The sequence below is a fragment of the Cherax quadricarinatus genome, chromosome 83 (assembly GCF_038502225.1).
Source record: "Cherax quadricarinatus isolate ZL_2023a chromosome 83, ASM3850222v1, whole genome shotgun sequence".
Taxonomy (NCBI): domain Eukaryota; kingdom Metazoa; phylum Arthropoda; class Malacostraca; order Decapoda; family Parastacidae; genus Cherax; species Cherax quadricarinatus.
Genome location: NC_091374.1, coordinates 18,334,469 through 18,610,673, shown reverse-complemented (window position 1 = coordinate 18,610,673; position 276,205 = coordinate 18,334,469). Strand labels below are relative to the sequence as shown.

The following is a 276,205-nucleotide window of genomic DNA, read 5'->3' as shown; positions in this document are numbered from 1 at the left end:
GACACACTCCTTTAGACAGGAGGTCGCTACATTTTTTGGGATGCTCAAAGTTGCATGTCCCATTTTTTTCCCTGTTATTCCATGCTTACAGATGCCCCAAGCATAATATTTGCACAAATTCACCTTTGGTTGAGAATTGTTGGGAGGTGTGTTGTCAATTTCTGCAGGTTCTGGGACTGCACTATAATCCTCAGTATCCAAGCCAGGGCCACCCCGTCCTGGATTCCATCTACTTTCCCCAGTAGAGGAAGACGGAGGAGACTCCTCTCCAACATCTGTACTGTGGGCCAAGGTCTTGTGCAATGATGGTTGTATATTTACGGTTTTAGATGGTTGTATATTTACGGTTTTAGATGGTTGTATATTTACGGTTTTAGATGGTTGTATATTTACGGGTTTAGATGGTTGTATATTTACGGTTTTAGATGGTTGTATATTTACGGTTTTAGATGGTTGTATATTTACGGTTTTAGATGGTTGTATATTTACGGTTTTAGATGGTTGTATATTTACGGTTTTAGATGGTTGTATATTTACGGTTTTAGATGGTTGTATATTTACGGTTTTAGATGGTTGTATATTTACGGTTTTAGATGGTTGTATATTTACGGTTTTAGATGGTTGTATATTTACGGTTTTAGATGGTTGTATATTTACTGTTTTTGTGGTGGTTTTGGTAGTGTCCCTAGGAGAGTCTCGGCTGGCAGTAAGGCTGGGGGCTGGGCCTGGGCCAGCACCACTGTGGGTATTAGTGCTTTGACTGGGGGAGCCTGGACCAGCACTAGCACTGTGGGTATTAGTGCTATGACTGGGGGATGGGTCTGGCTTAGCACCATGTGGGTGACTAGATAGTTTCGAGTTGTCTGTTGTGGTATGGACATTCTGCATTTTTTATGCACTATCTCTTGCTCCCATGTTTTATATATTTTTGGTAGACTTAATTATTATGATAATCATGGGGAGCTCTAAACCCGTAGGGCTTATACAGCGCCTGTACGGGGAGGAATGGAAGGTATTCAGGCTCAATTCAGGAAACTGGAGCACAGATTCGATTCCCTAGACCAAGAGCCCCTCACCAGCATCAAGGAACCTCCTTCGAGGGGAGTGGGACTTAAGTCACAGTAGGTCGCAGGACTGCACCTCCCTCGATGTCCACTTCCTACCACTCACAAAAAGCTAGGCTTTACATTAAATTATTAATTACAATATTAAACCTAGGTAGTAGGTTGGTAGACAGCAACCACCCAGGGAAGTACTACCGTCCTGAAAGATGACTGTGAAACAGAAACCTGTAACTGTTTTGCATGATGGTAGGATTGCTGGTTTCTTTTTCTGTCTCATAAACACGCTAGATAACAGGGATATCTTGCTACTCCTACTTACACTTTGGTCACACTTCACAGACACGCACATGCATATATATATACATACATCTAGGTTTTTCTCCTTTTTCTAAATAGCTCTTGTTCCTCTTTATTTCTTCTATTGTCCATGGGGAAGTGGAAAAGAATCTTTTCTCCGTAAGCCATGCGTGTCGTATGAGGCGACTAAAATGCCGGGAGCAATGGGCTAGTAACCCCTTCTCCTGTAGACATTTACTAAAAAAGAGAAGAAGAAAAACTTTATAAAACTGGGATGCTTAAATGTGCGTGGATGTAGTGCGGATGACAAGAAACAGATGATTGCTGATGTTATGAATGAAAAGAAGTTGGATGTCCTGGCCCTAAGCGAAACAAAGCTGAAGGGGGTAGGGGAGTTTCGGTTGGGGGAAATCAATGGGATTAAATCTGGAGTATCTGAGAGAGTTAGAGCAAAGGAAGGGGTAGCAGTAATGTTGAATGATCAGTTATGGAAGGAGAAAAGAGAATATGAATGTGTAAATTCAAGAATTATGTGGATTAAAGTAAAGGTTGGATGCGAGAAGTGGGTCATAATAAGCGTGTATGCACATGGAGAAGAGAGGAATGCAGAGGAGAGAGAGAGATTTTGGGAGATGTAAAGTGAATGTATAGGAGCCTTTGAACCAAGTGAGAGAGTAATTGTGGTAGGGGATCTGAATGCCAAAGTAGGAGAAACTTTTAGAGAGGGTGTGGTAGGTAAGTTTGGGGTGCCAGGTGTAAATGATAATGGGAGCCCTTTGATTGAACTTTGTATAGAAAGGGGTTTAGTTATAGGTAATACATATTTTAAGAAAAAGAGGATAAATAAGTATACAATATATGATGTAGGGCGAAATGACAGTAGTTTGTTGGATTATGTATTGGTAGATAAAAGACTGTTGAGTAGACTTCAGGATGTACATGTTTATAGAGGGGCCACAGATATATCAGAACACTTTCTAGTTGTAGCTACACTGAGAGTAAAAGGTAGATGGGATACAAGGAGAATAGAAGCATCAGGGAAGAGAGAGGTGAAGGTTTATAAACTAAAAGAGGAGGCAGTTAGGGTAAGATATAAACAGCAATTGGAGGATAGATGGGCTAATGAGAGCATAGGCAATGGGGTCGAAGAGGTATGGGGTAGGTTTAAAAATGTAGTGTTAGAGTGTTCAGCAGAAGTTTGTGGTTACAGGAAAGTGGGTGTGGGAGGGAAGAGGAGCGATTGGTGGAATGATGATGTGAAGAGAGTAGTAAGGGAGAAAAAGTTAGCATATGAGAAGTTTTTACAAAGTAGAAGTGATGAAAGGAGGGAAGAGTATATGGAGAAAAAGAGAGAGGTTAAGAGAGTGGTGAAGCAATGTAAAAAGAGAGCAAATGAGAGAGTGGGTGAGATGTTATCAACAAATTTTGTTGAAAATAAGAAAAAGTTTTGGAGTGAGATTAACAAGTTAAGAAAGCCTAGAGAACAAATGGATTTGTCAGTTAAAAATAGGAGAGGAGAGTTATTAAATGGAGAGTTAGAGGTATTGGGAAGATGGAGGGAATATTTTGAGGAATTGTTAAATGTTGGTAAAGATAGGGAAGCTGTGATTTCGTGTATAGGGCAAGGAGGAACAACATCTTGTAGGAGTGAGGAAGAGCCAGTTGTGAGTGTGGGGGAAGTTCGTGAGGCAGTAGGTAAAATGAAAGGGGGTAAGGCAGCCGGGATTGATGGGATAAAGATAGAAATGTTAAAAGCAGGTGGGGATATAGTTTTGGAGTGGTTGGTGCAATTATTTAATAAATGTATGGAAGAGGGTAAGGTACCTAGGGATTGGCAGAGAGCATGCATAGTTCCTTTGTATAAAGGCAAAGGGGATAAAAGAGAGTGCAAAAATTATAGGGGGATAAGTCTGTTGAGTATACCTGGCAAAGTGTATGGTAGAGTTATTATTGAAAGAATTAAGAGTAAGACGGAGAATAGGATAGCAGATGAACAAGGAGGCTTTAGGAAAGGTAGGGGGTGTGTGGACCAGGTGTTTACAGTGAAACATATAAGTGAACAGTATTTAGATAAGGCTAAAGAGGTCTTTGTGGCATTTATGGATTTGGAAAAGGCGTATGACAGGGTGGATAGGGGGGCAATGTGCCAGATGTTGCAGGTGTATGGTGTAGGAGGTAGGTTACTGAAAGCAGTGAAGAGTTTTTACGGGGATAGTGAGGCTCAAGTTAGAGTATGTAGGAAAGAGGGAAATTATTTCCCAGTAAAAGTAGGCCTTAGACAAGGATGTGTGATGTCACCGTGGTTGTTTAATATATTTATAGATGGGGTTGTAAGAGAAGTAAATGCGAGGGTCTTGGGAAGAGGCGTGGAGTTAAAAGATAAAGAATCACACATAAAGTGGGAGTTGTCACAGTTGCTCTTTGCTGATGACACTGTGCTCTTGGGAGATTCTGAAGAGAAGTTGCAGAGATTGGTGGATGAATTTGGTAGGGTGTGCAAAAGAAGAAAATTGAAAGTGAATACAGGAAAGAGTAAGGTTATGAGGATAACAAAAAGATTAGGCGATGAAAGTTTGGATATCAGATTGGAGGGAGAGAGTATGGAGGAGGTGAATGTATTCAGATATTTGGGAGTGGACGTGTCAGCGGATGGGTCTATGAAAGATGAGGTGAATCATAGAATTGATGAGGGGAAAAGGGTGAGTGGTGCACTTAGGAGTCTGTGGAGACAAAGAACTTTGTCCTTGGAGGCAAAGAGGGGAATGTATGAGAGTATAGCTTTACCAACGCTCTTATATGGGTGTGAAGCATGGGTGATGAATGTTGCAGCGAGGAGAAGGCTGGAGGCAGTGGAGATGTCATGTCTGAGAGCAATGTGTGATGTGAATATAATGCAGAGAATTCGTAGTTTGGAAGTTAGGAGGAGGTGCAGGATTACCAAAACTGTTGTCCAGAGGGCTGAGGAAGGGTTGTTGAGGTGGTTCGGACATGTGGAGAGAATGGAGCGAAACAGAATAACTTCAAGAGTGTATCAGTCTGTAGTGGAAGGAAGGCGGGGTAGGGGTCAGCCTAGGAAAGGTTGGAGGGAGGGGGTAAAGGAGGTTTTGTGTGCGAGGGGCTTCGACTTCCAGCAGGCATGCGTGAGCGTGTTTGATAGGAGTGAATGGAGACAAATGGTTTTTAATACTTGACGTGCTGTTGGAGTGTGAGCAAAGTAACATTTATGAAGGGGTTCAGGGAAACCGGCAGGACGGACTTGAGTCCTGTAGATGGGAAGTACAGTGCCTGCACTCTGAAGGAGGGGTGTTAATGTTGCAGTTTAAAAACTGTAGTGTAAAGCACCTTTCTGGCAAGACAGTGATGGAGTGAATGATGGTGAAAGTTTTTCTTTTTCGGGCCACCCTGCCTTGGTGGGAATCGGCCAGTGTGATAATAATAATAATAATAATAATAATAATAATAATAATAATAATAATAATAATAATTAAAACCAGCTAATCTGGTAAATTAAAATTGTGGACTGTATATGATTAGGTTTGCTGGGTACACAAAAGAAATTCGTATTACCACTTACCATTTAATTACTGTAGATGGATGACACCACAACACCGGCCTGACACCTGGACCCTGGATGGAAGGTATTCAGGCTCAGTTCGGGGAACTGGAGCACAGATCCAATTCCCTACATTAAGAGCCCCTCACCAACATCAGGGAACTTCCCTTGAAGAGAACTAATGGTGGAATGGTCGTGGAAAGTCACTAAGTCCAATTAATGGTGGGGAGATGCATTACTTTGTTTGGTCAGCATCATTTACAATGACAATATGCATCCCACGTTTTGGGTCACGATCACATTCATTCAAGTGTGCTAAACCCATAGGGGTCACAGCACCTAGTGAACAGGCGGCATTCAGGTTGATCCCAGGAAAGGAAGGGCCAGTACAATACCTGGAATCAAGAATCTCACCATTATATAATCATGGGGGGAGCGCTAAACCCGTATTATTATTATAATCATGGAGAAGCGCTAAACCCTTATTATATGGAATTTGTGCATGAGGGTCAACATCAAATCACCTAAGGCCACTAATGACCCAGCAAAAGGCCGCAGTCAGAATAACAAATTCCCACTCAGGCAGCATACTCTACCTCTTCAAAAGTCTAAATTTGCTCACCATAAAGAACATCCATACTTATTCATGTGCCTACTACATACATAGATCAATACATGCAAACAAACCCTCCACTCAAACTTCTCACCAAAGAACCTTCACAGGACACACGACCATAACACAAGACACAGATCTCTTTTTGATGTATCCCGTGTCCATATCACACTGTAAAAACTCTATGCACATAAAGGGCCCCAAAATCTGGAATTCATTACCAGAACATACTAAAGTAAGCAGGCCTGAAAATCAATTTAAGACTCTTCTAAAAAACCACTTACTCGCCCAGGACTAAATAATCAACACTTAATATTAACATTACCAATAATTCTCCCAATTACTTAAATCTTAAAAATTCAATACAACATATAGCAAATTGATCATCTTTTGTTATACATTGTAATGTGACAAATTTGTACAACTATAATGCTTCAGAATCGATATGTTCAAATTTCATTGTTTCAAATACTCTATTGTACTTCATATTGTAAATTGTTTTCTGTAATTTTTAACACTGAACCTTTCATTGCTTGTTAATTTTAAGTTAATTTTAAGCCTGCCCATAATGTTCTGCATACAAGGGGCTTTTGGTATGTTCACCCAACTACTATAATTCATTGTACAACTATGTATCATGTCCGAATGAAGTATATGAATATAATCATGGGGAAGCGCTAAACCCGTAGGATTATACAACGCATGTGGGGGGGATGGGAGGCATTCAGGCTCAATTCAGGGAACCGGAACACAGATCCAATTCCCTACATCAAGAGCCCCTCAAAAGCGTCAAGTAACCTCCCTTGAGGGGTTAGAACCTCACCAGCGTCAAGGAACTTCAGAGGTATGGATCAAGTGTTCTTATGCAAGCTGTTGTCAGGCATACTTTGGGATTAGTTATTACAACCAAAGCTGTATGTCCCTAGTTACTAGTAGGTTTAAAACTTTATTATAATAAATTACAATCAAAACTAAGCACTAAACCCGCAAGGGCCATATAGCACTGAAGGTTTTTAGTCATTTGTGATAAAGGAAGGACGGCATCCATGTTCGTCTTTATTTGTTAGCAAGAGGTTTTTCTTAGTACATAGCTTGATGGTACAGCATTGCCAGTATCATTGCTTCATTCTCTTGGCATTATTATTATTATTATTATTATAATCAAGGGGGAAGCGCTAAACCCGGAGGATTATACAGCCATTCTCTTGGCAGATGACCAAGTCACTGCTCTTTAGCATATGGGAAAATGTGAATCGTCACTGCATGGTGGGTGAAGCTAGTTCCGTGATCATTATTGTAATCAAAAAGAAGCTCTAAGTTCCGTGGTCAAATGTAACCAGGGAAAAGTAGGGTCACAGGTGTGGCATTCAGGTTCAATCCAAGGAAGGAGAGTACAGGTTTACCTCCTTGGATCAAGAGTCCAGCATTAAGGCACTTCTGCAGAGGGGTGGAGGAGGGCAGTAGATAGGTTGTCAGTACTTGTTAAGGCAGCAAGTGGCAGCCCAAAAATGATTGCAGGTTCAAAGGGTTTATGGTTATGCAAGGGTAGATAGTGTGTGCCAGTCACTTAGGATCCAGGGAAATTAACCAATTTCTCATTACTCACATACCCACCTTGAACCACCGTCATTTATGCTGACAGGTAGTGTTGCTTCCTGGAAACCACCTCTTACCCTACCTGGTGCTCATCACCAGAATGTCAACTCCAGAATCGACTGAACAAGACATTTTTATTATTATAAGGGAAGGGCTCACCATGTAGGGGTCGTACAGTTTTTGTGAAATGGAAGCAGTCAGGTTGAATCCAAGGAAGGAGAGGACAAGTCCAATTCCTTGGCTCAACGTTTAGAAAACCCTCTTTAGATAAAAGCAATGCACAATCGTTTTTCAGTTAAGAAGGATAGCATACAAAATGTTAAGTCATATACCACCACTCCTCAATCTGCTGGCAACCTCTACCAGTATTTCTGCTAACAAATATCCCACAAGATGTCTCACCAGAGGATCGCCCAGCACAGACAATCCAGTTTCCATCAGATGAAGTGACACCACCAATGGAAGCTACACTGAACAGGGGAAATAAATTCTTACACACAGTAGCTGTCATAAATATGCACGCACAAAATAATCACACATGAGAATGTGATGGGCTACTCACCTAAGATTATTATTATTATTATAATCAAAAAGAAGCGCTAAGCCACAAGGGCCATACAGCTACTCACCTAAGAATTTCATAGGATTATCCTTCCTCCTGATGCACTCGTCTCCTAAGCAGTGATGAGGTGCATTATGTAGGATAGAAGTCAGAACCCTCTTACACCTGTTCAGTGGCACTCAAGTTTGAAGATAGAAGACATTCTATGCAGCAATACTTATGCTCAGAAGGGTTCCACATGTTCTCTTTCAGAATCAAGCCCAATGAGTTACCTGGCTAGTCATTATTATTATTATAATCAAAAAGAAGCTCTAAGCCACAAGGACTATACAGCATGGCTAGTCATTAAGCAGTGATATATCACAGTCATGTAGCCAATGTTTTGTCTTTGGCAGTGTTGCAAGGAGCACTGTCTTGCATACAAAAGTTGCCTTGGCACTTCTCAAAACTGTCTGGCAGTGTCTGCTAAAAGTGCATATTTATGCCAGCTACTGTAAACCTGTGACAGGTTTTGAGAATTTATTAATCATCTCAGCCTGACCTGAGGCTAGTCTTCCTAGCTGATTGTCTGTACAATTAGGCTGGGGCTACTGGCAAACCACTTCCTCACATAGCAATCACAACCTGGTTGATCTGGCACAAGTGGAACACCTCCAAACCTTCGAGCCATAAATTGAGCTACACTCCATTTTATACACCTATGTTTCCTGAAGATACCTTCACGGTGGTCGTGGCCTGGTGGCAAAAGCTCTTGCTTCACATGGTGAGCGTCGGGTTCAATTCCCAGTGAGGGTTGAAACATTGAGCATGCTTCCTTAAACAGGTTGTCTATGTTCACCCATCGGCAAAATGGATACCTGGGTGTTAGTCACATCCAGGGACAAAATCGACCTAATTTGCCTGAAATACTCTGCATAACAAGCAGCTTTCTATATAGTAGTATGTCATTGATGTCAGCTAGGACTGTATACCTTGTACATGTACAAACAAATATATTATTATTATTATTATTGTATTAACTACATAAATCACGTTAGCGTAAAAACAAGATTTAAGGTGGTGAACTAACTTTTTAGCAGTTGCAACAGAAAATTACTATTATTTCACTATTCCTTAACAAACACTTATTTTATGGTTACATTTTTCAGCGTTTGCACAACTCCCTTTCGAGATATTTCCCAAAACATTTATTTGTTCAATCTCAGTGTTGATCTGGCAGCAATGGTTTTAAAATGATCTCATATCTACATTAATAGGAGGGTTTAGCACTTTCCCTTGAATATAAATACTAATACATTAATAGGAACTTTAGGTTACATTAGCAAACACAGTGATACTAATAATTAGTACAGTGGTCCCCCACTTTTCGTAGCTCCCGGCAATCGTAAAATTCGCCAATCATAGGGGTATTTTTGTATAAACATGGATTCGCTTTTCATAGGTCGACTCGTGAGTCGTAGCTCGTCCGGGACGCGTACGCACGGCGTGGGCCAGGGCGGCAGCCAGTCTGGCATTGTTTACCAATGAGCGAAGGTCCCCTCACGTGCTCCAGCGAAATATTTCATAATATTCCATTTATTTTAGTGCTTGCAAGTACTAAATAAGCTACCATGGCTGCAAAGAAAGCTCCTAGTGCAAAGCCTGTGGTAAAGAAGGTGAGAAATACGATTGAATTTAAGAAAACCATCATTGAACAATATGAAAGTGGTACAAGTGTGGCCGAACTGTCCAGGATGTATAAGAAACCCTACACAACCTTATGTTCCATAGTGGCCAAGAAAAATGAAATAAAGGATGCTGTTGTTGCAAAGGGAGTAACTATGCTGACAAAAATGAGATCACCAGTACTGGAAGAGGTTGAGAAGTTATTATTGGTGTGGATAAATGAGAAACAATTAGCAGGAGATACTCTTATGACTTCGTTTATTTGTGAAAAGGCTAGGCAGTTGCATGAAGATTTGGTAAAGAAATTGCCTGCAAATAGTGGTGAAGTGAGTGGATTTAAGGCCAGCAAAGGTTGGTTTGAGAGATTTAAAAACCGTACTGGCATACACAGTGTGGTAAGGCATGGTGAAGCTGCCAGTTCGGACCACAAGGCGGCTGAAAAATATGTGCATGAATTCCAGGAGTACATAGAGGCTGAAGGACTGAAACCTGAACAAGCGTTCAATTGTGACGAAACAGGCCTCTTTTGGAAGAAAATGCCAAAGAGGACCTTCATTACACAAGAGGAAAAGGCAATGCCAGGACATAAGCCTATGAAAGACAGGCTGATGCTAATGTTCTGCGCTAATGCTAGTGGGGATTTCAAAGTGAAGCCATTACTAGTGTCCCATTCTGAAAATCCCAGTGTTCAGGAAAAACAATGTTATGAAGAGTAAATTGTGTGTGTTTTGGAAATCTAATAGTAAGGCATGGGTCACAAGGGAAATTTTCGTTGAGTGGTTCAATGAAGTGTTTGGCCCTAGTGTGAAGGAGTATCTCCTGGAAAAGAAATTGGATCTCAAGTGCGTGCTAGTAATGGACAATGCACCTGCTCATCCTCCAAACTTGGATGACCTAATTTTCGAGGAGTTTGGGTTTATCACAGTAAAGTTCTTGCCCCCGAATACCACTCCTCTCCTCCAACCCATGGACCAGCAGGTTATTGCAAACTTTAAAAAACTCTACACAAAAGCAATGTTTCACAGGTGCTTGACTGTGACCACAGACACTCACTTGACCCTAAGGGAATTTTGGAGAGAACACTTCAGCATCCTCCACTGCATAACCCTTATAGGTATGGCTTGGGAGGGAGTGACTACCAGGACTTTGAACTCTGCCTGGAGAAAATTGTGGCCAGATTGTGTCGACAAGAGGGATTTTGAAGGATTTGGAACTGACCCTAATGAGCCTATGTCTGTTGTAAAATCAATTGTGGCACTGGGGAGTTCCATGGGGTTGGATGTGAGTTTGGAGGATGTGGAAGAATTGGTGGAAGACCACAATGAAGAGCTCACCACTGAGGAGCTGCAAGAGCTTCAGCAGGAAGAGCAACACATCGCAGCTCAGAATCTTGCTGCAGAGGAGGAAGAGAGATGGAAGAAGGTGCCTTCTTCAGAAATTAGAGAGATTTTTACTATGTGGGGTAAGATGGAAAGCTTTATGGAGAAACATCACTCTAACAAGGTTGTTGCAAGCCAGGTTGGCAACATGTACAGTGACAAAGTCTTGGGCCACTTTAGGAAAGTGTTAGATGCCAGAAACAGAGCTCTCTCCACAGTTATTTTGTGAGACAGGACTCCAGTGACTCTCAAGGTGGTCCTAGTGGCAAAGAGAAGAGAAGCAACCCCAGAAAAGCAAATGGTACCTGAGGTGTTGATGGAAGGAGATTCCCCTTCCAAACTATAAACAATCCACTCTCTCTCCTCCTCCAGTCTCCCATACACTAAGAAGAATCTCCAATAAAGGCAAGTGTTATGCTGTTAATGTTTCATTCATCATTTCCCATTGTATTGTTTATGTACTACATGTGTATTTCATGTTAAAAATTTTTTTGTTTTAATACTTCTGGGTGTCAGGAACGGATTAATTGTATTTACATTATTTCTTATGGGGAAAATCGATTCGTAAATCGTAAATTTCGTTTATAGTAACGGCTCCAGGAACGGATTAATTATGAACAACGAGGGACCACTGTATATTAAAAAAAGCACTAAACCCATGTGGGTCATACATTGCTGCAATGACATTAAGGCACAATAAGCACATTTAGAAATAACATTGAAGCTATTTACAAGGAATTATTAATGTACACCCCCCCCCCCCCCCCCCCAAAAAAAAAAAAAAAACTACCTCACATACTTTACACAATATCAAAAGTCAAGGATGGGCAAGGAAAAAAATGCCAAAAATTCTTATAATTTATTAAATCACAATTTACAATGTTAAACTTCTTTATACAGTTCATACTGATGCACGCTCATCACTCCTCTGAAAGAAACAAAGAACTCGAGTAAATTTAAAGTGGAAAATAAGTTAATTACATATGTACTGAATCTTCCCTGGATTATAACATTTTAAGTAAAATGTTCAATACCAACACATGACTATATGGCACTGCAGCAGCAAATTGTGCTAAGTGAAAATAATGTAGTTATCACTTTCATAATGTGCATATTCCAGATACAATCCCTATTCAAAGCATATTTCTCAGTATTAAAATAAGAATTATTATTTACACAGTGAGAGGGAATACATTGTTTTTGGACTTGTCATCTGGATCAAGGGTTTGCCGAGGGAAAAAAATGGAATGCTAACCTTGTATTCAGTTTAAAAATCTAGGAGAAAACATTGTATGTTACTCTTCATTTACTATTTCGAAAATTTTATCCTAAAATATTTAACCTCAAGGCCCTCGAACTCATAATGTATTACCGAACATGTACTAACAGTTTTAAACACATCATTTCTTCACAGAGAAGTCCTCAACTTGGTAGCGTCATATAGCACTAGGCAAAAGGAAGTTAATCAGGCCCGATCCAAGGGTAAGACAACTCCAATTCCTCGAATCAAGAATAATTCACTATTAAAACTGATGGACTGAAAATGTCAACTCCAGGCTGAGGGGCTGATTACTTAAAACTCTTCCTCATCTTCCACCATTCTTCTGTGTATTGGACTGAAGAAGTCACTGGCTGGCAAATGTTACCAGAATAAAGATACCCAATATGTTGTACAAGTATCTCATTTATTAACTTGTGGGTTTTCTAAGACCATTTACATAGCCATAAAGGTATCTTCCCTGAAGGAAGTTTGGACTGAAACAAAAACACTGATCCACCCTATTTATATAAAAGGCTTTTAACCATTATCAAAGAAATCAGTTACAATCAATTCAGTAACAGCTATAATTAGGACAATGGTTCATGTAATAATTTAAAAAATTATAATTAGCAATATTTTGTTACTTCTCTTCAAAAATACTTTGCAAAATGTGCATTTAAACAAATGCTTTATTCTTTCAGAGAGTCTTAACGTAATGAAAATAACCCTCGAAGCTATAAACTAGGTGAAGTAGAGCTTGATCATACAGAATGTGAACAAGACTTGGGAGTCATGGTAAGCAGAAATCTAAAGCCAAGACAGCAATGCCTAAGTGTGCACAACAAGGCTAACAGATTACCAGGATTTATCTCAAGAAGTATAAGTAACAGAAGTCTAAAAGTTATTTTACAGCTCTATACATCACTAGTGAGGCCTGATTTAGATTATGCCACTCAGTTTTGGTCCCCTTACTACAGGATGAATATAGACTCATTAGAGAACATACAGAGAAGCATGACTAAAATGATTTACTGTGCAAGGAATCTCCCGTATGAAAATAGACTTAAAGCCTTAAATCTCCACACTCTGGAGAGATGTAGGATGAGGGGAGATATTGAAGTGTATAAATGGATGATGGGCATAAACAAAGGAGATATTAACAAAGTACTGAGGGTGCTGAACCAGGTAAGAACCAGAAATAATGGATTTAAGTTGGATAAATTTAGATTTAGAAAGGACATAGGTGAGTACTGGTTTTCTAACAGAGTTGTAGATGCGTGGAACAATCTTCCCAGTAGAGTGATCGAGGCTAGGACTTTGAGCAAATATGTGTACGAGTGGGAGGGGCTGGGTTTGATTTGTGTCATTGGGTATGGGAGTAAATTCTTGGGTAGCTTTGGGTAGAGGTCATTTTGATAAGGACCTGCCTTGTATGGGCCAGTAGGCCTTCTGCAGTTCTCCTCCATTCTTATGTTCTAAGTATCAAATCTTACACCTGTAAAATTATTTTTTTTATGTGATGTTAAAAGTAAAACCATGGTTGGTTTTACAAAACACTTTCCATACACAAATTTTAAAATTTTTGCACGAGTTAAGCAAGAGCTTTAACCCTTTGACTGTTTCGGTTGTATATATATGTCTTACGAGCCACCGTGTTCGACGTATATATATACACTCAAAAATTCTAGCAGCTTCAAATCAAGCAGGAGAAAGCTGGTAGGCCCACATGTGAGAGAATGGGTCTGTGTGGTCAGTGTGCACCATATAAAAAAAAAAAAACCTGCAGCAGGCAGTGCAAAACGAGAAAAAAGAACTCCGACCATGTTTTTGGATGAAAACACTGACTTTGTGGTGTATTTTCATATAGTATTTATGGTTGTATTCTCGTATAGTATTTATGGTTGTATTCTTGTTTTCTTGGTCTCATTTGATAGAATGTAAAACATAGAAACAGAGGTGATTTTGATTGATTTTACTATGAAAAGAACCTTGAAATGGAGCTCAAAGTAGGGGAAATGTTTGATTTTTGACGATGTTCAAAAGTAAACAAATGATGTCATTGTCCAATAAATGTTCAACTAGCCATTCTAATATGCAGTCATGAATGGGTTGACATTATTTATACAATTATTACAATATTGCAGTAGTCTGCATAACAGTAAATCTTCTATTTTTTGTTTGAATAAAAATTCAAAATAGAAAGCAAGAGGGGCCTGGAGACATGACTGATAAACAAAGAAAATATTATTTTAGAGCCAGGAATGTCTGCACTGTTCATTCTGGACCCTATTTTGAAATTGGCATATTTTTTTAATTTGCATGAAATTGGCCAAATTACAAATTTCTGACCACATTATTGGGTAGTTGAAATCGGTAAATGGGCAGTTTCTCCTAATCAGTCAATAGAACAAATGGAGTTCTAAAGAAATGGCTATGAGTTTGGTCGACTGGAACAATGGAATTAGCCAAAAATAGGGCTCAAAGTGGGCAAAATCGCCGATTCGTAAATATCACTGAGGTCGCTAACTTCACAAGAGTGTAAGTCCCTAAGTTTTCCATCAAATTTCGTTCTTTTGGTGTCATTACCATCGGGAAAAGATTGTCAATCATTTCATATTTTCTTTTTTTTTAATTTTTCGACACCAACTGTAAAGTGGAGCCCTCCTGTATATAATACATAAAGCAAGGGACACCTGTAGAGTACTGCTGAAATGCAAAATATAGCTCCTATCCTTTTCTTTAACCCTTTCAGGGTCCAAGGCCCAAATCTGGAGTCACGCACCAGTGTCCAAGAATTTTCAAAAAAAAAATTTGTTATTTTTTCTTATGAAATCGTAGAGAATCTTTTTGTGAAGGTAATAAAACAAAAAGTACGAAATTTGGTGGAAAATTGACGAAATTATGCTCTCGCGAATTTTGATGTGTCAGCGATATTTACGAATCGGCGATTTTGCCGACTTTGACTCCCATTTTAGGCCAATTACATTATTCCAGTCAACCAAATTCTTAGCTATTTCACTAGTATTACTTCTATTCTATCGATTGATCACAAGAAATCGCCAAGTCAACTGTTTCAACTACAAAATAAAGTGATTGGAAATTGTTAATTTGGCCAATTTAACACAAAGTTCAAAATATTCCAATTTCAAAATAGGGTCCAGAATGAACAATGTAGGCATTCCTGGCACTAAACTAACATTTCCTCTGTTCATTAGTTATGTTTTGAGGCTTTACAAATAAATTCCATTTTGATTTTTTATTCACATAATGAATTTTTATTCACACCAAAAAATAGAAGATTTACTGTTATGCAATACTGTAATAATTGTATAAATATCATCACCATATTTGTGAATGTATATTAGACCCACCAGCTGATGTGTATTAGACGTGTGAGGTCGTTTGTTTACTCTTGAATATCGGCAAAAATTTAACATTTCTGCTACTTTGAGCTCAGTTTCAAGCCATTTCCAGTGCTAAAACCAATCAAAATCATCTCTATTTCTGTAATATGTCTTCCAGTCTATCAAATGAGACCAAGAAATCGCAAATACAACTATAAAAAACATACGAAAAAACACTGCAAAGTTGCTGTTTTAATCGAAAAATCATGATTTCATTTTTTTTCTCTCATTATACACAGTGTGCTGCAGGATCTGTTTTATGTGGTGCACACATACCACATAGATGTATTCTCTCATATCTAGGCCCAAATGTACCACTCACAGTTTATCAGAGTGAGCTGAGCTCATGGCGTAGATCTACGGTTTGGACCCTGAACATAAAGCCGTAGATCTACGGGACGGACCCTGAAAGGGTTAAGTACTACTCAATGAAGTGCTTCAAACGTTAAAATAGTTTGAGTAGATCTATGGCCGAGTGGAACACAATTTGCAATGTAGATTTACAAATTATTTTTTACAGGCACATCTATGTTGCTTGCGTAACCCCCTTGACTGTCGCAACCCCCAATCCTGAGGTGTCTCCTGGTGTCGCAAAATTTAAAAAAAAAAAACAAAAAAAATTATTATTTTTTCTTATGAAATGATAGAATCTTTACCCGATTGTAATGACACCAAAAAAAAAACGAAATTTGATGTAAAACTGATGGAATTACGCTCTCGCAAAGTTAGCGACCTCAGCGATATTTACAAATCAGCGATTTCGCCCACTTTGAGCCCTATTTTTGGCTAATTCCATTGTTCCAGTCGACCAATCTCATAGCTATTTCTTTAGAACTCCGTTTTCTCTATAGATTGAGTACAAGAAACTGCCCATTTACCGATTTTAACTACCCAATAACGTGGTCAGAAATTTGCAATTTGGCCAATTTCACAAAAATTTAAAAATATGACAATTTCAAAATAAGGTCCAGAATGAACAATGCAGACATTCCTGGCTCTAAAATAACATTTTATTTGTTCATCAGTCATGTCTCCAGGCCCCTATGATATTACTCTTGCTTTCTATTTTGAATTTTTATTCAAACAAAAAATAGAAGATTTACTATTATGCAGACTACTGCAATACTGTAATAATTGTATAAATAACATCAACCCATTCATGACTGCATATTAGAATGGCTAGTTGGACATTTATTGGACAATGACATCATTTGTTTACTTTTGAACATTGGCAAAAATCAAACATTTCCCCTACTTTGAGCTCCATTTCCAGGTTCTTTTTTTAGTAAAATCAATCAAAATCACCTCTATTTCTATAATATGTTTTCCATTCTATCAAATGAGACCAAGAAAACGAGAATACAACCATAAATACTATATGAAAATAGGCCACAAATTCGGCATTTTAATTAAAAAAAGTCAGTTTTTTTTTCTCATTATGCACTGCGTGCTCCAGGATTTTTTTATATGGTGCACACTGACCACACAGACCCATTCTCTCACATGTGGGCCTACCAGCTTTCTCCTGCTTGATTTGAAGCCGCTAGAATTTATGAGTATATATACGTCAAACACGGTACCTCATAAGACGTATATATATGGCTGCGACAGTCAAAGGGTTAATATACAATAGTGTAAACATGTCATCAGGATTTTATATGCATTTGAAAGTGAAAAAAGGCTGTTTCACTTTACAGCAATAGCCTGGAACCTAACCTGCTGTATAAGTGGGGCCCTCCTTTACAGGTTTTTCAAAACCCTGTAGTTGTATTAAATCCACTTGGTCCATCAGCACTTGATTTCACGTAATAAAAATCTCCGGTATGCTTTATAAACCACAATGATTGCTTATGCCAAATGTTTATCACACACACAAATACTGCTAGATATAGGACATCTCAAAGTGAATTAGTGAGAGAAATCTGTTATTGACTGATAGCAAGGAGTTATTGTATTTGTGTTTGAAAAGGTGAATGATTGAATGTATTTGTGAATGATGTTAAGTATTGCAGAAACTATATGGAACAGATGGGAAGGATTATGGAGGAAAGAAATATATTTGGATTCTTGGGAGTGGATTTATCGATATGTGTGACTACATAGGATGATGTACATTAAAAACAGTGTTAATCAATGCATATAAGAAAAAAGCAACAAATAAATATGCAATAAGCTGTTGTAGCAAGTAGGTGGTTGGAGACAGTGGAAATAGTTGTGGGTGAAGGTTTGTAAAGTAGGTGGTTGGAGACTGTAGGGATAGTCGTGGGTGAAGGTTTGTAAAGTAGGTGGTTGGAGATGGTGGAAATAGTCATGGGTGAAGGTTTGTGATTATTATGTTGAATATAGGAAATACTGAAAGTGGAAGTTGGGGATGTGTTGGGATAGAGGCATGCAAGGTATAATTAAAAAAGTGGAAGAGGGGATGTGTTGGTTTTAGTCATGTAGAAGAATGAAACCAAACACATTTAACCAAGGGTGAATAAATTTGGGGTATTTTGAAGGTGATGTAGGGAATACGAGACTTGGATAAAGAAAAATTGGATGTCACATTGGAGGGAGAGAGTATGGAAGAAGTGAATGTTTTCAGATATTTGGGAGTTGACTTGTCAGCAGATGGGTTTATAAAGGATGAGGCTAACCATAGAATTGATGAAGGAAAAAAAGTGAGTGGTGTGTCGAGGTATCTGTGGAGACAAAGAACGTTATCCATGGAGGCAAAGAAGGGAATGTATGAGAGTATAGTGGTACCAACACTCTTACATGGGTGTGAAGCATGGGTTGTAAATGCTGCAGTGAGGAGATGGCTGGAGGCAGTGGAGATGTCGTGTCTAAGGGCAATGTGTGGTGTAAATATTATGCAGAGAATTCGTAGTGTGGAAATTAGGCGTGGAGTTACTAAAAGTATGTCAGAGGGTTGAAGAGGGATTGCTGAGGTGGTTCAATCATTTAGAGAATGGAACAAAGTAGAATGACTTGAAGAGCATATAAACCTGTAAGAGAAGGAAGGTGGGGTAGGGGTTGTCCCCAAAAAGGTTGGGAGGGGGTAAAGGAGGTTTTGTGGGCGAGGGGCTTGGACTTCCAGCAAGCATGCATGAGCGTATTAGATAGGAGTGAATGGAGACATGGTTTTTGGGACCTGATGGGTTGTGAGTAGGGTAATATTTTGTCAAGGGATTCAGGGAAACTGGTTAGCCGGACATGAGTCCTGGAAATGGGAAGTACAATGCCTGCACTTACAGCAGTTTGCTGTAAGCTGTTGTGTCTGAGCACCTCTGCAAAGACAATGACTGTGTGAGTGATGGTGAAAGTGTTGTATATACAATATACACATTACTTACCTTAAAGTATTTTTGTACTTAGCTTATAGTGATTGGTTGGTTTAGAAAGACACGTAAGCAAACACTATAACATATTTATTAGAAAACGTTTCGGTCCTGGGACCTTGATCACTTCTAACATACAGAGGTAGAAAGACATTATATATATAGGCGGAGAGTGAGAAGTGACGCACGTGACCTGAGGAATGTCATAAGAACATAAGAATGGAGGAACACTGTTGAAGGCCTACTGGCCCATGCGAGGCAGGTCCCTATCAAATCAACCTCTGTCTATGATGAGGACGGGTAGACGATGAAATCATGTGACTCCTGTGTTGTTGGGTTGGTGCTGCTTAAGTATCATGTATGCCAATGTTTTTGAAATTTTGTAGTTTCCAGTGTTGCGTTCTATAGTGTCGGTGACGGTGATTAGTGAGGCTTCTAGGCACCGTCGGCGTCTGAGGTCTGGTTCGGTGAGAACGAGCTGTGCCTCGTTCCAGTTCATCAAATGCCCCGTGGAGTCTCTGTGGAGGACACAGGCGTACCTTACATCGTCTCTGTTAGAGGCATTTCGATGCTCATTCAGGCGGACTGCAAGATCTCTGCCTGTCTCGCCTACATATTTCTTGGGACAGAACCCACAGGGGATAGTGTAGACGCCTGTGGGTTCTGTCCCAAGAAATATGTAGGCGAGACAGGCAGAGATCTTGCAGTCCGCCTGATTGAGCATCGAAATGCCTCTAACAGAGACGATGTAAGGTACGCCTGTGTCCTCCACAGAGACTCCACGGGGCATTTGATGAACTGGAATGAGGCACAGCTCGTTCTCACCGAACCAGACCTCAGACGCCGACGGTGCCTAGAAGCCTCACTAATCACCGTCACCGACACTATAGAACGCAACACTGGAAACTACAAAATTTCAAAAACATTGGCATACATGATACTTAAGCAGCACCAACCCAACAACACAGGAGTCACATGATTTCATCGTCTACCCGTCCTCATCACAGACAGAGGTTGATTTGATAGGGACCTGCCTCGCATGGGCCAGTAGGCCTTCAACAGTGTTCCTCCATTCTTATGTTCTTATGACATTCCTCAGGTCACGTGCGTCACATCTCACTCTCCGCCTATATATATAATGTCTTTCTACCTCTCTATGTTAGAAGTGATCAAGGTCCCAGGACCGAAACGTTTTCTAATAAATATGTTATAGTGTTTGCTTACGTGTCTTTCTAAACCAACTTGTCGGTATTTATTACCAAGGTTTATACCATAGTGATTGGTGAATGTATATATTGTAGAAAGCCTGAATAAATGAAGAATGGGTATAACTGAAAACTGCTGTATTAGTGAAAAACTGTAAGGTGAAGCCCTCCTGTATATATCACATAAAGCAAGGGGCACCTGTAGAGTACTGCTGAAATGCAACATATAGCTCCTATCCAATGTTAAAACAGTTAAACAGTTTATGATATAGATCTATGGCCAAGTGGAACACAATTTGCAATGTAGATTTACAAATTATTTTTTTTATAGGTACATCTTGAATGCAGCATAAAATATTTTTAGGCCAATCAGCATCTTGGATATGAAGCAGCAAATAACCTCAATAAAAAAATTTCATAACTTCACTATGCTCCACCAGTTGTGGGTTGTATTCTGGAGAAAGGGATTGCAGATTCCAATGAAAATATGCCATCTAGTATCTACTGGGTTATCTTGGGTCACTAACCATCCACATTAAATATCCAAAAAAAAACAATCTCGTTTATTTTGTGCAACAATGCTGGTATAATCACAAATGCCTACCATACACTTGCACTGCACTCTGATATCCACAACACATATTTTAAACATCACAAATGCTAGCTAATGTTTTCCATTAATTCCTCGTCTTTCAAATCCTTTTTCTAAGTCATTAACCTTCACTACTCTTTCTTCCTATTAATATCCTATTAATTGTATCTTATCTTTTTCTTGCTATAGGAAAAGGATGGAGGAAGGGGGTAAAGGAAGCTTTCTGTGCAAGGGGCTTGGACATACACCAAGCATGTCTGAATGTATTAGAGAAAAATGGTTTTTGGGACTTGAAAAGCTGTTGGAGTGTGAGAAAGGTAATATTTTGTGAAGGGATTCAGGGAAACCAGTTAGCTGGACTTTATTCCTGGAGGTGGGAAGTACAATGTCTGTACTCTAAAGGAGGGATTTGGGATATCTGCTGTTTAGAGGGACATCTAAACTGTTATATCTGCAAAACTCTGGCAAGACAGTGATAGTGTTACTCTGCCTTGGTGGAAGAGGACAGCATGTTAAAAATAAGATATACGTACAGTGGACCCCTGCAAGTTCGTGGCTTCAGTAATTCAAGGATTTTTCCTTAGACCCTAACTAATAATTGTTTACGGAAATCCCTGCAAATTTGTGGAATTTTTTTTGGCTTTTATTGTGGCAATATAATTTTTTACGCATTTTAACGCTAAATATTAAGAAAAATATAATTTAATAATTTTGTAACAAATATTAACATAAATTCAGCAAAATTTCCATATAAAATATAATATAGTATAAATTTTTACTAAATTAAATTATTGTAAATTTACTGTACGTATACCAAAGAAAACAGCTGCATGAGTTACAGTACATATAGGGGTAACATCGGTATTTTACATTCTAGCACTGTGGGAGACATAGCAGTACAGTACTGTATACGAGTTTATCTTTACATTTTTTTTTTAAGGATGATTATGAAGCTGAGTTTGAAATTAAGGTGTTTTGGGGGCATATTTATGGTTTAAACTATAAAAATAGGCATTTTTTTTAACCACATCCAGAATTCACGGTTTTTCCAAATTCGCAGGTGGTCTTGGAACGTAACCCCCCTGAATTTGGGGGGGACTACTGTACATGTATATGTATATATCTTATGTCAGAAGGTTCTAACGCACAAAAAAAAAAATTTAACTTAATTTCTTACTGATAGCTTTGCCATCCTTCCACTTTATAATCTTGATTTGCGATCCATCACGCTTGAGAGCCTCTGACTTGGCTGGCTCCTTCAGTGCCTGACGCAGTGCCCGAGCAGCAATAACAGAGTACTGTGTATAGCTGAAAATTTCAAATAAATTAATGAATGCATTTTAAATAAAAGTGATGGGCAATGTTGTTGCACAAAGTAAACAACTGATTACAAATTAAAAATTTCATAATATACCTAACCCAACTAGCAGTTATCCTTTAACAAACATAATTATTTCCATTACACCAGTACATGTATGTCTTTAGTCTGTCAACTGATGCTAAGGAACAACTATAAAAACCTCCCTAGAAAACACCTCCATCACTATTTCAACTCAACTGTTGGGTCAGTGGTTCACTGTTCCCATTATGAACTACAAGATGATGGATCCATTCTCTTATGTCCAGGCCTACATTTATCTATCACAGCATATCTGAGGGCACTATAAGATAGATCTAGGCGAGCAACACTGCCCTGAATAACGTAGGTCTATGCAAGACAGTGAAAGGGTTAACCATATTAACCCTTCGACTATGGCAAGCCTTCCTCTGCCCTCTACCCACAAGTGTGGCAATAGGACTAGTCCATAGTTCCATGGTACCATATCAATAGTCACTCAGAAAGAGTAAATATAATTTAAATCCACATAATTTTAGGGAAAATAAAAATGTTTACACAACTGGACTCTGTGTAATATTATATTGAAAACCTACAATAAAGGTTTGGACTACATACTCCAAATCATGTCAAAGCCAGTAAAAGCATTAACCCATTCACTGTGCCATCCCCCCCTTCCCCCATATTAAATACTGAATTTGGTTGATTTTAAGACTGAAAATAGCTTGAAATTGGGCTCGAAGTACCAGAAATATTCTATTATTGACAATTTACTTGAGGACTGAAAAGGCCCCACTACACTCCAAGTCTGTTTTATGGGTTTTTAATAGCCCGATTAAATTTCTGGGACGTCAAAACCATGACCAATCATTTATAATACATAATAGGATAAATCTTTGTTTTTTTTTTTTGTGATGAATTCAAATTCTAGAGGCCTGAGGATGTGATTAACAAACAAGAGGAAATGTTAACCACAGGTTAGGAACCACTGCTGTAGGGGCTACACAGCACCTGGAGAATGAGATGCAATAAGGTTGATATTTCTACATGTACAAGGTATAAGGCCTAACCAACACCAACTACATACTACTATATAAAGGACCCCTGGTTATGCTCAGCATTTCGGGTAAATTAGGTCAATTTTGTCCCCAGGATGCGACCCACACCAATCAACAGTTGACACTGGACAGCAAATGTCTTAAGGAAACACAGCCTAATGTTTCCTGCTGTACCAGAGATCGATCCCTGGACCTGTGGGAAGTAAATTCCAATATTTTGGATCAAGAGCCCTTCAACATCATGTCAACGAGTTTAACGAAATTAAGTATTACATTCAAGGGAACATCGCAAAGCATTCTGGTTTGACCCAAGAAAAGGGAGGGCTGGTCCAATTCCTTGAATCAAGAGCCTTCACTGGCATCAAGAAATCTCCCTTGTGTAGACCCAAAAAATCGATTATCTCACAAAATAGATGTTACAAGCTAATTCCGTCCAAACAGAAGGCAAATAACACTATTATTAAGGTCAAAAATAAGCCATAATGACTTACTTGAGTCCAGCCGCCCTCCAGAAAGTCATCGTTGAGGATGTAAGTAGTAAATCCCGCTGCAGGTAGTGATTACTGTGGTAAATCCCCTCAGCTGCAGCCGGCACAAGATGGCGCAACAACAACAATAACAACAACACCTTTCAACAATATATTAACAAGAATATTGATATTAATAATAACAATAATTTATTTTATGTGTCTTATGCGTATAGAGTTTTAAATGAAGTATAAAAATATTATTGATTTAGTTTCAAATAAGATACTGCAAGGTATTTCGGGAATTTATATTGTGCATTACAGCACTTAAATAAAAGTTTAGTAAGTAAGTAAATTTATTCAGGTATACACATATACAGATACATAGAATTATCATACATAGCAGCATGTGTGTAGAGAACCTAGGATAACCCAAAAAAGTCAGACAGAGTGACTTATTTCCATTGGGGTCCTTTTACCTTATTATTATAATATAAAGGTTATAATATTTTCTTATTCTACAATGAAGATAACATCTTATTATCATACTAAAAAGACTATCTACTACACGAGGGTCATTAAGACTACAATACGAGGGTCATTACTAGGAATAAGGTAAAATTTACACGTATTTTAGCTAAAAAATAGAAAATCATTCCCCTCCCTTTCTGTAGCTTCATTCATCAGACACCTTTTGTCACTCTTCTTGAACTGGTTCATGCTATGACTGGCTTTGACATGTGCGGGCAGTCTGTTCCATTCCTTTATTGCTGTACAATAAAAGGTGTTTGACACCTGGCCACTGACTGTAGGTACTACAAAGTTGTGCTCTCTCCCCCTAGTACTATGATTGCTTTGGTTCCCAACCTTGACAAAATTGACAGCAAGATATTCTGGACATTGTTTGTGAGCAATTTTATAAACATGATTTAGCTTCAGTTGTTTTACTCTGTCTTCAACATTCAGCATATCCAACTGCTGTAATTCATCCTGGCCTACATGTTCTCTTGGTCCCAGCCCCAGGATGAATCTTACGATTTTGTTCTGGGTGATTTGCAGTCTATCTTTCAGTTTTTTTGTCAAGGCAGAGTACCATGAAGAGCAAGCGTAATCCATATGGCATTGTATAAGGGCTAGACATAGGGTCCTGCGAGCCTCAGTAGGTAGACACTGTGCTTGTCTATACAGGAACTTCAGTCTGGCATTCGCTTTCTTTACTACACTGTTCCCTATCAATTCTCCTGACATGCATGGGTCAAAGGGGATTCCCAGATATTTTACTGATGAAACCAAAGTGATGGACTCCCCATTACACTGAATATTAAAATTATTTACCCTTCTCAGTTTATGTTTCGTTCCAAAGAGAATGGCTTCAGTTTTCCCTAGGTGTAATGATAGTTTGTTGTCTACTAACCATTTGCTGCAGGACTCCAGTTCCAGTGTTAAAACATTAGCAATATCTTGTGGGTCTTTACCTGTCACTAACAGAGCACTGTCATCTGCATACAGTAGGAGTTTGCACTTGACACTGATAGGCATATCATTGACATAACATAAGAATAATAAGGGACCCTGAATACTACCTTGGGGAACTCCACATGTTATCGGCAGGGGTTCTGATTCCGTTTTGTTGATTTTGACTATTTGTCTCCTGTTGCTAAGGTAGGACTTAAACCAGTCTACAGAACCTATACCGATAGCTTGAAGTTTCTTACATAATATATTGTGGTTGACAGTATCGAAGGCCTTTTGCAGGTCTAAGGTTACCATACCTATGAGGTTCCCTTTTGACATTTCAGTTCTCAGGTAATCCATCAGATTAATAAGGGAGGTATCGGTTGAGTAGGATCATCTAAAGCCCGATTGATAGCTATGAAGAATGCTGTTGTCATTAAGGTACTTAACTACTTGAGAATACACCGCCCTCTCCAGAATTTTAGATATACTGAGTATACTGACAGGTCTATAGTTGCTTACATCAGACCTATTATTTTTCTTGAAGATAGGAGTAACTCTGGCCTCCTTGAACCCCTCCGGTACGGTATTAGTGGTTATTGATAGATTTATTATGTGAGCAATAGGGATTGACAGTTCAGAAGCACCATCTTTTAGGAACTTAGACGGGATGTTATCAGGGCCTGTGCTCTTAGTTGGGTTTAACCTGCTTAGTTCTTTTTGAATGAAGTCATGAGATACACTTACTAGTTGACAACTGTTTGGGGTTACCCCTTTATTGGTATAGTATGTTTGAAACTTATCAGAGTCTGTGTTAAAGGTATTTGATGCAGCTGGTAGTTTACTTACTAGTGTTGATGCAACAGATGTGTAGTAGGAATTAAAGCAATTTGCCACCTTAGATGTTTCGTGGCATACCTCATTATCGATAGTGAGTACTATGTTAGACCTATCTACTGGCTTATGGCTATACCCCAACTGTTTTAGTTGTTGCCAGAGCTTTCTGGGGTTATGCTTATACTCTTCAATTTTTGAGCAATAGTGCTTTGCCTTTGCTCCTTTTATAAGCCTCTGTACTCTGTTCCTCACCCTTTGGAATTCATTTAGTGCTGCAATATCCTGTCTGTTTGCTTTAAATCTTTTTAGCAGCTGGTCTCTGAATTTCATATTATCTAATATCTCAGTAGTCATCCAGGGTTCAGTTCTTCGTTTAATCCTAACCTCTTTAACTGGTGCAATATTATTAAGAATGGTAGTGAACATTGTTTTGAATTTTTTCCAGGCATCGTTTACGTCCGTGCAACTTGTTATCTCTGTCCAGTCACAATTGTGTAGCCTATTTACCAGTGTTTCTTTACTGTAGTTTCTAGTTGACCTCATTTTTATTGTCCTGTGTAGGCCTATCCTATCCCTAGTGATTTTCCTGGTGCAGTAAATGATGAAATGATCACTAAGACCTGTGGTAATGACGCCTGACTGACTAATGTTCTCAGCGCGGTTACAAAGTATGTGGTCAATTAGGGTGGCTGAGAACTGCGTGATCCGGGTTGGTGTATTAATTAGTTGGATGTAGCTATTTAATCCTAGAATTTGCTTATACCTTTTGCATATCCCGTTATTTTGCTGCTGAAAACAGATATTGAAGTCGCCCAGTATTATTGTCTCGCAGTTGTTTTCAACTCCGGACAAGACTCTGGAAAAGTCTTCTAGGAACTGGTCCTGGGTAGGAGGGCGGTAACTAGTTCCTACTAAGATGGGTTTGGTCTTGGGAAGCAGCACTTCAAACCATAGAATCTCCAGTTTATTGTTATTTAAATCAGGTCTTGGGTTGTAAGCTAAGTCATTTCTAATGTAGGCACATACTCCACCACCCTTTCTGTTCCTATCTAAGCGTTTTATATTATAACCTATTTTGATCTCGTCGTCAGTCACCGTATCATCCAACCAAGATTCAGAGATGGTTATAACTGCCGCCCTAATTTTGTTAGCTAGAATCCTAATCTCTGCCAATTTAGGAAGAAGTGATCTTGCATTGACATGAATAAAGTGAAGGCCTGTTTTCATAAAACAATCATAATCATCAATATATGGCAATGGGTCATTTGTATTAAAATTAGGTAAATCAATGTCATCACTGCTAAAGGGTAACTGTGCCAAAGTGCATTTGTTACACACAAAATGAATTCTGGCACCGTTGCTATAATTGTATGGAAAATTTTCTAGGGTGCTTACTTGTATGTACCTCAACATTATATACATACCAGTAATCTCATTGGGAGACAATCATATTGTTTACCGTAGTCACCCCGTGTAGACATGTGAGAAAACTTAACCACCCCTGGTCGCACCAAGTGGTCCCCTCGACCTCACAATCTTATCCATATCTATCCGAGACCAGTATGGATTGGGTAGCACCCACAAGTACGGTGCTACTAATTAATTGTGGACTGTATAGATTATATTAGTTTAGCTGAATGAAGGGGAGGGGAGTAGGATACACCTGGATACATCCATCAAGGAAAACATTTGTACATAATCCCACCACTTACCAGATGTTCTCTGGTGATCACTTGAGGTAGCAGGATCACTCGTAACCTATCTAATTATAACATACCACTACTGGCCAGTCTAAGGTTGCTATAACTAGAAGGGTTACTTAACTGTGGGTGATTGATATTCCTCATTTCTTGATTCACCATCTCATTTTCGATGTCCTGCTACACCGACACGATTCTCATTCCAGCAGGACGAGGTATCCGCTGGTTTGTCCTGCTTTAGACGTCGTGACTCAAGGAGTTTCCCTTTCCTCGTCTCGTTAACAACGAGGTCTAGCGTGTTCACTCAGAGCAAACGACTTATTTCACTTCACATATTCTCTTAACTCAATGTTATTATCACTGATTACATTACCATTCACAAGACGATTTAACGTCTCATAACTATTACACAAATTAGAGGTCACTCCATTGAGATCTGAGGCCGATGAGCGAGGATTAACACACGGGTATGTCCCCTGGACACTCACCCTGGCCGTGCACCTGCCACCCGCTCCTACTCTTAACACCCATTTTACCACTCTATTACCGTGGTCCCGTAAATCACGTTCCTTCACTCTCCACCAGGAACAGTTACGACACTTCTTATTATGAAATGAGGCCTATATTAATCCTTAGGCCGCCGTGAATGCCAATTTCGTGGTACCATGCCTTTTCCGCTTCCTCTCCACCTTCAAAACAAACCCGCCACTCCCCCCGCACATCCGCGCATGCGCAAAGGGAACTCTTGGTTCTACTCTTATTTTCAAATACATTTTTGACCCATATAGACACATTAAACACCTATTAGGCACTATAGTTTCGGAAAATTAAAAAATTTTCCACACTGCGGCCGGGCGGAGGTCGTTGCTAGACGACTTACATAATGTGGAGTACAATTTTTTCCATCTTCACTGGCCACCCATATTTATTGAACTCTCAAAATGGACTAATTGGTGTTCCATTCTCTCAGGGGCATAAGCCTATGCTCCCTGGATTAATTTATTGGGCATACTGGAATTTTGAGACTTTAACAATAACAAGTCTCTCAGTATCCCAAGTCAGCCCCAGCACATTACTGCATATAGGCACCAACTCCATGGCCATCTATATTTATTGATCCCTCAAATGGACTAATTAGTGTTCCATTCTCTCAGGGGCATAAGCCTATGCTCCCTGGATTAATTTATTGGGCATACTGGAATTTTGAGACTTTAACAATAACAAGTCTCTCAGTATCCCTAGTCAGCCCCAGCACATTACTGCATATAGGCACCAACTCCATGGCCATCTATATTTATTGATCCCTCAAAATGGACTAATTAGCGTTCCATTCTCTCAGGGGCATAAGCCTATGCTCCCTGGATTAAGTTATTGGGCATACTGGAATTTTGAGACTTTACCAATAACAAGTCTCTCTCAGTATCCCAAGTCAGTCCCAGCACCCTACTGCATATAGGCACCAACTCCATGGCCATCCATATTTATTGAACCCTCAAAATGGACTAATTAGTGTTCCATTCTCTCAGGGGCATAAGCCTATGCTCCCTGGATTAATTTATTGGGCATACTGGAATTTTGAGACTTTAACAATAACAAGTCTCTCAGTATCCCAAGTCAGTCCCAGCACATTTCTTCATCATTTCATTAACCCCTTCACATATCCTCATTAGTTCCTCTTCAGTTGACGTCACACCCGGAAATTGTCCACATAAGATTATTTACCCAATTACTTCGCTCAGTGGACCGCCTGTGCACTTAAGGTGTGCATTTATCGTCGCCTGAAGTAAGAACAATTTATTATTTAACTGCTTATTAATTATATCATTATAAGCAGTCAACAATTTTGGTGTCTTGCTCAGTTCGCAGAGCTGGGCCCTTTAACTGTCCATACGCCATCCTATAATTAGTAGGTAATTCTGGACGGTCAAGCTTCCACGGAAGTCGCACCCAGTAATGTCCAGATTCACATTTAACATCCTTCAGGTATTGTTCCTGAGTAAAGGAATCATTTGGACTTTCCTCATTTACATTAATCCCTATGCTGTCCAGCTCCCACAAATTAGACTGGTTCAACATCATTCTCGATAGAAGAATACTTGTACTGGGTTGACCTTTCATGGGTAAGACACCGTGACCGTATTCACTACTTCCTCTAGTCATTATTACTAGGCGGTAGTCTGCCATATATTACATGGCCCGTACCAGTGTTGAGGAGAGTGACACCGTATGGTTTTGGGTTTATGCCCTTTATCCTGAATTTTTACATCCAACACCGGCAAGGCTACCTCAGCTAGGCCATCATTATTGCCATTAGCTGCAACCTTTACATCAGTCACTGTAGTGTCAGGGTTATTAACATTATCATTATTGTCACCATTATTATAAGAATCACATACAACCCTGCACATAACTGTATGGTGCTTTCCCTTGTTGCATTGATAGCAACTGTTCAATTTGGTATGACAATCCTTTACATTATGATTGTCTAGACATCTGATAAATCTGTCAAGTTCTTTCATTCTTTCCACTTTAATATCCCATGAATTACAGGCATTACAATTTTTAGTGAAATGAGTACCCTGGCAGAAGAGGCAGTCTCTCTTTTCCTTGCCTGACCTCTTATTAACTGGGTTACACTTACCGAGGTACTTATTCCTCTTACCTTGATGTGAGGAACCACTATTACTGATTCCTGACTTGATATGTGCCTATTTAACTCTTAACTATGATTATTACCACTGGGATTAATTTTCCCTTTTGAGACTTGACAGATACTTCAGCGTCATTATGTGTTATATCCTTAGAACTGTTTGGCTGGCTGGTCTGCAATTGAACAATTAATTCCTGCCGACCTAGTCTGATTTCCTCCAGACCGTACTATGGAGGTTTTGGCAAACCCACCCTTTGCATTAATAGGTTGATCAACTGCCTGGCTTACACCCTTTAATTTATTCAAAGCCTTACTTTTACAAGACAGTTTTTCTTCCAATTCGTAATGTTGATTAATTAAAACATTCATTTCCATTCCATCTGCACAATTCTCCAGCAGATCTCTTTCACAGTCTTTAAACCACAATTTGTACCAATCAAATCTACTCTCTAAAGCATCTAAATATAACTTTAATTCATTAGGGTTCACGGTTCTTTGATTCACTAAATCAAATGCCTTCGTCACATGGCTTTTAATAGCCTGTAATGATGCTTTCATTACTCTAAAATTCACGGACTTGTCAGCCACATTAACTCCATTAGATCCAGTCATGGTTAGAGAATTATTAATCACTGATTATACAACTTAAGTAGGCGCCTGATAAGAGTAATTCTTGCACTTTACTCTTGTATAAATCCTAGCCACACATGTGCTAGCAATTAATTGGGCTAATTGTCATCCATCACACGATCGATTAAACTTGTGCACCCTACACCCACTTCCTTCAATCAGTCACTTAATTATTAAGTAATTAATTCAATTAATTTTTTCACTGATTGCACCCGGTTCTCGAAGGACCAACGGGCAGATATGGAAAATTTTCTAGGGTGCTTACTTGTATGTACCTCAACATTATATACATACCAGTAATCTCATTGGGAGACAATCATATTGTTTACCGTAGTCACCCCGTGTAGACATGTGAGAAAACTTAACCACCCCTGGTCGCACCAAGTGGTCCCCTCGACCTCACAATCTTATCCATATCTATCCGAGACCAGTATGGATTGGGTAGCACCCACAAGTACGGTGCTACTAATTAATTGTGGACTGTATAGATTATATTAGTTTAGCTGAATGAAGGGGAGGGGAGTAGGATACACCTGGATACATCCATCAAGGAAAACATTTGTACATAATCCCACCACTTACCAGATGTTCTCTGGTGATCACTTGAGGTAGCAGGATCACTCGTAACCTATCTAATTATAACATACCACTACTGGCCAGTCTAAGGTTGCTATAACTAGAAGGGTTACTTAACTGTGGGTGATTGATATTCCTCATTTCTTGATTCACCATCTCATTTTCGATGTCCTGCTACACCGACACGATTCTCATTCCAGCAGGACGAGGTATCCGCTGGTTTGTCCTGCTTTAGACGTCGTGACTCAAGGAGTTTCCCTTTCCTCGTCTCGTTAACAACGAGGTCTAGCGTGTTCACTCAGAGCAAACGACTTATTTCACTTCACATATTCTCTTAACTCAATGTTATTATCACTGATTACATTACCATTCACAAGACGATTTAACGTCTCATAACTATTACACAAATTAGAGGTCACTCCATTGAGATCTGAGGCCGATGAGCGAGGATTAACACACGGGTATGTCCCCTGGACACTCACCCTGGCCGTGCACCTGCCACCCGCTCCTACTCTTAACACCCATTTTACCACTCTATTACCGTGGTCCCGTAAATCACGTTCCTTCACTCTCCACCAGGAACAGTTACGACACTTCTTATTATGAAATGAGGCCTATATTAATCCTTAGGCCGCCGTGAATGCCAATTTCGTGGTACCATGCCTTTTCCGCTTCCTCTCCACCTTCAAAACAAACCCGCCACTCCCCCCGCACATCCGCGCATGCGCAAAGGGAACTCTTGGTTCTACTCTTATTTTCAAATACATTTTTGACCCATATAGACACATTAAACACCTATTAGGCACTATAGTTTCGGAAAATTAAAAAATTTTCCACAAATTGTACATACATCCATCATGCACCCACCCGTTACACATTTTACATAAGGTGCCTTTTCTGTTTTTCATGCGTACTTTAGTACAGTGTATGCACCTGTTTGGTAGTGTTTGAGATAATAATGGCTGTATTGTCTCACATTGACCTATGTATGCATTACATATGGAGTTAAGGTTATCATCCCTAGCTACTAGACCGTCATTATCGCCGTCATTTATCTGTCTGTTTTGCCTCTGCACAATAGTTTGAGGTCCTGGATTAATTTGGATATCACCACTTAAGAGCGCTACAATAAGAGCTGTGTGCCACTGTTTTTGTTTGGGTATGCGGTGTTGCCATACCTTGCGGCGATAGTGAGGTTTACTTTTCTGGTAGGATGGCAACTGTTGGGCTTTTACTGTCCAGGGCGCTGTTACTCCATTCACCTTTTCCAGCCCCCATGACTGATTTCTTTCTTCATGGAATTGAAGAAGAAATATAAATATAATTATGGCAGCCTGTACCCCTCTAATGCCTGCCATTTTCACTCTTCGCTCTTTTACTCATATTCAATAATATTTATTTCTCTTTTCCAGTCCCTAGTACACTTAGTATCTGCTTTAGCAATCACACTGAATTACTAGTAAAATTTCCTCTTCAAAACCCTCTTCACTGCTCACTTTTCCCGTAACTTCACAAAACCCTTACAGTTAACCCCTTATTACACACTTCCCTACCCACCTCACTTCACAGTCTGGCTTCACCAATTAACTTCTAACTCCTTTCCATTCTGGTAGACCAGAAAGGTTTAATCAATGGTTTTATCCTTCCAAATCCCCCTCAATTCCATTTATCGGGGGTTGTGTCGTGTTGTTGTCTCCTGACCTGGTCTGCTGACTCAGCCACTTTTAAAACACTGAGGGGAGTAACGCCACCTACAACCTGACTTTCCTTGAGTTTATAGATATATTTGGCTTTTTCTGCTATGATTCTCTCACTGTACACTGGTTAGCTGAATATAGGTCAGCTACTAAAACATTAACCTTGACTATTTAACTATTCACTTCTTTCCCACGACTGGCACTGAGGGATAACCGTCCTATACCTTGGAGTTTTGTACTGTTGATTTGACGATGTCTCCTGTGTTTCCCTCTCGTTAGCACTGGTACAGGTGATATGATGGTGGTACAGATATGATGCTACTGTCAACAGATGAACGTCAGTAATATAATAATATATATAATATATTATTGTTATTATTTTAATCTGAGTCTAAACTTTTATTATTTAAGTGTTGTAATGCTAAATAAAAATTCCCGAAATACTTTGCTCTTTCTTCATCACTTCCATTCTCATTCTCATGTTATTTTAGTGTGCATTAATTATTATAAATCTATTGATGACGCTGGATATGCAGTGTTTTCACAGCAGAGTTACATGCATGTTTCATGACTTGTGCACATTGCGTCAATTCTACCTTGTCATTCGTAGTTGTTACTGACTTACAGGCTATCCAGAAATTCGGCTACCCACAGCCCGTCCTCCTTAGCATTCAGCTTCGGTTATGCAGCATTTCTAATAAACTCAAAGACGTCAGTTTTTGCTGGGATAACGAGGAAGCACTTTTTACTGTTCGGTCAGCTGTTGACCTCCCAGTTTCCCACAGGGTTTAGTTAGTTTAATATGTTTATTATGCACCCCATACCCATCCTGTGGGCGGTAGTCAAAAGATTACAGAGGTACATAATTGGTCCAGGGACTAGACTCCAAAGTTTTGATAGCTGAGCAAGTTACAAAGGTAATGAACTAGATCTGGTCATAATCATGACCAAGTTACAAAGGTAATGAGCTCCAGGTAGAGCTGGTCACACTCATGAATAATTGCAAAGGTAATGAATCATAAACACATTAATCATGAGAATTTACAAAAGTAATGAGCTCCAGGTAGAGCTGGTCAAAATCATGACAAGTTTCAAAGGTAATGAATGATAAACACGTTATCACATGATTACAATCATAGACAAATTACAGAGTAATGAGCAGTTAACAAACATAGCAGGGAATTCATCCATTGCCCCAACAACAGATGTTGCTAGGTGCCTGTCTCTCCTCGGTAGACAGCCATTGCAAACAGCAGCAAGTTGCCCCGGGATCTGCTGCTTGCACGAGCACCATCGACCCTCCCCAAGAGGTCCAAGAAGCCAGTGGCTCCGTTAGCAGCCCGATGGAGAGCTGTTCTAGGGACATGGCAACGTCCTGGTGGACGCCAAGTTGACTGAAGATCCCAGGCCCTCGTGTGCACGGATGTTGAAGCTTGAGGAACTGAGTACACACTGCCTGTGGCACACCTGACAGCTGCCTCGCAGAGTGTACCACTAGAACGCCTAGCATGGCTAGGCATTTCGGGCAGACTTAGTTTAATTCTTAATTTTAAAATATTACAAATTATGAGGTAAGTTGGTATTATGGCTAAGTGACTAAATACTAGTTTGTGAGTTTAGCAATGTGAATGCTTTTGTTTTGGCACAGTACATAGTTTCAGTATTGGAGTATCATAGGATTCATTATTTTAAGATTGAGATTAATATTTCTGTTTATGGTCAAATGGGTGAGTGAGTGTAAGTGTGAACCACCAGGTAGTATTCGTGTAGTTAGTTGACGGGGTGTATCAGGGAGATAAGATGTTTTCTAATGGTAGTTTTGAAGGTGATGAATGTGTCTGCAGTTCTAGAGTTCTCAGGTACGGTGGTCCAGATTTTAGGGCCTTTGACATACATTGAATTTTTGTAAAGGTTTAGTCGGACACGGGGAATGTCGTAGAGATGTTTGTGTCTGGTGTTATGCTTGTGGGTTCTGTCACAACTGTCAAGAAAGCATTTTAGGTCAAGGTTGATATTGGACTTTAAGGTACTGTAGATGTAGATTGCACAGTAGTAAGTGTGGATGTACTGAACAGGGAGTAAGTTTAGATCTATGAAGAGTGGGGGAGGTGTTACCAGGGATGGGATTTAGTGATTATTCTTACTGCAGCTTTTTGTTGGGTTATTATTGGCTTTAGGTGTGTTGCTGCAGTTGATCCCCAAGCACAAATAGCAAAGGTGAGGTATGGATAAATGAGTGGTATAGTGTGAGAAGGGCATTTTGCGGCACGTAGTAACGTATCTTGGAGAGGATCCCAACTGTTTTGGATACTTTTTTGGTTATGTGTTGGATATGGGTGCTGAAATTTAGGTTGTTGTAGGGAAGGAAGCGAGGGTATTGGGCGGTAGAAGGGGGGAGGGATGATCAGTAGGTTACAGAAAACAGTGGGGCAGGGGATAGTGCAGGGGTAGAGGGCAGCAAGAGATTGAGGTAGAAAGGGCTGAAGGTATCATCAGAGTTTGTGAAGTAAGTCAGTTGTTGTCAAAAAGTCAATGAGAGAGTCCGGATGAAAGGTGGGTCCATCAGCGAGAAGAGAAGGCAAAGAGAGAGCAGCGGAGCGAAGACGACGTTGGAGGTATATTCTGCGTGCTCGTTGATAAAGTGGGCAGTCTAATAGAATGTGGCTAACCGATAATGGAACCTGACAATTCTCACAGAGAGGAGCAGGGCACCTCTCCATGAGATAACCATGAGTAAGACGAGTATGGCCAATGCGAAGACGGGAGAGAGTAGTTTACCTGGAGTTTACCTGGAGAGAGTTTCGGGGGTCAACGCCCCCGCGGCCCGGTCTGAGACCAGGCCTCCTGGTGGATCAGAGCCTGATCAACCAGGCTGTTGCTGCTGGCTGCACGCAAACCAACATACGAGCTACAGCCCGGTTGATCCGGAACTGACTTTAGGTGCTTGTCCAGTGCCAGCTTAAAGACTGCCAGGGGTCTGTTGGTAATCCCACTTATGTGTGCTGGGAGGCAGTTGAACAGTCTCGGGCCCCTGACACTTATTGTATGGTCTCTTAACGTGCTAGTGACACCCCTGCTTTTCATTGGGGGGATGGTGCATCGTCTGCCAAGTCTTTTGCTTTCGTAGTGAGTGATTTTCGTGTGCAAGTTCGGTACTAGTCCCTCTAGGATTTTCCAGGTGTATATAATCATGTATCTCTCCCTCCTGCGTTCCAGGGAATACAGGTTTAGGAACCTCAAGCACTCCCAATAATTGAGGTGTTTTATCTCCGTTATGCTCGCCGTGAAAGTTCTCTGTACATTTTCTAGGTCGGCAATTTCACCTGCCTTGAAAGGTGCTGTTAGTGTGCAGCAATATTCCAGCCTAGATAGAACAAGTGACCTGAAGAGTGTCATCATGGGCTTGGCCTCCCTAGTTTTGAAGGTTCTCATTATCCATCCTGTCATTTTTCTAGCAGATGCGATTGATACAATGTTATGGTCCTTGAAGGTGAGATCCTCCGACATGATCACTCCCAGGTCTTTGACGTTGGTGTTTCGCTCTATTTTGTGGCCAGAATTTGTTTTGTACTCTGATGAAGATTTAATTTCCTCATGTTTACCATATCTGAGTAATTGAAATTTCCCATCGTTGAACTTCATATTGTTTTCTGCAGCCCACTGAAAGATTTGGTTGATGTCTGCCTGGAGCTTTGCAGTGTCTGCAATGGAAGACACTGTCATGCAGATTCGGGTGTCATCTGCAAAGGAAGACACGGTGCTGTGGCTGACATCCTTGTCTATGTCGGATATAAGGATGAGGAACAAGATGGGAGCGAGTACTGTGCCTTGTGGAACAGAGCTTTTCACCGTAGCTGCCTCGGACTTTACTCTGTTGACGACTACTCTCTGTGTTCTGTTAGTGAGGAAATTATAGATCCATCGACCGACTTTTCCTGTTATTCCTTTAGCACGCATTTTGTGCGCTATTACGCAATGGTCACACTTGTCGAAGGCTTTTGCAAAGTCTGTATATATTACATCTGCATTCTTTTTGTCTTCTAGTGCATTTAGGACCTTGTCGTAGTGGTCCAATAGTTGAGACAGACAGGAGCGACCTGTTCTAAACCCATGTTGCCCTGGGTTGTGTAACTGATGGGTTTCTAGATGCGTGGTGATCTTGCTTCTTAGGACCCTTTCAAAGATTTTTATGATATGGGATGTTAGTGCTATTGGTCTGTAGTTCTTTGCTGTTGCTTTACTGCCCCCTTTGTGGAGTGGGGCTATGTCTGTTGTTTTTAGTAACTGTGGGACGACCCCCGTGTCCATGCTCCCTCTCCATAGGATGGAAAAGGCTCGTGATAGGGGCTTCTTGCAGTTCTTGATGAACACAGAGTTCCATGAGTCTGGCCCTGGGGCAGAGTGCATGGGCATGTCATTTATCGCCTGTTCGAAGTCATTTGGCGTCAGGATAACATCGGATAGGCTTGTGTTAATCAAATTTTGTGGCTCTCTCATAAAAAATTCATTTTGATCTTCGACTCTCAGTCTGGTTAGCGGCTTGCTAAAAATTGAGTCATATTGGGACTTGAGTAGCTCATTCATTTCCTTGCTGTCATCTGTGTAGGACCCATCTTGTTTAAGTAGGGGCCCAATACTGGACGTTGTTCTCGATTTTGATTTGGCATAGGAGAAGAAATACTTTGGGTTTCTTTCGATTTCATTTATGGCTTTTAGTTCTTCCCGCGATTCCTGACTCCTAAAGGATTCTTTTAGCTTAAGTTCGATGCTTGCTATTTCTCTGACCAGTGTCTCCCTACGCATTTCAGATATATTGACCTCTTTTAGCCGCTCTGTTATTCTTTTCCGTCGCCTGTAAAGGGAGCGCCTGTCTCTTTCTGTTTTACATCTACTCCTCCTTTTTCTTAGAGGAATAAGCCTTGTGCATACATCGAGTGCCACCGAGTTAATCTGTTCTAGGCATAAGTTGGGGTCTGTGTTGCTTAGTATATCTTCCCAGCTTATATCGGTTAGGACTTGGTTTACTTGGTCCCACTTTATGTTTTTGTTATTGAAGTTGAATTTGGTGAATGCTCCCTCGTGACTAATCTCATTATGTCGGTCTGGGGCTCCGCGCATACATGACTGAACCTCAATTATGTTGTGATCTGAGTATATTGTTTTTGATATGGTGATATTTCTTATCAGATCATCATTGTTAGTGAAGATGAGGTCTAGTGTATTCTCCAGTCTAGTAGGCTCTATTATTTGCTGGTTTAAATTGAATTTTGTGCAGAGATTTAAAAGCTCGCGTGAGTGTGAGTTTTCATCAGAGCTGCCTCCTGGTGTTATTACTGCAACAATATTATTTGCTATATTCCTCCATTTTAGGTGCCTTAAGTTGAAATCCCCCAGGAGCAAGATGTTGGGTGCAGGAGCTGGAAGGTTTTCCAGACAGTGGTCAATTTTTAACAGCTGTTCCTGGAATTGCTGGGATGTTGCATCCGGAGGCTTGTAGACTATCACAATGACTAGGTTTTGGTTCTCGACCTTTACTGCTGAAACTTCCACTACATCATTTGAGGCATTTAGCAGTTCTGTGCAAACAAGTGACTCTGCAATGTACAGGCCAACCCCCCCCTTTTGCCTGTTCACTCTGTCACATCTGTATAGGTTGTAACCTGGGATCCATATTTCGTTGTCCAAGTGATCCTTTATGTGGGTCTCAGTGAAAGCCGCGAACATTGCCTTTGCCTCTGCAAGCAGTCCACGGATGAAAGGTATTTTGTTGTTTGTTGCTGGCTTTAGACCCTGTATATTTGCAAAGAAGAATGTTATCGGACTGGTGGTATTGCTGGTACTGGGGGGGGATTTTTTTTCCGGCATTAGTATTTGTATCTGTTGGTTTGGAGTGGAGGCCATCGACTGTGGTTCCACTCCAGGAATGACTGGATTTGGTGTACGATTTCTGCCATTTCCTGCCAGTTTTTTTTCCTTCCTGGCACTAAAAAACCTCTCCCTCTTGAGTGGCTGTGGCTACCCAGGTTTTCCCATGGCCTGGATGTTTTGTATCTTTTTGTCCCCTTTAGATGGTATGCCTGGCAATTTAAGTTATAGCACAGTCTTTCCTGTACTGAAGAGGTACACAGTTCAGGGTGAAAAAGCTTACAGGAAGGGAGTTTGCATTTTCCTGTTGTCATATGGGCATGGCATTTCCTAGGGTGGTCATAGTTGCACGTCCCATCTGTTTTTCCAGATTTCCCATGCCAGCAGATACCGAGTGCATAGTATGTGCACAGGCTTGGTTTCCGTTTGCCTTGGGTTTCTGTGACTGTATTCCCTGTTGGTGCATGTTTCCCTGTCTTACTTCTATCCTCCCTAGCACCAACAATGGAGCTCCCACCAGTTGTTTTTGGTAATATATCCTCACTATTGCTAGTGGAGTCCTCTTGTTTGCTATTTCCTGCTGTATTTCTAGTTTGCAATATTGGTTTTATCATATCTTTGACTACACTTGTTTCCCTACTATGGCTCCTGTCCCCTATGAGGTCATTTATATGTATTCCTTCCTGCGTATAATTCCCGACTACCTGGACAAAATCTCCAGCTTCACCATTACTGTCTCCCAGGACAGCATCTCCAGCTTCCCCATTACTGTCTCCCAGGACAGCATCTCCAGCTTCACCATTACTGTCTCCCAGGACAGCACCTCCAGCTTCACCATTACTGTCTCCCAGGACAGCACCTCCAGCTTCCCCATTACTGTCTCCCAGGACAGCACTATCAGCCCCCCATTTACTGACTACCAGGACATCATCTCCAGCCTTACAGTTTCTGACTACATGGCCAGTATCAAGGGCAGTACCATTTAGCCCGGACTTTTTATGTTCCCATCTGTTGTAGAAAGCTTCCAGGTTTTCTATGAAAGCAGCTTTGATGTTGACCTCTTTTAATACCCTTGTGATTTTAGTCCACAGATTTATCTCATTTGGGCATACCCAAAAACACTTCCCTGTTTTAATACTGCTTGTAGCTAGTTCTTGGATATCTGCACAAGGGGCGTGACACCAATTTCCACAGAAATGACAATTTATGCATGTGGAAGCCCGTTTGTTTGACTGACCACAGACTACACACAGCTTCATAATGATTTGAATGGTTGATTTACTGCAATTCTACTAGCAACCTCTTGAATATTCTATTAATAACCTGCTAGGTGGTGCACAACGAAACCGTTTGAAACCAGTCCAGGGTTCGGACCAGTCAAGGGTTCGGACCAGTCAAGGGTTCGGACCAGTCAAGGGTTCGGACCAGTCTATCTGATCTGATCAGTGGGTCACTTATTTAAACCATACTGGTCGGTGATTTGAGCTAACACATGAAGGATCTACTGGAAATTATCTACCCGAGTAATATGTGATTTGATTGATACAAAAGTATAACTTGCGTGTTGAAGAGCCGGTGACTGTTGGCAGCTCCTACAATGACGAACGGTCCAGCCTCCACCCTTGTTTATCAATCGCTGTATCTAGCTTCTCTATTTTTTTTTTCCGTCTCCACCACAATAGATGCTATATTATCACTATAGTTGACTGGTGCAAATTTTGGAGGAAGGGCGCTTTTTCTGTAGTAATAATTGCTTCTCGTGTATATTGCGACCGCTGGTAACTACAGGTTATATGAAATTCACAGTAACGTCTCGTATTTCAAGAAAAAGAAACTAATGAAAGTCACTCCACTCCACTAAGTACCATTATAATACTGGTTAGTTGCTACTACAACACTGTATTCTGCTATTCACTGGTATCACTAGATTATATGCGAGTACACTAGCAGGCCAGGAAGATTATTAAAAACAGCTGACATGTGGTAAGTTTCTGGCGACTTCTGGCACCTGCCTCTATAGGCTTATCACTTCATTTACAAATTCACCTGTTTTCAAATGACACTTTAGCCTTTATCATCAATATACTAGGGAGCCACTGTAGTATACACTATACACTATGTATACTCAATGCTTTCAGGGAGACTTTCTTTCCTCTGACACAAAGTTCAATTATTATTATTTTTTTCACACGGGACCAGGCCTATGATTCCCCTCTGGCAGTAAACTCTGCTAGGTAGTGCACACAATTCTCCTTTTTTTACTCAGTATATAATGTTTTCCGCCCAAGATTGGTTCCAGGCGCTAGAGGGATGTATCGTATAGGATTGATGACACAAATTAAAGTTCTAGCACGTAAGAGCGACCGTGAAAACACCAGAAAACCGGGAGCACCAACCTCGACACTGATGACAAGAAGATGGCCAGTAACCTATACTCGGTTTAATAGATTGAAGTTTGTTACCGAGCAGAGTAGACCAACGTTGTTGCCAACGGGTGTAAAGGTGGGTAGCTATTGCAGCAAAATAGTTCGTAAATGGAACACCTCTATATGAAACTGGTAGGTCATGTACTGCTGACCGCGCAGCAGTGTCTGCCTGTTTATTGCCCTGTACGTCAACATGACCAGGGACCCAACAAAAAACAATATCTTTATGCTTGGAAGAGATGTGGCGTAGCCAAAGTTGGATACGGAGGACTGAGGGGTGAGGTGTATCAAATTTGTGTATAACCTGTAAAGCGCTAAAGGAGTCTGAGACAACCACAAATCATGACATAGGCATAGATGCAATACGGATAAGTGCTGCAAGAATGGCATACAATTCAGCAGTAAAGATACTAGCCGAAGATAGTAAATGCCCTCGTACGACGCTGTCCGGAAACACTGCTGAGAATCCTACGCCGTCAGAAGACTTAGAGCCATCTGTGTACACTGCAATGGCATGAGAATGAGAGTGGAAGTGGTCAAGAAAAAGAGAGGGGGAAGCTACCATAGACAGTTGGGCTATCGAGCAAGGGAGTGAGAAAGAAGACTCGAACAGCTGGAACTTCCCAGGGGGGTAGGGAAAAGTGAGATGCTACATGAACATAGAGAGGTGGTAATTGAAGAGAAGACAAGAGCGAATGTAGGCGAAGGGAGAAGGGATGGAGCAAACAGGGGCGGCGAACAAATATAGAATGTCTACTAATATCGGTGACCATTCTATAAATGGAAGGATTGCGGAGATCATGAGAGCGTACATAGTAGCGAAGGCAATGGGCGTCACGGCGATCGGATAAGGATGGAACGTTTGCTTCTGCATAGAGGCTCTCAACAGGGGAAGAGCGAAAAGCACCAGGGCATAAACGTAATCCTTGGTGATGAATGGGGTTAAGGCTAGAAAGAGTAGCAGGAGAGGCCGCTGAATAGATCTGGTCACCATAATCAAGTTTCAATAAAATGAGGGTGGAATGTAGGTGAAGGAGAGTTCGACGATCAGCTACCCATGAAAGATGAGCAAGGGTTTTAAGAAGGTTCAGCCGGCTGTGACAAATTGCCTTCAGAGAGGTAATGTGAGGTTTCCAGGATAACCTACGGTCATAGAGGAGGCCTAGAAACCTGACTGTATCACGTTCAGGGATACGGGAGCCATAGAGGTACAAAGGATGATCGGAGATGACAGAGCGTCTAGTGAAAGTAATTTGGTGAGTTTTGGTACTGGAAAATTTAATCCCATGTATGGTGGCCCAATTGAAAACACGGTCGACCGCATGCTGGAGAAAAACTGTAATGAGGTGACAGTCAGAGCCTGCACATGCAATAGCGAAGTCATCAACATAGAGTGATGACCAAATATTGGATGGAAGACTAGAGGCCAAATCATTTATAGCAAGAAGAAAAAGTGTTGTGCTCAGAACACATCCATGGGGGACACCTTCAGCTTGGATAAAGTCTGGGGAGAGCACATTATTAACCCGAACACGGAAATGTCTGTCGGTTAAAAAGTTCTTAAAGAAGGATGGTAGATTGCCTCGAAGGCCTAAGGAGTGGGCTTAGGCCAAAATATTATACCTCCAAGTTGTGTCATATGCCTTCTCAAGGTCAAATTATTATAATCAAGGGGGAAGCGCTAAACCCGGAGGATTATACAGCGCCTGGGGGGGGGATATGTGGAAGGCATTCAGGCTTAATTCGGGGAACTGGAGCACAGATCCAATTCCCTAAATCAGGAGCCCCTCACCAACATCAAGGAACCTTCCTTGAGGGGTCTCAAGGTCAAAAAATATGGCAATAACTGAGTGGTTATTCGCAAAGGCATTACGAACTCTGATAATCGTAAAATATTTTATGAAGGGCCTAGAGTGACCTTTCCCCCCCCCCCCATTTTATTCACAGGGAAGCGCTAAGCTTGAGGGGTCATATAGTGCCTTGGGAATTGGAGACGTACACGCTCTGTCCAAGGAAGGGAAGAGCAAGTCCTGTTTCTTGAATCGAGAGCCCCTCATTCGCATCAAGGTACCCCCTTGAGGATTCTTTGTTGAGTTTCCTGAAAGCTACTCTTAGATTTTCCTGACAAGACAAGGCATAGACATAGACAAGGATGTCAGCCACAGCACCGTGTCTTCCTTTGCAGATGACACCCGAATCTGCATGACAGTGTCTTCCATTGCAGACACTGCAAAGCTCCAGGCGGACATCAACCAAATCTTTCAGTGGGCTGCAGAAAACAATATGAAGTTCAACGATGAGAAATTTCAATTACTCAGATATGGTAAACATGAGGAAATTAAATCTTCATCAGAGTACAAAACAAATTCTGGCCACAAAATAGAGCGAAACACCAACGTCAAAGACCTGGGAGTGATCATGTCGGAGGATCTCACCTTCAAGGACCTTAACATTGTATCAATCGCATCTGCTAGAAAAATGACAGGATGGATAATGAGAACCTTCAAAACTAGGGAGGCCAAGCCCATGATGACACTCTTCAGGTCACTTGTTCTATCTAGGCTGGAATATTGCTGCACACTAACAGCACCTTTCAAGGTAGGTGAAATTGCCGACCTAGAAAATGTACAGAGAACTTTCACGGCGCGCATAACGGAGATAAAACACCTCAATTACTGGGGGCGCTTGAGGTTCCTAAACCTGTATTCCCTGGAACGCAGGAGGGAGAGATACATGATTATATACACCTGGAAAATCCTAGAGGGACTAGTACCGAACTTGCACACGAAAATCACTCACTACGAAAGCAAAAGACTTGGCAGACGATGCACCATCCCCCCAATGAAAAGCAGGGGTGATGCACCATCCCCCCAATGAAAAGCAGGGGTGTCACTAGCACGTTTAGAGACCATACAATAAGTGTCAGGGGCCCGAGACTGTTCAACTGCCTCCCAGCACACATAAGGGGGATTACCAACAGACCCTGGAGTTTACCTGGAGAGAGTTCCGGGGGTCAACGCCCCCGCGGCCCGGTCTGAGACCAGGCCTCCTGGTGGATCACAGCCTGATCAACCAGGCTGTTGCTGCTGGCTGCACGCAAACCAACATACGAGCTACAGCCCGGCTGATCCGGAACTGACTTTAGGTGCTTGTCCAGTGCCAGCTTGAAGACTGCCAGGGGTCTGTTGGTAATCCCCCTTATGTGTGCTGGGAGGCAGTTGAACAGTCTCGGGCCCCTGACACTTATTGTATGGTCTCTTAACGTGCTAGTGACACCCCTGCTTTTCATTGGGGGGATGGTGCATCGTCTGCCAAGTCTTTTGCTTTCGTAATGAGTGATTTTCGTGTGCAAGTTCGGTACTAGTCCCTCTAGGATTTTCCAGGTGTATATAATCATGTATCTCTCCCTCCTGCGTTCCAGGGAATACAGGTTTAGGAACCTCAAGCGCTCCCAATAATTGAGGTGTTTTATCTCCGTTATGCGCGCCGTGAAAGTTCTCTGTACATTTTCTAGGTCGGCAATTTCACCTGCCTTGAAAGGTGCTGTTAGTGTGCAGCAATATTCCAGCCTAGATAGAACAAGTGACCTGAAGAGTGTCATCATGGGCTTGGCCTCCCTAGTTTTGAAGGTTCTCATTATCCATCCTGTCATTTTTCTAGCAGATGCGATTGATACAATGTTATGGTCTTTGAAGGTGAGATCCTCCGACATGATCACTCCCAGGTCTTTGACGTTGGTGTTTCGCTCTATTTTGTGGCCCGAATTTGTTTTGTACTCTGATGACGATTTAATTTCCTCATGTTTACCATATCTGAGTAATTGAAATTTCTCATCGTTGAACTTCATATTGTTTTCTGCAGCCCACTGAAAGATTTGGTTGATGTCTGCCTGGAGCTTTGCAGTGTCTGCAATGGAAGACACTGTCATGCAGATTCGGGTGTCATCTGCAAAGGAAGACACGGTGCTGTGGCTGACATCCTTGTCTATGTCGGATATAAGGATGAGGAACAAGATGGGAGCGAGTACTGTGCCTTGTGGAACAGAGCTTTTCACCGTAGCTGCCTCGGACTTTACTCTGTTGACGACTACTCTCTGTGTTCTGTTAGTGAGGAAATTATAGATCCATCGACCGACTTTTCCTGTTATTCCTTTAGCACGCATTTTGTGCGCTATTACGCCATGGTCACACTTGTCGAAGGCTTTTGCAAAGTCTGTATATATTACATCTGCATTCTTTTTGTCTTCTAGTGCATTTAGGACCTTGTCGTAGTGGTCCAATAGTTGAGACAGACAGGAGCGACCTGTTCTAAACCCATGTTGCCCTGGGTTGTGTAACTGATGGGTTTCTAGATGCGTGGTGATCTTGCTTCTTAGGACCCTTTCAAAGATTTTTATGATATGGGATGTTAGTGCTATTGGTCTGTAGTTCTTTGCTGTTGCTTTACTGCCCCCTTTGTGGAGTGGGGCTATGTCTGTTGTTTTTAGTAACTGTGGGACGACCCCCGTGTCCATGCTCCCTCTCCATAAGATGGAAAAGGCTCGTGATAGGGGCTTCTTGCAGTTCTTGATGAACACAGAGTTCCATGAGTCTGGCCCTGGGGCAGAGTGCATGGGCATGTCATTTATCGCCTGTTCGAAGTCATTTGGCGTCAGGATAACATCGGATAGGCTTGTGTTAATCAAATTTTGTGGCTCTCTCATAAAAAATTCATTTTGATCTTCGACTCTCAGTCTGGTTAGCGGCTTGCTAAAAACTGAGTCATATTGGGACTTGAGTAGCTCACTCATTTCCTTGCTGTCATCTGTGTAGGACCCATCTTGTTTAAGTAGGGGCCCAATACTGGACGTTGTTCTCGATTTTGATTTGGCATAGGAGAAGAAATACTTTGGGTTTCTTTCGATTTCATTTATGGCTTTTAGTTCTTCCCGCGATTCCTGACTCCTAAAGGATTCTTTTAGCTTAAGTTCGATGCTTGCTATTTCTCTGACCAGTGTCTCCCTGCGCATTTCAGATATATTGACCTCTTTTAGCCGCTCTGTTATTCTTTTCCGTCGCCTGTAAAGGGAGCGCCTGTCTCTTTCTATTTTACATCTACTCCTCCTTTTTCTTAGAGGAATAAGCCTTGTGCATACATCGAGTGCCACCGAGTTAATCTGTTCTAGGCATAAGTTTGGGTCTGTGTTGCTTAGTATATCTTCCCAGCTTATATCGGTTAGGACTTGGTTTACTTGGTCCCACTTTATGTTTTTGTTATTGAAGTTGAATTTGGTGAATGCTCCCTCGTGACTAGTCTCATTTTGTCGGTCTGGGGCTCCACGCATACATGTCTGAACCTCAATTATGTTGTGATCTGAGTATATTGTTTTTGATATGGTGACATTTCTTATCAGATCATCATTGTTAGTGAATATGAGGTCTAGTGTATTCTCCAGTCTAGTAGGCTCTATTATTTGCTGGTTTAAATTGAATTTTGTGCAGAGATTTAAAAGCTCGTGTGAGTGTGAGTTTTCATCAGAGCTGCCTCCTGGTGTTATTTCTGCAACAATATTATTTGCTATATTCCTCCATTTTAGGTGCCTTAAGTTGAAATCCCCCAGGAGCAAGATGTTGGGTGCAGGAGCTGGAAGATTTTCCAGACAGTGGTCAATTTTTAACAGCTGTTCCTGGAATTGCTGGGAAGTTGCATCCGGAGGCTTGTAGACTATCACAATGACTAGGTTTTGGTTCTCGACCTTTACTGCTAAAACTTCCACTACGTCATTTGAGGCATTAAGCAGTTCTGTGCAAACAAGTGACTCTGCAATGTACAGGCCAACCCCCCCCTTTTGCCTGTTCACTCTGTCACATCTGTATAGGTTGTAACCTGGGATCCATATTTCGTTGTCCAAGTGATCCTTTATGTGGGTCTCAGTGAAAGCCGCGAACATTGCCTTTGCCTCTGCAAGCAGTCCACGGATGAAAGGTATTTTGTTGTTTGTTGCTGGCTTTAGACCCTGTATATTTGCAAAGAAGAATGTTATCGGACTGGTGGTATTGTTGGTACTGGGGGGGGATTTTTTTTCCGGCATTAGTATCTGTATCTGTTGGTTTGGAGTGGAGGCCATCGACTGTGGTTCCACTCCAGGAATGACTGGATTTGGTGTACGATTTCTGCCATTTCCTGCCAGTTTTTTTTCCTTCCTGGCACTAAAAAACCTCTCCCTCTTGAGTGGCTGTGGCTACCCAGGTTTTCCCATGGCCTGGATGTTTTGTATCTTTTTGTCCCCTTTAGATGGTATGCCTGGCAATTTAAGTTATAGCACAGTCTTTCCTGTACTGAAGAGGTACACTTTCAGGGTGAAAAAGCTTACAGGAAGGGAGTTTGCATTTTCCTGTTGTCATATGGACATGACATTTTCTAGGGTGGTCATAGTTGCATGTCCCATCTGTTTTTCCAGATTTCCCATGCCAGCAGATACCAAGTGCATAGTATGTGCACAGGCTTGGTTTCCGTTTGCCTTGGGTTTCTGTGACTGTATTTCCTGTTGGTGCATGTTTCCCTGTCTTATTCCTATCCTCCCTAGCACCAACAATGGAGCTCCCACCAGTTGTTTTTGGTAATTTATCCTCACTATTGCTATTGGAGTCCTCTTGTTTGCTATTTCCTGCGGTATTTCTAGTTTGCAATATTGGTTTTATCTTATCTTTGACTACACTTGTTTCCCTACTATGGCTCCTGTCCTCTATGAGGTCATTTATATGTATTCCTTCCTGCGTATAATTCCCGACTACCTGGACAAAATCTCCAGCTTCACCATTACTGTCTCCCAGGACAGTATCTCCAGCTTCACCATTTCTGTCTCCCAGGACAGCACCTCCAGCTTCACCATTACTGTCTCCCAGGACAGCACTATCAGCCCCACATTTACTGACTACCAGGACATCACCTCCAGCCTTACAGTTTGTGACTACATGGCCAGTATCAAGGGCAGTACCATTCAGCCCAGACTTTTTATGTTCCCATCTGTTGTAGAAAGCTTCCAGGTTTTCTATGAAAGCAGCTTTGATGTTGTCCTCTTTTAATACCCTTGTGATTTTAGTCCACAGATTTTCCTCATTTGGGCATACCCAAAAACACTTCTCTGTTTTAATACTGCTTGTAGCTAGTTCTGGGATATCTGCACAAGGAGCGTGACACCAATTTCCACAAAAATGACAATTTATCCATGTGGAAGCCCGTTTGTTTGACTGACCACAGACTACACACAGCTTCATAATGATGTGAATGGTTGATTTACTGCAATTCTACTAGCAACCTCTTGAATATTATATTAATAACCTTAAATGAAGCTCTAGCTATTTGTATTTCTGTTTCTAACTCTTTTTGTATATTGGACAGCTTACCGTCACGTTCCTGATTTTTAATGTTTGTGTTTATAAGGGCGCCTACAAACCCATCCGTTTACAGTCTGCTTTATTGTCCAACGAAACTGTTTGAAACCAGTCCCGGGTTCGGACCAGTCAAGGGTTCGGACCCCTGGCAGTCTTCAAGCTGGCACTGGACAAGCACCTAAAGTCAGTTCCTGATCAGCCGGGCTGTGGCTCGTACGTTAGTTTGCGTGCAGCCAGCAGCAACAGCCTGGTTGATCAGACTCTGATCCACCAGGAGGCCTGGTCACAGACCGGGCCGCGGGGGCGTTGACCCCCGGAACTTTCTCCAGGTAAACTCCAGGTAAACAAGTATTGGCTGCAGAGGTTGTTGGGTTAATGCGAGCCTCCAGTCATATACCAGGCTCTATTCTCACCCCCAGGTCTCTCTGAATGTAGTCTTCAGCGTGTCCTCAAAGAGTCAGTAAGCTGACTGGTCTTCTTGCCCCTTCTCCAGTCTTCATTGGGGAAGGCTTCAAGCAACCATTTATCTCTACATGTGCACACATACACATGTACTAATTTTTATTCTCCCTCTCAAGCACACACACACACACACACACACACACACACAATCATTTACTTAATCAGACGTGCACCCCACAAACAGGCCAAGTGTCTATCGACAGGTACCTCTGACAACTGGTCACAGAAAATAAAAACAAAGAAATTTGGAAGGAGATGCACTAGAAGAGAAGGATTACTGATGCTCCATGGACGCCAGGAGGCTGAAGGTGGCCCAGACTACTAGTAAATGGGAAGATTTGCGGGAGATTACATTAATCATGGAGTACACAAGTTAACTACTTATTATTTCATACACTTGTGATATGATATTCACAGCAAAAACGAACTACCTCCACTAGTACTACATCAACCTCCACAACTTCCACAGTTGGTGTCCCACAGGGAAGTGTCCTTGGCCCTCTTCTCTTTCTCCTATACATAAATGACCTACCAAATGCTTCGCAATTACTCAAACCCACACTATTTGCAGATGACACTACATACGTCTTCTCTCACCCGAGCCCAGTCACGCTAGCCAATACTGTAAATACCGAACTACAGAAAATATCTACCTGGATGAGGACTAACAAACTTACACTAAACATTGCCAAACTGAATGAACTTCATTCAGTTTGGTAACAGAGCTACAGATGTCCCTCTTAACATAATGATAAACGGATCACCTATCACAAAGCTAACAGAGGGAAAATTCTTAGGAATCCACCTTGATAATAGACTCAAATTTCATACACATATACAACAAATTTCTAAGAAAATTTCCAAGACTGTAGGCATACTATCGAAGATACGGTACTATGTTCCACAGTCAGCCCTCCTGGCCCTATATCACTCTCTTATTTACCCCTATCTCACCTATGGAATTTGTGCATGGGGCTCAACAACAATTAACCATCTCAGACCACTAATTACCCAACAAAAGGCTGCAGTTAGAATGATAAATTCTCACTACAGGCAACACACTCCACCAATATTCAATACACTAAACCTACTCACCATACAAAACATCCATACTTATTACTGCACCTATTACATACATAGAACACTTAACTCTGATATTAACCCTCCCCTCAAACATCTCCTTGCCAACCTCAACAGAACGCATGACCATAACACAAGGCACAGATCACTCTTTGATGTTCCTCGTGTCCATCTCACACTATGCAAAAACTCAATGCACATAAAAGGCAATAAAATCTGGAATTCATTACCTGTAAATATAAAAGAAACACTACCTGTTTATAAATTCAAGTCTCTTCTCAAAGATCACTTACTCACCCAAAACCAAATAAATACTGAATAACTGAACCTTATAAATTGTATATCTTAAATGTTTCTCACAATTATATCACATAAATGTTAAACCTAAAACCGAATCTAACTTTATTATTTTTTAAATACACTACCTAACAGAATCCTTCATATGACTGAATGCAACCATATGACCTGTCTTTGTAATACTCACTTGTGCTTTATAGTAACCTGTTTACATTAATGTTTTATCACTGATTTCATCATTGCTTAGTTAATCTTAAGTTAATTTTAAGCCAGCCCGTAATGCTATGCATAGTATAAGTGGCTTTGGCATACTGCTCTTACCTGTATTTTTTGTACCTCTGTATGTGTGCTCAAATTTTTAAATAAAATAAATAAATAAATAAATAAAACTCCCTCCAGCACAATCATCCCTCCAGTATTCGGCATAAACATTCTGTAACACTCACAATACACAACAGGGTAGGAAGGTTGGGTATACACATTCTGTAACACTCACAATACACAACAGGGTAGGAAGGTTGGGTATACACATTCTGTAACACTCACAATACACAACAGGGTAGGAAGGTTGGGTATACACATTCTGTAACACTCACAATACACAACAGGGTAGGAAGGTTGGGTATACACATTCTGTAACACTCACAATACACAACAGGGTAGGAAGGTTGGGTATACACATTCTGTAACACTCACAATACACAACAGGGTAGGAAGGTTGGGTATACACATTCTGTAACACTCACAATACACAACAGGGTAGGAAGGTTGGGTATACACATTCTGTAACACTCACAATACACAACAGGGTAGGAAGGTTGGGTATACACATTCTGTAACACTCACAATACACAACAGGGTAGGAAGGTTGGGTATACACATTCTGTAACACTCACAATACACAACAGGGTAGGAAGGTTGGGTATACACATTCTGTAACACTCACAATACACAACAGGGTAGGAAGGTTGGGTATACACATTCTGTAACACTCACAATACACAACAGGGTAGGAAGGTTGGGTATACACATTCTGTAACACTCACAATACACAACAGGGTAGGAAGGTTGGGTATACACATTCTGTAACACTCACAATACACAACAGGGTAGGAAGGTTGGGTATACACATTCTGTAACACTCACAACTCTGCATACAGTAGGATAGGAAGAAAGACATGAGACAGTGAAGCAAGGTCCCCATTATTACATTTATGGGGAAGCACAAAACCCATCAGGGTCAAACAGTTTACCTGGAGTTTACCTGGAGAGAGTTCCGGGGGTCAACGCCCCCGCGGCCCGGTCTGAGACCAGGCCTCCTGGTGGATCAGAGCCTGATCAACCAGGCTGTTGCTGCTGGCTGCACGCAAACCAACATACGAGCCACAGCCCGGCTGATCCGGAACTGACTTTAGGTGCTTGTCCAGTGCCAGCTTGAAGACTGCCAGGGGTCTGTTGGTAATCCCCCTTATGTGTGCTGGGAGGCAGTTGAACAGTCTCGGGCCCCTGACACTTATTGTATGGTCTCTTAACGTGCTAGTGACACCCCTGCTTTTCATTGGGGGGATGGTGCATCGTCTGCCAAGTCTTTTGCTTTCGTAATGAGTGATTTTCGTGTGCAAGTTCGGTACTAGTCCCTCTAGGATTTTCCAGGTGTATATAATCATGTATCTCTCCCTCCTGCGTTCCAGGGAATACAGGTTTAGGAACCTCAAGCGCTCCCAGTAATTGAGGTGTTTTATCTCCGTTATGCGCGCCGTGAAAGTTCTCTGTACATTTTCTAGGTCGGCAATTTCACCTGCCTTGAAAGGTGCTGTTAGTGTGCAGCAATATTCCAGCCTAGATAGAACAAGTGACCTGAAGAGTGTCATCATGGGCTTGGCCTCCCTAGTTTTGAAGGTTCTCATTATCCATCCTGTCATTTTTCTAGCAGATGCGATTGATACAATGTTATGGTCCTTGAAGGTGAGATCCTCCTACATGATCACTCCCAGGTCTTTGACGTTGGTGTTTCGCTCTATTTTGTGGCCAGAATTTGTTTTGTACTCTGATGAAGATTTAATTTCCTCATGTTTACCATATCTGAGTAATTGAAATTTCTCATCGTTGAACTTCATATTGTTTTCTGCAGCCCACTGAAAGATTTGGTTGATGTCTGCCTGGAGCTTTGCAGTGTCTGCAATGGAAGACACTGTCATGCAGATTCGGGTGTCATCTGCTTGGGAAAAGGAAAATTATCAAGCTCAATCCATGGCAGGAAAGGGTAGCCCCTATTCCATGTTTAAAGACCCCTTCCCCAGTGTGTGTGTGTGTGTGTGTACTCACCTAGTTGAGGTTGCAGGGGTCGATCCCAAGCTCCTGGCCCCGCCTCTTCACTGGTCACCACTAGGTCACTCCCTGAACCATGAGCTTTATCGTACCTCTGCTTAAAGCTATGTATGGATCCTGCCTCCACTACATCGCTTCCCAAACTATTCCACTTCCTGACTACTCTGTGGCTGAAGAAATACTTCCTAACATCCCTGTGATTCATCTGTGTCTTCAGCTTCCAACTGTGTCCAGTCTCTGGAACATCCTGTCTTTGTCCACCTTGTCAATTCCTCTCAGTATTTTGTAAGTCGTTATCATGTCCCCCCTATCTCTCCTGTCCTCCAGTGTCGTCAGGTTGATTTCCCTTAGCCTCTCCTCGTAGGACATACCTCTTAGCTCTGGGACTACTCTTGTGGCAAACTTTTGCACTTTCTCTTGTTTCTTTACATGCTTGGCTAGGTGTGGGTTCCAAACTGGTGCCGCATACTCCAATATGGGCCTAACGTACACGGTGTACAGGGTCCTGAACGACTCCTTATTAAGATGTCGGAATGCTGTTCTGAGGTTTGCCAGACGCCCATATGCTGCAGCAGTTATTTGGTTGATGTGCACTTCAGGAGATGTGCCTGGTGTTATACTCACCCCAAGATCTTTTTCCTTGATTGAGGTTTGTAGTCTCCGGCCCCCTAGACTGTACTCCGTCTGCAGTCATCTTTGCCCTTCCCCAATCTTCATGACTTTGCACTTGGTGGGGTTGAACTCCAGGAGCCAATTGCTGGACCAGGTCTGCAGCCTGTCCAGATCCCTTTGTAGTTCTGCCTGGTCTTCGATCGAATGAATTCTTCTCATCAACTTTACGTCATCTGCAAACAGTGACACCTCAGAGTTTATTCCTTCTGTCATGTTGCTCACAAATACCAGAAACAGCACTAATCCTAGGACTGACCCCTGTGGGACCCCGCTGGTCACAGGTGCCCACTCTGACACCTCGCCACGTACCATTACTCACTGCTGTCTTCCTGACAAATATTCCCTGATCCATTGTAGTGCCTTCCCTGTTATCCCTGCTTGGTCCTCCAATTTTTGCACTAATCTCTTGTGTGGTACTGTGTCAAATGCCTTCTTGCAGTCCAAGAAAATGCAATCCACCCACCCCTCTCTCTCTCGTCTTACTGCTGTCACCTTGTCATATTATTATTATTATTACAATCAAGGGGGAAGCGCTAAACCCGGAGGATTATACAGCGCCTGGGGGGGGGGATGTGGAAGACATTCAGGCTTAATTTGGGGAATTGGAGCACAGATCCAATTCCCTAAATCAAGAGCCCCTCACCAACATCAAGGAACCTTCCTTGAGGGGCACCTTGTCATAGAACTCCAGTAGGTTTGTGACACAGGATTTCCCATCCCTGAAACCATGTTGGCTGCTGTTGATGAGATCATTCCTTTCTAGATGTTCCACCGCTCTTCTCCTGACAATCTTCTCCATGACTTTGCATACATGTCAGTGACACTGGTCTGTAGTTTAGTGCTTCATGTCTGTCTCCTTTTTTAAAGATTGGGACTACATTTGCTGTCTTCCATGCCTCAGGCAATCTCCCTGTTTCAATATTATTATTATTATAATCAAAAAGAAGCGCTAAGCCACAAGGGCTATACAGTGACCCTGTTTCAATAGATGTATTGAATATTGTTGTTAGGGGTACACATAGTGCCTCTGCTCCCTCTCTCATGACCCATGGAGATGTTATCTGGCCCCATTGCCTTTGACGTATCTAGCTCACTCAGAAGCCTCTTCACTTCTTCCTGGGTTGTGTGTACCGTGTCCAGCACCTGGTGATGTGCCACACCTCTCCGTCCCTCTGGAGCCCCTTCTGTCTCCTCTGTGAACACTTCTTTGAATCTCTTGTCGAGTTCCTCACATACTTCACGGTCATTTCTTGTTGTCTCTCCTCCTTCCTTCCTTAGCCTGATTACCTGGTCCTTGACTGTTGTTTTCCTCCTGATGAGGCTGTATAACAGCTTCGGGTCAGATTTGGCTTTCGCTGCTATGTCGTTTTCATATTGTCATTGGGCCTCCCTTCTTATCTGTGCATGTTCGTTTCTGGCTCTACGACTGCTCTCCTTATTCTCCTGGGTCCTTTGCCTTCTATATTTCTTCCATTAACTAGCACACTTGGTTTTTGCCTCCTTGCACCTTTGGGTGAACCATGGGCTCATCCTGGCTTTTTAATTATTCCTGTTTCCCTTGGGTACAAACCTCTCCTCAGCCTCCTTGCACATTGTTGCTACATATTCCATCATCTCATTAACTGGCTTCCCTGCCAGTTCTCTGTCCCACTGAACCTCGTTCAGGAAGTTCCTCATTCCCGTGTAGTCCCCTTTCCTGTAGTTTGGTTTCATTTGTCCTGGCCTTCCTGCTTCCCCCTCCACTTGTAGCTCTACTGTGTATTCGAAGCTCAAAACCACATGATCACTTGCCCCAAGGGGTCTTTCATATGTGATGTCCTCAATATCTGCACTGCTCAAGGTGAATACCAAGTCCAGTCTTGCTGGTTCATCCTCTCCTCTCTCTCTTGTAGTGTCCCTTATGTGTTGGACCATGAAGTTTTCCAGTACCACCTCCATCTTCTTAGCCCTCCATGTATCTTGGCCCCCATGTGGCTCCAAGTTCTCCCAGTCGATCTCCTTGTGGTTAAAGTCGCCCATGATCAGGAGCTTTGCCCTGCATGCATGAGCTCTTCTGGCCACTGCAGCCAGTGTGTCAACCATCGCTCTATTGCTCTCATCATACTCATGCCCTGGTCTCCTGCAGTACTGTGGTGGGTTATACATCACTGCAATTACCACCTTGGGACCTCCAGAGTGAAGCATTCCCGCTGTGTAATCACTTTCTTCTCTGCTGTCTCCTCTCTCCAGCTCATCAAAATTCCATCGGTGTTTGATCAGCAGTGCCACTCCTCCACCCCCCCTGTTCCTTCTGTCTTTCCTCAGGATCTGGTATCCTGTTGGAAAGATGGCATCTGTTATCATACCTGTAAGCTTGGTTTCTGTGAGCGCTATGATGTCCGGTGATGTCTCTGACTCTTTCGTGCCACTCCTCCCACTTGTTTGTTATTCCATCAGCGTTTGTGTACCATACCTTCAGTTTCCTTTCCAATACTGTGGTTTGGGGAGCCTGTGGGGGTGGGAGACCTGGTAGCATACTGTGGGATTCTATGGTTGGGGGTTGGGTGGAAGCTGTGGGTATGGATTGTAGTGTGTTATGATTGTGTGAAGGTTGTGGGATTCTGAGGATAGTGTGTGTGTTTGCCCTTGCTTCTCTGTTCTGCTCTGACTGACCTCTGCTGGTTCCATCCTTGTTTCCTTTCCTAGCTCCTTTCGCTTTTTTGTCCTCTCCTTCAGCTGCTGTCTCTGCTTGTGTTGTCTCTGTCTAGGAACACCTTCTTGTACTCTTCCGAGTTTTTCAGCCGTGGTTTCTCTTGGAGGATCCTGTTCCTCACTGTTTCTGTCCTGAGAATCAGCTTGATCAGTCGGTTTCTCCCCTTCAGGTACCCCCCTATTCTCTGATTATTATTATTATAATCAAAAAGAAGCGCTAAGCCACAAGGGCTATACAGCGCTGCCCCTATTCTCTGAAAATTTACAATCTCGTCCATGTCTTCTCCCCCTATTTCCGTGATGATTTTCTCAATCTCCTTTCTTTCTTCCTGCCGTCTTTCAGTATGTGTCCTTTCCTCTCTCTCCCGAAGCCCATTGCCTCTCCCTCTGTGACTCTGGTTTCTGTCTGTATATGGTCATTTTCTCCCTTGATTTTTTTCCAGTGGCTCTTGGTAGCATGATTGTGCCTCAGCATTTGACTTCTCTCTCTCTCTATCTGCACCCAGCTGCCCTTCTTCCCTTTTACTCCCTGACCCTTCTTTGCAGGCTGATATGACCTTAGCATAATTCATATCTCCTTCCTTCCTGTTCATCCTCTCAGCTTCATATGCTGTGTCTTCTCTGGTCACTGCCCCTGAGACTTGTTTCAACCTGTTTACCTCAAATTCTAGGGCCCTTACCCTGTCTACTGCAGTTTCAACTTGTGCCTCCCATTTCTTCGTCTCCTTCTCCAACCTCTTTTCCCATTTCGCAGAGAGCTCTTTCTCCATTTTTTCAGAAAGCTCTCCTAATTTTCTCTCCCATTCCTGCTCCATCCTTTTCCACTGTTTCCACTGTTTTGAGCACTTGAGGTTCCTAAACCTGTATTCCCTGGAATGCAGGCGGGAGAGATACATGATTATATACACCTGGAAAATCCTAGAGGGACTAGTACCGAACTTGCACACGAAAATCACTCACTACGAAAGCAAAAGACTTGGCAGAAGAGGCAACATCCCCCCAATGAAAAGCAGGGGTGTCACTAGCACGTTAAGAGACCATACAATAAGTGTCAGGGGCCCGAGACTGTTCAACTGCCTCCCAGCATACATAAGGGCGATTACCAACAGACCCCTGGCAGTCTTCAAGCTGGCACTGGACAAGCACCTAAAGTCGGTTCCTGACCAGCCGGGCTGTGGCTCGTACGTTGGTTTGCGTGCAGCCAGCAGTAGGCCTGGTTGATCAGGCTCTGATCCACCAGGAGGTGTGACCGGGCCGCAGGGGCGTTGACCCCTGGAACTCTCTCCAGGTAACTCCAGGTATCCATTCCTCCCTACCAGTACCATTGTCATCTGATCCCTGATTCCTACGAGTCCCAACCATTTTTTTTTTTAGTGAAAGAAAGAGAGAGAGAAAGAGGGGAAAGGTACAAGGAGAGAGAGGGGGAGAGTAAGAAGAGAAAGGGAGAGTGAAAGAGAAAGAGAGAGGGAGAGAGAAGGGAAAGATAGGAGAGAGGCGGGAGAATGAGGAGGGAAAAGAGAGAAAGAGAGAGAGAGAAAGAGAGAGAGAGAGAGAGAGAGAGAGAGAAAGAGAGAGAGAGAAAGAGAGAGAGAGAGAGAGAGAGAGAGAGAGAGAGAGAGAGAGAGAGAGAGAGAGAGAGAGAGAGAGAGAGAGGAAGAGAGAGAGGAAGAGAGAGAAGAAGAGAGAAGAGAGAGAAGAAGAGAGAGAGGAAGAGAGAGGAAGAGAGGGAGAGAGGAAGAGAGAGAGGAAGAGAGAGAGGAAGAGAGAGAGGAAGAGAGAGGGGAAGAGAGAGAAGAGAGAGAGGAAGAGACAGAAAGAGTAAGAAAGAGAGGAAGAGACAGAAAGAGAGAGAGAGAGAGAGAGAGAGGAAGTGAGGAAAAGAGACAAAGAGACGGGGAGAGAAGGGAGGGTTAGAGGGCCAATTCACATGGTGTGAAATCCTGTGTGTGTGTGTGTGTGTGTGTGTGTGTGTGTGTGTGTGTGTGTGTGTGTGTGTGTGTGTGTGTGTGTGTGTGTGTGTGTGTATGAGTATGTGTAAATGTGTGTATGTGTGTGTGTACTCACCTAATTGTGGTTGCAGGGGTCGAGACTCGCTCCTGGCCCCGCCTCCTCACTGATCACTACTAGGTCCTCTCCCTCTCTGCTTCCTAAGCTTTGTCATATCTCTTCTTAAAACTATGTATGGTTCCTGCCTCCACTACTTCACTTGCTAGGCTATTCCACTTCCTGACGACTCTATGACTGAAGAAATACTTCCTAACGTCCCTGTGACTCGTCTGAGTCTTCAGCTTCCAGTTGTGACCCCTTGTTTCTGTGTCCCCTCTCTGGAACATCCTATCTCTGTCCACCTTGTCTATTCCCCGCAGTATCTTGTATGTCGTTATCATGTCTCCCCTGACCCTTCTGTCCTCCAGTGTCGTCAGTCTGATTTCCCTCAACCTTTCCTCGTGCAACATTCCTGAGCTCTGGGAGTAGCCTTGTTGCAAACCTTTGTACTTTCTCTAACTTCTTGACGTGCTTGACCAGGTGTGGGTTCCAGACTGGTGCTGCATACTCCAGTATGGGCCTAACATACACAGTGTACAGTATCTTGAACGATTCCTTATTAAGGTATCGGAACACTATTCTCAGGTTTGCCAGGCGCCCGTATGCTGCAGCAGTTATTTGGTTGATGTGTGCCTCCGGTGATGTGCTTGGTGTTATGGTCACCCCAAGGTCTTTCTCCCTGAGTGAGGTCTGTAGTCTTTGTCCACCTAGCCTATACTCTGTCTGCGGTCTTCTTTTCCCCTCCACAATCTTCATGACTTTGCATTTGGCAGGATTGAATTCGAGAAGCCAGTTTCTGGACCACATGTCCAGCCTGTCCAGGTCTCTTTGCAGTCCTGCCTCATCCTCATCCGATTTAATTCTTCTCGTCAGCTTCGCATCATCTGCGAACAGTGACACTTCAGAGTCTATTCCTTCCATCATGTCGTTTGCATATATCAAAAATAGCACTGGTCCTAGAACTGACCCCTGTGGGACCCCGCTCGTCACAGGCGCCCACTGTGATACCTCTTCACGTATCATGACTCGTTGTTGCCTCCCTGTCAGGTATTTCCTGATCCATTGCAGTGCCCTCCCTGTTATATGCACCTGATCCTCCAGCTTCTGCACTAATCTCTTGTGGGGAACTGTGTCAAAGGCCTTCCTCAAGTCTAGGAAAATGCAATCAACCCACCCCTCTCTCTCGTGTCTTCTGTTACCTTGTCATAAAACTCCAGGAGGTTTGTGATACAAGATTTGCCTTCCATGAACCCATGCTGGTTTTCATTTATAATCTTGTTCCTTTCCAGGTGTTTGACCACTCTCCTCCTGATAATCTTCTCCATGACTTTGCACACAATACATGTCAGAGACACAGGTCTGTAGTTTAGTGCCTCGTTTCTGTTTCCTTTCTTAAATATGGGGACTACATTAGCTGTCTTCCATTTCTCAGGTAGTTGCCCAGTTTCAAGGGATGTGTTGAAGATTGTGGTTAGAGGCACACACAGCATCTCTGCTCCTTCTCCAAGGACCCATGGGGAGATGTCCGGTTCCATCGCCTTTGAGGTGTCAAGGTCACTTAAGAGCTTCTTCACCTCCTCCTCAGTTGTTCTTATGTCATCCAACACTTGTTGGTATATTCCCTCTTGATGTTCCCTTCTGTGCTGTCTTCCCACAGCCCTTCCTGTCTCTACTGTAAACACTTCCTTAAATCTCCTGTTCAGCTCCTCACATACCTCCTGATCATTTCTTGTGAGTTCTCCACCTTCTGTCCTTAATCTGATCACCTTGTCTTTGACTGTTGTCTTCCTCCTGATGTGGCTATACAACAGTTTCGGGTCAGTCTTGATTCTCGATGCTATGTCATTTTCATACTGTCGCTGGGCCTCCCTCCTTACCTGTGCATACTCATTCCTGGCTCTGTGACTGATCTCCCTATTTTCGTGTGTTCTCTGCCTTCTGTGTGTGTACTCACCTATTTGTGGTTGCAGGGGTCGAGTCTTACCTCCTGGCCCCTGTCCTCTGTGTGTGTGTGTGTGTGTGTGTGTGTGTGTGTGTGTGTGTGTGTGTGTGTGTAGGGTGTATACTGACCTAATTGTAGTTGCAGGGGTCGAGGACTCAGCTCCTGGCCCCGCCTCTTCACTGAACGCTACTACGCCCTCTCTCTCCCTGCTCCACGAGCATTATCATACCTCATCTTAAATTATTAAAATCAAGGGGATAGCGCTAAACCCGGAGGATTATACAGTGCCTGGGGGGGGGATGCGGAAGGTATTCAGGCTTAATTCGTTGAACTAAAGCACAGATCCATCTTAAAGCTATGTATGGTTCCTGCCTCCACTACATCACTTGCTAGGCTATTCCACTTCCTGACTACTCTATATGACTGAAGATATACTTCCTAACATCCCTTTGACTCATCTGAGTCTTCAACTTCCAAGTGTGACCCCTTGTTTCTGTGTCCCCTCTCTGGAACATCCTGTGTCTGTTCACCTTGTCTACTCCACTCAGTATTTTGTATGTCGTTATCATGTCTCCTCTAACCTTCCTGTCCTCCAGTGTTGCCAGGCCGATTTCCCTTTACCTTTCTTCGTTTGACAGTCCCCTGAGCTCTGGAACTAACCTAGCTGCAAACCTTTGCCCTTTCTCTAATTTCTTGATGTGCTTGATGTACATACGTACATCAAGCCTAATTGTACACTCGCCTAATTGTGGTTGCAGGGGTTAAGACTCGGCTCCTGGCCCTGCCTCTGCACTGGCCACTACTGGATCCTCCCTCTCCCTGCTCCATGAGCTTTATCATACCTCGTCCTAAAACTATGTATGGCTCCTGCCTCCACTACATCACTTGCCAGACTATTCCACTTCTTAACAACTCTGTAGTTGAAGACTCAGGTGATTCTTCAACTTCCAATTGTGACCCCTTGTTTGTGTCCCATCTGTGGAACATCCTGTCTCTGTCCACCTTATCTATTCCACGCAGTATTTTGTATGTCGTTATCATGTCTTCCCTGACCCTCCTGTCCTCCAGTGTCGTCAGACCGATTTCCCTTTACCTTTCTTCGTTTGACATTCCCCTGAGCTCCGGAACTAACCTTGTTGCAAACCTTTGCACTTTCTCTAATTTCTTGACGTGCCTGACCAAGTGTGGGTTCCAAACTAGTGCTGCGTACTCCAGTATGGGCCTGACGTACACAGTGTATAGAATCTTGAACGATTCCTTACCGAGTTATCGGAATGCTATTCTCAGGTTTGCCAGGTGCCCATATGCCGCAGCAGTTATCTGGTTAATGTGTGCTTCCGGCGACATGCTTAGTATTATACTCACCCCTAGATTTTTCTCCTTGAGTGAGGTTTGCAGTCTTTGGCCTCCTAGCCTATACTCTATCTGCGATCTTCTTTGCCCTTCTCCGATCTTTATGACTTTGCATTTGGCAGGGTTAAATTCTAGGAGCCAGTTCCTGGACCATGCATCCAGCCTGTCCAGGTCTCTTTGTAGATGTGTGTGTGTGTGTGTGTGTGTACTCACCTAGTTGAGGTTGCAACGGTCGAGTCCAAGCTCCTGGCCCCGCCTCTTCACTGGTTGCCACTAGGTAGCGACCAGTGTGTGTGTGTGTGTGTGTGTGCACACACACACACACACACACTAACATGCACGCTTATGTGTGCTTGTGTTAGTGTGAGAGCAAGTGAGCGTGAGCGAGAGTGTGAAGTAGGGATGTGATACAAAGAAGTATATATACGCTGGAATGGGACGGAATACCTTGCTCGATCGCTCGGTGATTGAAATATACATTATCTTCTTATTGTATATATATTTTATATAATTAAAAATCTTAAGGCATTCACTGAATATTAACAGTAATTTACTGGTCAATTCCATGTTTCTAGTATTTCAGAAAATGCTCATATGTATAATATACACTACACTGTAAAATTGCAGCTAAAAAAAAAAAAGTATGGAAATGCTTCTGTTAATATAGTATTTTCTAATAAATTTTCCATATTTAAAGAAAATCCTAAGCAAAGATGACACTATATACAATATATAAGTTATCTTCACTGTATTCTTTACATTGGCAACTGGCCAGATCTACTGTGCAAGTCATTTTAATATATATTAACCCTTCAACTGTCCAAACGTAGATCTACGTTTACGTGCGTAGCGCTCCGAACGTAGATCTACGTTTACATGCGTAGTGCTCCAAACGTAGATCTATGTTTTACTTTACATTTGAAAGCATGTAAAAATAAAACGTAGATCTATGTTTGGAGTGTTAGCGGTACAAATGTAGATCTACAAATGGACAGTTTAAGGGTTAAAGTATATATATAATATATAAACCAGATTTTATGGTAAAAAATAGATAAAAATACTTACAATAAATATATATAAATTAAACTGTTTAATACAAATACATTTAATACAAATACATTCACTTTAAATATGAGTACAATCTGAAATGAATTCACGCTAATACAATATCCCAAATTATGCCTTTTCCCCCTTGTGATATTGTCATTTCTTCCAATTCATTTTCTGTCATTTGCTGGATGACACAGTCTTCAACCTCTTTATGCAGGTTTCACTATGAAATGCTTAAACCAATGGGGGGAAAAAATTCAGCTAATATTTACAGTTACTTTTCAAATCATGAAAACTTAAGTCCCTGAAATATCTTGGAATGTTCCTATGGTGGTTGTCCTAGGAAGCAAGGCAGGAAAATATACAAGGTAGAACAGGAACATACTTATGAAATATTATATTCTACAAACTTTTAATATTTTAAATGTAGCCTTCATGACAGACAATCACCAAGACACGAGTGAGTATCTGCAGTATATTATATTGCACTGATTTCCAAAATATTCAATGCATCCATATTATTTTTAGTATCGTCATGGGAAGCACTAATGCATCCATATTATTTCTCTCTCATCCTGGAGAAGCATCAATACAGCCATGGTCTGTAAACACCAGCAATATACAGTTTACCTCGCACTAACATTATTCTTTTTGTGCTAAAAATCATACACAGATCCCCAAATTTGCAAGTCCATGAGCCTTGTTCCACTGTTTTGTGAGCTGGCTCACTAGAACAATCAAGTTACTTCTACAGAAAGTCTTGCCGAGATGCAAGATAGAAGGCTAGCCAGTTGTACTATTGACCCTTGGCTAATTTATCACCATTTAATGCAAATTGTAAGTCATAAATCAAACTTATGAAGGATTATAAAGGAATCCCATAAATCAAACATAATGATGAAAATTTCAAAGCTCGTTTCTTTACTCTTTAATAAAATGAGTTTTGACAGAAACAAGTGTATATACACTAACAGGTTTATATCTCTGTATATATACACTAGGGTGTACTTCTCAGTGTATATACAATGAGCACGTACTTCAAACCCTATTTTTGAGATTAAAGTTTTTGATAGCTAAATATAGCAGAGGTATACAGTAAGACTGTGATGTATGATGAAGTACTGTATTAGATAAACTACCCAGCTATGCAATGGAGGCCTTTAAGGCATGCATGCACATGTGCATACACAAGTACACACATGCATCTACATCTGTGCACAGATATGCACACATGTGCACACAAAACAAAAACAAAAAAGAACACAAAAAACACACCCCTTCTATGTGTCTAACACCCACAAACTACACATATTAATAAAAAGTAATACAAATAATTACAAGGTATTGTCTTTGTCTTTCAACACACTAGTCCCAAACTTGCAAAACAAAAAGTCTGGCTTAACGTTTGCCACTGAAACTGTTGTTATTCATTGCTATCAAACTATTTTCAGTTATATAGAGCATTTAATCAGCCTAACTAAGGTTACTGAAACTTCCTATGCAAATGAAAAATTTATATACATGATTGCATCACTGCAGAACAAGCCTCCTGAAATTCATAGGTTACAATTATTTAACTGTAAATTTGTTTTGCCTCGGTCAGCTCGGATACATTATTTTAACCCAATAAAAACTGTAAATATTGTACAAAAAAATTTCAAGTCCCACAGTTTGTCTCGGAACATGTTTAAAAAATTTTTCAACCTTGGACGGAATGACAAACAGACTGACACATGAACAATGTCATAACTATATTTTCAAATGTTAGATATCAAACTGTCATTAGAAAATGGCATATATTTTTTATGAAAAGGGCAATTTTTTTTTCTTAAACTGTAGCTCAAAGTGAACTAATTAAAAATGGCTTAGCAGCAAAAATATATTATACTATATAATATGTATATTTTATATAACAGCTTAAGTGCATAATTTAATAATGATAAATACACATTTTTAAATGAGGAAACAAGTTACAGCATAAAAAATATTCAGATTATAGAAAAGTTTATTATTACAGTGCCTGTATTACCCTGGAGGAGAATAATACAAATTATTAATATTTACACAGAAAAGAACATGTAATACTTACTGTAACTAGTCTTTCACAAAAATAAAGAAAATAATGAAGAATATCTAAATTACAAAAACCCACTAATGTGCAAGTACAGTGGAACCTCTGCACTCGAACAGCTCCCTACTCAAACAATTCGGTATTTGAATGCCTTGTTCAGTAAAAAAAAAAAAAAAAAAATTTGCTTATTAGTCAACCGTTTGCTCAGCACTTGACCAAACAAACACGACCTATGAGAACTTCACCGTAAACTATTTCCTGTTTCTTCACATTATTTAGCTTTTTTTTATATTTGTTTAAGTCACCATGGGACCTATGAAGATTAGTGATGATAAATAACCCAAAAGAAAATTGGTTGGGAAATATTTGTTTGGTACTCAAACAGATCGGCACTTGAACAGCCTTCTGGAGCAAATTAAGTTCGAGCATCGAGGTTCCACTGTACGTATTATTTTATGAGCGTTACCCACATTTGCAACTTATTTTTCTTTTAAGTGCTAAACCCATGTCGGTCTTTCAGTTTTGTAAATATGAGGTACAATATTTAATTAAAATACAGCAGAAAAGGAATGTGGCGAGAGAGAGAAAAAAAATGGAGAAATTAGATTAACCAATTTTAATAGAATTACATGTATTTTAATTAACAAATCAGTTATACAAATGTATGAAATACGGAGAAACAGTTAAAGAGGATAAAGAAGCTCAAGAGAAATATCAAGAGGCACATAAAAGACATATGTCACGAGTCTTGCCTCATACGATGGCAGAAGTCGGGTAGCCTCATCAAACTAATATGTACTTTCTCATCATTATCATTACTTCAGAATAGTGAAGATGAATAATGAAATACACATGTATTTTGGTCAATGACGTGCTTAAAAGTGAAAAAGTGGATTTGTACAATTTCTTACATGCTGCAAGAACACATTATGTGCAAGATGTGTATTCAGAAAGTTTTACGCACTTACAAAGTACTATAAACTGTCGTATACCATCATAATTAATGTTAACAAAACCACAATACAGCATAGACAGGACCCAACTTCAGGAACAAGATATATTTTTGGAATTTCAGCTTACAAACCAGCCATTATCCTCTGTAAGAGGATGATTATGTAGTCACACATGTGCATAACAGCAGATTAATATTCATTCATTAAACCATTAATTTCTCAATACTTCATCTTTTGGTTCTAGTTTGTAAGTTGTACCACTGTAAGATGGAACATTAAGTTCTGACCCTAGTTCATGTATATACATATATATATACTTTCACTTTTGCTGCAACTGTTAGACTTGTGTCCTTTAAATCAAAGTTACTATTTAAAGTTCTTAAGTGTACACCTGAAACAAGCCTTTATAAATTAACATTACCAAACAACGTTCTGGAAAAAAGTGTTGATTTAGTGCCTTACATAAAAGCATTACAGTATTATAATATTTGTGTTATGAGCTACTAACTGATTTGTACCAATGATGGTTCTCCTGTTCATGCATCAATCTGTTTGTTCAGGTGTTTTAAATAAATGCTTTTTAAGCCAGACTTGATTACTGTGGCTCATATGGCGAGCATCCTTTTGCAATACCTTTGCGAAAATCAATCTGAATATCAAATTTTAATCATTTGGTTGTTAAGCAGTACCAACTAAATTTAACCCTTTCACTGTTCAAACTCTCAAAGTTAATATTTTTCCCAGTGCCCACAAAAAAACAAATCTGAAATGGTAGAGAATATTTTTCTGAAGGTAATGACACAAAAAGTATGAAATTTCATAAAAAAAACTCATGGAATTACTCAGCCTCAAAATTGGTGGTCTGGGCACAATTTAGGGTTGGCAATTTTGCAGACCGAGTCCTATTTTAAGCCAATTTCATTGCTCCATTTGACCAAGTTCTTAACTATTTCACTAGCATGCCCTCCGTTCTATCAACTGAGCACAAGAAACTGCCTGTTCAACTATTAAAACTGCTCTATAAAGTGCACAGGTGGTAATTTGGCCAATTGTGCACAAAATTAAAAAAAAAAAAAATATTAATTTAAAAATAGTGTGCAAAATAAACAATTAGACATTCCTGGCACTAAACTATTTTCTCTCTTCATTAATCATGTCCCCCAGGGCATGATTAATGAATTCATAATCACGCAAAAATAGATTTACTCTTATTTCCCAGATAATACAATATAACCAGGAATAATTGGTCTATGTTTATGGCATCCCACTAATTGAATCAGGCCTATTAAAAATCCCATAAAACAGACTTGGTGGTAGAAGGGGCCTTACCTGTTCTCTGATATTTCTACTACTTTGAGATGAACTTCAAGCTACTTCCAGTCCTGAAACCAGCCAAAATCATCTCTATTTCTATGATACCAAGAAACAGTCAATAAGACCATAAAAACCATCCTAGAAAACATCTCAAAGTCACTATTTTAAACCAAACACATGGGCAGAGTTTTGCATTTCCCATCAATCACAGCATGTGGCAGAATTTTTTTTTATACTGTGTACACTCACCATGCAGACCCAGTCTCTCATATCTAGGACAAAATTTACCACTCACAGGTTATATGAGCAACCTGAGCTCATGGTGTAGAACTACGCAAGATACCCTGACCTTAATGGGATAGTTCTATGTGACAACCACTGAAAGGGTTAGGGAACCTTAGCTAAGATGAGTAGAATTATGGTATGTTATATAATAGTATTTTGGAGGGACATCTAAATTGTTGTATCTGAGCATCTCAGCAAAGACAGTGATTATGTATGAGTGATGGTGAAAGTGTTGAATGACAAAAGTTTTTTTTTTCTTTCTGTTTTGATTCTTCTATCTTTTTGGGTTACCCTGCCTCGGTGGGAAACAGCCGACATATATATATATATATAAAAAAAAAAAGTTGGCTTAAGTTAGTTTGGTAAGCCAGTTTGGGTGCAAAATTTAAAATTTGGTAGACAGCAACCGCCCAGGGAGGTACTACCGTCCTGCCAAGTGAGTGTAAAACTAAAGCCTGTAATTGTTTTACATGATGGTAGGATTGCTGGTGTCCATTTTTCTGTCTCATAAACATGCAAGGTTTCAGGTACATCCTGCTACTTCTACTTACACTTAGGTCACACTGCACATACATGTACAAGCATATATATACACACACACCCCTCTGGGTTTTCTTCTATTTTCTTACTAGTTCTTGTTCTTGTTTATTTCCTCTTACCTCCATGGAGAAGTGGAACAGAATTCTTCCTCCGTAAGCCATGCGTGTTGTAAGAGGCGACTAAAATGCCGGGAGCAAGGGGGCTAGTAACCCCTTCTCCTGTATATATTACTAAATGTAAAAGGAGAAACTTTCGTTTTTCCTTTTGGGCCACCCTGCCTTGGTGGGATATGGCCGGTGTGTTGAAAGAAAAGAAAATGGAAAGTCTATTATACCCCTTTCACTGTTGAGACCCCTGTTCACACCAATTTGCTCTCAGTATCAAAGATCTTATGAAATGATGGAGAATCTTTTCCCGATGGTAATGATACCAAAAGTATGAAATTTAATAGGAAACTTATGGAATTACGCTCTCAAGAAGTTAGCAGTCTCGGCGATATGTATGCATCGGCAATTTTGCCCACTTTGAGCCTTATTTTTGGCCAATTCCATTGTTCCAGCCAACCAAACTCATAGCTATTTCGCTAGAACTCCATTTGTTCTATCGAGTGAGTTCAAGAAACCACCCACTTACTGATTTCAACTACCCAATAAAATGGTCAGAAATTGGCAATTTGGCCAATTTCACACAAATTTCAAAATAGGGGCCAGAATAAACAATGCAGATATTCCTGGCACTAAAATAACATTTTCTCTGTTCATTAGTCACATCTCCAGGCCCCTCTTATATTACTCTTGCTTTCCATTTTTAATTTTTATTCACACAAACAATAGAAGATTTACTGTTATTCAGACTACTGCATTATTGTAATAAGTGTACAAATAATGTCAATCCATTCATGACTGCGCATTAGATTGGCTAGTTGGACACGTATTGGACGGTGAAGTCATTTGTTACTCTTGAACATCAGCAAAAATCAAACATTTCCACTAATTTGAGCTCAATTTGAAGGTATTTCTCATCATGAAACCAATCAAAATCATCTCTATTTCTGTAATATATCTTCCATTCTATCAAATGAGACCATGAAAATGAGAATACAAAAATAAATACCATACGAAAATACACCTCAAAGTCGGCATTTTAAACCAAAAACATGTTAAGTTTTTTTTTTCTCATTATGCACTGCCTGCTGCAGGATTTTTTTTCCACTGCACACACTGACCACACAGACCCATTCTCTCACATGTAGGGGTACCAGCTTTCTCCTGCTTGATTTGAAGTCACTAGAATTTTGGTATATTAATACGGCACCAACACTGGCATGTAAGCTGTACTAATACAACACCGACAGTGAAAGGGTTAAAAACAATGAAGTGTGTTTAACTAACTTAATTTAATCTGCATGGCCTATTACTGTATTTCCAAACCTAAATGTAATCAACAGTGGACAATAGGCAATAAAAGAATAAATTACAGACCTCATCACAATCACAGATACCAAATTAACTTACACATTATGAATGCAACGTTCCTAAGGAGAGAGGAGAAAGGACAAGCAGGAATTGCACTTACAAACTGAGATCTGAAATTTTTTTTTTCTTCAACAAGTCAGCCATCTCCCACCGAGGCAGGGTGACCCAAAAAGAAAGAAAATCCCCAAAAAGAAAATACTTTCATCATTCAACACTTTCACCTCACTCACATATAATCACTGTCTTTGCAGAGGTGCCCAGATACAACAGTTAACCCTTTGAGGGTCGACAGGCCCTCTCCGAAACTCGTTCTCAGGGTCGGCCAAATTTAAAAAAAAAAAAAAAATTATTTTCTCTTATGAAAAGATAGATAATCTTTTCCCGATCATAAAGACACCAAAAGTTTGAAATTTGATAGAAAACTTACGGAATTATGCTCTCGCAAAGTTAGCGGTCTCGGCGATGTTTACGCATCGGCGATTTTGCCCACTTTGAGCCCCATTTTCGGCCAATTTCACTGTACTAGTCGACAAAAAACATGAATATTTCGCTAGAACTCCATTTTTTCTATCGAATGAGTGCAAGAAACCACCCATTTATGAAATTCAACTATCCAGTACAGTGGTCAGAATTTAGCAATTTTGCCAATTTCACACAAATTTCAAAAGATGCCAATTTCCGAATAGGGTCCAGAATAAACAAGAATGACATTCCTGGCACTAAAATGACATTTCCTCTAGTCATTAGTCACGTCTCAAGGCCCCTCTTATATTCTTTTGCTTTCCACTTTGAATTTTTATTTTCACAAAAAATATAAGATTTACTGTTATGCAGACTACTGCATTAGTGTAAAAAATGGTATAAATATTATTGGTGCACTTGTGAAAGAATATTAGACTCACCAGTTGACGTGTATTGCACGCTTGGCACGATTTGTTTACTTTTGAAGTTTGGTAAAAATCGAACATTTCTGCTACTTTGAGCTCAATTTCAAGGCACCTTTCATTGTAAAACCAGTCAAAATCATCTCAATTTCTGTAATATGTCTTCCATTCTATAAAATGAGACCAAGAAAACTAGAATACAACAATAAATACCATACGAAAATACACTGCAAAGTCGCCGATTTATTAAAAAGAAAATGGTCAAAGTTTTTTTTTTCTCATTATGCACTGTGTGCTGCAGGATTTTTTTTAGACTGTGCACACTGACCACATAGACCCATTCTTTCATGTGAAGGCCTACCAGCTTTCTCCCACTAGATTTGAGGCCGCTAGAATTTATGAGTACTAGTAGGTCAAAAACCCCTACGCGTAAGACGTACTAGTACGACCAAAACCCTCAAAGGGTTAAGAAGCATATATAACATACCCCTCCAAACTGCCAAACTGAAGAAATATCCATTATAAATGCTGTGATAATTTTCTAGCTTGTATAATAAGTTAAATTAATCCAGAAGACCCCAGAGTATTTGTAACTGTCACCTACAACCCATCATCACATAACAGAAGGCAGATTGGAATAAAAAGATTGCTTAAACAGCAAACCAAGTAAGAGTATAGAATTTCAAGGAGATACAGGAGAGCATCGATAACCTGGGCTCTTGAGATGGAATGAGATGGGGAAAAGGATGTATCAAATTATCAACAAAACTGAATGATAATGTAATTCTTATGGTCCCTTTGTGTGGCGCTAGATTGAGCAAGACTGCCGGATAATGTTGGAAGCCACATGACCAACCATTGGATGACCTACTGAATAAACTGGGACCCACACCAGGATCAAGACATGGAAGAGCCAGCCACTTGAATCAATAATGTGAAACACCCTAAAGCAACTTCTTAAACTGACAATTGTACGAGTGACTAACAGAAAATTGAATATGGAATGCCCTTCAAGGCAAGTTATCAGTGTGTGGACATTCTGATATCTGATTTAAATGAAACTAAAAAAAAAAAAAAGTTAGAGAAATGAGACTGATGTACAGGAAATGTTACAAAGGTATGAGGCACTTTCTGACTCAGTGGAGAGACAAATTAAGAAAGGGTGGAAATTCTCAAACAGAAGTACAAAGACCTAGGTAGTAGGTTGGTAGACAGCAACCGCCCAGGGAGGTACTACCGTCCTGCCAAGTGAGTGTAAAACGTAAGCCTGTAATTGTTTTACACGATGGTAGGATTGCTGGTGTTTTTTCTGTCTCATAAACATGCAAGGTTTCAGGTACGTCTTGCTACTTCTGCTTACACTTAGGTCACACTACACATACATGTACAAGCATATGTATACACACCCCTCTGGGTTTTCTTCTATTTTCTTACTAGCTCTTGTTCTTGTTTATTTCCTCTTATCTCCATGGGGAAGTGGAACAGAATTCTTCCTCCGTAAGCTATGCGTGTTGTAAGAGGCGACTAAAATGCCAGGAGCAAGGGGCTAGTAACCCCTTCTCCTGTATATATTACTAAATATGAAAGGAGAAACTTTTGTTTTTCCTTTTGGGCCACCCCACCTCGGTGGGATACGGCTGGTGTGTTGAAAGAAAGAAAGTACAAAGAAGCAAAAGAAAAATTTGTACCTACCTAAATATAAACAAGAGAAACTGAGTGAACTAACTAGCCAATACAAGGAGGCAGATTCCAGGAATGCTATAACATGAAACCATATTGATAAACTCAATGCCAGAGAGAAGATATGAGAAGAGTTAAAAATGACTACCCTTATGCATGGAGAGAACCTAAAAAGATATTTACAACATTTACACACAGCCAGGGCAATGACAGAACCATTGTTTCTTCACAGAAACATCAGATGAACAATAACTGTAAGGCATCAAATGAAAACAAAGAGAGGGGAAATACTCCCAGGAAATGACAAGGGGGGTATACATTTTATAATGAGCTTTATTGAAGATTTCAATGTGTTTATATATAAACAAGGAACAATACCAAGGGGTAAAAGGAAAAAAATAAAACAAGAAGAACAATCAAGCACTGAAATGGTTAAGGAGGAAATGTGTAGACTACTATTGGAATTTGACACATCAAAGGCATCAGGACCAGAGGTAATGTCACAATGAATATTAAGAGAAGCCATAATAATACATATGCTCCCCTAACCCTAAAAGGAGGTCCCATGATGTAGGTGAGGGGGGCTTTTTAATTGGTCTGCCCTCCCTTCCCTTGGAGTGACCCTGAATGCCTCCCATTCCCCTAAATGCTGTATAACCCCTAACAGTTTAGTACCTCCCAACGAATGCAATAATAATATGCAAGCCACTCATACAGATCTTTAATAAACCATTAGCAACAAGTGAGGTGACAGAATACTGGAATATGACAAACATAATACTAAGTGGGAAGCGGCCGATGTGTTGAAAAAAAAAAAAATTACTAGTATTCAAGGTGATATGCAGAAACTCATGAACTACAGAAGTGCCCCTAACATATGTAATGTACAAAATGCTGGAATATATTATAATAAAGGGCCTTGTTGAATGTCTTAAAAGTAAAAAATTCCTCGTACAACACTTTTAAAGATTCAGAAAAAGAGTCATGATATACAAAGGTCAGAGAGGAAAGTGAGGAATCTGTGCATTGCACATTTCTATACTGTATAAAAGCTTTTGATATATTGTAATGTCACACAGGTCATTTAGTAAACTAAAGAAGCAAACTGAGATAAAAGAAAGAATATTAGTATGGATAAAAGAAAACTTCCTAGGTAGTAGGTTGGTAGACAGCAACCGCCCAGGGAGGTACTACCATCCTGCCAAGTGAGTGTAAAACGTAAGCCTGTAATTGTTTTACACGATGGTAGGATTGCTGGTGTTTTTTCTGTCTCATAAACATGCAAGGTTTCAGGTACGTCTTGCTACTTCTGCTTACACTTAGGTCACACTACACATACATGTACAAGCATATGTATACACACCCCTCTGGGTTTTCTTCTATTTTCTTACTAGCTCTTGTTCTTGTTTATTTCCTCTTATCTCCCTGGGGAAGTGGAACAGAATTCTTCCTCCGTAAGCTATGCGTGTTGTAAGAGGCGACTAAAATGCCAGGAGCAAGGGGCTAGTAACCCCTTCTCCTGTATATATTACTAAATATGAAAGGAGAAACTTTTGTTTTTCCTTTTGGGCCACCCCACCTCGGTGGGATACGGCTGGTGTGTTGAAAGAAAGAAAAGAAAACTTGAACATAAATCAGACATTCTACAGAGGATGAAAAAGATCAGTCTCCAAATTATTCTTAACCTGTAACCTAACAACAGGAATAAGCTCCAACAAATTACTGTTTGCAAATGATGCCAAAACAATGAGACTATATCCTGAAGAGATCAGAAGCTAGTTGCAGAATTGTAAAAATGAACCAGTTATTATTATTTTCCATAATTTAACCCATGTACAAGCCAAGTTATGAAACTGTGAAACTATGGAAAACAACCAAAAACCTCAGAATAAGCACAAAAGAAAAACACTTAAGAATAATTACTGCTCCAAACCAGTCCCCCACAGCAGAGAGAATAACACCAACAGTCAGGAATCAAGACAAATATACATTCAAAATACTTGTTACCTCGTACATGCAACACAATGTACTCTTCAGTACTCTACACTTACGGAGCCATCACCTGGTCAAACACTAAGTACAACAGGAAAATCAAAGAGGGCATCCAGACATGTGACTGACTGAAGGAAAATGAGCTATGAAAAAAGAAGGCAGGATCAAAGCCTTTATCTCTGGTAGATAAAAGAAAATGAATGATAAATTAGTCATGTGCAACATCTGGGTATCTTTACTATGTAGACATTTTTGTCATATGTTGCACATGTCTAATTTATCATCTTGTTGGTATTGTACACCACTGATTTTTTATTTTATTTATTAACACACCGGCCGATTCCCACCACTGATATACAAAGAAAAAGAATGCATATGATTAAGATACAGATGGTGTAGACAAGGATAAGGTCCTTTCTATGAATGAAGCAAGAACGAGACAGAGTAGGTGAAAATTATACAACCAAATGAGCCGTAGGTATATTAGAATAAATTTTGCAACCACCCAGGAAGGTACTACCGTCCTGCCAAGTGAGTGTAAAACGAAAGCCTGTAATTGTTTCACATGATGGTAGGATTGCTGGTTTCTTTTGTCTGTCTCATAAATATGCAAGATTACAGGTACGTCTTGCTACTTCTACTTACACTTAGGTCACACTACACATACATGTACACGTTTATTTATACACACTCATCTGAGTTTTCTTTGATTTTATCTTAATAGTTCTTGGTCTTATTACTTTTTCTTTTATATCCATGGGGAAGTGGAATAAGAATCTTTCCTCCGTAAGCCATGAGTGTTGTAAAAGTCAACTAAAATGCCGGGAACAATGGGCTAGTAACCCCTTTTCCTGAAAAGATTACTAAAAAGAATAAGAAGAAGAAAATTGTCAAAGTGGGAAGTCTGAATGTGCGTGGATGTTGTGCAAATTATAAGAAAGAGATGATTGTGGATGTTATGAATGAGAAGAAGCTGGATGTCCTGGCTTTAAGTGAAACAAAGCTGAAGGGGGTGGGAGAGTTTCAATGGAGAAGAATAAATGGGATTAGATCAGGGGCTTCAAACAGAGTTAGAGCTAAAGAAGGAGTAGCAATAATGTTGAAGGATAAGCTATGGCAGGAAAAGAGGGACTATAAATGTATAAATTCAAGGATTATGTGGAGTAAAATAAAGATTGGATGTGAAAAGTGGGTTATAGTAAGCATGTATGCACCTGGAGAAGAGAGAAGTGTAGAGGAGAGAGAGAGATTTTGGGAAATGTTGAGTGAATGCATGGGGAGTTTTGAATCAAGTGTGAGAGTAATGGTGGTTGGGGATTTCAATGCTAAAGTGGGTAAAAATGTTATGGAGGGGGTAGTAGGTAAATTTGGTGTGCCAGGGGTAAATGTAAATGGGGAGCCTTTAATTGAGCTATGAGTAGAAAGAGATTTGGTAATAAGTAATACATATTTTATGAAAAAGAGGATAAATAAATATACAAGGTATGATGTAGCATGTAATGAAAGTAGTTTATTACATTATGTATTGGTGGATAAAAGGTTGATGGGTAGGCTCCAGTATGTACATGTTTATAGAGGGGCAACTGATATATCGGATCATTATTTAGTTGTAGCTACAGTTAGAGTAAGAGGTAGATGGGAAAAGAGGAAGGTGGCAACAACAAGTAAGAGGGAGGTGAAAGTGTATAAACTAAGGGAGGAGGAAGTTCGGGTGAGATATAAGCGACAATTGGCAGAAAGGTGGGCTGGTGCAAAGATGAGTAGTGGGGGAAAGGTTGAAGAGGGTTGGAATAGTTTTAAAAATGCAGTATTAGAAAGTGGGGCAGAAGTTTGTGGTTATAGTAGGGTGGGGGCAGAAGGAAAGAGGAGTGATTGGTGGAATGATGAAGTAAAGGGTGTGATAAAAGAGAAAAAGGTAGCTTATGAGAGGTTTTTACAAAGCAGAAGTGTTATAAGAAGAGCAGAGTATATGGAGAGTAAAAGAAAGGTAAAGAGAGTGGTGAGAGAGTGCAAAAGGAGAGCAGATGATAGAGTGGGAGAGGCACTGTCAAGAAATTTTAATGAAAATAAGAAAAATTTTTGGAGTTAAACAAGTTAAGAAAGCCTAGGGAAAGTATGGATTTGTCAGTTAAAAACAGAGTAGGGGAGTTAGTAGATTGGGAGAGGGAGGTATTAGGTAGATGGCGAGAATATTTTGAGGAACTTTTAAATGTTGAGGAAGAAAGGGAGGCGGTAATTTCATGCACTGGCCAGGGAGGTATACCATCTTTTAGGAGTGAAGAAGAGCAGAATGTAAGTGTGGGGGAGGTACGTGAGGCATTACATAGAATGAAAGGGGGTAAAGCAGCTGGAACTGATGGGATCATGACAGAAATGTTAAAAGCAGGGAGGGATATAGTGTTGGAGTGGTTGGTACTTTTGTTTAATAAATGTATGAAAGAGGTGAAGGTACCTAGGGATTGGCGGAGAGCATGTATAGTCCCTTTATATAAAGGGAAAGGGGACAAAAGAGATTGTAAAAATTATAGAAGAATAAGTTTACTGAGTATACCAGGAAAAGTGTACGGTAGGGTTATTATTGAAAGAATTAGAGGTAAGACAGAATGTAGGATGGCAGATAAGCAAGGAGGTTTCAGAGTGGGTAGGGGATGTGTAGATCAAGTGTTTACATTGAAGCATATATGTGAACAGTATTTAGGTAAAGGTAGGGAAGTTTTTATTGCATTTATGGATTTAGAAAAGGCATATGATAGAGTGGATAGAGGAGCAATGTGGCAGATGTTGCAAGTATATGGAATAGTTGGTAAATTACTAAATGCTGTAAAGAGTTTTTATGAGGATAGTGAGGCTCAGGTTAGGGTGTGTAGAAGAGAGGGAGACTACTTCCGGTAAAAGTAGGTATTAGACAGGGATGTGTACTGTCACCATGGTTGTTTAATATATTTATAGATGGGGTTGTAAAAGAAGTAAATGCTAGGGTGTTCGGGAGAGGGGTGGGATTAAATTATGGGGAATCAAATTCAAAATGGGAATTAACACAGTTACTTTTTGCTGATGATACTGTGCTTATGGGAGATTCTAAAGAAAAATTGCAAAGGTTAGTGGATGAGTTTGGGAATGTGTGTAAAGGTAGAAAGTTGAAAGTGAACATAGAGAAGAGTAAGGTGATGAGGGTATCAAATGATTTAGATAAAGAAAAATTGGATATCAAATTGGGGAGGAGAAGTATGGAAGAAGTGAATGTTTTCAGATACTTGGGAGTTGACGTGTCGGCGGATGGATTTATGAAGGATGAGGTTAATCATAGAATTGATGAAGGAAAAAAGGTGAGTGGTGCGTTGAGGTATATGTGGAGTCAAAAAAACGTTATCTATGGAGGCAAAGAAGGGAATGTATGAATGTATAGTAGTACCAACACTCTTATATGGATGTGAAGCTTGGGTGGTAAATGCAGCAGTGAGGAGACAGTTGGAGGCAGTGGAGATGTCCTGTCTAAGGGCAATGTGTGGTGTAAATATTATGCAAAAAATTCGGTGTGGAAATTAGGAAAAGGTGTGGAGTTAATAAAAGTATTAGTCAGAGGGCAGAAGAGGGGTTGTTGAGGTGGTTTGGTCATTTAGAGAGAATGGATTGAAGTAGAATGACATGGAAAGCATATAAATCTATAGGGGAAGGAAGGCGGGGTAGGGGTCGTCCTCGAAAGGGTTGGAGAGAGGGAGTAAAGGAGGTTTTGTGGGCGAGGGGCTTGGACTTCCAGCAAGCGTGCGTGAGCGTGTTAGATAGGAGTGAATGGAGACGAATGGTACTTGGGACCTGACGATCTGTTGGAGTGTGAGCAGGGTAATATTTAGTGAAGGGATTCAGGGAAACCGGTTATTTTCATATAGTCGGACTTGAGTCCTGGAAATGGGAAGTACAATGCCTGCACTTTAAAGGAGGGGTTCGGGATATTGGCAGTTTGGAGGGATATGTTGTGTATCTTTATACGTGTATGCTTCTAAACTGTTGTATTCTGAGCACCTCTGCAAAAACAGTGATAATGTGTGAGTGTGGTGAAAGTGTTGAATGATGATGAAAGTATTTTCTTTTTGGGGATTTTCTTTCTTTTTTTGGGGGTCACCCTGCCTCGGTGGGAGACGGCCGACTTGTTGAGAAAAAAAAAAAATGATAAGCAAGTGAATGAATGAAACTATGAGATCAAAAGTGGACTTCAGACAAGGGTTAAAAATATATACAGTTTTACCAAGTTACTTTATGTCACTGTCAAAGGTTACAAGACAAACCCAACAACTGCTACACTTCATCATCCACAAACTTAAATAGGCAAGATTAAATACAGTACATTATTTTACACACCCCCACACCCACATAACACCATCCCCCCCACACACACATACCCACACCCACACAAAGTAAGGAATCGTTCAAGATTGTACACTGTGTACATTGGGCCCATACCAGGGTATGCAGCACTAGTTTAGAACCCACACCTGGTCAAGCACGTCAAGAAATTAGACAAAGTGTAAAGGTTTGCAACAAGACTAGTTCCAGAGCTAAAGGAAATGTCCTACAAAGAAAGGTTAAGGGAAATTGGCCTGAAAACACTGGAGGACAGGAGGGTTAGGGGAGACATGGTAATGACATACAAAATACCACAAGGAATTGACAAGATGGACAGAGACAGGATGTTCCAGAGATGGGACACAGGAACAATGGGTCACAATTCAAAGTTGAAGACTCAGACGAGCCAAAAGGATCATCATCTTCTTTCAACGTACCAGCCGTATCCCACTGAGGTGGGGTGGCCCAAAAGGAAAAACGCAAGTTTCGCCTTTTAAATTTAGTAATATATACAGAAGAAGGGGTTACTAGCCCCTTGCTCCTGGCATTTTAGTCACCTCTTATGACACACATGGCTTACGGAGGAAGAATTCTGTTCTACTTCCCCATGGAGATAAGAGGAAATAGACAAGAAAAAGAACTAGAAAGAAAATAGAAGAAAACTCAGAGGGGTATGTATATATATGCTTGTACATGTATGTGTAGTGTGACCTAAGTGTAAGTAGAAGTAGCAAGACGTACCTGAAATCTTGCATGTTTATGAAACAGAAAAAAGGACACCAGCAATCCTACCATCATGTAAAACAATTACAGCCAAAAGGATATTAGCAAGTATTTCTTTAGCCATAGAGTTGTCAGGAAGTGGAATAGTCTGGGAAGTGACGCAGTGGAGGCAGGAACCATACATAGTTTTAAGATGAGATTTGATAATGCTCATGGAGCAGGGAGAGAGGACCTACTAGTGCTCAGTGAAGGAGCGGGGCCAGGAGCTATGACTCAATCCCTGCAAAAACAAACAGGTGAGTACACATACATACACACACACACATACACACGTGCACACACACACACAACACCCACATAATACACACAACACCCACATAATACACACAACACACCCACACAACACACACACACACACACAACACACACGACCCTGTACACCATGTAAGTTAGGCCTATATTGGATGCAGCACTAGTTTGGAACCCACACCTAGTAAGGAAATTAGAGAAAGTGCAAAGGTTTGTAACAAGACCAGTCCTGGAGCTAAGGGGTATGTCTTACGAGAAGAGGTTAAGGGAAATCGACCTGATCACACTGGAGGACAGGAGAGATAGGGGAGATATGATAATGACATAAAATACTGAGAGGAATCGACAAGGTGGACAGAGACAGGATGTTCCAGAGATGGGACATAGCAACAAGAGGTCACAATTGAAAGTTGAAGATTCAGATGAATCACAGGGATGTTAGGAAGTGTTTCTTCAGTCACAGAGTTGTCAGGAAGTTTAATAGTCTGGGAAGTGACGCAGTGGAGGCAGGAACCATACACAGTTTTAAGACGAGATTTGATAAAGCTCATGGAGCAGGGAGAGAGGACCTAGTAGCAGTCAGTGAAGAGGTGAGGCCAGGAGCTATGACTTGACCCCTGCAACCACAAATAGGCGAGTGCATGTGCATGTGCACGCATGCACACACACACACACACACACACACACACACCTAACCTAATTAATGAAGCAATGAATGACAACTTATCTGCAGTAATCAATGGTATGAATCCCGACATTTGTGGACTTAACAACTCTTTATTAGTTAATTACTTGCAAAAACTAGCTTCATCTGTAACTGTCATCACAATTATTATAAAAACATGAGGAGTGTTTCACATACATCTTCCTAACTCTGACAGGATATGTAGAAAATACAGAAGTAATTTATCCATGAAGCCAAGGAATAAAAACTGTTCAATATTTACAAGGTTCCTCAACTCTTGAGACTTGAATTGTGAAAAATGGTCTGGTGATACCATCAAGATGTGGAAAAAGATACTTGTGTATAGTTCAAGACATTTATTAGAGGAAAGGTCTTGTCTTGAGTGGCTTCTTCAGTCCTGATGATGAAGTTACCTGTGTTGCAACATTTCCACTAGTAAATGTCCGGAGCTGTTATGTACAGTTCAGGACATATTAGGGGAAATGTCTCACAAGTGGCTTCTTCAATCCTGATGATGAAGTTACCTGTAGTGAAACATTTCCTCTAATAAATGCCTTGAACTGTACATAACAGTTTAGGACATTTATTAGAGGAAATGCTTCACTACAGGTAACTTCATCATCAGGACTGAAGGAGCCACTCATGACAAAACCTTGTCTCTAATAAATGTTTTGAGCTGTACCTAAGTGTCTTTTTCCACACTTGAATTGTTTAGCTTAATTCACTTTACTAGCTTCTGAGAATGGAGACCGGACTAAGCTCTACACCTGTGTCTGGCACGTGTTCTTCGTCACCCTTGGAGCCCTCGTGCAATAAAATATATTCTCTAGAGCTGTAACCAAACTTGACAACATCTTTTTCCAGCAACTCTACAAATCGGCGGGACTCGATTCTACGGTTATTGAGATAGGTTCCATTGGCTGATTCGAGGTCTAGAATATATGGCTTGACAGTTCGACCTGAAAAAAAAAAAAGTACATTTTTCAATATTTAAGTTAATCTGTATTGAATTTAGAATTTTTTTCTATAAGAGTTAAAGAACTGTAATGCAAGTGATATTTCTGAAACATTAAAAACTTCAAATATAGGATCATTTCACAAAAGAAGACAAAACTTAAAAGTACATGATATACATAGCACAGTAAAACATTTTTAATTAAAAAAAGTCACAACCAGGACCACTTCAAAACAGACAATTCTTTGTGATAAAAACTTCCTTGTTTACATGAATACAGTACTAAACTTTTAAGGTTATGAGCCACTGCCAACTACTAGAGCAGTTCAGTGAGACAGCCCTTAACATCTTTGTTTTGGTAATGTCACCAGCTTGCTTAAAGGTAATGTATTCCTTACATATTGACCATACAACCACATCTACATTAGTACTGTATAGGTTTACTAAAAATGTTTAAGCTCAGTTAAACATTTTAAATGTTAAATATGAACTGGATTATTGTCCTTCACTTGGGAAGTACAGTATGCAATTTCTGTATAGTAAAATCACTAATTAATGAACCCCCATTTAATGGATTTTTGAAACTATGGACTAAGAAAAATTCACTACACAAACATTGGAATCATCAGACAAAATGGAAGAAGTCCATACATTCTGGATTTTGTCTGTATTGGTAGCATCTAGTAGTCTTCTGAATCAATGGAGTCGGTCTGATGATTCTGACGTTTGTCTGGCTTGAGCCAATGTCCTTGTCCAGGACCTCTTGTTTTTGTTATTCCCAGAGCCATAGGCTGCCCACATCAGTTAACTCTCTGTGCTTGCTCATGCATACATTTGTCATTCAATCTTCAATTCTCCTTGGATTTACAAGTTTTGCGAGACTTTATTAACACATTAAAAAGTGTAAATAATACCTTCTACATGAACTGGTGGTGCCATGAGGAAACATGTAGTACTAAGCAGAAATTTGAACTAATAAGGAAGGACAAGTCTGGCATATTAGTGCCATGGTGTTAACAGAGAATGATATAAAAGCAAAGACAAACTTGCAGACTACGCTCTTATGTTTAGTGTAAATGCTAGGCATAAAGATTCAATAGCTGGTCCTAAAAAAGTATAAGAAAACTGCACATTAAAGAAAGCTTGAAGATGCAGTGTGTAAATGGTAAGCTTAACAATGTTCTGTTGGTGTTAGTGTTTGTGGTGTTGATCTTCCCTCTGCTGCTCATAGGATAGCAAAGCATATGAATATAGAATTTCAGGCAAGTAGTGGTTGCTTTGGGATTTCTGGCAAGGCTGGTATTGCACCACAGACAAAACTGAATCTTCTTTCAACAAACCGGTCATATCCCATTGAGGCAGGGTAGCCCAAAAGGAAAAACAAAAGTTTCTCCTTTTAAATTTAGCAATATATACAGGAGAAGGGGTCACTAGCCCCCTGCTCCTGGCATTTTAGTTGCCTCTTATGACACGCATGGTGGAGGAAGAATTCTGCTCCACTTTCCCAAGGAGATGAAGAAATAAACAAGAACAAGAACTAGTAAACAGAAGAGAACCCAGAGGGGTGTGTTTTTTTTTCTTTTCAACAAACCGCCCGTATCCCACCAAGGCAGGGTGGCCCAAAAAGAAAAAGAAAAGTTTCTCTTTTTAAATTTAGTAATTTGTATAGGAGAAGGGGTTATTAGGCCCTTGCTCCCGGCATTTTAGTTGCCTCTTACAACACGCATGACTTACGGAGGAAGAATTCTGTTCCACTTCCCCATGGAGATAAGAGGAAATAAACAAGAACAAGAACTAGAAAGAAAATAGAAAACCCAGAGGGGTGTGTATATATATGCTTGTACATGTATGTGTAGTGTGACCTAAGTGTAAGCAGAAGTAGCAAGACGTATCTGAAATCTTTCATGTTTATGAGACAGAAAAAAAGACACCAGCAATCCTACCATCATGTAAAACAATTAAAGGCTTCCATTTCACACTCACTTGGCAGGATGGTAGTACCTCCCTGGACAGCTGCCATCTACCAACCTACTACCTAGGACAAAATTGAATATTAATGAGAAACCCCTTCAATCTCAACCTGTATAATGCTGATGAGACTGGTTTCTTTTGGCATTTGCTCCCTTCCAACACACTAACCTTTCAGCATGACAGAACACCAGCCCATAAGCTTAAAGATACTTTCTCAGTATTTAGGTGTCACGCAGCTCGATTGCTAGCACAGTCAGCTCCCACACTGAGGTCCGAGGATTTAGTCCCCAGTATGGCTGGAAAACATTAGGACGTGTTTCCACAAGACACCTGCCATCCCTGTTCACCCATTGGTAAAATGGGTACCTGGGTGTTAGTCGACTGGTGTGGGTTGCACCCTGCAACAAAATTTACCTAATTTCCCCAAGATGCTCTGCATAACCAGGGGTTTTCTATATAGCAGTATGTATGTCACTGATGTCAGCTAGGCCTGTGTACTTGTAGAAATAAAGATATTATTTATTTTATTATCACACTGGCCGATTCCCACCAAGGCAGGGTGGCCCGAAAAAGAAAAACTTTCACCATCATTCACTCCATCACTGTCTTGCCAGAAGGGTGCTTTACACTACAGTTTTTAAACTGCAACATTAACACCCCTCCTTCAGAGTGCAGGCACTGTACTTCCCATCTCCAGGACTCAAGTCCGGCCTGCCGGTTTCCCTGAACCCCTTCATAAATGTTACTTTGCTCACACTCCAACAGCACGTCAAGTATTAAAAACCATTTGTCTCCATTCACTCCTATCAAACACGCTCACGCATGCCTGCTGGAAGTCGAAGCCCCTCGCACACAAAACCTCCTTTACCCCTTCCCTCCAACCTTTCCTAGGCCGACCCCTACCCCGCCTTCCTTCCACTACAGACTGATACACTCTTGAAGTTATTCTGTTTCGCTCCATTCTCTCCACATGTCCGAACCACCTCAACAACCCTTCCTCAGCCCTCTGGACAACAGTTTTGGTAATCCCGCACCTCCTCCTAACTTCCAAACTACGAATTCTCTGCATTATATTCACACCACACATTGCCCTCAGACATGACATCTCCACTGCCTCCAGCCTTCTCCTCGCTGCAACATTCATCACCCATGCTTCACACCCATATAAGAGCGTTGGTAAAACTATACTCTCATACATTCCCCTCTTTGCCTCCAAGGACAAAGTTCTTTGTCTCCACAGACTCCTAAGTGCAAAGATATTATTATTATTATTATGCTTTACTAATGCTGATGGTTTTCACCATTAGAAACTGATGGTTACAAAAAAATCAGCATGGTTTCATGCTTTAAAAGACTGCATGAGCGAGTCACCATTAAATTATTCAAAAGGCAAGAAGGCTGGTATGATAGAGATGTAATTGGATTTTTTTTTTTTTTTTTTTTTTTTGCAGATTTCGATTCTAAAGTGTGCAAGCACCAGCTAGATCCCAAGGATGTCAAGGCTCTTTTGCTGCTTGATAATGCACTTGCTCACCTAAGGACTGAAAACTTAAGCCACACAGATAGCAAAATTAAGGCCATGTTTCTGCCCCACTAATAATACCCACCACCCTGATCCAACCTATGGTTCTGGGGGTTACTGCAGCCTACAAGAAGCTGTACCAGTCTAGGTACAATGATGAAGTACTAGTCGTGATTGATAAGGATGAAGAGTTGGAAAGCTCTAACAGACATAATCAGTGAAGTTTATCTTCAACCTTCCCAAAGTCAAAGGCCGTCAGTTTATATACTGTCTGCTTGCTCACACACACTCTTCAAACCATACTACGGGTGGGGTTAGAACCCGTGATCAGAGAGTCGCAAAATTCCAGACCAACTCTCTGATCGCGGGTTTTAACCCAACCCGTGGCATGGCTTGTTTGCAATCGTGTCATTACACTCATCACTTAGTCTCCAATTTTCCACGGATTTACAGTGTTTTATGTGGCTTTGTTAACATATCAAATAAAGTACAATTAACCATGGCTTCTAAAACAAGCAGTGGTGCCAAGAGAAACATTTGAATTGAATCTGGCAACTTGATGACATGGGTAAGTGAGGAATAAATAAGGTGTTAAGAAACAGTGTTCGAGATCTGTCATCAAAAAAAAATTTTTTTTCATTAGCAGAGCTTTACAGCTCCTCTGACTCAGAATATAAAAGTTATTCTGAGTCACCACTATTCATCATGGCACTTTACACCTCATCTTTCCACCACAAAAGGTAAATAATATTACTGTAAATTACAGTAAAATTGGTATACCGTCTTCAACTGTACGTGACAGTATTATTGTACAGTACTTTCAACTTCATTTTATTTACAATTCCTGTATAGTACTGTACCACTTTACATGTTACAATATTTTTAGTTTCCGGTAGTCTTCTGAATCAATAAATCAAGTCTGCTGATTTGGAAATTTCTTTGTGTCACGATCAAGAAAAATAAATTATATGCAGATAAGCGGCATTAATGAATATGGAGCTTAATTCTTTTCTATCTCATATGCTATACACCTTTATCTTAGATCAAACTCAGATAAATCCAATTTCTATTCTTTTACAATAAATTCTCCCAATATGCCACATCTTCAACAAATAATTATATGAAGTTTCTTATTGACTAGCTACAGTATTAATATCCTTTATTCTTTATGATCTGCTTTTCTAAATCAGAAAGAAAATATTACTGGAATATGAATTTTTAAGACACACATGAAAGTGAAGGTTAGTGAATAGTGAAAGCAAGAAGGTGTCACATTACCCTGCTATTTTAAATATTCAAAATAAACAACCAGAACTCCTGCTAATGAAAAAGCTGAACAGGCTTTCATTATCAACTTCCCAGAAATACAATTCCACACTACAGCACTTATAAAGTACTGTGTGTAATTATAGGCTTTTCTGAAAATATTGTACTATACATAAACTTTTGGATGTGAAGCTTGGGTTGTAAATGCAGTAGCGAGGAGGTGGTTGGAGGCAGTGGAGATGTCCTGTCTAAGGGCAATGTGTAGTGTAAATATTATGCAGAAAATTCGGAGTGTGAAAATTAGGAGAAGGTGTGGAGTTAATAAAAGTATTAGTCAGAGGGCTGAAGAAGGGTTGTTGAGGTGGTTTGGTCATTTAGAGACAATGGATCAAAGTAGAATGACATGGAGAGCGTATAAATCTGTAGGGGGAGGAAGGCGGGATAGGGGTTGTCCTCGAAAAGGTTGGAGGGAGGGGGTAAAGGAGGTTTTGTGGGCGAGGGGCTTGGACTTCCAGCAAGCATGCGTGAGCATGTTAGATAGGAGTGAATGGAGACGAATGGTATTTGGGACCTGACGAGCTGTTGGAGTGTGAGCAGGGTAATATTTAGTGAAGGGATTCAGGGAAACCGGTTATTTTTATATAGCCGGACATGAGTCCTGGAAATGGGAAGTACAATGCCTGCACTTTAAAGAAGGGATTTGTGATATTGGCAGTTTGGAGGGATATGTTGTGTATCTTTATACGTATATGCTTCTAAACTGTTGTATTCTGAGCACCTCTGCAAAAACAGTGTGAGTGAGGTGAAAGTGTTGAATGATGATGAAAGTATTTTCTTTCTTTTTTGGGTCACCCTGCCTCGGTGGGAGATGGCCGACTTGTTGAACAAAAAAAAAAAAAAAAAAACGTAAACTTTTAACCTAGCAACTCTTCACCCATGTGCTTTCAGATAATTACAGCATCTCATTTAATGAAGTACTCATTTAGCAATGACTTGGACTTACAACGTGCTCTCTGACCAGTATTCATACCTAAATAATGTAGTACGTATATCAGAGCTGATTTCCTCTATTCTGTTTATAATATACAGTACACTACTGTATAAACATTTAAAAATATACTAAAAATGTTATAAATGGTGCAAAGGTGACATTAAAAAATATCAAAGATAGTTGACACAAATCCACTATCATTATAATATGCTCCTTGCTCAGCGACGAATTCGTTTACCAACGTGGTCTTGGGAACAAAACTCCATCGTTAAGCGAGGAGAGGCTGTATAATAAATATTTCTTAAATAATTTTTATCACTTTTAAAATAAAAATCTACAAAAAAAGGGAAGGATTCTCAGAAATGTGAAACTTGCTTAAACAAAGCGTTCCTTTGTATAATTAAAAAGGTGCTATCACCTCTCTAAAGGAGGCATGAGGATGCTGTAGTTCAGAGAATCATCTCAACTGGAATGTCAGTGCACTTTTAGCAAGACAGTACAGGTCTCCCTCAACATTCGCGAGGGTTAGGGGATCAAGAGCCTCGCGAATGTTGAAAAACTGTGAATGTTTGGTGCCCCAATATATTGTAGGGAATATATTACAATACTGCTTCCTTAACTTGTTGAACCATGAATAATCATAAAATACATGAAAACGTCGTAAATTGTACTAAATATATACATGTTATGCTTTAATAACGTATCTTATTTAATAACATGTATGTTAATAACATGTATGTTATTAAATACCACAGACTCCACCACTGCGAGTCCCTACTACCCTCCCCCCGACCCCTGCAACTGGCAGCCAGCCCTCCCACCACTCAGTGTGGTGAGTGTTTTGTTTGTTCATTATTTGCTATTAAACTACAGAATAAATAATGTAAACCCATTCATGACTGCACATTGGAATGGCTATTAGGAAAGGTATTAGACGGTAACATCATGTGTTTACTCTTGAACACAGCAAAGAATCGAACATTTCTGCTATTGCCAACAACAACAACAACAACAACAACAACAACAACAACAACAACAACAACAACAACAACAACAACAACAACAACAACAACAACAACAACAACAACAACAACAACAACAACAACAACAACAACAACAACAACAACAACAACAACAACAACAACAACAACAACAACAACAACAACAACAACAACAACAACAACAACAACAACAACAACAACAACAACAACAACAACAACAACAACAACAACAACAACAACAACAACAACAACAACAACAACAACAACAACAACAACAACAACAACAACAACAACAACAACAACAACAACAACAACAACAACAACAACAACAACAACAACAACAACAACAACAACAACAACAACAACAACAACAACAACAACAACAACATTATTATTATTAATAATAGAAGGAAATTGTACAAAAATACGAGGGAGTGGTTGACACATCGTCAGTGTGACTTTGTTTATGCTGGAGTGAACATTAGTCTCCCTGCTCTTCCAAACATTTCACAATAATTCAGCGGTTGAGGCAGTGGTATTTAATAACATATATGTTATAAATAATAATAGTACATGTTATTATTAATAACATGTATTATTATTAACATGTATGTATTTAATAACATATATGTTATAAATAAAAATAGTACATATTATTAATAACATGTATTATTATTAACATGTATGTTATTAAATACCATTGCCTCAATCACTGCCTCTACCACTTCAGTCACACTCAATCTACAAGCACCAAACACAATGAATTATTGTGAAATGTTTGGAAGAGCAGGGAGACTAATGTTCACTCCAGCATAAACAAAGTCACACTGACGATGTGTCAACCACTCCCTCGTATTTTTGTACAATTTCCTTCTTCAATTATATCATATTTATTATTTTTTTTTTCAACAAGTCGGCCGTCTCCCACCGAGGCAGGGTGACCCAAAAAAGAAAGAAAATCCCCAAAAAAGAAAATACTTTCATCATCATTCAACACTTTCACCACACTCACACATTATCACTGCTTTTGCAGAGGTGCTCAGAATACAACAGTTTAGAAGCATATACGTATAAAGATACACAACATTATTTTTTTATTATCACACTGGCCGATTCCCACCAAGGCAGGGTGACCCGAAAAAGAAAAACTTTCACCATCATTCACTCCATCACTGTCTTGCCAGAAGGGTGCTTTACACTACAGTTTTTAAACTGCAACATTAACACCCCTCCTTCAGAGTGCAGGCACTGTACTTCCCATCTCCAAGACTCAAGTCCGGCCTGCCGGTTTCCCTGAACCCCTTCATAAATGTTACTTTGCTCACACTCCAACAGCACGTCATGTATTAAAAACCATTTGTCTCCATTCAATCCTATCAAACACGCTCACGCATGCCTGCTGGAAGTCCAAGCCCCTCGCACACAAAACCTCCTTTACCCCCTCCCTCCAACCTTTCCTAGGCCGACCCCTACCCCGCCTTCCTTCCACTACAGACTGATACACTCTTGAAGTTATTCTGTTTCGCTCCATTCTCTCCACATGTCCGAACCACCTCAACAACCCCTCCTCAGCCCTCTGGACAACAGTTTTGGTAATCCCGCACCTCCTCCTAACTTCCAAACTACGAATTCTCTGCATTATATTCACACCACACATTGCCCTCAGACATGACATCTCCACTGCCTCCAGCCTTCTCCTCGCTGCAACATTCATCACCCATGCTTCACACCCATATAAGAGCGTTGGTAAAACTATACTCTCATACATTCCTCTCTTTGCCTCCAAGGACAAAGTTCTTTGTCTCCACAGACTCCTAAGTGCACCACTCACTCTTTTTCCCTCATCAATTCTATGATTCACCTCATCTTTCATAGACCCATCCGCTGACACATCCACTCCCAAATATCTGAATACATTCACCTCCTCCATACTCTCTCCCTCCAATCTGATATTCAATCTTTCATCACCTAATCTTTTTGTTATCCTCATAACCTTACTCTTTCCTGTATTCACCTTTAATTTTCTTCTTTTGCACACCCTACCAAATTCATCCACCAATCTCTGCAGCTTCTCTTCAGAATCTCCCAAGAGCACAGTGTCATCAGCAAAGAGCAGCTGTGACAACTCCCACTTTGTGTGTGATTCTTTATCTTTTAACTCCATGCCTCTTGTCAAGACCCTCGCATTTACTTCTCTTACAACCCCATCTATAAATATATTAAACAACCACGGTGACATCACACATCCTTGTCTAAGGCCTACTTTTACTGGGAAATAATTTCCCTCTTTCCTACATACTCTAACTTGAGCCTCACTATCCTCGTAAAAACTCTTCACTGCTTTCAGTAACCTACCTCCTACACCATACACTTGCAACATCTGCCACATTGCCCCCCTATCCACCCTGTCATACGCCTTTTCCAAATCCATAAATGCCACAAAGACCTCTTTAGCCTTATCTAAATACTGTTCACTTACATGTTTCACTGTAAACACCTGGTCCACACACCCCCTACCTTTCCTAAAGCCTCCTTGTTCATCTGCTATCCTATTCTCCGTCTTACTCTTAATTCTTTCAATAATAATTCTACCATACACTTTACCAGGTATACTCAGCAGACTTATCCCCCTATAATTTTTGCACTCTCTTTTATCCCCTTTGCCTTTATACAAAGGAACTATGCATGCTCTCTGCCAATCCCTAGGTACCTTACCCTCTTCCATACATTTATTAAATAATTGCACCAACCACTCCAAAAACTATATCCCCACCTGCTTTTAACATTTCTATCTTTATCCCATCAATCCCGGCTGCCTTACCCCCTTTCATTTTACCTACTGCCTCACAAACTTCCCCCACACTCACAACTGGCTCTTCCTCACTCCTACAAGATGTTATTCCTCCTTGTCCTATACATGCAATCACAGCTTCCCTATCTTCATCAACATTTAACAATTCCTCAAAATATTCCCTCCATCTTCCCAATACCTCTAACTCTCCATTTAATAACTCTCCTCTCCTATTTTTAACTGACAAATCCATTTGTTCTCTAGGCTTTCTTAACTTGTTAATCTCACTCCAAAACTCTTTCTTATTTTCAACAAAATTTGTTGATAACATCTCACCCACTCTCTCATTTGCTCTCTTTTTACATTGCTTCACCACTCTCTTAACCTCTCTCTTTTTCTCCATATACTCTTCCCTCCTTGCATCACTTCTACTTTGTAAAAACTTCTCATATGCTAACTTTTTCTCCCTTACTACTCTCTTTACATTATCATTCCACCAATCGCTCCTCTTCCCTCCCGCACCCACTTTCCTGTAACCACAAACTTCTGCTGAACACTCTAACACTACATTTTTAAACCTTCCCCATACCTCTTCGACCCCATTGCCTATGCTCTCATTAGCCCATCTATCCTCCAATAGCTGTTTATATCTTACCCTAACTGCCTCCTCTTTTAGTTTATAAACCTTCACCTCTCTCTTCCCTGATGCTTCTATTCTCCTTGTATCCCATCTACCTTTTACTCTCAGTGTAGCTACAACTAGAAAGTGATCTGATATATCTGTGGCCCCTCTATAAACATGTACATCCTGAAGTCTACTCAACAGTCTTTTATCTACTAATACATAATCCAACAAACTACTGTCATTTCGCCCTACATCATACCTTGTATACTTATTTATCCTCTTTTTCTTAAAATACGTATTACCTATAACTAAACCCCTTTCTATACAAAGTTCAATCAAAGGGCTCCCATTATCATTTACACCTGGCACCCCAAACTTACCTACCACACCCTCTCTAAAAGTTTCTCCCACTTTAGCATTCAAGTCCCCTACCACAATTACTCTCTCACTTGGTTCAAAGGCTCCTATACATTCACTTAACATCTCCCAAAATCTCTCTCTCTCCTCTGCATTCCTCTCTTCTCCAGGTGCATACACGCTTATTATGACCCACTTCTCGCATCCAACCTTTACTTTAATCCACATAATTCTTGAATTTACACATTCATATTCTCTTTTCTCCTTCCATAACTGATCATTTAACATTACTGCTACCCCTTCCTTTGCTCTAACTCTCTCAGATACTCCAGATTTAATCCCATTTATTTCCCCCCACTGAAACTCTCCTACCCCCTTCAGCTTTGTTTCGCTTAGGGCCAGGACATCCAACTTCTTTTCATTCATAACATCAGCAATCATCTGTTTCTTGTCATCCGCACTACATCCACGCACATTTAAGCATCCCAGTTTTATAAAGTTTTTCTTCTTCTCTTTTTTAGTAAGTGTCTACAGGAGAAGGGGTTACTAGCCCATTGCTCCCGGCATTTTAGTCGCCTCATACGACACGCATGGCTTACGGAGGAAAGATTCTTTTCCACTTCCTCATGGACAATAGAAGAAATACAGAAGAACAAGAGCTATTTAGAAAAAGGAGAAAAACCTAGATGTATGTATATATATATGCATGTGCGTGTCTGTGAAGTGTGACCAAAGTGTAAGTAGGAGTAGCAAGATATCACTGTTATCTAGCGTGTTTATGAGACAGAAAAAGAAACCAGCAATCCTACCATCATGCAAAACAGTTACAGGTTTCTGTTTCACAGTCATCTGGCAGGACGGTAGTACTTCCCTGGGTGGTTGCTGTCTACCAACCTACTACACAACATATTTATTATTATTATTGTTATTATTAGCTGTAGCAGAAATGTTTAATTCTTTGCAATGTTCAAGAGTAAACACATGATGTCATCGTCTAATACCTGTCCGAATAGCCATTCCAATATGCAGTCATGAATGGGTTTACATTATTTATACTGTAGTTTAATAGCAAATAATGAACAAACAAAACACTCACCACACTGAGTGGTGGGAGGGCTGGCTGCCAGTTGCGGGGGTCGGAGGGAGGGTAGTAGGGACTCGCAGGTGGCGGGAAACTTAAATATGATTTGGCGGCTGGGAATTTGGTGGCTGGGAATTTGGTGGCTGGGAATTTGGCAGTTGGGAATTCGCGAATGTGTGAAGCCCGTGAAAGTTGAAAACGTGAATGTTGAGGGAGACCTGTAATTGAATGAATGATGGTGAATGGGTTTCCTCTTTTTTGAGTAGCCCTACCTAGGTGTGAAAAATAAAAATCATACTTAAGCCATTGTAACACTTCACCTTTGGTTCCATCTTCTCTATTATATGCAACAAGTCGGTACTGCAGGACGGCGTGTTGTTTAGAGCAGGACGGGTGGTCGGTTGGAATGTCTGCCACCTTGCGATCACGGCCAATAAGGTAAGCACTCTGACGGTGTAGTGGAAGAAATGGAAGGTCCTCTTCACCTTTGAATATATACCTGTATAAATGAATATAAGCACGTGTTATACTTTACTATTACATATTAATTAATTTTGGGGGAAAAATTAATGAAAGTAGAAGACAAAGAAAACTAACATTATCAACCCTAGAGCTAATAACACAGTAATTAAAAATGAAATGTGGTTTATTGGTAACCCATTGGGGTACCTAGTTCACCTCTAAGGATGTAACCCATAACAGTCAACTAATACCTAGGTACCTATTTACTGCAAGGTAACAAGAGTAATATAAAGAGACTTCCATTGACTGAATCTGGATTCAACTGTGACCCAAATGCACTACCACTATTCTACAAGGTAGAAGTTTTTCTCCTTTTACTTGCTCTTTCCAATGTCAAATCAGCACAGATTAATCATCAGTTCTGCCACGCTTTCCTAAATCACAAACTCAAAACTTTTTTTTTTTTTTGCACTCTGATGTTTCCTCTACATAAGAGAGATGCTGTCTTCCAGTCATTACCTGCAATACTAAGCTTAAGAAAGATTTATCAATATGATTTTGATCAAGTGATGCAAAGCAGCACACAAAGATCAGAATGCTCCATCACAGAAAGAGAAAGATACTTCAATATGTAAAGGTGAGAGATGGGCACAAACATAACGGGGTTTCACAGTGCCTGGGAGCAGCTCCAGTTCACCAAGTCAGGAGCTCTTCACCAGCATGAAGGCACCCTTCTTGAAGGGCACAATAAAAGGTAAAATAAAATTTAACTCGTAAATTGTCCACACCCCTCAATACGAAAGCCCCCTGTGTTTACACAAATTAAAAAAAAAAAATTACCTTCTAAAGTTTTTTTTTTCAACAAGTCGGTTGTTTCTCACCGAGGCAGGGTGACCCAAAAAGAAAGAAAAAACTTTTATCATCATTCAACACTTTCATCATCACTCATACATAATCAGTCTTTGCAGAGACGCCCAGATACAACAGTTCAGATGTCCCTCCAAACTGCCAATATCCCAAACCCCTCCTTTAAAGTGCAGGCATTGTACTTCCTATTTCCAGGACTCAAGTTCGGCTAACCGGTTTTCCTGAATCCCTTCACACAATATTACCTTGCTCACACTCTAACAGCTCATCAGGTCCCAAAAACCGTTTGTCTCCATTCAATCCTATCTAACACGCTCACGCATGCTTGCTGGAAGTCCTCGCCCACAAAACCTCCTTTAACCTTCCCTCCAACCTTCTGGGGGCCGACCCCTACCCCGCCTTCTTTACCCTACAGATTTATACACTCTCCAAGTCATTCTACTTTGTTCCATCCTCTCTGGATGACCAAACTATCTCAACAGCCCCTCTTCAGCCCTCTGACTAATACTTTTAGTAACTCCACACCTCCTCCTAATTTCCACACTACAAATTCTCTGAATAATATTTACACCACACATTACCCTTAGACAGGACATGTCTACTGCCTTCAGCCGCCTCCTCGCTGCAGCATTTACAACTCATACTTCACACCCATATAAGAGTGTTGGTACCATTATACCCTTGTACATTCCCTTCTTTGCCACCATGGATAACGTTGTTTGTCTCCACAGATACCTCAATGCCCCACTCACCTTTCTTCCTTCATCAATTCTATGATTAACTTCATCCTTCATAAACCCATCTGCTGACAAGTCAACTCCCAAATATCTGAAAACATTCACTTCTTCCATACTCCCTTCCTCTAATGTGATATCCAACTTTTCTTTATCTAAATCGTTTGATCTCCCCATTACCTTACTCATATGTAAATTCACTTTCAACTTTCTACCTTTACACACCCTCCCAAATTTGTCCACTAACCTTTGGAACTTTTCTTTAGAATCCTCCAAAAGCACAGTATCATCAGCAAAATGTAACTGTGTCAAATCCCATTTTGTATTCAATTCCCCATAATTTATTCTCACCCCTTTCCCCAATACCCTAGCATTTACTTCTTTTACAACCCCATCTATAAATATGTTAAACAACTATGCTGACATTACACATCCCTGTTTAAGACCTACTTTTACTGGGAAGTAGTCTCCCTCTCTTCTACACACCCTAACCTGAGCCTCACTATCCTCATAAAAACTCTTTACAGCATTTAGTAACTCACTACCTTTTCCATACACTTGCAACATCTGCCATACTGCTCCCCTCTCCCCTATCATATGCCTTTTCAAATTCCATAAATGCAATGAAAATTCCATAAAAAAAATTTAAGAAATACAGAATTACACAGGTGCAATGTTGGAGGTCTAGAAGCAATTTGCATTCAGTAATTTCACCCATAATGAGGACTATTTTAGGCCAATCTAGCAAATATTTCCTCCATATTATCGTTGATCACAGGAAACTGCTCATTCAGCCATCAGAGCTACCCTATTAACTGCAAAACAAAGTAGAAAATTTTGCCATTTTTAAACTACTTTCAACAAATTCAAATTCAAAACCAATCCAAAACAAGCACTATGTACTCCAGCTGCTAAGGAACCTTTCCTCTGTTCAGTAATCATGTCACCAGGTCTATCCTACCTTTCATTTTGAATCCATCAACATAAACAATTACCTTTTTTTTTTCCCCCACTTGTCAGCTAATAAACTATAACCAAGAAAGTCTGGTCATGGTTTAAGCAATCCCAATAATTGATGCAGACCTATAAAAAAAATACCTAAAACAGACTAGGGGGTAAGGGGGCCCCTGCCCTTTCTTCCTCCCCCAAAATTACCTAAAATCGTTCATTTCCGCCAATTTGAGGCCACTTCGTGTTACACTGACCAAAAATTTCTAGATAACAGCATTCTTCTGATCTATACACAGGTACAAAGAAACAGCCCATAAAATTACAAAAGCCAATCTAAAAAACACTCCAGTCTATGTTAGGTAAGACACATATGCAACAGTTAGACAACTTTATTCCGAATAAAGTTGTCTAACTGTTGCATATGTGTCTTACCTAACAACCTGTCGGTATTGTATACCATTTTGATGTTCACTCCAGTCTATATTTTAATCCAAACAAGGGTCAGAGATTAGCTGTTCCCACCATAAAGAATGCCATGACTAGAACAATACACAAATAACCCGCACGTAAGAAAAAGCTTATGACAACATTTCAGTCCAACTTGGACCAGTATATACCTAAGAGAGGCAGTATATACAGGCTCCCTCAACTTCGTGTGTTAGTGTGACTAATCAATGGTCCAAGTCAGACTGAAATGTCATCAAATGTGTGGGTTATTTGTGCACTATGTGGAACACAATATTTTTTTTTATATTGCACACGCTCACTGCACAGACCTATTCTCTCATGTCTATGCTAAATTTTGTTGGTAACAAAAGGTCTGAAAGTACTATGGATTGTGTATACTAGTACATCATGTACTCTGACTGCTATGACCTAGTACATGATGGACAGCTTAAGATTTAAAAGAATTTGACCGTAGGTACCACAAAACAGGATAAACTTGACAGGTAAGTGGAAGAGAGAGGCTGACAACTTTATGAAAAGGCAAAACATGCAAACCTTATTACAACAATGTTTAACTCGAGAAAAGCTTTATCAAGTTATATGATAATGCCTGACATCAACTGATGTGTCTTCAACATCATTCCTCAGTTTGTTTAATGTAGAGCTCTCCTAAAGTGTATTAGTATTGGTGAGTATCAGCTAGTTTTGATGGTACTGGTATCAGCAAACATGTGGTATTATTCCGTCATTGGTTAAATGTCCTGGGTTTGTTTGCATGATACAAATATTAAGTCACAACACAACACTGCTAAATACATTCATCCATTCATTAGGGATTTGCCGGTACTTCCGGCCCGGGTCTACTCCAGATGGTGACCCGGCATGCTAAATACAGTGGACCCCTGCCTTACGATATTAATCCGTTCCTGAGAGCTCATTGCAAGTCGAAATTATCGTTAGCCGAATTAATTTTCCCATAAGAAATAATGGAAATCAAATTAATCCGTTCCTGACACCCCAAAGTATGAAAAAAAAAATTATTATTTTTTTATTATCGCACTGGTCGATTCCCACCAAGGCAGGGTGGCCCGAAAAAGAAAAACTTTCACCATCATTCACTCCATCACTGTCTTGCCAGAAGGGTGCTTTACACTACAGTTTTTAAACTGCAACATTAACACCCCTCCTTTAGAGTGCAGGCACTGTACTTCCCCATCTCCAGGACTCAAGTCCGGCCTGCCGGTTTCCCTGAACCCCTTCATAAATGTTACTTTGCTCACACTCCAACAGCACGTCATGTATTAAAAACCATTTGTCTCCATTCACTCCTATCAAACACGCTCACGCATGCCTGCTGGAAGTCGAAGCCCCTCGCACACAAAACCTCCTTTACCCCCTCCCTCCAACCTTTCCTAGGTCGACCCCTACCCCGCCTTCCTTCCACTACAGACTGATACACTCTTGAAGTTATTCTGTTTCGCTCCATTCTCTCCACATGTCCGAACCACCTCAACAACCCCTCCTCAGCCCTCTGGACAACAGTTTTGGTAATCCCGCACCTCCTCCTAACTTCCAAACTACGAATTCTCTTTGCCTCCAAGGACAAAGTTCTTTGTCTCCACAGACTCCTAAGTGCACCACTCACTCTTTTCCCCTCATCAATTCTATGATTCACCTCATCTTTCATAGACCCACATGAAATATTAATTTTAATACACACAAACTGAAGAAGACATACACAATTACTACTCTAGTAAGAACAGAATACATGACACTTACCTTTATTGAAGATCTGGTGATGACTGATGGGATGGGAGGAGGGGAGTATGTGGGAGTTACTGTTTAGAAGGGGAATCCCCTTCCATTAGGACTTGAGGTAGCAAGTCCTTTTCTGGGGTTACTTCCCTTCTTCTTTTAATGCCACTAGGACCAGCTTGAGAATCACTGGACCTCTGTCGCACAACAAATCTGTCCATAGAGCTCTGTACCTCCCGTTCCTTTAAGACTTTCCTAAAATGGGCCATAACATTGTCATTGTACAGGTTGCCAACATGGCTTGCAGTAGCTGTGTCAGGGTGATTTTCATTCGTAAAGGTTTGCAGTTCAACCCATTTTGCACACATTTCCTTAATCTCTTTTTGCAATTCCATACTAATTCTCGCCCTTTTTACCACAGGGATGGCACTAGAAGCTTTCTTGGGGTCCATGGTGACTTATTTTACAGTTACAAGCACTAAAAACACTGGGATAATGTGAAATGTACTGAATGTATGTGTAGATGTGACCACACTGGCGCTGAGGATGAATCACGTAAGGCGAGTTTTTTATCATGAGGCGAGGCAAAATTTTTACGTTCAAATGCTTCATATGGCGGATTTAATGTAACGCGATGCGTTCGTAAGGCGGGGGTCCACTGTAATAAGAAATTGCTATATTTTTACAAATAAAGTGAAACAAGATAAATGCAATACAGCTTTTGGTTAAATAGCCATAGAAAAATGCATTAAGCTTGTCAGTACTTGACAGGTATCTTACCATCTCCAGCGACGCTTGGGTTTCCTGGCCTCGGGTGGTTGAGAATATTTGATAACCACACCATTAAAAGTGTTGGCATCTTCAGTCAACTTCCCAGAAAGTCCCATATTAGGCTTATTCTTTTGCTTGTCCTCTTCAGATGCTGAATTTTCTTCCTTTAAATTCTTTACATCATTTTTCGTTCCCCAATCTGGCCTGAAAAAAAAAAAAACAGAATGAATTTGCAGTTAACAGTGATAAAATGCATTTATGTAATATAATAAAAAAATGTTAAATTTGAAACAGACACAAAAATAGAAAATAAATGAAAAATACATTAGCAAGTATCAAGTTAACATGAAAAGGATTAAACAAATCTGCAGTTATTGTAATGATAATACAGTCAAGACAATTTTCTTCTTATTTTTAGTAATCTGTACAGGAAAAGGGGTAGGGGTCGTCCTCGAAAAAGTTGGAGGAAGGGGGTAAAGGAAGTTTTGTGGGCTAAGGGCTTGGACTTCCAGCAAGCATGCGTGAGTGTGTTACATAGGAGTGAATGGAGACAAATGGTATTTGGGACCTGACAAGCTGTTGGAGTGTGAGCAGGGTAATATTTAGTGAAGAGATTCAGGGAAACCGGTTATTTTTATATAGCCGGACTTGAGTACTGGAAACGGGAAGTACAATGCCTGCACTTTAAATGAGGGGTTTGGGATATTGGCAGTTTGGAGGGACATGCTGTATATCTTTATATGTATATGCTTCTAAACTGTTGTGTTCTGGGCACCTCTGCAAAAACAGTGATTGTGTGTGAGTGAGGTGAAAGTGTTAACCTTTTGACTGTTTCAGGCCCCTCTCTGAAACTGTCATTCTATGTCGCTCAATTTTTGAAAAAAAAAAAAAAAAATATTTTTTCTTATGAAATGATAGAGAATCTTTTCCCGATGGTAATGACACCAAAAGTTCGAAATTTGGTCGAAAACTCATGGAATTATGCTCCCGCGAATTTAGCGGTCTTGGCGACATATGCGTATCGGCGATTTCGCTGACTTTGAGCCCTATTTTCAGCCAATTCCATTGTTCCAGTTGACCAAACTCATAGCTATTTCTTTAGAACTCCATTTTATCTATCAGCTGAGTACAAGAAACCTCCCATTTACTAATTTGGACTACCCAACATGGTGGTCAGAAATTGGCAATTTGGCCAATTTCACGCAAACTAAAAAAGATGCCAATTTCAAAATAGGGTCCAGAATAAACAAGGTAGACATTTGTGGCACTAAAATAACATATGCTCTGTTCATTAGTCACATCTCTAGGCTCCTCTTATATTATTATTGCTTTCTATTTTGATTTTTTATTCATACAAAAAAATACAAAATTTACTGTTATGCAGGCTACTGCATTATTGTAAAAATGGTATAAATAATATCAGTGCACTAGTGAAAGAATATTAGACTCCCCAGTTGACGTGTATTGGACGTGTGGTGTGATTTATTTACTCCTGAACATTGGTAAAAATCGAACATTTCCGCTACTTTGAGCTCAGTTTCATGGTCGTTTTCATCGTCAAAGTAATGAAAATCATCTCTATTTCTGTAATATGTTTTCCATTTTATCACCTAAGACCATGAAAACACGAATACAATGATAAATACTATACGAAAATACACCTTAAAGTCGGCATTTTATTCCAAAAAAACGATCCGAGTTTTTTTTTCTCATTACGCAATGTGTGCTGCAGGATTTTTTTTATGTGGTGCACACTGACCACACAGACCCATTCTCTCACATGGGGGCCTACCAGCTTTCTCCCGCTTGATTTGAAGCCGCTAGAATTATTGAGTATATATACGTCAGAAACACTGGCTCGTAAGACGTATTTATACGTCGAAAACAGTCAAAGGGTTAAATGATGAAAGAATTTTCTTTTTGGGGATTTTCTTTCTTTTTGGGTCACCCTGCCTTGGTGGGAGATGGCCAACTTGTTAAAAAAAAAAAATACAATCAACCCTTAATGTAATGGGCTAGTAGAGAAGATTCTCAGAGTGCCTGTTAAATCAGAATACAGTAAAACCTTTAATTAACAAACTCCATTTAACAAATTTCAGAAGCTATGAGCAAAAATATGGTGAAACATTGAAATCATCAGACAAAATGGACAGAGTGCATAGATTCTATAATTTGTCCATTGTGAGTGTAAATACTGTCAGGAAGTCTTCTAAATCAAAGGACTAAGACTAATGATTCTGACATTTGTCCAGTACAATTCAAAGTGTCCTTGTCCAAGACCTGTCTACTGTCATTGTTCCCAAAACCACAGGCCACCCACGTTCGCTTGTAGATACACCTTGTCATTCGGCCTACAATTTCCCCTGGATTTACCGAGTTTTGAGAGACTATTAATATACTAAGTAAAGTGCAATTAACAATGGCTTCAATAGCAAGTAGTGGTGTCAAGAGGATGCATGTAAATCTCAGTGTTAAGGTGAAACTTTAATAAGAAAGGTTCAATGTTGCATCTCCATGGCATGAGTGTGTGACAAACACGGTGTTAAGAAACTGTCTGATAACTGTAGAAGCAAGGACAAACTTATCGATTATATTCTTAAATTTACTGTAGATACTATCCATCTACTACTACTGTGCCATTTACAATTTCACTAGCAGAGCTTTACAATAACTCTGACTCGGAATAAAAGTTATTCTGATATACCACTACCGAAAAGCACTTAATGCCTCATCTTTTTATGACATAAGGAATGTAAAATTAATATACTATCCTCTACTGTGCATGAGAGTACTACTGTACTTTCAATTTCATTTTCTTTACAATTCCTGTACAGTGCTATACTGTTTTACAGATTACAATATTTCTAGTATCCAGTAGTCACTGGAATCTACAGATGAAGTCCACTGATTCCAAACTTTATCCATTTTTTTTTTTAAGACACTGATCATCTACCACTGAGGTGGGGTAACCTAAAAAAGAAGAAACACTGTCACCATCACTCATTCCATCACCGTATTGCCAGAGGTGCACTGACATTACAGCTCAGATGCCCCTTCAAACTGCAACATCCCCTAACCATCCATCAGAGTGCAGGCACTGTACTTCCTACCTCCCCCTTTAGTTACGCGCATGAAAAATAAATTTTACAATTCAGAATCCACCGACAGTCAACAATAATGTACACCCTCTCCCCCTTAGTAGCCTGTTAATTTGAGGGTTCACTAATGTTCAAAATAACAGAAAAAGCACTTAAGTACTCTACTGTATACTTAAAATAGCTATATACACAATTTACAGAGAGAGGAATTAAAAGTACACTTAACCAAGTGTAGTTTACCTGTTGTTTCACAAGTCCATTATATTGAGTGTTTACTGTATTGTATTACTGTATTGAAAAATGAATAACTACTTTCTGTGTTTAAGTTCCATGAACCATTAATAGATAAACCAAAAGCAACCTGCCTGTACAAGTTTTTTTTTTTACCCAGTTTTACTTTCATTTTCACTCTCTGGTGCTCATGAACACTTGCTCTCCCTTGCTGACTCATTAAGTAGACCCCAAGCATCATTCTGTACAGCCAGGCAGGAGAGCTGATAGAGTGAGGTGCTGGAGACTGAACTGTGAAACCCTTCACAGAAAGCAGTTTCTTCATTGTTTTCAAGTGTTATACACTGTACATTAGTGTGTGTGTTCAGGTTCAATGAACCACTAGTAGAAATTCAGTTACTAGTACCCAAAACCATGGCAGAGACAGTTAAAGACTATGAAGAACACAGAGTGCAGAGCACTGAGACTAGAACACATAACCTGTGATATGGGTGATTTACATCACAGAATTGTTAGACGAGAGCAAAGGATCCATTATACATTATACAGGTCCTGGGTATCTAGGAAGGGTATTTTGTACAAGCTGGTCTCCCAGATAGCAGGGAAAATGCTGATCACTGAAACTGGTAGCAATCAGCATTGTAGAGCCAAATGGAGGGATAACTGTCATACCCCTATGGAGGAGGAGAACTAAATCATCAATCTTATTATCAAAGTCAGGAACAGATGTCCTGGAGGTAGGGTACAAGCTAAGAAAATGAAACATCACACAACTGATTATATCATGTGGGTCATATGAGGACTGGTAAAGTAACACCAAAGGAAAATCTGTTGGCACTCTGTTTCTCCAGTGGAACCACTGATCACAGCTAGGCAAGGTCAAGCTGAATTCCCAATCAAGGCAACCATGGGGTTAGAGTGAGTTTGAATATACAGATACAGACGAGGAACCCCAGAGTCCAAAACAACTTCTCATCTGCACCAAAGGCGGCAGATATTATGAGTGAAAACAAGTCTACAGTACCACCATGATGTAGTCAAGAAATAATTGAACAGGAAAAGTGAAGGTCATGAGAATCTTGACAAACTTGGGTGAAGAGCCAATGGACTGTCACAAGACCCAACAGCACTGCCACGAATGAGCAGTTGTGCCCAGTAGGTGGAAACAGAAGTTAACTGAAATTCCTGGTGAATAATCATGTAGTGACTTTCCCAGTACAGAGCAAATAAAAAATACACAGGGAGGTTCAACAGAGGGTATGGCTCCTGTGGAAATGAACACAAACAACACTTATGTTACAGATTGAGCCAAGGAAGCATAGAAAGCCATCCACACTGAACAATGTACCTAGTGCCACCTCCTAACATCCAAATGACTTGTTTGGAGAAAATACATTTATGGAAACAGTGCCCTTCCTGTGGTGGGAGCCTCTTGACTGACCTGTGATCCAGATCACTGGAGGAAGTCCAGTGCAAAGGTGTGTGAGATGAAATGATTTTCTTTGAAAGTCACATTGAGAGTCAAAAAGAGATGGTGAGGGTGGTGTAAGAGAGAGAATCCCAAGCCAGGAAAACTTGTGCAGTAATCCTAAACATACCCCAACCTGTTGATGAGCCAAAGCCACTCTCAGCTATGAAATCATATTAAGCATCAATTTTTGTACTGGCCAACCAAAGAAATATCAAGAATGAATGAAACTACCAAAATTAATGAGCTAGAAAATCAAAGTATCTTCAGACAAAATGTAGTAAAATGCCTCCATGAGGAGTAACAGTAGAAATATTAACTTTCACAGTCCAAATGAATGCAGGATTGAACTTCTAAATCTTTGTCTAGATGTGGCAAGCAGTGTATAAGGATACTGGAATGACCCTAGCACAAAATGTGAGGGAGGGATAAACCTGGAGTGGCCAAGTCACAAATAACCCACATTTGTTCCAGCCACAGTATATTATGGCTTGGAAATAGGCCTGAATACCAGTGGTATCGCCACTGCTATCATGAATGGTAGGATGTCATCTTCACAATTCTGATGCATATAAGTAGTGATCTGGGTCATACAAGGCCTTATCAAGTGCTCAGATGAGGAGCTAGTGTGTTTTTGTGCTGGCCTGTGCTTGGGTTACTAGCTGTGAAGGAGAGCTATCACTAGGCATAGAAACTGTCAAACGATCATCTACCATAAAATACAGAGATATCACTGTGAAGAAAGAGTGAAATACTGAGTGTAGAATAGACCTTTTTTGAGATTACATTATATGTAGATGGGAAGAAGATTTAGGTGGTGTTCATATTTTGAAGCCATTGATAACGCACTCAACACTAAGAGCTCATGTTCCCACTGTAGGTCCAGTTAAGCACACTGAACATGGCATTCTGAGAAGAATGAAAAATCTGTGTTAGGCAATAAGAATGTGGATCATTGTTCTTCAGGAAAGGGAAGCAAGCTGAATGTTTACATATAAAATGAAAATTATCCTTGTTAAAAAATGTCATCAAAGAGTGAAACAAGCAGCTGTATGGAGGTTAGGACCTTCATTGTAAATCAGCAAAACAAGTGCACATGCACAGGAGACAGTGAGTATGTGAATAATTATTTGAAAACTGATCTAAGGACCTATTACTAGTGCTACTTAATTACATTTTGGGAAGACTGCTAAACAAATAAGGGTCATAAAGAACCAAGAAAATGGGAGGCAATGAGATTCAGTAAAAGGAAAGGGAGGGGAGGGTACTACAAGTATCATAGATATACTCACAGACTGCATTTCTTTTAGTGCTTCTCAGAGCTTACACACAAAATTGATATGTACAAAAACAAAAATTTCAGGAAAATTCTTGAAAAAAGGCCCATCAAAATAAGCAAACTGCTGTTCTGTTAACAATGAGTACATTACTATATAAAAGAAAGCATATAGCTCTTCTAATATTGTCACATCAAGAAAGGGTTTTAAACAGGTGTATGAAACCAATTTTCCAATAGCTTAAACTTTAGAGGATGCTTTGATTACATCAGTTCATCCTGGACTCTCATCAATGGTTCTGGATAGACTTAGTAATCTAGTTTTGCTCTTAGGGTAGGATTATTTTTGAATTGTTCCAGCCATGTTATTCTGACTTGTTCTTCATTTAATGTGTTTCACCTACTAGTTTATTATTCCTAAACCTAACTTCATAATAATGCTTAGGAATGAAAGGCTGTCAAGAAATGCAATCTTACTCACCGGCCATTCTGAGACATCTGTTCCCTGTCAGTTTCTTGGCGGCTTCTTCCAGTTTCTTTCTTAATTTTGTGCTTCCTACGGTCATCATCTGATCTCTTGCTGGTCTGCTCTCTACTAGTATCTTCATCCAAGTCCATTTCTACTTTGATGTGCTTGTTAGCATCATACTGAGTATCATCCTCCTCATCCCACTTGCTTTTCACCTGCCTGTGATAAAACAGGGTCATTAATAATTCACTGCACCTCTAAAAATTAATAATTTATGTGCTGAACATAAACAGTGAAACTAAGCTGTCAAACAAATCATTAATAAATTTAAACAGGAGCATGTAAGATAGGAGTGGAGGCTGTCGGAGTGAGCAAGGTAACATTTTGTGAAAAGGGAATCAAGGAAACCAGTTAGTTGTACTTGATTCCTGGAGGTGGGAAGTACAGTGCCTGCACTCTGAAGAAGGAGCAGGGAATATTTACAGTTTCAATGGGCATCTGAGATGTAGTATCACCATGCCTCTGGCAAGATAGCGACAGAGTGAATGATGGTGATTTTTTTTTTTGTCTGATCATCCTACCTTGGTGGGAGATGGCCAGTTAAAACAAGCCCAATTAACAAGATTACTAACTTTAGTAATACTAAATTCAACATTTAATCTATTAGAAATAGAGCATATAACATGTATAAAAATCTACTTGTTAATAATTATTTTTTGAGATTAATTATCCAAACAAACATTAATACAGAGAAATTAACTACTGAAAAAAAATCCCATGATACAAAAATCAAAGCATCAACAATCAAAATTAACAAACAAAAGCAAATGCTTCTGAAATACAGTATTCAATACCAGAAACTTCCAATTTGTTTTTTAATACCACACTTATATCCTACCATGGAGGGATAAAAAAAAAAATACATTCACCATCATTTATTCAATCTTAAAAGCAGTGAACAGACATTGTAATTCAGATGTAAAACCCTCTGAACTGCAACATCCTCACCCCTCCTTCAGTGCATAGGCACTAAATGTCCTGCCTCCAGGACTCGAATCCAGCTAACTGGTGTCCTTGAATCCCTTCAGAAATGTTGCATTCCTCACGTTCAAGCATATCAAGCCATGAAAACCACTTTTCTCCACTCTGATTTAACATATTTGCAGAAGCCTGCAGGATGCTCAAGCCCCAAGCACTCAACACCTATATTGTCTTCGTCTTTCCTCTTGGGATAACCCATACCCCCTCCTATATTCCATTTCAGATTTATACACCTTCTTTGACACCCTATTTTGCTCTATCCTTTCTAAATGCCTAAACACTTCAGTAAGCATGAGTGCAACAAACAGTTCCTTACCTCTGAGTATTTATTACTTACATATTTCAAAGCAAGCAGTGTAAGCTCTTCCTCAATCCTCCTTTTTCCTCTGCAATCCTACTCTGCCTTTTACATGAATGGTATACAATACTGACAAGATGAAAATCAGACATGTACAGCATCTGAGTATCTTTATTGTAGACGTTTTGCCATCTAGTGGCTTTAACCCTTTGAGGGTCGACAGGCCCTCTCCGAAACTCGTTCTCAGGGTCGGCCAAATTTAAAAAAAAAAAAAAATTATTTTCTCTTATGAAAAGATAGAGAATCTTTTCCCGATCATAACGACACCAAAAGTTTGAAATTTGATAGAAAACTTACGGAATTATGCTCTCGCAAAGTTAGCGGTCTCGGCGATGTTTACGGATCGGCGATTTTGCCCACTTTGAGCCCCATTTTCGGCCAATTTCACTGTACTAGTCGACAAAAAACATGAATATTTCGCTAGACCTCCATTTTTTCTATCGAATGGGTGCAAGAAACCACCCATTTATAAATTCAACTATCCAGTACAGTGGTCAGAATTTAGCAATTTTGCCAATTTCACACAAATTTCAAAAGATGCCAATTTCGGAATAGGGTCCAGAATAAACAAGAAAGACATTCCTGGCACTAAAATGACATTTCCTCTAGTCATTAGTCACGTCTCAAGGCCCCTCTTATATTCTTTTGCTTTCCACTTTGAATTTTTATTCTCACAAAAAATATAAGATTTACTGTTATGCAGACTACTGCATTAGTGTAAAAAATGGTATAAATATTATTGGTGCACTTGTGAAAGAATATTAGACTCACCAGTTGACGTGTATTGCACGCTTGGCATGATTTGTTTACTTTTGAAGTTTGGTAAAAATCGAACATTTCTGCTACTTTGAGCTCAATTTCAAGGCACCTTTCATTGTAAAACCAGTCAAAATCATCTCAATTTCAGTAATATGTCTTCCATTCTATAAAATGAGACCAAGAAAACTAGAATACAACAATAAATACTATACGAAAATACACTGCAAAGTCGCTGATTTATTAAAAAAAAATGGAAAAAGTTTTTTTTTTCTCATTATGCACCGTGTGCTGCAGGATTTTTTTTAGACTGTGCACACTGACCACATAGACCCATTCTTTCATATGAAGGCCTACCAGCTTTCTCCCACTAGATTTGAGGTCGCTAGAATTTATGAGTACTAGTACGTCAAAAACCCCTACGCGTAAGACGTACTAGTACGACGAAAACCCTCAAAGGGTTAAAAATACAAATTCAAAGCCATAATTGGAAGACAGTAGAACCACATACAAAAGATGAGATAATCAATCTCTCAGCCTTGGAGTTGAAGAGCCCTGTAGTCGTGAAGGGTATACAATAAAGATACCCAGATGCTGCGCATGTCTAATTTTCATCTTGTCGGTATTGTATACCATTCGTGTACAACTTGTCAGACACTGCAACATCATGAAATCTTGGTTCAGAGGACATCTCCACAACCTTCTTTATTACTACTGGCCCATCCTTCAGGTATGACCTGCTTCCACTGGGAAATCCTACCTACCAGAGATAATGTCTTCATCTGCTACCCGTCCCTTACCACCTGATGCCGGTATATAAGAGCCAGCCTTCTTGCCTGTGCTCCAGACTCTTAATGACTACAGTGCTCTTCACCAACTCTAAGGGTGAGGGACTGATTACCTCATCTTTTGTATATGATTCTATCTTTCAATTATCTTCTTGAAAAAACCATACCACAGGCAGGGTTAGAACCCGCTATAAGAGAGCCATAAAACTCAAGACCAATGCACTAGCCACTGGGCCAGCTGGCTACATTAAGATTCATCCAACTAGGTACTGTATATTTATACACCACAGGAATATACCTAGTTGGAAGAATCTTAATGTAGCCAGCTGGCCCACTGCCTAGCGTGTCGGTCTGGAGTTTTGTGGCTCTCTTACAGCGGGTTCTAACCCCGTCCTTGTTATGGTTTGTTTGCAATCGTATTATTACAATTTGTATTGATAAAGCCACTGGATGGTGAAATGTCTACAATAAAGATACTCAGATGTTGCACACTTGTCAAATTTTCTACTCTGTCTTACCCATGACTCCCTCAAAATTAATTATACCACATAATTTTTAAAAAGTATATCACAAAGTTTCATGCAAGGCCCTACTAAAGACATTTTGATGACAAATGAAAGTAAAAGACCAAAAAATGATCATCATGACATGTACTAATAGGCCAGATCTGAGTACTGGAGGTGGGAAATACCCTCACTCTGAAGGACAGTAGGGACATTGCTGTTCAGAGGTTTATTTGAATTGTGAAAGCTGCATACTTCTGGTAAGACACCTATAAAATGAATGATGGCAATGTTTCCTAATTTATTTTACTTTGCTTTTAAGGGAGATGACCAACCTTACAATTTTTTTATTACTCACTGGTGTGGTGAATTACTACTTGTGTATGTGGCAGTAGATCATCCCCCCCCCCTCCAATCTGCTAACTGCAAGACACACACTTTGGTGCAAGAAACATTAGATTAACAAACCTGTGACCAAGGGCAGGGCTGCATGGGTTCTTCTACCCATGCAGCCCTGCTGAAGTCTATTAATTCAAAACATTTCCGATATACTGTCTTGTAACTTACTGCTGAATCTGAACTACATACAAAATACAGTACTGTACAACACACTTTCATACTGGTACAGTATTTGTAAGATATACAGTATATTTTATTAACATACTGTATATGTCATTGTAATCAGAGCATTTCAAACCGCAGAATGGGCAGGATTTGAACCCAAAGCAAGCGAGTCCTAAAACTCCAGGCCAGTACATAAGTATTGGCCATAGGTTCAAACCCCACACGTTCTGTGCTTTGTTTGCAATCATCTTATTGCAACTTCATAAGTCACAGCATTTCATTGTCATTCACAGCAAAATTCCTTAACAGCGTTTTATTATGGGTTTAGTTTGTTACTCTTCACAATGGCACAAGAAACTCTCACCTTCATGCAAGACAGTTTACCAAAGGGAAAATTTTTTTTTTTTCTTTTCATATTACAGTGCTCATCATAAAATCATTATATTAAATAGGTATCCTAATGTGCAAATCATTATAAAGCAATATTCACTTCTCATCAACAGATAAACAGGACTATACATTTTTATAGTTTGCAGGTTAATATATACTCAGAAGTTGTTTACATGGGCTGCCTTCCCTTCCCCCCACATGACTATAACTATTAAATACCTGCCATTAAATAGTTTAATACAAAAACTATTTCACTGAAATAAACCACAAACCTGCTCTCATATCTATCTTTCTGTTTTCTTTCTTCTCTCTTATCTTTTCTTTCAGTACCTTTGTCCACTCTCCTCTCCCTTTCTGATTTGTCATATTCTAGCCTATCTTTATATTTTCTTTCTTCACCATCTCTTCCTCTTCTCACTTCAGTTCTCTCTACAGATCCTTCTCTCCTTCTCTCTTGCCGCTCTTCACTGCGATGGTGTTTGTGGTGTCGATGTTTGTGTTTGTGCTTGCGATGATGTTTGTGTTTCCGACTATTATGATGCTTTCGGTCATCTCTAGCTTCATAATCATCTGTGTACCTTTCATCTACTTCACTTCTGTGTTTCGCATGCTTCGTTCTCTTCTTTTTTTCTCTGGTATCATCATTTTCTGTTTCCTCATCCTCACTTCCACCACTTGTACTTTTTTTTAATCTTTTCTCTTTTTTAGGCTTGGAGCCTTTCTTTTTCACTCTCTTCTTTTTTCTCTCTCTTTCAGTGCTGGTACTGTTTTCACTGTCACTGGACCCAGAACCACTGCTGCTGCTACTTGAAGAACTATGACTCGAGTTACTTGTGTACCCATACGACTCCATCTCATCTACTTGGTAATCTCTCTTATTCTGAAAGATAGCATCATCATAGAAGTATAGTCATAAACAATATACAACCAGTTCTTGAGACTGTTTTAAAAAAATCATATTGATATTTCCACTAAAGCAATATTTTATAAAAAAAACACTCATTTGAATGACTAGGAAAATTAAATAGCCTGCCTCTTTAAACTTGAAAAACTTATAGTAACCTGACCTCTATAAATGGCAGTGCCATAAACAAGATCAAGCAATTTATAGATTACCACTGACTTGGACATGAAATACTGTATGCGAATACTAAACTGGCCTTCAACTACATTAAAGTTTGGAAATGATGGAATTGGCTAGGATTCTGTAATTTACCATGCTTCTTCATATAATTATACTAAAGTATCAAATTAAATAACTAATTTGGAATTGTCAAAAAATATATTATGGTAACAGTAACACACATGATAACACAGCACTGCTCTCATTTTGTGTTCAAACATCCCTTGGCATTCTAATATACATTTATTCAAACTTCCTTTCAGTCTTTCTTTCAAATCTTTAAAAATCTGCTTTAATACTTTACAATTTTTCTAGAGGATTGTAACTTAAACATCCATATGTCTGTAATTAGGCATTTTAAGTTGGTTTGTTTGAAATAACTCTCTACATTGTTTTGCAAGACTTCATAGAAATTAAGCCTTTTGTTATAAATCTTTTCCAAGCCATATTGCAAATAACTGTACTCTAGAGACTAGGGTGACCCAGAGGCCAGAGATGTCTGGAGACTAGTGCCACCTCAGGCCACAGCAGTCTGGAGACTCACTGTGGTCCTCAGATACCCCAGCAGTCTGGAGACTCACTGTGGTCCTCAGATACCACAGCAGTCTGGAGACTCACTGTGGTCCTCAGATACCACAGCAGTCTGGAGACTCACTGTGGTCCTCAGATACCACAGTAGCCTGGAGACTCACAGTGGTCCTCAGATACCACAGTAGCCTGGAGACTCACAGTGGTCCTCAGATACCACAGTAGCCTGGAGACTCACAGTGGTCCTCAGATACCACAGCAGTCTGGAGACTCACAGTGGTCTTCAGATACCACAGCAGTCTGGAGACTCACAGTGGTCCTCAGATACCACGGCAGTCTGGAGACTCACAGTGGTCCTCAGATACCACGGCAGTCTGGAGACTCACAGTGGTCCTCAGATACCACGGCAGTCTGGAGACTCACTGTGGTCCTCAGATACCACAGCAGTCTGGAGACTCACTGTGGTCCTCAGATACCACAGCAGTCTGGAGACTCACTGTGGTCCTCAGATACCACAGCAGTCTGGAGACTCACTGTGGTCCTCAGATACCACAGCAGTCTGGAGACTCACAGTGGTCCTCAGATACCACAGCAGTCTGGAGACTCACAGTGGTCCTCAGATACCACAGCAGTCTGGAGACTCACTGTGGTCCTCAGATACCACAGTAGCCTGGAGACTCACAGTGGTCCTCAGATACCACAGTAGCCTGGAGACTCACTGTAGTCCTCAGATACCACAGCAGTCTGGAGACTCACAGTGGTCCTCAGATACCACAGCAGCCTGGAGACTCACAGTGGTCCTCAGATACCACAGTAGCCTGGAGACTCACAGTGGTCCTCAGATACCACAGTAGCCTGGAGACTCACAGTGGTCCTCAGATACCACAGCAGTCTGGAGACTCACTGAGGTCCTCAGATACCACAGCAGTCTGGAGACTCACAGTGGTCCTCAGATACCACATTATTATTATTATTATTATTATTATTATTATTATTATAATCAAGGGGGAAGCGCTAAACCCGGAGGATTATACAGCGCCGGGGGGGGGGGATGTGGAAGGCATTCAGGCTTAATTTGGGGAACTGGAGCACAGATCCAATTCCCTAAATCAAGAGCCCCTCACCAACATCAAGGAACCTTCCTTGAGGGGTCAGATACCACAGCAGTCTGGAGACTCACAGTGGTCCTCAGATACCACAGTAGCCTGGAGACTCACAGTGGTCCTCAGATACCACAGTAGTCTGGAGACTCACAGTGGTCCTCAGATACCACAGCAGTCTGGAGACTCACAGTGGTCCTCAGATACCACAGCAGTCTGGAGACTCACAGTGGTCCTCAGATACCACAGCAGCCTGGAGACTCACAGTGGTCCTCAGATACCACAGTAGCCTGGAGACTCACAGTGGTCCTCAGATACCACAGTAGCCTGGAGACTCACAGTGGTCCTCAGATACCACAGTAGCCTGGAGACTCACAGTGGTCCTCAGATACCACAGTAGCCTGGAGACTCACAGTGGTCCTCAGATACCACAGTAGTCTGGAGACTCACAGTGGTCCTCAGATACCACAGTAGTCTGGAGACTCACAGTGGTCCTCAGATACCACAGCAGCCTGGAGACTCACAGTGGTCCTCAGATACCACAGCAGCCTGGAGACTCACTGTGGTCCTCAGATACCACAGTAGCCTGGAGACTCACTGTGGTCCTCAGATACCACAGTAGCCTGGAGACTCACAGTGGTCCTCAGATACCACAGTAGCCTGGAGACTCACAGTGGTCCTCAGATACCACAGTAGTCTGGAGACTCACAGTGGTCCTCAGATACCACAGTAGTCTGGAGACTCACAGTGGTCCTCAGATACCACAGCAGCCTGGAGACTCACAGTGGTCCTCAGATACCACAGCAGCCTGGAGACTCACAGTGGTCCTCAGATACCACAGCAGCCTGGAGACTCACAGTGGTCCTCAGATACCACAGTAGTCTGGAGACTCACAGTGGTCCTCAGATACCACAGTAGTCTGGAGACTCACAGTGGTCCTCAGATACCACAGCAGTCTGGAGACTCACAGTGGTCCTCAGATACCATTGCAGTCTGGAGACTCACTGTGGTCCTCAGATACCACAGTAGCCTGGAGACTCACAGTGGTCCTCAGATACCACAGTAGTCTGGAGACTCACAGTGGTCCTCAGATACCACAGTAGTCTGGAGACTCACAGTGGTCCTCAGATACCACAGTAGTCTGGAGACTCACAGTGGTCCTCAGATACCACAGCAGCCTGGAGACTCACAGTGGTCCTCAGATACCACATTAGTCTGGAGACTCACAGTGGTCCTCAGATACCACAGCAGTCTGGAGACTCACAGTGGTCCTCAGATACCACAGCAGCCTGGAGACTCACAGTGGTCCTCAGATACCACAGTAGCCTGGAGACTCACAGTGGTCCTCAGATACCACAGTAGCCTGGAGACTCACAGTGGTCCTCAGATACCACAGTAGTCTGGAGACTCACAGTGGTCCTCAGATACCACAGCAGCCTGGAGACTCACAGTGGTCCTCAGATACCACAGCAGCCTGGAGACTCACAGTGGTCCTCAGATACCACAGTAGTCTGGAGACTCACAGTGGTCCTCAGATACCACAGTAGTCTGGAGACTCACAGTGGTCCTCAGATACCACAGCAGTCTGGAGACTCACAGTGGTCCTCAGATACCACAGCAGCCTGGAGACTCACAGTGGTCCTCAGATACCACAGCAGCCTGGAGACTCACAGTGGTCCTCAGATACCACAGCAGCCTGGAGACTCACTGTGGTCCTCAGATACCACAGTAGTCTGGAGACTTACAGTGGTCCTCAGATACCACAGCAGTCTGGAGACTCACAGTGGTCCTCAGATACCACAGCAGCCTGGAGACTCACAGTGATCCTCAGATACCACAGTAGCCTGGAGACTCACAGTGGTCCTCAGATACCACAGTAGTCTGGAGACTCACAGTGGTCCTCAGATACCACAGCAGCCTGGAGACTCACAGTGGTCCTCAGATACCACAGCAGCCTGGAGACTCACAGTGGTCCTCAGATACCACAGTAGCCTGGAGACTCACAGTGGTCCTCAGATACCACAGTAGTCTGGAGACTCACAGTGGTCCTCAGATACCACAGCAGCCTGGAGACTCACAGTGGTCCTCAGATACCACAGCAGCCTGGAGACTCACAGTGGTCCTCAGATACCACAGCAGCCTGGAGACTCACAGTGGTCCTCAGATACCACAGTAGCCTGGAGACTCACAGTGGTCCTCAGATACCACAGTAGTCTGGAGACTCACAGTGGTCCTCAGATACCACAGCAGCCTGGAGACTCACAGTGGTCCTCAGATACCACAGCAGTCTGGAGACTCACTGTAGTCCTCAGATACCACAGCAGTCTGGAGACTCACAGTGGTCCTCAGATACCACAGTAGTCTGGAGACTCACAGTGGTCCTCAGATACCACAGTAGTCTGGAGACTCACAGTGGTCCTCAGATACCACAGCAGTCTGGAGACTCACAGTGGTCCTCAGATACCACAGCAGCCTGGAGACTCACTGTGGTCCTCAGATACCACAGTAGTCTGGAGACTCACAGTGGTCCTCAGATACCACAGTAGTCTGGAGACTCACAGTGGTCCTCAGATACCACAGCAGTCTGGAGACTCACAGTGGTCCTCAGATACCACAGTAGTCTGGAGACTCACAGTGGTCCTCAGATACCACAGTAGTCTGGAGACTCACAGTGGTCCTCAGATACCACAGCAGTCTGGAGACTCACTGTAGTCCTCAGATACCACAGCAGTCTGGAGACTAACAGGCGGGGCCAGGAGCTGAGTCTCGACCCCTGCAACCACAATAAAGTGAGTGATGGAGACCAACACTGAACTTTGAACTCTTATCATGGCATGAACAACCTTGAGCAATATCGGACATTAAATATATCAAAAGTCCTAACGCTCGGCAAAATGACAAATAAACTTAGAATAAAAGATGTTAAACTACCAGAAAGATTAAAAAAACTAGAATTATGAAGTAAAAACATAAACAATGCCGAGAGATGCAAAGTGAGGAAAACGCAGTTATATATTGCACCATAACCTGGCTGATGGCTCTTTTATGGGAGTTTTATAACCCGGTGTGAGGTGGGTGTTGTATGAAGGGTTGTAGAGGAGCCTGAGGTGTATTACCTTGCCCATTATGAGGTGTAAGAGAGGATAATAACAACATGGACTGCCACTGTTGCTGCTCCTCCAGGTAAACAACCACACCATCTTAACATTCTCTTATCTTCTCTAAAATTGTCCCATTTTTCACTTATCTTGTAATTTTATGCTTTTATAATTTATTTTATTTTACTTAAAAATATTAATTTTTGTTATATTGAGGAAGAAACTACGATACTTAACTTTCTTTCTTCTCTAAAATTATGTCCGTTTTCACTTCTGTAATTTTCTATATTTACATTTTATTTTACCCAATACAAAATATTATACTATATCAATTTGAGGAAAATAATTTAAATTAGGAAAATAATTCATTATCCAGGAAGACGTATCTTTTTGTCGACATTATATATATATCACAATACCAAACTTATTATGCAATATTTTATAAATTTAGGCATGAAAAAATCCTTTAAATTATATTTAATATATAAAATCTTATATTAGATGTATTAGTTAAGTATATTATTGATAGACAAGATCGAGAGGAAGGAGAGTAGACATGTCTACAGCTGATCTCTGTTTTATAACATAATCTACCACAATGGTGACTATATCAACATTTATTACTCATATAGAATTTACGTGTACAGTATCTGTCTCTGGCGAGGTTATTATAACTTTGTTTTACTCGTGTGAGGGAAAAAACAAACTAAAGACGACGATGAGAATATCACTCCAACGTTTATGGAATCATACGGGTTTAGCGCTTTTTAATATATTTTTTTTATATTTTCATATAATAATAATAATGTTGAATTATCTTAAGTTAAATATGCATAATTTCTCACAAGTGTGACGAAGTTATTACATAGACTTGCCTGTTTTTTTTTTTTTACTTAAATTTAAAATTCAAAATTCAAATTTTTATTCCTTTTTATGCATTACAAAAATAATGTAATTTACACGTAATAAAACACTGGTAGGCAGACAAGACAGCCACTAGCAGTGTATTTCAGGCAAACTAATTCATATTAATATTAATAAAATTATTGAAGGTGTTGACATATTAATTAGTACGTGTATTTAGGTACAGGTACGCACAATACTATGATCGTACATACCAACATATGTATATATATGCAAAACCACAAGGGGGGGGAGATGAGTCATAGCTCTAGGCCTTTCGTATTGTAACCAACACGTCATCAGGAGCTTGCAATGTTGCAGAAATGAATAACAGTCTGGACAGAATCGTTCAAGGAAACGACTCTCTGGAGATAATCATTTCCTTGAACAAATCTACCTGAGCTTCCTATTAATTTCTGAAATATTGCAAGCTCCTCATGGTGTTGATTGCAACACAAAAGGTCTAGAGCTATCACTCGGCTCCTACCCCCAGGGTTATTTTATTGCTCGTTCCCGATTATTGCATAATGTATACACATGTAAATTACCTGTGATAGCCATAAAAGTCAAAGTTACTTATTTCCATCGGAAGCCTTGTAATAACTTGTTGACTCACAAAACCGTAATGACACGATTGCAAACAAACCATATCACAGGCGGGGATAGAACCCGCGGTCAGAGAGTCTCAAAACTCCAGACCGTCGCGTCGCAACGGTCTGGAGTTTTGTGGCTGATCGCGGGTTCTATCCCTGCCTGTGATATGGTTTAATAACTTGTTATTTTGTTAAGATTAGTAACCCAGGATAACCCAGAATAGCTCAGGATAACCAAGTAAACCAGATTATCATTGAGCACCAAAAATACTGACCTACAGTATTGTTGGTGTGTACTACAGTTGACTGACTTAGCTCATTTAACTTTATGGTTTAAATAATAAGACATTACAAGGACCCCAATGGAAACAAGTCACTTTGGATGACTTTTTTGAAGGGTTATCCTATATAATATACACTATGTTTGATAATTGTCCTATGTGTACCTGTAACTAAATAAACTTTTAACTTAATTGCATTTTGTATTCTGTTTATGAAACTGTATTCTTGTATTCTGTTTATAAAATTCTGTTCTTGTGCTTACAGGTCATTAATGCTTCCTGATATTTCTTTAAAAAAATGATCTAATTGTATATTTTAAGCTCTAGAAACATTATTTCGAGTTATAATGCAGATTATTGTTTGGAAAATGGAACTTGCTTAGTAATTTGTTCCTTTGTGTGTCTTGATGTACTGTGCTTTGTTTCTGTATCATTTCATGGCTCTAATACATTTTTTTCCCCCCAACAGGCAAGGAATGCAGAAAAGGCTATGTAAGTATTAATTACAGTGCAGTACTGTAATTTCTCGGTTATTTTCATCTGTGGTTCAGACTTTTAGCTTGCTGAGTTGGAATTTGAATAAGCATTGCATATTTTCCTCCTCTGAACTATTTTATTTAAAGATCTCTCACAATCTTAATTTTTTTATTTAAAGCAAATTTACAGGCTAAGATCCACTATCTCTCCTTGGCTCATTTTAAAGCTAATTATCCTAGTGAATGAGATAACCGAGCAAGAACAAAAACATTGATAACTGGGAGTGAAATCTACCATCAAAAACTACAGTTCAAAATATAAAAACCCAAATTAACTCCCCATTGACAAAAGTAGATAAAAATCCCACATACTGGAAGAAATTCAGTGATGCTCAGTTACCTCATCTGAATAAATAAATAGATCAAATTGAATATCAGCAGACTGATGCTTTTGTGATAAATGATTTAATGTTTCCAACAACTATTACACAATTGTGATGAATGGTTTGAAAAACCGACAAGTTGAAGATTGAGACACTTATGCAACATATAAGAGATAAGAGATTTCGTTCGGATTTTTAACCCCGGAGGGTTAGCCACCCAGGATAACCCAAGAAAGTCAGTGCGTCATCGAGGACTGTCTAACTTATTTCCATTGGGGTCCTTAACCCTTTGACTGTCGCGGCCGTATATATACGTCTTACGAGGTACCGTGTTTGACGTATATATACTCATAAATTCTAGTGGCTTCAAATCAAGCAGGAGAAAGCTGGTAGGCCTACATGTGAGAGAATGGGTCTGTGTGGTCAGTGTGCACCATATAAAAAAAATCCTGGAGCACGCAGTGCATAATGAGAAAAAAAAACTCCGACCGTTTTTTTTAATTAAAATGCCGACTTTGTGGTCTATTTTCGTATAGTATTTATGGTTGTATTCTCGTTTTCTTGGTCTCATTTGATAGAATGGAAGACATATTATAGAAATAGAGATGATTTTGATTGATTTTACTATAAAAAGAACCTAGAAATGGAGCTCAAAGTAGGGGAAATGTTTGATTTTTGCCAATGTTCAAAAGTAAGCAAATGATGCCATTTTCCAGTAAATGTCCAACTAGCCATTCTAATATGCAGTCATGAATGGGTTGATGTTATTTATACAATTATTACAGTATTGCAGTAGTCTGCATAATAGTAAGTCTTCAATTTTTTGTTTGAATAAAAATTCAAAATAGAAAGCAAGAGTAATATCAGAGGGGCTTGGAAACACGACTGATGAGCAAAGAAAATGTTATTTTAGAGCCAGGAATGTCTGCATTGTTCATTCTGGACCTTATTTTGAAATTGTCATATTTTTTAGTTTTCGTGAAATTGGCCAAATTGCAAATTTCTGACCACATTATTAGGTAGTTGAAATCGGTAAATGGGCAGTTTCTTGTACTCAATCGATAGAAAAAATGAAGTTCTAAAGAAATAGCTATGAGTTTGGGCGACTGGAACAATGGAATTAGCCAAAAATAGGGCTCAAAGCGGGAGAAATCGCCGATTTGTAAACGGCGCCGAGGTTGCTAACTTCGCGAGAGCATAATTCCGTCAGTTTTCCATCAAATTTCGTTTTTTTTGGTGTCATTACAATCGGGAAAAGATTCTCTATCATTTCATAAGAAAAAATATTTTTTTTTTTTTTTTTTTAAATTTTGCGACACCAGGACATAAGACGTATATATACGGCCGCGACAGTCAAAGGGTTAATCTTGTCCCCCAGGATGCGACCCACACCAGTCGACTAACACCCAGGTACCTATTTGCTGCTAGGTGAACAGGACAATAGGTGTAAGGAAATGTGTCGGAATTTCCACCCGCCGGGAATCGAACCCGGGCCCTCCGTGAGTGAAGCGGGAGCTTTAGCCACCAGACCACCGGGCCACCAGAATCTTTATTCAGGAAACGTTTCGCCACACTAGCTTCATCAGTCCAATACAAAGCAGAAACGTGTAAGGAGAGTAGGAGTTTGAGGTAATCAGTCCCTCAGCCTGGAGTCGATGTGTTCAGTCCATCAATCTTGTAGAATGTACAGCATAGGGCCGTAGACGTGGCTTATATACTGTAGTCAGACACTGCAGCATCATGGGATCTTGTTACAAAGAATTCTTCTACACTTGTCCAACCTTTGGACGAAGACCTACTTCGACTAGTGGATGGTACCACTATGACCCCGCCTCCTCCTGTTTCGCCTCACCTGGCTACAGTATATAAGCCACGTCTATGGCCCTATGCTGTACATTCTACAAGATTGATGGACTGAACACATCGACTCCAGGCTGAGGGACTGATTACCTCAAACTCCTACTCTCCTTACACGTTTCTGCTTTGTATTGGACTGATGAAGCCACTGTGTGGCGAAACGTTTCCTGAATAAAGATTCCCATATGTTGCATAAGTGTCTCAATCTTCAACTATAACACAAGATTCCTGCCCTTGAAACCACTTCTAAGCAGAGACCTGGTTAAAACAACCTTACCAGCATATTCATCATACCTGGGGTATACAACTATCCACAACTGTAAAGCAAACAAAAAAGGTGAAGGTGTTACTGTTGTCTATGCTGATAAACACCGTTGATGGCTATGGTGAATATGTGCTTTCTTAATTTGCAAATAACCTACACATAGGGAGAAGCTTATGATGTTTCGGTTTGACCTGGACCGTTTATAAGTCGGTGTAAATGGTCCACATCGGATCAAAACGTCATCGTAAGCTTCTCTCTCATATGTGCGGGTTATTTATGTATTGTTCCAGTCATGGTACTGTGCCATTTTGTTCTTTGTTCAGTTCACCATAAAACAATCATGATCTAATAGTGCTTGAAGCAGCTTAAATCCTTCACACTAGTTTGCTAACCTTCATTAACAACCTGGGAAATATGATAACAAACTCAACAGAAGCTATTTAATAACTGTTGGAGATTTCAACATTAATCTTTGCCAACTAAATAACACCCAAGTTTCAGGCATCATTAATAATATGTATGATTCCCTCCTGATACTCTCATCACTCATCATCACTAATCCACTAGAATCACTGGGCCAATATAATAGCATATCTTAATTTGAGGTATAATCCCAGATAGAACAATTGACCATTACCCTGCTGTAGACTATAATGATGAATTAAATACTTATCAGTGCCTTGATGAAAGAAAGCTAAATCTGTAATGTTAATTCTGGTGTCCAAAACTTCTTCAACACGCAAAATATCAGTAAATAATGCTCACAAAATTCCAAACAAATAATCACAAACATGCTAATTAACTCATTGCTTATAAAAGGTTTGCTCAAATCAGTTGATAAGAAACATAGTCTGGCCCTTCTAGCTATGGAAATATTATAACAGTTTTCTGCAACCCTCACAAGAATATTTAGTGCTGAGCCAATTACTATTATAATAGATTTAACAATTCCTTAGGACATAAATTATAAGTCCAGCAAGCTATAGAAAATGGTACTTAATAAAGTGACACCTAAACAGATATACGTATCAGTTATATCTCAGAGCACACACCCTGTTTTCCTGTTTTTTGTGGGGTTCATTATCTTATTTAATTTTTTAATCTGTGTATGTATACATGTATATGAATCTTAATGCCAGCTCAACACATTGTTTAAATTAGCAGAGTACCAGTAGATCATTTCAAGTACACCTACCATCTGACTTACGACCTGCTCGACATATAACCATTCGACTTACGACCATGTTTTTTATGCCAGATTTCTGGGAAACAACTGTTTGTGTAGGTAGTAGGTTGGTAGACAGCAACCACCCAGGGAAGTACTACCGTCCTGCCAGATGACTGTGAAACAAAAACCTGTAACTGTTTTGCATGATGGTAGGATTGCTGGTTTTTTCTTTTTCTGTCTCATAAACACGCTAGATAACAGGGATATCTTGCTACTCCTACTTACACTTTGGTCACACTTCACAGACACGCACATGCATATATATATATACATACATCTAGGTTTTTCTCCTTTTTCTAAATAGCTCTTGTTCTTTTTATTTTTTCTATTGTCCATGGGGAAGTGGAAAAGAATCTTTCCTCCGTAAGCCATGCGTGTCGTATGAGGCGACTAAAATGCCGGGAGCAATGGGCTAGTAACCCCTTCTCCTGTATACATTTACTAAAAAAGAGAAGAAGAAAAACTTTATAAAACTGGGTTGTTTAAATGTGCGTGGATGTAGTGCGGATGACAAGAAACAGATGATTGCTGATGTTATGAATGAAAAGAAGTTGGATGTCCTGGCTCTAAGCGAAACAAAGCTGAAGGGGGTAGGAGAGTTTCAGTGGGGGGAAATAAATGGGATTAAATCTGGAGTATCTGAGAGAGTTAGAGCAAAGGAAGGGGTAGCAGTAATGTTAAATGATCAGTTATGGAAGGAGAAAAGAGAATATGAATGTGTAAATTCGAGAATTATGTGGATTAAAGTAAAGGTTGGATGCGAGAAGTGGGTCATAATAAGCATGTATGCACCTGGAGAAGAGAGGAATGCAGAGGAGAGAGAGAGATTTTGGGAGATGTTAAGTGAATGTATAGGAGCCTTTGAACCAAGTGAGAGAGTAATTGTGGTAGGGGACCTGAATGCTAAAGTAGGAGAAACTTTTAGAGAGGGTGTGGTAGGTAAGTTTGGGGTGCCAGGTGTAAATGATAATGGGAGCCCTTTGATTGAACTTTGTATAGAAAGGGGTTTAGTTATAGGTAATACATATTTTAAGAAAAAGCGGATAAATAAGTATGCACGATATGATGTAGGGCGAAATGACAGTAGTTTGTTGGATTATGTATTGGTAGATAAAAGACTGTTGAGTAGACTTCAGGATGTACATGTTTATAGAGGGGCCACAGATATATCAGATCACTTTCTAGTTGTAGCTACACTGAGAGTAAAAGGTAGATGAGATACAAGGAGAATAGAAGCATCAGGGAAGAAAGAGGTGAAGGTTTATAAACTAAAAGAGGAGGCAGTTAGGGTAAGATATAAACAGCTATTGGAGGATAGATGGGCTAATGAGAGCATAGGCAATGGGGTCGAAGAGGAATGGGGTAGGTTTAAAAATGTAGTGTTAGAGTGTTCAGCAGAAGTTTGTGGTTACAGGAAAGTGGGTGCAGGAGGGAAGAGGAGCGATTGGTGGAATGATGATGTAAAGAGAGTAGTAAGGGAGAAAAAGCTAGCACATGAGAAGTTTTTACAAAGTAGAAGTGATGCAAGGAGGGAAGAGTATATGGAGAAAAAGAGAGAGGTTAAGAGAGTGGTGAAGCAATGTAAAAAGAGAGCAAATGAGAGAGTGGGTGAGATGTTATCAACAAATTTTGTTGAAAATAAGAAAAAGTTTTGGAGTGAGATTAACAAGTTAAGGAAGCCTAGAGAACAAATGGATTCGTTAGTTAAAAATAGGAGAGGAGAGTTATTAAATGGAGAGTTAGAGGTATTGGGAAGATGGAGGGAATATTTTGAGGAATTGTTAAATGTTGATGAAGATAGGGAAGCTGTGATTTCGTGTATAGGGCAAGGAGGAATAACATCTTGTAGGAGTGAGGAAGAGCCAGTTGTGAGTGTGGGGGAAGTTCGTGAGGCAGTAGGTAAAATGAAAGGGGGTAAGGCAGCCGGGATTGATGGGATAAAGATAGAAATGTTAAAAGCAGGTGGGGATATAGTTTTGGAGTGGTTGGTGCAATTATTTAATAAATGTATGGAAGAGGGTAAGGTACCTAGGGATTGGCAGAGAGCATGCATAGTTCCTTTGTATAAAGGCAAAGGGGATAAAAGAGAGTGCAAAAATTATAGGGGGATAAGTCTGTTGAGTGTACCTGGTAAAGTGTATGGTAGAGTTATAATTGAAAGAATTAAGAGGAAGACGGAGAATAGGATAGCAGATGAATAAGGAGGCTTTAGGAAAGGTAGGGGGTGTGTGGACCAGGTGTTTACAGTGAAACATATAAGTGAACAGTATTTAGATAAGGCTAAAGAGGTCTTTGTGGCATTTATGGATTTGGAAAAGGCGTATGACAGGGTGGATAGGGGGGCAATGTGGCAGATGTTGCAAGTGTATGGTGTAGGAGGTAGGTTACTGAAAGCAGTGAAGAGTTTTTACGAGGATAGTGAGGCTCAAGTTAGAGTATGTAGGAAAGAGGGAAATTTTTTCCCAGTAAAAGTAGGCCTTAGACAAGGATGTGTGATGTCACCGTGGTTGTTTAATATGTTTATAGATGGGGTTGTAAGAGAAGTAAATGCGAGGGTCTTGGCAAGAGGCGTGGAGTTAAAAGATAAAGAATCACACACAAAGTGGGAGTTGTCACAGTTGCTCTTTGCTGATGACACTGTGCTCTTGGGAGATTCTGAAGAGAAGCTGCAGAGATTGGTGGATGAATTTGGTAGGGTGTGCAAAAGAAGAAAATTAAAGGTGAATACAGGAAAGAGTAAGGTTATGAGGATAACAAAAAGATTAGGTGATGAAAGATTGAATATCAGATTGGAGGGAGAGAGTATGGAGGAGGTGAACGTATTCAGATATTTGGGAGTGGACGTGTCAGCGGATGGGTCTATGAAAGATGAGGTGAATCATAGAATTGATGAGGGAAAAAGAGTGAGTGGTGCACTTAGGAGTCTGTGGAGACAAAGAACTTTGTCCTTGGAGGCAAAGAGGGGAATGTATGAAAGTATAGTTTTACCAACGCTCTTATATGGGTGTGAAGCATGGGTGATGAATGTTGCAGCGAGGAGAAGGCTGGAGGCAGTGGAGATGTCATGTCTGAGGGCAATGTGTGGTGTGAATATAATGGAGAGAATTCGTAGTTTGGAAGTTAGGATGAGGTGCGGGATTACCAAAACTGTTGTCCAGAGGGCTGAGGAAGGGTTGTTGAGGTGGTTCGGACATGTAGAGAGAATGGAGCGAAACAGAATGACTTCAAGAGTGTATCAGTCTGTAGTGGAAGGAAGGCGGGGTAGGGGTCGGCCTAGGAAGGGTTGGAGGGAGGGGGTAAAGGAGGTTTTGTGTGCGAGGGGCTTGGACTTCCAGCAGGCATGCGTGAGCGTGTTTGATAGGAGTGAATGGAGACAAATGGTTTTTAATACTTGACGTGCTGTTGGAGTGTGAGCAAAGTAACATTTATGAAGGGATTCAGGGAAACCGGCAGGCCGGACTTGAGTCCTGGAGATGGGAAGTACAGTGCCTGCACTCTGAAGGAGGGGTGTTAATGTTGCAGTTTAAAAACTGTAGTGTAAAGCACCCTTCTGGCAAGACAGTGATGGAGTGAATGATGGTGAAAGTTTTTCTTTTTTGGGCCACCCTGCCTTGGTGGGAATCGGCCAGTGTGATAATAATAAAAAAAACTGTTTGTGTTGTACACAGTGTTTATCCTAAACCTTACAGTATAAAATACAGTACTAACAGCATAAAAAGTAAAATAAAAAATGAAGTACCAAAATAAAGCAATAAAATAAAATCATTACAAAAGTGTGACGTTGATATTCGGTAGTAAGGTTCAACTTACGTCCATTTTGACTTATGACCGTTTGGTCAGAACCAAACTTTGTCGTAAGTCGGATGGTACCTGTACATGACAACCTAGAATCTGCAAAAATACACTTGAGAAGTCAGCATGGCCTTGGTCTCGTGTAACATTTCTGACCATGTTTAACCCTTTGACTGTTTTGGTCGTATATATACGTCTTACGAGCCACTGTTTTTGACGTATGTATACTCATAAATTCTAGCGGCTTCAAATCAAGCAGGAGAAAGCTGGTAGGCCCACATGTGAGAGAATGGGTCTGTGTGGTCAGTGTGCACCATATAAAATAAATCCTGCAGCATGCAGTGCATAATGAGAAAAAAAACTGGGACTTTGAAATGCTGACTTTGTTGTCTATTTTCGTATAGTATTTATGGTTGTATTCTCGTTTTCTTGGTCTCATTTGATAGAATGAAAAACATATTATAGAATTACAGTGGGACCTCAAATATTGAACTTTCTTCGGTCCAGAAGTCTGTTCGACTGCCTTTACCGAATGATTTTATTCCCATCAGGAATAATGTAAATTAGATTAGTCCATTTCAGACCCTTAAAAATACACTTATAAAAGCACTTACAAAAATCTTTCTTTCTTTCAACACACCGGCTGTATCCCACCAAGGCGGGGTGGCCCAAAAGGAAAAACGAAAGTTTCTCCTTTTACATTTAGTAATATATACAGGAGAAGAGGTTACTAGCCCCTTGCTCCCGGCATTTTAGTCGCCTCTTACAACACGCATGGCTTACGGAGGAAGAATTCTGTTCCACTTCCCCATGGAGATAAGAGGAAATAAACAAGAATAAGAACTAGAAAGAAAATAGAAGAAAACCCAGAGGGGTGTGTATATATGTGCTTGTACATGTATGTGTAGTGTGACCTAAGTGTAAGTAGAAGTAGCAAGACGTACCTGAAATCTTGCATGTTCATGAGACAGAAAAAAGGACACCAGCAATCCTACCATCATGTAAAACAATTACAGGCTTTCGTTTTACACTCACTTGGCAGGACGGTAGTACCTCCCTGGGCGGTTGCTGTCTACCAACCTACTACCTATACTTACAAAAATACACTTACATAATTGGTTGTGTTGGGAGCAGTTTGATTTTTGAGGTTCCACTGTAGAGGTGATTTTGATTGGTTTTACTATGAAAGGAACCTTAAAATGGAGTTCAAAGTAGGGGAAATGTTTGATTTTTGCCGGTTCAAAAGTAAACAAATGATGTCATTTTCCAATAAATGTCCGAGTAGCCATTCTAATATGCAGTCATGAATGGTTTGACATTATTTATAAAATTATTGCAATATTGCAGTAGTCTGCATAACAGTAAATCTTCTATTTTTTGTTTGAATAAAAATTCAGAATAGAAAGCAAGAGTAATATCAGAAGGGCCTGGAGACGTGACTGATGAACAAAGAAAATGTTATTTTAGAGCCAGGAATGTCTGCATTGTTCATTCTGGAACCTATTTTGAAATTGTCATACTTTTTAATTTTCGTGAAATTGGCCAAATTGCAAATTTCTGACCACGTTATTGAGTAGTTGAAATCAGTAAATGGGCAGTTTCTTGTACTCAATTGATACAAAAAATGGAGTTCTAAAGAAATAGCTATGAGTTTGGTCGACTGGAACAATGGAATTAGCTGAAAATAGGGCTCAAAGTGGGCGAAATCGCCGATTCGTAAGTATTGCCAAGGTCACTAACCTCGCGAGAGTGTAATTTCGCCAGTTTTCCATCAAATTTTGTTCTTTTGGTGTTATTACAATCGGGAAAAGATTCTCTATCATTTCATAAGAAAAAAATAATTTTTTTTTTTAGGAATTTTGTGACACCAGGAGACCCCTCAGGATTTGGGGTTGCGACAGTCACAGGGTTAATATACATGTATATATATATAGTATGATACAGTGCTGTAATTCTAAACCTTTCAATTTCATTTTAGTTTTTGAAATATACTGTACTGTAATAGTAAAACCCCTTAAAACGTAATTACTTGAAGGCTTGCTCAAGATGGAAATTTTTTTAGCGTAGGTTCATTACTGTAGATTTTTTTTATCAGCAGTCTGGCTGCACCTTCAAAGACCACAACAGTATATCTTACACATCTTGCTAGAAAAATGATAGGACGGATAATGAGAACCTTCAAAGCTAGGGACGTCAAGCCCATGATGATTCTCATCAAATTGCTTGTTCTCCTTAGGCTGGAATACTGCTGTACACTGACTGACTCCTTCAAGGCAGGCGAAATTACTGACCTGCAGAACACATAAGTACGATAAAGCACCTAAATTACTGGGAATGGTTGAAGTCCCTTGATTTGTATTCTCTGGAATGCAGGCAAGAAAGATACATGATAATATACACTTGGAAAATTCTAGAGGGATTAATACCAAACTTGCACACGAAAATCACTCCCTATGAAAGCAAAAGACTCGGCAGGAGATGCAACATTCCCCCAATGAAAAGCAGAGGCACCATGAGTACTCTGAGAGACAACACAGTAAGTGTCAGAGCCCCAAGACTGTTCAACTGCCTCCCAGCATACATAAAGGGGATTACCAATAAACCCCTGACTGTCTTCAAGAAGGCGCTGGACAGGCACCTAAAGTCAGTACCTGACAAGCTGGGCTGTGGTTCATACTTTAGTTTGTGTGCAGCCAGCAGTAATAGCCTGGTTGATCAGACCCTGATCCACCACGAGGCCTAGTCTCAGACCGGTCTGCGGGGGTGTTGACTCCCGAAACCCTAACCAGGTAACTCCAGGTATCCCACTGAGGCAGGGTGACCTGAAAAAAAAAAAGTTTTTACTGTAGATTGTGTCAGCTACATTTTTACACAATTCACAGGACTACATTGGCACGGTGGCGAGCAGCACAGGAAGGAGGCAGCCAACAACAAAAAACCCGTCGACCTTACTTGGCTTCCGAGTGTGAAGATCTTCGAGAAGCTGAAAAGTGGAGAAATCAAGTCATTTCTGAAATTGCAAGGAAAGTCTCACAGATTCAGAATGGTATGTTTTATGCTTATTTATTTAAGATTAGGGGTAGGGGTCACCTTAGGGAAGGTTGAAGGAAAGGAGGGAGGGTAAACATGTTAGAAGCAAGTAGAGGCAAATGGTATTGGGGACTTGATGAGCTGTTGGAGAGTGAGGAGGGTAACATTTTGTGAAGGGATTCAAGGAAACTGGTTAACCGGATTTGAGTCCTGGAGGTGGGAAGTACTTTGAAGGATGTGGTGGGGATATTTGCAATTTAGAGGGGCATCTAAACAAGATGACAAGACAGCGATAGTGAATGACGAGGTCACCCTACCTCAGTGGGAGATGGCCAGTGCGTTAAAAAAAAAATTTCAGAATACTAGTACTGTACTGTATAGTAGTACATTATGATTTATCTTATAATTGGTAATACAGCCTCTCCTCACTTAGCAACGTACTCGTTTACCAACGACTCAGATTTACGACAGGCTTTTTTGACTAGTATGCATACCTAAATAGTGTATATTAGAGCTGATTTCCTCTATTTTGCTTATTACAATATACAATAAGCTACTGTATAAACATTTAGAAATACGTATACTAAAAATGTTATAAATGGTGCAAAGGTTACATTAAAACAATATCAAAGATGGTTGACACAAACCCACTACCATTGTACTACGCTCCTTGCTTAGCAATGAATTCTTTTACCAACGTGCATAATAAACATATTAAACTAAAACAACATGGTCTTAGGAACGGAACTCCATCGTTAGTGAGGAGGGGCTGTATAGCCATTTTTATTTTTTGCTATAAACTAGAATTAGAATATCTTCTAAAGTACTTCATACTATATGGTTTCTCATACAAACACAGATTAGACAAAAATCAAACCAAAACCAAGGTAAAGAAAGACAAAATTTCATTCATAAAGTTCACATATGCAAACATACATAGGGTATTATCAAGAAGACTAGAGTTAAAGAGTTATCATGAGTGAGAGGAAGCCTGACATTGTGTCTAACTGTAACAATATTTGAAAACCATATTCTGTATGGTAGCATTGGAGGTTAACTAAGTGAAATGAAGAGACAGTAGGAAAGAAAGTAGGAGGTCTAGATATTATTGGTGAAAGAATCACTTCAAGAAACAAAAGTTTAAGTTCAAATATCAGAAGTGTAGCAATAGAGATTCAGAGGAAAGATGAAAAACCTGTTTTGTAAATGCATACAATCCATCCTTTAACATCACAAGGAAGAGAGAAGTATTTCACAAGGTAAACAAGGACTTGTCGAGCATACTTCACAAAGAAAACTTCTAATGAAAAATCATTGTTAAAAAATGTGAGCCATTATAATAGGGGATTTCATCTATAAATAAAGCCTTGCTATCCTATAATGTCAGAATGTCTAGCAAATAGGTACTAAGTTCCTAAATGTAATAACAAGATCCTTTCTGCATAAGCACACCAAAGAAGCGATGCAAACAACAGAAGGCAATACATCATCAATGCTAGATCTTATTCACACCAGAAAAGAAGACATTCTCAACATTAATTATTCATCTAAACCCACCAAGAAAGTGCTAATGCTCCTCTGAAAATATGACTAAATATGACTTGGGGAAGAAAAAGAAAAACACAGACAACTAGCTCTATTCTAGGTAGGTTAGTAGACAGCAACCGCCCAGGGAGGTACTACCGTCCTACCAAGTAGGTGTAAAATGAAAGCCTGTAATTGTTTTACATGATGGTAAGATTGTTGGTGTCCTTTTTTCTGTCTCATAAACATGCAAGATTTCAGGTAAGTCTTGCTACTTCTACTTACACTTAGGTCACACTACACACATGTGTACAAGCATATATATACACACCCTTCTGGGTTTTCTTCTATTTTCTTTCTAGGTCTTGTTCTTGTTTATTTCCTCTTATATCCATGGGGAAGTGGAACAGAATTCTTCCTCCGTAAGCCATGCGTGTTGTAAGAGGCGACTAAAATGCCAGGAGCAAGGGGCTAGTAACCCCTTCACCTGTATGAATTACTGAATTTAAAAAGAGAAACTTTAGTTTTTCTTTTTGGGCCACCCCGCCTTGGTGGGATACGGCCAGTTTGTTACAGTACAGTACTTGTTTCAAGAATTGCTTAGCTGTCTTGCCAGAATGCATAGATATCACAGTTCAAATGTCTCTCTGAACTGTAAGTTTCCCTTCCCTTTCCAGAGTACAGACATTGTATTTCCCAGCATGAAGACTCAAGCCCTTGATAAATAATTATAAATAATTTTAATTTACAGTCTAACATTTATTTTAATTACCAGCTGGCTTGGGAGAATTCCGAATTAGAGACTTAAATGATGAAATCAATAAGCTTCTACGAGAAAAGGGTCACTGGGAAGTACGAATCAAGGAACTGGGTGGTCCCGATTATGTTCGTGTTGGACCAAAAATGACAGATATGGATGGACAAGAAGCCCCAGGCAACAGGTATGATATTTTTACATAACACAAAACATAGCATAGGTAATGCAGACCTCTCTCAGTGTCTTCCTAATCACAATAACTGCAGTAATGTAATGGAGAGAAATGCTGTTATGAATCACCAGACATTTCAGCTTTTAACATAAATAACTTTGAAAAATAGTCATAGACACTTGCCAGTGGAATGAAGAAACCTACTTGTAGACAAAGAATTAAAGTTGACCTGTATATTTCAGTATCAGTCTGAGAACTTCATTAGCATTGATGATGAACACCTCAGACAGAGATTGAATTATACAAATCAGTGGGTTTTTTCTGCCTTTATCTGCATGTGGGTTTCCTCACTTCATAAATAATTTTGAATAACCAGTTCAAAGATGAAGTGAAACACAAACTTTTTATACAAGTCTTTTGTATAAATTAGTTACTGTATATAAATTTTTGAAAACACGTAAGAAAAATGCTATATAGTGGACTTCATCCCCCCCCTGGAGGTGGGGGGGACCACTTGTGGGTCACTGGGTAGATTGAATAAAACTACAGAGTGTACTAGCCAAATTATGCAGGTTACTTATATCCATGGGAAAGTGAAATAAGAATCTTTCCTCCATAAGCCATGCGTGTTGTAAAAGTCAACTAAAATGCCGGGAACAATGGACTAGTAACCCCTTTTCCTGTAAAGATTACTAAAAAGAATAAGAAGAAGAAAATTGTCACCCTGCCTCGGTGGGAGACGGCCGACTTGTTAAAAAAAAAAAAAAATTATTTCCTTTAACAATAATATCAGGATTTTTGCATTATTGAAATTTTGGGTTACCCTTTATGAATTGTGTTGGAACTAAATTTTACTGTGAGGTCCTGTTTAACCCTTTCAGGGTTTCAGCCGTACTAGTATGGCTTACGTGCCAGGGTCTTTGACGTACTTGTACTCATAAATTCTAGTGCCTTCAGATCTGGTGAAAGAGCTGGTAGGCCTACATATGAAAGAATGGGTCTATGTGGTCAGTGTGCGCAGTATAAAAAAAATCCTGCAGCACACAGTGCGTAATGAGAAAGAAAAAAACTTTGACCCTGTTTTTGGATTAAAACAGCGACTTTACACTGTATTTTCGTATGGCATTTATTGTTGTATTCTAGTTTTCCTGGTCTCATTTTATAGAATGGAAGACATATTGCAGAAATTGAGATGATTTTGACTGGTTTTACAATGAAAAGTGCCTTGAAATTGAGCTCAAAGTAGCAGAAATGTTCGATTTTTACCAAGGTTTAAAAGTAAACAAATCATGCTATGCATCCAATACACGTCAACTGGTCAGTCTAATATTCTTTCACAAGTGCGCCGATATTATTTATACCATTTCGACACTAATGCAGTAGTCGGCATAACAGTAAATCTTCTATTTTTTGCGAGAATAAAAATTCAAAATAGAAAGCAAAAGAAAGTAAGAGGGGCATGGGGATGTGACTAATGAACAGAGGAAATGTTATTTTAGTGCCAGGAATGTCTTTCTTGTTTAGTCTGGACCCTATTTGGAAATTGGCATCTTTTGAAATTTGTGTGAAATTGGCAAAATTGCTAAATTCTGACCACTGTATTGGATAGTTGAAATCGGTAAATGGGTGGTTTCTTGTACTCATTCGATAGAAAAAATGGAGTTCTAGCAAAATAGTTATGATTTTTGTCGACTAGTACACTGGAATTGGCCGAAAATAGGGCTCAAAGTGGGCAAAATCGCCGATGCGTAAACATCGTCGAGACCGCTAACTTCACGAGAGCATAATTCCATAAGTTTTCCATCAAATTTCATACTTTTGGTGTCATTATGATCGGGAAAAGATTCTCTATCTTTTCACAAGAAAACTATATTTTTTTTTTGGGGGGGGGGGGGAATTGGGGGACCCTGAGAACAAGTCTCTGAGAGGGCCTGTGGACCCTGAAAGGGTTAAAAGTGTTTACTGTATTTGCAAGTTAATATTTGGATTCTAGCAAAGCCTGACTTGTTTTATCTTGCAGATTCACAAAGCTTTTTTAATCCAAGGTTGAGCATGCACTTAAATTAATGTGTTATACAGTGAGAAAATAACATGGATATTTAAATAAATAGGTAGTAGGATGGTAGACAGCAACCGCCCAGGGAGGTACTACCGTCCTGCCAAGTGAGTGTAAAACAAAAGCCTGTAATTGTTTTACATGATGGTAGGATTGCTGGTGTCCTTTTTTCTATCTCATAAACATGCAAGATTTCAGGTATGTCTTGCTACTTCTACTTACACTTAGGTCACACTACACATATACATATATACACACCCCTCTGGGTTTTCTTCTATTTTCTTACTAGTTCTTGTTCTTGTTTATTGCCTCTTACCTCCATGGGGAAGTGGAACAGAATTCTTCCTCCGTAAGCCATGCGTGTTGTAAGAGGAGACTAAATTGCCTGGAGCAAGGGGCTAGTAACCCCTTCTCCTGTATATATTACTAAATGTAAAAGGAGAAACTTTCGTTTTTCCTTTTGGGCCACCCCGCCTCAGTGGGATACAGCCGGTGTGTTGAAAGAAAGTTTTAAATAAATAGGTAGTACGTTGGCAGACAGTAACCGCCCAGGGAGGTACTACCGTCCTGCCAAGTGAGTGTAAAACAAAAGCCTGTAATTGTTTTACATGATGGTAGGATTGCTGGTGTCCTTTTTTTCTGTTTCATAAACATGCAAGATTTCAGGTATGTCTTGCTACTTCTACTTACACTTAGGTCACACTACACATACATGTACAAGCATATATATACATACCCCTCTGGGTTTTCTTCTATTTTCTTTCTAGTTCTTGTTCTTGTCTATTTCCTCTTATCTCCATGGGGAAGTGGAACAGAATTCTTCCTCCTAAGCCATGCGTGTTGTAAGAGGCTACTAAAATGCTGGGAGTAAGGGGCTAGTAACCCCTTCTCCTGTATGTATTACTAAATTTAAAAAGCAAAACTTTAGTTTTTCCTTTTGGACCACCCTGCCTCAATGGGATACGGCTGGTACATTGAAAGATTTAAATAAAAAAATTATGAATGGGAATGTTGCATTGCCGTGCATCATTTTAATTGTGATGTCTTTGCACTTCTAGAAAGATAGGGAACGAGTAATGATGAATGTGTTTTCTTCTTTGGATAACCCTTTATTAGCGAGAAACTGCCAATATGGTAAGAAGGATAAAAGCTGAAGGCCTAGGCAACTTGCACTACATGTAAAATGTGTGCCATGGGGCACACATTTCTTGTTAAATGCATCCCTCCCCCCCCCCACACACACAAAAAAAAAACACTTTCATCATTCATTCAGTCACTGTCTTATCAGCACTCTTCTGGCAAGACAGTGATTGAATGAATGACGGGAAAGTATCTCTCGTTCTTGTATAAACTCTAGAACTAAACCACTGCCACATCTAGAAGCTGCTACAATCCTAGGTTATTAAGACACTAGAGTCTACCTAAGTCATGCACATCTACAAAAACTAACAAGCTAGATTCATAAGCCTGAAGAAATATATACATGTATAGCCAATTTAGCGGTGATCCAAACAGAACCAAACAAGGTTCTATTTAAAATGGAAAATTCTCGGTTAACCTTTATATTGGTTGGACGAATGGTTCATTATTGAGCATTTTCTGTTTTTAGCAATACAGTTGAACCTTGAACAAGGTGGGGTTAGGGACGCCAACCCCCCACACAGTTGAAAATCCGTGTACAACTTTTGACTCCCCAAAAACTTGACTACTAATAGCCTACAGTTTACCAGAAGCCTTACCAATAACATAAGCAGTTGATTAACACACATTTTTGTATGTCATATGTATTATATACTGTATTCTTACAATACAATAAGCCAGAGAAAAGAAAATGTTAAGAAAATCATAAGGCAGAAAATACAATACTGTACTAAATTTATCAATACCATATGTTTATGTTCGTAGGTAGTAGGTTGTTAGACAGCAACCACCCAGGGAAATACTACTGTCCTGCCAAGTGAGTGTGAAACAGAAGCCTGTAATTGTTTTACATGATGGTAGGATTGCTGTTTCTTTTTTCTGTCTTGTATACATGCAAGGTTTCAGGTACGTCTTGCTACTTCTACTTAGATCACACTACACATGCATGTACAAGTATATATATACACAACCCTCTGGGTTTTCTTCTATTTTCTTGCTAGTTCTTGTTTATTTCCTCTTAGCTCTGTGGGAAAGTGAAACAGAACTCTGCCTCCATAAGCCATGTGTGTGTCGTAAGAGGCGATTAAAATGCCAGGAGTAAGGGGCTAGTAACCTCTTTTCCTGTATGTAGTATTACTAAATTTAAAAGGAGAAACTTTTGCTTTTCCTTTTGAGCCACCCCGCCTCGGTGGGATACTGCCGTTTTGTTGAAAGAAGACTGGACCTACACAGTTTAAACCCGTGTTCTTCAAGGGTCAACAGTTTGGGTAATCATGCTACATAAAAAGATTTGTGTTCATTTCGAAAACAGTCTTATAGTAATAGGTGCATTGAATTTGTCAGTCTTGAAGTTACTCTGCCTTTATGATCTATTGTGCTTTATTTATTTATTTATTTAATGTCTTTGCAAACAGTACATTGAGATTGTCTATATGCAATAGTGGGTTGCAATGCAAAGAGAGCCTCAATTATGCCTTGGCATTATGGGCCAACTTAACATTATTGGCTTACATTCTACTTAATACTAAGGAGTAGTATATCATAGTTGTACAGTAGGAAAGTAATTATTTCAAAGTTGTACAGTAGAATATTAATTATAAATGAATCAAAATTTGTATTATACAAATTATTATTATAATCAAGGGGGAAGCGCTAAACCCGGAGGATTATACAGCGCCCGGGGGGGGGATGTGGAAGGCATTCAGGCTTAATTCGGGGAACTGGAGCACAGATCCAATTCCCTAAATCAAGAGCCCCTCACCAACTTCAAGGAACCTTCCTTGAGGGGTGTATTATACAAAGATATACGTATTTATATTCTAAAATGCTTTTGTGAAAAACAATGATTCAATTATATTCCTGTCAACAATGGATAAAAGGTTCAATGTGATTGTTTCAATTATGATATGGGAGTACATAGGTGAGTAAATGTATATTGTGTATATAACATTTAGTCTAGGGTGATTAAGTGGCTTTTGAGAAGAGTCTTAAATTGATTTTCAGATTGGGTTATTTTAATATCTTCTGGTAATGAATTCCATATTTTGGGGCCCTTTATGTGCATAGAGTTTTTACACAGTGTGATATGGACACAAGGTATATCAAAAAGAGATCTGTGTCTTGTGTTGTGGTCAAAGTTATTAATCTTAAAGAATTTGTTTTTCACCACAATGGTCGTCTCCCATGGAAGCAAGGTGACCTGAAAAACAAGAAACAAAAGTTTTCCCTCTTTTTACATTTGGTAATTTATGCAGGAACATATATACATAAATACAGGATACATACTTTTTTTTATTTTTTACTACTATAGCCATTTTTAATCAAGGCAAGGTGACCAAATGAGGAAACTCATTCAACATCACTCAGTAGCTCCTCTTGCTAAAAGTTAATAAATGATCACAGTTCATATGATTGTTTAAACCACAACATCCTTGCCCTTAACTGTTATTTATGTTTATTTGAAATGTTTCATCTTTGCAGGGGTTATATGTACTTTGGAGCAGCTAAAGACCTGCCAGGAGTGAGGGAGCTGTTTGAGCAAGAACCTCCGCCACCTCCCCGCAAGACCCGTGGAGAGTTGATGAAAGACATTGATGCTGATTATTATGGTTATAGAGATGATGATGATGGTGTGTTGATACCACTAGAGAGAAAAGCAGAAAGGAAAGGTAGGGGTCCAAGAATTAAAAAAAAAAAATTATTTTTTCTTATGAAATGGTAGAGAATCTTTTTCTGAAGGTAATAAAACAAAAAGTACGAAATCTGATGGAAAATTGACGAAATTACACTCACAAATTTTACTGCGTCGATATTTATGCATCGGCAATTTTGCCCACTTTGATTTCTATTTTAGGCCAATTACATTATTTCACTCAACCAAATTCTTAGCTATTTCACTAGTATTACCTCTATTTTATCGATGGAGCACAAGAAGCTGCCCAATCAACTATTTCAACCACCCAATAAAGTGATCAGAATTTGGTAATTTGGCCAATTTCACACAAAGTTCAAATTCCAGTTTCAAAATAAGGTCCAGAATAAACCATGCAGGCATTCATGGCACTAAAATAACATTTCCTCTGTTTATTAGTCATGTTTCCAGGCTTTACAGATGAATTCCATTTTGATTTTTTATTTACATAAAGAATTTTTATTCACACCAAAGAATATAAGATTTACTGTTATACGATATTGTAATAATTGTATAAATAATATCAGCACATTCATGAACATATAGTAGACCCTATATACGTATATTGTTTACTCTTGAATCTGCAAAAATCAAACATTTCCTCTCCTTTGAGCTCAATTTCAAGCTATTTTCAGTACTAAAACCAATCAAAATCATCTCTATTTCAGTAATATAACTTCCATTCTATTAAATGAGATGAAGAAACTGCGAATACAACGTAAAAACCATATGAAAATACATTGTGAAGTCGGTGTTTTAATCCAAAAAACACAGTCACATTTTTTTTTCTCATGCACTGTGCGCTGCAGGGTTTGTTTTACATGGTGCACGGATGTAGTAGGTTCAGTGGTCTTGTCCCGGCCCGGGTCTTTTCCAGATGGTGACCCAGCGAATGGTGCACATTCACCACATAGATGCATTCTCTAGGCCCAAATTTACCTCTCACAGCTTATCTGATAAGCTCAAAACGTAACTAATGAATAGAGGACATGTTAGTTTAGTGCCAGGAATGCCTGCATTGTTTATTCTGGACCCTATTTTGAAATTGGAATATGTTGAACTTTGCATTAAATTGGCGAAATTACCAATTTTTGATCACTTTATTTTGTAGTTAAAACACATGACTTGGCAATTTCTTGTGCTCACTTGATATAATAGAAGTAATACTAGTGAAATATCTAAGAATTTGGTCGACTGGAATAATGTAATTGGCCTAAACTAGGAGTCAAAGTCGGCAAAATCGCCGATGCGTAATATTGCTGACACATCAAAATTCGTGAGAGCCATAATTTTGTCAATTTTCCATCAAATTTCATACTTTGTTTTATTACCTTCAGAAAAAGATTCTCTGCCATTTCATAAGAAAAAATTAATTTTTTTTTTTTTTAATTCTTGGACCCTGGTGCACACTTTGAAATTTGGCCTCTGGACCCTAAAAGGGTTAAGTAGGTATAGTGCTTTGTGAAATCTACAACTCATCCCATTGGAATTCTCTCCACAACAGCAATAAAGGCAGCTGTGAAGCAGTACACAAATAAGAAACTGGCAGCCATGGCTGATGAAGAGGATGAGGAATCCCAAGAGAATGGGATACAAGACGAGGATGACATAGACAGTGAGGATGAAGAGGTGATGATCTATCAAGTATATACACAGTAACACTAGACTTAGTGATGTCTGAGGTATTGTATGAGTGGGTATGAGAGACTCAAAAGGTACATTTCTTCATTCTAAATTAATTAGTTGGTAATTAATACAGAAAATTAGTTCCTGCATCTGAGAAGTTTATAGCTGAAACATTTTCCCTTTACAACATCTGCTTTCTACCAAGTTAAGGTGACCAAGAACAGGAAACACTTTCACAATTCAATTAACCCTCCAAATCGTTACATCCCCACTCATTCTTCAGAGTGTAGGCACTCTACCTCACACCTACATGGCTTTATCTGGAGAGTTTATCTGGAGAGAGTTTCGGGGGTCAACGCCCCCGCGGCCCGGTCTGTGACCAGGCCTCCTTAGGTCAGTGTCCCAGGATGCGACCCACACCAGTCAACTAACACCCAGGTACCCATTTTACTGATGGGGAACATAGACAACAGGTGGAAAGAAACATGTCCAATGTTTCTACTCTGGCTGGGAATCGAACCCAGGCCCTCACCGTGTGAAGCGAGAGCTTTAACCACCAGGCCACCAGAGCAAGCTTTCCAGAATCTTTTCATAAATGTTACCTTGTTCATAGTCCAGCAGTCTCAGATCCCAAAAAACAATTTGTCTCCACTGATGTAGCATACTTCCATATACTTGCTAGATGTTCTTAATGGTTATCACTAAAAAAAAACTCCTCTACCTCTTCCTCCCACTCATCATGGGGCAACCCTTTGATAAACAGTACTTTTGGTGAGTTCCTTGAGTTTTTCTACTCTCAGAGCCCAGCCTTAGGCTTTCCATCAACCTCTGATACATGAACCTTTTGGTAAATCAATTCTGCTCCTTCCTTTCCAAGATACCAAATCATCTCAACCTTCTTTCCACCCTCTGGATTATACCTCTCATAACCCCACATCATCTTTTAATTTCCACATTCTTTACTTCTTTCTTCTTTCTTTCAACACACCGGCCACATCCCACCGAGGCGGGGTGGCCCAAAAGGAGAAACAAAAGTTTCTCCTTTTACATTTAGTAATATATACAGGAGAAGGGGTTACTAGCCCCTTGCTCCCGGCATTTTAGTTGCCTCTTACAACACGCATGGCTTACGGAGGAAGAATTCTGTTCCACTTCCCCATGGAGAACATTCTTTACTTATTGAATAATATTCATCCCTTATGGGTTTAGCTCTTAGTTGTGATTATAATAACAATGAATAATATTCACACCACAGATTGAGCTCCAATATGAAATCTCCACTAAGTCCAAAATTTTCCTCCTCGATGCAACATTTAAAGATCATAGCTCACACCCATATACAAGTGTTGGCACTGTTATACTCTTGGTACATTCCCTTTTTTTGTATCCATTGACAAATTTCACTCTACAAACCATTTCAATAATTTGCCTACCTTTCAACGCTTCCTTTGCCTTTCATAAACTCATTTGCAAATACGTACATTTGCCCCAAAATATCTGAATACATGTACATTCACTTATTTCTTACTCCCCCAGTCTGATGTTCAAGCTTTTATAGGCTATATTTTTTGTTACTGTACTCTCATCACCTTTTTATTTTTTGTCCCCACAGCTTCAGAAATTTTGTACTTGATGCCTCCCTTTCAGATCTCACTTGACGAAACAGATGAACGCTCAGAAGTCCAGCGGTTTATGGCTCACGTACCCAACATCCCGACACAAGCAGATATTGAAGCTGCACTGGTGGAGAGGAAAAAGCGTGAGCTGCTTCAGACATACCTCGGTGACTGAGATCTGCTCTGTTAGAAAGTACCTGAATTCATGAAGTACAAGCAATTACCCAGGTTTGGGAACTGCAGAATGACTACTCACTGCCTGAAATCAGTCTGTAATCATTTATCATGTATGTGAAGTTGTATTATGTAATAATAGGCAATTGTAAATATTTTTATATTTATTCTCATTTTATTTTTAAAATTTGCCATTCCAAATGGTAACAATGAAGTGTTTAAGAAATAAAATAGTAAAATTGCTGCTAAAACTTCTTAATCAAGCTCGTAAGCTTTTACTTTAGATGAAACAACTGAAATGAGTACAGTAGGACCCCCATATCCACAGGGAATAAGTTCCAAGGACCTGCCCCAGATACTGAAACTGTGTATTTATTTATTTATTTATTTATTTCCAATTTGAGCACACATACAGAGGTACAAAAAAAATACAGATAAGAGCAGCATGCCAAAGCCACTTATACTATGCATAGCATTACGGGCTGGCTTAAAATTAACTTAAGATTAACTAAGCAATGATGAAATCAGTGATAATACATTAATGTAAACAGATTACTATAAAGCACAAGTGAGTATTACAAAGACAGGTCATATGGTTGCATTCAGTTAGGTAGTGATTTTGTTTGGTAGTGTATTTAAAAAATAATAAAGTTAGATTCGGTTTTAGGTTTAACATTTATGTGATATAATTGTGAGAAACATTTAAGATATACAATTTATAAGGTTCAGTTATTCAGTATTTATTTGGTTTTGGGTGAGTAAGTGATCTTTGAGAAGAGACTTGAATTTATAAACAGGTAGTGTTTCTTTTATATTTACAGGTAATGAATTCCAGATTTTAGGGCCTTTTATGTGCATTGAGTTTTTGCATAGTGTGAGATGGACACGAGGAACATCAAAGAGTGATCTGTGCCTTGTGTTATGGTCATGTGTTCTGTTGAGGTTGGCAAGGAGATGTTTGAGGGGAGGGTTAATATCAGAGTTAAGTGTTCTATGTATGTAATAGGTGCAGTAATAAGTATGGATGTTTTGTATGGTGAGTAGGTTTAGTGTATTGAATATTGGTGGAGTGTGCTGCCTGTAGTGAGAATTTGTTACCATTCTAACTGCAGCCTTTTGTTGAGTAATTAGTGGTCTGAGATGGTTAATTGTTGTTGAGCCCCATGCACAAATTCCATAGGTGAGATAGGGGTAAATAAGAGAGTGATATAGGGCCAGGAGGGCTGACTGTGGAACATAGTACCGTATCTTCGATAGTATGCCTACAGTCTTGGAAATTTTCTTAGAAATTTGTTGTATATGTGTATGAAATTTGAGTCTATTATCAAGGTGGATTCCTAAGAATTTTCCCTCTGTTAGTTTTGTGATAGGTGATCCGTTTATCATTATGTTAAGAGGGACATCTGTAGCTCTGTTACCAAACTGAATGAAGTAGGTTTTGTCAATGTTTAGTGTAAGTTTGTTAGTCCTCATCCAGGTAGATATTTTCTGTAATTCGGTATTTACAGTATTGGCTAGCGTGACTGGGCTCGGGTGAGAGAAGACGTATGTAGTGTCATCTGCAAATAGTGTGGGTTTGAGTAATTGCGAAGCATTTGGAAGGTCATTTATGTACAGGAGAAAGAGAAGAGGGCCAAGGACACTTCCCTGTGGGACACCAACTGTAATTGGTTGCGCAGAAGAGTTTGCCCCATTTGCATACACATATTGGCTTCTGTTGCTGAGGTATGACTTGAGGTAGTTGAGGGAGTGCCCTCTTATACCATAGTGTGACAATTTTACGTGGAGCAAGTCATGGTCAACTGTATCAAAAGCTTTACGTAAGTCAATGAAGATCCCCAGTGGGACTTCTTTTTTCTCTATTGCAGTGTATATATGTTCTAGCATGTGTATAATAGCATCATTAGTATTTTTATTAGGCCTGAATCCAAATTGGCAGGGGTTGAGTATGTTTTGGGAGATAAGGTAGGAGTAGATTCATTTATGAATTAATTTTTCGAAGATTTTTGAGAGAGGGTGTAAGTTGGATATTGGCCTATAGTTATTCAACTCTGTTTGGTCTCCTCCTTTGTGGATTGGGGTGACCCTTGCTATTTTGAGTACTGTAGGGAAGGTGGAGGATTCAATGGATTTGTTAAAGAGTGTTGCAATGATTGGTGATAGCACTTGTGACACTTTTTTGTATATAAAGGGTGGTAAGGTATTTAAATCTCCTGCCTTGTTTTTTAGTGCGTTGATAATAAGGGAGACTTCGTATGGGTTAGTCGGAGCTAGGAACAGTGTGTTCGGGTAGTTGCCGGTGAGGTAGTCATTTGGTGGGGTATCTGAGCTTGGGATTTTATTGGCAAGGTTTTGTCCTATAGTGGAGAAGAAATCATTGAGTCTGTTTGCTGTTTCTGTTGGTGGGAGTTGGGGTTCATCTGATTTTGTTAATTTTATTTCGCTATTTCATGATATCTTTTTTGTAGCAAACCCTATGTGCAAGTCCTATACATATCTATTATAAAGTTTGTTTGTTAAATTATGCACAATAAGTGGAGAATTGTCACTTTTTCACTGATGAGAAGCACTTCACGGCTTCTCTTAGGCTTTGAAGAAATGCCAACTTCTCTACTTTTGCGCCATTATTATGCAAAATTCAGAGGTGTTTTGGGGCCATGGTAAACCATGGATAACTGAAACCACAGATGCTGAATCAATAGATAAGGGGGTTCTATTGTATTTAGTTGCCAAAAATGCAAGTTTACTGGCATCTGAATTGCTGTGTTCCACTTAAGATGGACTAAGTGAATTTAATGGGTAATACTGTAGTGTATGTAATGTTGACTGCAGTGTCAGCCATAATGTAAACAAAAGAATATTTGCGGAATGTGTAGTGGAAAAATCGGTTGGCATTTTCAAGTAAATTTAGACCACAGTAATACAGTGCATCTTAAACATGTTTAAGTTTTGTCGTTCTCAAAATGCCATTATTCACAAAAGGTAAATGTGTATCATTTCTACTTTTTGACTTAATGACTTGGATTACAGAGTTCCCTTACTTTGTGATAGATGCACCCTTGCCCACAGAGCCTAAGGCAAACTCAATATAACGTAAAACAAAGGGATTCATTCCGAGACTGCAATTCCACATTTCTTGGCTAATGTTTACAAAAAAAATATGAGCTTAACACACATGAACAAAGTGATCATACACAAATGAAATGGATTGGGTTGAAAAAAAAAACAAGAAAATATTTTTTTTTTTTTAACACGTTGGCCATCTCCCACCGAGGCAGGGTGACCCAAAAAAGAAACACTTTCACCATCATTCATCACTTTCACCACCATTTACACATAAACAGTCTTTGCATCACTGATACAACAGTTTAGATGTTACTCCAAACAGCCAGTATCCCAAACTCCTCTTTTAAAGTGCAGACATGGTACTTTCCATCTCCAGGACTCAAGTCTGGCTAACTGGTTTCCCTGAATCCCTTCACACTCCAGCAGCTCGTCAGGTCCCAAAAGCCATTCGTCTCCATTCACTCCTATCTAACACGTTTACACATGCCTGCTGCATGACCAAGCCCTTTGCACACAAAACCTCTTTTACCCCCTCCCTCCATCCTTTCCTAGTGACCCCTACCCCTTCCCTCTACTATAGATTTGTACATCCTCCAAGTCATCCTATTTTTGCTTCATCCTTTCTAAATGACCAAACCACCTCAACAACCCCTCTTCAGCCCTCTGGATAATACTTTTGTAACTACACCTCCAAATTTCCACACTAAGAATTCTCTGCATAACATTTACACTGCACATTGCCCTTAGGCATGACATCTTCACTGCCTCCAGCCTTCTCCTTGCTGCAGCATTTACAACCCATGATTCACACCCATATAAGATTGTTGGTACCACTACTCTCTCGTACATTCCCTTCTTTGCCTCCATGGATAACGTTCTTTGTCTCCACAGATACCTCAACGCACCACTCAGCTTTTTTTCTTCATCATTTCTATGGTTAACCTCATCCTTCATAAACTCATCCTCTGACAAGCCAACTCCCAAATATCTGAACACATTCACTTCTTCCATACTCCCTCCCTCCAGTGTGATATCCAATTTTTCTTTACCTAAATAATTTGATACCCTGATCACCTTACTCTTGTCTATGTTCACTTTTGACTTTCTTCCTTTACACACCCTTCCAAACTCGTCCACTAACTTCTGCAACTTCTCTTTAGAAGCACTAAACCCATATACAGATGACCATCAATTAAGAGGGTAGTTAAGTTCCTGAAAAATGGTGTCTAAAATGAACTGAAGAACATGGGAAAATATGGTTACACTCATTAGACCAGATAATAAAGCCTTGCAATTTGTCATAACTCAAATATCATTTTCTATTTATTACATTATAGTTATTGCTTGTTAATAGGGAAAATGTATGGGGAGGGGGATGATGTGACCCTGTACAAACATAACAGGCAGTTCCACAACTATTACCTGCCTCCATTACATCCACAGTCACCTGCAGACTTCAGTAAAAAATACCATATATTACCAACCATAAGACTTTTTACTAAATAAATATGCTCAGAACAATACCCATCATAATATGAAAGCAAGCTATCAAAAAATAAAAAAATATAAAGAATCACAAGTAAACCCTCTCAGGTTATTATTATGCTGTTGTTATTATTGAATTTAAAAGTGAGACAGCTCAAGGATTGTTGTGTCCTCACTGCTGTGAAATTAACTACCAGATGCTTTTGTAAGTAGTATAAACTATTCAATACATCATAAATTTATTTAAACAAAATTAAAGCATCATTTCCCTTACATTTTCAGTAAAACACACAGTAAAGAGCAGAGGTTGGTGTGCAACTCGTGCTATGGTGGCCCTTAACACGACCACCATCCACCTATCACACACATCCTAGTTTATCACAAAATACGAGTGTAGTACATTTGTATTTTGTGATAAACTGATTTGTAAATCAGTAACTTAACTGATTTACAAATGTACATGAAGTAGGTACTGTATACACATTACATCCAGGTTTCTTTAATTTTTTAACCTTGATTATGCAAAGGAAGAGAAACAAAATATTAATCATAAGAGCTAAACCCACAACCTTGATTATGCAAATGGAAGGAAGCAAAGTATATATAAATCTTTGGAGTCCCTCTCAGTTTGTATGTAAACATTGTTTCCAGTGTCTTCACACTTTAGCACTGTGAAACTCGGTACTATATTGACTGGTATACAAGAAACAACTAATTTAATATTTATTTCTTTTCCTGAGACTCCTTATAAACAATTCATATATAAACTGTGTAAATTGTGGCAACTCTCTGAACTTCAAACACAACCATTTATCATAGTGGTGCCATAAGATTATCCGTTTACTTTCTCATATTATTATTATTATAATCAAAAAGAAGCGCTAAGCCACAAGGGCTATACAGCTACTTTCTCATATACTATACTTTTCATACTTTAATTTGAATCACTAACACGTTCAACATTTAGGGTATGCAAATGACATAATGGCACAGTAATATGTAGTTAGTGAAATCTTGTACAGGCTTTTAGCTCCCCCCCCCCCCCCCTATGGTTACAGTCGTTAATAAACATGGTGTCAAGATTGAAAAATCACCACAATCCTTCAATCGTCATGTAGCAAAAATTCTCTGAAAGATCATGTCTTAATTGACTGTCTACTCTATATCATACAGCAGTTTGTGAATGGTGGGTAGTTATGTTTGATCCTTTTTTTTTTTTTTTTTTTTTTTTTTATAACAAACCGGTCATATCCCACCGAGGCAGGGTGATTTTGTTATTATAATCATGGGGAAGCGCTGAACCCATAAGGGTCATGTAGCACCTAGGGGAATAAGAAATAATCAGATTTGATTCAAGGAAGAGGAGTATAGCTCCAGTTTCTTATATCAAGAGCCTATGAGCATCCCCACTGAAGAGTCAATGCACTTCTTGAAGGGCTAGATACAATAGAAGAGTGAAGTGTAAGGAGAGTAGTGTTTGGGGTACATAGCACACAACACTTACTCTTGGACATTATGGCAGAGATAGATACTTTCTTCCTCTACTGCTATCACTGCTAATGACTTGTGTTTTGTAGGAGGCTGCTTTGAATGAGACAGGTTGGAGACTTAAGCCAGTGTGCTAGCCACTGGTCCATGCTGTCCTAACAAGATTCATCCATCTAGGTGGATTTCTGCATACCATAAAAATATTGTGGGGTCCACTGTTATGACAAATGCAGGTTTTTACAGATGAATCCCTCACCAGTAATCATTAGCTCAAGTCACCTCAAGATTTCTGTCGGGCCTCAAAATTGTAATACAGCCCCTTCTCAATGATGGAGTTCTGTTCCTAAGACCATGTCAGTCAACGAATTTGTCGCTAAACAAGGTTTATGTCAACCTTCTTTGATATTGTTTTAATGTCACCTTTGCACCATTTATAACATTTTTAAATGTTTATACAGTAGTGTACTGTATATTGTAATAAGCAGAATAGAGGCAATCAGCTCTAATATACATTATTTAGGCATGCATACTGGTCAGAGAGGCTGTTGTAAGTCCGAGTCATCGGTAAATGAGTACGTTGCTAAGTGAAAAGAGGCTGTACTGCAATTAAATCATGGAACAGGTGGGGTTTGAATTTATGGCAAGCGAGTCCTAAAACTCAGGCCAGTGTGCTAACCACTGGTTCATGCCAGCCTACTGAGATTCATCCCCATCTATTCTGTGGTTTGTTTGCTGTTGTGTTTTTAGTTTCGTGAGTTATGATGGCAACTTCGAGGTAAAGCATACCACAGGTATGCTGGTGAAAGATTCATCTATAAAAACCTGCATTTGTGGTCACAGTAAGGCCATGCTATGGCATATAGAAATATACCTCATTGGATGAATCTTGTTAGGCCAGTATGAACTAGATTTATACCCTTGGTCATCACACATCACCTTTTAAAGATTATTCTTCGAATTTTCTGCATGATATTCATACCACACATTGCTTTTCAGCATTCTTCGAAGGGCTACTGTTTATCCATCATACAAGGTGGGGCAATGGTCATACTGCTCAATGTGAGCTGGATATGTTGGCGGCGCTATATAGCATCATCCTAGAAAAATCATTATCTGGGATTGCTAAACCCACAGGGATTATACAGCAACTGTGTGTGGGGGGGGTAAGGCATTCCATTATTATTATTATTATTATAATCAAAAAGAAGCGCTAAGCCACAAGGGCTATACAGCGCTGCAGGGTAGGGAAGGAAGCAAGGGAATTGGATGGCAGAAGGGAGGGGGGATGATCAGCAGGTTACAGAAAACAGCGGGGCAGGGGATAGTACGGGGGTAGAGGGTAGCAAGAGATTCAAGTAGAAAGGGCTGAAAGTATCAGAATTTGTGAAGTAAGTCAGTCGTTGTCAAAAAGTCAATGAGAGAGTCCGGATGAAAGGTGGGTCCATCAGCGAGAAGGGAAGGTAAAGAGAGAGCAGCGGGGCGAAGACGACGACAGAGGTAAATTCTGCGTGCTCGTTGATAAAGTGGGCAGTCCAACAGAATGTGGCTGACTGATAATGGAGCTTGGCAATTCTCACAGAGAGGAGCAAGACGCCTCTCCATGAGATATCCATGAGTAAGACGAGTATGGCCAATGCGAAGACGGGAGAGAGTAGTCTCCCAACCTCGACACTGGTGATAAGAAGACGGCCAGTAACCTATACTCGGTTTAATAGACTGAAGTTTGTTGCCGAGCATAGTAGACCAACGTTGTTGCCAACGGGTGTGAAGGTGGGAAGATATTACAGCAAAATAGTCCGTACATGGAATACCTCTATAAGAAACTGGTAGGTCATGTACTGCTGACCGCGCAGCAGTGTCTGCCTGTTCATTGCCCTGTACGTCAACATGACCAGGGACCCAACAAAAAACAATATCTTTATGCTTAGTAAAGATGCGGCGTAGCCAAAGTTGGATACGGAGGACTAAGGGGTGAGGTGTATCAAATTTTTGTATAGCCTGTAAAGCACTAAGGGAGTCTGAGACAACCACAAATGATGACACAGGCATAGATGCAATACGGATAAGCGCTGTAAGGATGGCATATAATTCAGCAGTAAAAATACTAGCTGAAGATAGTAAATGCCCTTGTACGACGCTGTCCGGAAACACTGCTGCGAATCCTACGCCGTCAGAAGACTTAGAGCCATCTGTGTACACAGCAATGGCATGAGAATGAGAGTGAAAGTGGTCAAGAAAAAGAGAGCGGGAAGCGACCGTAGACAGTTGGGCTTTCGAGCAAGGGAGGGAGAAAGAACAGACTCGAACAGCTGGAACTTCCCAGGGGGGTAGGGAAAAGTGAGATGCTACATGTACATAGAAAGGTGGTAGTTGAAGAGAAGACAAGAGCGAATGAAGGCGAAGAGAGAAGGGACGGAGTAAGCAGGGGCGGCGAACAAATAAAGAATGTCTACTAATATCAGTGACCATTCTATAAATGGAAGGATTGCGGAGATCATGAGAGCGTACATAGTAGCGCAGGCAATGGGCATCACGGCGATCGGATAAGGATGGAACGTTCGCTTCTGCATAGAGGCTTTCGACAGGGGAAGAGCGAAAAGCACCAAGGCATAAACGTAATCCTTGGTGATGAATGGGGTTAAGGCTAGAGAGAGTAGCAGGAGATGCCGCTGAATAGATCTGGTCACCATAATCAAGTTTCGATAAAATAAGGGTGGAATGTAGGTGAAGGAGGGTTCGACGATCAGCTCCCCACGAAAGATGAGCAAGGGTTTTAAGAAGGTTCAGCCGGCTGTGACAAGTTGCCTTCAGAGAGGTAATGTGAGGTTTCCAGGATAACCTACGATCAAAGAGGAGGCCCAGAAACTTGACTGTATCACGTTCAGGGATACGTGAGCCATAGAGGTACAAAGGATGATCGGAGATGACAGAGCGTCTAGTGAAAGTGATTTGGTGGGTTTTAGTGCTGGAAAATTTAAACCCATGTGTGGTGGCCCAATTGGAAACACGGTCGACTGCATGCTGGAGAGAAACTGTAAGGAGGTGACAGTCAGCGCCTGCACAGGCAATAGCGAAGTCATCAACATAGAGTGATGACCAAATATTTGATGGAAGACTAGAGGCCAAATCATTAATAGCAAGGAGAAAAAGTGTTGTGCTCAGAACACATCCCTGGGGGACACCTTCAGCTTGGATAAAGTCCGGGGAGAGCACATTATTAACCCGAACACGGAAATGCCTGTCAGTTAAAAAGTTCTTAAGGAAGGATGGTAGATTGCCTCGAAGGCCTAAGGAGTGGGCTTGGGCTAAAATATTATACCTCCAAGTTGTGTCATATGCCTTCTCAAGGTCAAAAAATATGGCAATAACTGAGTGGTTATTCGCAAAGGCATTACGAACATACGTATCCAAGCGCAGTAAGGGGTCTATGGTAGAACGTCCCTTACGAAAGCCATATTGACGAGTGGAGAGACTGTTGTGTGTCTCTAAATACCACACTAAACGTCTATTTACTAGACGTTCCATTACTTTGCAAACTGCACTGGTAAGAGCAATGGGACGATAGTGGGAGGTTTCATGTCCCGTAGTGCCTGGTTTGCGGAAAGGGAGAACAATGGCGGATTTCCACAGCTGTGGAAGAACTCCTTGTGACCAAATAAGATTGTAAAGGCGTAATAGGACTGCAAGGGCTGACTGATGTAAATGTTGTAGCATACGAATATGAATGTCGTCGGGCCCAGCTGCCGATGATCGACAAGCTGAGAGTGTTGCCTCCAGTTCTTGAAGTGTAAAAGGCACATTATACTGTTCTTCTCTGAGAGAAGAAAAGTCCAAGGGTGCTAACTCTCTGGCAGACTTTGAGGAAAGAAATGAGGGGCATAGATGGAGTCCCTGAGAAATACGGACCAGATGATTGCCAATTTCATTGGCAACATCTAGTGGGTTTGCTATATCAACACCGGCAACCCGCAGAACAGGAGCCGGGTCAGGAGAATATTTACCACTCAGTTTTCGTACTTTTTTCCAGACTGCACTCATAGAGGAAGCAGAGGTGATGGTGGAGACATAATCTCGCCAGCAAGTGCGTTTAGCGTCACGGATGACACGGCGAGCGATCGCACGTTTCTGTTTAAAATCAAGGAGTCGCTCTGTGGTTCTATTGTACCGGTACCTGCCCCATGCAGCGCGTTTCAAACGTACTGCACGAGCACAAGCAGGAGACCACCAAGGCACGCATTTCTGAGAATGCCTGCCCGAAGTTTGGGGTATAGAATGAGAAGCTGCGGTGAAAACGGAGGACGAGAAGAGGTGTAAAAGCTCATCGATGGAGGACGAAGAAGGAACCTCTTTAAAAACAGTCAGGTGTGAGTAAAGGTTCCAATTTGCCCGATTAAATTGCCAGCGTGGGGTGCGAAGAGGTGGCGAATATGAAGGGGAAGTAAGAATGATTGGGAAATGATCACTGTCATGTAAGTCCGGGAGAACAGACCAAGTAAAGTCTAATGCGGTGGAGGAAGAGCAAACTGAGAGATCGATGCAAGAGAGAGTATGAGTCCGAGGATCAAAATGGGTGTGAGTACCTGTATTTAAAACATGGAGGGGGTGGGTGGCAAGAAAAGCCTCTAACTGAATTCCTCGGGAATCACAGTGAGACCCTCCCCAGAGGAAATGGTGGGCATTAAAATCACCAAGTAACAGAATCGGTGGCGGTAATGACGAAACAAGGAAGGCAAAATCCGGAATAGATAATGCCCGAGAAGGAGAGAGATATAAAGAACAGAGCGTATACCACCTATGTAAGTGGATACGGGCTGCTGTGTAATGCAGCGAAGTATGAACAAATAGCTGATGGTACGGAATATCAGTGCGGAGAAGAAGGGCACTTTCATTAAAGGTCCCATCAGGAAAAGGATCTGAAGAATACAATAAATTATAGCCTGAGATGTGAGAAATAACAGCAGAGTGTAATTTTGGTTCTTGTAAGCAAACACCAACAGGGGCAAACTGGGAGAGTAACATCTGAAGCTCACCCCGATTACCCCTGAGGCCGCGTATATTCCACTGTAAAAAGGCCATGATTGGCAATGATAGAGATACTTGAAATCCGCAGGTAAGGGTTCCTACGGACTAGAAGGGTTAGAAAAGTCCACATGCGGAGGCAGTGGAAAATGTTCAAGCAGCGAAGGAACGGTGCGCTGTGAAGAAAGGAGTTGCGCAGATGGAGCAGAGGAGAGAGAAAGAGCGGAAGGTGGATCAGTGTCCATTGATGGTTTGGTCTCTGCAATATATTCAGAGATTGCTTCAAGTGTTTCGGAATTCAGAGATGTCGTATGGGAGACAATATTGGGAATGGTAGGGGGAGGATGAGTAAAGATTGGAACTGTATTGGACTGTACCAAGGTAGGGGGGGGCGAAAGGGTGGAGGGAACTGGAGAAGCGTGGCAGGGGACAGAAGAGACAGGAACCTGGGAGGTGGCAGAAGAGGAAGAAACTTGGGAGGGAACAGGGGAGGAAGGTACATTACGAGGAGGAGGGTGAACCTCTGCACTTGTAACTGAGCCAGTGAGAGGGGAAGAACTAGGGACAGAGACAGGGAGGGTAAAATGAGGAGGTGGAAGATGGGTAGGAGGTGTTACCGGACCTTTTTTTGACTTTTGAGAAGTAGAGGGACGATTGGGAAGAGGTGTCATACGAGGTCTCGTCGATACTGAGGCTTGTAAGAGAGAACTCGAAGAAGCGAGATTAGACTGAGGCGTTGAAGTAGGGACGTCTGAGCCGAGGACAGCAAAAGGATTAGATACAGGAGTGATTATGGGAGAGGTAACCACAGAGGTGGGTGTAGAAGATGGGATACCAGAAGTGGGGGGACGTTTTGAAACACGGGAATAAGAAACACGTGGGAGTCTCCCTTGGAGGCGGAGATGAGAAACTGCCATGGCATAAGGGAGACCTTCTGTCTCTTTGAGGTAACGGATTTCCCGCTCGTTTAAATAGACCTGACAACGGCGAGAGTACGAAGGGTGAGCCTCATGACAGTTAAGGCAAGAGGGAGATCGATTGCAAGACGTATTAGAATGGTCATCGGCACCACAGACTGGGCATTCGGCGATAGATCTGCAATATTTCGCTGGATGGCCAAATCGCCAGCAATTTCTACACTGTTGTGGTGTAGGGATCACCTTTCGAACTTGTAACCGATGTCCTGCTATATAAACTGAGGATGGGAGTTCTCGGCTGTCAAAAGTTAAACGAGCCACATTGCTAGGGTATCGTCTCCGCCCACGGGCAGGAAGAACGTAAGTGTCTACCTTGAGGATTGGGAGATCTTGGAGTTCCAGCTGTTCTAGAATGTCGGTGCCACATGTCTGGAAATTTTGTTGAACTATGGTATGGGGCAGAATAACGGTACCACTACAAGAATTGAGGGAATGATGTTTTTCAAGGGTGACAGGAACAGTATCTATATGGGAAAGACGAGAGAGCTCACGAGCCTGGGTAGCATTCTGTACAGTAATGATGCGCGTACCGCTCTTAAGAGCATGAAAAGAAATATCTTTACCAACATGGCGTAGGAGTGCCTTGCCAATACTATGGTCAGAAAGATAGGCAGTAGAGGAAGTTGGTCGTAAAGTGAAGAATTTAGTCCACTGTTCAGTCTGAAACTGAGCGTGGAAAGGTAGTGAAGGACGTGTCGATCGTTTCTGAGAAGAACGAGAAGGTGAAGGTGGAGAAGTATCATCAGCAGGTAATTGTCGTTGACGTTTAGGCGTGGGACCAGAGTTGGTCCGACGTGGAACGGGTCGGCGATTTGAAAATTGCCGCACCGTAGAGGGAGAGGCCGGAAGCATAGTCAGAGGAGAGCGAAGGTCTGATAAATCGAAGGAGTCAGTCGAGGCCTCAGTACCTGAAGCGGGTGAGGAAACAGCACCGGCAATAGGTACAGAGGCATGAGGAATGTCTGAAGAGTGGTCCAAAGACGAGGCGGGGTCAGAACGGGGTGCGGTATCAAGAAGGGGCCCGGGGGTACCAGGTTCATGGACTAGGGCTGCCATGGTTAGGTTACTTCTTTCTTTTTGTTTTTAAGAAAAAAAAAGAAAGAAGAAAAGAAAATAAAAATAAAAAAAAGAAAAAAAAAGGGGGGACCGGGGAGGGATAGTTCCTAGGAGGAATGAAAGGGCCAGAAATCTCCCTCCGCGCCCAAGAGGACTCGACACCGCTAGTAGCGCAGATGCAGCATGGAACCCGTGCCATACCCTACCCTTCATGCCAGTAAACCAGCAATCTGGGATAGCAACCTCACATCTGCCGAGCTACCTCGGTGGACAAAAGAGAGGGCGGCCGGATATCCGCCACAAAGCATACCTCCTTCAGCCACCACCCCCGGAATCCGAAAGGTGGCTTCCAGAGATACACCCGTCGCCCAAAAGACACCCAAAGCTACTCCGGGATACCGGAGAGGGATCGGGACATCCCTAGGCAATCCAGATTCCACGGCAAACTACGCCACCGCCAAGAAACCTCAACGGAATGGGATGGACCCCGGTGTCCTTTCCCCTACCTAGGAACTAGCGCGCCTGTGGGAGAAATCCCAAAGGACAAAAAGAGGAAGGGCAAAAGGGAGGAGTGGGGAGGAGGAGGAGGAAAGGAAAAAGGGGAGGATGGGATAGGGGAGGGGAGATTGGGGGGTAATTAGGTTCGGTCTGAGGAAGAAGACCGATAGGTCTAATTCCTCAGACCAAGAGCCTCTTCACCACGCCAAGGAGCCCCCCTTGAAGAGGGGAGACACTGCAACTGCCTCAGATCTGTTAATTGTTCTTGTAAGAAAACAACCTGCATGGGATTGTACAGAGCCTGGGGTGGGTGGTAACCAGGTTTGACTCAAAATATAGGGTAGCTCCAACTCCTTAAATCAAGAATCCTTTATTAGTATCAAGGCACAACTGTCTCTTAGCAACAAAAAAGTGGAGGCCTCTGCAATTACCTTTGCCTTCCCTCACTTTTTTTTCTTTCAACAAACCAGCCGTATCCCACCAAGGCAGCGTGGCACAAAAAGTTTCTCTTAACTTTAGTAATGTATACAGGAGAAGGGGTTACTAGCCCCTTACTCTTGGCATTTTAGTTGCCTCTTATGACACACATGGCTTACGGAGGAATTCTGTTCCACTTCCTGGGGAGAAAAAAGTAATGAAAGCGAGAGGTCAGCTGCCTCCCGGGATGGAGATCTATGAAGACAAACATTGAGTTGTTGTAGCCAGGAATGGAAGGACACTGGGGTACATGTATTTCTATGACTTATGGATATAGAAGGGGGGTCAAATTTTGAGGTAGTCTGTCAGAAAAGTTTAAATGAAGTGAAAGAGTTATTTAGGTCTGGGATTGTGGCATAGGTGTCATAGTAGTAGTTGGGGAGTACTATATGGGCTTGGAGCAGTTGTGGTAGAGTTCACTGGATGACTCAGGAGCAGGAGCAATGTGTTGTTATCCATTCCTGACATAACCGGGTCACAGCTTGAGTATATGACAAACCCTCTTGTTTTTTCTTTTCCTTCAAATATAATTTCTTGATTTCTCAAACAAAAACTGGGCACCAATGAAAATATGAAGGATTGCACAGCTAAGGCAAGGATCAGGATAGTTGCAGAATTATTATAACAGCTGTTCCTTGGACTGGACATTCCATTTGCAATGTTGCCATAATACCAGTGTCTTATAGTATTATCATGTGAAAGGGTAGTATTTCCAGTTTGAATTGAGGGAGGAATTTCATTGTATTTGTGATGGCAGTGCAGATCTGTGACAGTTTGATGATCATTGACACTTGATAATGCACATCCCACCTTTCAAAGCACAGAATAAAGTCTTTGATGACGAGAGATAGGAGTGCTTTTTCGACTGTGTAGTCAGTAAACTACACCTCAGGATCTATTATCTCAAGGTGAAAAATTTTGTCCAAGTCTGTTTAAAGACTTCTTGCAAGAAGGGGGATAGGTTTCCAGGCATGTGTTTCTAAGAGTAAGGTATAGCTTCAGTGTTGTTTGTCAAGGCTGATGGCATCAAGCTATTCTGTTGTGTGTGTGAACAGTCATGAATCCTCATTATGTCATGTAGGCAGCTGGTTCTATGTTCAAGGTAAGCAGGGGTTAGAGGTGCCAGTGGGGGTAGAAGGAATACAGGTACAGTACCAAATTCAAGTAATAAGTGATTGCTTGAAAACAGTTCCGGGTTCTAAGGAGGGTCCATGCCCGTGCATGGGGTCCGTAGAGGGTAGTGCAGCCACTGGAGATCCAGGAGAATAAGTTAATACATATTTTGTTTACCATACAATAAATATTGGGAGGAAGCACCAAGAATAAATAAAAAGAAACCACATACTGATCCAGAACCATAGTCATCTCTGTCACAACAGTTAGTGCTACTGTTCCCTGAAACTGCTTACCTTATCTGGTGTGCAACACTCGCAAACAGTCCATCAATCTTGGATTGATGGACTGAACACATCGACTCCAGGCTGAGGGACTGATTACCTCATACTTATCCTCTCCTTACGCCTTCCTCTTTGTATTGGACTGATGAAGCCACTGTGTGGCGAAACGTTTCCTGAATAAAGATTCCCATATGCTGCGTAAGTGTCTCAATCTTCAACTTGTTGGTTTTTCAAACCATTCAAAAAAAGTCTTGACAGCAGCATAAAATATATAATTATCTCTTAGCTAATAATGGCAGCAGGCAAACTAGAAAGAAAACCAGGAGTCTTACACTTTCAGTTGCCACTCCAGGATCCCTAAGTAACCTTCACTAATATGGCCACCTGATGCCTCATCAAAATGTCTCCTGACATGCTTTAAGGAAGAGATTAAAACTCTTGAGAGAGAGGGGGGGGGGGTCATCTTTTTTTTTTGTGGTTATTGTAACAATTAACATAATTTTTGTATTGATAATTCTGTTTACTTCCTTTACCAATCTATGAATCTAAATTAAAATTACCTTTTAATTTCATTGCTTATAAATAATAAATTATTTAACTATGTGGAGCTGTATATTATTATTAATATAATCAAGGGGGAAGGGCTAAACCCGGAGGATTATACAGCGCCTTGGGGGGGGGGGGGATGTGGAAGGCATTCAGGCTTAATTCGGGGAACTGGAGCACAGATCCAATTCCCTAAATCAAGAGCCCCTCACCAAGTGGAGCTGTATAGCCCTTGTGGTTTAGCACTTCTTTTTGATTATAATAATAATTAACTGTGTAGTACTGCATATCAATAATTAAAAATTTAGCATAAATAAAGGAAAGGTCAATGGTTATTGAAGCACACTCAGAACATTTCATAATGCAAATAAGAGTAATCTGATCTTAGCCACAGCCCTACCACATAGAAAATATATTTATTCATTAGAACTCAAGATCTTTTCACTGAAATTAGCCCTCAGTTTTGGATGCATTTTTAAATACCTATATATTTATAAAAAAAAAAAAAAACATCTACACGAAGTCTACATTTTTATTATTTGTTAAAACAAGTGTTGACTCGAGAACACAAATTTCAAGCACATTTATTACTGCAGTGCAACACCAGTACATTGGACACTTAACTCCAATTATCATTATCTTGTGCAGTAAACCTCTGCCACATGCTTAAATTGGATATTCCTCTGTACATTCTACTAAACCTGAAAAATCTGTCACTAAGCTTATTCTATGCACTAAGGGTCGTACAGCCTCATCATTAATTATAAAAGTTTGCCACAAGTGGTGAATGAGAGTGTCATCTGTACCTGGAACTTCCTTTAATCCACTCTACAATGCCTCACAGTATTGCACATTCAACATTTATATGGTATTCCAACATAATAGTGATGCTCTGTATCCAGGAGGGCCCTGCTTTTTGGTGTCCTGCTATTTTTTCCACTGCTTTTGGCTTGACACACACAACAGCTGCATCAGGAAAGGGTGTCTGGCACCACATTTTAAGAATTGTAATGAATATACTGTATATTTTATTTTTGCATTTTTTTTTTCAGGGCCAGCTGTATTGAGGACTTAATATATGATAGTGTAAACATGTTAGCAGGCATTTATATGCATTTGACAGTAAAAAAAAAAAGCTACGTTCCACTCATCGGCGATTTTCCCTTATCGGCAGGGGTCAGGAACCTAACCAGTTTTATAAGTCGGACCCTATTATACTTTAATTCTGCAACTATCATTCATGATGGTGGCATAAAATAAAGAGCGAGAAGTGTGTAGAGAATGATGTGTCATGTGGGAAGGGTGTGAGTGAGTAAGGATGCCAGACTAGACAACATTACCAGAGGCTGGTCAATGACACCACTGCAGCTAAATATTCATTAAAAAAAAATATATATCATACTTTAATATGCAATTTTATAACATATGCATTTACCACAAATTTTCCTAAAGATCTGCACTATGAAACTAATAATGCAAACTTTTATAATGAACAATCTCAGCTTAGCTCACCATCACCACCTGAATGGGAACTTTCTCATCCAAAATACCTTCTGAACAAAAATGTTAAGAAATGAAGCATTTCTCGGTCTGTTTATTTTACATTCTGCTTTAGTATTCACCTTTTAAAATATTTAACTGTTTTAGTAATTAATTAATCATGACTGATAAGGGGAAAAGTTTTACAAAAGTGAGGGTGTTACCTAATAAATGCTAAGAAGTTTACAGAATTGGAAATGAAGGCTGAAATAAAATTAAAGTGATGATGGTATGCAAAATTGTTATACAGATCTACCAGATGATTAATTTATCTGCACCATTTATGGCTCTTGTCTTCATGAAAAAACAGGGTTTCTAATGGGTGTAGCTGACATGACCAAGCCATTATTCATGAGCTGCATGCATCTCCTGCACTCTTTCAATGTGACTGATGACCTAGTGCAGGAAATGAACCTGGAGGACAAAACTGTATAGAAAGGATGAAGGTATTAGTCAAAGTGCCAAGAGGCAAAAGAAAACGAAGGAATGAAGAAAAGTAAACAAGAAAAACAAAGGAAGCTGTTGGTTCAATCAGGAATTAAGAGTGCCAGGGAAAGGAGTAAGAGAGCTTGGAAGAAACAGAGGAAATCAAATTGTAGAAAATTAGAAAACAAGCAGAAGAGCCAGAAACAAATACACAACAATAAGAAGGGAAGCTGACATAATTTGAAAATGATATAACAAAGATTCAAAATGGAAAGTTATTCTCCAGTCACTTAAGAAATAAAAAGACAATTATGAAGAACCAGGTGATAATGCTGATGAAAGAGAATGGGACATTGACAGAGGGTGACATATGTAGTTCAATCAGATCAATAGGTGTACTAGCAAGCGTAAGTGTGATAAAAGTGAAGTGATGATAGAAACCCCACTAAGCTCAATTTATTACCATCAACAAGGAGGGTGGGGATATTGCAGTCTAGAAGGGCATCTGAACTATAATAAACACACCTCTGGCAAGACAGTTAATTATACAGTGAATGATGGTGAGTATGTTGGTTTTTTTTTTTTTTTTTAGGGTCACCCTACCTCAGTAGGAGAGCTGGTGTTAAAAGAAAAGGAAAACTACCAAGTGTGATATAAACAGCAATGTGACCCGATAACATATTTCCATTGGTGCTGGGAGAAACAGTAGACACTTTATAACCCAATAACAGAGGTATACAACTAATCTCTCCAATCAGGACAACTTCCAGAAAAGGGGAAGACAACAGGCACTGAACTATATGCCAATATGTCTAACATGTATACTGTCAAAACTCCTGGAGGAAAGAGAAAGAAAAAAATATTAAAGCACTTGGAGAAAAGGGGATTTAAAAAAAATAGGGCTGGAAGGTTTAGTGATTAGTTTTGATTATAATAATAATCAGGGCTGGAAAATCCAGTCTTACAAATCTGCTGGAGTTCTAGTCACAGAGATAAAACAAGAAAGAGGGCTGCATCTTCTTGGACTCCAGGAAAGCATTTAATAAGAAGCACACTAGAGATAGGAGAGGAGAGGACAGTGATAAACTTCTGAAAGACCTCAACAGACTATGCATATGGTTAAACAGGTGACTTGACATTTAAAAAAAAAAAAAAAAAAAAAAAAAAAAAAAGTCAAGTCACCTGTTTAACCATATGCATAGTCTGTTGAGGTCTTTCAGAAGTTTATCACTGTCCTCTCCTCTCCTATCTCTAGTGTGCTTCTTATTAAATGCTTTCCTGGAGTCCAAGAAGATGCAGCCCTCTTTCTTGTTTTATCTCTGTGACTGTAGAACTCCAGCAGATTTGTAAGACTGGATTTTCCAGCCCTGATTATTATTATAATCAAAACCAATCACTAAACCTTCCAGCCCTATTTTTTTTTAAATCCCCTTTTCTCCAAGTGCTTTAATATTCTTTTCTTTCTCTTTCCTCCAGGAGTTTTGACAGTATACATGTTAGAGACACTATGCATATGGTTAAACAGGTGACTTGACATGAATGATATAAAATAACAATACAAAAAAAAAAAAGACATGTAGTATAATGCTATTTATTATTTACACTACCAATAAAGGATTGCATTGTGTTTTTGTGTATTTTTTCCAAACAGGTGACTTCTCAAATTCAGTCTGAACAAATGCAAGGTCATATGAACAGAAGGTGAGAGTAGACAGGATTGAGTACAGCATGGATATAGAGAAGCTGTAAATATCAGAGTGAAAAGGACCTGGGGTATAAACAACAAGCATAGTGCTAGAAATACACAAACCATTTATTGCATATTATGTCATCAGCAGCATATGTAAGATTTGGAAACATCAAAATATTCTTCAGCAATGTAAAGAATCCTTTAACCCTTTCAGGGTTTCGGCCGTACTACTACGGCTTACGCGCAGGGTTTTTTGACGTACTAGTACGCATAAATTCTAGCGCCGTCAAATCTCGCGGGAAAAGGCTGGTAGGTCTAGATGTGAGAGAATGGGTCTGTGTGGTGGGTGTGTGCAGTAGGAAAAAAAATCTGGGACCCAGTGGTGCATTGTGGGAACGCCATCTTAGTAAACAATGTCCACCATGCCTCACGGTAAGTAGTTCCTCACTCCTCGGCGAATTGGGACACTTTTGTTCCCCACTGACAGATGGAAGTGCCAGTGAAGATAAGTTTCAAGGTTTTGGTGAAGTTTTGACCAAAACTAATGCCCATAATATCGGTAATAGTGAGGAAAACCCAGACGACCCTCAGCCTTCCACCTCTGCTGCTGGGCCGTCTTGCTCACGCTCAGTTGTACCAGAATCAAAGAGGAAACTCCTATTTTCCCAAATCCCAGACTCAGATGTGAGCATTTGTGATGACAGTGATAGTGATTATGAACTACAAGCTCTTCAAACTAGTTCCAGTAGTGATAGCGAAGTGCAATATTCCCCAGTGAAGCGTCAGTATATACGACGACGTATGCGCTCTGGTAGTGTGTCATATGCTATTCCAAGGGGAAGGAGTACATCTCAGAGTACATCCCGTGGTTGTACAACAGGAACTGACAGTGAAAATGACGATGATAGTGTTGCAATTAGGATGGAAAATGTGCATGGTGGTGGTGGTGCCGGGCGTGAGGCACCAGCAGTGGGCCATGCTGCCACCACGCCGCTGCCTCAGCTGATCTACAACAAAGGCCACCATCCCCCACCCACCCACCACACCAGCCTCCACAACCACAACCACCTGTCATTGTCCAGTACCCACCAGCAGACCGCACCTGGGATTGGCAGGAAGATGTCAATTTTCCAAATTCCCACCAGTTTGATGACAGCCAAAGTGGAATACAGCCATCCTGTACACTTAGGAACAATGCCAGTGAACTGGAATGTTTCAAGTTATTCTTTGACGAACCCCTGATGGAAAGTATTGTCATGGAAAGCAACACATACTACGAGTACACCATGGCAAACAATACTTTCACCAAAATCACGTCTACACCAGTGGAAGGAGACAACTGTGGCCGAGATGTATCGTTTCTTTGCCACAATAATGCTTATGCCACATGTGTATAAGCACAGTGTGAAATCATACTGGTCAACAGACCGCCTGATTGCAACCCCAGGTTTCAGTGATATAATGCCAGTGAATCGATTTGTGCTAATGTTACGTATACTTCACTTCACAGACAAAACCAGGCCTGACAGAAACGACAGGTTATATAAGATTAGGCATGTGTTTGTGTATCTGAAAGAGGAATTCAATATGTATTTTTATCCCTTCAGGAAGCTTGTAATTGACAAGTCTTTGATTCTGTTCAAAGGAAGACTCTCTTTCAAGCAGTACATACCAAGCAAGAGGAAACACTTTGGTATAAAGTTGTTTCTACTTTGTGATTGTTACAGTGGTCTGGTATTGGATATTACTGGATACACTGGAAGTTATACATTGCAAAATACCAGGAAGTTATTGGGCATCTCTGGTGATGTGGTTAGAAGAATGATAGAACCATACCTTGGTAAGGGGCATATATTATATACAGATACTGGTACACAAGCCCCTTACTCAGTGATTTTTTGCGAGTGAACATGACAGATGCGTGCAAATCGGAAACATATGCCCAGGTTTGACACTGGCACTCGTAGAGGTGAGGTGCAGGCGTTTGCTGCCAATGACATCATGGCATTTCGGTGGCATGACAAACAAGATGTCACACTATTGTCATCAGTTCACCCTAATGAAATGGCAGACACTGGCAGGCAGCATAGAGAGAGCAATGAACCCATTCTAAAACCTGCAGCTGTGACTGATTACACCTTCAATATGCGTTCAGTGGACAAATGTGACATGTAGATTGTGTTCGCAAGAGTTATAAGTGGTACATAAAACCTTTTCCATCTTCTGGACATTTCCATGCTGAATGCTTATAATATGTATAAGATGAGGACCAGAAACAAACCACCATACGGCAAATTCTGTTTGTCTGTCATCAGACAAATAGTATTCAAGGAACAACACCTGCAATAGACCGCCCACCAAATTTTCAACAACTTCCTTCTTGTTTGAAGCATGGTGATCACTTCCTGGTAAAACTGCCTGCTACTGCTTTCAAGAAAAAAGCTCAGAAGAGGTGTTACGTCTGTGCACATACAAGAAAATGCCCACAACAACGCAGAGACACTCGTTTTATGTGTGAGGAATGTAAAACGCCACTGTGCATGACACCATGTTTCAAAGACTTCCACAGGCTGCAGAACTTCTAGAAACATTCTCTGTGACTGTATTTTTTTTTTTTTTCAACAAGTCGGCCGTCTCCCACCGAGGCAGGGTGACCCAAAAAAGAAAGAAAATCCCAAAAAAGAAAATACTTTCATCATCATTCAACACTTTCACCACACTCACACATTATCACTGCTTTTGCAGAGGTGCTCAGAATACAACAGTTTAGAAGCATATACATATAAAGATACACAACATATCCCTCCAAACTGCCAATATCCCAAACCCCTCCTTTAAAGTGCAGGCACTGTACTTCCCATTTCCAGAACTCAAGTCCGACTATATGAAAATAACCGGTTTCCCTGAATCCCTTCACTAAATATTACCCTGCTCACACTCCAACAGATCGTCAGGTCCCAAGTATCATTCATCTCCATTCACTCCTATCTAACACGCTCATGCACGCTTGCTGGAAGTCCAAGCCCCTTGCCCACAAAACCTCCTTTACCCCCTCTTTCCAACCCTTTCGAGGACGACCCCTACCCCTCCTTCCTTCCCCTATAGATTTATATGCTTTCCATGTCATTCTACTTTGATCCATTCTCTCTAAATGACCAAACCACCTCAACAACCCCTCTTCTGCCCTCTGACTAATGCTTTTATTAACTCCACATCTTCTCCTAATTTCCACACTCCGAATTTTCTGCATAATATTTACACCACACATTGCCCTTAGACAGGACTGTATATGTGTATATAAAATATAGAAAAATAGTAATAAACAACATTTCATATCGTTTGTTTGTGTAAATATTTTTTGTAAACAAAACAATGACAACAGTGTTTATGCCCTTATTGTGTAGTATTGAAAAAGAAATAACTTACAAAATACTGATCATACTGGTCTCACAGGCCATAAAAGTTACTTGGAAAAAGAAAAATTAAAAAATAATAGAAATTAGTACATAAAGTAAATAAAAGAATACCGGGTGACGGCAGTCGGCGATGTTGCCACATGGTGTCCCTTTTTTGTCAACTTCACGCCTCCATATCATGGTAAGTATTGAAGTGTGAACAAGGTAACTTATGAAGGGGTTTAGAGAAAACAGTCAGTTGGATTTGATTCCTGAAGGTGGGAAGGACAGTGTCTGCCCTCTAAAGGAGTGGAAATGTCACAGAGAATGATCTAGGCCCTGACCAGTCCAACATAATGGTGTTGTACTGCATAATAAGTCTTGTATACCTTACTTGATCTTGATCCTTCTACAATCTTTTACCTTTTTTACTTATTATACATCATAGCAAATGATTTTCCTACATCTCTGCACCAGACTGAGGCTCTTGCTTAGTGACCACCTGCAGTGTCACATCCTCAACTATGTGGTGCACAGCAGTCTCAGCCTGACCATGTACGTGTGTATCAACATCCCCTTCAAATCCACCTTCACCCTCAGTGAACCCTTCCCCCTCTGTAAATGCCCCACCGTCCCCTTCTGTTTCCAAGCCATCAGCCTGAACACATTCCTGGGCATCAGTATCTTCATCACACAAGTCAGAGTCTGCCAAAACTGCAACCTGAAATAAATTAAAATATTAAATTGTTAAAATAAACATAGAACATATTCTGTAAAGATATAATTATACTGTACTGTACACTTAGATAATTTATCTATGATACAGATGAATAGTCAAGTGATTTTGAGCCACATGACAGAGCACGTCAACAACTTTCAAATATTTCTCCGTCAATTTTTGACCATATATACACAACTATATTTGTCTTATACAAATAAGAAGAGACAAGACTAATTAAAAATTAACCCCATAGGCTCAAGAACTGTTTAGTAAAACAGACAAACTAACAATTCCCTGATTTTTTCATTACTGTACATGTACATAGAAGAAATATATACATTAGAACAGCATGAGAAAATTGTCAGGGCCAATGGCAGACTGGTACAACCAAAATTCTGGTATAAATATACAGCAAAACTTTCATTACAAAATGTAAAAAAGGAGTACATGTACACAAAATATATCTAAGGACTGTTAATTGGTACAAAGATCCTTACCCATGAGGTCTGATCTCAGACCAGGACTCCTAAATTTAAAGGCAAATATTATAGGAATAAGAACTTCATTAATAAGAAATACCATGAATTTAAACTTTGATAAGTGTATGCTGAATATCATTAGAGGTTTGTAATATTTGCCTGTCATCTTACATGTCCAAGAGAAGGAGAGAGAGAGAGAAAAAAAAAAAGACTGGTATTTGTGCCAAAGTATAAAACATTTAACAGGTTTCCATTTCACACTTATATGAAAGGATGGCAGTACCTCCATGGATGGTTGCTGTCTTCCACCTTAGCAGTACAGTACTTACTATTCTGGAAATCTACCTTGAGCAAAGTATATCACAGTAGAAGACAGGAGGATGTGCAACCTAAGCATAATGCTTCATACAATGAATACTAGTTTAGGCTGGAAATTAACACAGTACATGTGTATCCTAAAACTGGTCTGATACAGATCACTTCTGGATAGAAGTTGTAGAAATTGTGTTTTTATGGAATTATGCCATAAAGTAAGGGATCATTTGTTTAAATATGACACCCTCAGCTGGCCTCAGTGTTAAGTACTGACACATTACAATTTTTTACAACACAATATTGGACACACCTTTATTGTCCTCACATTCTTCCACACAGTTTCTGATGGACCATTACATCATGAGTACAGCTATTACTGAAGAAAGCATGGGAATTTGTAATTACAGTGTAATGTACAACTGAGGTGAATGTGCTTCAGGCTGGGTAGCCACACAATATTACCTCTTCCAAGTCTTTTGGTACAAGTGATGTTGAAATTTTATATATTATTTAAGCATAATGTGGGAGATAAGAATTTGGAGGAAGTACATGTAGAATTGAGCATATTAGAGCAAAATAAAACTATTTTTAATTTATATTGAGCCAGGATAGCTTGCTGGCCACCTACCATCAGTTAACATCTTACCATTTCTCAGCCCTTGGATATATTTTTCCAGTATTCACACACATGCTCTCTTGTTCTATAATTGCACAATAAATTTAGAATTACTACACATTTTAATTAGAAAGCAATTATGTTGGAATTCCATTTATTTCAAAATTACATGTAAATGTAGAACAAAGTAACTTTTTTTTTTTTAACATGCTAACCATCTCTCACTGAGAGGGGTAACTCGAAAAACCAACTCTTTCACCATCATTCACGCTATCACTGTCTTACCAGAGGCACACAGATTCGACAGTTTAGATGTCCCTCTAAACAGCAAGTACCCCAAACCCCTCCATTAGAGTGCAGGCACTGTACTTTCTACCTCCAAGACTCATGTTCAGTTAACCAGTTTCCCTGAATCCCTTCACGAAATATTACCTTTCTCACACTCCATCAAGTACCAAAAACCACTAGTCTCCACTCACTCCTATCTAACTTGCTTCCACATGCCTGCTGTATGTCCAAGCCCCTTGCATACAATACCTCCTTTACCCACTCCCTCCATCCTTTCCTAGGATGACTCCTACCCCTCCCATCCACTATACACATGTATTTATACACCCTCCAAGTCATTCTATTTTGCTCCATCCTCACTAAATGACCAAACCACCTCAACAATCTCTCCTCAGCCCTCTGGATAATACTTTTAATAACACTGCACCTCCTCTTTATCTCCAAATTACAAATTTTCTGCATATTTATGCCACAAATTGCCCTTAGACACAACATCTCCACTGCCTCCAGCCTCCTTCACACTGCAAGATTCACACCCCATGCTTCAAACCCATAAAAGTGTTGGTACCCCTATGAACTCGTACATTCCCCTCTTTGCCTCCAATGATAAGGTTCTTTGTCTCTGCAGATATCTCAAGGCACCACCAACCTTTTTCCCCTTCATCAATTCCATGGTTTACCTCATCTTTCATATACCAATCCGCTGACACATCCATTCCCAAATATCTTTACGCATTCACTTCCTTCATACTCCCTCCAATTTGATATCCAGTTTTTCCTTACCTAACTCGTTTGATACCCTCATCACCTTACTCTTATCTATGTTTGCTTTCAACTTCCCTCTACTCACCCTCCCAAACTTATCCACTAACCTTTCCAACTACTCTTCAGAATTTTCCAAAAGCATAGTATCATCAGGAAAAAGTAACTGTGACAACTATTTTGTACTAGATTCCACATATTTTAATCCCATTCCTCTCCCCAACACCCTAGCATTTATTTCTTTTACAACCCGGTATATAAATATGTTAACCCTTTCAGGGTCGCCAGGCCCTCTCAGAGACTTGTTCTCAGGGTCGCCCAAATTTAAACAAAAAAAAAAAAATTATTATTTCTTATGAAAAGATAGAGAATCTTTTCCTGATCATAATGACACCAAAAGTATGAAATTTGATGGAAAACTTACAGAATTATGCTCTTGCAAAGTTAGCATCTCAACGATGTTTACGCATCGGCAATTTTGCCCACTTTGAGCCCTATTTTCGGACAATTCCATTGTACTAGTCGACAAAAATCATAACTATTTCACTAGAACTCCATTTTTTCTATCGAATGAGTACAAGAAACCACCCATTTGCTGATTTCAACTATCCAATACAGTGGTCAGAATTTAGCAATTTTGCCAATTTCACACAAATTTCAAAAGATGCCAATTTCCGAATAGGGTCCAGAATAAACAAGAAAGACATTCCTGGCACTAAAATAACATTTCCTCTGTTCATTAGTCACATCCCTACTCCCCTCTTACATTCTTTTGCTTTCCACTTTGAATTTTTGTTTTCACAAATAATAGAAGATTTACTGTTATGCAGACTACTGCATTAGTGTAGAAATTGTATAAGTAATATCAGCGCACTTGTGAAAGAATATTAGACCCACCAGTTGACGTGTATTGGATGCATAGCATGATTTGTTTACTTTTAAACCCTGGTAAAAATCGAACATTTCTGCTACTTTGAGCTCAATTTCAAGGTACTTTTCATTGTAAAACCAGTCAAAATCATCTCAATTTCTGTAATATGTCTTCCATTCTATAAAATGAGACCAGGAAAACTAGAATACAACAATAAATACCATACGAAAATACAGTGCAAATCCGCTGTTTTAATCCAAAAACACAAAGTTTTTTTTTTCTCATTACGCACTGTGTGCTGCAGGATTTTTTTATACTGCGCACACTGACCACATAGACCCATTCTTTCATATGTAGGCCTACCAGCTTTCTCTCGCTAGATTTGAGGGCGCTAAAATTTAGGCGTAATAGTACGTCAAAAACCCTGGTGCGTAAGCCGTACTAGTACGGCCGAAACCCTGAAAGGGTTAAACAACCATGGTGACATAAAAAGTAACATGTTAATATTTAATTGCTTATCATTTTAACTGACAACCATGGACACTCAGGTGAGAGTTCAGCTCTCTACCTGACTCACCTTTCCCTCCCCCAGGAGTAACTAGGAGAAAGGACCAATTTACTAGAGTAAACAGAACTGCAAGATTACCTCCCCTCCTCCCTACCTACCTATCAGTCAAACTCTCATAACATATCAAATACAGTGGACCCCCGGTTAACGAACTTTTTTTCATTCCAGTAGTATGTTCAAGTGCCAGTACTGACCGAATTTTTTCCCATAAGGAATATTGTGAAGTAGATTAGTCAATTTCAGACCCAAAACATACACGTACAAACGCACTTACATAAATACACTTACATAATTGGTCGCATTTGGAGGTGATCGTTATGCGGGGGTCCACTGTACTGTTTATATTCATCTTGGACTTGGTTTTGTCTTACTGAACAAATTCCCTTAAATTTTGCTAAAGGTTCATCTACAGGTGATAATTCATCTTATACTCACCGAAATGGTCAATTCCATCTTAATGAAGACTGATAATGGAGTTTAAATATATAAACATTTTTCTCTACTATTTACACTAAAAATGTGGTATCCTACCTGAGCCAGTATATCTGCAGGTGCTGGTTCACCATCTACCAACCGTCCTTCTGCTCTTAGTCTTTCTTCTGCCCGCATCTGGTACCACTCTCGTCTTATTTCTTCTTCCTAGAAGTCAAAATGGTGTTAGATTCTACTGTACTACCAACTTTTAATGCAGTATGTTGTTGTTGTCTGAATATATCACATTATAAAAACAGACATCTTTGCCACAAAACTCAAACTTTTCAACTGGTTTCTAGCCAGGTAAGGAAAACAAATAAGAAAGATATATTCAGATATCTGGCATTCCACGACTTGGATAAACATGAGACAGAAATGAAGAGACCTCAGTTACCTACAGATCATGTAAGAGGGAGGAGTTGTCACACTTGCCATTCACCTATTTTTCTATGCACAATTGTCTACATTTGTTGCCATTTACAGCAGTTACTGTTGATAATAATGGGTTAGGAGATGATTTGCTTGGAAAAAGTTTATATCATCTTTCTCCTAGACAAAGGAGTCCCTGTGAAGGATACTGAAGAAAGGCTGAGATGCACCCTGCCCCATGACACCACACCCATTAGGAAGAAGGGGTCTGGGAGGCCTCAGAAGACCACTCCATGTACTGACACTCTTCTGGAGAGGAAAGATATGCTAAACTTTAAAATTACTGTTTAAGATTTAAAGAATAAACATCCTGAGGTCCTCGGAGAAGTGGCCGTGCAGATACAAACACTGCTGGGCTGCCAAGAAACTCCCCTTTTCACTGAGAGAATGTACATGGGTTAGACCAAAGATGATTGGAGGAACATCATGTTTAGTTATGAATTAACTGTGTCATCAGGAATGTCTCAAAGAGGGTTCATGGCTCATGTTTTGACCCCTGCTTCACAATCAGGATGGTCAAATAACCTGCAAACATCATGTTTTTTTTTTTTTTCAGTGGTATTGGTAGTTGTGATAGTATTTATTTCCTGACGAATTGGAAGAACTACTTACAAATTTTTCATGACAAACTTCTCACTCATTATCATATTCATGACAAGCACCTTGATGGGCAATGGAGCCCTATGCCATTACAGCAAAACGGTCAAACATTGGTCAAGACATAATGAAATCCCTGTTTTAGTGTGGCCACGAAACAGCCCAGACCAAAAATGCTTAGGTGTTGAAATCCAAAGTGGCAGAGCACTAAATCTCTAGCACCTTAAAGAGTGTGGACGTCTTGAAATTTTTATGATATATGTGGCTCTGACTTATTTCCAGAAACTACACGACTCTTTGCCAGAAAGGATTAAAAAAGTAATTATGTATGTCGTTATCACGTCTCCCTTAACTCTCCTGTCCACCAGTGTCGTCAGGCCAATTTCCCTTAACCTTTCTTCCTAGGATATTCTCCTTAACTCTGGAACTAGTCTTCTTGCAAACTTTGCACTTTCTCTAATTTCTTGATGTGCTTGACCAGGTGTGATTCCAAACTGAGTGCTGCATACCCTGGTATGGGCCCAACATACACAGTGTACAGTCTTGAAAGATTCCTTAATGTGTGTGTACTTGCCTATTTGTGAGTACACACACAGCACAATATGTGTGTGTGTGTGTGTGTGTAGGTGTGTGTGTGTGTGTGTGTGTAGGTGTGTGTGTGTGTAGGTGTGTGTGTGTGTGTAGGTGTGTGTGTGTGTGTAGGTGTGTGTGTGTGTGTAGGTGTGTAGGTGTGTGTGTAGGTGTGTGTGTGTGTGTAGGTGTGTGTAGGTGTGTGTGTGTGTGTAGGTGTGTGTGTGTGTGTAGGTGTGTGTGTGTAGGTGTGTGTATGTGTGTAGGTGTGTGTGTGTGTGTCTAGGTGTGTGTATGTGTGTAGGTGGGTGTGTAGGTGTGTGTGTGTAGGTGTGTGTGTGTGTGTAGGTGTGTGTGTGTGTGTAGGTGTGTGTATGTGTGTATGTGTGTGTGTGTGTGTGGTGTGTGTGTGTGGTGTGTGTGTAGGTGTGTGTGTGTAGGTGTGTGTGTGTAGGTGTGTGTGTGTAGGTGTGTGTGTGTAGGTGTGTGTGTGTAGGTGTGTGTGTGTGTGTAGGTGTGTGTGTGTAGGTGTGTGTGTGTAGGTGTGTGTGTGTAGGTGTGTGTGTGTAGGTGTGTGTGTGTAGGGGTGTGTGTGTGTAGGGGTGTGTGTGTGTAGGGGTGTGTGTGTGTAGGGGTGTGTGTGTGTAGGGGTGTGTGTGTGTGTAGGGGTGTGTGTGTGTGTAGGGGTGTGTGTGTGTAGGGGTGTGTGTGTGTAGGGGTGTGTGTGTGTAGGGGTGTGTGTGTGTGTAGGGGTGTGTGTGTGTAGGGGTGTGTGTGTGTAGGGGTGTGTGTGTGTAGGGGTGTGTGTGTGTGTAGGGGTGTGTGTGTGTAGGGGTGTGTGTGTGTAGGGGTGTGTGTGTGTAGGGGTGTGTGTGTGTAGGGGTGTGTGTGTGTGTAGGTGTGTGTGTGTGTAGGGGTGTGTGTGTGTAGGGGTGTGTGTGTGTGTAGGGGTGTGTGTGTGTGTGTAGGGGTGTGTGTGTGTAGGGGTGTGTGTGTGTAGGGGTGTGTGTGTGTAGGGGTGTGTGTGTGTGTAGGGGTGTGTGTGTGTGTAGGGGTGTGTGTGTGTAGGGGTGTGTGTGTGTAGGGGTGTGTGTGTGTAGGGGTGTGTGTGTGTAGGGGTGTGTGTGTGTGTAGGGGTGTGTGTGTGTGTAGGTGTGTGTGTGTGTAGGGGTGTGTGTGTGTAGGGGTGTGTGTGTGTAGGGGTGTGTGTGTGTAGGGGTGTGTGTGTGTAGGGGTGTGTGTGTGTAGGGGTGTGTGTGTGTAGGGGTGTGTGTGTGTAGGGGTGTGTGTGTGTAGGGGTGTGTGTGTGTGTAGGGGTGTGTGTGTGTAGGGGTGTGTGTGTGTAGGGGTGTGTGTGTGTAGGGGTGTGTGTGTAGGGGTGTGTGTGTGTGTGTGTGTGTGTGTGTGTGTGTGTAGGGGCGTGTGCGTGTAGGGGTGTGTGCGTGTAGGGGTGTGTGTGTGTAGGGGTGTGTGTGGGTAGGGGTGTGTGTGGGTAGGTATGTGTGTGTGTAGGTATGTGTTTGTGTAGGTATGTGTGTGTGTAGGTGTGTGTGTAGGTGTGTGTGTAGGTGTGTGTGTAGGTGTGTGTGTAGGTGTGTGTGTAGGTGTGTGTGTAGGTGTGTGTAGGTGTGTGTAGGTGTGTGTGTGTGTGTGTGTGTGTGTGTGTGTGTGTGTGTGTGTGTGTGTGTGTGTGTGTGTGTGTGTGTGTGTGTGTGTGTGTGTGTGTGTGTGTGTGTGTACTCACCTAGTTGAGGTTGCGGGGGTCGAGTCCGAGCTCATGGCCCCGCCTCTTCACTGATCGCTACTAGGTCACTCTCCCTGAGCCGTGAGCTTTATCATACCTCTGCTTAAAGCTATGTATGGATCCTGCCTCCACTACATCGCTTCCCAAACTATTCCACTTACTGACTACTCTGTGGCTGAAGAAATACTTCCTAACATCCCTGTGATTCATCTGTGTCTTCAGCTTCCAACTGTGTCCCCTTGTTACTGTGTCCAATCTCTGGAACATCCTGTCTTTGTCCACCTTGTCAATTCCTCTCAGTATTTTGTATGTCGTTATCATGTCCCCCCTATCTCTCCTGTCCTCCAGTGTCGTCAGGTTGATTTCCCTTAACCTCTCCTCGTAGGACATACCTCTTAGCTCTGGGACTAGTCTTGTTGCAAACCTTTGCACTTTCTCTAGTTTCTTCACGTGCTTGGCTAGGTGTGGGTTCCAAACTGGTGCCGCATACTCCAATATGGGCCTAACATACACGGTGTACAGGGTCCTGAATGATTCCTTATTAAGATGTTGGAATGCTGTTCTGAGGTTTGCTAGGCGCCCATATGCTGCAGCAGTTATTTGGTTGATGTGCGCTTCAGGAGATGTGCCTGGTGTTATACTCACCCCAAGATCTTTTTCCTTGAGTGAGGTTTGTAGTCTCTGACCCCCTAGACTGTACTCCGTCTGCGGCCTTCTTTGCCCTTCCCCAATCTTCATGACTTTGCACTTGGTGGGATTGAACTCCAGGAGCCAATTGCTGGACCAGGTCTGCAGCCTGTCCAGATCCCTTTGTAGTTCTGCCTGGTCTTCGATCGAGTGAATTCTTCTCATCAACTTCACGTCATCTGCAAACAGGGACACCTCAGAGTCTATTCCTTCCGTCGTGTGTGTGTGTGTGTGTGTGTGTGTGTGTGTGTGTGTGTGTGTGTGTGTGTGTGTGTGTGTGTGTGTGTGTGTGTGTGTGTGTGTGTGTGTGTGTGTGTTAGTTACCATTTTGTCCTAGGCACATGTCGATTAGACACTAGGCCTGTTGTACTCACCTATTTGTGATTGCAGGGGTCAAGTCACAGCTCCTGGCCCTGCCTCTTTGCTGATTGCTACTAGGTCCTCTCTCTCCCTGCTCCATGAGCTTTATCATACCTCGCCTTAAAACTATGTATGGTTCCCGCCTCCACTACTTCACTTTCTAGGCTATTCCATGGCTTGACTACTCTATGACTGAAGAAATACTTCCTAACATCCCTTTGATTCATCCGAGTCTTCAACTTCCAATTGTGACCTCTTGTGTCTGTGTCCCATCTCTGGAACATCCCGTCTTTGTCCACCTCGTCTATTCCGCACAGTATTTTATATGTCGTTATCATGTCTCCCCTGACCCTTCTTGCCTCCAGTGTCATCAGGCCGATTGCCCTCAGCCTTTCTTCGTAGGGCAATCCCCGTAGCTCTGGGACTAGTCTTGTTGCAAACCTTTGCACTTTCTCTAATTTCTTGACGTGCTTGACTTGGTGTGGATTCCAAACTGGTGCTGCATACTCCAGTATGGGCCTGACATAGATGGTATACAGAGTCTTGAATGAATCCTTACTGAGGTATCGGAACGCTATCCGTAGGTTTGCCAGGCGCCCGTATGCTGCAGCAGTTATCTGATTGATGTGCGCCTCGGGAGATATGCTCGGTGTTATACTCACCCCCAAATCTTTTTCCTTGAGTGAGGTTTGCAGACTTTGGCCATCTAAACTATATTGTGTCTGCGGTCTTCTTTGCCCTTCCCCAATCTTCATGACTTTGCATTTGGCAGGGTTAAACTCAAGGAGCCAGTTGCTGGACCAGGCTTGTAGCCTGTCCAGGTCTCTTTGTAGTCCTGCCTGATCCTCGTCCGATTTGATTCTTCTCATTAACTTCACATCGTCCGCAAACAAGGACACTTCTGAGTCTATCCCTTCCGTTATGTCGTTCACATATACCAAGAACGGCACAGGTCCTAGGACTGACCCCTGTGGAACCCCGTTTGTCACAGGTGCCCACTCTGACACCTCGTCGCGTACCATGACTCGTTGTTGCCTCCCTGTCAGGTATTCTCTGATCCATTGCAGTGCCTTTCCTGTTATGTGTGCCTGATCCTCTAGCTTTTGCAGTAACCTCTTGTGAGGAACTGTGTCGAAGGCTTTCTTGCAGTCCAAAAAAATGCAGTCGATCCACCCCTCTCTCTCTCTTGTCTTACTTCTGTCACCTTGTCATAAAACTCTAGTAGGTTTGTGACACAGGATTTTCCCTCCCTGAAACCATGCTGGTTGTCAATTATACACTTGTTTCTTTCCAGGTGCTCCACCACTCTCCTGATGATCTTCTCCATGACCTTGCATACTATACACATTAGTGATACAGGTCTGTAGTTTAGTGCCTCATGTCTGTCTCCCTTTTTAAAAATTGGGACTACATTTGCCATCTTCCATATGTATGTATGTATGTATGTATGTATGTATGTGTGTGTGTGTGTGTGTGTGTGTGTGTGTGTACTCACCTAGTTGAGGTTGCAGGGGTCGAGTTCAAGCTCCTGGCCCCGCCTCTTCACTGGTCGCTACTAGGTCTCACTCCCTGAACCGTGAGCTTTATCATACCTCTGCTTGAAGCTATGTATGGATCCTGTCTCCACTGTGTGTGTAGGTGTGTGTGTGGGGGGGTGTTATGTGGGTGTGGGGGGTATGTAAAATAATATATTTTATCTCTTGCTCTCATAGTTTCATTCATTCACTTGTTTATCATTTATGTTTGCAAAATTTATTCTAATATACCTACGGCTCATTTGGTTGTATAATTTTCACCTACTCTGTCTCGTTCTTGCTTCATTCATAGAAAGGACCTTATCCTTGTCTACACCATCTGTATCTTAATCATATGCATTCTTTTTCCTTGTATATCGGTGGTGGGAATCGGCCGGTGTGTTAATAAATAAAATAAAAAATCAGTGGTGTACAATACCAACAAGATGATAAATTAGACATGTGCAACATATGACAAAAATGTCTACATAGTAAAGATACCCAGATGTTGCACATGACTAATTTATCATTCATTTTCTTTTATCTACCAGAGATAAAGGCTTTGATCCTGCCTTCTTTTTTCATAGCTCATTTTCCTTCAGTCAGTCACATGTCTGGATGCCCTCTTTGATTTTCCTGTTGTACTTAGTGTTTGACCAGGTGATGGCTCCGTAAGTGTAGAGTACTGAAGAGTACATTGTGTTGCATGTATGAGGTAACAAGTATTTTGAATGTATCTTTGTCTTGATTCCTGACTGTTACTTATATTCATGATCTTAAGTCTGTACTGCTGGTGTTATTCTCTCTGCTGTGGGGGACTGGTTTGGAGCAGTAGTTATTCTTAAGTGTTTTTCTTTTGTGCTTTTTCTGAGGTTTTTGGTTGTTTTCCATAGTTTCACAGTTTCATAACTTGGCTTGTACGTGGGTTAAATTATGGATAATAATAATAACTGACCATTTTTACAATTCTGCAACTAGCTTCTGATCTCTTCAGGATATAGTCTCATTGTTTTGACATCATTTGCAAACAGTAATCTGTTGGAGCTTATTCCTGTTGTTAGGTTACAGGTTAAGAATAATTTGGAGACTGATCTTTTTCATCCTCTGTAGAATGTCTGATTTATGTTCAAGTTTTCTTTTATCCATACTAATATTCTTTCCTTTATCTCAGTTTGTTTCTTTAGTTTACTAAATGACCTTCTGTGTGACATTACAATATATCAAAAGCTTTTATACAGTATAGAAATGTGCAATGCACAGATTCCTCACTTTCCTCTCTGACCTTTGTATATCATGACTCTTTTTCTGAATCTTTAAAAGTGTTGTACGAGGAATTTTTTACTTTTAAGACGATCAACAAGTCCCTTTCTTATAATACATTCCAGCATTTTGTACATTACATATGTTATGGGCACTTCTGTAGTTCATGAGTTTCTGCATATCACCTTGAATGCTAGTAAGTGGAACCTCGGTATACAAACAGCTCCCTACTCAAACAGAGCTCAGCACTCCACTAAACAAATACAACTTGCCAAAACTTCGCTATAAACTATTTTGAGTTTCTTCGCATTTTTTGGTGTTTTTTGTATTATTTGTATAAATAAGTCACCATGGGGCCTATAAACATTAAGTGATATCAGCCAACCAAACAGAAAATTGGTTGGGAGGAACTTGTTCGATACTCAAATGGAACATCACTCGAACAGCCTTTTGGAATGAATTAAGGTCGCATACCAACGTTCCACTGTACTGATGTTTTGTACTTTTAAAGTTCCCTAATAAAGCTCATTAAACTTTCTGTTTATATTCTCCCTTTGTCTAACTTTTTTTTTTTTTTTTTTGCTATAATTTTTTTTTTTTTCTGAGGAGATTGTAATTCAATAGCATTAGAGTAAATGACTGAGGCATCTTTGGTCTCCTAACCCAATGTACTCTACAAACAACTATTTTTGATGACCTAATTCCTTAAAAATTATCACATATTCACTACTTCATAGAATAGTAATTTAGTCATTATACCGTATTACACTTTAAGGAAAGCATTACTACAAACAGGGTAGCAAGGTCCCCATTGACAACAATGTAAGGATTAATCCCTTGTTTATCAAATGAATTTATTTTTGTATGTATACAGTATGTTAATCCTATGTAGCTATACTGGAGGCTCATATTTGTTAAGTAAAAACTGGTCAAAAATTTTAATGAATTAATTTTTTAAACTGAATTTAGAATACATTGATTTTCTTTGTTAATTATATGAATTGTTTTGGGTTCATATTTATTTAATGCATGTGTGGTGGGCTCATGTTTTATGCCATAATTTGGTCAAATGTAGATTTATGTGCTTCAAATTTTTATAGTTTTGGGGATCTGAATAGCAAGTTGTAATGCTGTCTGAAATCAGTGTTCATTGCAGTTCAGAGTGATGTTTTTGTTATGTGATAATTGGCTTGATGTAGTTGCTGGTTGTAAATCCACAGGCTTAAAACCCATACACAAGGTATGGACAGATGAACAAGTGATATAGGGTTAACACCGTCAAGGAAGGTAACACATGATTAAAAGTATGCCTAGTATTTTAGGTACAGAAAAGTATAGTTCCCTCATATAAGAAAAAGGGGACAAGAAAGAAGACAAGAATCATAGGGGATATGGGAATTGACACAGTTGCTTTTTGCTGATGATACTGTGCTTATGGGAGATTCTAAAGAAAAATTGCAAAGGTTAGTGGACAAGTTTGGGAGTGTGTGTAAAGGTAGAAAGTTGAAAGTGAATATAGAAAAAAATAAGGTGATGAGGGTATCAAATGATTTAGATAAAAAAAATTGGATATCAAATTGGGAAGGAGGAGTATGGAAGTGAATGTTTTCAGATACTTGGGAGTTGACGTGTCGGCGAATGGATTTATGAAGGATGAAGTTAATCATAGAATTGATGAGGGAAAAAAGGTGAGTGGTGCATTGAGGTATATGTGGAGACAAAAAACATTATCTATGGAGGCAAAGAAGGGAATGTATCAAAGTATAGTAGTACCAACACTCTTATATGGGTGTGAAGCTTGGGTTGTGAATGCAGCAGCGAGGAGGCGGTTGGAGGCAGTGGAGATGTCCTGTCTAAGGGCAATGTGTGGTGTAAATATTATGCAGAAAATTCAGAGTGTGGAAATTAGGAGAAGGTGTGGAGTTAATAAAAGTATTAGTCAGACAGCTGAAGAGGGGTTGTTGAGGTGGTTTGATCATTTAGAGAGAATGGATCCAAGTAGAATGACATGGAGAGCATATAAATCTGTAGAGGAAGGAAGGCGGGGTAGGGGTCGTCCTCGAAAAGGATGGAAGGAAGGGGTAAGAGAGGATTTGTGGGCGAGGGGCTTGGACTTCCAGCAGGCGTGTATGAGCGTGTTCAATAGGAGTGAATGGAGATAAATGGTATTTGGGACCTGACAATCTGTTGGAGTGTGAGCAGGGTAATATTTAGTGAAGGGATTCAGGGAAACCATTTATTTTTATATAGCCAGACTTGAGTCCTAGAAATGGGAAGCACAGTGCCTGCACTCTAAAGGAGGGGTTCGGGATATTGGCAGTTTGGAGGGATATGTTGTGTATCTTTATACGTATATGCTTCTAAACTGTTGTGTTCTGAGCACCTCTGCAAAAACAGTGATTATGTGTGAGTGAGGTGAAAGTGTTGAATGATGATGAAAGTATTTTCTTTTTGGGGATTTTCTTTCTTTTTGGGTCACCCTGCCTAGGTGGGAGACGGCCAACTTGTTAAAAAAAGACTTAGATACACAGGGTAAAGTGTAAGGTAAAAATATTATGGTAAGTGTTAGGGTTAAGACAAAAAGCAGGATTGCAGAGGAACAAGGAGGATCCAGAAAGAGCAGGGAATGTGTAGACCAAGTGTTGACATTGAACCATAAAAGTGAGGAGTATTTAGATAAGGGTAACGAGCTGTTTGTTGAATTACTGGATTTAGAATAGGGATGCTAGAGTGTTGGGGAGAGATGAAATTGAAAGACCTTAGATCTGATATACAGTGGAGTTGTCACAGTTACTGTCTACTGTTGACAGTTCTTTTGGGAGATTCTTAAGACAAGTTACAAAGGGTGGTGGATGAATTTAGGAGGGTATGTAAAAGAAAGAAATTAAAAGTGAATGTGGAAAAGAGCAATTTGATGAGGCTAACAAAAATACCTAGGCAATGAGTGATTGAATATCAGATTAGAGGAAGTATGGAGGAAACATGTATTACTCCAGATGTAGACACTTATTTGGGAGTAGATGTGTCAGCATACTGGTCTATACTTCATATGTGCTTTAGGAATGGGCCTTAAACATTGGAGTGAGGAGGAAGTAGAAATGTCATGTCTGAGAGCAATGTGTAGTGTGAATATTATACAGAGGGTAAGAGTATAACTCAAGAAGGGTTTTTTAAAAGTGCTTTAGACATTTAGAGGATGGAGAGGAATAAGATGACAAAAAGGGTGTATAAATCTGGGGTGGAAGGTATGAAGGCTAGAGGTAGGGTGTAAAGGAGTCCTGAGTTTTAGGGGCTTAAGCATCTAGCAGGCTAGTGTGTTAGAAGTGGAGACAAGTGGTTGCCAATGGACATGCTGTTGGAGCTTGAGGAAGGTAACATTTATGAAGGAATTTTGAAAAGCCAGTTAGCTGGACTTACAGTCCTAGAGGAGAAAAGTACATTACCCCACACTGAAGAAGGGCTGAGTATGTTGCAGTCAGAGGGTAATATGAATTGTGATATCAGCATACTTCTGGCAAGGCAGGGATTGAATGAATGAAGATGGTTAAAAAACAAATTACTTTATAAACAAATAAGATCTTTCTTGCTATTAAAGTATTAGTATAACTATAGCACTGTGAGGCTATGTCACAAAAGTATTGCATTCAACAAATTAAGCACTTGCAATGTGAATTACACATTCTCCCACTGGTCTACCAGCCCAAAGCATTTGCCACTGTCTAACTACTCAACTTCTCCCAGCTTAAGAAAACACATTAATGATGAAAGCTTTAAAAGCTATTTCAAGATATTTTCCTTGAGGATGGCTTGAAGTGGAGAGGAAACCTTGCAGCCCCATCTTTGAGAAATTCATAAAAGCATTTTACATGCAAATCAATGATTAATTATTATCTAGGAAAGAGGCATAACATATTTTATGCTTTCCTTCCTAAGGCTCCACCATAGAAAAATGGGAAATATGGTAATAATGACATTATCTATTTTCAAAATATAATCAAGCAGTTTCTGAACTATAGTATTGGCATGCCTCTGGCAAGACAGTGATGGAGTGAGTGATGATGAAAGTGTTTCTTCTTTTTTGGGGCACCCTGCTTAGGTGGGAGATTGTCAATGTGCTTAAAAAAAAAAAAAAAAAAATATTAAGAGAAGGGCTGTTTCTACCTAGTGTAGGAAAAGTAAGTTTCATGTATGTTTACCTTGTTGAAAATGTCTTCAATATCAGGCAGAAGTTTTTCACAAGCTGTGGCAACTTCAGATGGCTTGCGCGAATTACTTCGTCCAACAGATTCTTTATATAAACGCACTTCCCGGCGTAAATTCTTCATTTTCACCTAGATATGCAATGACCATAATCATAATTAATACAAAATTCTGTACATAACATTATTTATCTATAATACCAATATATAAAGAAGCAGTACCTAAAGGGAAGTTTGAAGTATTGCTTGGGCTACAAGCTCAGTAAGCCCCTGCCAGTCTCCCACCATTCTTACTAAACAACTCAAGTTAATGTCCACTAGACATTTTTATTTTATTTTTACCTAACGTTTTCTAAAATTTATATAACTTGCGAATCCTAATTTACACAAAAAGCGGTTTTCTACAAATGTTGAACATGTTAGCAATTTATTATCAAGAGTAAACTAGCAGCTACATAAGAAAGTTGAACTCTAGGAGAGCATACAGAGGCGCGCAGCCATGACACCAGCTGACTGCTAGAGACTGTCCATGCTTTGCTAGGTGATACAAAATACTGTATATTACTAGCCATAAGACAGGGGGATATACTTTATTTTAATCAGATTTTTGTTTAACCCCAGGCATAAGACACAGGTGGTTATATTTTCAGACCTAACAGATGGGAGTAAATTAGGTCTTCATCAGTAGTCAATACAGGCAGGTGTTTATATACTTTTAGCTATGCAGTAAGCCTACTGGCCCATGCTAGGCAGGTTGTTCTCAGATTCAACCCAACTGGTATATTTGTTCCACTAATCTACAATTATTGCCAAGCATGGGTAGCTTTATAAATAGGTTTGACAAGTACACGAGTGGAACTTCATTTCATTCATAACATTAGCAATCACCTCTTTCTTATCATCTGCACTACATTCACACATCCTAGTTTTATAAAGCTTTACTTCACTTTTTTAGTATTTTGTACTGGAGAAGGAGTTACTAGCCCATTGCTCCCAGCATTTTAGTCACCTCATATGACACACATGGCTTATGGAGGAATGATTCTTTTCCACTTTCCCATGGAGAATACAGAAAATAAAGAACAAGAACTATTAAGAAAAAAAAAAAAACCTACATGTGTGTACGTATATAGATGCATGTGCATGCCTGTGTAGTGTGACTTAAGTGTAAGTAGAAGTAGCAGGATATACCCATTATCCAGTGTGTTTATGAGACAGACCAAAGAAACCAGCAATCCTACCATCATGTAAAACAGTTACAGGTTTCTGTTTCACACTTACTTGGCAGGATGGTAGTACCTCCCTGGGTGGATGCTGTCTACCAACCTACTACCTAGAACTATTGGAGGATAGATGGGCTAGTAAGAGTATAGGCAATGGGGCTGAAGATGCTTGGGGTAGGTTTAAGAATGTAGTGTTAGGAGTGTTCAGCAGAAGTTCGTGGTTACAGAAAACTGGGTGAGGGAGGGAAGAAGAGCGATTGATGGAATGATGATGTAGAGAGAGTAGTAAGAGAGAAGTTACCATATGAGAGGTTTTTACTGAGTAGAAGTGATACAAAGAGAGAAGAGTACAGTGGACCCCCGGATAACGATATTTTTTCATTCCAGAAGTATGTTCAGGTGCCAGTACTGACCGAATTTGTTCCCATAAGGAATATTGTGAAGTAGATTAGTCCATTTCAGACCCCCAAACATACACGTACAAACGCACTTACATAAATACACTAACATAACTGGTCGCATTGGGAGGCGATCGTTAAGCGGGGGTCCACTGTATATGGAGAGGAAAAGAGAGGTTAAGACAGTGGTGAAGCAATGTAAAAAGAGGAAATGAGAGAGTGGGTGAGATGTTATCAACAAATTTTGTAGAAAATAAAAAAAAAAGTTATGGAGTGAGATTGATAAGCTGAGGAAGCCTAGGGAACAAATACGTAGATTTGATTGTTAAAAATAGAAGAGGAGAATTATTAAATGGAGAGATAGAGGTACTGGGAAGATGGAAGGAACATTTTGAGGAATTGTTAAATGTTGATGAAGATAGAGAAGCTGTGATTTCATGAATAGGGCAAGGAGGAATAACATCTTGTAGGAGTGAGGAGGAGCAAGTTGTGAGTGTGGGGGAAGTTAGTGAGGCAGTGGGTAGAATGAAAGGGGTAAAGCAGCTGGGATTGATGGGACAAAGATAGAAATGTTAAAAGCAGGTGGGATATAGTTTTCGAGTGGTTGGTGCTTTTATTTAATAAATGTATGGAAGAGGGTATGGTACCTAGGGATTGGCAGAGAGCATGCATAGTTACTTTGTATAAAGGCAAAAATTATAGGGGAATAAGTCTGTTGAGCCCTAGGTAGTAGGTTGGTAGACAGCAACCGCCCAGGGAGGTACTACCGTCCTGCCAAGTAAGTGTAAAACGAAAGCCTGTAATTGTTTTACATGATGGGAGGATTGCTGGTGTCTTTTGTCTGTCTCATGAACATGCAAGATTTCAGGTACGTCTTGCTACTGCTACTTACATTTAGGTCACACTATGCATACATGTACAAGCATATATATACACACCCCTCTGAGTTTTCTGATATTTTCTTTCTAGTTCTTGTTTTTGTTTATTTCCTCTTATCTCCATGGGGAAGTGGAACAGAATTCTTCCTCCGTAAGCCATGCGTGTTGTAAGAGGCGACTAAAATGCCGAGAGCAAGGGGCTAGTAACCCCTTCTCCTGTATAAATTACTAAATTTGAAAAGTGAAACTTTTGTTTTTCTTTTTGGGCCACCCTGCCTCGGTAGGATACGGCCGGTTTGTTGAAAGAAAAAAGAAGTCTGTTGAGTCCTAGGTAGTAGGTTGGTAGACAGCAACCACCCAGGGAGGTACTACCGTCCTGCCAAACGAGTGTAAAACGAAAGCCTGTAATTGTTTTACATGATGGGAGGATTGTTGGTGTCTTTTGTCTGTCTCATAAACATGCAAGATTTCAGGTACGTCTTGCTACTTCTATTTACATTTAGGTCACACTGCACATACATGTACAAGCATATATATACACACCCCTGTGGGTTTTCTTCTATTTTCTTTCTAGTTCTTGTTTATTTCCTTTTATCTCCATGGGAACGTGGAACAGAATTCTTCCTCTGTAACCCATGCGTGTTGTAAGAGGTGACTAAAATGCCGGGAGCAAGGGGCTAGTAACCCCTTCTCCTGTATAAATTACTAAATTTAAAAAGAGAAACTTTCATTTTTCTTTTTGGGCCACCCTGCCTTGGTGGGATACAGCCGGTTTGTTGAAAGAAGAAGAAGTCTGTTGAGTATACCTGGTAAAGTGTATGGGAGAGTTATTATTGAAAGAATTAAGAGTAAGATAGAGAGTAGGACAGCAGATGAACAAGGAGGCTTTAGGAAGGGTAGAGGGTGTGTAGGCCAAGTGTTTACAGTGAAACATATAGGTGAACAGTATCTACATGAGGGTAAAGAGGCTTTTGCGGCATTTGTGGATTTGAAAAAAGGCATGTGACAGAGTGGATAGGGGTTCAGTGAGGCAGATGTTGCAAATGTATGGAGTAGGAGGTAAGTTATTAACCCTTTCAGTGTCGACAGGCCCTCTCAGGGACTTGTTCTCAGGGTCCCCCAAATTTAAAAAAAAAAAAAAAAAAAATTATTTTCTCTTATGAAAAGATAGAGAATCTTTTCCCGATCATAATGACACCAAAAGTATGAAATTGATGGAAACTTAGGGAATTATGCTCTCGCAAAGTTAGCGGTCTCAACGATGTTTACACATCGGCGATTTTGCCCACTTTGAGCCCTATTCTCGGCCAATTCCACTGTACTAGTCGACACAAATCATGAATATTTCACTAGAACTCCATTTTTTCTATTGAATGAGTGCAAGTAACCACCCATTTACCGATTTCAACTATCCAATATAGTGGTCAGAATTTAGCAATTTTGCCAATTTCACACAAATTTCAAAAGATGCCAATTTCCAAGTAGGGCCCAGAATAAACAAGAAAGACATTCCTGGCACTAAAATGACATTTCCTCTGTTCATTAGTCACGTCCCAACACCCCTCTTACATTCTTTTGCTTTCCACTTCGAATTTTTATTCTCACAAAAAATAGAAAATTTACTGTTATGCAGACTACTGCATTAGTGTAAAAAATGGTATAAATAATATTGGCCCACTTGTGAAAGAATATTAGACTCACCAGTTGACATGTATTGGATGCTTAGCATGATTTGTTTACTTTTGAACTTCGGTAAAAATCGAATATGTCTTCCATTCTATAGAATGAGACCAGGAAAACTAGAATACAACAATAAATACCATACGAAAATACAGTGCAAAGTCGCTGTTTTAATCCAAAAACACGATCAAAGTTTTTTTTTCTCATTATGCACTGAGTGTTGCAGGATTTTTTTTATACTGCGCACAGTGACCACATAGATCCATTCTTTCATATGTAGGCCTACCAGCTTTCTCTCACTAGATTTGAGGGCGCTAGAATTTAGGCGTACTAGTACGTCAAAAACCCTGGTGCTTAAGCCGTACTAGTACGGCCGAAACCCTGAAAGGGTTAAAAGCAGTGATAAGTTTTTACGAGGATAGCGAGGCTCAGGTTAGAGTACGTAGGAGAGAGGGAGAGTATTTCCCAGTAAAAGTAGGCCTTGGACAAGGATGTGTGATGTCACCATTTTTGTTCAACATATTTATAGATGGGGTTGTAAGAGAAGTGAATGCTTGAGTGTTGGCAAGAGGTTTGGGGTTAAAAAATAAAGACTAACACAAAAAGGGTGTTGTCACAGTTGCTCTTTGCTGTAAACATTGTGCTTTTGGGAGATTCTGAAGAGACTTTGAAGAGGCTGGAAGATGAGTTTGGTAGGGTATGTAAAAGATGAAAATTGAAAGTGAATATAGGAAAGAGTAAGGTGATGAGGATAACAAAAAAAATTAGGTAACAAAAGATTGGATATCAGGTTGGAGAGAGAGAGTATGGAGGAGGTGAATGTATTCAGATATTTAAGAGTGGACATGTCAGCAGATGTGTCTATGAATAATGAGGTGAATCACACAGCTGACGAGGGAAAAAAGGCGAGTGGTGCACTGGGGAGTCTGTGGAGACAAAGAACTTTGTCTTTGGAAGCAAAGAGAGGAATGTATGAAAGTATAGTTAATCCAATGCACTTATAAAGATGTGAAGCATGGGTAGTGAAGGTTGCAACAAGGAGAAGGCTGGAGGCAGTGGAAATGTCTGAGGGCAACGTGTAGTGTGAATATAATGCAGAGAATTCGTAGTTTGGAAATTAGGAGGTGTGGGATTACCAAAACTATTATCCAAAGGGATGAGGAGAGGTTAAGGTGGTCAGACATGCAGAGAGGATGGAACAAAATAGAATGGCTTCGAGAGCATATAAATCTGTAGTGGAGGGAAGGTAGGGTAGAGGTCGGCCTAGGAAAGGTTGGAGAGAGGTGGTAAAGGAGGTTTTGTGTGTGAGGGGCTTGGACTTCTAGCAAGCATGCATGAGCATGTTAGATAGGAATGAATAGGGACAAATGGTTTAAAGGACTTGACGTGCTGTTGGAGTGTGAGCAGGGTAATGTTTATGAAGAGCAAGCTGTGATACTTACTTGAATGCACTATATAAGGAATCATTTGAGGATACCCGTAGATCAAGAACCCTGAACTTAAATTTTCTTGAAAGGCATAGAATAAGGAGAGATATGATTCAAGTATATATACAGGTGGAAGTGGGCATAAATGATATATATGGATATGGAAGATAGTCAAGAACTCAAAATAACTGATTCAAATTGGATAAATTTAGGCTAAAAAAGGATGTAGGTAAATACTGGTTAGGCAATAGAGTTTTTGATGAGTGGGACAATCTATTAAGTAGGTTAATTAATCTACAACTCTGGGTAGTTTCGAAGTAAGCTGGAGAAAAAAGTGAGAAGGGTGGGATTTCAGGACCTTCCTATCTTGAGCCAGTCTCCCAGTGTTTCTTCAATCTTATGTTCTTAAAATCCTGGGTAGCTTTAAAAGTAGTTTGGACAAATACACAATACTGCTTGACATTCTTGGTACACCTCAGCAAAATATTTTACTGTTTGACCAAGAAGAGATGGTTTGTAAATTTTACTATTCTATTCCTGAATAATACCACCCCAGAAAACTATTACGCTGCCCAATAAAGGGTTAACATATTTATAGATGAGGTTGTAAAAGAAGTGAATGCTAGGTTGTTGGGGAGAGGTGCGGGATTAAAAGATAAATTTAATACAAAATGGGAGTAATCACAGTTGATTACTGCCGATGACACTGTTCTATTGGGAGATTCTGAAAAAAGTTGCAAAGGTTGGTGGACTGAATTTGAGATGGTATTTAAAAGAAGGAAATAAATAGTTTCCAGGATCATCCTCCCCACAGCTGTCTGAGATTGGCTTAATAAGAAAGGATATATTTTAAGAATAAGAACTATTAACCCTTTGAGGGTCGACAGGCCCTCTCCGAGACTCGTTTTCAGGGTCGGCCAAATTTAAAAAAAAAAAAATAATTTTCTCTTATGAAAAGATAGAGAATCTTTTCCCGATCATAATGACACCAAAAGTATGAAATTTGATGGAAAACTTACTGTGAAGTTAGCGGTCTCGGCGATGTTTACGCATCGACGATTTTGCCCACTTTGAGCCCCATTTTCGACCAATTCCACTGTACTAGTCAACAAAAAACATGGATATTTCGCTAGAACTCCATTTTTTCTATTGAATGAGTGCAAGAAACCACCCATTTATCAGTTTCAACTATCCAGTACAGTGGTCAGAATTTAGCAATTTTGCCAATTTCACACAAATTTCAAAAGATGCCAATTTCTGAATAGGGTCCAGAATAAACAAGAAAGACATTCCTGGCACTAAAATGACATTTCCTCTGTTCATTAGTCATGTCTCAAGGCCCTTCTTACATTCTTTTGCTTTCCACTTTGAATTTTTATTCTCATAAAAAATAGAAGATTTACTGTTATGCAGACTACTGCATTAGTGTAAAAAATGGTATAAATAATATTGACGCACTTGCGAAAGAATATTAGACTCACCAGTTGACGTGTATTGGACACATAGCATGATTTGTTTACTTTTGAACTTTGGTAAAAATCGAACATTTCTGCTACTTTGAGCTCAATTTCAAGGTACTTTTCATTGTAAAGCCAGTCAAAATCATCTCTATTTCTGTAGTATGTCTTCCATTCTATAAAATGAGACCACGAAAACTAGAATACAACAATAAATACCATGCGAAAATACAGTGCAAAGTCGCTGTTTTATTCCAAAAATACGGTCAAAGTTTTTTTTTTCTCATTATGCACTGTGTGCTGCAGGATTTTTTTTATACAGCGCACACTGACCACATAGACCCATTCTTTCATATGTAGGCCTACCAGCTTTCTCCCACTAGATTTGAGGGCGCTAGAATTTATGCGTACTAGTACGTCAAAAACCCTGGGTCGTAAGCCGTACTAGTACGGCCAAAACCCTCAAAGGGTTAAGAAGCACACAGGAAAGTAGTGTGCACAGAATGTAAATAAATGTGTAGAAGATTTACCTCTCATCTTACATATTCATGAGACAATGACAAGTTCAGCAATCCTGCCAAAATGCAAAACATTTGACAGGCTTACATTTCACTTATGTTACAGAATGGCAGTACCTTCCTGAGTGGCTGCTGTCTACAAGCCTACTGCCTATATAGTAGTTTCAAGAATTCCAAAAGCAGCAATATTAAAATTAGCCAAAACAGTGAACAAGTGCTTCATATCAACCTGACACTGTCGCCAGCTCTTCTGGATACCTCGACCCTGCAGTCTGCGAGCAACTCGCTTGCACAATGCCATGGACCGAATGAAGTATGAGGGTGGCACCTAATGAAGAAATACAACATATATAAATAAAAATACTTTTCTTGGGTACATAAAATCAGTTTCTCTAAACTGCATTAAGAAATTAAGAAATATACCTATTACAGAACCTAGACAATATATATTCTATACAACAATTTTATATTAAATTATTATTTTTTGCCTTTACATTCTACTACAATATCCAGAGTTTTCATTTATATCTGCATACCTTTGAAAATAGTGAAACTGGCAGCCTATGTGCGAATTGGGATAAACTCTCACCTGAGTAAGTGTTTCCCGCCACACCTTGAGAAGTGCCTCAGTGTCACGGACTGACCAGATCTTACGTGAAGTGCAGGTACATATGTCAAGATCATCGTCATGGAAGTGTCCTAAAAATAAGGACACAGTGAATATACACTGTCTATACAGAAGAGTCAGACAGAGAAAAGTTCCAAATTAAAATGACCTTATACAGGTTGCAAAGCTCCATTACATTAAATTATCTTAGACTGCAAGTGATTTGTGTGTGCATTAACTTATAAAATACCCTGAAAATTTTATATAAAACTCCAAACATACACTACAGTTTTTTTTTTTTAGTTTTTTGCTGCCTATAAAAGTCTTAATATGACTGAAATTATTTATAACTCCGTATATTTCTCGATTATTACCAGCTATTTCCCACCAGTTACACCTCTGTAATAATGTGGATTTTTGTCATGCAAAAAATTCTTACCATAAATATTTGTAACCATTCTCTCCACATACAAAACCATGTTTATCTGGAGAGTTTATCTGGAGAGAGTTCCGGGGGTCAACCCCCCCGCGGCCCGGTCTGTGACCAGGCCTCCTTAGGTCAGTGTCCCAGGATGCGACCCACACCAGTCGACTAACACCCAGGTACCCATTTTACTGATGGGGAACATAGACAACAGGTGGAAAGAAACACGTCCAATGTTTCTACTCTGGCTGGGAATCGAACCCAGGCCCTCGTCGTGTGAAGCGAGAACGTTAACCACCAGGCCAGGATTTGTAAAAAATCATAGATTTAATATATTTTTTTAATACAACAGCCATCTTCCACTGAGGCAGGGTGACCCCAAATAAAAGAAGTAAATTTTTCTACTTTTTACATTCAGTAATTTGTACAGAAGGGGTTACTAGCCCCCTGATGTGACATGTTAAAAAAAAATTATTTTTGTTGGGATGCTTCTTTCTACCAATAAGTATAATTTTATAAAGGAAAATGTAGCTATACAATTCTATTACAGGCACTAACCAGGTGATCCAAGTCTTCTGATTTTGTTAATTGGCTCTGTGCGGTCCTGGCCACCATCTGAACCATCTGTGCGCTGCTCGTAGCAAACAATGTTATTACTGAGATGCATAGCTCGTTTGCGCAAAGCTGACCGAGCTCTTCGTCGTCTCCTGAGTCCTGTGCCTACAAATATTTGTTTAAATATTAAATATAATACAAACACACAGTGATAAAAAGCTAAATGTGAAACAAAAAAATTCTATAGAGAAAATGAACCAAACCCATTAAACATGGAATCCCAAAAAATAAAGCATTATAAAATTGAAAATTTAAGAAAAAATTATCAATAAAGTGAAACTTTAATAAATAAATAATAAATTATTTCATATTAAACATACATGAAAGTTTCTAGTTCATTTGACTATAGCTTTCAAACAATTACATATACAATTAGATAATACCATTGCTCAATAGAAAGCCATTTATTATGCACAGCATTTCAGGCAAACCTATCACACTTATAAGCAGCGCTGTATAGCCCTTGTGGTTTAGTGCTTCTTTTTGATTATAATAATAATAATAATAATAATAATAATAATAATAATAATAATAATATCACACTTATGTACAATTCAAGACGTTTATTATAGGAAACGTTTTGCCTCAAGTGGCTTCTTCAGTCCTTATACAGAGATAACTAAGAAAACGAGTATATATAGTTATCTCTGTATTAGGACTGAAGAAGCCACTCGTGGTGAAACGTTTCCTTTAATAAATGTCTTGAACTGTACATAAGTGTCTTTTACCACATTTTGTCGGTATCACCATACCATTTCTCCTCTATCATACACTACTTAATTCAAGTCATTTTATATTATTTTTGAACATTAGCACTGGATCTAGGTAGTAGGTTGGTAAACAGCAACCGCCCAGGGAGGTACTACCGTCCTGCCAAGTGAGTGTAAAACGAAAGCCTGTAATTGTTTTACATGATGGTAGGATTGCTGGTGTCCATTTTTCTGTCTCATAAACATGCAAGGTTTCAGGTACATCTTGCTACTTCTACTTACACTTAGGTCACACTACACATACATTTTTTTTTTTTTTTTTTCAACAAGTCGGTAGTCTCCCACCGAGGCAGGGTGACCCAAAAAAGAAAGAAAATCCCCAAAAAGAAAATACTTTCATCATCATTCAACACTTTCACCACACTCACACATTATCACTGCTTTTGCAGAGGTGCTCAGAATATAACAGTTTAGAAGCATATACGTATAGAGATACACAACATATCCCTCCAAACTGCCAATATCCCAAACCCCTCCTTTAAAGTGCAGGCATTGTACTTCCCATTTCCAGGACTCAAGTCCGACTATATGAAAATAACCGGTTTCCCTGAATCCCTTCACTAAATATTACCCTGCTCACACTCCAACAGATCGTCAGGTCCCAAGTATCATTCGTCTCCATTCACTCCTATCTAACACGCTCATGCACGCTTGCTGGAAGTCCAAGCCCCTCACCCACAAAACCTCCTTTACCCCCTCTTTCCAACCCTTTCGAGGACGACCCCTACCCCTCTTTCCTTCCCCTATAGATTTATATGCTTTCCATGTCATTCTACTTTGATCCATTCTCTCTAAATGACCAAACCACCTCAACAACCCCTATTCTGCCCTCTGACTAATGCTTTTATTAACTCCACACCTTCTCCTAATTTCCACACTCCGAATTTTCTGCATAATATTTACACCACACATTGCCCTTAGACAGGACATCTCCACTGCCTCCAACCGTCTCCTCGCTGCTGCATTTACCACCCAAGCTTCACATCCATATAAGAGTGTTGGTACTACTATATTTTCATACATTCCCTTCTTTGCCTCCATAGATAACGTTTTTTGACTCCACATATACCTCAACGCACCACTCACCTTTTTTCCCTCATCAATTCTATGATTAACCTCATCCTTCATAAATCCATCCGCCGACACGTCAACTCCCAAGTACAGTGGACCCCCGGTTAACGAACTTTTTTCATTCCAGTAGTATGTTCAGGTGCCAGTACTGACCGAATTTTTTCCCATAAGGAATATTGTGAAGTAGATTAGTCCATTTCAGACCCCCAAACATACACGTACAAACGCACTTACATAAATACACTTACATAATTGGTCGCATTTGGAGGTGATCGTTAAGCGGGGGTACACTGTATCTGAAAACATTCACTTCTTCCATACTCCTCCTCCCCAATTTGATATCCAATTTTTCTTTATCTAAATCATTTGATACCCTATGTATTGGTAGATAAAAGACTGTTGAGTAGACTTCAGGATGTACATGTTTATAGAGGGGCCACAGATATATCAGATCACTTTCTAGTTGTAGCTACACTGAGAGTAAAAGGTAGATGGGATACAAGGAGAATAGAAGCATCAGGGAAGAGAGAGGTGAAGGTTTATAAACTAAAAGAGGAGGCAGTTAGGGTAAGATATAAACAGCTATTGGAGGATAGATGGGCTAATGAGAGCATAGGCAATGGGGTCGAAGAGGTATGGGGTAGGTTTAAAAATGTAGTGTTAGAGTGTTCAGCAGAAGTTTGTGGTTACAGGAAAGTGGGTGCAGGAGGGAAGAGGAGCGATTGGTGGAATGATGATGTAAAGAGAGTAGTAAGGGAGAAAAAGTTAGCATATGAGAAGTTTTTACAAAGTAGAAGTGATGCAAGGAGGGAAGAGTATATGGAGAAAAAGAGAGAAGTTAAGAGAGTGGTGAAGCAATGTAAAAAGAGAGCAAATGAGAGAGTGGGTGAGATGTTATCAACAAATTTTGTTGAAAATAAGAAAAAGTTTTGGAGTGAGATTAACAAGTTAAGAAAGCCTAGAGAACAAATGGATTTGTCAGTTAAAAATAGGAGAGGAGAGTTATTAAATGGAGAGTTAGAGGTATTGGGAAGATGGAAGGAATATTTTGAGGAATTGTTAAATGTTGATGAAGATAGGGAAGCTGTGATTTCGTGTATAGGGCAAGGAGGAATAACATCTTGTAGGAGTGAGGAAGAGCCAGTTGTGAGTGTGGGGGAAGTTCGTGAGGCAGTAGGTAAAATGAAAGGGGGTAAGGCAGCCGGGATTGATGGGATAAAGATAGAAATGTTAAAAGCAGGTGGGGATATAGTTTTGGAGTGGTTGGTGCAATTATTTAATAAATGTATGGAAGAGGGTAAGGTACCTAGGGATTGGCAGAGAGCATGCATAGTTCCTTTGTATAAAGGCAAAGGGGATAAAAGAGAGTGCAAAAATTATAGGGGGATAAGTCTGTTGAGTGTACCTGGTAAAGTGTATGGTAGAGTTATAATTGAAAGAATTAAGAGTAAGACGGAGAATAGGATAGCAGATGAACAAGGAGGCTTTAGGAAAGGTAGGGGGTGTGTGGACCAGGTGTTTACAGTGAAACATATAAGTGAACAGTATTTAGATAAGGCTAAAGAGGTCTTTGTGGCATTTATGGATTTGGAAAAGGCATATGACAGGGTGGATAGGGGGGCAATGTGGCAGATGTTGCAAGTGTATGGTGTAGGAGGTAGGTTACTGAAAGCAGTGAAGAGTTTTTACGAGGATAGTGAGGCTCAAGTTAGAGTATGTAGGAAAGAGGGAAATTTTTTCCCAGTAAAAGTAGGCCTTAGACAAGGATGTGTGATGTCACCGTGGTTGTTTAATATATTTATAGATGGGGTTGTAAGAGAAGTAAATGCGAGGGTCTTGGCAAGAGGCGTGGAGTTAAAAGATAAAGAATCACACACAAAGTGGGAGTTGTCACAGCTGCTCTTTGCTGATGACACTGTGCTCTTGGGAGATTCTGAAGAGAAGTTGCAGAGATTGGTGGATGAATTTGGTAGGGTGTGCAAAAGAAGAAAATTAAAGGTGAATACAGGAAAGAGTAAGGTTATGAGGATAACAAAAAGATTAGGTGATGAAAGATTGAATATCAGATTGGAGGGAGAGAGTATGGAGGAGGTGAACGTATTCAGATATTTGGGAGTGGACGTGTCAGCGGATGGGTCTATGAAAGATGAGGTGAATCATAGAATTGATGAGGGAAAAAGAGTGAGTGGTGCACTTAGGAGTCTGTGGAGACAAAGAACTTTGTCCTTGGAGGCAAAGAGGGGAATGTATGAGAGTATAGTTTTACCAACGCTCTTATATGGGTGTGAAGAGTGGGTGATGAATGTTGCAGCGAGGAGAAGGCTGGAGGCAGTGGAGATGTCATGTCTGAGGGCAATGTGTGGTGTGAATATAATGCAGAGAATTCGTAGTTTGGAAGTTAGGAGGAGGTGCGGGATTACCAAAACTGTTGTCCAGAGGGCTGAGGAAGGGTTGTTGAGGTGGTTCGGACATGTAGAGAGAATGGAGCGAAACAGAATGACTTCAAGAGTGTATCAGTCTGTAGTGGAAGGAAGGCGGGGTAGGGGTCGGCCTAGGAAGGGTTGGAGGGAGGGGGTAAAGGAAGTTTTGTGTGCGAGGGGCTTGGACTTCCAGCAGGCATGCGTGAGCGTGTTTGATAGGAGTGAATGGAGACAAATGGTTTTTAATACTTGACGTGCTGTTGGAGTGTGAGCAAAGTAACATTTATGAAGGGATTCAGGGAAACCGGCAGGCCGGACTTGAGTCCTGGAGATGGGAAGTACAGTGCCTGCACTCTGAAGGAGGGGTGTTAATGTTGCAGTTTAAAAACTGTAGTGTAAAGCACCCTTCTGGCAAGACAGTGATGGAGTGAATGATGGTGAAAGTTTTTCTTTTTCGGGCCACCCTGCCTTGGTGGGAATCGGCCGGTGTGATAATAAAAAAAAAAAAATCACCTTACTCTTTTCTATGTTCACTTTCAACTTTCTACCTTTACACACATTCTCAAACTCATCCACTAACCTTTACAATTTTTCTTTAGAATCTCCCATAAGCATAGTATCATCAGCAAAAAGTAACTGTGTCAATTCCCATTTTGAATTTGATTCCCCATAATTTAATCCCACCCCTCTCCCGAACACCCTAGCATTTACTTCTTTTACAACCCCATCTATTTTATTATTTTTTATTATCACACTGGCCGATTCCCACCAAGGCAGGGTGGCCCGAAAAAGAAAAACTTTCACCATCATTCCCTCCATCACTGTCTTGCCAGAAGGGTGCTTTACACTACAGTTTTTAAACTGCAACATTAACACCCCTCCTTCAGAGTGCAGGCACTGTACTTCCCATCTCCAGGACTCAAGTCCGGCCTGCCGGTTTCCCTGAATCCCTTCATAAATGTTACTTTGCTCACACTCCAACAGCACGTCAAGTATTAAAAACCATTTGTCTCCATTCACTCCTATCAAACACGCTCACGCATGCCTGCTGGAAGTCCAAGCCCCTCGCACACAAAACCTCCTTTACCCCCTCCCTCCAACCCTTCCTAGGCCGACCCCTACCCCGCCTTCCTTCCACTACAGACTGATACACTCTTGAAGTCATTCTGTTTCGCTCCATTCTCTCTACATGTCCGAACCACCTCAACAACCCTTCCTCAGCCCTCTGGACAACAGTTTTGGTAATCCCGCACCTCCTCCTAACTTCCAAACTACGAATTCTCTGCACTATATTCACACCACACATTGCCCTCAGACATGACATCTCCACTGCCTCCAGCCTTTTCCTCGCTGCAACAGTCATCACCCACGCTTCACACCCATATAAGAGCGTTGGTAAAACTATACTCTCATACATAACCCTCTTTGCCTCCAAGGACAAAGTTCTTTGTCTCCACAGACTCCTAAGTGCACCACTCACTCTTTTTCCCTCATCAATTCTATGATTCACCTCATCTTTCACAGACCCATCCGCTGACACGTCCACTCCCAAATATCTGAATACGTTCACCTCCTCCATACTCTCTCCCTCCAATCTGATATTCAATCTTTCATCACCTAATCTTTTTGTTATCCTCATAACCTTACTCATTCCTGTATTCACCTTTAATTTTCTTCTTTTGCACACCCTACCAAATTCATCCACCAATCTCTGCAACTTCTCTTCAGAATCTCCCAAGAGCACAGTGTCATCAGCAAAGAGCAGCTGTGACAACTCCCACTTTGTGTGTGATTCTTTATCTTTTAACTCCACGCCTCTTCCCAAGACCCTCGCATTTACTTCTCTTACAACCCCATCTATAAATATATTAAACAACCACGGTGACATCACACATCCTTGTCTAAGGCCTACTTTTACTGGGAAAAAATTTCCCTCTTTCCTACATACTCTAACTTGAGCCTCACTATCCTCGTAAAAACTCTTCACTGCTTTCAGTAACCTACCTCCTACACCATACACTTGCAACATCTGCCACATTGCCCCCCTATCCACCCTGTCATACGCCTTTTCCAAATCCATAAATGCCACAAAGACCTCTTTAGCCTTATCTAAATACTGTTCACTTATATGTTTCACTGTAAACACCTGGTCCACACACCCCCTACCTTTCCTAAAGCCTCCTTGTTCATCTGCTATCCTATTCTCCATCTTACTCTTAATTCTTTCAATTATAACTCTACCATACACTTTACCAGGTACACTCAACAGACTTATCCCCCTATAATTTTTGCACTCTCTTTTATCCCCTTTGCCTTTATACAAAGGAACTATGCATGCTCTCTGCCAATCCCTAGGTACCTTACCCTCTTCCATACATTTATTAAATAATTGCACCAACCACTCCAAAACTATATCCCCACCTGCTTTTAACATTTCTATCTTTATCCCATCAATCCCGGCTGCCTTACCCCCTTTCATTTTACCTACTGCCTCACGAACTTCCCCCACACTCACAACTGGCTCTTCCTCACTCCTACAAGATGTTATTCCTCCTTGCCCTATACACGAAATCACAGCTTCCCTATCTTCATCAACATTTAACAATTCCTCAAAATATTCCCTCCATCTTCCCAATACCTCTAACTCTCCATTTAATAACTCTCCTCTCCTATTTTTAACTGACAAATCCATTTGTTCTCTAGGCTTTCTTAACTTGTTAATCTCACTCCAAAACTTTTTCTTATTTTCAACAAAATTTGTTGATAACATCTCACCCACTCTCTCATTTGCTCTCTTTTTACATTGCTTCACCACTCTCTTAACCTCTCTCTTTTTCTCCATATACTCTTCCCTCCTTGCATCACTTCTACTTTGTAAAAACTTCTCATATGCTAACTTTTTCTCCCTTACTACTCTCTTTACATCATCATTCCACCAATCGCTCCTCTTCCCTCCTGCACCCACTTTCCTGTAACCACAAACTTCTGCTGAACACTCTAACACTACATTTTTAAACCTACCCCATACCTCTTCGACCCCATTGCCTATGCTCTCATTAGCCCATCTATCCTCCAATAGCTGTTTATATCTTACCCTAACTGCCTCCTCTTTTAGTTTATAAACCTTCACCTCTCTCTTCCCTGATGCTTCTATTCTCCTTGTATCCCATCTACCTTTTACTCTCAGTGTAGCTACAACTAGAAAGTGATCTGATATATCTGTGGCCCCTCTATAAACATGTACATCCTGAAGTCTACTCAACAGTCTTTTATCTACCAATACATAATCCAACAAACTACTGTCATTTCGCCCTACATCATATCGTGTATACTTATTTATCCTCTTTTTCTTAAAATATGTATTACCTATAACTAAACCCCTTTCTATACAAAGTTCAATCAAAGGGCTCCCATTATCATTTACACCTGGCACCCCAAACTTACCTACCACACCCTCTCTAAAAGTTTCTCCTACTTTAGCATTCAGGTCCCCTACCACAATTACTCTCTCACTTGGTTCAAAGGCTCCTATACATTCACTTAACATCTCCCAAAATCTCTCTCTCTCCTCTGCATTCCTCTCTTCTCCAGGTGCATACACGCTTATTATGACCCACTTCTCGCATCCAACCTTTACTTTAATCCACATAATTCTTGAATTTACACATTCATATTCTCTTTTCTCCTTCCATAACTGATCATTTAACATTACTGCTACCCCTTCCTTTGCTCTAACTCTCTCAGATACTCCAGATTTAATCCCATTTATTTCCCCCCACTGAAACTCTCCTACCCCCTTCAGCTTTGTTTCGCTTAGGGCCAGGACATCCAACTTCTTTTCATTCATAACATCAGCAATCATCTGTTTCTTGTCATCCGCACTACATCCACGCACATTTAAGCAACCCAGTTTTATATATTATATATATATTAAACAACCATGGTGACATTACACATCCCTGTCTAAGACCTACTTTTACCGGGAAGTATTCTCCCTCTTTTCTACACACCCTAACCTGAGCCTCACTATCCTCATAAAAGCTCTTTACAGCATTTAGTAACTTACCACCTATTCCATATACTTGCAACATCTGCCACATTGCTCCTCTATCCACTGTATCATATGCAATATATATATACACACACCCCTCTGGGTTTTCTTCTATTTTCTTACTAGTTCTTCTTCTTGATTATTTCCTCTTACCTCCATGGGGAAGTGGAACAGAATTCTTCTTCTGTAAGCCATGCGTGTTGCAAGAGGCGAGTAAAATGCCGGGAGCAAGGGGCTAGTAACCCCTTCTCCTGTATATATTACTAAATGTAAAAGGAGAAACTTTCGTTTTTCCTTTTGGACCACCCCGCCTCGGTGGGATACGGCCGATGTGTTGAAAGAAAGAAAGATGTATTACTTATTACCAAATCTCTTTCTACACATAGCTCAATAATAATATGTATAATAATAATATGTATAATAATATGAATAATAATACATATAATAATAATAATCATAATGGTATAATACAATAATAATAATAATAATAATAATAATATGCATAATAATAATACATTTTTTTTTTTCAACAAGTCGGTCGTCTCCCACCGAGAAAGGGTGACCCAAAAAAGAAAGAAAATCCCCAAAAAGAAAATACTTTCATCATCATTCAACACTTTCACCACACTCACACATTATCACTGCTTTTGCAGAGGTGTTCAGAACACAACAGTTTAGAAGCATACACGTATAAAGATACACAACATATCCCTCCCAAACTGCCAATATCCCAAACCCCTCCTTTAAAGTGCAGGCATTGTACTTCCCATTTCCAGGACTCAAGTCCAACTATATGAAAATAACCGGTTTCCCTGAATCCCTTCACTAAATATTACCCTGCTCACACTCCAACAGATCGTCAGGTCCCAAGTATCATTCGTCTCCATTCACTCCTATCTAACACGCTCATGCACGCTTGCTGGAAGTCCAAGCCCCTCGCCCACAAAACCTCCTTTACCCCCTCTTTCCAACCCTATCGAGGACGACCCCTACCCCTCTTTCCTTCCCCTATAGATTTATATGCTTTCCATGTCATTCTACTTTGATCCATTCTCTCTAAATGACCAAACCACCTCAACAACCCCTCTTCTGCCCTCTGACTAATGCTTTTATTAACTCCACACCTTCTCCTAATTTCCACACTCCGAACTTTCTGCATAATATTTACACCACACATTGCCCTTAGACAGGACATCTCCACTGCCTCCAACCGTCTCCTCGCTGCTGCATTTACCACCCAAGCTTCACATCCATATAAGAGTGTTGGTACTACTATACTTTCATACATTCCCTTCTTTGCCTCCATAGATAACGCTTTTTGACTCCACATATACCTCAACGCACCACTCACCTTTTTTCCCTCATCAATTCTATGATTAACCTCATCCTTCATAAATCCATCCACCGACACGTCAACTCCCAAGTATCTGAAAACATTCACTTCTTCCATACTCCTCCCCAATTTGATATCCAATTTTTTTTTATCTAAATCATTTGATACCCTCATCACCTTACTCTTTTCTATGTTCACTTTCAACTTTCTACCTTTACACACATTCTCAAACTCATCCACTAACCTTTGCAATTTTTCTTTAGAATCTCCCATAAGCACAGTATCATCAGCAAAAAGTAACTGTGTCAATTCCCATTTTGAATTTGATTCCCCATAATTTAATCCCACCCGTCTCCCGAACACCCTAGCATTTACTTCTTTTACAACCCCATCTATAAATATATTAAACAACCATGGTGACATTACACATCCCTGTCTAAGACCTACTTTTACCGGGAAGTATTCTCCCTCTCTTCTACACACCCTAACCTGAGCCTCACTATCCTCACGAAAGCTCTTTACAGCATTTAGTAACTTACCACCTATTCCATATACTTGCAACATCTGCCACATTGCTCCTCTATCCACTCTATCATATGCCTTTTCTAAATCCATAAATGCAATAAAAACTTTCCTACCTTTATCTAAATACTGTTCACATATATGCTTCAATGTAAACACTTGATCTACACATCCCCTACCCACTCTGAAGCCTCCTTGCTCATCCGCAATTCTACATTCTGTCTTACCTCTAATTCTTTCAATTATAACTCTACCGTATACTTTTCCTGGTATACTCAGTAAACTTATTCCTCTATAATTTTTACAATCTCTTTTGTCCCCTTTCCCTTTATATAAAGGGACTATACATGCTCTCCGCCAATCCCTAGGTACCTTCCCCTCTTCCATACATTTATTAAACAAAAGTACCAACCACTCCAACACTATATCCCCCCCTGCTTTTAACATTTCTGTCATGATCCCATCAGTTCCAGCTGCTTTACCCCCTTTCATTCTACGTAATGCCTCACGTACCTCCACCACACTTACATTCTGCTCTTCTTCACTCCTAAAAGATGGTATACCTCCCTGGCCTGTGCATGAAATTACCGCCTCCCTTTCTTATATGTATTACATATTTTTTTTTTTTTTCAACAAGTCGGCCGTCTCCCACCGAGGCAGGGTGACCCAAAAAAGAAAGAAAATCCCCAAAAAGAAAATACTTTCATCATCATTCAACACTTTCACCACACTCGCACATTATCACTGTTTTTGCAGAGGTGCTCAGAATACAACAGTCTAGAAGCATACACATATAAAGATACACAACATATCCCTCCAAACTGCCAATATCCCAAACCCCTCCTTTAAAGTGCAGGCATTGTACTTCCCATTTCCAGGACTCAAGTCCGACTATATGAAAATAACCGGTTTCCCTGAATCCCTTCACTAAATATTACCCTGCTCACACTCCAGCAGATCGTCAGGTCCCAAGTACCATTCGTCTCCATTCACTCCTATCTAACACGCTCACGCACGCTTGCTGGAAGTCCAAGCCCCTTACCCACAAAAACTCCTTTACCCCCTCTCTCCAACCCTTTCGAGGACGACCCCTACCCCGCATTCCTTCCCCTATAGATTTATATGCTTTCCATGTCATTCTACTTTGATCCATTCTCTCTAAATGACCAAACCACCTCAACAACCCCTCTTCTGCCCTCTGACTAATACTTTTATTAACTCCACACCTTCTCCTAATTTCCACACTCCGAATTTTCTGCATAATATTTACACCACACATTGCCCTTAAACAGGACATCTCCACTGCCTCCAACCGTCTCCTCGCTGCTGCATTTACCACCCAAGCTTCACACCAATATAAGAGTGTTGGTACTACTATACTTTCATACATTCCCTTCTTTGCCTCCATAGATAACGTTTTTTGACTCCACATATACCTCAACGCACCACTCACCTTTTTTCCCTCATCAATTCTATGATTAACCTCATCCTTCATAAATCCATCCGCCGACACGTCAACTCCCAAGTATCTGAAAACATTCACTTCTTCCATACTCCTCCTCCCCAATTTGATATCCAATTTTTCTTTATCTAAATCATTTGACACCCTCATCACCTTACTCTTTTCTATGTTCACTTTCAACTTTCTACCTTTACACACATTCCCAAACTCATCCACTAACCTTTGGAATTTTTCTTTAGAATCTCCCATAAGCACAGTATCATCAGCAAAAAGTAACTGTGTCAATTCCCATTTTGAATTTGATTCCCCATAATTTAATCCCACCCCTCTCCCAAACACCCTAGCATTTACTTCCTTTACAACCCCATCTATAAATATATTAAACAACCATGGTGACATTACACATCCCTGTCTAAGACCTACTTTTACCGGGAAGTAGTTTCCCTCTCTTCTACACACCCTAACCTGAGCCTCACTATCCTCATAAAAACTCTTTACAGCATTTAATAACTTACCACCTATTCCATATACTTGCAACATCTGCCACATTGCTCCTCTATCCACTCTATCATATGCCTTTTCTAAATCCATAAATGCAATAAAAACTTCCCTATCTTTATCTAAATACTGTTCACATATATGCTTCAATGTAAACACCTGATCTACACATCCCCTACCCACTCTGAAACCTCCTTGCTCATCCGCAATCCTACATTCTGTCTTACCTCTAATTCTTTCAATTATAACCCTACCGTACACTTTTCCTGGTATACTCAGTAAGCTTATTCCTCTATAATTTTTAGTCTCTTTTGTCCCCTTTCCCTTTATATAAAGGGACTATACATGCTCTCTGCCAATCTCTAGGTACCTTCCCCTCTTTCATACATTTATTAAACAAAAGTACCAACCACTCCAACACTATATCCCCCCCTGCTTTTAACATTTCTGTCATGATCCCATCAGTTCCAGCTGCTTTACCCCCTTTCATTTTACGTAATGCCTCACGTACCTCCCCCACACTTACATTCTGCTCTTCTTCACTTCTAAAAGATGGTATACCTCCCTGACCAGTGCATGAAATTACTGCCTCTGTTTCTTCCTTAACATTTAAAAGTTCCTCAAAATATTCTCGCCATTTACCCAATACCTCCATCTCCCCATCTACTAACTCCCCTACTCTGTTTTTATTAACTGACAAATCCATATTTTCCCTAGGCTTTCTTAACTTGTTTAACTCACTCCAAAATTTTTTCTTATTTTCATTAAAATTTCTTGACAGTGCCTCTCCCACTCTATCATCTGCTCTCCTTTTGCACTCTCTCACCACTCTCTTTACCTTTCTTTTACTCTCCATATACTCTGCTCTTCTTATAACACTTCTGCTTTGTAAAAACCTCTCATAAGCTACCTTTTTCTCTTTTATCACACCCTTTACTTCATCATTCCACCAATCACTCCTCTTTCCTCCTGCCCCCACCCTCCTATAACCACAAACTTCTGCCCCACATTCTAATACTGCATTTTTAAAACTATTCCAACCCTCTTCAACCCCCCCACTACTCATCTTTGCACTAGCCCACCTTTCTGCCAATAGTCGCTTATTGTGCGTGCGGCGCGGGATGACCAGAGGTTTGGTAAGATGGGGAAGGAAGAAGGATGGGTAAGGATGGAAATATTGGAAGAGGGTTGGAGGGGGGGGAGAGGTAGGATATAAAAGGTAAGTGGCCCAACCACTTTGGTGTAATTTAAAAAGTGTATTTGAATTGATAAGATTATTTTTTAAGAGGTAGGTAGTAGGTTGGTAGACAGCAACCACCCAAGGAGGTACTACCGTCCTGCCAAGTGAGTGTAAAACGTAAGCCTGTAATTGTTTTACATGATGGTAGGATTGCTGGTGTCTTTTGTCTGTCTCATAAATATGCAAGATACAGGTACGTCTTGCTACTTCTACTTACACTTAGGTCACACTACACATACATGTACACGTTTATTTATACACACTCATCTGAGTTTTCTTTGATTTTATCTTAATAGTTCTTGGTCTTATTACTTTTCCTTTTATATCCATGGGGAAGTGGAATAAGAATCTTTCCTCCGTAAGCCATGTGTGTTGTAAAAGTCAACTAAAATGCCGGGAACAATGGGCTAGTAACCCCTTTTCCTGTAAAGATTACTAAAAAGAATAAGAAGAAGAAAATTGTCAAAGTGGGAAGTCTGAATGTGCGTGGATGTTGTGCAAATGATAAGAAAGAGATGATTGTGGATGTTATGAATGAGAAGAAACTCGATGTCCTGGCTTTAAGTGAAACAAAGCTGAAGGGGGTGGGAGAGTTTCAATGGAGAGGAATAAATGGGATTAGGTCAGGGGTTTCAAATAGAGTTAGAGCTAAAGAAGGAGTAGCAATAATGTTGAAGGATAAGCTATGGCAGGAAAAGAGGGACTACAAATGTATAAATTCAAGGATTATGTGGAGTAAAATAAAGATTGGATGTGAAAAGTGGGTTATAGTAAGCGTGTATGCACCTGGAGAAGAGAGAAGTGTAGAGGAGAGAGAGAGATTCTGGGAAATGTTGAGTGAATGCGTGGGGAGTTTTGAATCAAGTGTGAGAGTAATGGTGGTTGGGGATTTCAATGCTAAAGTGGGTAAAAATGTTATGGAGGGAGTAGTAGGTAATTTTGGGGTGCCAGGGGTAAATGTAAATGGGGAGCCTTTAATTGAGCTATGTGTAGAAAGAAATTTGGTAATAAGTAATACATATTTTATGAAAAAGAGGATAAATAAATATACAAGGTATGATGTAGCACGTAATGAAAGTAGTTTGTTAGATTATGTATTGGTGGATAAAAGGTTGATGGGTAGGCTCCAGGATGTACATGTTTATAGAGGGGCAACTGATATATCGTATCATTATTTAGTTGTAGCTACAGTTAGAGTAAGAGGTAGATGGGAAAAGAGGAAGGTGGCAACAACAAGTAAGAGGGAGGTGAAAGTGTATAAACTAAGGGAGGAGGAAGTTCGGGCGAGATATAAGCGACTATTGGCAGAAAGGTGGGCTAGTGCAAAGATGAGTAGTGGGGGGGTTGAAGAGGGTTGGAATAGTTTTAAAAATGCAGTATTAGAATGTGGGGCAGAAGTTTGTGGTTATAGGAGGGTGGGGGCAGGAGGAAAGAGGAGTGATTGGTGGAATGATGAAGTAAAGGGTGTGATAAAAGAGAAAAAGGTAGCTTACGAGAGGTTTTTACAAAGCAGAAGTGTTATAAGAAGAGCAGAGTATATGGAGAGTAAAAGAAAGGTGAAGAGAGTGGTGAGAGAATGCAAAAGGAGAGCAGATGAAAGAGTGGGAGAGGCACTGTCAAGAAATTTTAATGAAAATAAGAAAAAATTTTGGAGTGAGTTAAACAAGTTAAGAAAGCCTAGGGAAAGTATGGATTTGTCAGTTAAAAACAGAGTAGGGGAGTTAGTAGATGGGGAGAGGGAGGTATTAGGTAGATGGCGAGAATATTTTGAGGAACTTTTAAATGTTAAGGAAGAAAGGGAGGCGGTAATTTCATGCACTGGCCAGGGAGGTATACCATCTTTTAGGAGTGAAGAAGAGCAGACTGTAAGTGTGGTGGAGGTACGTGAGGCATTACGTAGAATGAAAGGGGGTAAAGCAGCTGGAACTGATGGGATCATGACAGAAATGTTAAAAGCAGGGGGGGATATAGTGTTGGAGTGGTTGGTACTTTTGTTTAATAAATGTATGAAAGAGGGGAAGGTACCTAGGGATTGGCGGAGAGCATGTATAGTCCCTTTATATAAAGGGAAAGGGGACAAAAGAGATTGTAAAAATTATAGAGGAATAAGTTTACTGAGTATACCAGGAAAAGTATACGGTAGGGTTATAATTGAAAGAATTAGAGGTAAGACAGAATGTAGAATTGCGGACGAACAAGGAGGTTTCAGAGTGGGTAGGGGATGTGTAGATCAAGTGTTTACATTGAAGCATATATGTGAACAGTATTTAGATAAAGGTAGGGAAGTTTTTATTGCATTTATGGATTTAGAAAAGGCATATGATAGAGTGGATAGAGGAGCAATGTGGCAGATGTTGCAAGTTTATGGAATAGGTGGTAAGTTACTAAATGCTGTAAAGAGCTTTTATGAGGATAGTGAGGCTCAGGTTAGGGTGTGTAGAAGAGAGGGAGAATACTTCCCGGTAAAAGTAGGTCTTAGACAGGGATGTGTAATGTCACCATGGTTGTTTAATATATTTATAGATGGGGTTGTAAAAGAAGTAAATGCTAGGGTGTTCGGGAGACGGGTGGGATTAAATTATGGGGAATCAAATTCAAAATGGGAATTGACACAGTTACTTTTTGCTGATGATACTGTGCTTATGGGAGATTCTAAAGAAAAATTGCAAAGGTTAGTGGATGAGTTTGAGAATGTGTGTAAAGGTAGAAAGTTGAAAGTGAACATAGAAAAGAGTAAGGTGATGAGGGTATCAAATGATTTAGATAAAGAAAAATTGGATATCAAATTGGGGAGGAGGAGTATGGAAGAAGTGAATGTTTTCAGATACTTGGGAGTTGACGTGTCAGCGGATGGATTTATGAAGGATGAGGTGAATCATAGAATTGATGAGGGAAAAAAGGTGAGTGGTGCGTTGAGGTATATGTGGAGTCAAAAAACGTTATCTATGGAGGCAAAGAAGGGAATGTATGAAAGTATAGTAGTACCAACACTCTTATATGGATGTGAAGCTTGGGTGGTAAATGCAGCAGCGAGGAGACGGTTGGAGGCAGTGGAGATGTCCTGTCTAAGGGCAATGTGTGGTGTAAATATTATGCAGAAAATTCGGAGTGTGGAAATTAGGAGAAGGTGTGGAGTTAATAAAAGCATTAGTCAGAGGGCAGAAGAGGGGTTGTTGAGGTGGTTTGGTCATTTAGAGAGAATGGATCAAAGTAGAATGACATGGAAAGCATATAAATCTATAGGGGAAGGAAAGAGGGGTAGGGGTCGTCCTCGAAAGGGTTGGAAAGAGGGGGTAAAGGAGGTTTTGTGGGTGAGGGGCTTGGACTTCCAGCAAGCGTGCATGAGCGTGTTAGATAGGAGTGAATGGAGACGAATGATACTTGGGACCTGACGATCTGTTGGAGTGTGAGCAGGGTAATATTTAGTGAAGGGATTCAGGGAAACCGGTTATTTTCATATAGTTGGACTTGAGTCCTGGAAATGGGAAGTACAATGCCTGCACTTTAAAGGAGGGGTTTGGGATATTGGCAGTTTGGAGGGATATGTTGTGTATCTCTATACGTATATGCTTCTAAACTGTTATATTCTGAGCACCTCTGCAAAAGCAGTGATAATGTGTGAGTGTGGTGAAAGTGTTGAATGATGAAAGTATTTTCTTTTTGGGGATTTTCTTTCTTTTTTGTGGGTCACCCTGCCTCGGTGGGAGACGACCGACTTGTTGAAAAAAAAAAAAAAAAAAAAAAAAAAAAAAAAAAAAAAAAAAAAAAAAAAAAAAAAAAAATAATACTAACCCATCAGAGTCACATAAATATAATAGGTATATAAGTACATGACTCTGAATTGGTTGTAGTTATACAAGTTGCAATTGCTTTTTTTTTTTTTTTTTTTTTTTTTTTTCGTGATTGCACAACGGATATTTATACGACAGGAAAGGCAATATTTTCTGGCCAGTTTATGAGCTCGTGACAATAGCTTCTTAATGGTGGTGTCCAACAATAGTCAATAGCATAATTTTACATTAGAAAGTTATTTAAGATGTCTCCCTAATTGGGGGCGATGATTTTTTCAGTATACATAAAAGGGTTCTGGTAGTATCCAATCTTCTTCGTCAGGTAAGTTGCTCAAAATCATGGGTCGAGGGTAATCATCTTTATGAATAAAACGACGAACCCTCTGTGGGAGAGTCATTCTTTGAGTCCTGTGAGGCGGAGTATTGATGGTGTAATCGGTGGTATTTATCACTTGTATAGGATGTTCTCTATCTGGCATGTATAGTTCTTGCATTGTATAAAGTTGTTTCTTTTTTAGGGTGTCAAGGCGTACATTTATGGCAGTGATATCTTGTTGTGTGTGTAAATCTGCCATTTTAACTCTGTCTCTCCTCCTGGTATTGGTAATAAATCGAAGAGCTCTATTCTGGACCCTTTGTAACCGTAGCATGTTGGTCTTTGTTGTTAATGACATTGGGACACAAGGGTATTCAAGTATAGGTCTTATCATCATTTTATACAGATGTTTTTTGACATGTTGAGGGGCTTGATTGAATCGAAAGAGTCTGCTAAGACCGGCTTTGGCTGTGTTGATCTTTTTAGTTACATGAGATGTTGAGTGGAGCAGTCTGTCTATTTCATATCCCAAGATCTTGTTAGGGTTTCTAATGGCTACAGGTGTACCTCTGATGGAGATACCCCCTTTATCTTCAATGGTTGATGCAAAACATCCTATCGTGCTAACAAGGACCTTGTCAGGATTAGTCGTAATTCTCCATTTCTTCTCCCAATTAGATGTTCGACGAAGTTCAATATTCATTTTTTCTATGACTCTCTCATACTTGTATTTTCCTGTTACTGGAGTTGATGAGACGACATGAATAACATCATCTGCAAACTGTGTCACAATTGTGTCATTAAACTCTGGTTGAGGAAGGTCATTCACATAAATGTTAAACAGAAGTGGACTGAGACAAGAACCTTGTGGGACACCAGCCGTCGGTATAAAAGGTTCTGTCGACTTCCCATGAAAGGTGGGAATGATTTTTCTTTGAGTTAAGAAATTATAAATTACTCTGAGAAAAGTCCAGTTATGGTCTGGTAGGTCAATGAGTTTGTATATAAGGCCATCATGCCATAAGCTATCAAAAGCTTTATGAACATCTCTGGTGGCAATTAAGGCAAGATTGCCCTGCTGTTTTAGACTTGCTACAGTGTCAAAAATAACATTTATTGCATGATTGGTACCTCTATGTGTTCTAAAGCCAAATTGTTTTTCAGTAAACAAGTGATTAAACTCCATATAGTAATTCAATCTGTTGGAAATGACTTTCTCAAGAACTTTTCCAGTGACTTCAAGTAAAGATATAGGTCTATAGTTCCCAGGTTGGTGGATGTCTTTATTGGGCTTAGCAAGAAAGATCATTCTAGCAGTCTTAAAAACAACTGGAAAATGTCCTGAGGCCAAGATGGCATTAAAGATATTTACCAAGGACTGTTTGCAATTTCTAGGTAGGTACTTTATTTGTTTCATTGTTATTTCAGAGAGGCCAGGGGCTCTATTTCTCATTCTTCCAATAACCTGACTTATCTCTAGTAATGTAATAGGTCTAGTAAGCGGGTGGGTATCTTCAAGAGTTGAAGTATCGATGGTAGGTAGTGGTTGTAGATCATCCAAGTTTTCATCTCTCCATTCATTTACTAACTGATAATGATTATTATTAAATTGACGACTGTTATTGTGAGAGAGAATTTTCTCCCATACATCACCCATCAAATTAGCCTGGTCCTGTGGATCGTCAAGTTTAATTTCAACATCTTCATCATCCTCATCAGTGAAGGTATGAACTAGGTAGTTAGGAGCCTTGTGCTTTGCCCCTAAAAGTTGTCGGATCTTACTCCAAAATTTTGCTGGTTCACGTTTATATTGATTAGCTTGAAGAACTAGAAATTTCCATATGTCTCGTTTGTGTTGACTAATCATGTTAATTAATTCGTGCCTTAATCGGTGCAGTGTAGCTGCTGGTGGTTGTCGCGTTTGAAGATGCCTTCGACATTCTGCTTGATAATTTCTTAAAGTGTCTCTAATTTCTCTAGTAGGTTTATATTGTTGGTATATCTTCGTGGAAGCTAATTGGCAATTTGCATTGGTAGCTTCAATTATTCGATTGTGCAGGGACCTGATTGCATCATCAATTGCACTGGAAGGTAGATTTTCCAAAGACACAATTTCATCTTCACCCAGATATGCCCTGAAGGGGTCAAATCCTAGGGTGTTAAGATTGGGTTTAGGAGTTACAGGTATTCTAAATGGAGAAGTTTGTAGTTGTATTATAACAGGGATATGGTCAGATCCTACATTTCCACCAGGAGATATACGACAGTGAAAGATGTCACAGTCTCTGTTTGTCAGTACTATATCTGGTGTTCCTGGATGAGGTCCAATGTACGATTTGAAGAATGGGCCTTGAAATGACAAGTTTCTAGCTGTCATGATATTAAAGAGTTGTTTTCCTTTTAAGTCACCCAGTGGAATACCAGCTCCACAGTTAAAGAGGGCAGGGTGATGAGCATTAAAATCTCCAGCTAGAATTGTTGGAATATTTCTGCTTAAAATCCTATGTAGAGGGATTGACTCTATATATGGCTGTCTCGGGGGAAAATATCCAGTTCCTATTACTAGTTGTCCATGCGACGTTGTTAGTTCTATTGCAAGAATGTTGTCTTCATCCACATGAATATTTTTAAATGTATATCCTAATTTAACCAAGATGGCTACACCACTAAACGGTCCTCTCGATTTCTCAACAGTACAGTATCCACGTAATTTAATATGTTGATCAACTCTTGCAGCTGTCTCGTTCAAAAGTATAACATCGGGATTATAGTTATGTAGTTCAACCTCAAGAAGGTAACGGTTATTAAAGAAATGTTTAACATTAAGTTGGAAGATTGTAATCCCCATTATTTCTTATTCTTCGATCGTACACTGCGTTCTGAACGCCTACAAGTAATGTCATGTGTTGTATCTACACTATTCCTGCTGGACTCGTCAAGGGGAGGAGAGAACTTTTGCGTGGATGCTTGTGTATTAAAAATGCCATCATAGTCGCTTATATCTCACCCGAACTTCCTCCTCCCTTAGTTTATACACTTTCACCTCCCTCTTACTTGTTGTTGCCACCTTCCTCTTTTCCCATCTACCTCTTACTCTAACTGTAGCTACAACTAAATAATGATCCGATATATCAGTTGCCCCTCTATAAACATGTACATCCTGGAGCCTACCCATCAACCTTTTATCCACCAATACATAATCTAATAAACTACTTTCATTACGTGCTACATCATACCTTGTATATTTATTTATCCTCTTTTTCATAAAAATATGTATTACTTATTACCAAATTTCTTTCTACACATAGCTCAATTAAAGGCTCCCCATTTACATTTACCCCTGGCACCCCAAATTTACCTACTACTCCTTCCATAACATTTTTACCCACTTTAGCATTGAAATCCCCAACCACCATTACTCTCACACTTGATTCAAAACTCCCCATGCATTCACTCAACATTTCCCAAAATCTCTCTCTCTCCTCTACACTTCTCTCTTCTCCAGGTGCATACACGCTTATTATAACCCACTTTTCACATCCAATCTTTATTTTACTCCACATAATCCTTGAATTAATACATTTATAGTCCCTCTTTTCCTGCCATAGCTTATCCTTCAACATTATTGCTACTCCTTCTTTAGCTCTAACTCTATTTGAAACCCCTGACCTAATCCCATTTATTCCTCTCCACTGAAACTCTCCCACCCCCTTCAGCTTTGTATTACATATATAATACTAATAATTCTAGGTAGTAGGTTGGTAGACAGCAACCGCCCAGGGAGGTACTACCGTCCTGCCAAGTGAGTGTAAAACGAAAGCCTGTAATTGTTTTACATGATGGTATGATTGCTGGTGTCCTTTTTTCTGTCTCATAAACATGCAAGATTTCAGGTACGTCTTGCTACTTCTTCTTGCACTTAGGTCACACTACACATACATGTACAAGCATATATATACACACACCCCTCTGGGTTTTCTGCTATTTTCTTTCTAGTTCTTGTTCTTGTTTATTTCCTCTTACCTTAATGGGGAAGTGGAACAGAATTCTTCCTCCTTAAGCCATGCGTGTCGTAAGAGGCAACTAAAATGCTGGGAGTAAGGGGCTAGTAACCCCTTCTCCTGTATAAATTACTAAATTTTAAAAAGAGAAACTTTTTTTTTTCTTTTTGGGCCACCCTGCCTCGGTGGGATACGGCCGGTTTGTTGAAAGAAGAAGAAGAATACTAATAATGTACTACATATAATAATTATAATAATAGACGGCTTCAAAAGGCCGTCACTAGATGGCAGTGTTTACCACAACAAAGAGGGAGCGGTTGTGGCTGCCTCCACCTGTTACATAATGACATATTTTATTCATTCTAGAGTATATATTGTGTTTCTATGTTATTTATATTGTCTGTTATGTCATATTAGATGAACTGATACAGTGGACCCCCGCATAACGATGGCATCGCATAGCGATTTTTCCGCATAACGATTACTTTTATCGCAAAATTTTTGCCCCGCATACCGATTAAAAACCCGCATACCGATTTTCGTCCGAGACGCGTCCAATGTGCCCTCACATGTGCCGGCCGTCCCATTGTTTACCAGCCAGCCTCCGCGGTAACATCCAAGCATACACTCGGAATATTTCGTATTATTACAGTGTTTTCGGTGGTGTTTCTGGAAAATAAGTGACCATGGGCCCCAAGAAAGCTTCTAGTGCCAACCCTGTGGTAAAAAGGGTGAGAATTAGTATGGAAATTAAGAAAGATTTTGAAGGGTTTGGGGCTAACCCTGAGAAGCCTATGCCAGTTGTGGAATCCATTGTGCCTACTTCAAAGATTAAGGAAATGTGTGCAGAGTGGTTTGAACTGCAAACCTTTATAGATGAAAATCACCCTGACACAGCTGTTGCAAGCCGTGCTTGTGACTATTTCAATGACAATGTTATGGCCCATTTTAGGAAAGTCTTGAAGAAACGGGAGGTACAGAGCTCTATGGACAGATTTGTTGTGCGACAGAGGTCCAGTGACTCTGAAGCTGGTCCTAGTGGCATTAAAAGAAGAAGGGAAGTAACCCCAGAAAAGGACTTGCTACCTCAAGTCCTAATGGAAGGGGATTCCCCTTCTAAACAGTAAGAAGATAATGCTCTCCCCTCCTCCCATCCCATCAATCATCACCAGATCTTCAATAAAAGTAAGTGTCATGTAATTGTGCATGCCTTTTTCAGTTTGTGTGTATTAAAATTAACATTTCATGTGGTAAAAAAAATTTTTTTTCATACTTTTGGGCGTCTTGCACGGATTAATTTTATTTCCATTATTTCTTATGGGGAAAATTAATTCGCATAACGATTATTTCGCATAACGATGAGCCCTCTTGCACGGATTAAAATCGTTAACCGGGGGTCCACTGTATATAAAAAAGCCGTATAGATGATATTAGCGAAATTATTCATGAATTATTTTGCCCGGTCTCCAGACAAACTCTCCTCCACCGCGCATACCACTGCATGAATGGCATATTTTATTCATTCTAGAGTATATGCAGTGGACCCCCGCATAACGATGGCATCACATAGCGATTATTTCGCATACCGCTTACTTTAATCGCAAAATTTTTGCCGCGCATACCGATTAAAAACCCGCTCACCGATTTTCGTCCGAGACGCGTCCAATGTGCGCCCTCAGCCAGCCTCACATGTGCCGCCCGTGCCATTGTTTACCAGCCAGCCTCCACGGTAACATCCAAGCATACACTCGGAATATTTCGTATTATTACAGTGTTTTCGGTGCTGTTTCTGGAAAATAAGTGACCATGGGCCCCAAGAAAGCTTCTAGTGCCAACCCTACACCAATAAGGGTGAGAATTACCATTGAAATGAAGAAAGAGATCATTGATAAGTATGAAAGTGGAGTGCGTATAGCCGACCTAGTCAAGCTGTACAAGAAACCCCAATCAACCATCGCTACTATTGTGGGCACCAGAAAGACAATCAAGGAAGCTGTTCTTGCCAAAGGTTTAACTGTGTTTTCGAAACAAAGATCGCAAGTGATGGAAGATGTTGAGAGACTCTTATTGGTGTGGATAAATGAAAAACAGATAGCAGGAGATAGCGTCTCTCAAGCGATCATATGTGAAAAGGCTAGGAAGTTGCATGAGGATTTAATTAAAAAAATGCCTGCAACTAGTGATGATGTGAGTGAATTTAAGGCCAGCAAAGGTTGGTTTGAGAGATTTAAGAAGCGTAGTGGCATCCATAGTGTGATAAGGCATGGTGAGGCTGCCAGTTCGGACCACAAAGCGGCTGAAAAATATGTGCAGGAATTCAAGGAGTACATAGAAACTGAAGGACTGAAACCTGAACAAGTGTTTAATTGTGATGAAACAGGCCTGTTCTGGAAGAAAATGCCAAGCAGGACCTACATTACTCAGGAGGAAAAGGCACTCCCAGGACATAAGCCTATGAAAGACCGGCTTACTCTTCTCATGTGTGCCAATGCTACTGGTGATTGCAAAGTGAAGCCTTTATTAGTGTATCACTCTGAAACTCCCAGAGCGTTCAGGCAAAAGAATGTCCTCAAGGATAATTTGTGTGTGCTGTGGAGGGCAAACAGTAAGGCATGGATCACTAGGGAATTTTTCTATAACTGGTTACACCATGCATTTGCCCCCAATGTGAAAGATTACCTAACTGAAAAGAAATTAGAACTTAAGTGCCTCCTGGTGTTAGACAATGCCCCTGGTCATCCTACAGACGTGGCAGAGCGACATTATGGGGACATGAGCTTCATTAAGGTGAAGTTTTTGCCTCCTAATACCACTCCTCTCCTGCAGCCCATGGACCAGCAGGTTATTTCCAACTTCAAGAAACTGTACACAAAAGCTCTGTTTGAAAGGTGCTTTGTAATGACCTCAGAAACTCAACTGACTCTAAGAGAGTTTTGGAGAGATCACTTTAATATCCTCAATTGTGTAAACCTTATAGGTAAGGCTTGGGAGGAAGTGACTAAGAGGACTTTGAACTCTGCTTGGAAGAAACTGTGGCCAGAATGTGTAGATAAAAGGGATTTTGAAGGGTTTGAGGCTAACCCTGAGAGGATTATGCCAGTTGAGGAATCCATTGTGGCATTGGGAAAGTCCTTGGGGTTGGAGGTTAGTGGGGAGGATGTGGAAGAGTTGGTGGAGGAGGACAATGAAGAACTAACCACTGATGAGCTGATAGATCAACTTCAAGAGCAAGAGGCCAGACCTGGGGAAACTGGTTCAGAGGAGGGGAGAGAGAAATTGAAGAAGTTGCCTACTACAAAGATAAAGGAAATCTGTGCAAAGTGGCTTGAAGTGCAAACCTTCATGGATGAAAATCACCCTCACACAGCTATTGCAAGCCGTGTTGGCAACCTGTACACTGACAATGTTGTGAAACACTTTAGGGAAGTGATAAAGGAACGAGAGGTACAGGCCACTATGGACAGATATCTTGTGCGAAAGAAGTCCAGTGACTCTGAAGCTGGCCCTAGTGGCATTAAAAGAAGAAGGGAAGTAACCCCAGAAAGGACTTGCTACCTCAAGTCCTAATGGAAGGGGATTCCCCTTCTAAACAGTAAGAAGATAATGCTCTCCCCTCCTCCCATCCCATCAATCATCACCAGATCTTCAATAAAAGTAAGTGTCATGTAAGTGTGCATGCCTTTTTCAGTTTATGTGTATTAAAATTAACATTTCATGTGGTAAAAAAAATTTTTTTTCATACTTTTGGGTGTCTTGCACGGATTAATTTTATTTCCATTATTTCTTATGGGGAAAATTCATTCACATAACGATTATTTCGCATAACAATTACCCCTCTTGCACGGATTAAAATCGTTAACCGGGGGTCCACTGTATCATGTTTCTATATTATTCATATTGTTTATGTCATACTAGATGAACTGTGATAGATAAATAAGCCGTATAGATGATATTAGCGAAATTATTCATGAAGAATTTTGCCCGGTCTCCAGACAAACTCTCGTCCACTGCCGGCACCGCCCATGCCACTACATGAATGACATATTTTATTCATTTTAGAGTATATATCAGGTTTCTATGTTATTTATATTGTTTATTATGTCATATTAGATGGAATGAGATAGATAAATAAGCCGTAGAGCTGATATTAGCGAAATTATTTAAGTACAGAATTCCACTGGAATGGATTAATTGCATTTCAATTAATTTAAATGAGGAAAATTGACTCTGCAAATGAGCAAATCCAGTTGCGAGCAAGGTCATGGAACGGATTAAACTCGCAAGCAGAGGTTCCACTGTATTGGTAAAAGAAATACTATACACTACAGAAATTAAAATCCACAACGTAGTTGATTTTTCACTTGCAGAAGTATAAAACAAAGACAAAAAAAATCATAATTTTAATGGTGTGCTACTCAATGTTTAACACTGAATTTGGAGAAGACTTTGGCAAAATAAATGAGGGATTAAAATTATATTAAAAGAAATTAAACCACCATAAAAGTTAAAAATAACTAATCAGTGAATCCAGTTACAGGGAACCCTTAAGTTCAGCTCTGAGAAGGAGACTGTTTGAAGTGTTAACCACTCTGAGAACACACACACACACACACACACACACACACACACACACACACACACACACACACACACACACACACACACACACACACACACACACACACACACACACACTAAAAATTTAGGGAAATTTCTTTAAAGAATGAAAAAAAAAAAAAAAAAAAAATTGAATCACCAATTCCTGTTCTCCAAAAGTAAGTGTGAATTAATGCTAAGCAAGGCTAAGAGGAAAAACTGAAATTCTTTAAAAAATAAGATAGAATTTTACAAACATTCCAGGGGTCATGAGATTAACCCACATTAACACTTGTTGTTTTATTACATCTATTAGTAATGATGTGCTTTACTATGCACCAGCATGTACACATGGCTTACTGCTATTAATGTTGCTACAATTATACTTTACAATCTCTGGTAAATAATGGAAACACAAAATCTATAAACAAAGATGCAATTTCCAGCCTGCCAAAACAGGTGACGGGCAGCAATAACATCATCTTTCAACAAACTGGCCACATCCCACCATGGCAGGGTGGCCCAAAAAGAAAAACTAAAGTATTTCTTTTTAAATTTAGTAATGTATACAAGAGAAGGGGTTAAGCAACTATATCATACACACATAATTACACAAGTGATGTAGCTACCTTCTTTATCATCTAGGAAAATGCAATGATAAACATTTGATGTTATGAGTCAGCATTTCCAGCAATATAGATTGTTACATGTCTTAGCAATTAGAGGAAATATGTGCATGTCTGTGAAATCAACGAGATGTAATGGGAAGAAACAGGTAGGAAATGATGAGGGATATCAAGACTTCACAGGTGCAGGACACCTTCATTAGCACATCTGTCTAAACTACAAATTTCTAACTAATTGTTTGTTTGTTTTTAGAAAAACTGTTTTTGTAATAAATTTTTTAAGTGCCCTTCCACAACCACTGCAGCCAGAGATATTCTATTTACTTCCTTAATACAAACTGCACAGTTTAATTACGATAACATTTATATAGTGTACATGAGACTTGTGTACACTATATGCTTGTGTGCAGTAAAGCACATAATGAAAGTGACAAAATAAGTGTTAAATTGAGTTTCTCCAACAATGCTGAAAACAGATACAAGATTCTATTGTACCTTAAAGAAATATCAGTTTTTAACCCTTTGCATTGCCATCACAGATCTACATTATTAATGATAGGGTCCCTCGCTTGGATCTATGTTTTCAGAACAGCTCACACTTACCCAATTCAAACAAACTAGAAATGAATATACAAATACAAAGAAAAAAACCAAGAGGCTTTAGTTAACAAGTAACAAAGTAAGATGGAATCATCTTTTCATTCTATCTTATAAAGTATTAACTAAATCCATAATACAAAACAATAACTGAAGGCAGAAATGTTTCAGGAACTAAATACAAAGTTCCTGAGTGTTCACAGAAGATACTTTAGATAAAATGAATTTGAACTCCAAGGGCTGGTTACAGTACTAAAAATTGAAATACTCAAGAGTAAATAAACTTCTACTGGATGCTTGAAAACAAAATTATAGATAAAACAGAACCATGAATTAAAAAAAAAAAACAAATGGCGCCACCATCATCTAAAACACACATCTTTGAAAACAAACAAAAACAATTTTTAACAACAAAGCTTGATTACTGGAAACCTTTTGTTCTTAGCATAATTCATTCACAAACTTCCTAAATTTAATTTAACAATTAAACCTACCTTTTCTTTTTTTTGTTTTACTGCAAATTTTGATACTATAACTCACCAGGAGGCAATGGAGGTTGCGACCGTGGGAGAATAACAGGCTTGCGTTCTACAACTTCCCACTTCTCGCGGTTCTCATCAGAGTCACCTAAATCCACCTAATAAATGCAAAGAATTGTAAGTTCAAAGGCCCTCAACCTGTATGAGAAATCTATATAAATGAACATTTCATTACATTTCAAACAAAGCAACAAAAAAAACAGAAAAAAAAGTGTCATTCTCAAGTGTGAGTCACACTTCATAGAAACAAATATCAAATATTTATAAAGATGAATGATTCAGAGAATCATTAAGTTCATAAATTAGACACATGTGAAACACTTAGGTATCTTTAATGAGGAAACTATTTGTAAGGAAGACATGTGCTTATGGGAAATTCTAAAGAAAAGTTGCAAAGGTTAGTGGACGAGTTTGGGAATGTGTGTAAAGGTAGAAAGTTGAAAGTGAACATAGAAAACAGTAAGGTAATGAGGGTATCAAATGATTTAGATAAAGAAAAATTGAATATAAAATTGGAGAGGAGGAGTATGGAAGAAGTGAGTGTTTTCAGATATTTGGGAGTAGACATGTCAGCGGATGGATGTATGAAGGATGAGGTTAACCATAGAATTGATGAAGGAAAAAAGGTAAGTGTTGCATTGAGGTATATGTGGAGACAAAAAATATTATCTATGGAGGCAAAGAAGGGAATGTATGAAAGTATAGTAGTACCAACACTCTTGTACAGGTGTGAAGCTTGGGTTGTAAATGCTGCAGCAAGGAGGCAGTTCGAGGCAGTGGAGATGTCCTGTCTAAGGGGAATTTTTTTATTATTATTATCACACTGGCCAATTCCCACCAGGGCAGGGTGGCCCGAAAAAGAAAAACTTTCACCATCATTCACTCCATCACTGTCTTGCCAGAAGGGTGCTTTACACTACAGTTTTTAAACTGCAACATTAACACCCCTCCTTCAGAGTGCAGGCACTGAACTTCCCATCTCCAGGACTCAAGTCCGGCCTGCCGGTTTCCATGAATCCCTTCATAAATGTTACTTTGCTCACACTCCAACAGCACGTCAAGTATTAAAAACCATTTGTCTCCATTCACTCCTATCAAACACGCTCACACATGCCTGCTGGAAGTCCAAGCCCCTCGCACACAAAACCTCCTTTACCCCCTCCCTCCAACCTTTCCTAGGCCGACCCTTACCCCGCCTTCCTTCCACTACAGGCTGATACACTCTTGAAGTCATTCTGTTTCGCTCCATTCTCTCTACATGTCTGAACCACCTCAACAACCCTTCCTCAGCCCTCTGGACAACAGTTTTGGTAATCCCGCACCTCCTCCTAACTTCCAAACTACGAATTCTCTGCATTATATTCACACCACACATTGCCCTCAGACATGACATCTCCACTGCCTCCAGCTTTCTCCTCGCTGCAACATTCATCACCCATGCTTCACACCCATATAAGAGCGTTGGTAAAACTATACTCTCATACATTCCCCTCTTTGCCTCCAAGGACAAAGTTCTTTGTCTCTACAGGCTCCTAAGTGCACCACTCACCCTTTTCCCCTCATCAATTCTATGATTCACCTCATCTTTCATAGACCCATCCGCTGACACGTCCACTCCCAAATATCTGAAAACATTCACCTCCTCCATACTCTCTCCCTCCAATCTGATATCCAATCTTTCATCACCTAATCTTTTTGTTATCCTCATAACCTTACTCTTTCCTGTATTCACTTTTAATTTTCTTCTTTTGCATACCCTACCAAATTCATCCACCAATCTCTGCAACTTCTCTTCAGAATCTCCCAAGAGCACAGTGTCATCAGCAAAGAGCAACTGTGACAACTCCCACTTTATGTGTGATTCTTTATCTTTTAACTCCACGCCTCTTGCCAAGACCCTCGCATTTACTTCTCTTACAACCCCATCTATAAATATATTAAACAACCACGGTGACATCACACATCCTTGTCTAAGGCTTACTTTTACTGGGAAATAATTTCCCTCTTTCCTACATACTCTAACTTGAGCCTCACTATCCTCGTAAAAACTCTTCACTGCTTTCAGTAACCTACCTCCTACACTACACACCTGCAACATCTGCCACATTGCCCCCCTATCCACCCTGTCATACGGCTTTTCCAAATCCTTAAATGCCACAAAGACCTCTTTAGCCTTATCTAAATACTGTTCACTTACATGTTTCACTGTAAACACCTGGTCCACACACCCCCTACCTTTCCTAAAGCTTCCTTGTTCATCTGCTATCCTATTCTCCGTCTTACTCTTAATTCTTTCAATAATAACTACCATACAGTTTACCAGGTATACTCAACAAACTTATCCCCCTATAATTTTTCCACTCTCTTTTGTCCCCTTTGCCTTTATACAAAGGAACTATGCATGCTCTCTGCCAATCCCTAGGTACCTTACCTTCTTCCATACATTTATTAAATAATTGCACTAACCACTCCAAAACTATATCCCCACCTGCTTTTAACATTTCTATCTTTATCCCATCAATCCCAGCTGCTTTTCCCCCTTTCATTTTACCTACTGCCTTATGAACTTCCCCCAAACTCACAACTGGCTCTTCCTCACTCCTACAAGATGTTATTCCTCCTTGCCCTATACACGAAATCACAGCTTCCCTATCTTCATCAACATTTAACAATTCCTCGAAATATTCCCTCCATCTTCCCAATACCTCTAACTCTCCATTTAATAACTCTCCTCTCCTATTTTTAACTGACAAATCCATTTGTTCTCTAGGCTTCCTTAACTTGTTTATCTCACTCCAAAACTTTTTCTTATTTTCAACAAAATTTGTTGATAACATCTCACCCACTCTCTCATTTGCTCTCTTTTTACATTGCTTCACCACTCTCTTAACCTCTCTCTTTTTCTCAATATACTCTTCCCTCCTTGCATCACTTCTACTTTGTAAAAACTTCTCATATGCTAACTTTTTCTCCCTTACTACTCTCTTTACATCATCATTCCACCAATCGCTCCTCTTCCCTCCCGCACCCACCTTCCTGTAACCACAAACTTCTGCTGAACACTCCAACACTACATTTTTAAACCTACCCCATACCTCTTCAACCCCATTGTCTATGCTCTCATTAGCCCATCTATCCTCCAATAGCTGTTTATATCTTACCCTAACTGCCTCCTCTTTTAGTTTATAAACCTTCACCTCTCTCTTCCCTGATACTTCTATTCTCCTTGTATCCCATCTACCTTTTACTCTCAGTGTAGCTACAACTAGAAAGTGATCTGATATATCTGTGGCCCCTCTATAAACATGTACATCCTGAAGTCTACTCAACAGTCTTTTATCTACAAATACATAATCCAACAAACTACTGTCATTTCGCCCTACATCATATCTTGTATACTTATTTATCCTCTTTTTCTTAAAATATGTATTACCTATAACTAAACCCCTTTCTATACAAAGTTCAATCAAAGGGCTCCCATTTTCATTTACACCTGGCACCCCAAACTTACCTACCACACCCTCTCTAAAAGTTTCTCCTACTTTAGCATTCAGGTTCCCTACCATAATTACTCTCTCACTTGGTTCAAAGGCTCCTATACATTCACTTAACATCTCCCAAAATCTCTCTCTCTCCTCTACATTCCTCTCTTCTCCATGTGCATACACGCTTATTATGACCCACTTTTCGCATCCAACCTTTACTTTAATCCACATAATTCTTGAATTTACACATTCATATTCTCTTTTCTCCTACCATAACTGATCCTTCAACATTACTGCTACCCCTTCCTTTGCTCTAACTCTCTCAGATACTCCAGATTTAATCCCATTTATTTCCCCCCACCGAAACTCCCCTACCCCCTTCAGCTTTGTTTCGCTTACGCCCAGGACATCCAACTTCTTTTCATACATAACATCAGCAATCATCTGTTTCTTGTCATCCACACTACATCCACGCACATTCAAGCATCCCAGTTTTATAAAGTTTTTCTTCTCTTTTTTAGTAAATGTCTACAGGAGAAGGGGTTACTAGCCCATTGCTCCCGGCATTTTAGTCGCCTCATACGACACGCATGGCTTACGGAGGAAAGATTCTTTTCCACTTCCCCATGGACAATAGAAGAAATAAAGAACAAGAGCTATTTAGAAAAAGGAGAAAAACCTAGATGTATGAATATATATATGCATGTGCATGTCTGTGAAGTGTGACCAAAGTGTAAGTAGGAGTAGCAAGATATCCCTGTTATCTAGAGTGTTTATGAGACAGAATGTGTGGTGTAAATGTTATGCAGAGAATTTGGAGGGATATGTTGTGTATCTTTATACGTATATGCATCTAAACTGTTGTGTTCTGAGCACCTCTGCAAAAACAGTGATTATGTGTGAGTGAGGTGAAAGTGTTGAATGATGATGAAAGTATTTTCTTTTTGGGGATTTTCTTTCTTTTTGGGTCACCCTGCCTAGGTGGGAGATGGCCGACTTGTTGAAGAAGAAAAAAAAAAAAAAAAAAGTGTGGAGTTAATAAAAGTATTAGTCAGAGGGCTGAAGAGGGGTTGTTGAGGTGGTTTGGTCATTTAGACAGAATGGATCAAAGTAGAATGACATGGAAAGTATATAAATCTGTAGGGTAAGGAAGGCGGGGTAGGGATCGTCCTCGAAAAGGTTGGAGGGAGGGGGTAAAGGAGGTTTTGTGGGCGAGGGGCTTGGACTTCCAGCAAGCATGCATGAGCATGTTAGATAGGGGTGAATGGAGACAAATGGTATTTGGGACCTGAGAAGCTGTTGGAGTGTGAGCAGGGTAATATTTAGTGAAGGGATTCAGGGAAACCAGTTCTTTTTATATAGCCGGACTTGAGTACTGGAAATGGGAAGTACAATGCCTGCACTCTAAAGGAGGGGTTCGGGATATTGGCAGTTTGGAGGGATATGTTGTGTATCTTTATGCATATATGCTTCTAAACTGTTGTGTTCTGGGCACCTCTGCAAAAACTGTGAGTGAGGTGAAAGTGTTGAATGATGATGAAAGTATTTTCTTTTTGGGGATTTTCTTTCTTTTTGGGTCACCCTGCCTTGGTGGGAGACGGCCAACTTGTTAAAAAAAAAAAAAAAATATGTGCAACATCTGAGGAACTTTTCTTTAGGAGACATTTGCCTCACCAGGAGCTGCTGCAGAGTCTTATACATTGTATGTGTCTTCTTTATAATAAGGTTGTCAAGAGACAACCTTAATGTTCAATGTGGTGGGATGTACTTGGTACATTCAACACAAGAGCTGCATAGAGCTTCCATATTGTTAAAGTAGAACCCTATATTAGCAAAATCTGACACAGACACACACTGAAGAAATACATAACTACAATCAGTAGCACAGCCACTGGGGTTTTAAATGGTTAAAACCCCAAGGAGCAAATACTTTTCATTATTTTTAAATTAATGACTAACTTTTGCTGTACTATTGTGATCAGTGACCACAAAAGTATTATAGTTTAAAGAAATTTCACATAGTGTACATACTAAAAACTTGTACATTTTTTAAGAATTTCTTTATTTTTTCAGCATATTTTTAATCACCCCAGATTGAAATCCTGGCTAAAGGCCCAAAAAATGAAACATTGCATTTATTACGTGCTGTGTGTAGCGATGATCTTTTACACGTCGCCCCTTGACAGTAGTTGTAGCAGCACTATCTCCTCCACTACCTGCTGGTACACCACTTGGAGTAGGAACTCCTACAACTGTTGCCTTTTCATTTTCCATTTCTGGTGCCATATCCTAAGAAATATGTATGAATTAGAATTTAAATATGTCAGCCTCCATAAATATAGGGCATCTACACTACTAAATGCCAACAAGATGATGAAAAAGGCATGTGCCACAATGTTCTATCTTAAATGTTGTAACGTTCTGCCTATGTGGTAGCCTTATTCAGTCAAATATACAGAGAATGGATTGTAGGCAGCAGAAGTGATGAGGTAAAGATGATGTAATCAGTCATCAGCCTTGGAATAGTATGTGGTGGTCAGTCCCTCAACCTGGAAAAGTGTTCAGCTGGAATATATTGTTCCAGATCATGATGCTGAACTCCTCTTCAGACTGAGGAACTGACCACCTCAAACTATTCCTTCAAGGTTGATAGACTGATTAATTCATCCTTACTTCATCACTTCTGCTGCCTACAATAAATTATCTGTATTTGACTGAAAAAACCTACTATGTAAGCAAAACATTTCAACAGTAAAGATACCCAACTGCTACACAAGTGTCTTACTAACCAACTTGTAGGTATTTTATACTATTTTCTAAATAAATACCAACAGTTTAAGCAAAATATGTTGCAATCATTATTATTATAATCAGAAAGAAGTGCTAAACCACAAGGGTTATACAGATATGTTGCAATCATTCCTTTAATATATATCCTTATACACATGTATACTGTCATGTCTTGCTCTTAATTATTTTCATACTTTTAATTTGCACAGTGTTGGTTTCAACATATATGCCTATTCATTAATTAACATTCTCTAATAATAATAATAATAATGCTCCTAAGAATCACAACTTACAGATGCATTAAGCTAACCTTTCTTTTTTCCTTATACCAAATTCTTTCATTTTAATAATGCCATCTCTCTGCTGGATTAACACAATATAAGCAATTACTCTATATTTAATTTTCTTCATTTACATCTGTACATCTCTTATACAATATCCCTTTCCTCAAGGTTCTAATGCTGATGAGAGAAAAAATATTAGAACCTCCAGCCACCTTAGAAAATTATGATAATGTACCATACCGACAACTCTATTTTCCCATTAAGTCTATACAGTGGACCCCCACCTTACGATCAGCTCCCAACTCGAACAATTATGTAAGTGTATTTTTGCAAGTGCTTTTGTACTTGTATTTTTGGGGTCTGAAACGGACTAATCTAATTTACAATATTCCTTATGGGAACAAATTCGTTCGGTAACAGCACCCAGACTTCTGGAATGAATTAATATCGTAAGTCGGGGGTCCACTGTATAAGGTTTCTTTCACATACTACTGTACAGCTTCAGTTTCTTCTTACAGGATGACCTTTTCAACTTTTCTAACCACATTTCTCCCTCACTTCTGTTAATCCATCCTGCAATAATATCAACCATTATTCTTCATATATCCAAACAATTACTAATAACATCTAATAATGCCGAATATTATAACCCTAAACCTGCCATTTTGCATCTACTGTACATACTTTCATGTAACTTATTCATCCCCATTTACAGATACTAATAAAAGTTTTTTTTTTTTTTTTTCAACAAGTCGGCCGTCTCCCACCGAGGCAGGGTTACCCTCTCCAAATTATTTATTTCAGTAATCTGAATTCTAATCTGTGCATCTTTAATTTCTATTTATTACAGAATTTAAAAATAAATCCTTTATATTGACATAATTAAAGCTTGCGCATTCCATCTGGAAAATAATTTTCAGTTCCCACAGTATTAGATCCACCTCTGTTGTAGGATATGGTTCATTTTCTGCCTCTTCCTCCAAGCATAAAATTCTACAAGGTTCTATTCCTGTCTTAAGTTTTAACAATTTTCACAGCACATAAAATTCTATCTACTTATGCTGATGAATCTGCATCCCTCTTCATACTGTGGTCATGGCTCTTCTGCAGCTTTCACTATTTCACTATTTAATTTTTTTTATTATTATTATCACACTGGCCGATTCCCACCAAGGCAGGGTGGCCCGAAAAAGAAAAACTTTCACCATCATTCACTCCATCACTGTCTTGCCAGAAGGGTGCTTTACACTACAGTTTTTAAACTGCAACATTAACACCCCTCCTTCAGAGTGCAGGCACTGTACTTCCCATCTCCAGGACTCAAGTCCGGCCTGCCGGTTTCCCTGAATCCCTTCATAAATGTTACTTTGCTCACACTCCAACAGCACATCAAGTATTAAAAACCATTTGTCTCCATTCACTCCTATCAAACACGCTCACGCATACATTTCATATTTATGAAATACCTGCAGCTTGTTCACTTTACTAAAACACATTTTTACCTATTTGATTAAGGCAAACTCCCATCAATTATAAGTTACATAGGAGGACCCCCGTATCCGCAGGTCTGGTATCCAAGGCTTCAGTTATCCATGGTTTACCATGGCCCGAAAATAACCCTTAATTTTGCTTATTAATGACTTCAAAGTGCAAAAATAGTGATGATGGTAGTTCTTCAAAGCCTAAGAGAAGTTAAGAAATGCTTCTTATTGTGTGTAATTATCAATTAAACTTTATAATAGGTATGCATGTAAACAAAAAACGACTTACATAGTATAACATTTGCTACTATCTGCAGTTTCAGTATCCACAGCAAGTCCTTGGAATGTAACATTGGCATATACAGGGGGTCTACTGTGCTTTCAAGACTATCTTAAGCCTCAATAAACCAAACAATTCAACATCATTTTCTGGTCCAGAAGACATGCTTCTCAGTTGAGCTCTGTTTAAGTCTCAAATGACCTTGTCTAGAAGACTACTTTCATGTATGAAGAGTCTTGATTCAGTTCAAAGGAAAGCTATATAAACCATACCACGGGTGGGGTTTGATCCTGCGGTCAGAGAGTCTCAAAACTCCAGACCATCCAGAAAGTTATATCATGAGCCTCTTCCCCCATACAAAACTGTATCACTTTATTTATACAATGGTTTTACAGGATTAGGTTATGAGTTCCTACCTTCATTTACAAGTTAAAAGTTGTTACAGACCTCAACTCATCTGAAAGCCTTTTATTGTTATGAGACATACAAATAAGGAATAGGATGTAGACGAATCCATCTGTGGGTCAGCATTTCATTTGATCAACTGACTTTTATTTCATAAATGTCATTATGCTGTGCAAACATGTCATTCTAGGAAAGAATGATTTCAGATGAAGTGATGCTCTGGAGACGGGTACAACCAGAGTGTACTTGCTGTTCACTGCCTGTCTTGTTGTGTAGAAGCTCTCTTCTCACTGACCACAGAGTGGAGCCAAGTGTAGTACCTTAACAGCATTGGCCTTGTATATAACAGTAAAGCCACCCACATCCCTCTGGTGCTGAAGGTTCTGCAGAAATAACAGATTTATCCATGCCAGGTCCAGACAAGAGATGAGTTGCCCTCCTCTGTTCTTTATTCTGTCAAGAAATCGTAGGCGAGATGGGGTGCAGGCAATCCAAGAAAGTGGAGCATACTCAAAGTGTGAGTGTACTTGTGCCTTGTGCAAAGTCTTGCAGATGCAAGATACGTCTAAGTGTTGCAAGCTTCCTGGCCATTTTGTTTGTGAGATTTGTTATGTGGTTCTTCATAGTCAGTTTGGAATCAAATTTCACCCACAGGGATATCAACCTCATCCCCAGGCTCCAACACTCTCACATTCATTCTTTTCATTGTTCTAGAAGTACAATCAGGTCCTAGAAATCGTCATCATTTGTGTTTTCTCAGAAGCAAATGTGACCTGCCATCGTTTTCCACAGGGTGATATAGCTGTAAGCTGGTGAGTGATGCAACTTAGAGTAGTTGACATTTCCTCCCATGGCTAAGTAAATGTCAGAGTACAGTCATCTGCATATGCATGTGATTCTGGGATGAAATGAAGATGATCACTGAAGTAGATATTCCATAACAATGGCCCCTGTGGAACATTAGCACCAATATAGTGTCTTGTTGACTCTGTCCCACTGAGAACTACTCTTAGAGAGCTATCTTGAAGGTAATCACTAAGGAGGCATAGTGCAGAGCCAGCAACACCTAGTTCTTGCAATTTTGCTAAGAGTCCCTCATGTCATACTCTGTTGAAAGCACCAGCTATGTCCATTGCTACTACACTGCTGATCTTGGATTCATCCAGTGACTGCTGCCACACTGTGGAGAGGTTTTAACAGCAAATCAACAACAGTGACCCTTTCTGGAGCCACACTGACAGTCGCAAAGAAAGTGGAAGTCGGAAAATGCTGTCATCTGCTGTGAGATTATTATTTTGAGAATCTTGCCAGTGACTGACAGGAGTAACACTGGTCTGTAGTTGTTGAGTTCTGCTCTGCTCTCCTTTCTGTGAACAGGGATTACATCTGCCTCTTTCTACAGTAAAGGTCATTCACACTGTGCTAATGTTGCGATAGATGTGTTAGAAGTGATGCTAGCTGGTTTGCACATCTACTCAGCAATCTTGGGCTCACCTTATCTCGACCCACAGCATTTTCTTGGCCCCAGGGATTTAAGATACACTTCACCATGTCTTACTGTCACCTCCGACATCTTTGACAGCTAGCAAAGGAGGTTGATTCCCTTGCTGGATTAGGAACTTGCATCTTGGCAACAAATTGTTCAGCAAAGAGGTCAGCTTTCTCCTGACTGTTAGTAGATATGATTCCATCCTGCCAATTTAGAGGAGGACTAATGTCAGTCAGTCCTTGGTCAAGGACTGACAAGGTTATGGAATCAAGGTTATGATTCCAGTTTTCTTCTTGAATCAGTCTCTCATCTAGAGATGGCCCACTTCTGGACTTCTTCCATTTGCCAACAGGTTTCCCTGTGCAGGTACCAGTTATAGATAGTGGGATGCCTTTTATCCATTTTCCAAGCCTTGTACTTAGCAGTAGCAGCCTTTCAACAAAGGAAGCTGAACCAAGGCTGTTCCATTACTTTTAGGCTTAGAAACAAGAGTTATAAACCTAATCTGTGTAAAGAGTTAACTAATACAGTATTTGCACCAGTCCCTTTACACAGTCATATAATAAGAGTACTTTCACCAGTTTCTTCTTGTGAATGTTGTGTGAATACTATCAGTTCTAATTTACAAAACTATGCTTTTTCTCATACCTTTTTTACACTGCAATTCTGTGAAACAAATTAATTTACCATTCCATGCCATTCTGATACCTTTGATCTCTAGTCCAACAAGACAAAACAGCAGAAATATTTTCTGAATAGCCAATGTTCTTTTGTTTTCCAGCAGGTAAATGAGGAGGAATATTGTAACCTAGCCTAACCTTCAGGGGTCCTGAGTCACATTCTTTAAAAAGAAAATACTTGCCTCAATATCACTATCATCAGCATTGTCCTCAAGGCCTTTGATTCGTAAATATCGAGCACCACGTATAAATGCCTGAAGACGCTCCTGGTTTACACATACCTAAGAATGAATACAGTATTATACAGCAGCTTAGGTTAGGGTATTTGCAAACAGATAATTTTTTACTTTAAGGAAAAAACAAAGCAAACTGAAATGGAAAAACTGTCAAAATAAATTTCTGCAAAGCATATTGAGAAAAGAACGTGAAGAAAAATTATATATGTACTTCTGATATTTTGGCAATGTTGAATGAATGAATAATGAACTGTTACAGAGCAAGAAAGTGAGAAGTGTGCAGTACATATAAAAAGCAATAAAGAAAGGAGTAAAAGAATGAAGCCAAGAACCAGGTGGAATAATACATGGAAGTAGCCTGTACGTGTCATCTGCACTTACCACTGTAGCAGCTAATAATAGAAACTTTTTGAGGTAAGAAATATTAACCTACAGGAAATTACAATTTTTAAAAGATGTATGAAATATTATGCAGTCTCCTCTATACTTCCACATTATGACAAGAATGATATACTGAATAACATTAACAAGGAAAATATTACAAGGCAAGAAATATTTTTTTTTCTTCCATAACTAATTCACAAACTGGACATAAAATAAATTCACAAACTGAAGATGCAACTACAGGAGGGCCTCGCTTTACAGTGATTCACTCTACAGCATTTTGTTAATACAGCAGTTTTCAATTATACCCAGTGTTCATTTATTCAGGCTTCCTACAATAAATATATTCACCAGTCACTATAAAGGCAAAAATATTTTAAGGTAAGTAATGTGTGTCCTAGGTAGTAGGCTGGTAGACAGCAACTGCTCAGGGAGGTACTATCGTCTTGCCAAGTGAGTGTAAAACAGAAACCTGTAATTGTTTTACATGAAGGTAGGAATGCAGGTGTCTTTTTTTAGAGGTAAGACAGAGAGCAGGATTGCAGATGAACAAGGAGGCTTTAGACTGGGTAGGGGATGTGTAGATCAAGTGTTTACATTGAAGCATATACATGTGAACAGTATTCAGATAAAGGTAGGTAAATTTTCATTGCATTTATGGATTCAGAAAAGGCATACGATAGAATGGATAGGGAAGCAATGTGGCAAATGTTGCAAGTGTATGGAATAGGTAGTAAGTTATTAACCCTTTCAGGGTCAGCAGGCCCTCTCCTAAACTTGTTCTCAGGGTCGTAAATTTTTCAAAAAAAAAAAAAAAAAAAGGAAAAAAATTATTACTTTTTCTTATGAAATGATAGAGAATCATTTCCCGATCATAATGACACCAAAAGTATGAAATTTCATGGAAAACTTACGGAATTATGCTCTCATGAAGTTAGCGGTCTCGACGATGTTTAAGCATCGGCGATTTCGCCCACTTTGAGCCATATTATCAGCCAATTCCAATGTACCAGTTCACAAAAATCATACCTATTTCACTAGAACTCCATTTTGTCTATCAAATGAGTACAAGAAACCACCTATTTACAGATATCCACTAACCAATAACGTGGTCAGAAATTGGCAATTTTACCAATTTCATACAAATTTCAAAAGATGTCAATTTCCAAATAGGGTCCAGAATAAACAAGACAGACATTCCTGGCACTAAAATAGCATTTCCTCTGTTCATTACTTATGTCCCCAGGCCTCTGTTACATTTCTTTTGCTTTCCACTTCGAATTTTTATTCTCACAAAAAATAGAAGATTTATGTTATGCAGACTACTGCATTCATGTAGAAATGGTATAAATAACATCAGCACACTTATGAAAGAGTATTAGACTCGCCAGTTGGCGTGTATTGGATGCGTGGCATGATTTGTTTACCTTTGAACTTTGGCAAAAATCAAACATTTCTGCTACTTTGAGCTCAATTTTAAGGTACTTTTCATTGCGAAACCAATCAAAATCATCTCAATTTCCATAATATGTCTTCCATTCTATAAAATGAGACCAGGAAAATTAGAATACCACCATAAATAGCATACGGAAATACACTGCAAAGTCGCTGTTTTAAACCAAAAACACGATCGGAGTTTTTTTTTTCTCATTATGCACTGTGTGCTGCAGGATTTTTTTATACTGCACACACTGACCACATAGACCCATTCTTCCATATGTAGGCCTACCAGCTTTCTCTCACTAGATTTGAAGGGGCTAGAATTTATGCGTACTAGTACGGCACGACCCTGGCGTGCAAGCTGTACTAGTACGGCACCAACCCTGAAAGCGTTAAATGCTGTAGAGAGTTTTTATGAGGATAGTGAAGCTCAGGTTAGGGTGTGTAGGAGTGAGGGAGATTACTTTCCAGTAAAAGTTGGTCTAAGACAGGGATGTGTAGTGTCACCATGGTTGTTTAACATATTTATAGATGGGGTTGTAAAGAAGTAAATGGTAGGGTGTTGGGGAGAGGGGTGGGATTAAATTATGGGGAATCAAATACAAAATGGGAGCTGAACAGTTACTTTTGCTGATGATACTGTGTTTTGGGGGATTCTAAAGAAAAGTTGCAAAGGTTAGTAGACGAGTTTGGGAGGGTGTGTAAAGTTGAAAGTGAACATAGATAAAAGCAAGGTGATGAGGGTATCAAACAATTTAGATAAAGAAAAATTGGATATCACATTGGAGGGAGGGAGTACAGAAAAAGTGAATGTTTTCAGATATTTGGATGAGGTTAACCATAGAACTGATGAAGGAAAAAAGGTGAGTGGTGCTTTGAGGCATCTGTGGAGACAAAAAATTTTATCCCTGGAGGTAAAAAACGGAATGTACAAGAATATAGTGGTACCAACAGTCTTATATGGGTGAGAAGCAATGGTTGTAAATGCTGTAGTGAGGAGGAGGCTGCAGGCAGTGGAGATGTCGTGTCTAACGGCAATGTGTGGTTTAAATATTATGCAGAGAATTCATACTGTGGAAATTAGGAGGTGTGGAGCTACTAAAAGTATTAGTCAGAGGGCTGAAGAGGGGATGTTGAGAAGGTTTGGTCAATTAGAGAGAATGGAACAAAATAGAATGACTTGGAGAGCGTATAAATCTGTAAATGAAGGAAGGCAAGGTAGGGGTCGTCTTCGAAAAGGTTGGAGGGAGGGGACAAAGGAGGTTTTGCAGGTGAGGGGCTTGAACTTCCAGCAAGCGTGCGTGAGCGTATTCGATAGGAGTGAATGGAGACAAACAGTTTTTTAGGCCTGACAGGCTGTTGGAGTGTGAGCAGGGTAATATTTTGTCAAAGGATTCAGGGAAACCGGTTAGCCGGACTTGAGTACTGGAAATGGGAAGTACAATGCCTGCATTTTAAAGGAGGGGTTTGGGATATTGGGAGTTTGGAGGGACATCTAAACTGTCATATCTGAGTGCCTCTGCAAAGACAGTGATTATGAGTGATGGTAAAAGTGTTGGGTGGGAAACAGCCAACATATAAAAAAAAAAAAATAAAAAAAAAAAAAAATCAATATTTCAGATACATCTTGCTACTTCTACTTAGGTCACACTACACATGCATTTACAAGCATATATATACACACACCCCTCTGGGTTTTCTTCTATTTTCTCACTAGTTCTTGTTTATTTCCGTTTATCTCCATGGGGAAGTGGAACAGAATTCTTCCTCCCTAAGCCATGCGTGTTATAAGAAGCAACTAAAATGCCAGGACCAAGGGGCTAGTAACCCCTTCTCCTGAATACATTACTAAAATTAAAAGGAAAACTTTCATTTTTCATTTTATGTCACCCTGCCTTGGTGGGACACTGCTGGGTCATTGAAAAAAAAAAAATGCGTGTACTTTTTATGCATTTTTTAGGCCTAGCTCTACTGCTCACTTAATCTATGATAGTGTAAACATGCTATCAGGCATTTATGTGCATCTGAAAGTGAAAAAAGACCATGTTTCACTTTACAGCAATTTTTGTTTTAGAGCAGTATCCCAGAACCTAACCTGATGTTACAAGTTGGGGCCCTGCCATTTCAAGACAGCCTTGACTAATATACTGAGAATAACATAAAATATCATGCAGATTATACCCTCACTGTCCCACAACTATGACTAGTATATTTATAAGTATTTGAATTATTAATTATTTCAGCTTTAACTACGTAACTTTTAGTGATTGTATTACTCTTTAATTGTGCAAACTTTGCATTAGGTGTGTATAGTGATATAAGTTAATACTAAATATATGTGTACCCATACTTGGCCTGAGTACATGAAGTCCACCATGGCTTTCAGTTCAGGATAACGAATCTCCATAGGCAACAACACAATGGGATGTTTAGAAGGATTGTCCTGGAAGTAAAGAAAATTCATTTACACACTTTACTAAGTTCCATTAAATTATATTAAGTAATTCTGCCATGTGTGTCCTAAGAGGTGATTAAAATGCTGGGAGCAAGGGGCTAGTAACCCTTCTCATGTATAAATTACTAAATTTAAAAAGAAAAACGTTAGTTTTCTTTTTAAATGCCGTGAGCGATGGGCTAGTAACCCCTTCTCCTGCAGACATTTGCTAAAAAAGAGAAGAAGAAAAACTATAAAACTGGGATGCATGAATGTGCGTGGATGTAGTGCGGATGACAAGAAACAGACGATTGCTGATGTTATGAATGAAAAGAAGTTGGATGTCCTGGCCCTAAGCGAAACAAAGCTGAAGGGGGTAGGGGAGTTTCGGTGGGGGTAAATAAATAGGATTAAATCTGGAGTATCTGAGAGAGTTAGAGCTAAGGAAGGGGTAGCAGTAATGTTGAAGGATCAGTTATGGAAGGAGAAGAGAGAATATGAATGTGTAAATTCAAGGATTATGTGGATTAAAGTAAAGGTTGGATGCAAAAAGTGGGTCATAATAAGCATGTATGCACCTGGAGAAGAGAGGAATGTAGAGGAGAGAGAGAGAGATTTTGGGAGATGTTAAGTGAATGTATAGGAACCTTTGAACCAAGTGAGAGAGTAATTGTGGTAGGAGACCTGAATGCTAAAGTAGGAGAAACTTTTAGAGAGGGTGTGGTAGGCAAGTTAGGGGTGCCAGGTGTAAATGATAATGGGAGCCCTTTGATTGAACTTTGTATAGAAAGGGGTTTAGTTATAGGTAATACATATTTTAAGAAAAAGAGGATAAATAAGTATACAAGATATGATGTAGGGCGAAATGACAGTAGTTTGTTGGATTATGTATTGGTAGATAAAAGATTGTTGAGTAGACTTCAGGATGTACATGTTTATACAGGGGGCCACAGATATATCAGATCACTTTTTAGTTGTAGCTACACTGAGAGTAAAAGGTAGATGGGATACAAGGAGAATAGAAGCATCAGGGAAGAGAGAGGTGAAGGTTTATAAACTAAAAGAGGAGGCAGGTAGGGTATGAGAGGTTTTTACAAAATAGAAGTGATGCAAGGAAGGAAGAGTATATGGAGAAAAAGAGAGAGGTTAAGAGAGTGGTGAAGCAATGTAAAAAGAGAGCAAATGAGAGAGTGGGTGAGATGTTATCAACAAATTTTGTTGAAAATAAGAAAAAGTTTTGGAGTGAGATTAACAAGTTAAGGAAGCCTAGAAAACAAAGGGATTTGTCAGTTAATAATAGGAGAGGTGAGTTATTAAATGGAGAGTTAGAGGCATTGGGAAGATGGTGGGAATATTTTGAGGAATTGTTAAATGTTGATGAAGATAGGGAAGCTGTGATTTCATGTATAGAGCAAGGAGGAATAACATCTTGTAGGAGTGAGGAAGAGCCAGTTGTGAGTTTGGGGAAAGTTCGTGAGGCAGTAGGTAAAATGAAAGGGGGTAAGGCAGCTGGGATTGATGGGATAAAGATAGAAATGTTAAAAGCAGGTGGGGATATAGTTTTCGAGTGGTTGGTGCTATTATTTAATAAATGTATGGAAGAGGGTAAGGTACCTAGGGATTGGCATAGAGCATGCATAGTTCCTTTGTATAAAGGCAAAGGGGACAAAAGAGTGCAAAAATTATAGGGGGATAAGTAGGTAGTAGGTTGGTAGACAGCAACGACCCAGGGAGGTACTACCGTCCTGCCAAGTGAGTGTAAAACGAAAGCCTGTGATTGTTTTACATGATGGTAGGATTGCTGATGTCTTTTGTCTGTCTCATAAATATGCAAGATTACAGGCATGTCTTGCTACTTCTACTTACACTTAGGTCACACTACACATACATATACACATTTATTTATACACACTCATCTGAGTTTTCTTTGATTTTATCTTAATAGTTTTTGGTCTTATTAATTTTCCTTTTATATCCATGGGGAAGTGGAATAAGAATCTTTCCTCCGTAAGCCATGCGTGTTGTAAAAGACAACTAAAATGCCGGGAACAATGGGCTAGTAACCCCTTTTCCTGTAAAGATTACTAAAAAGAATAAGAAGAAGAAAATTGTCAAAGTGGGAAGTCTGAATGTGCGTGGATGTTGTGCAGATGATAAGAAAGAGATGATTGTGGATGTTATGAATGAGAAGAAGCTGGATGTCCTGGCTTTAAGTGAAACAAAGCTGAAGGGGGTGGGAGAGTTTCAGTGGAGAGGAATAAATGGGATTAGGTCAGGGGTTTCAAATAGAGTTAGAGCTAAAGAAGGAGTAGCAATAATGTTGAAGGATAAGCTATGGCAGGAAAAGAGGGACTATAAATGTATTAATTCAAGGATTATGTGGAGTAAAATAAAGATTGGATGTGAAAAGTGGGTTATAATAAGCGTGTATGCACCTGGAGAAGAGAGAAGTGTAGAGGAGAGAGAGAGATTTTGGGAAATGTTGAGTGAATGTGTGGGGAGTTTTGAATCAAGTGTGAGAGTAATGGTGGTTGGGGATTTCAATGCTAAAGTGGGTAAAAATGTTATGGAGGGAGTAGTAGGTAAATTTGGGGTGCCAGGGGTAAATGTAAATGGGGAGCCTTTAATTGAGCTATGTGTAGAAAGAAATTTGGTAATAAGTAATACATATTTTATGAAAAAGAGGATAAATAAATATACAAGGTATGATGTAGCACGTAATGAAAGTAGTTTATTAGATTATGTATTGGTGGATAAAAGGTTGATGGGTAGGCTCCAGGATGTACATGTTTATAGAGGGGCAACTGATATATCGGATCATTATTTAGGAGTAGTAGGTAAATTTGGGGTGCCAGGGGTAAATGTAAATGGGGAGCCTTTAATTGAGCTATGTGTAGAAAGAAATTTGGTAATAAGTAATACATATTTTATGAAAAAGAGGATAAATAAATATACAAGGTATGATGTAGCACGTAATGAAAGTAGTTTATTAGATTATGTATTGGTGGATAAAAGGTTGATGGGTAGGCTCCAGGATGTACATGTTTATAGAGGGGCAACTGATATATCGGATCATTATTTAGTTGTAGCTACAGTTAGAGTAAGAGGTAGATGGGAAAAGAGGAAGGTGGCAACAACAAGTAAGAGGGAGGTGAAAGTGTATAAACTAAGGGAGGAGGAAGTTCGGGTGAGATATAAGCGACTATTGGCAAAAAGGTGGGATAGTGCAAAGATGAGTAATGGGGGGGGGTTGAAGAGGGTTGGAATAGTTTTAAAAATGCAGTATTAGAATGTGGGGCAGAAGTTTGTGGTTATAGGAGGGTGGGTGCAGGAGGAAAGAGGAGTGATTGGTGGAATGATGAAGTAAAGGGTGTGATAAAAGAGAAAAAGGTAGCTTATGAGAGGTTTTTACAAAGCAGAAGTGTTATAAGAAGAGCAGAATATATGGAGAGTAAAAGAAAGGTAAAGAGAGTGGTGAGAGAGTGCAAAAGGAGAGCAGATGATAGAGTGGGAGAGGCACTGTCAAGAAATTTTAATGAAAATAAGAAAAAAATTTGGAGTGAGTTAAACAAGTTAAGAAAGCCAAGGGAAAATATGGATTTGTCAGTTAAAAACAGAGTAGGGGAGTTAGTAGATGGGGAGATGGAGGTATTAGGTAGATGGCGAGAATATTTTGAGGAACTTTTAAATGTTAAGGAAGAAACAGAGGCAGTAATTTCATGCACTGGTCAGGGAGGTATACCATCTTTTAGGAGTGAAGAAGAGCAGAATGTAAGTGTGGGGGAGGTACGTGAGGCATTACGTAAAATGAAAGGGGGTAAAGCAGCTGGAACTAATGGGATCATGACAGAAAGGTTAAAAGCAGGGGGGGATATAGTGTTGGAGTGGTTGGTACTTTTGTTTAATAAATGTATGAAAGAAGGGAAGGTACCTAGGGACTGGCAGAGAGCATGTATAGTCCCTTTATATAAAGGGAAAGGGGACAAAAGAGACTGTAAAAATTATAGAGGAATAAGCTTACTGAGTATACCAGGAAAAGTGTACGGTAGGGTTATAATTGAAAGAATTGGAGGTAAGACAGAATGTAGGATTGCGGATGAGCAAGGAGGTTTCAGAGTGGGTAGGGGATGTGTAGATCAAGTGTTTACATTGAAGCATATATGTGAACAGTATTTAGATAAAGGTAGGGAAGTTTTTATTGCATTTATGGATTTAGAAAAGGCATATGATAGAGTGGATAGAGGAGCAATGTGGCAGATGTTGCAAGTATATGGAATAGGTGGTAAGTTATTAAATGGTGTAAAGAGTTTTTATGAGGATAGTGAGGCTCAGGTTAGGGTGTGTAGAAGAGAGGGAGACTACTTCCGGTAAAAGTAGGTATTAGACAGGGATGTGTAATGTCACCATGGTTGTTTAATATATTTATAGATGGGGTTGTAAAGGAAGTAAATGCTAGGGTGTTCGGGAGAGGGGTGGGATTAAATTTTGGGGAATCAAATTCAAAATGGGAATTGACACAGTTACTTTTTGCTGATGATACTGTGCTTATGGGAGATTCTAAAGAAAAATTGCAAAGGTTAGTGGATGAGTTTGGGAATGTGTGTAAAGGTAGAAAGCTGAAAGTGAACATAGAAAAGAGTAAGGTGATGAGGGTGTCAAATGATTTAGATAAAGAAAAATTGGATATCAAATTGGGGAGGAGGAGTATGGAAGAAGTGAATGTTTTCAGATACTTGGGAGTTGACGTGTCGGCGGATGAATTTATGAAGGATGAGGTTAATCATAGAATTGATGAGGGAAAAAAGGTGAGTGGTGCGTTGAGGTATATGTGGAGTCAAAAAACGTTATCTATGGAGGCAAAGAAGGGAATGTATGAAAGTATAGTAGTACCAACACTTTCATATGGGTGTGAAGCTTGGGTGGTAAATGCAGCAGCGAGGAGACGGTTGGAGGCAGTGGAGATGTCCTGTTTAAGGGCAATGTGTGGTGTAAATATTATGCAGAAAATTCGGAGTGTGGAAATTAGGAGAAGGTGTGGAGTTAATAAAAGTATTAGTCAGAGGGCAGAAGAGGGGTTGTTGAGGTGGTTTGGTCATTTAGAGAGAATGGATCAAAGTAGAATGACATGGAAAGCATATAAATCTATAGGGGAAGGAAGGCGGGGTAGGGGTCGTCCTCGAAAGGGTTGGAGAGAGGGGGTAAAGTAGGTTTTGTGGGCGAGGGGCTTGGACTTCCAGCAAGCGTGCGTGAGCGTGTTAGATAGGAGTGAATGGAGACGAATGGTACTTGGGACCTGACGATCTGTTGGAGTGTGAGCAGGGTAATATTTAGTGAAGGGATTCAGGGAAACCGGTTATTTTCATATAGTCGGACTTGAGTCCTGGAAATGGGAAGTACAATGCCTGCACTTTAAAGGAGGGGTTTGGGATATTGGCAGTTTGGAGGGATATGTTGTGTATCTTTATATGTGTATGCTTCTAGACTGTTGTATTCTGAGCAACTCTGCAAAAACAGTGATAATGTGCGAGTGTGGTGAAAGTGTTGAATGATGATGAAAGTATTTTCTTTTCGGGGATTTTCTTTCTTTTTTGGGTCACCCTGCCTCTGTGGGAGACGGCCGATTTGTTGAAAAAAAAAAAAAAAAAAAAAAAAAAAAAAAAAAAAAAAAAAAAAAAAAAAAAAAAAAAAAAAAAAAAAAAGTCTGTTGAGTCTAGGTAGTACGTTGGTAGACAGCAACCACCCAGGGAGGTACTACCGTCCTGCCAAGCGAGTGTAAAACGGAAACCTGTAATTGTTTTACATGATGGTAGGATTGCTGGTGTCTTTTTTTCTGTCTCATACACATGCAAGATTTCAGGTACATCTTGCTACTTCTACTTACACTTAGGTCACATTACACATACATGTACAAGCATTTACATACACACTCCTCTGGGTTTTCTTCAATTTTCTTTCTAGTTTTTGTTCTTGTTTATTTCCTCTTACCTCCATGGGGAAGTGGAACAGAATTCTTCCTCCGTTAGCTATGCGTGTTGTAAGAGGCGACTAAAATGCCGGGAGCAAGGGGCTAGTAACTCCTTCTCCTGTATATATTACCAAATTTAAAACGAGAAACTTCTGTTTTTCTTTTTGGGCCCCCCACCTCGGTGGGATACGGCTGGTGCGTTTAAAGAAAAGTCTGTTGAGTATACCTAGTAAAGTGTATGGTAGAGTTATTATTGAAAGAATTAAGAGTAAGACAAAGAATAGGATAGCAGATGAACAAGGAGGCTTTAGGAAAGGTAGGGGTGTGTGGACCAGGTGTTTACAGTGAAACATATAAGTGAACAGTATTTAGATAAGGCTAAAGAGGTTTTTGTGGCATTTATGGATTTGGAAAAAGTGTATGACAGGGTGGATAGGGGGGCAATGTGGCAGATGTTGCAGGTGTATGGTGTAGGAGGTAGGTTACTGAAAGCAGTGAAGAGTTTTTACGAGGATAGTGAGGCTCAAGTTAGAGTATGTAGGAAAGAGGGAGATTATTTCCCAGTAAAAGTAGGCCTTAGACAAGGATGTGTGATGTCACCATAGTTGTTTAATATATTTATAGATGGGGTTGCAAGAGAAGTAAATGTGAGGGTCTTGGCAAGAGGTGTGGAGTTAAAAGATAAGGAATCACACATAAAGTGGGAGTTGTCACAGTTGCTCTTTGCTGATGACACTGTGCTCTTGGGAGATTCTGAGAGAGTATGGAGGAGGTGAATGTATTCAGATATTTGGGAGTGGATGTGTCAGCGGATGGGTCTATGAAAGATGAGGTGAATCATAGAATTGATGAGGGGAAAAGGGTGAGAGGTGCAGTTAGGAGTCTGTGGAGACAAAACTTTGTCCTTGGAGGCAAAGAGGGGAATGTATGAGAGTATAGTGTTACCAACGCTCTTATATGGGTGTGAAGCATGGGTGATGAATGTTGCAGCGAGGAGAAGGCTGGAGGCAGTGGCGATGTCATGTCTGAGGGCAATGTGTGGTGTGAATATAATGCAGAGAATTCGTAGTTTGGAGGTTGGGAGGAGGTGCGGGATTACCAAAACTGTTGTCCAGAGGGCTGAGGAAGGGTTGTTGAGGTGGTTCGGACATGTAGAGAGAATGGAGTGAAACAGAATGACTTCAAGAGTGTATCAGTCTGTAGTGGAAGGAAGGCGGGGTAGGGGTCAGCCTAGGAAAGGTTGGAGGGAGGGGGTAAAGGAGGTTTTGTGTTCGAGGGGCTTGGACTTCCAGCAGGCATGCGTGAGCTTGTTTGATAGGAGTGAATGGAGACAAATGGTTTTTAATACTTGACGTGCTGTTGGAGTGTGAGCAAAGTAACATTTATGAAGGGATTCAGGGAAACCGGCAGGCCGGACTTGAGTCCTGGAGATGGGAAGTACAGTGACTGCACTCTGAAGGAGGGGTGTTAATGTTGCAGTTTAAAAACTGTAGTGTAAAGCACCCTTCTGGCAAGACAGTGATGGAGTGAATGATGGTGAAAATTTTTCTTTTTCGTTTTTTCGGGCCACCCTGCCTTGGTGGGAATCGGCCAGTGTGTTAATAAAAATAATAAAATGGTCAATGAAAGTGAAGATGAACCATTAAATACATAAGGAAGAATAGATAGAAGTGTTAAAGCATGTGGATGAAAGAACTTTATGTATGGAGTCATAAGGGAAAATGCACCAGTTAGTGGTACCAACACTTTTGTATGGGTGTGAGACATGGTTATTAAATGTTGCAGTAAGAAGGAGGCTAGTGTCAGTGGAGATGTCATGTCTGAGAGCAATGCATGTTGTGAATATTATGCAGAGAATTAGGAGAATAGAGGTTAGAAGAGACTGTGGAGTTATGAAAAATCTAATTCAGAGGGAAGTGGAGATGGGGTTTTTAAGAGGGTCTGACCATTTAAAACAGGGTGGAACAGAATAGGATGACAAAGAAAATATATGAATCTGAGGTGGAGGGAAGGAAAGGAAAAGGGTTATTCCTGCTGGACTGAGCATCCAGCAGGATTACATGAGCATGTTAGATCAGAGGAAATAGAAGTGTTTTTAAGGCCTTCACATGCAGCTGGAGAGCAAGCGAGGGGTGCTTGGGATTTCCTGAAGGGATTCAGCAAAAATGATTAGCCAAACTTTAATCCAGAAATACAGTGTTTGTACTCTGAGGGAGAGATGGAGATGTTACAATTTGGAGTGTCATCAGAATTACACACACAGATGCTCCTCGACCTACAAATGGGGCTACGTTCTGATGAGCCCATCTTAAGTAGAAAATATCGTAACTTGAATATGAATATATGATAAGTAAATAACTACTGTCACTGAATAAGTAAATAAACAAATAATTACTGTGACTAACTTAATACCAGCCTCAGTACCAACAAGCTGATGAAGATCTTCATCCATTTCCAATTCTAGCTGTCTCCCAAGCAATAAAATCTTGACTACTGAATGTGCATCACTATCGCTCCATTGTAAAGTCAAAATATTGCAAGTCAAACCACTGTAAAGTTTGGAGCATCTGTAATGTCTGTGTACTTCTGGCAAGACAGCTTTATGAATGATGATGAATTTGGTTCATTTTTTAGGGGTCATTCTACCTTAGTGAGAGATGGCTACTGTGTTAAAAGAAAATTTATTTGATTTTCCTTACAAAATAGTGCAAATACATACCCTTAAGAAATCTCGAAAATAAGACGAACATGCTGCTAGAACAAGCTGATGTGCACGAATTTTGTTGCCATCACCACAAACAACTGTGACATCGACCAGATCACCTTCCCGCCGTAAACCACTCAATGTGTTCACCAGAGAACCATGGTAGTTATTCCACAATATGCAGTATTGGCTACCATCCATTTTGTATTAACTGCAAAAGTTTTATAAGGCTCAATTATTGTACTGCACTTATCAGTAGAGTCATTTCTCTAGATGGTAATACCTGCACATCCTATTATGTATGTACATATGTGCATGCATGTGTGTATGCACGCATGTATTGTGGATATAAAGTATATTTTGTAATTATTCAAACACTGTATAGATGATACCTGTACAAACTAAAACAAATTTACATACTGTAATTCATGTAATTTTGGCATGAAATATTCTATTGAATCAAATTACGAGAAAAGAGATTAATGATTATAAAAGTTAATTAACCTCTTCTCCTATAGTATACATTACTAAATTTAACCCTTTCAGGGTTTTCGACATACTAGTACGGCTTACGCACCAGGGTTATTGACGTACTAGAACACCTAAATTCTAGGTCCTTCAAATCTAGCGAGAGAAAGCTGGTAGGCCTACATATGAAAGAATGGGTCTATGTGGTCAGTGTGCGCAGTATAAAAAAAATCCTGCAGCACACAGTGCATAATGAGAAAAAAAAACTTCGACCGTGTTTTTGGATTAAAACAGCGACTTTGCACTGTATTTTCGTGTGGTATTTATGGTTGTATTCTAGTTTTCCTGGTCTCATTTTATAGAATGGAAGACATATTACAGAAATTGTGATGATTTTGATTGATTTCACAATGAAAAGTACCTTGAAATTGAGCTCAAAGTAGCAGAAATGTTCGATTTTTACCAAAGTTTAAAAGTAAACAAATCATGCTATGCGTCCAATACACGTCAACTGGTGAGTCTATTATTCTTTCACAAGTGCGCTGATATTATTTATACCATTTCTACACTAATGCAGTAGTCTGCATAACAGTAAATCTTCTATTTTTTGTAAGAATAAAAATTCGAAGTGGAAAGCAAAAAAAATATAAGAAGGGCCTGGTGATGTGACTAACGAACAGAGAAATTTTTACTTTAGTGCCAGGAATGTCTGTCTTGTTTATTCTGGACCCTATTTGGAAATTAGCATCTTCTGAAATTTGTGTGAAATTGGCAAAATTGCCAAATTCTAACGACTTTATTGGATAGTTGAAATTGGTAAATGGGTGGTTTTTTGTACTCATTCGATAGAAAAAAATGGAGTTCTAGCGAAATAAATATGACTTTTGTCGACTAGTACACAGGAATTGACCGAAAATAGGGCTCAAAGTGGGCAAAATCGCCAATGCTTAAACATCGGTAAGACCGCAAACTTCGTGAGAGCATAATTCCCTAAGTTTTCCATCAAATTTCATACTATTGGTGTCATTATGATCAGGAAAAGATTCTCTATCATTTCATATGGAAAAATAATTTTTTTTTTTTGAAAAATTTTTGACCCTGAGAACAAGTTTAGGAGATGGCCTCCTGACCCTGAAAGGGTTAAAAAGAGAAACTGTCCTTTTTCTTTTTAGGTCACCCTGCCTCGGTGAGATATGGCCAGTTCATTGAAAAAAATAATAGTTAACCCTTTGAGGGTTTCAGCCGTACTAGTACGGCTTACGACCCAGGGTTTTTGACATACTAGTACGCATAAATTCTAGTGCCCTCAAATCTAGTGGGAGAAAGCTGGTAGGCCTACATATGAAATAATGGGTCTATGTGGTCAGTGTGCACAGTATAAAAAAATCATGCCGCACACAGTGTATGAGAAAAAAAAACTTTGACCGTTTTTTTGGAATAAAACAGCGAATTTGCACTGTATTTTCGTATGGTATTTATTGTTGTATTCTAGTTTTCTTGGTCTCATTTTATAGAATGGAAGACATATTACAGAAATTGAGATGATTTTGACTGGTTTTACAATGAAAAGCACCTTGAAATTGAGCTCAAAGTAGCAGAAATGTTCGATTTTTACCAAACTTCAAAAGTAAACAAATCATGCCAAGCGTCCAATACACATCAACTGGTGAGTCTAATATTCTTTCACAAGTGTGCCAATATTATTTATACAATTTTTTACACTAATGCAGTAGTCTGCATAACAGTAAATCTTCTATTTTTTGTGAGAATAAAAATTCAAAGTGGAAAGCAAAAGAATATAAGAGGGGCCTTGAGACGTGACTAATGAACAGAGGAAATGTCATTTTAGTGCCAGGAATGTCTTTCTTGTTTATTCTGGACCCTATTTGGAAATTGGCATCTTTTGAAATTTGTGTGAAATTGGCGAAATTGCTAAATTCTGACCACTGTATTGGATAGTTGAAATTGATAAATGGGTGGTTTCTTGCATTCATTCGATTGAAAAATTGGAGTTCTAGCGAAATATTCTTGTTTTTTGTCGACTAGTACAGTGGAATTGGCCGAAAATGGGACTCAAAGTGGGCAAAATCGCCAATGCGTAAACATCGCCGAGACCGCTAACTTCGTGAAAGCATAATTCTGTAAGTTTTCCATCAAATTTCAAACTTTTGGTGTCATTATGATCAGGAGATTCTCTATCTTTTCATAAGAGAATTTTTTTTTTTTTTAAATTTGGCCGACCCACAGAACGAGTCTCGGAGAGGGCCTGTCGACCCTCAAAGGGTTAATTCACAAAACACACCTAATACAGAAAAATAAAATGCATTTGAAATGCTCATAATGACAGGACTCCCAAATAATATTGTATGAGATGATAAAAGTTTAGAACTAATATCCAAAGTTCCTGCATTGTTGTGATGGTGGTATGATCATCTCAAAATTAAAAGGACCCCCAGGCACAATCCTGGGCAAAAGGAGACATATAATAAAATGTCCTAAAATCTGCTGCCACTGTTCACCTAACAGTAAATATATACCTAGGAGTTAAGTCAACTATTACTGGTGGAATTCTGAGGGATATACTATTGGCAAAATAGTTTGGCTAAGTTTCAGCTGAAAGATAACTGGATATTTTTGTTAATTCAGACAACAATATTATACAATAGCAGGATTTTAGGTATTAAAATTATCATCATTCATACTGTTTTTTAGGTTTGTGAAGGTAAGTTTATGAAATGTTTCAAGTCCTTTTTCATGTTAGATATCTGTAGCCCTACTCAATATAGATATCAATACAATTTTTTAATGTATTTTTATAATACCCAAAATATACCTGTGACTGATTTTGAACTTTCCCTCCCACAGTCTGGCTATGCTTCAGGCTTGTCTGATGCTTGCCTGGTCAACCAGGCTGCTGCTGACCTGCTGGCCCTCATATTAATCACACCCTCACCCTGGTATTATTATATTATATGCATAAGGAAGCACTAAACCTATATTGGTCAACAGCATCCTGATGATGGGAGAAAATTGGGTTTGATCTAAAGAATGGATACACAAATTCCTTGGATCAGGAGTCTTTTACCAGCATCAAGGAATTTTTTTTTACACACAATAATTTTACAGGTTAAGAACTGTTATCCTACCGTGGCTCTTTTCAAAGCCCAGCTTTATCTGATGTATACTACCACTCCCCAGGGTACATCCCACAGCAGTCGACTAACTAACTTCTTTGGGGTTATCCCAGGTTCTCTACACATATGCTGCTATGTATGATAATTATGTAACTGTATTTGTGTATACCTGAATAAACTTATTTACTTACTAACACCCAGGAACCTACTTACTACTAGGTAACCAGGGCCAGCAGGTGTAGGCACACATGCACAACGTTTCCATCCATGCAGGGGATTGAATCACAGACACTCAGTGTGGGAGGCCCTACCTAACTAGCCACTGGACAGTAATGGGTGTAATGCTGGCATTGCACACAATTTGGATTCATTTGGGCTAAGTTTAAGGTAATTCAAAAAATGAAAAAAGTGGTCTTTATTCGAATGATGCTGAAAACTACAAATGAAATGTTAAACAATACTTCAAAAATAAATTAAACCAAGATGATGAAAGATTTTATTTGCATTCTGTCAGCAGTCATGTAAAATATAAAAAATCACAGCTAAAATCCATGTCTTACAATTAATTAAAATCCTTATGGGGAACAGAGATATCCTATGTAAAGTCATAAAATGTCACCTTTGTACAGTGTAGCTATAATGACTCAGGAATATGTATTTTCAATGTTAAAGGCAATTTACTCACATGTACAGTAGTGTAATAGTTTTGTAAACGACAGTCTGAATATTATTATAAATATTTATGGGTAAAGCACTGAACCCACAAAGTCATAAGTACCTGGGGAGAGAAGATCCAATTCCTTGTACCAAAACCTCCTCACCAGCATCAAGGAACCTCCCTTGAGGGGCAACAATCTGAAAAATTAAACTATAGTAAAACCTTATTTAAGCAAATGTTGATTTAATGAATTTTGGATCTAACAAATCCACAGCCCCAAGTCCACTGTTTCAAGCATGGAAAAACAATCTCACCACTCAAATTTAATGGACAATCTGCATGATCAGACACACACTTCCCATTATTAGTCCACTAAATCAGACCTATGGAAATCACTGACATTTTTGGGGTATCTTGGAAAATTAAGACATGTTACTAGGTATGGTAATTGTACTTGTGTACCTGTACCTAAACAAACTTACTTGTAAGTAGCAAAAGCAGTTCACCAGCATCACAAACAAGTTGACAAATTAGATATGTGCAAACCCTGAGCATCCTTTACAAAATGAAGATACCCAGGTATTATACAGTACATGTATGTCTAATTCATTTTGTCGCTATTGTATAACATTGATGTAATGCCACAAATTAAACATTATGACTGATATGTACATATATTCTAGGTTCCTTAAACAACTAAATGTTCAACTTTATATAATTTTTGAAACTACAGATATGCACAAATTAGGATTACAGTCATTGAATGCTGGTATATAAATAAAATATTATCATTTGGAAACATACAACACATCTTGCATTACAATTTTGAACTATGTCTTTTTTTTATATAATATACAAAAAGATAGGCTAGGATACAATTTTTCTAAGGAAAAACCTCTTATCAATCACAAAAAAAGGCTGTAATATATCATACAGCAACCAAGGATAAATAAAAGGAAATATATGCAATGATACATCAAACATATGCCGACACATGCAACATAAGTTTTTCTGCTATACCTTAATACTCAATGGTAGACCATTGGGCTTGGGTGAGACAAGATGTTTGGACAAGTCTTATGCCTACTTATTATTTTCACCTAAGAGTAGATTATATTTGGATAATTACCTTAATAATAATAATTATTTCTACAAGTACATGAAACAATTTATACAGACCACAGCTGGCATCAATGACATACTACAGTGGAACCTTGGTACTCGAAGAAAGCTCAGCGCTGGACCAATAAACACGACCTGCCAGAACTTCACTGTAAACTTTCGTGTTTCCTCTCATTTTTTTTTTTATAATATTTTTATAATATGAAGATTAGTGATAACAGCTAACCAAAAAGAAAATTGGATGGGAAGAATTTGTTCGATACTCAAACGGATCAGCACTCGAACAGCCTTCTGGAATGAATTAACTTCAAGTACCAAGGTTCCACTGTATATAGAAATCCCCTTGTTATGCAGAGCATTTTGAGAAACTTAGGTTAATTTTGTTCCCAGGATGCAACCTACACCAGTTGGCTAACACCCAGATATCTACTTGCTGCTAGGTGAACAGGAACAACAGGAAACATTACACTCCCAGTTTCCACCTGCACCAGTGATCAAACCACAGATACTCAATGTGTGAGCTGATAGCACTACCAACTGAGCTATGAAACACCTTACTAAGTTTATTTAGGTACAAGCACACATAAGTACAATTATCATACCTAGTACCAATATGCATAAATTACCTAGGATAACCCCAAAAAAGAGAGACAAATGGACTTGTTTCCATTGTGGTCCTTGTAATATTTTATTATTTAAAGCCTAGCTGTAAGACACAGTAGAAATCAGTTACGATTAGAGCCTTAAAAATTAAAACAGCTAAGTAATTCATTTGTGTGAAAATCAGTTACAATAAAAGGAGGTGCAGTAAGATTAAAATGAATCAAGTTATTTACATGAACATTAAATAAAAAGTTAAAAACCAGGGTAGCCCAAGGTGAACAATGAGCCTTGTTTCCACTGATACCCTCCGGCCCTCTACCCAGGATACTGCCCATAGTAGTCTAATAACTCTTAGATAACTAGTTAATTGTCAGGTGAACACAAGAAACAGGTGTTGGGAGAACAGAGGAAGCAGGTGTTAGGAGAACAGAGGAAGAAAGTATTAGAACAGAGGAAGCAGGTGTTAGGAGAACAGAGGAAGCAGGTGTTAGGAGAACAGAGGAAGAAGGTATTAGAACAGAGAAAGCAGGTGTCAGGATAACAGAGGAAGCAGGTGTTAGGAGAACAGAGGAAGCAGGTGTTAGGATAACAGAGGAAGCAGGTGTTAGGAAAACAATGGAAGCAGGTGTTAGAACAGAGGAAGCAGGTGTTAGCAGACTTGCCAAGGATTCAACCTAATCTAAATGTTAATAAATTATCAAGCGTAATGCATCCTGGAGTAGAGGTCATAAGGACCCTCTCAAAAATTAATTACACCACCTGGGTTATTAACCCTCTGGTATTTATATTCTGAAAACCTTCAGTCTTAAAACCTGTGTCACCTCCAGTTTTAAAACCCATGTCACCTCCAGTCTTAAAGCCTGTGTCACCTCCAGTCTTAAAACCTGTGTCACCTCCAGTCTTAAAACCCATGCCACCTCCAGTCTTAAAATCCATGTCACCTCCAGTCTTAAAACCTGTGTCACCTCCAGTCTTAAAACCCGTGTCACCTCCAGTTTTAAAACCTGTGTCACTTCCAGTTTTAAAACCAGTGTCACCTCCAGTTTTAAAACCCGTGTCACTTCCAGTTTTAAAACCCGTGTCACCCCCAGTTTTAAAACCCGTGTCACCTCCAGTTTTAAAACCTGTGTCACCTCTAGTTTTAAAACCCGTGTCACCTCCAGTCTTAAAACCTGTGTCACCTCCAGTTTTAAAACCAGTGTCACCTCCAGTTTTAAAACCTGTCACCTCCAGTTTTAAAACCTGTGTCACCTCCAGTTTTAAAACCTGTGTCACCTCCAGTTTTAAAACCCGTGTCACCTCCAGTTTTAAAACCCGTGTCACCTCCAGTTTTAAAACCCGTGTCACCTCCAGTTTTAAAACCCCTGTCGCCTCCAGTTTTAAAACCCCTGTCGCCTCCAGTTTTAAAACCTGTGTCACCTCCAGTTTTAAAACCCGTGTCGCCTCCAGTTTTAAAACCTGTGTCACCTCCAGTTTTAAAACCCGTGTCACCTCCAGTTTTAAAACCCGTGTCACCTCCAGTTTTAAAACCCGTGTCACCTCCAGTTTTAAAACCCGTGTCACCTCCAGTTTTAAAACCCCTGTCGCCTCCAGTTTTAAAACCTGTGTCACATCCAGTTTTAAAACCCGTGTCGCCTCCAGTTTTAAAACCCATCTCCATTACCATCACTCATACTTACATATAAAAACTTTAAAACATCTAAATGTTTATAAATTATCAAGCATAACGAGTGTTAAAGGTGTGTATTAATGCGAGTTTTATAGTGTACATAAGCGTATTAATGTGAGTTGTATAGTATACATAGTTTATAAAAATTTTATAAAATTGCTCACAGTGTCCAGAATATCTTGCTGTCAATTTTGTCAAGGTTGGGAACCAGAGCAATCATAGTACTAGGGGGAGAGAACACAACTTGTAGTACCTACAGTCAGTGGCCAGGCGTCAAACACCTTTTATTGTACAGCAATAAAGGAATGGAACAGACTGCCCGCACATGTCAAAGCCAGTCATAGCATGAACCAGTTCAAGAAGAGTGACAAAAGGTGTCTGATGAATGAAGCTACAAAAAGGGAGGGGAATGATTTTCTATTTTTTAGCTAACATACGTGTAAATTTTACCTTATTCCTAGTAATGACCCTCGTATTGTAGTCTTAATGACCCTCGTGTAGTAGATAGTCTTAATGACCCTCGTGTAGTAGATAGTCTTAATGACCCTCGTGTAGTAGATAGTCTTAATGACCCTCGTATTGTAGATAGTCTTTTTAGTATGATAACAGGATGTTATCTTCATTATAGAATAATAAGAAAATATTATAACCTTTATATTATAATAATAAGGTAATAGGACCACAATGGAAATAAGTCACTCTGACTTTTTGGGTTATCCTAGGTCTGTACACATATGCTGCTATGTATGATAATTCTATGTAACTGTATTTGTGTATACCTGAATAAACTTACTTATAGTGTGCATTAATGTGAGTTGTATAGTATACATGGTGTGTATTAATTTGAGTTATATAGCATACAAGTGTGTGTATAGTGAAGGGCGAGTACAGCAGGTGTGGGAGACGCCATCTTCTGCTGCTACACTGTTTTCTCCTCATATTAGTGTTGTGAGGAGAGTAGAGTGTGTGGAGGAGTCTGAGGAGAGTCGTGCTAGGTAGTAGCAAGACAAAGCTAGATGGTCTTAAGACTAACTTAATAAGAGGATCAGATCCACTTGTACCTGGCACCTCCACCAGTGTTGGAACACAACAATACATCTTATATACATCAATTATTATCTACAACTTACACATTCAACACAACAACTCTTATATACTGAAATAATTATTACTAAAATAATATTTAATGTGCATTTGTCATTTTTTTTCATTTAAAAGTGGGCAATAAAAATATTTTTAGAAGTATATAAATGAAACTATCATATATATATATATATATATATATATATATATATGAAGCCTTTTTATCCACTTCTCCGAGGCTATGGGTCCCACAATTTACACCAGAGGTGGACCCCATCTTATATATATATATATATATATATATATATATATATATATATATATATATATATATATATATATATATATATATATATATATATATATATATATATATATATATATATATATATATATATATATATATATATATATATATATATATATATATATATATATATATATATATATATATATATATATATATATATATATATATATTTAATCACAGCCCAAGCACCAAGAGACAAGCATCCAACCAGGGACACCATAGCCATCAACAACAACCCTGAGGAAGACCCCATCACTAAACAATTAATTTTGCCAGAAACGGAAATCTATAAGGCGATTATGTCATTTCCAGCAAGATCTGCAGGAGGTTACACTGGAATTCGACCTCAGCACCTCAAATTATTATTATTATTATTATTATCAAGGGGGAAGCGCTAAACCTGGAGGATTATACAGCGCCTGGGGGGGGGATGTGGAAGGCATTCAGGCTTAATTCGGGGAACTGGAGCACAGATCCAATTCCCTAAATCAAGAGCCCCTCACCAACATCAAGGAACCTTCCTTGAGGGGTCAGCACCTCAAAGAGATGGTAAATCCAGTACTCGGTGCATCTGCATCAATTCTTCTCACCGAGTTAACAACTTTCGTCAACAACTGCCTGGCTGGGCGAATCCCAGAAGAAATTAAACCTTTCTTTTTTGGAGCCTCACTATGTGCGTTGAAGAAGGATGGGGAAATCAGACCCATTGCGGTTGGAAACACTCTTCACCGTCTCGTTGCCAAAGCAGTAGTAAGAAACATTCGCCTAGAAGCTGCCAGTCTACTCCAGCCACACCAACTGGGCTTTGGGGTCTCTCAAGGCAGCGAAGCTGCAGCTCGTGCGGCAAGGGCCTACATCAGGGACCTACCAGAAGACAAGGCCGTAGTCAAACTTGATTTTAGAAATGCCTTTAATATGGTGAAGAGAGATGCTGTCTTGCCAGCTGTTCTGGATCGGTTCCCCAGTCTTTTTCCCTTCATTTCAGCTGGCTACAGCAAACCCTCAATTCTTTTCTTTGGAGAACATGAAATTCTCTCATTAGAAGGTGTTCAGCAGGGTGACCCACTAGCTCCACTTCTCTTCTGCTTGGCAGTAAGAGAACTAACTTCCAGCATTCGCAGCGAGCTCAACATCTGGTACCTGGATGATGGCACTGGCAGGTACTGAAGAGTCCCTGGTAGGGGACCTACAACTGGTGAAAACACAGGGAGAAGACTTCGGACTCATCCTCAATCCCTCCAAGTGTGAAATCATCACGGCGAACCAGGAAATAATCAATGCTGTGTGAAGAATCCTCCCAGAAGTCTCTACTACCACTCCATCCAACAGTACCCTCTAATGTGCAACTCTTGGGTATCTTTATTGAGGAAACGTTTCGCCACACAGTGGCTTCATCAGTCCATACAAAGGAGAATCTTGAAGAACAGGAGGAGAATGAGGTAATCAGTCCCTCAACCTTGAGTCGATGTGGTTAGTCCATCAATCTTGAATAGAATACGGCATACGTGCTGAGATGGAGCTTATAAACCGTTGGCAGGAGAGGTGCAGAAGTCATAGGTCGTGTAACATTTGTTCAATGTTGAAGTAGGTCGTGCCCAAGAATTAGGCAAGCGAAGAATTCCCAAGTATTAAGATCCCAAGAAGTTGCAGTGTCTGACAGGTTTGTAGATGAATGGTTCAGAGAACCGACATGTTGATAAATTAGACACATGTGCAACTCTTGGGTATCTTTATTGAGGAAACGTTTCGCCACACAGTGGCTTCATCAGTCCATACAAAGGAGAATCTTGAAGAACAGGAGGAGAATGAGGTAATCAGTCCCTCAACCTTGAGTCGATGTGGTCAGTCCATCAATCTTGAATAGAATACGGCATACGTGCTGAGAAGGAGCTTATAAACCGTTGGCAGGAGAGGTGCAGAAGTCATAGGTCGTGTAACATTTGTTCAACGTTGAAGTAGGTCGTGCCCAAGAATTAGGCAAGCGAAGAATTCCCAAGTATTAAGATCCCAAGAAGTTGCAGTGCCTTACTATTCCAAGACTCACTTACTTCCTGAGGTGTGCACCCTCTTTTGACAACCAACACTGGACGAATATGACGCACACCTGAGGTCAACCTTTAAGGCACTGAACCTGTCACTAGAGGATCAGCAATGGGATCAGGCAACCCTCCCAGTGTGACTGGGAGGTATAAGGGTGCGCAAAGCAACGCATGTTGCTTTACCTGCTTTTCTGTCATCGTGTTTGGCTTCCAGTGCATTAGTCAAGAAGATTGTTCCCAAACACTTGAGAGACGTGGTAGGAGCTCAAGACGCCAGGTTTACTGAAGCAGCAATTCGGTGGGACACCCTTACAGATTCCTCCAGTAGTCCAGCTCGTCCCAAAGAACACAAACAGTCCCACTGGGACAAACCGATCATGGAAAAAATTGCTAACGCAATGCTCTCCAACGCCTCAGGAAGGGACAAAGCTCGTCTCCTGGCAGTGAAGGCACCACACTCAGGAGATTTCCTGTTAGCTGTTCCCATTTCCTCCTTGGGCACTCGACTAGACCCACAGGCCATTCGGATTGGTGTTGCTCTTCGCTTAGCCGCCTCCATCCTCACCGAACATAGGTGTATTTGCGGCAGGGCGACAGCTGATCAATTCGGACTTCATGGTCTCGTGTGTCACACAGCAGAAGGGAAGTATGCCAGGCATGAGGAGGTCAATGACATCATAAAGAGAAGCCTCGCCACAGCCCGTTGCCCAGCTCAACGGGAACCCCAAGTGCAGAGGTCTGACGGAAGTCAAAAGCGTCCTGATGGAGCCACTATGCTACCTTGGAAGGATGGAAAGCAGATTGCCTGGAACTACACCTGTGCCGCCACATTGGCAGACACCTACTTGCCATACTCCGTAGTGGAAGGGGGTGGAGCTGCCAGCCACAGGGAGACCCAGAAGATCCACAAATATTAAGACCTTTCCCCTTGCTATAACTTCATCCCAATAGGGTCGGAGACCCTTGGAGCATGGGGCAAGTGTGCTCTAAAGTTCCTCAAAGAGCTGGGTGAAAAGTTCATCATAGAAACCAAGGACCACAGGGCGACCAACTTCCTCTTTCAGAGACTCAGTGTTGCGATCCAGAGAGGAAATGCCTGCAGCATTCTGGGCACGCGGCCCACCGCCGGGGAGCTGGACGAAGTATTCGAGATGTAGCTCTGAGTTACCTATGTTGTTTTACTTTCTATTGTATCTTTGTAAATGCTTTGTTAATGTATTTCGTCTTTAAATATTAATTAAATTAAATATATTAATTAAATATACGGGGTGGTAGGAGAAAATTCTCAAACAGCTTCAGGGAGAACCTTGAGTTTTCCCTGAAGCAAGTTTATTCTTTTCTCTGAGGATGAGGGTCCCTAGGACAGTTCTAGAGGTGGTATATATATGTAATAGATACATTGTTGATATAAAGACCGCATATACAGTACATGAGGTATACATGAGATACATGTCTAGTACATACTGTTACATGTTTGTCACTGATTATAATGCGAAAATCTCATCCAGCTCCTCAGAGCTGGGGTGCGTGCCCATGATACAGCAGGCAATACCCCGCTGAGTCGCTATAACAGAAAACTAGCTGCCCTGGGATCCCCAGTTACCCTGATGAGTCTTTTGCCTAGCTCCTTAAGGAACTTAGATGCAGTTTTGGGACTTTCTGAAGCTGGTAGCTGCTCCTCCTTCCTCCTTGGTGTATTGGAGATAGGTATCAGCCAGGTAGATGCACATGTGTAGTCCCACACCTCCTGCTTGCTGTCTGTCCAGGCTTGAAGGGTGATACCAACTGGATGCTTCTGGCTGCCATCAGATCTACATGGTTGGGGTGGCTCACTTATTGCTGGGCATCCTGCTGTTGTGAGGCTCCTCTTGATAATGTTATTAACCTCTTCATGGCTTGCAATCTTTCCCTCGGATTTATGACACACAAGACCATGGTACCCGAATCGGTCTGCTGCTTCACTGCCACAAATACAACTGTGTTCGGCAAGTTGAAGGGCAACAACAATGCGGATGATCTGTGGGTCAAGGCATGTGCCAAGGCTGGAGTTGGGAGCAGCCAACAGAAAGTCCTCTACATAAGGAGCTCTCACTGCTAGGAGGCGGGCTCTATCCCCAACACACTGAAGCATTGTTGAAGCTGTGTTCTCCACTATTGGGCCATCCCAGTGTGAGTTTTTGTAGTTGTTGGAGGTGCAAGTCTAGCTTCAGAGCCCATTAGATTATCCCAGATCATGGCTCCATCAACGAACTTTTGATCATGGACACCAATCTTGTCTCTAAGATATTCAGGGTGAATCCCTGCTACAAGCACTCTGGATGCAACACGAGGACAGGAAAGCAGGTAACGCAGTCTGGAATGACTTGCAGACACCAATGCCTCCTAGTCTGACTGGAAGTCTAGCTTGGTCCCACTACCCATTTTCTAGAGTAAGGTTAAGTAGTTTTGTAAAAATCTGCCTCAGGATACTGTCATATTGGAGCATCTTAGGAAATGTTAACCTAGGAAGACTCGAACACTTTGTGAGAAGGTACAAGGCATCATGGGTGTCAAGATTGCCTATTCGTTGTTCCATTCTTCTCAACTCTTCCAGTTTCTTCCTGAGAATTGTGTCAATGGTATCACTTCCCAGAGGTGCTCCAAGCAAGACGCTATTTGTGGGGGCAATGACTGATGCTCCTGGTAGTTTTGATCTCACTGCATCTATCACTTATTGATTGACTGACATTATTTCACATTTGGATAGATTCAGGATGAGACCTATTTACTATCCCCATGTCATCACATGTTTAAGATCATCTAGATGCAGTTCAATGTAGATAAATGTAAAGTTCTAAAGCTCGGAAATGTTCATAACCCTAGCACCTACCAGCTTAATAATGTTGAACTTAGCAGTATAGAATGCGGAAAGGATTTGGGGGTTATGGTAAGCAGCAACCTTAAACCGAGACAGCAGTGCCTAAGCGTACGTAATAAGGCAAATAGATTATTGGGATTTATATCAAGAAGTGTAAGCAACAGAAGTCCAGAGGTTATACTGCAGCTTTATACATCATTAGTTAGGCCTCACCTAGATTATGCAGCTCAGTTCTGGTCTCCATATTACAGACTGGACATAAATTCATTAGAAAACATTCAGCGTAGAATGACTAAATTAATACATAGCATTAGAAATCTTCCTTATGAAGAAAGATTGAAGACCCTTAAATTACATTCACTTGTTAGACGAAGAATGAGGAGAGACATGATCGAAGTGTATAAGTGGAAGATGGGTATAAATAAAGGGGATATAAATAAGGTCTTGAGGATATCTCTCCAAGAGAGAACCCGCAGTAATGGATTTAAATTAGATAAGTTTAGATTTAGAAAGGTCATAGGAAAGTATTGGTTTGGAAATAGGGTAGTTGATGAGTGGAACAGTCTACCTAGTTGGGTTATTGAGGCTGGGACATTGAGTAGTTTCAAATTTAGGTTGGATAAATATATGAGTGAGAGGGGTTGGATTTGAGTGGGACTTGCAAATGAGTGGATAGAGTTATCAGAGCTTATTTCTTGGGTAGCATTGAGAATTGGGTTGGGAAAATGTTTCGTTAGTGGGATGAATTGTAAAGGACCTGCCGAGCATGGGCCAACAGGCCTGCAGCAGTGATCCTCCTTTCTTATGTTATGTTGTTCTTTGTACCTGCTAGTGTGCTTCATCTAGGAGCCAGATGTTTAGCTCATTGGTTAGTCTGTGATTTCCCTAACTGATATACAGAAGAGAAATGGTGCGAGAGGATCCCCTTGCTGGACACCCTCTGATGATGTGATTTCATGCTCTCCAAACAGGAACAGGGCCCGGTGGCCTGGTGGCTAAAGCTTTCACTTCACACACAGAGGGCCCGGGTTCGATTCCCGATGGGTGGAAACATTTCGACACGTTTCTCTTAAACCTGTTGTCTTGTTCACTAGCAGCAAATAGGTACCTGGGTGTTAGTCGACTGGTGTGGGTTGCATCCTGCGGGACAAGATTGAGGACCCCAATGGAAATAAGTTACAGTCCTCGATGACGCACTGACTTTCTTGGGTTATCCTGGGTAGCTAACCCTCCGGGGTTAAAAATCCGAACGAAATCTTATCTTAACATTGATTCCTTGCTATATCCAGCTGAAACAAAAGGAAAGAGACCAGGGAAATGGTCTTATACAGCTGCTAATACCACATCTCTTCTCAATTCAAGTTTATTCTCTATAATGGTTACAATGTGGGGTTTACAGCTTTTGGGTATTTTGTGGTTTACATGTTATAAAATACTAATTACAGAGGGGGCCACTAGGACACCTAACCTGGCTAGGCATTTCGAGCAGACTTAGATTAAATCTTAACATTAAATCCTTACAGATTATGGTATTAAGGCTAAGTGACTACATCATAATTTGAGAGTTTAGAATGTGAATGCTTTTGTTTTGGCACAATACAAGGTGTCTATATTTGAGTATCATAGGCAAACTTAAAATTAATTAAATGCATTCTTGAAATCTAATTTTACTACTGCATTGTCCTCATGCAGGTTGTTGGTATACTCCTTTGTTGTATAAACTGCTGCTTCACTTCCTTGAGAGACCCCAAAGCCAAGCTGGTTTGACTGAAACATCATGGCCGCCTCTGCGAGAATACTCCAGACAGCAGCTTTGGAAACGAGGTAGCCAAAAATGTTGCTCAGTGCAACTGACCTAATTCCTCCATCCTTCCTTTTAAGGGCACAAAGTGATGTACCAAAAAAAAAAAAAAGTTTAATTTCGTCAGGAATCAGACCAGCCAAGGAATTGTTGACAAACTTTGTGATCTCTGAAAGCAGTCTCTCTGCAATCTCCCCGATAACTGGCTTAACCATTTCCCCAACACCATGTCCCTCTCCGTGCAAGAAAAGGACTCCCAGTATGGAAAAGATCTTCAGGATGGGAGGGGAAAGTCCTGAAGACAGGACAAAGTGAATATCAAAATGGTATACAATACTGACAGGTTGGTAGGTAAGACACATAGGCAATAGTTAGGCAACTTTATTCCGAAACGTTTCGCTTACACAGTAGGCTTCTTCTTTATTTATTTATTTATTAATAATTTGAACATACATACAGAGGTACAAAAAAATACAGGTAAGAGCAGCATGCCAAAGCCACTTGTATGCATAGCATTACGGGCAGGCTTAAAATTAACTTAAGATTAACTAAGCAATGATGTAATCAGTGATAAAACATTATTGTAAACAGATAACAATAAAGCACAAATGAGTATTACAAAGACAGGTCATATGGTTGCATGCATTGCTGTACATTCAGTAGAATGGAGTATTCTGTTAGGTAGTGTATTTAAAAAATAACAAAGTTAGATTGGGTCTTAGGTTTAACATTTATGTGATATAATTATGAGAAAACATTTAAGATATACAATTTATAAGGTTCAGTTATTCAGTATTTATTTGGTTTTGGGTGAGTAAGTGATCTTTGAAAAGAGACTTGAATTTATAAACAGGTAGTGTTTCTTTTATATTTACAGGTAATGAATTCCAGATTTTAGGGCCTTTTATGTGCATTGAGTTTTTTGCATAGCGTGAGATGGACATGAGGAACATCAAAGAGTGATCTGTGCCTTGTGTTATGGTCATGTGTTCTGTTGAGGTTGGCAAGGAGATGTTTGAGGGGAGGGTTAATATCAGAGTTAAGTGTTCTATGTATGTAGTAGGTGCAGTAATAAGTATGGATGTTTTGTATGGTGAGTAGGTTTAGTGTTTTGAATATTGGTGGACTGTGCTGCCTGTAGTGGGAATTTGTTATCATTCTGACTGCAGCCTTTTGTTGGGTAATTAGTGGTCTGAGATGGTTAATTGTTGTTGAGCCCCATGCATAAATTCCATAGGTGAGATAGGGGTAAATAAGAGAGTGAATTAGGGCCAGTCGAATACAGTAAGTAGGCAGGAACAATAGAGATGTGAAGACGATGTAATCAGTCCATCACCCTTGAAGTCGTAGATTAGAGGTTGTCAGTCCCTCAGCCTGGAGAAGTTCAGTTCCATAGTCAGGAACTATCTGAAGATCAAGCGAAAGCGTGGAGACTTAAATACTTTCGGAAGGAGAGGTGCAGAGTAGTAGTAGTGAGAATGTAGCTACTGGGAGGTCACGTCCCTCTCAGATCAAACAATTCTCACTTGAAAAAGTTGTTCAAGGTGTTTTCTGTACCAAGATGCCATTGTCTTTCAAGTAAATTATTTAAATTGGAAAATTGGAAATGCATTAATTTTTTAAATTTGAATTTTATACACCAGAATTGTGAGGGAGATATGGGTAGTTAATAACATTTGAAGTCTACAGTGGACCCCCACCTTACGAACGCGATGCGTTCGTAAGGCGGGGGTCCGCGAAGCATTTGAACGCCAGCCAGTGCGGTCACATCTACGCATACATTTGGTACATTTCACATTATCCCAGTGTTTTTAGTGCTTGTAACTGCAAAATAAGTCATCATGGACCCGAAGAAAGCTTCTAGTGCCATCCCTGTAGTAAAAAAGGCGAGAATTAGTATGGAATTGAAAAACGAGATTAAGGAAATGTGTGCAAAATGGGTTGAACTGCAAACCTTTACAGATGAAAATCACCCTGCCACAGCTACTGCAAGCCGTGTTGGCAACCTGTACAATGACAATGTTATGTCCCCTTTTATTACTCTTAAAGGAACGGGAGGGACAGAGCTCTGTGGACAGTGACTCTCAAGCTGGTCCTAGTGGCATTAAAAGAAGAAGGGAAGTAACCCCGGAAAAGGACTTGCTACCTGAAGTCCTAATGGAAGGGGATTTCCCTTCTAAACAATAACTTCCACACTCTCCCCTCCTCCCATCCCATCAATCATCACCAGATCTTCAATAAAGGTAAGTGTCATGTATTCTATTCTTAGTAGAGTAGTAATTGTGCATGTCTTCTTCAGTTTGTGTGTATTAAAATTAATATTTCATGTGGTAAATTTTTTTTTTTTTCATGCTTTGGAGTGTCAGGAACGGATTAATTTGATATCCATTATTTCTTATGGGGAAAATTAATTCAGCTAACGATAATTTCGGCTTACAGTGAGCTCTCAGGAACGGATTAATATCGTAAGGCGGGGATCCACTGTACCTACTACACCAGGGCCATTAACTGGCTTACCCCTAAACCCTCTTTACACTACATTACAATCTACACTACCTATATATGATCATCTCTTGATTATATTACTAGTTATCCAGTCTGTTAAATATATTATTGGTTATCCTGTATATTAAATATATTATTGGTATCGGAGAAAGAAAAGTTTTCCACAGTGGCCAAAGTGGAAGGTAAAGAAGACCTGGATTAGTACTTAGCTATGGCTGCCGACAGAAAAGAACTGTCTGGTGGCTTCAAGAGACCTCACTCCACAAGATGCCCTCTCACTCCACCTTCCAAAAAGCCAAAATTAGAGGTGAATGTCCTCCCGGAGAAAGGCCCTGAACCTTGGAAGAATTGCTGCCTCCCAGACAGTAGAGTAAAAACAGGAGACACCAGCAACACTGTTATGCCTGTACTGTCCTGGAGCAGTCTGGATATTAAGACATGACTTGGTAGAGGGGGATATGGAGAGGCATGGTAAGCTGTTTTAAAACAAGATGATGGCTTCTCTACCACCGGTGTCAAGAAGTTCTTTGATGATGTTTACCAGAAAGATACTGTCAAAGAAGCCAAAGCTCTCTTCAGGGTTGATGGTGCTGGTGGAGCTCCCAAGCTTCATGGAATAATTTATGGTCCCTAAGCTATGGTTGTGTCCCACTGAAGTGGAATAATTTTCTCAAAATTTATACAGAAAAATTCTTTGGAAAATTGCTTTAAGGCATATGAAGCTGCTGAAAAAGCACTAAAAGATTTTCATAAATCTGATTTTGCCCATAATGGCATAACAATCAAATATTGTGATCAGGAAGAAAGATCAGGCCTTGCAGTAGATAAAACAATAAAACCCAAACTTTATGAGAAAAAGATAAAAGATTACAGAAGGCATCTACAAGAAATTCACAGATATATCATGCAGGACAAAAAAGTGAGTGAATGGTGAGTTATCAATCCCAGGATCAAGATTCTACCATGAGTGAATTATAGGACCCTGAATCAAGATTCCACCATTTCCTTGCATCCACCATTCCCTGCAACCAACGTTCCCTACAACCAACATTCCCTGCAACCACCATTCCCTTCCCTCAAACCATAATACCATGCAACCTACATGAAAACATTGTTCCATGCAACCATTCCCTGCATCCAACATTCCCTACAACCAACGAATACCAAGCAAGCATCATTCTCTGCACACACCATTACATGCAACCACTGCTCCATGCAACCAATGTTCCCTGCAACCTACATTCCCTGCAACCAATGCTCCCAACAACCAAGTGTTACCAACAACTAAAGTTCCCAACAACTAATGTTCCCAGCAACCAACATTCCCAAAAACCAAAGTTCCTAACAACCAATGTTCTCAACAGCCAAAGTCCCCAACAATAAACGTTCCCGACAACCAATGTACCTGCAACCAATGTTCCCAGCAACCAGTTTCCAACAACCAAAGTTCCCAACAACCAGCATTCCCAATAACCAAAGTTCCCAACAATCAATGTACCCTGCAACCAACATTCCCAACACCCAAAGTTTCCAACAACCAAAGTGTTCATAGTTCAATCCCCTGCACAGGTGAACACAGGTGGTGTTTCCTTACACATGCTGTCTTTGTTCACCTTGTAGTAAGTAGATGTTATTCGACTGGTGTGGGTGGCATCCTGGGGGACAAGATTAAATTATAATCAAAACCAAGCACTAAACCCACCAGATTCATATAGTGCTGCAGAGTATGGTGTATGAACTGTGCAACATGCCTGATCTGATTAGCAAGGGTTGAGAGTACAACTTCTCGCTTAGCGACGTACTCATTTACCGATGACTCGGAATTACGACAGGCTCTCTGACCAGTACACATACCTAAATAATGTACATTAGAGCCCATTTCCTCTATTCTGTTTATTACAACATATGGTGCACTACTATATAAACATTTAAAAATATACTAAAAATGTTATAAATGGTGCAAAGGTTACATTAAAACAATATCAAAGATGGTTGACACAAACCCACTACCATTATAGTATGCTCCTTGCTTACAGACGAATTCGTTTACTGCCGTGGTCTTAGGAATGGAACTCCGTCGTTAAGTGAGGAGAGGCTATAATATGGAGGAACGCTGAACTCTAAGGGATTATAAAGGCTCATGAATTCAGGGAATTGGAGCATATATCCAATTCCCCAAGTTCAACAGTCCCTCACCAGCATCAAGGAACCTCCCTTGAAGGGCGGAGCTAAGCGAGATCCCAAGGCCTCATAAACAAATGCTTCATATGCTGGGTAACTAATGGGTTTCAATAATGTGGTCCTGAGCATTAGCTGGTATGTTGCAAATTGAACCAGCTTCAAATGCCTTCCTCAGTGTGTTTGACAGCTCTCACCACCCCTTCTCTGATGCTAAATATCACCATAAACATTCATTGCTATATTAAACCATGGTACTCATGGAAGTGCATGAAAAAAACTCAACACCAAACAACATACACATGTTCATCTGCTCTGGAACATGTCATATGTATACATTTCATTTGCCAACCTCCTTCGCTCATAATAAAGGGATACACTTATTATACAAGTGAAAGTAGATGGACCACAAATCTTTCAACTTATTTAACACTTTTTTCTCATTCTCGACTCTTCTTTCCCACCTTCATACCATATTCTTTGGTTAACAATCCTTGTATGCTTAGGTGTTGGTTCTTCATCTACTACTCTGCACTACACTACACCACACTGCACTCCACACACTAAGCTCCACTTCACTACTCAGCACTACACTACACTGCACTATACTATACTACACTACCCCAGTGTAAAGGCCCATAGTAACCACTCTAGTGCAGGAACTCATATTCACCACCCTAATTTAAGGGCCCATTCTAACTGCTTTATTGATGGGGCTAGGGCTCATACCACCAAGCGCAAGGGTCCATATTCACCACCCTAGTATAAGGGCCCATTCCACCTTAATAATGCTATGAAAGTTATCACTGCAAAGTAGAAGTTGAGCTTGTGGTAAAGGTAAAGTGAGTGGTCCAAGACACCAAAGATGGGGAAAGGTAGGTAGAATGTCCATGTTAAGTTCAGGCAGCAAGTGGTTACCTGAAAGCAATGCCAGATTTGGGGAGGGCCCATAGCCCTGCCAGAGTCAGTGAAGGGTGTCCCAATCATTTGGGATCCAAGTATGAGTCAGTCTCACTGATCACAAGATAGAAAATAATTGTATGGAGAGTGCCAGCTCCAAGAATACACAAAACCAGACTGAACCATGGTCACCTCCCCTGTGATAGGTAGACCTATTGCTCCTTAAGAATCGCTTCTTACCTGGTACAGAACACCAGAACTACCTCAGCTAGGCTCAGCAAAACCACCTAGTTAGACAAGAGCACTAAGCATTTCACTGTAGTTTAGCTAATAGTGGTGGTGAGTGAACTGACAAAAAACACCAAGAATCATACCACTCCTAAAAATCAGAGTAAAACTCCAGTAGTACTTCTGTTGTCAAATGGCCTGTGAGATAGGCACATGATGTCTCACAGGAGGGTCACCTGATATGCCCTTGATCCACTTTATCAGGTGGAGTGACCCAACCACCACCACAATATTGTGCCAACAATTATTATTATAATAAAAAAGAAGCGCTAAACCACAAGGGCTATACAGCGCTGCAGGGCAGGAAGGAAGCGAGGGTATCAGGTGGCAAAAGGAGATGGATGAGTAGTAGGTTATGGAGAACAGCAGGGCAGTGGATAGTGAAAGGGTAGAGGGCAGCAAGAGATTGAGGTAGAAAGGGCTGAGGGGAGTGCGAAAGGTATCATCAGGGTTTGTGGAGTAAATCAGTCATTGTCAAGAAGTCAATGAGAGTCAGGATTAAAGGAGGGTCCATCAGCAAGAAGGGAAGGTAAAGAGAGAGTAGTAGAGCAGAGACGACGTTGGAGGTAAATTCTGCGTGCTCGTTGATAGAGAGGAAAGTCTAACAGAATGTGGCTAAGCGATACTGGAACTTGACACTTCTCACAGAGGGGGGGCAGGGTGCCTCTCCATGAGATACCCGTGAGTAAGACTAGTGTGGCCAATGCGAAGGCGGGAGAGAGTAGTCTCCCAACCTCGGCACTGATGACAAGAAGACGGCCAGTAACCTATGCTCGGTTTAATAGAATAAAGTTTGTTACTGAGTAGAGTTGACCAACGTTGTTGCCAACGGGTGTGAAGGTGGGTAGCTATCACAGCAAAATAGCCCGGAAATGGAACACCTCTATATGAAATTGGTAGGTCATGTACTGCTGACTGTGCAGCAGTGTCTGCCTGTTCATTGCCCTGTATGTCAACATGACCAGGGACCCAACAAAAAACAATATCTTTATGCTTGGTAGAGATACGGCATAGCCAAAGTTGGATACAGAGAACTAGGGGGTGAGGTGTATAAAATTTCCATATAGCCTGTAGAGCACTAAGGGAGTCTGAGACAACCGCAAATGATGACACAGGCATAGATGCGATACGAATAAGTGCTGCAAGAATGGCATACAATTCAGCAGTAAAAATGCTAGCCGAAGATAGTAAACGCCCTCGCACGATGCTGTCCGGAAACATTGCTGCGAATCCGATGCAGTCAGAAGACTTAGAGCCATCTGTGTACACTGCGATGGCATGAGAATGAGAGTGGAAGTGATCAAGAAAAAGAGAGTGGGAAGCCACCGTAGGCAGTTGGGCTTTCGAGCAAGGGAGTGAGAAAGAACAGACCCGAACAGCTGGAACTTCCCAGGGGGGTAGAGAAAAGTGAGATGCTACGTGAACATATAAAGGTGGTAAATGAAGGGAAGACGAGCGAATGTAGGCGAAGAGAGAAGGGACGGAGCAAACAGGGACAGCGAAAAAAAATGTCTACTAGTATCAGTGACCATTCTATAAATGGAAGGATTGCAGAGATCGTGAGAGCGTACATAGTAGCAAAGGCAATGGGCATCACAGCGATCAGACAAGGATGGAACATTCCCTTCTGCATAGAGGCTCTCAACAGGGGAAGAGCGAAAAGCACCAAGGCATAAACGTAATCCTTGGTGATGGATGGGGTTAAGGCTAGAGAGAGAGTAGCAGGAGAGGCCGTTGAATAGATCTGGTCACCATAATCGAGTTTCGATAAAATGAGGGCTGAATGTAGGCGGAGAGTTCGACGATCAGCTCCCCATGAAAGACGGTTTTAAGAAAGAGGGTTTTAAGAAGGTTCAGCCGGCTGTGACAAGTTGCCTTCAGAGAGGTAATGTGAGGTTTCCAGGATAACCTACGGTCAAAGAGAAGGCCTAGAAACCTGACTGGATCACGTTCAGGGATACAGGAGCCATAGAGGTACAAAGGATGATTGAAGATGACAGACCGTCTAGTTACAATAATTTGGCGAGTTTTGGTACTGGAAAATTTAAACCCATGTGTGGTGGCCCAGCTGGAAACACGGTCGACTGCAAGCTGGAGAGAAACTGTAATGTGGTGACAGTCAGCGCCTACACAAGCAATAGCCAAGTCATCAACATAGAGTGAAGAACAAATGAGAAGTAGAGGGGCGATTGGTAAGTGTCATACGAGATCTTGTCGATACCGGGGCTTGTGAGTGACAACTCGAAGATGTCAGAACAGACTGAGGTGTTGAAGTAGGGACGTCTGAGCTCAGGACAGCAAAAGAATTAGACACAGTAGTGACTATGGGAGGGGTAACAACAGAGGAGGCTGCAGAAGATGGGACCCCAGAAGTGAGGGGATGTTTTGAGACATGAGATTAAGAAACATGGGGTAGTCTCCCTTCGAGGCAGAGATGAGAAACTGCCATAGCATAAGGGAGACCTTCTGCTTCTTTGAGGCAACGGATTTCACGCTCATTTAAGTAGACCTGGCAACAGTGAGAGTAAGAAGGGTGAGCCTCATGACAATTAAGGCAAGAGGGAGGTCGACTGCAAGACGTATTAGAATGGTCATCGGCACCACAGACTGGGCATTCAGCTATAGATCTGTAATATTTCGCTGGGTGACCAAAACACCAGCAATTTCTACACTGTTGCAGTGTAGGGATCACCTTTTGAACTTGTAACCGATGTCCTGCGACATAAACAGAGGACGGGAGTTCACGGGTGTCGAAAGTTAATCAAGCCACATTGCAAGGGTATCATCTCCACCCACGGGCAGGAAGGACATAAGTGTCTACTTTGAGGATTGGGAGATCCTGGAGTTCCAGCTGTTAAAAATGTCATTGCTACATGTCTGGAAATTCTGTTGGACTATGGTATGGGGCAGAATGACAGTACCACTACAAGAATTGAGAGAATGATGTTTTTTAATAGTGATAGGAATAGTATTGATATGCGAAAGGAGAAAAAGATCATGAGCTTGGGTAACATTCTGGACAGTAATGATGCGCGTACTGCTCGAGAGCATGAAATATCTCTACCAACACAGCGTAGGAGTGTTTTTCGTAGTTAATCCGTTCCTGAAGTTGCTACTATTAATGAAATCTACGATTTGCGAATCAATTTTCCCCATAAGAAATAATGTAAATACAATTAATCCGTTCCTGACACCCAGAAGTATTAAAACAAAAAAAATTTTTACATGAAATATACATGTAGTACATAAACAATACAATGGGAAATGATGAATGAAGCATTAACAGCATAACACTTACCTTTATTGGAGATTCTTCTTGGTGTATGGGAGACTGGAGGAGGAGAGAGATTGGATTGTTTATAGTTTGGAAGGGGAATTCCCTTCCATCAACACCTCAGGTACCATTTGCTTTTCTGGGGTTGCTTCTCTTCTCTGTTTCTTAATGCCACTAGGATCACCTTAAGAGTCACTGGAGTCCTGTCTCGCAAAATAACTGTGGAGAGAGCTCTGTTTCTGGCGTCTCTTTAACACTTCCCTAAAATGGCCCAAGACTTTGTCACTGTACATGTTGCCAACATGGCTTGCAACAACCTTGTCAGGGTGATGTTTCTCCATAAAGCTTTCCATCTTATCCCACATAGCAAAAATCTCTTTAATTTCTGAAGAAGGCACCTTCTTCCATCTCTCTTCCTCCTCCTCTGCAGCAAGATTCTGAGCTGCGATCTGTTGCTGTTCCTGCTGAAGCTCTTGCAGCTCCTCAGTGGTGAGCCCTTCATTGTCGTCTTTCACCAATTCTTCCACATCCTCCAAACTCACATCCAACCCCATGGAACTCCGCAGTGCCACAATTGATTTAACAACAGACATAGGCTCATCAGGGTCAGTGCCAAACCCTTCAAAATCCCTCTTGTCGACACAATCTGGCCACAATTTTCTCCAAGCAGAGTTCAAAGTCCTGGTAGTCACTCTCTCTCAAGCCATACCTATAAGGGTTATGCAATGGAGGATGCTGAAGTGTTCTCTCCAAAATTCCCTTAGGATCAAGTGAGTGTCTGTGGTCACAGTCAAGCACCTGTGAAACATTGCTTTGGTGTAGAGTTTTTTAAAGTTTGCAATGCCCTGCTGGTCCATGGGCTGGAGGAGACGAGTGGTATTCGGGGGCAAGAACTTTACTGTGATGAACCCAAACTCCTCGAAAATTAGGTCATCCAAGTTTGGAGGATTAGCAGGTGAATTGTCCATTACTAGCAGGCAATTGAGATCCAATTTCTTTTCCAGGAAGTAATTCTTCACACTAGGGCCAAACACTTCATTGAACCACTCGATGAAAATTTCCCTCATGACCCATGCCTTACTATTAGATTTCCAAAACACACACAATTTACTCTTCATAACATTGTTTTTCCTGAACACACTGGGATTTTCAGAATGGTACGTTAGTAATGGTTTCACTTTGAAATCCCCACTAGCATTAGCACAGAACATCAGCGTCAGCCTGTCTTTCATAGGCTTGTGTCCTGGCATTGCCTTTTCCCCCTGTGTAATGAAGGTCCTCTTTGGCATTTTCTTCCAAAAGAGGTCTGTTTTGTCACAATTGAACACTTGTTCAGGTTTCATTCCTTCAGCCTCTATGTACTCCTTTAATTCATGCACATAATTTTCAGCCGCCTTGTGGTCTGAACTGGCAGCCTCACCATGCCTTACCACACTGTGTATGCCAGTACGGTTCTTAAATCTCACAAACCAGCCTTTGCTGGCCTTAAATTCACTCACATCACCACTATTTTCAGGAAATTTCTTTACCAGATCGTTGTGCAACTGCCTAGCCTTTTCACAAATAATCGAAGTCATAAGAGTACATCTCCTGCATAAATGTTAAACCTAAAACCCAATCTAACTTTATTATTTTTTAAATACACTACCTAACAGAATACTCCATATGACTGAATGTACAACAATGCATGCAACCATATTACCTGTCTTTGTAATACTCACTTGTGCTTTATAGTAATCTGTTTACATAAATATTTTATCACTGATTTCATCATTGCTTAGTTAATCTTAAGTTAATTTTAAGCCAGCCCATAATGCTATGCATAGTATAAGTGGCTTTGGCATGCTGCTCTTATCTGTATTATTTTGTACCTCTGTATGTGTGCTCAAATTGTAAATAAATAAATAAATAAATAGTTTCTCATTTATCCACACCAATAATAACTTCTCAACCTCTTCGAGTACTGGTGATCTCATTTTTGTCAGCATAGTTACTCCCTTTGCAACAACAGCGTCCTTGATTTCCTTTTTCTTGGCCACTATGGAACATATGGTTGTGTAGGGTTTCTTATACATCCTGGCCAGTTCGGCCGCACTTGTGCCACTTTCATATTGTTCAATGGTGTTTTTCTTAAACTCAATCATATTTCTCACCTTCTTTACCACAGGTTTAGCACTAGGAGCTTTCTTTGGAGCCATGGTAGCTTATTTAGTACTTTTCTTTTTTTTTCAACAAGTTTGCCGTCTCCCACCGAGGAAGGGTGACCCAAAAAAGAAAGAAAATCCCCAAAAAAGAAAATACTTTCATCATCATTCAACACTTTCACCACACTCACACATTATCACTGTTTTTGCAGAGGTGTTCAGAATCCAACAGTTTAGAAGCATACACGTATAAAGATACACAACATATCCCTCCAAACTGCCAATATCCCAAACCCCTCCTTTAAAGTGCAGGCATTGTACTTCCCATTTCCAGGACTCAAGTCCAACTATATGAAAATAACCCTGAATCCCTTCACTAAATATTACCCTGCTTACACTCCAACAGATCGTCAGGTCCCAAGTACCATTCGTCTCCATTCACTCCTATCTAACACGTTCACGCACGCTTGCTGGAAGTCCAAGCCCCTCGCCCACAAAACCTCCTTTACCCCCTTTCTCCAACCCTTTCGAGGACGACCCCTACCCTGCCTTCCTTCCCCTATAGATTTATATGCTTTCCATGTCATTCTTTGATCCATTCTCTCTAAATGGCCAAACCACCTCAACAACCCCTCTTCTGCCCTCTGACTAATACTTTTATGAACTCCACACCTTTTCCAAATTTCCACACTCTGAATTTTCTGCATAATATTTACACCACACATTGCCCTTAGACAGGACATCTCCACTGCCTCCATCTCCTCGCTGCTGCATTTACCACCCAAGCTTCACATCCATATAAGAGTGTTGGTACTACTATACTTTCATACATTCCCTTCTTTGCCTCCATAGATAACGTTTTTTGGCTCCACATATACCTCAACACATCACTCACCTTTTTTCCCTCATCAATTCTATGATTAACCTCATCCTTCATAAATCCATCCGCCGACACGTCAACTCCCAAGTATATCTGAAAACAATCACTTCTTTCATACCCCTCCTCCCCAATTTGATACCCAAGTTTTCTTTATCTAAATCATTTGATACCCTCATCACCTTACTCTTTTCTATGTTCACTTTCAACTTTCTACCTTTACACACATTCCCAAACTTTATTTATTTATTTATTTATTTTCAATTTGTGCACACATACAGAGGTACAAAAAAATACAGGTAAGAGCAGTATGCCAAAGCCACTTATACTATGCATAGCATTACGGGCTGGCTTAAAATTAACTTAAGATTAACTAAGCAATGATGAAATCAGTGATAAAACATTAATGTAAACAGATTACTATAAAGCACAAGTGAGTATTACAAAGACAGGTCATATTGTTGCATTCAGTTAGGTAGTGATTCTGTTAGGTAGTGTATTTAAAAAATAATAAAGTTAGATTCGGTTTTAGGTTTAACATTTATATGATATTATTGTGAGAAACATTTAAGATATACAATTTATAAGGTTCAGTTATTCAGTATTTATTTGGTTTTGGGTGAGTAAGTGATCTTTGAGAAGAGACTTGAATTTATAATCAGGTAGTGTTTCTTTTATATTTACAGGTAATGAATTCCAGATTTTAGGGCCTTTTATGTGCATTGAGTTTTTGCATAGTGTGAGATGGACACGAGGAACATCAAAGAGTGATCTGTGCCTTGTGTTATGGTCATGTGTTCTTTGCAATTTTTCTTTAGAATCTCCCATAAGCACAGTATCATCAGCAAAAAGTAACTGTGTCAATTCCCATTTTGAATTTGATTCCCCATAATTTAATCCCACCCCTCTTCCGAACACCCCAGCATTTACTTCTTTTACAACCCCATCTATAAATATATTAAACAACCATGATGACATTACACATCCCTGTCTAAGACCCACTTTTACCGGGAAGTAGTCTCCCTCTCTTCTACACACCCTAACCCGAGCCTCACTATTCTCATAAAAACTCTTCACAGCATTTAGTAACTTACCACCTATTCCATATACTTGCAACATCTGCCACATTGCTCCTCTATCCACTCTATCATATGCCTTTTCTAAATCCATAAATGCAATAAAAACTTCCCTACCTTTACCTAAATACTGTTCACATATATGCTTCAATGTAAACACTTGATCTACACATCCCCTACCCACTCTGAAACCTCCTTGCTCATCCGCAATCCTACATTCTGTCTTACCTCTAATTCTTTCAATTATAACCCTACCGTACACTTTTCCTGGTTTACTCAGTAAACTTATTCCTCTATAATTTTTACAATCTCTTTTGTCCCCTTTCCCTTTATATAAAGGGACTATACATGCTCTCTGCCAATCCCTAGGTACCTTCCCCTCTTTCATACATTTATTAAACAAGAGTACCAACCACTCCAACACTATATCCCCCCCTGCTTTTAACATTTCTGTCATAATCCCATCAGTTCCAGCTGCTTTACCCCCTTTCATTCTACGTAATGCCTCACGTACCTCCCCCACACTTACATTCTGCTCTTCTTCACTCCTAAAAGATGGTATACCTCCCTGGCCAGTGCATGAAATTACCGCCTCCCTTTCTTCCTCAACATTTAAAAGTTCCTCAAAATATTCTCGCCATCTACCTAATACCTCCCTCTCCCCATCTACTAACTCCCCTACTCTGTTTTTAACTGACAAATCCATACTTTCCCTAGGCTTTCTTAACTTGTTTAACTCGCTCCAAAATTTTTTCTTATTTTCATTAAAATTTCTTGACAATGCCTCTCCCACTCTATCATCTGCTCTCCTTTTGATTCTCTCACCACTCTCTTCACCTTTCTTTTACTCTCCATTTACTCTTGCTCTTCTTTAGTACTTGCAAGCACTAAAATAAATGGAATATTATGAAATATTTCGCTGGAGCACATGAGGGGACCTTCGCTCACTGGTAAACAATGCCAGACTGGCTGCCGCCCCGGCTCACACCGTGCGTACGCGTCCCGGACGAACTACTACTCGCGAGTCAACCTATGAAAAGCGAGCCCATGTTTATACGAAAATATCCCTATGATTTCCGAAATCTATGATTCCCAAGAACTACGAAAAGCGAGGGACCACTGTACTATGGTCGGAAAGATAGGCAATAGAAGAAGTCGGTCTTAAAGTAAAGAATTTAGTCCGAAACTTAGCGTGGAGAGTGAGCACATGACGTGTCGGTCTTTTCCGAGTAGAATGGGAAAGTAATGAAGTAACACCAAGAGATTGTCGTTGGCGTTTGAAGTGGAACCAAAGTTGGTCCGACGTGGGATTGGCTGGCGATTCGAAAATTGCCACACCATAGAGGGAGGCCGGAAGCATAGTCAAAGGAGGGCGGAGGTCAGACAAATCGGAGGAGTCAGTCGAGATCCCGGTACCTGAAGCTGGTGATGAAACAGCACCAGCAAGAGGTACAGGGGCATCAGGAGTGTCCAAAGAGTGGTCAAAAAACGAGGCAGGGTCAGAACGGGGTGCGGTATCAGTAAGAGGCCCGGGGGTAGCAGGTTCATGGACTAGGGTTTCCATGGTTAGGCTACTTCTTTCTTTTTATTTTTAAGAAAAAAAAAGAAAGAAAAAATAAAAAGAAAAAAAAAAAAGAAAAAAGGGGAACGGAGGAATAGTTCCTAGGAAGAATGAAAGGGCCGCAAATCACCCTCCACGCCCAAGAGGACCTCAACACCGCAAGTAGTGCAGATGCGGCATGGAACCTGTGCCATACCCTACCCTTCATGCCAGTAAACCAGCAATTCAGGATAGCAACCTCACATCTGCCGAGCTACCTCGGTGGACAAAAGAGAGGGCGGCCGGATATCCGCCACAAAGCATACCTCCTTTGGCCACCACCCCCGGAATCTGAAAGGCGGCCTCCAGAGATGCACTCGTCGCCCAAAAGACACCCAAAGCCACCCCCCGGAAGACCGGAGAGGGAACGGGATATTCCCAGGCGATCCAGATTCCACGGCAAACCACACCACCACCAAGAACCTCAACGGAATGGGATTGACCCCGGTACCCTTCCCTCTACCTAGGAACCAGTAGGCCTGTGGGAAGAATCCCAAAGGCCAAAAAGAGGAAGGGAATAAGGGAGGGACAGGGGGGAGGAGGAGGAAAGGAAAAAGGGAGGATGGGATAGGGAAGGGGGGATTGGGGGGTAATTAGGTTTGGTCTGAGGAAGGACACCAACAGGTCTAATTCCTCAGACCAAGAACCTCTTCACCACGCCAAGGAGCCCCCCTTGAAGAGGATTGTACCAACAAAATATGTTAGAAAGGCCAATAGTGATTAGTAGCTGTGTTTCTGAGAAGGGAAAATATCTTCACTACTTATACAGTCACTTTTTGTAGCCATTTCTTATCTAGAAGCCATTTATTTAGGAAGACTTATGCAAAGGACTTTCAGTTTGTCTTGTATATAATGATACCTGTTATTCAACTCATAACAACTGTACAAAATCGTGTGACAGTTGTTTACAATTAAACAAGTTTCTATATAAATAATTCCTTACCAGGAGGTAAATAAAACAATATTTTACAATGGCACATTTATTTTCTTATGTGTATTAAATGTATTTTACATGATTACTGTACACATTTTCATATTTACAGACAAATCTGAACTTTCCATCATACCAAATACCATGTCAACAGAACTAGCAATAAGTGAGAGCCGTGCACTGTCTCTTAGTGCTATCCAACAGTGATGCCATTCTTCCACATCAGTATACCATCAGCATACTTTGGTGTGCACTCTTCAAAGAGTTTTTATAAAAATCAACTGCCCACATTACATAATAAATTCAGAGAAAAATAAAATGTAGTTTTAGTTTCATTTTCTATATAGGAAACTTTTAAGAATTAATGTTTGACTGCTCTCAAATACACTGTAAAATAATTTTCCTTATCTCAAATTTATATCACAATATAAATTTCCTTTGTGATAGACATGAGTCCAGGTTCCCATTAACAAGATTCACACTGCTCAAATTATGCTTTGTGATATGCAACTATCAGTATGAAAAATAAAACCTTATAAAAATGTATATCACAAGAAAAGCATTCCACATGCATGCAGCTTGTGATCAAGATTATAAATTAAATGTCAGTCCCCAAGACCACATATACTGGAAGACAATCAAATTATAAAATAATGAAACACACTTCTAATTTTTAGATTGATAACTATCATTCTTAAGAGCCATTTATTTTTTACTGTAATTCACGACAATGATGGATTAATTTATAAAATTTAATGTAAAATTATCAAAATGCAATCACAGTATTAAAATTTTAAACATAATGTCTTATAAATTGTATTTAACAATACATTATTGTTAATCACATTTACCAAAGCATAACAAGGTGTCTAAATATTACTGATTAAACAATGAGAAAATGAGTAGCAAAATAGACATTACTCATTTATTATCAATAAAATAAATCACTATTTTATATCCATTAAACAGCATCACAAATTTAGTGTAGGCCTGTGAACAGGGGTAAGTTACAAAAAAGAAAGAAATGTCCTTTTAAGGTTTTATTTAATGTAGGATCATTGACTTGAATAGTTGAACTAGTTACAGACATATACATATGTGTGGCATCTAAGGAATGACACTTTTAAGTGTTGACCAGAAATGATTAATAATTATTATGTCTATGATGTTATGATAAAACATATCATGAGGAATTTGTGATTGCAAAAGTGGTAAATAACTGAATGTGGTAGAACTAGTTGTTGTTGTTATAGCAGTCATGCTAGCCTGGTAGTTGCTTACAAAGTACTAGTTACTATATTAAGATTAACTCAAGTAGCAGCAGCAAAAGTATTGAAAATAGTAATAATGACAAGAGTTATAATAACTACAATTTTAATTATTGTGGAGCATTATAAATACAGTACTCGTGCAAGGTACACACAGCAACAGTTACTCATAGACTAACACTAAAGGAAATTGTGCCATCCAACCACACAGAATCTGCAAAAATCGGTGATACAACACTGTGCATACCTCACAATCACAAAGTGTCAAAAAAATAATAATGAAAGGAATCAGGGAAAAGAAGCAAGAGTATGAAAATTCATATAGTAAACTGTTGAAAATGTATGTCTCTCTAAGCACGTAAGGTAAATCAGATTTTCAGCAACATCAAATGATAACATAATTTTTTGTGATCCCGTTGTATGTTGCACATCCCTCTTTAAGCATCTGTTTAGGTGCCAGTTCAAACAGAACTGCAGGATAATGTTAGACACTGAATAATGGAGCGCTGGATATCTACAATATTTTATCAGTTTTTTACATACAGGCGCGCCCCACTTTACAGTACTTTGCTTTACGGTGCTTCACTAATGCAGTGGTTTTCAACTGTACCCATTCTTTATTTATTCAGATTTCCTACAATAAATATATTCACCACTCACTATAAGCTAAGGATGAAAATATTTTAAGGTAAGTAATGTATGTACTGTATATGTATTTCATATTATTATTATAATCAAAAAGAAGCGCTAAACCACAAGGGCTATACAGCGCTGCAGGGCAGGAAGGAAGCGAGGGTATCAGGTGGCAAAAGGGAGATGGATGAGTAATAAGTTACGGAAAACAGCAGGGCAGTGGATGGTGAAAGGGTAGAGGGCAGCAAGAGATTGAGGTAGAAAGGGCTGAAGGGAGTGCGAAAGGTATCATCATCACAGTTTGTGGAGTAAATCAGTCGTTGTCAAGAAGTCAATGAGAGAGTCAGGATTAAAGGAGGGTCCATCAGCAAGAAGGGAAGGTAAAGAGAGAGTAGTAGATTATTATTATTATTATTATAATAAAAAAGAAGCGCTAAGCCATAAGGGCTATACAGCGCTGCAGGGTAGGGAAGGAAGCGAGGGTATTGGGCGACAGAAGGGGGGGGGGGATGATCAGTAGGTTACATAAAACAGTGGGGCAGGGGATAGTGCGGGGGTAGAGGGTAGCAAGAGATTGAGGTAGAAAGGGCTGAAGGTATCAGAGTTTGTGAAGTCAGTTGTTGTCAAAAAGTCAATGAGAGTCCGGATGAAAGGTGGGTCCATCAGCGAGAAGGGAAGGTAAAGAGAGAGCAGCGGAGTGAAGACGATGACGGAGGTAAATTCTGTGTGCTCATTGATAAAGTGGGCAGTCTAACAGAATGTGGTTGACTGATAATGGAACATGACAATTCTCACAGAGAGGAGCAGGGCGCCTCTCCATGAGATATCCATGAGTAAGACAAGTATGGCCAATGCGAAGACGGGAGAGAGTAGTCTCCCAACCTCGACACTGGTGACAAGTAGACAGCCAGTAACCTATACTCTGTTTAATAGATTGAAGTTTGTTACCGAGCATAGTAGACCAACATTGTTGCCAACGGGTGTGAAGGTGGGTAGCTATTGCAGCAAAATAGTCAGTAAATGGAATACCTCTATATGAAACTGGTAGGTCATGTACTGCTGACCGCGCAGCAGTGTCTGCCTGTTCATTGCCCTGTACGTCAACATGACCAGGGACCCAACAAAAAACAATATCTTTATGCTTGGTAAAGATGCGGCGTAGCCAAAGTTGGATACGGAGGACTAAGGGGTGAGGTGTATCAAATTTCTGTATAAATAACAAAAAGGCACAATACTGTGACTGGAACGATACACAAATAACCCACACATAAAAGAGAGAAGCTTACAACGACGTTTCGGTCCGACTTGGACCATTGACAAAGGCAGTGGTCCAAGTTGGACCGAAACGTCGTCATAAGCTTCTCTCTTTTATGTGCGGGTTATTTGTGTAAATTTCTGTATAGCCTGTAAAGCACTAAGGGAGTCTGAGACACCCACAAATGATGACACAGGCATAGATGCAATACGGATAAGTGCTACAAGAATGGCATACAATTCAGCAGTAAAAATACTAGCCGAAGATAGTAAATGCCCTCATACAACACTGTCCGGAAACACTGCTGCGAATCCTACGCCGTCAGAGGACTTAAAGCCATCTGTGTACACTGCAATGGGATGAGAATGAGAGTGGAAGTGGTCAAGAAGAGAGCGGGAAACGACCGTAGACAGTTGGGCTTTCGAGCAAGGGAGAGAGAAAGAACAGACTCGAACAGCTGGAACTTCCCAGGGGAGTAGGGGAAAGTGAGATGCTACATGAACATAGAAAGGTGGTAATTGAAGAGAAGACAAGAGTGAATGTAGGCGAAGAGAAAAGGGACGGAGTAAACAGGGGCAGCGAACAAATAAAGAATGTCTACTAATATCAGTGACCGTTCTATAAATGGAAGGATTGCAGAGATCGTGAGAACGTACATAGTAGCGAAGGCAATGGGCATCACGGCGATCGGATAAGGATGGAACATTCGCTTCTGCATAGAGGCTCTCAACAGGAGAAGAGCGAAAAGCACCAAGGCATAAATGTAATCCTTGGTGATGAATGGGTTAAGGCTAGAGAGAGTAGCAGGAGAGGCCGCTGAATAGATCTGGTCACCCTAATCAAGTTTCGATAAAATGAGGGTGGAATGTAGGCGAAGGAGAGTTCGACAATCAGCTCCCCATGAAAGATGAGCAAGGGTTTTAAGAAGGTTCAGCCGGCTGTGACAAGTTGCCTTCAGAGAGGTAATGTGAGGTTTCCAGGATAACCTATGGTCAAAGAGGAGGCCCAGAAACTTGACTGTATCACATTCAGGGATACGGTAGCCATAGAGGTACAAAGGATGATTGGAGATGACAGAGCATCTAGTGAAAGTAATTCGGTGAGCTTTGGTACTGGAAAATTTAAACCCATGTGTGGTGGCCCAACTGGAAACACGGTCGACCGCATGCTGGAGAGAAACTGTAATGAGGTGACAGTCAGCGCCTGCACAGGCAATAGCGAAGTCATCAACATAGAGTGATG

General features: G+C 40.1%; 4 protein-coding genes and 1 long non-coding RNA gene across 16 annotated transcripts in view; 2 read left to right on the top strand and 3 right to left on the bottom strand.

Moving 5' to 3' along the window:
• Positions 1-80,365: 80,365 nt before the first annotated feature.
• Positions 80,366-115,207, bottom strand: LOC128702225 (uncharacterized). Its single transcript, XM_053796398.2, has 6 exons — positions 115,114-115,207; positions 109,519-110,126; positions 104,859-105,065; positions 98,314-98,508; positions 92,638-92,816; positions 80,366-80,716 (listed from the first exon to the last, which is right to left on the bottom strand). The coding sequence occupies exons 1-6, from the start codon at positions 115,195-115,197 to the stop codon at positions 80,487-80,489; spliced, it is 1,503 nt and encodes a 500-aa protein (XP_053652373.1). The 5' UTR covers positions 115,198-115,207; the 3' UTR covers positions 80,366-80,486.
• A 379-nt stretch (positions 115,208-115,586) lies between these two features.
• On the top strand, positions 115,587-139,903 carry LOC128702228 (pre-mRNA-splicing factor ISY1 homolog). Its single transcript, XM_070102888.1, has 7 exons — positions 115,587-115,696; positions 117,342-117,364; positions 127,756-127,919; positions 130,203-130,368; positions 136,034-136,221; positions 137,749-137,873; positions 139,518-139,903. Exons 1-7 carry the CDS (start codon positions 115,694-115,696, stop codon positions 139,659-139,661), a joined length of 813 nt encoding a protein of 270 aa, XP_069958989.1. The 5' UTR covers positions 115,587-115,693; the 3' UTR covers positions 139,662-139,903.
• Positions 139,904-154,876: 14,973 nt separating this feature from the next.
• Positions 154,877-251,510, bottom strand: LOC128702226 (protein tramtrack, beta isoform). 9 transcript variants are annotated; one of them, XM_070102883.1, is made up of 14 exons: positions 248,978-249,039; positions 244,671-244,747; positions 240,306-240,501; positions 231,538-231,630; positions 227,310-227,408; positions 221,861-222,007; positions 216,235-216,331; positions 188,344-188,505; positions 187,344-187,453; positions 186,984-187,082; positions 179,171-179,305; positions 167,871-167,978; positions 163,143-163,440; positions 154,877-156,635 (listed from the first exon to the last, which is right to left on the bottom strand). In XM_070102883.1, the coding sequence occupies exons 3-13, from the start codon at positions 240,489-240,491 to the stop codon at positions 163,180-163,182; spliced, it is 1,497 nt and encodes a 498-aa protein (XP_069958984.1). In that variant the 5' UTR covers positions 240,492-240,501; positions 244,671-244,747; positions 248,978-249,039; the 3' UTR covers positions 154,877-156,635; positions 163,143-163,179. The 9 variants fall into 9 exon arrangements, 7 of the variants coding, with proteins under 7 accessions (XP_069958984.1, XP_069958987.1, XP_069958982.1 ...); XM_070102886.1 differs by lacking the exons at positions 154,877-156,635; positions 248,978-249,039 and adding an exon at positions 251,386-251,510 and having other exon boundaries at positions 158,941-163,440; XM_070102881.1 differs by lacking the exon at positions 154,877-156,635 and having other exon boundaries at positions 158,941-163,440.
• Positions 158,604-159,248, top strand: LOC138855165 (uncharacterized). The gene is made up of 2 exons (XR_011394351.1): positions 158,604-158,761; positions 159,160-159,248. It is a non-coding gene; the product is annotated as an uncharacterized lncRNA (long non-coding RNA).
• A 20,330-nt stretch (positions 251,511-271,840) lies between the features above and the next one.
• spg (dedicator of cytokinesis spg) overlaps positions 271,841-276,205 on the bottom strand; it is a 312,850-nt gene continuing 308,485 nt past the window's right edge. For all 4 annotated transcript variants that reach the window (XM_070102877.1, XM_070102878.1, XM_070102879.1 and 1 more), the window contains one exon: positions 271,841-276,205. This exon is cut by the window's right edge and continues 14,453 nt beyond it. The gene's annotated coding sequence lies outside the window, so the exon portion shown is untranslated.

Bases quoted from the DNA above. Each gene is read 5' to 3' on its own strand.
- LOC128702225 (XM_053796398.2), bottom strand. From the start codon at position 115,197: ATGGTGTGGTTGTTTACCTGGAGGAGCAGCAACAGTGGCAGTCCATGT. The intron at 110,127-115,113 runs GTAATACACCTC...GCTATCTTTCAG, and splicing joins TACACCTCATAATGGGCAAG to AATAAGAGAGATTACCAAGT. The intron at 80,717-92,637 runs GTGAAGTGTTAC...TTTTTTTTTCAG, and splicing joins TAGAGAAGATGGAACCAAAG to GTCGAACTGTCAAGCCATAT.
- LOC128702228 (XM_070102888.1), top strand. The intron at 127,920-130,202 runs GTATGTTTTATG...TTTAATTACCAG, and splicing joins AGTCTCACAGATTCAGAATG to CTGGCTTGGGAGAATTCCGA. The intron at 136,222-137,748 runs GTAGGGGTCCAA...TCTCCACAACAG, and splicing joins GAGAAAAGCAGAAAGGAAAG to CAATAAAGGCAGCTGTGAAG.
- LOC128702226 (XM_070102886.1), bottom strand. From the start codon at position 240,491: ATGGATGGTAGCCAATACTGCATATTGTGGAATAACTACCATGGTTCT. The intron at 222,008-227,309 runs GCAAGTATTTTC...CATATTTCTTAG, and splicing joins CTGATGATAGTGATATTGAG to GATATGGCACCAGAAATGGA. The intron at 163,441-167,870 runs GTAGGATACCAC...AATTTATTTCAG, and splicing joins CTGCAGATATACTGGCTCAG to GTTGCAGTTTTGGCAGACTC.